This window comes from Arachis hypogaea, chromosome 19, assembly GCF_003086295.3.
Source record: "Arachis hypogaea cultivar Tifrunner chromosome 19, arahy.Tifrunner.gnm2.J5K5, whole genome shotgun sequence".
Classification (NCBI taxonomy): Eukaryota; Viridiplantae; Streptophyta; class Magnoliopsida; order Fabales; family Fabaceae; genus Arachis; species Arachis hypogaea.
In genome coordinates, this window is record NC_092054.1 from 116100558 (window position 1) to 116388915 (window position 288358).

Sequence of the window (288358 nt, forward strand, 5' to 3'; positions counted from 1 at the left end):
ACGAACAATAAATCAGGAACGAAAGTTTTGAAAAAAATAAAATAAAATAAAATAAAATAATAAAAGATAAAAGGAAGTAAAAAAAAACGAAACAGGGGAAAGGGAAGTGTTAACGTAAAAAAAAAAAAGAAAGGAAGGAAAATTGTTAATTTTATTTTAATTAATTTTTTTCGAAAAATAATAGAACAATATTTAAATAAAATTAAAATTAAAATGCCTAATCTAAACAATCAAACAACTAATAGTTGTTAATCACAGTCAATTCCTGGTAACGGCGCCAAAAACTTGGTGCGGTATTTATAATCCACAAACTTACCGGCAAGTGCATCGGGTCGTACCAAGTAATACCTTACGTGAGTAAGGGTCGATCCCACGAGGATTGATGGATTAAGCAACAATAATATTTGACAGGCTTAGTTAGACAAACAGAAAAGTGTTTGGAAGTTCAAAGGCATTAAACAATATTAAAAATATTAAAGATAGGTAGATAAATAAGTTGGGAATAAAATATTGAGAAGACAGTTAAGGTTTCAGAGTTATCTATTTTCTGGATTGACTTTTCTTATTAACTATTTTAATTATGCAAGATTTAATTCATGGCAAACTATTTATGACTAGACCTTAATTCCTTAAACCTTTCTAGTCTCCTCTAAAATTCATCAACTGCCAATTCCTTGGTCAATTGATTCCAATTAGAGGGTGATGATCAAATTCCATTTATATGCCACAAGAATCCTAATTGTCCAAAAATAAAGGGATTATATGTCACGTATCCCGTTAAATACAAATAATTAAAAATTCAGGATAATATGTTTTCAAGCTATTGTTCAAGTAAAGAGCTTTTCCAAGTTTTACAAGAACACAAATAGAAAATGGGTCATACTTCCGTTCCACCCAAATTCATAAAATAAAGAACGAAAACAATTATTGAAATATAAATCAAAACATTAATTAAAATAGAAAAATAGTAATATCAATCCATACAATAGACAGAGCTCATAACCTTAACAATGGAGGATTAGTTGCTCATGGAATATGAAATGTAAATTTGTATGGAATAATGTTGTGGAATGTTGTTCTGGAACTACCCTATTGGGATCCCTTTTATAACTAATCCTAATTAATTTAAAATCTAATTTTTAAAATTAAAATAATATCTTTTCCTAGAATTCAAATTTAAATTTAAATTCGAATTAATTTAAATAATCAAGTCTTCAATGGATGGATGGGGACCACTTGTTTCGTCCATTCTGCAGCTTCTAATCTGTGTTTTCTAGGCTGAAAATTGAATTAAAACAACCCAGAAATTGCCCCAGCGTTTTCTGTTAATTATGCAGATTACTCATATGACGCGTCCGCGTCGTCCACGCGTTCGCGTCATTTATGCAGATTCCAGTCCACGCGTTCGCGTCAGGCACGCGATCGCGTCATTGCGATTTCCTCCATTCCGCGCGGTCGCGTGAGCTATGCGTCCGCGTCGGTATTCGCTGGTCATCTCCTTGGTTTCTTCTCTTTCTCTGCAGAAACTTCATCAAATCCATCCGAATGCTACCTAAAATAATTAAAAGTGCACAAAACTCAAAATAACATCCATAGTGGCTAAAATATAATTAATTCTTAATTAAACTCAACAAATTAGATGCAAATTCAAACCAAAAAGATAGACAAGATGCTCACGCATCAGTATCTAGCCGAGAAATTGAAAGTTTTTTTTACAATCATTTCACCCAAATGTACATTATTTTGGCTGATGTATGCTTAGGTCTTTCTTGGTACAAACTCTTTAGTCTTGTATCCATTGTAAGTAACTTCGCCTTCCACCTATTTCATTCACATCAAGCCAAATAGTGAATTGTATGATCAGCATAATATATAGTAGTATCATGAGTCATGGCATGATATTTGAATAATATATATGATAGGAGTGAAAAATATACCCTCAACTCAGGGTCCAATTTTGCAGCCAATGCAAGTAAAAGAGTAGTTTTCCCTGAAGAAGGTGGACCAAGCAAAAGGGTCCTCGTGCACAAACCCAACCCAACATAATGGTCAAGTATATATATATATATATATATATATATATATATATATATATAGGTTTCTTAAAACTAATATGTTGAGCTTCTCAAATTTTGTTTCTTATATATATATATATATATATATATATATATATATATATATATATATATATATATATATATATATATATATATATATATATATATATATGAATAAAGAGCATATTTTATGAGCTAACTCATTGTGAAAGAGTTTTCTGGTAACATGAAGTTTTCAAGGTATCATTCCACCAGTTTCTATACATGGTTGTTTATGAACCGTATCGATTCAAAATTGACAAAAACCACCACCAAAGATCAAACTCTGGAAAAATAAATATATTATAAATAAAAAAGGAAAAAGCTACAGACAGTAAAGTCAAATAGGTGCACCAAAGTATTAAAGTGGAGCAGTGACAAATTCAAGTTTTACTGTTGAAGAAAAAAAATAATAATAACAACTTACAGTGGGCCTTTCTTGAGCTTGCTAAGGAGGCCATCTTTAGCTGAGGTTATTGAGTTGAATTTGAAAACTGAAATTGATTAATCGAAACTAGCTAGCAATTTGTTCTTTACAGCTATTTGTCAATGTCATCATTCCCACCAAAGAGGCCATCTCTATCTTAACGCCATCAGAACTTACTCCAAAATTCATCCACATTCTAATTTGACATATTTATACACAAATATATAGTGACTTGATAATACTTAACCACTAGCAGTGATTAGAGGTAAATAATAATGCTTAACCACTAGTAATTAATTACTATTTACATTTGTAATTATTTGCATCACTTCCTGCTAGTTAGCAGTATAATTGATGAATACTCTTGATTTATGAGTCAGTAATAATCAATATATATAACAATGATTTAATCAAATATATAGTGACAACACATGTATTTATACACAAATATATAGTGACTAATTTTTTGTATGTATATAGCATTTTTTATGATAAAATTACAAGTATTTTGTAAAAAAAAATTGTGCAAGTAAATGAGAGAAGCAAGACAGTTTATCTTTAATTGATGCTCTATCATGAAAGGAATTATGTTTTAGATGAAAAATTCTTATTTTTATTTTCACCAATATTAAAATCCTTAGTGTTTTTATTTGTCAGCATCATTGGGTTCATTCTTAAAAAACTATTATCTGACACAAGGATAGAGGATTCCAAAATTACAAGTGACTCCACCAAGAAGGAGCTGAAAAGTTCACCAACTTCTAATCTGATCTTATCATTATATATGAAGAAAAATGAAATATGCTCTACAAAACTGAACTAAGAAACAGAAAGATGCAAAAAGTGAGAGAAATGACTAAAGAAGAATAAAAACAACTCAATTCACCTTATCCATGAGAGGAACTCTTCCATATGGTGCTGATCTTTCAAAATATTGAACATAGAGGTGACCCAACCTATCATTCAAATTCGAGAGGCTATTATCATGTTCAAATCCTCCCTCTTCTGATGAGGTTCCATCCCACCTCCAAAGCTTATCGCTCTCACTCTCCTCGCTGTACGAATCGTGGTATGAGTCTCTTGTCTCGCAGCACCGGATTCAGCTTCTTTCCTGAAATTAACACACATTCAATTGTTTTTTTATTCATCAGGTTCCCATTTCAATACTCTACAGTTCAAAGAAAAGATTGATGTTGCCACCAATCATCAAGCATTGAACCATGCACAACATAATTCACCAAATCATACTCCATCAACTCAACTAATTAAGACAAGAAACAAAAACAAAAAACAAAAACAAAATAAAATAAAATCCATCTCACAAGTATCATGAGAGTTTGACTAAAACAGATATTAACACCAAACAGGTCTATTTGGTCAGAGAACAAAACACCAATTTAAGGAGTGGTGGATTATTTGAGGATAGATTCATGATATTCTGGAACAGGAAATTCTATGAGTGGTAACAGATCCAGAAGTGCGAGAAGGAAAACGAAGGAGAAATAAGTATGGATTTTCTGTTCTGTAAAGGCGTGGAAGAGATTAGGGTTACCTGCACAGCTGAGGTGAGATCGAAACAGAGCGATTTCTGCACATTAGGGTTTGATACGAAGCGACGCGAGCACACACAAAGAAGAGCCGGGAGGGGGTGTGACGGAGCTTCGGTGTGACAGAAGTTCAGTGCGACGGCGGTGCAAGGCGGAGAGGTCGCCACCGATGGAGCGTTTGGAAGAGAGGGGTGTGGAGGTGCGGATAAGCATCATGTGAAATGAGGAGACACGCTTAAAGCAAAACCCTTATTTCAACATTTCTGACGGAATATTTTAAATTATAGACAGATTTTTTGTCTGTAATAATTTAATAAAATGCAATGTTTTATTATTTAATTACAGACAAATTTTCTATTGGTAACCATCACTACAAGAAATTATCAGAATAGCGACCGATTTAGCGACTGATTTTGGTAGTGGCTAAAACCTTGGTGGCTAAATTTAAAATAGCAACCGATGTTGGTCGCTAATATTTAGTGACCGATTTTAGCGACCAATTTTCATCCAAGGCCACCTAACCATACAAATTAATTATGGTCGCTAACAAGATCGGTCGCTAAATAGCAACCAATATTTTGGTTACTAAATCGGTCGCTAATTTTTCAGTCGCTAAATCGGTCGCTAATAGCTAACTTCAAAATTCTAAAATCGATTGCTAAATCAATCTCTAATGCTGCTTTCAAACTATAAATTTTAACTAAATTTCACATATATCACTATTACAATTTAATTTATAAATATAATTGTAACTCAACAAAATAACTAAATAATCAAAGATAGATAACTATTTATTAAGATCGAATGCCAATAATTATTGAAAATCATAACAAGATGAAATGAAAAATAGATTCTAATACAAATAAATTTATATTTATGTATACTACATATATGTATTAAAAAATGAAGGCAGAAACAAATCTACACAAATACAACAAAATTATGCATCTTTGATTACTGATAATGACCTCTTTAGTTTCCTCATCCTCTCTTCTTCTTTCTCATCTCCACAAAGTGACAGCTTCAATGTCAGGTCTATTTTGTTGCTGCACTTCATCTGTTCCTCACCATAAACTTTCTGAAATAATAAGAAATCCAAAGTTGCCTTAATTAGTTTTGTTGCATTGCACCATGTGAAATTAAAGATTCAACAACTTTTTTTTTTCAGCATTACCTCCTGCTAGTTTTATGAAATTAAAATTAACTACTCATAATTTATTTTTTAGAACATCTATGATCTCACAACATTTATCAGCTACAAAATGTTTATATCACACAGCAGCTTCTAATCCTTGTATCTTGATGATTTGACTATTTAAAAAAATATACGAATAGATATTAAAAACCTATACAAACAGATATAAGAACAACAAAAACGTATTTGAATAGTGGCACCAATGTGAGAGTCCAGAACACAAAAGAAAGGGTACCAAAAATCTCTTCATTGGTTTCTGAGTGCTCAATATCTTCTGCAAATGTGCTTGTGTAAACATACAAAGGAGAAATACTGCAATGAAAAATTTCAACACAAAATTTAAGAAACTCACATTGATGGCAACAACATAAGGAGAGTTCTCAACGTCAATTGACGCATTGGGGAAGAATTGGACTTTACCATCACTGCTTGCTTCGAATTGAAATAGGACCTCTTCTTGCCCAATTTCGGTGAAGTTGAATTTTCTCTCATTCAGCTGGCGGCCTTCATTCAGCTGGGCAATAAAACCATACTCACCCAGAATCACCTGCACCAGGATTACCCCCAAAAAACCACACATGAAGCTAAGTGCAGAGCTAGTAGTTTATCAAGATAACTAAAGAACATCAAATAAAGAGGGCAGAGAAATCAGACCTTAGTTTCACAGGCAGTAACATCATAGTGAAAAAGCCCTTTTGTCAGCATCCCACGTGTGCGCATGAACGACGCGCACGCGTGACACCATTTTCATCAAAAACTGATTTTTGAGTTTTCAAAGCCAAATTTCAGACTTCTATGCCTCCGTTCTCACCCCTTATGTCCTAAATCCTTATGATATGCCTAGTGAAGGGAAGAAGCTAGGAGATGTGATAACTTGTGGATGAAGTAAGGGAAGAATTAATGATGAATGATGATCAAAGATAATTGTATGAGATACGGAGGATGATGGTGGAAGTGTTTTATATGCCATGAGCTGAAGGGCTGTAATTGTTAATAAATTGGCTGGTTATGGATTGTATTATGAGCCTAATGGCTGAGTTATTACCGAATTATGGCTAAGCTATTATTGAATTATTGCTGAGTATAATTGCATATATGCTTATTGAATGAAATGTGAATGTTGCACTTCCACTATCTGAGATACGAGTTTTCCTGGGTAAAAGCAGTAACTAGCCACCATATGCTCTAGGTGGAGTCTCGATACTCTGCTGACCCTGTAAGTGTGGCCAGACACTGTGAAAGTTCCGGATGAGCTTACCCCCGTGGATAAACACCAGTGTGGGTGTTGTGAATATGTATTGATGATTATGATTGAGAACAACTCAAGTTGGGGATGCACGACAGAGGGACAGTCCAATGGTTAGTTACCAGGACTTGTTGGGTTGGCTTTATAACCGACAGATTAGACTCATCAGCCACTAGGATAGGCATACATCATATGCATTATATGTGAATTATTTGGAATGCCTAATTGACTGCATAATACCTGCTAACTGTTTAATTTCCGTATCTGCTTCCTATTTGTGCATTTCCTTGTTGATATAATTGTGTTTGCAATATAAAATTACTGATGGCGGTTGGGAGGTTCGAAGGATTTAGAAAGGGGAATGTTAGTTAGACTGAAGATCTTTATCTAGTTGTCTGTCCCATTTATGGTTTAGTCTATTTATAAGCTTTGATTTTCTGTTGGAAGTTCTACGATTGTCTTCGACTTTCCTAGGACATTACACGTTAGATATGTGGGCACTGTTACTATACTGAGAACCTCCGATTCTCACCCATGCGGATTTTGTGGTTTTCAGATGCAGGTCGTGAGGCTCCTTGCTGAGGCATGCTGGAGACTTCTGGATTAGCGAAGATCCTTAGCTCTTGGGACTTTATTTTGGTTTTATGTACTTACTTAGATACTTATTATCTCCACTTTATACATATATACTATTTTGACTCCTCTTAGAGGTTGTTTTGGAGAACAGGTTTTGCAACTTGTCTTTTGGGTTTCTTTTGGGTTCCTTACTTTATATATATATATATATATATATATATATATATATATATATATATATATGTATACTTTTATGCTCAGATCGGTTATCTTCGCAAACCGGGTCTTGAGTTTTGATATTCGTATATTTGGCACTCTCTTGTTTATATACTCGCGCTAGTTTATCCTTTATCTATTTCGTTACGTTATCGATCGGAGTGTTTTTTCCATTTGACGATTTTGTTTTACCCCTTTTTCTTTAAAGGCTCCTAGTTATAAACATTTTTCACACTACTATATGTACTAAATTTTATTTAGAGGTCATAATATCTCGCTACCTCTGTTTTATGACTTAAGCATAAGGATCTGTGTGGTAGGGTGTTACATTATGGTATCAGAGCAGTTCGTTCCTGTAGAGCCTGAGGGACGGACTGTCTATGCTTCTGTGCATTTTCTGTATGTGTGTTTATGTGCTATTAGAATATCTAATTGATATACCTGGCATAAACGTTTATGAGCATGCATTTGGGATTTTAAAGCACTAGACTTCCGATATTGAGACTGATCAACTTGATATCGATTGTTTGGTGTGTATCGGAACCAGATGGCACCTCGTGGACGTGGTCGAGGTCATGGGAGAGGTTGTACTAGTGCTCAGGGACCAGGAATCAACACAAATGACCCGGTAAACTTTATGGTGGTATTGGAGAATATGGCTGCTGTTATGCAGGCCACTGCGGAGGCTCTTGGGCAACATATGAATAATAATGGCAATTGCAGGAGTGGAGATCAGGGCCCATGACACTGGCAACTTTCTTAAAGGTTAATCTACCTAAATTCAAGGGAACTACCAACCCGACTGAAGCTGATACCTAGTTTCAGGCTATGGAGCGATCATTGCAAGTGCAGTTGGTACCTGAAGAGCAGTGTGTTGAATTTGCTACCTATCTGCTCACTGGGGAAGCAGCGCATTGGTGGCAGGAAGCCTGACGTCTTCTGCAGCATGGTGATGACCCTATCACTTGGGATGCCTTCCAGGCAGAATTCTATAAGAAGTACTTTCCGAATTCTGCCAGGACGACCAAGGAACTGGAGTTACTGCAGCTGAAGCAGGGTGCTATATCCGTATCTGAGTATACAGACAATTTTGAGGAGCTATTCAGGTTTTTCCGCATGTGTCAGGGAGCTCTAGAAGACTTCGAGGAATGGAAGTGCATTAAGATGAAAGAGGGCTCTAGAGCGATATCTTGAGTTCAGTGGGACCAATGGAGATCAGAACTTTCTTAGAGTTGGTGAATAAGAGCAGAGTTGCTGAAGAGTGTGTGAAAAAGGCAGCTGCAGAGAGAAAAAGCCATAGGGGACCATAGAACCGAGGGAAGAGCTTTGCTCCTAGAGGTCCGCCTTTCAAGCGAGTAGGCTTTGCACCACACCAGACTCAGGGTCAGAATAGTTCCAGAAGGCCCAACAATAACAACTGCCAGGAGAAAAGGTTTGGGAAGCAGCCTCAGAACGAGCAAACTTGTACTAGGTGTGGGAGTTACCATCCGGGAGTCCAATGCAAGTTCGGATGGGGCTTGTGCTACTCTTGTGGTAAGGCGGGGCATAAAGCCTCAAACTGTCCGAAGAAGCAGAAGCAAGGTGCTGGGAGAGCACAGGAACCTGGTCGGGTGTTCACCACCTCAACTGTGGGTGCCGAGGAGTCTGATACACTTATCTGAGGTAAATGTGAAATGGCTGGTCAAATTTTAAATGCTTTATTTGATTCGGGAGCAACACATTCATTCATTGCATTCGAAAAACCTAGTGAGTTAGGATTGAAGATTATGGTTTTGGGCTGCGATCTTAAGGTGTATAATGCCACCCATGAAGCCATGGTGACTAGGTTAGGATATCCGCAAGTTTCATTTAGGGTTAAACAACATGATTTTGTTCATGACTTAATTTGCTTGCCGATGATCGGTCTTGATCTTATCTTGGAGTTGGACTGGTTGTCTAAGAACCATGTCTTATTGAACTATTTTGAAAAATCGTTGTACTTCATGCCTGAGGGGTCAGAAGGACCAGTTGTAGAGAATGGTTGTTATTTAAACTACGTGATAGTAAACTGTTCGGAACAGGAGTGTCAGGGCGTTATGCTGTTAGCTGTGAGTGTGTCAGGTGAGGAACAAAGTTTAGAGAAGATTCCAGTTCTTTGCGAATTTCCTAAGGTGTTTCTGGATGACATTGAGGAATTCCCTCCTAGCCGAGAGGTTGAATTTGCAATTGAGTTGGTACCGGGAACGGGGCCAATTTCGATTGCACCTTACAAAATGTCGCCTTTAGAAATGGCCGAACTCAAGGCTCAGTTGGAAGACTTAATGAGTAAATGCTTTATCCGCCCTAGTGTTTCTCCGTGGGGAGCACCGGTGCTACTGGTGAAGAAAAAAGATGGGAGTATGCGGCTCTGTGTAGACTATAGGCAACTGAATAAGGTCACAATAAAGAATAAGTACCCGCTGCCGAGGCTTGATGATCTCATGGATCAGTTATAAGGAGCCGGAGATTTCTTTAAGATTGATTTGTGATCCGGCTATCACCAGATAAGGGTGAGAGATGAGAACATCCCTAAGACCTCTTTTAGAATTCATTATGGTCATTACGAGTACACTGTAATATCTTTTGGGCTGACGAATGCCCCTGCGGTGTTCATGGATTATATGAACAGAATTTTACGTCCATTTCTGGATAAATTCGTTGTCTTCTTCATTGATGACATACTGATTTACTCCAAGACTGAAAGAGAGAATGCAGAACACTTGAGGACCATGTTGTAGATACTAAAGGAAAGGAAACTTTATGCGAAACTATCCAAATGTGAATTCTGGAAAGACGAGGTGCAGTTTTTGGGCCATGTAGTGAGTAAACATGGGATAACAGTAGACCCATCTAAGGTGGAGGCAGTAATGGATTGAGGGCAACCAACCTCAGTAACTGAGATAAGGAGTTTTCTGGGCTTAGCCGACTACTACCGGAGATTCATCAAAGGTTTTTCGCAAATAGCTTTGCCATTGACAAAGTTAACCCACAAGGATACGCTATTTGTTTGGACTTCTGAGTGTGAGGAGAGCTTTTAAGCGTTGAAACAAAAGTTGACCACCGCGCCTGTGTTGGTGTTACCTGAACTAAATGAATCATTTGAGGTGTAGTGTGATGCCTCACTAAAAGGTCTAGGGTGCGTGCTGATGCAGCATTGTAATGTGGTGGCGTATGCCTCACGACAGTTGAGACCTCATGAAGTTAATTACCCTACGCACGATTTGGAGCTTGCTGCGGTTGTGTTTGCGCTAAAGGTGAGGAGGCATTACCTCTATGGGGTTAAGTTCTGAGTTTTCTCTGATGACGAGAGCTTGAAATACCTCTTTGATCAGAAAGAGCTTAATATGCGGCAGAGGAGGTGGATGGAATTACTAAAGGACTATGAATTTGAGTTGAATTACCATCCGGGGAAAGCGAATGTAGTGGCGGATGCGTTAAGTCGGAAGTCGTTGTATGCTACTTGGATGATGCTTCGAGAAGAGGAGTTGCTCAAGGCATTCGAGAGTTTGAAGATTGGTGTTCAAGAAGTGTCTGGAACTTTGTGTTTGAGTCGATTACAAATCTCAAGTGTTCAAGATGGATTATGGAGATTCAAGGGTAGGATCATTGTGCCGGATGTTGGGACTTTGCAGCAAGATATCTTAAAGGAAGCACACAAAAGCAGATTCTCTATTCACCCAGGAATTACTAAGATGTACCATGATTTGAAAATGATGTTTTGGTGGCGGGAAATGAAAAATGATGTGGTAGAATATGTTTCAAAGTGTTTAACATGTCAGAAAGTAAAGATCAAACACCAGAGACCTTCCGGGACGTTGCAACCTTTAGAGGTTCTAAAATGGAAATGGGAAAGCATTGCGATGGACTTTGTGTCGGGATTGCCAAGGACTAGGGCCGGTTTTGATGCTGTCTGGGTGATTGTGGACCGACTGACGAACTCAGCTCACTTTCTACCCATTTGGATTTACTATACTCTTGAGGAGTTAATACGCTTGTACATAAAGGAGATTGTGAGACTTCACGGTGTGCCTACTACTATAATCTCTAACTGAGATCCCCGTTTCACTTCAAGGTTCTGGGGTGCATTTCAGAAAGCTTTCGAAACCCAATTAAGCTTGAGTACAGCTTAGCATCCTCAAACAGATGGTCAATTTGAGAGGACGATCCAAACACTAGAGGATATGTTGAGGGCTTGTGTTTTGGACCAACCGGCAAGCTCGGATAGGTATATGCGCTAGTAGAGTTTGCATACAATAATAGCTACCATGTGAGCATTGGAATGGCTCCGTATGAGGCTCTGTATGGGAGAAAATATCAATCTCTGCTATGCTGGTATGAAGCTGGGGAGAAAAGCTTGTTGGGGTCAGAGATGATAGCTGAGACCACTGAACAAGTCAAGAAAATCCGAGACAGGATGCTCACTACGCAGAGTTGTCAGAAGAGTTACACCGATCGGATGGCTCTGCCACCTCATCTTTCGAACCTGCACGACATATTTCATGTGTCGCAGCTTCGGAAGTATACTCCTGATGCTAGCCATGTGTTAGAACCTGAATCGGTTCAATAAAAAGAAGATTTGACGCTTCTAGTGACTCCTGTCAGAATTGATGATACGAGTATCAAACGGTTGCGTGGAAAAGAGGTTTCGTTAGTGAAAGTGGCATGCAGTCGAGCCGGTCTTGAGGAGCACACTTGGGAACTTGAGTCGGAGATGCGAACTGAATACCCGCACCTATTCTCAGGTAACTGAATTCGAATTTTGTGGGCAAAATTCCCATTTTGGTGGGTAGAATGTAAAACCCGGTTAATTAATGACTAATTAACCCATAAATTAGAATTTATCCTAGAAAATTAGAAATGTGATTTTTATGGCCTAATATGATAGAGGAAATTAAAAGGAGAATTTTGACACTAATTTAAAAGAATTTGGCCTAAGATTGGACCGAACAGGTCAAACCGGCCCAATCGGACCCATATTGGGCCCTTGGCCCAACCAAGCTCAACCTAAAACCCTTAAACAACACTCTCTCTCCTCTCTTAAACCCTACAACACGCTGAAATTGGGAGAAATGGGGGAAGAACACTTCCAAAGTTCTAACTCTCACTTAATCTTCAAACCACCATAACTTTTGATCCGGAGCTTCGATTGCCGCACCGTTTGTAACCATGCGTTCACCGCGTCGAGCTCTACACAACCCATAACTTTGTTCCTGTGGTAAGCCATGATTCCCTCTCTGAAATTCCAGTCTCAACTTCGAAATTTTTTGTGAAAAATATTGAGATTTGTGAGCTTTTGAAGTTATATGATACAACTAGCTTGAAAGAGAGACTTAATATTGTCTCTTTGATTCTTGGGTGTGGTAAGATTCTCAACTCTAGTAGAATTTATTGGTTTATGATGTTTGGGTATTGAGTGGGTATGTATGAATGTGATATTGTAGTTTAGGAAGTGTATATATGTGTGTTGGTGCTTGATTAAGGTTTTAGAAAGCTTGGAAAAGGGCTTTGGTGTGCTAAAAAAATATGTTCTTGGAGGTATTGAAGCTTTGAGAGCTTGTGAAAAAGTGATTTGGAGGTGTTCCAAGTTGATCGGGAAAGTGGCTAAGGTGTGGTCTCGGTTTCCTGTATCTAAAATGTAATGTGGTGTGAAAATTTAGGCTAGAGGCCCTAAGATAGGATTTAAATTATTGATGCTGTTGAATGGTTGAGATGAATTGTGTGGTCATGTATGTGATTAATGAATATTGATGTTTTGATGGTATGATGCATGAGAGATATGCATGTTTTGATATATGCTTAATGATTTGTTGAGGTTGAATTGTGGGTGAAACCATGTTGATGGTGATGATGATATTGATTATATGTATTGATAGTTGATTGGAAATGGTATTGTTGGAAATTGGAATGAGGAAGGATATATGACATGATATTGTGTTTGAAATTGAGTTATTTGATTGAGATTGGTTAAAATGGTGGGATGGTGGTTTGTGAATTTGATAAAAAAATGTTACCATATGAGTTGATGAGGCTTAATGTTGATTTTTGGTATGTTTTGGTTGGTTTTGAAAAGGGTTGAAATTGGCTTGTTTAAAAATAAAATTGGATTCAAGATGTGTATGCCATTCGAAAAATGGATGGAAAATGATTTGAAACGAAAAAGTTATGCCTGTCGGAAGTTTGGGGTTTGAAATTGGAATTCTGCAACTTTTTAACTTAGTAGAATTTTTGGCAAGTCGTGCTCCCACGCGCACGTGTCAATCTCATATTTTTGCTACATCACGCGTGCTCCTGGCCGACACGTACGCGTCGATGTGTGGATGCAAGTGCCCAGTATAAAATCCAGAGAGTTGCGCTGGTATTGTGCTGGTTTTGTGCGAGGAGCATAAAACGTACCCACGCGTACGCGTGGCTGACGCGCACGCGTCACTGGATCTTTTTGCTTCCCATGCGTGCGCATGGGAGACGCTCACGCGTCGATGTACTTTTGTTAGCCTCCCACGCGTGCACATGGGCGACGCACACGCGTGACACTATTTTCATCAAAAACTGATTTTTGAGTTTTCAAAGCCAAATTTCAGATTTCTATGCCTCTGTTCTCACCCCTTATGTCCTAAATCCTTATGATATGCCTAGCGATGGGAAGAAGCTAGGAGATGTGGTAACTTGTGGATGAAGTAAGGGGAGAATTAATGATGAATGATGATCAAAGATAATTGTATGAGATATGGAGGATGATGGTGGAAGTGCTTTATATGCCATGAGCCGAAGGGCTGTAATTGTTATTGAATTGGCTAGTTATGGATTGTATTATGAGCCGAATGGCTGAGTTATTGCCGAATTATGGCTGAGCTATTATTGAATTATGGCTGAGTATGATTGCATATATGCTTATTGAATGAAATGTGAATGTTGCACTTCCACTATCTGAGATACGAGTTTCCCTAGGTGAAAGAAATGACTAGCCACCACGTGCTCCAGGTGACTCGATACTCTGCTGACCCTATTCCATATCATGCCCATTAATTTTAACACCTATTCCACTCATTCTCTTCCAACTCTTCCCACCACAAATCCAACACAATTCACAACTTCCAAATAAAAATACGAAGATTAACCAATTTTCACAAATCAACCATTCATAAATCTCATCCATCCTATGACATCTCCAATCCTTTTAAGTTATATCATTCAACACCAATATCAATCCTCGATGTCATTTTTTAACAATAACATCATAATATCATCAAAATCATCACATTCATCAAAGTCAACATACATCATAAATCCACAACTTTCAACAACCAATCCAATCCTATCCTAAGGTCTACTAGCCTAAGTATCCAGAAATATTACATATTAAATAGAGAAAATTGAAACCATATCTTGGCTGATTATCCTCCACGTACAAAACCACCAAAAAGCCAAGACAACTCCAAAAGCACCAAAGCTCAAAGTAACACATATATCACCAAAAATCAAAACCTAAAAACCACAATATATCAAACTACAAGGGTATAAGAGAGATTTTACCTTATCCACAGAAATTGGGATGAAACCCAACAATTCCTCACTAAAAGCTAGTACATAAACAACCAAAACACAAAATCCTACTCAAAACTCAAGCCTTCAATTTTAAATTTTTTACGGCAGAGGAAAGGAGTGAGAAATTCAAAATGTTACCTACAAGCTTAGCTAGAACTGACAGGCTCGGTGAAAGCTTTGCATAGCAACTGACAGCACGCGAATTGGAGTATCGTAGCTCAAAATACAAGCGAAAAAAGAGGGAGATGAATTGTAACTCTTCTCTTCTCCTCTCTCTCAACTCAGCTACAACTATATGTGTTGTGTGGTGTTATGAGGCTGAATGGCCTCATTTAGAGTGCTTTTATATGTTAGGTTTGGGCCGAACTTAGGCCAGGTCTAACTGCGTAGCGTTTTTAGTTCATTTGGCCCAATTTTGGGCCAAACCTTTAGGATAATTGCCCAGTTTGCTATTTCAAATACTTTTCTAAGGTTTTCTACTGTTTTATTCTCTCTCACGCAGTATTGGTCAAACTTAAGCCGGTACTGCCGGCTAATCTACCGGTACACGTTTTTACGTGAAATTTTTCAAAAAAGAACATTTTTTTCCACTCCAAAAAATCTACTGAATCCAAATCTCACATTTATACTTTAAGGAAACACTTTATATTTTCGAACCTATTCTGGGCAATTAAATTATTCTATTCTACTTAAGCGGTTTCACGTAAAAATTCTGATTCTTACACACTCGAATTCACTTGATATACATCGAAATACCAGTCATATACACCTCTATTATTTTTTTTTGATTACATGAGATAATATGAGTTCAAATTGATATTCAACTAAGTCAAACATGCATAAAATGATACCAGAAGCACAAGAACAATATTCTATTTTTAGTTACAACAAGGATAGGACAACAGCACCTATTACACGCGAATTCATTTGAAATACACCGAAATACTAGCCATATACAGCTCTATTATTTTTTTAGTTACATGAGATAATATGAGTTCAAAATGATATTCAACTCAATCAAACATCCATAAAATGACGCCAAAAGCACAAAAACAGTATTTTGTTTCTAGTTACAGCAAGGATAGGACAACAGCACTAGTTATACATGAATTCACTTGAAATGCAGCGAAAGCTTCAATTTATACAAACTCAGTTCTTACAGACAAACTCAGTTCGAAATATGCAAATATGCACAAAAATACATTCAAATCCCTCAAACACATGAAAATATACATTAAACTATACGCAAAATAGTACGTAAAATAGTTATCACTGATTGAACAGTATGATGAGAATAGTAATATATATGTATTTTAAAGTAAGAACACATAATGAATCTACTAAATAAACAGAAATATGACTATCTAGTGTTTTGTGATCGAAATGAGAAAGAGAAAAGTGAAAAAACTCGATGATTAGTGAAACAATACCTTGAATAATCTTTCGTCTTTTGTTTCTGTGTTTCTTGATAGAGGTTTTGAAATTCTATCTCTTGTTGATTTCCTTAAATTTTCGTGACAATTTTGATAGTTTTCTCAGAGATTTTGAGTATCGTTTGAATCTTTAGAATTGATGTTTTGATAAAAAAAGAAGAAGCGTTTTTCATAATAGCGCGCTATTCAAAATGGTTGAATGAACGCGTGTTTATATGTACGTTAATGTGAGAGTTGTTTTTATTGGACTTAGATCAATTTGTATAAATTTATAAACAAAAAAAATTTGTATGTGTAACAGGTCTACATACTTTATATGTCTAATATCATATATTTAAATACATATTATAACATTGTTAATTCAAGTCGTGATATTAATAATAATTTGAAACGAAGCTTTAGTTTATGAAAATTTCAGCCTCCTTACCTGCGGTATTATAAGGAACCAAAAGGGGAAGTTGAATTTTTTCTTTGACCAAGCCTATGAAGTTCATTAAATGTTCAACAATATAAAAACACTACAACTTTCATTGCATGTTATGTATAGATACACCTCCATTATTGATCCTATCAATTAGAACAAAGGGCCTTCCCTTGATTTGATGCATAGCTTGCGTATATATATATACAACATGCAGGCTAGCTGTCTTACTGACTGTATTGAATTTTTGGGCCATACATCAAACTGATTCTCGTATAAATTAATCTGACAGCAATTTCAATAGGATATTTTTTCAGTATTATTTAAATAATATTGGTATAAAGAGATATCGTATTATTTTAAAAAAAGATTAATACAATACAATTATTTATATATTCATTAAATTTATTAAATAAATATTATAATATTATTAATAAATTAAAATAAAACTAAGTTTCTGAATGACAAATCTCATATTGAGTATCAAATTAATTTTTATGATATATAATTTTACTAATATTTATGTGGCACTTTGTAGAACCTAAAAAAAATGAAATTAAAATCAGGGGTAATGTTTTTTTTATTGCATGAATTATTGGGACTTCATTGCTGTATCATCTAACTTTGTACGCTGCTATACATTTTAGTCTCTTGTTCTTGTAGCAATTACAAGATTCACTGTATTAACACCTTTAATTTGACTCTGCTAAAAACTATATTTTCAAAAATAATGTTGCTTTTTGATGAACGTACAATCGGATAAGGTTGTACATATTTCTCTTTTGATTCGAAATTTAGAATTTAAATATTGAAAAAAAAAATTTAATAAAAAACTCTACCCTTTTTTTTCCTCATAGAACTTCTGGTAAATTGAGTGGTTAGATTAATCGAGTTTCTTATAACAGGAATTGGACGTCATTAGGACAAAAACAATTGCTTTTTGTGAAAGAAATGTGTCTAAGAATCCTTTCTGGCCAAACATTTTTTGTTTTATTTTTATGTATTGCTAGAAAGAGGAAGAAGGCTTACATAATTATTTTGTTGGTATATATATTTTTGATAACGATTTTTGTTGGTATATATATTCTTTGATTTTTACATGTATTTTCTTTTTTATTTTTTATAGTTTCTTTTAATTTGACAAGTTAAGAATTAATCTATCGTGAATTTAAGTTCTATTTAAGAGTTTTACATTTGCCAATAAATTATTATATACACAAAATAAAATTCAACCTTTTGACATTTATTTAAGTAGATAAGTGATGGAGCAACCTAAATAAAGTTGTTCACCTGTATTTAATTTGTACTAAACAGGCACAGGCACAGGCACTGATTGGCCTTTTGGGTAATCCATCAGAAATAATGGAACATGTGCCAGCTCATTGCCTTGATTGGTCTAAACTCTATCGCGAAGTGTAAATGTGTTCCCACCTGTTCATTACTCAAACTTCAAAGAATAATGGGAAAAAAAGAAAACGGTAATATTAATGAAAGCCTTTGATTTCTTTTGCTACCTAAGCTTTTATATAAATGTAAGGCTGGCTAAGTTGCTAAGGCGTGGTCCATTGCTAATTACTTTTTACTGATATGTATGATTGTATGGCAATGATATTAGTATTGTCCCATTCAACATTATTTTTTCAAGATAATTGAAAATTTCAACCATATGTGAGGAAAGTACAAATATCACATTTGATCATCTACACTTCTAGCAGATTTAATTTGGAAACTAATTACAATTTTCAAGTTGAGGAATTTACTTTTAAATAAAAGTTCCTTGATTTCTAAGTTGTAGTACACATTACACACAATGGACTTGAAAATTTATAAACAGACAAACTGTACACTTATTACTTCGCCATTGCCAAGATTACAAGAAAGAAAATGAGGTAACATGAACTCAGATAAATCCAAACAGAGGGGAAAGGAAAAGTTTGAAGTGTAAACTGAAGTCCTTTATCTGTTCCAACATTTTCCCTCCAAAACACCAAGTGGCAAATGAATTTCACTCCGGAACACCGGAGATTGCAGAGGACGATGATCTCGAATATCGCTCGAGCAAAGATAGTACCTTAGCAGCCTTCCTTCTAAGGTGGCCATCTCCATAGATATTCATGCCAGTGATTCCAATTAGCCTCAACCTGGCTGTTGTTCCATAATACTCCACCATTTCCTTTGACACAAAGACCTTTTCTAATAATCCTAGAGCTTCAGCTTTGAGATAATCAGAACCCCAATTCAGAATCTCCAACAAGGGTGTTATTGCATTGTTCTTATGCAGGACTATGGCTCCTCTCTGAGGAAAATCCTCCAAAACCAATGTGGAAAGTGTTTGAATTGCTTCATAAGCAGTAGCATGAACCTCTCCATGCAGTAATTTGATCAATCCAGGTAAGGCATTTGCTTCAATAAGGCAGAATGTGGTGGCAACACTGCATATGCTTCCATGCGCCAAGCATAAGGGAACTCGTGATGACTTGAAAAACCAGCAGCCGGGCGATTTAGAAACAATTGTGAGCTTTGGAGTGCTCATTGATAGATCAGCAATGAATGCTGCTGCTCTTGCCTTTGCTGTGACGGAACCAGTGTTGAGAAAGTTGACAAGTAGAGGATATATCCCTCGTTTAACAAGATCGCGCTGCGACTCAATATTTGTAGGATCAGTGAATCTAAAGAGTGCACTCAGAGCATTTTCCTTGGCTTCCATTGTACCAGTTCTCAATATGCTTATTATAGCATCAAGTCCACCTAATTCAATCAACTTCATAGTGAGTTCTCTTTCTGATTTAGGAAGGTTTGCGAGTAATCCGGCCGCAGCCATCCTCACATTGTCATTCTCATCATTCTCAAGAAAACCAATCAAGGCTTCTAGCCTTCTAGGCCTGAAGAGATACTCAACTACTCCATCCGGCTCGTGCTGGGAGAATAGAAAGAGCAAGTTTATTGCAGTTTCTCGGATTTCTGAATCAGAGTCATCAAGAAGTGGAAGAATTAGAGACACACTATTGGCTGCAAGAATTGCCTTCTTAATTAAATCAGTCTCAAACTTGCAAATGCCTAAAAGAGCGCGCAGCGCAGGCTTGCGAAAATTGTATCCAGTGTTGAAACTCTGCTGCAATGCTAGCAAATTGGTGATGATGGAATCTAACTCAAGTTGATTCCCTTCTCTGTCAACAAACAAGTCTATTCCATCTTCATCAAAGGAAAGCTTCTCCAGGATTTCGCAGCATTTGATAGTAATGAATGTCCTCATCCGCGTTGAGAATGTTAGATCTAGAATCAAAGGAACACCTCCAGATTCTGCGATTATTCTCTTGTTTGGAGGACATCCTGCTAGTTTAACCAGTGCTGATAGTGACAAGTCCTTTGATTCAATGCTTCCAGATAGCATTTCTAGAAGAGGAGGTATAACACCTTCCTCACCAAGTTCTTTCAACTCTAACAGGTTTAACTCCAAGCTTACTATGCCTTTCGCCATTCCTAGTCTCGAATCTGGTTCTGTTAAGACAAACAATCACAAGTATATTTGACGGTTTATACAAACTACAATCATTGTAAATTACATGCATCATGTATGTGTGTGCATAATTACATTCATGTTACCTTGAATCATGCGATCAACGAGGGGTTTATACCAGCCAAATCTAGCAGCAGTTGTAATACTTTCCTCATTTATTTTGAAAACTTCCATCAAAATCTTTTCTGCTGCCTCGGCTGGATCGTTGTCTGATCCCTTTAGAAAGGTAACAAGGAAAGGAATTGCATTCTGATTCTCAGAGAGTTTTTTGCAAAAGCTTTTGTTCCAGCCGGACCGCCCTTGAAGCAACTCGTACAGCAGATCGATTGCTGCCTTTGAAGTGCTAGAATCACCCCCTAAGCAACAAATAATCTGATCCCATCCTTGAGATTCAGCCACTTTCTCCTATAAAATTTCCTTTAAATTAGTCTTGATGATTTTGCATAAGATAAGGAATACAAGGAATGAAGAATGAACAGAAATGAAACATGAAAGTAGCATTCAACTTATCCATATTGATTTACCTTGTTTCTTGCATGTCCCTCTACAACATCCTTCAGAGTAATCAGAATCCTCAACTTGGCTTCTTTATAATTAGAGTTTCCAAGGATAGAGATAACAACATCCGTTACCCCTCCAATAGAAATCCAATCCTTGTTAATAGAATTTTCTCTCATAAGGGCCTGAATTAGGCTCAAAGACTCGTGCACTTCATAATTTGTGATCAGATTTTCCTTGATAGACCTTATAACAAGACAATAATTAAGTTCTCTCCATTCTTCTATGGATTGTCTTAGTGGAATGTTAGACCTCAGGGTAGTTTCTTCAAGAACCTCGTTTGTTTCTGGATCCGTTCGGTTCCCATTGTGAAACCAATCTTCAATGGCAGATCTCTCACATGTAGTACCAGTACAAAGGCTAACAGGATCAACCATAACCACGCCGGTTATCGAGCAGAGGAAAGGATTGAGTGGTAAGATATAAGTTTCCCTTGAATCATATCTTTCTATGACTTGAACTCTTTCAAAGTATTGTTTCTTCACTCCTTCATAGTCCCTTGCTGCATCAGCTCTAGAGAGTAACTCAATGATCTGCTCCAAGAAAATGTACTCGGCTCGCTCTTTCCGGCTTGCAGCTTCTTCTTTCTCCTTCCTAATGCTGGCTAATTCTTTGCTTATCTCTGAAGGCTCCACTGGCACGCCAACGGCTCTTGCTATTTCCTCAAGCATGTCATTTGCGAAAGCCTGATCGAGTTTCTGTTCTCTAAGTGCATAATCTAACTTCTCAACAATCTGAAGCTGCGACCGCGAAGCCTCAAACTCCACTCTCTGCATCTCATTCTGCAGCCTGTCAACCTGATCAGAGATTCTTGTTAGGACTTCAGTATTCGCAAGCGAAAGTGCAGCCAGAGACTTGCCAATATCTCTTGTGACTTGCTCAACCTCCCCAACTATGTATCTGCACTTAACCAGAAGATAGAATCTGCCACGGTTCCTGTACTTTTCGACCAAATTGTTAGCCCTTTTGACATCTGATTCTAGTGATTCCAAAGCAGCCCTTGCAGCTTGAGATTCATTGAGCTCTTGAAGCTGTAGTTCCTTCAGAACAGGCTCAATATCAAAGAGGTGTTTTGAGAGGATTTTGAAACTTTCTTTGCCTATAAGAACATCGGCCGCTGCATGAGCCGTTTTCAAGACCTGGTTGGTTAGCACTGCCAAAATTGTGCCTATTGGTATGATCTCAAGTCCTACCATACTGAAATTTCTAAACTCGGATCAGGCAAGCCAAACAAAATTGAATCTACTCTTCCCTGCAGTTGAATTCCTCTTAGTCAATCCTCTGATTCAAAATAGAAAGAAATGGAAATTCTGCATCATCTCATTAATTCTACAGCAAGCATCTTTAATCAAACTATGTACATCATTCTCTATGCAATAAAAACCATGCTCCATACTTGTGACTTTTTAGGCAGTTCCTGGTTACAGCTATCAACATAAGCCTGAATACAGTTCATGACAGTTGCAGTGAGCAATCAAAGTAATTTTAAAAACTAAAATATTGTGCCAAAGCTGCAAATAACACATGGGACTTTGAATTGAAAATCAAGAAAAATGATTTTAATTAACCTTTAAAGCGGGAAAAGAGAAATCCAAAGAACTGCTGCAAGAAACGGAGTTAAGTAATTAGCACTGGTTATTAAGCTATACGATATGCCTTTTATATATAAAAGTAAGCAAAACCAAGTCATAATAATAATAGTCTCATAATGGTTTCTCTTAATTCAATTCAAAGTCATGCACAACACGCACATCATTACTATGATAACAGTGTCATTCGGTTGCAAGGAAGAATTGAAGAAGATGAAGAGTGTGGTAGACCTGCCTTACATATATCATAGAAGCTGCAAAGTGTATGCATGTGTGGACTGGGGAGAGAAAACTCGGAGAATAATGAATTGAGTGTTGTTTGGAGAGAAGACTTGAATTAGTCAATGTTTTTTTCCCAGAAAATGCAAGGAAAGTTGTAGAGCATACAAGTCTTTGTCTCAAAAGACTAATTTCTTTTGTTAGTGTCCACTCAAAAGACTAACTATTACACGGTTTGAAAAATTGGGCATATATAAGTTTACTTGAATGCAACCTATGTGTGAGTGTGTGACACAAATTCCCACTACCCACATGTACATTTTCTTTTCCTTGAAATTTGGTTACGAATTATTTGTTGGCGAGTTCTACTGTCATAGGACGAGATATCTTCTGAATGTTTTGAAGCATTGCTGTAGGAAGGACAAGCTACTTTATACTGTTCGTATACGGTATTTTTCAGTCCGACAGGCTAAAAATTAATCCGTCGTAGATCTAAATTTTATTTAAGGGTCTGCTGCTGATTAATGAGTCGCTGCATGCACAAAGAAGGATTCAAATCCCAAATACTTGTTTAAGCAAACGAGTGAACTGACTACTCGACCAACCCAAATTGATTTGTTGGTAATTAATTTTAATACAACAAATTAGTGAATGCCTACCTCTATCCATTGGGCTAACGTAGTTTTTGTCCTTGAGAATAAAAAAGCCTTAGTTTTATAGTTTAAAAAAAAAAGTATAGTTAAAGTAACTATAAGTCTTTGGTGTTATTTTTCTTTTCTCTTTTTTTTTTTTGAGGAATGTGATGAGGGTTAGATATTGATTAGAATTTCGCAAATTAAAAACATAAGATTTGCTATGAGTATAGATCTAAACTGGTGACTAACCTTATCAAAGATTAAAAAAATTGTCACAATTCAAATTAAATACCGAAAGTTTTAAATCTTGGATCGTTCTCCCACGGAATTGTAGTCAGACGTGCGTATCATTGGCTATGAGGGATCGGAATTTTGATATCAATAAACAAAAAAGTATAAATAGCAAGAAATTAAAAACAAAGCAATATCTAAATGACAAAAAAAAAAAAACTAAGAGCAACAAAGCAACTTAGCTAAGAAAGATATTGGCAATGGTTAATGGTTAAGGATCACTATCTTTATCACTAACCACAACATGATAATTATAAAGAATAAACACAATTCGTCAACCTCTAAACGGCGAGAAAAGTCAACCTCTAATCCATAAGTCTTAATCAACTTACTAATTGAATTAGCAAAAGATTAGCGTAAATAGAAACAAGATTAATTAAAATTCCTAAATTATCAATCAATTTGGACATTAGTAACTCAAGATCACCCAAGTTACCAACCCAAGCCAAGAATGCAAAATTCTACTCTAAAACTAAGAAAGACATTTTATCGGACACTTAGGAGGTATAAAAGCAAAGCATCATAAATTGCAATAATAATAAAATCTATAACTAACCAAGATAAGAAAGCAATAATAATAACTCAAATAAACATCAATAAACATGAAAAATATCAAATTGCATTAAAGAAAATTGAAAATTCGACAAATTTTCATAAACTAAAAATAGCAAAAAAAAAAAAAACTAACAATAAAAACGAAGTAAAATAAGATGGTAGAATAAGAAAATATAAAGAAAACTAAACCAAAATAAGATCAAAAACTTAAAACTAGAGAGAAATTATACTAAGAAATCCTAAAAATCCTAAAATTCTAGAAAGAAGTTGGAACTTCTCTCTCTAGAATCACCTAAACCATAATAAAAACCTAAACTAAAACTACTTGGTTGATCCCCTTGATCTATGCTTCAAATACTTTAGAAATGAGTTGGATTGGGATTAAAATCGTGAGCCACTTGTTCTTTTAAGTGAGTCATGTGCTTGGAGTCATGCGTACGCCCTTATGGTGCGTATGCACGAATTGAGGATGATGCGTACGCACGACTTGAAAAATTTTTAATTTTTATTTCTTCATGAATCCTCCACTTTTGCATGCTTTTTTTTCAACTTCCTAAGTCATCTTTACCTTCTAAACCTTAAATCACTTAAACAAATATATCAAGACATCGATGGGGTAAAAGTGAATTAAATTTGGCAATTTAAAGCATAAAAAGTATATTTTTAATAATTAAGCACAATTAGGAGAAAATTCACAAAAACATACAATTTCAAGGAATAAGTGCAAGATAAGTTGATAAAATCTACTCTTTTCAACCAAAAATCATCATAAAATATAGATTTATCTATTCCCCCACACTTAAATAATAGTATGTCCTCATGCTAAGCATTAAGAAAGACAAGATTAAGGGATCTCAAGACTTATTATCTGCAAACTATATATAAACTATTCTACCTAATTTTATCTACTTGTATCTACTTGGTTAAAACAAATCAATTTTCAAGAATACAAATAAACATAGAGGGCTAAAAACAATAACAATCAAGTCAATCCCATAAATTAATTTGAGTTCTAAAAAAATTTTAAACTTGCAAGATATGATCTCATGGTAGGTGGATACATAGAATTGGGCAATTGAACCCTCACCGGATATGTATACTCTTTAATCGCTTAAGTGTTTTTTCAATTCTCTTCTAATCTTGCTTTCTAAGACTTGTTCTTCTTCTAAAAATCAACAAAATATTCAATGCATGCATACAAATATCATGAGGACTTTCAAGGGTTGTAATGGGGTTAGGATAAAGGTGAGTATGTGTTTGGTCAAGTAGACTAAGAATTTAAATCTTTGATTAGTTTAACTCCCACCTAACCTACAACAACCTATTCAATTCTAATGCAACACCTAATCACCCATTATTCACTTTTCACACACTCATGCATTTTCTCAATTCACATTACATATGCATTTATTTCTCAATTTTTTTTTGGGTAACATTCATCCCCTTTTTTATTTTTCTCATTGTTCATTTTTTTCTTTTTTCTTTATATATATATACACGAAAGATTAATGCATATGGTTCAAACATTTAATGCATGAATATGTACCCAATTTCTAAGATTTTTAATAAATCCAAATAAATTTTTATCTTCTACCAAAGTTTTCTTCTTTTTTCTTTTTCCACACTTAGATCACGCAACACCCACTCATCTAAGATAATTAAAGATCCGAATTGGGACATCTATTATTTTTTCGTTTAAAGTTAGTGATGTGCTAAAATTAAGAACAAAAAGGGAATCAATAAGACTCGAAATTGGTTAACAACGGTAGATAAAATGGTATGATCATTTGGGTAAGTGAGTTAGTTATAAAATAATGGCCTCAATCATATAAATACTTACATACATGAAATAATGGACATAAAGAATCAAACAAGTCAAAGATTACAATTATAGAAAGAATAACATACACAAGAATGAAATAGTGGTTAAAATAATGCAATCACACATTAAAGGTCAAATCTCACTTGGTTTTGTGTTCTAGCTCTAATCTATATTCCACAATTATTTTTCAAGCAAGTTCAAAAAAGAAAATTTACTCAAATCAATGGGACGCCCTAAAAAAATTTTTCTTGATAATTTAATATTTTGACCAAGTAGCCTAAAACTTATAATTTTTTTAAAGGAGCGGTTGGATGAAAATTAAAAATTCTAAGTTTTTCCTCCTATGCCCTAATTGTTCCAAATTCCACACATGCATCAAGGGGATGAAACCTAGTTGTTGTCATCCATATTCATCAAATCACAACAAAAGATAAAAAGAATATATACAGACTAAACATAATGTAAATAAACTAAAAGGAGAGTTCAAAGTATCAAGATACTAAAAAGAGACATCATAGTAATCGAAATGAAGGTGCAAGTGTTTGGAATAGAAGTTTTTCACCTAAAAGAAATTGGTCAGTAACCTTCCCACACTTAAAATTTTGCACAGCCCTCCAGACATTCAATGATGAACAAGGGGGAATGCTCTATAGATTGCCACGTCTACTGTTCCTAGGCTGCTATGACTGGGGCGCCTCCTCGTCCTGCATGGTCTCTGCTTTCGCTGTGGTCCGAGGTGGTCTCCAGTGTATCCAGCTCTTCTAGGGGTGGGTTGCTACAACTAGACAACTTCATCAAACATTCATAGCATTGCTTATTGCGAGGCTCTGTATGATCAATCTTCTTGAAGAGCTATAGCATGAGCTAGTAGATAGGCTGGGATGCTGGTGCTACTGATGGTGGTGCTGATGATTCTGAGGGGCTTGCTATATGTGATGGCTGGGTCTTCCTGCGTCTTCTCGTAGCAGCCTGAGGTTTAAACTATAATCCGTGTAGTATATATTCCTTGCTCCTAGGAAGGACTGGTTCCTTATCATCATCCTCAGTTGTAACTCCAGCCCTGACGGCTAAGCGGGTAACCAGAGCGGGGAATGGTAGGTACCGTTGGTGCTCTCCCATAGCTTGTCTGATGATTTTTGAAATGTTCAGAGGTTTTCTCTCTAAGACACACTAGACTAGGACAACAATGTCTGTTGTTACTGTGGTTTTGTGGGTGCTCGAAATGACATAATTGGACAGATCTGTTGCCATATTCGAACCTCTATAGCCAATGCCTTGACTACAATATCCTTGGGACATGTCCTGTTTGCTCCAAAAATCCAGCTGTTCCTAGGCTTGGCAATGACCTCTAGCACCTTATCTCAATCAAAAGTCAACATCTTCCACTCACTATCTACCCTCTCGTAGGCATCCTTCCCTTTGAACATCTTGTACTTTGCTTTTTCCCAGTTTTTATTAATAAAATTCCTCTACTTTTACGTCTTCTTCTCTTTTACGTTCATGTTTCTTCTTTCATCTTCTTTTTAATTTCCTGTTTGTTTCAATTTCTGCAATTTATTTTGCCTCTGGCACCTTGCATTTCTTTGTTTATTTGTTACTTTCAATCCTTTTTAATTCTTATTGACGATATAATTGCGACATTGAGATACCCATATTTTATTTTAAACATTAACAAAATTTGAGTAAAACAAATTGGCACGCCCAGTGGGACACTGTCAATAGATTGTAATTGTCAAAAGAAAAACCAGGAGTTTTAAATTTGCATGTGGTTGCGCAGTGGTAAGTTCGTGCGTCCAAAGGCAAAGAAATCAGCGTCAGTTGACATGTCAAATACTTCTGCAGCATCTTCTTCTACTTCTAGTGATGAGACTAGAGGAAATGAATCCGAAAATTCTCTTGTGATTTCAAACACAGAGCCTACCTTGCTGTCAGTGAGGCATGATGGCGTTGGCCATGCCCATACAGGGTTAAATGCAACTCACATAAATACTGTAGGGTGGCCACCATATGGCTTGCCATCGGGGTATGTCTCCCCCATGGTGACACAAGGATTGCCTGTGCCTCTCTACTCAACTTTTCAAAATCTTTTTTATCAAAATCCATATGGCATATCAAATGCACCTGTTTCTGGGGTGTCAGGTTCACACATATCACAACAAAATTTTTCACATGCTATTAATACAGGAAATAACAGTGCATCTAATTCTACTACATCCATTGTCACTAGGGTAGAAAATTCCAGACTGGTGTTTCCTAACATGTCAAAAGCAATGCCTATTAATCAACCTAGTCAAACCGTGGGATCTTTAGCAAATATTAGGCAACAGATGGATGAAAGCCACCATGATCTAGTAAACATGTTAACTCATCAAATGGTGACATTTTTAAATCCTCTTTTAGAAAACACAAACACTAGAATTGAATAATTAAATAGGCAAGTTAATAGGATTGCTACTATGGTAAATTTAGAAGAAAATGACAACCAGGGTTTAAGATTTTATAATGTCAATCAGAATGGTAGAGCAATTCCTAATTATGATGTTCATATGCCTAGACATGGTCAAAATGCTGATGATATGTTGGAAAAACTTCGGCAAAACAACTTAGGGGGCATTATAATCTAGCTAGAAATGTCGAACAAGTGTTAAACCATTTGGGATTTAATGTTGGTTGTTTAAATAGGCCATATTTTGTGTCCGCTTTTCCTGAATGTGTCCAACAAGTAGAGCTTCCAAGAGGTTGAAAAATTCCAAAATCCCTTACAAAATTTTTTGGAGAAGAAAATGAGTCTACAGTAGAGCATATTGCTCGATATACTGTTGAAATTGGGGAAGCAGCTTCTAATGAATATCTCAAGATGAGATATTTTCCTTCTTCTTTAACAAAAAATGCATTTACATGGTTCTCCAACTTGAGACCAAATTCTATTCATTCTTGGACACAGTTAGAAAGAAAATTTCATGATCAATTTTTTCGAGGTGAATTAAAAGTTAGTCTTACATATTTATTCTTTGTCAAATGTGCAGAGGGAGAATCCATTGACACTTATTTGGCACGGTTTAGAAACATGAGAAATAAATGTTTTACTCCGATTTCAGAATCTGAAGTTGTCAAAATGGCTATTAATGGGCTAGAATTTGGAGTTAGGAAGAAACTTATTAATCAACATACTTTAGATCTTTTCTAATTAGCTGAGAGAGTAAGACAGATAGAGCAAATTAAGAAAGAAAAAGAAAATTTTAAAAAGGGTTAAAAAAGGGTTGCATATGTTGATTATTTTTCCGATAGTAGTGATAAAGATGAGAAAGAGATTTATATTGCCAAATTACGTGGGGGGTTTTCCTTATGTATGCAAATCTTTGAAGCCTGTTAAAGGAATAGAAAAAGTTTCTTCTTATTCTAAAGTTGAAAATAAGACTTATTCTTTTGATATTTCTAAGGCAGATCAAATATTTGAGGTTTTATTAAAAGATAAGCAGCTTATTTTATCAGAAGGGAAAAAGATGCCTTCAGCTGATGAAATAAAGAATAAGAAATTTTGTATGTTTCATAAGGTATTTTCACACACTACTAATAATTGCATCCGTTTTAGGGATTTGATACAAAAAGCCATTGAAGAAGGAATGTTGAAGTTTGAGGATAAAACTACTAAGAAGATAGACACTGAACCATTTGCTGCTGATTCAAATTATGTTGAGCCATTCAATATGTCAGTCAACATGGTAGAAATTGACGCCACAATGATTAGTGCTCAAGATGAAAATAAAGACCTGAGGATTTTTTAGCAAGACAAGAAGCCAGTTTATCCTCGTCCTGGTGAGGATCATTTAGATTTTTTGTTGAGAATTAAAGAATCTTACAGCACCATCGCTATGTGCCCAATGTGCAATGCTGTTTTTGACAAGGAAGCTGCAAAAGAGTTTGAAAAGTACAAAGTTGAAGAGAAAGAAAAGGCTGAGTTGAGAAAGAAGATTGCTGAAAAAGAAAATGAAACTAACGAGCTAAAGCGGAAGATAGCCGAGGAAAAACAAAAGCTGGGCGGTCAGGCTCCATTGAACAAGTGTGTCAACAACACTGGGATACAACCCGTCAACCAAAAGATGAAGACTGTTGTCATGATTGATGAAAAACCTGATAGATTTTCTCAAAAGACAAGAGTTCTTCCCACCAAAATTTCAAACAATAAATGGGTCCAGAATTTGAGAAATGTGCAGAATGAACCTACTGCTTTTGCAAGAGGAAAAAACAAATGGGTGAAGCCTAGACCTTTTAAGCCCAGGTACTACGAGTCTCAGTTATAGAACATGAATCATGCACAAGATGGAGGTAGTATATATATTCCAAAAAATGTGCCTATTCCCTCAAAGCCAATTTATTCTTGTTATAATCCTAACATGCAGCAGGTTCCTAATTATTCTCCTTGGCCAAATTGTCAAAATATTCCAAAGTATTCTCTTTTTACAACTTTTGAGCAAAAAGAGAATATACCTGAGTATGTTCCTTTAGATCCATACAAGGGACACGGTGTAGATTTTTCTCCTTTGCCAACCATGGTCAAGTCTGCAAAAACAGGCAATTCTTCTAATCACCCTAAATGCAAAAAAAATGTAAAGAAGAATCTTGCTAGAAAGAAGGTAATGGTTAAAAACAAGAGAAAAAAGGATGAAGATTTAATTACTGATAATTTTGACACTAGTTTTGATGACAGCTTAGAAGCAATATTTGGTGTTAAGCAACCTATAGTTGTGGTGTCAATACTGCTGATAGTGAGAAAATTGTCGTGTCGGTTTAGAATTTCTCTTATAGAAATAAGAACTTCGTTGTAAGCATAGCTCCAAATTGACAAACAATTCTCACATAAAAAATTAGAGTTGTCACAAGTACAAACCCCAATAAAAATTAACCGAAGTATTTAAATCTCGGGTCGTCTCACAAGGAATTGCAATGAAGTGATCAATTATTGGCTATGAAGATGCAATGGGTTTGATTTGTAGTTAACAAGAAAAGTAAATAGCAAGAAAGTAAATAATAAGAACTAATAAAAGGAAGAAAAACAACTCTTGGCTAGACATAGGTAATTGAGATCACCATCCTTGTCTACAAACCATATATTGACAATTATGAGGAACCGAGCTCATTAAGTCTACTTCTATGCTTGAAGCATATCAAATGGCTTGGCCAACATCAACCCATAGGTTCTAACCTAGCTACTAATTAACTTAGTAGTAGGCTAGAGTCAATGGTTATCAAATTGACCACTAAGGGTTCTCAAATCACCAATTCAATGAGACCCAATGACTCAAGGTCACTCAATTTCCTTAGCCTAGGCCAAGAGTAAAGAAAACTACTCCATAATCAAAGGAAACATTTCATCAAACACCTAGAGTGCAATAAAAATAAACATCACAAAATTCAAGAATTAACAAAATCCATAACTAACATGAACAAGAAATCAATAATAGCAATGAAGATAAACATAGGAGAGACATAGATATATAAAATTGCATTAAAAGAAAATTAAATCCAACAAGAGTGCATGAGCATAAAAATGACATGAAAGGGAAATTAACAACAAGAACTAGAAGAACTAGATGAACAAATATGTAATAATAAGGAATTAAAGAGGAAAACCAAATCAAAACAAGACTTAAAACTTGGATCTAAGAAGAATTAACCTAAACTAGCCTAAATTCTAGAGAGAATAGAGAGCTTCTCTCTCTAGAATTCTAACCTAAACCATGATGAAAACTCTACTATGACTACTTGCCCCTTCCCCCCTTCAATCCTTGGGTTCAATAGCATCAGAAATGAGTTGGATTGGGCCCAAAATGAGCTAGAAATCGCTGGCCACGAGTTGCTAAAATGGACCCACGCTGATCCTGCGATGCGTGCGCGTGATGCACGCGTACGCATCCCTAAACGCCAGGTAACTATGGCAAATTTTATATCATTTTGAAGTCCTGAATGTTAGCTTTCCAACGCAACTAGAACCGCCTCATTTGGATCTTTGTAGCTCAAGGTATAATCGATTGAGTAGAAAGAGGTTAGGCTTGACAGCTTTGCGATTCCTTCATTTCTTATTGAGTTCTCCATTTTTACATGCTTTTTCTTCATTCCTTCAAATCAATATTTGCCTTCTAAACCTGAAATCACTTAACAAACATATCAAGGCATCGAATGGAATTAATGTGAGTTAAATTTAGCTATTTTAAGGCCTAAAAAGCATGTTTTCACACTGAAGCCCAAATTAAGGAAGAATTACAAAACCGTGCTATTTTATTGAATAAATGTGGGAAAAGGTGATAAAATTCCCTAAATTAAGCACAAGATAACCACAAAATTGGGGTTTATCAAACTTCCCCACACTTAAACCAAGCATGTCCTCATGCTAAGAATAAAGAAGGACAAGTAAAGGGGTATGAACATTTATTCAATGCAAAGAAACTATATGCACCTATCTATATGAATGCAACTAAATGTAAGATGATTCTACCTACTTGGTCAAAAGCAAATCAATCTCCAAGATCATGTATGAGCAAGTAGGGCTAAGATCATATAATGATTCATGAATCCTACCAATTCAAATATCAACATGAAGTTCAAATAGACTTGCAAGAAGAAAGCTCATGAAAGTCGGGAACAAGGAATTGAGCATCGAACCCTCACCGAAAGTGTATCCGCTCTAGTCGCTCAAGTGTATAGGGTTGATTCACTCAATTCTCTTCTAATCATGCTTTCCATGATTTGTTTTTCTTCTAACAATCAACAATTATTCAATGCATGCATACATTCATCATGAGGACTTATTAATAGGTTTTAATGGGGCTAGGGTAAAGGTAGGGATGTATATGGTCAAGTGAGCTTGAAATTTGAATCTTTGATTAACCTAATATCTCACCAAACACATATAACAACCTATATAATTCTAATACAATACCTAGCTACCCATGATTCTCACTTTTTCACATACTCATGCATTCTCTTTAATTCACATTCCATATGCGTTGTTATTATTACTTTACTTTGGGGCATTTTTGTCCCCTTTTTATTGCACTTTTTTATTTTTTTATTTTTGTTTCTTTTATTTTTTTCTATATTTTTTTTTCATATTTTTATTTTTTTTGAAAGTATATACAAACGTATCAATGCATATGGTTTTACATATTTAATGCATAAGCATATACCCAATCCCATGATTTTCAACAAAAATACAAAATGCACTTTTACCTCAATCAATGTCCTAAGTTTCCCATACCCAAATGATACACACCCTCACTAGCCTAAGTTAATCAAAGATCCAAATTAAGGAATATTTATTATTTTTTACTTAGGGGTAGTGATGTGCTAAAATTAAGAATAAAAGGGATTAATAGGCTCAAAATTGGCTAACAATGGTTAATGAAAGGTAGGCTATTTGGATAAGTGAGCTAAATGAAATGATGGCCTCAATCATATAAATGCATGTATACATGGAATAATGGACATATAGAATCAAACAAATCAAATATTACAATCATAGAAAGAGAATGACGCACACAAGAATGAAAATAAGTGGTTATATGATGTAACCACACAATTGGGCTCAAAACTCACATGCTTGTGTTCTTAGCTCAAAAACCATGTTCAAAAATAAATTCTTCAAGCAAGTTCAACAAAATTTCTTTTTCTTTCAAATTGGTAGGGTGCCCTAAAATAATTTTTCTTGGAAAAGAAATCATCATCCTAACCAAGTAGTCCTAACACAAAAAGAAGTGGTAAAATATGTACAAATTTTAACTATCATGCAACCTATCATGCAATGCAACTACTAATTTAACAAAGACAAAAATTGAAAAATTGGTGTTGAAAAAGAAAATTGTTACCCATGGAGATCGGTCGAACGACCTCCCCACACTTAGAAATTTGCACCGTGCTCGGTGCATGCAAAGAATAGCAATGTGGATGGGTTGCTACAATTGATGAGCTCCTTCAAAAGGTTGTGCAGATGAACTTGTTTGTTGCCCCATTTGAAGCTTATCCTTTCCCTCTTGGTGGCCAACCTAAATGGAAAGAAAAAGAAAGAGAATTAAGCCTACAACAAGGATAGCAAAGAAAGTAGAACATAGGCGGGGGCTAATGCCAAATAAAAGTATGGTTCTCTACTACATGGTAGCTACAACATGTGAGTGAGAAAACAATATAAGCTAAGGCATATTAACTAACACTTGATGCAAGAGTAAAGTCAAGGCATGAAAAGCACTCAAAAGCATCAAGTTCAAATAGAAATTGACATAAACAAGATTAGTGGTAAGCATGAAAGCATTTGGTCCCATCCTAACTCAATGATAATGAAGTACAAAAACAAAGAATAATGAATTAGGAAGGACTAAAGCACTAATCTTGTGTGTGGAACAATTAGGACCATTAATGCTAAACAAGTCACGAAGTACCAAAACAATGCAAGAAATTCTCAATAATTGAGGAAGAGAATTCAACACCATTATTAAAATGAGAAACTTAGAAAATAAAATGAGAACAAGCTATAAAAACAAAATTAAAATGCAATGAATGAAAATAAGCAAATGCAATAAAAGAAGATGGAAGAGAAGGAAATATTTTTTTTACATTAGTATTTTATTTATTTATTTTTACTATTTTTTTATTTATTTTTATTTTTTTTTCAAAGAGAGGAAGAAGAAGAAAGGTAGAAAGAAAGAAGAAAGAAGGAGAAAGGAGAAAGGAGAAAAACAGGGTGCGAATCCACGCATAAGCGTCATGCGTGCTTACGCATGGATGTGGCAGGGACAATCCATGCGTAAGCGTCATGTGTGCTTACGTGTGGATTGTGCTTTTCGCACAGTGCTCACGCGATGTTCGTACAATTCTCGGGTTCTTGTACTAGGAGTTGCAGAAGTGCAATCCACGCGTAAGCGCCATGCGTGCTTAAGCGTGGATTGAAAATTTTTTTATTTTTTTTTTAAAATCATAAAAACAGAATTTAACACTCTCCTAACCTATAAACATTCTAAAGCAACCAAAATTCAAATTTAACAAAAATCTTTAAGTTTTTTTTTTTAAAAAAATTTTCAAAGACAAAACAAACAAAACTTGCACTTCAAGCAGCCTACTTTAACAACAATCTAAACTAATCAAAACTCACTACAACAACCTATCAATCAAAACAAAATGTATAAGAGTATAGAAACGAAAAAAACTACCTATAATGGCAACTCAAATCACTTATTAAGTATATATACAAGAGAATGGAAAGAGGTTACCATGGTGGGGTGTCTCCCACCTAGCACTTTTAGTTTAAGTCCTTTAGTTTGACATTTGGCGGGGGCTTTTCTATGGTGGCTTATGCTTGAACTCTTCCTTGAATCCCCACCAATGCTTGTATTTCTAATAGCCTCCGGGGTCCCAAATTAGGCGCACAAGGCCTTCAAGTAAGCTTAAATAAATGTGTTGAGTTAAGAAATTAACTAAATTAATTAGTGATGACAAACATTATTTTTGGTAAAATAAATAATTAGTGTTGAGTGTTAATAATGATATGTTGCTAATTATTTATTAAACATTGCAGGCCAAGACTTTGTCTAGTAGCCCAAAATAGAATAAAAATAAAACATCAAGGCTAATGGGCTGGTTAGTCAAGTGGAGTCCAAAAGCAACGAAGCCCATAAGGAAACAAGGCTGGAAAAATCAAAACGGGCCAAGTGAAGTGATCCAACCCAAGCCCGATTTGATATTCAGCAAGCAAATTCCCTCTCACTTGCTTTCACCAAAGTAACGTTCCTCCCTTCTCTGTCTCAATCAAATCACAGAACTCAGAAAAAGTAAGAAAGAGAGCTTAGTTCCTAAGCTAGTCATGAAAGAAGAAGGAAAGAGAAGGTTAAGCAAAGAAGGGTAGGGTCTAAACAACCATTTCAAACCATATCAAGAAAAGATCATAAGGTTAAAGGTAACCCATTTCCTTATACATGCAACACACTTTCTTCTCTTCATCTTCAACTCTCTGCCACTCCGTTTTGAGCTATATGGAAAAGAGGATTTCTGTTCCTCACTGCTGTGCATCAACGGTTGAAAATAAGTCTTGGGAACTAAGTTGTGTTTCAATGCTCAAGATCTGGATTTACTATTGAAGAAATTCTTTTCTGCTGATAATGTAGCTTTCGGTCAAGATAGGAAAGTCAGAAGCAAAGTTTTCATTGTGAAGATTAATGGGAAAAAGTGAGCTTGGGGGTTGGTGAAGCTCAAGGCTCAAGAAGTTGACATAGGAAGAGGAACCCAGCAACATGCAAGGAGATAAAAGAGGTTTGCTATTCATTCAGAAGCCAAGGAGAGATAACCCAGTGATTGAGGTTTTGTTCTATGAAGAGTTCCCTGAAGAAGTTCCTCTACTTGGACAGTGCTTTCTTTCAAAGAAGCATTCCGCCAAAATGAAGAACTGAATCAGAGACATGCAAATCTGGTTTATCACATAGCAAATAGGCTGTTGATGAAGTCAATCTCCTTCATGTTTTACAGATTGTAATGTACTTTTCAATATTTATCTTTCTGTAATTTCTTGTGAGAAAAGGCATATTGAGAGAGCTCAAGTAAAAGCCATGAGTGGAAAAAGACTGAGTGATACACTTGAGAGAAAAACCTAGAATTATTTTCTGATTTCTTTAGGTATGTTTGTGTCTTGTATCTTGTACCTGTATGGTATTCCTTTCTTAGTTGGGTTAGCACTAAGAGTGAATAGTTAGGTATTAACATAGCCAATGTCAAGTTAGGTTAGAACTTGAGTGTGAAAGGATTGTGTCAATCCTGTGGAATTGGTGTATGTAATACATTTAACTATAGTGGAAATTCCTCCATTGTTGTGGAGGAGACTGGATGTAGGATACATAGCACAAGGCAACCGAACCAGAATATATGTTGGTGTTAGCTTTTCTCTTCTCTGCACTGTTCTGTTTTCTGATATTCATGAAACAAAAATAAAATTTCTCGTAAATTTCTGCTGCTGAATTTAAACAGAATCAGAATTCAAAGATTGTTTTAAAGGGTCAGTTTAGGAAATAAAAAGGAAGGCATAGATTCAACCCCACTTCTCTAAGCCTACCACAACCTTCAATTGGTATTAGGAGCTAAGGTCTCAAGAATCAAGCTTAATTGCTTGGAGCAAAGATCCAATGGCAAACAACTTGGGCACAACCACAGTTGCCTACACCCTCACTGAAGGCCAGTCAAACAACCGGCCACCTTTCTTCAACGGGAAGAACTATGCCTACTGGAAAGAAAGGATAAGGATCTTCATCCAATCCATTGACTACAACATATGGAAGATTGTTGTGAGCGGTCCCAAGATCCCAACAAAAATAAGTGCTGATGGAGTGGTGACTCCCAAAGAAGAAGCTGAATAGAATGAAGACGATAAGAAGAAGATGGAGCTGAATGCTAAAGCAATCAAATTTTTCACTGTGCTATCAGCTTTGAAGAGTACCGAAAGGTGTCTAGATGCAAGACAGCCAAAGAAATTTGGGAAAAACTCCAAGTTACGCACGAAGGCACTAAACAAGTCAAAGAAACGAGGATTGATATGCTGCGAAAAAAGTACGAGATGTTTAGCATGAAGGATGGAGAAAGCATTGATGAAGCGTTTGAGAGATTCTCAATCATAATCAACAACCTTGATGCTATGGGTACAAACTATGCAGAACAAACCTTGGTGAGAAAACTCCTTAGAAGCCTCACAAAAAAATGGGAAACCACTGCCACTGTCCTAATCAAGAGCAACAACCTAAGTCCCATAACCTATGATGAGCTGAGAGGAAAACTCCTTGCCTATGAAACCATACACACAAACACAGACTAAAAAAAAGGGGAATAGCCCTCAAGTCACAAATAGAACCAAAAGAGAGTGAGTCTAGTGATGGTATTTCAGATAATGAACTTTTGTTTTTTGCTAGGAGATTTAAAAGGATGATGAAGAACAAGGGCAAATACAAGGGTTTAAGCTCAAAGGATCACAAGATGGACTTGAGCAAGGTGACGTGTCATCATTGCAAAGAGGCTGGACATTTCAAGCTAAACTGTCTAAAGCTCAAAAAGGAGGACAAAGGAAATAAGGAAAGGAAGAGAATGCTCATGGCAGCTTAGGAAGATCTCGAAGACAAAGACTGTTTCATGGCTGGAAATAAAAATTTTGATGAGGTAAATTACTTTGATTTGTCTATGGATGATCTACATGCTATTATTGATGATCTCACCTTAAACACATCAAAACTGCTTGACAAGTACAATGAGTGCAGATCTGAAAGAGATGTGTTAAGAGCTGAAAATAATTTTTTAAAAGAAAAAGTGAAGGAAACTGAATGTGCTTTAGACATCATTGAAGAAAACAGATTTCTAAAATCTGAACTTGAAAAATTAAAAGGAAAGCATATTGTGGATCCTTCTCATGAGTTAATTGCTGAAAATGAAAGATTAAATGATATGATTAAAAGACTGAATGGTGACTTAGCAAAATTTGCTCAAAGTTCAAGTAACCTGGACAGATTACTTGCGAGTCAAAGACCATTATTTGAAAAATATGGTTTAGGCTATATAGCCAAGGAAGATGCAATTTTCAATGATTCCTCTATAAAATTTGGGGCCTCTTCATCAAATACTAAATCCACACCAATCAAATATGGTATTGGATATGTTCCAACATTTGAAGAAAAATTTGATGAATTATACACTAAGCCTTCACCAAGAATCGAACCTAGTTCAAATAGGCCAGGTTTGGGATACATTTCAAAACATGAGGTCACCTTCAAGAAACCACTTTTTTACAACAAAACCTCATTTTCGAAGAACCCAAAAGTTTTCAAAAATTCTGGTGAAAATGTTTTTGCTAAGAGGAACAATTTTAATAAAAATCAATTTGTCAAAAGAAATGCACCTCTTCCAAAAACCAGAAAATTTCAAACTTTTAATCATTTCCAGCAAAGCAACTCACCTCAATTTCAGCAATATACATCAGAAAATCATTGTGTAAATTGCAAGAAATTTGGTCACTCATATACACAATGTTTCATTGAAAAGAGAGTTGTGGGAAACAAAATTTACAATGTTGTTTGTGATTTCAATGCACTTGAGAAACCAAGATAGATTAACTTCAAAGGATCCAAATTAATTTGGATACCTAAGGCTACTTGAAACTCCTCATACAGATTTGCCTAGCATCCAAGAACAAAAAGGACATGTGGTACATGGATAGTGGATGCTTACAGCACATGAATGGAAGGTCAACTTACTTTATCAAACTAAACAAATATGATGGAGGTTTTGTGACCTTTGAAGATGATGGTAAAGGTAAAATTATTGCTATTGGAAAAGTAGGTAATGAACAATATACTTTTATTGATGATGTACTTTTGGTATGTGGTTTGAAGCACAATCTTTTGAGTATAAGTCAGCTGTGTGATTTAGGATATTTAGTGACTTTCAAAAGACTTGAATGCTGTGTTGTTAATGAAAAGACAAATGAAGTGATGTTTGTTGCCAAGCGTTTTAATAATATGTATGGACTTACTCTTGACGAACTAAAGGATCAAAATATAGCTTGTTTTCACTCTAAAGAATCTGAAAAGTGGTTATGGCACAAGAGATTGGGCCATACAAGTATGTTTCAAATAAACAAACTTGTAAAGAAAGAATTAGTAAGAGGCCTTCCTTTGATAAAGTTTGACAAAGACATCACTTGTGATGCTTGCCAAATGGGAAAACAAACAAAAAGTTCTTTTAAACCAAAGGAAGACATCTCTACTAAAAGACCACTTGAGTTGCTACACATTGATTTATTTGGTCCAACAAAAACTCAAAGCCTAGGTGGTAAACATTATGGTTTAGTGATTGTGGATGACTATACTAGGTTTGGTTGGGTTTTATTTCTTGCACACAAAAATGAAGCCTTTTCGGCCTTTGAAACTTTTTGCAAGAAAATTCAAAATGAAAAGGATTTAAAAATCTCTTCTATAAGAAGTGATCATGGAACTGAATTTGAAAACAATTTATTTAAATCCTTTTGTGAGGAATTTGGAATATCTCACAACTTCTCTTGTCCAAGAACACCACAACAAAATGGTGTTGTGGAAAGAAGAAATAGAAGCATACAAGAGATGACAAGAGCTATGCTTTGTGAGAGTAATGTTCCAAAATTCCTTTGGGCTGAAGCGGTTAACACAGCTTACCACATTTTGAATAGAACAATCATAAGAAAATTTTTGAAGGAAACCCCTTATGAACTTTGGAAAGGTTACCCACCAAACTTAGACTACTCGCACATCTTTGGATGCAAATGTTTTATTTTGAATAACAAGGATAATTTGGGGAAATTTGATCCAAAGGTGTATGAGTGTTTGTTTGTAGGATATTCCACAACTAGTAAAGCATATAAAGTTTATCATCAAGATGCTAGGATTATTGAGGAGTCCATACATATTACATTTTGCGATACTAACTTGGTGCAAAGTATTTTGGAAGATTGTGATGCAGGGAACCAAGCTCAAAAGGATGTTGAAACTGTGCAAAATCAAGAAAATGGAAATTCTGTTCAAGCTGAACCAGAAAATGCTGTTGCTGAAAATTCAAGAGACAATTCCATTTTGTCTCATGAATCTGAAGGAAACCCTGAAGCCAGCAGCACCCAGAATCTCTTGGTATCTGAATCTGCCTCCAAGTCACCAGGCCTTGTGAATGAAGATTCTTGAAGAATTATCCTGAGGAATTTGTCATTGGGGACGTCTCTCATGCAGTTAGAACTCGGTCTTCAACAAGAAAAGAGAATGAAGGAACAAACATTGCCCTTCTCTCTCAAATGGAGCCTCAAAATATTAAGGAAGCCCTTAGTGACCCTTCTTGGGTAAAGGCAATGGAAGATGAGCTCCAAGAGTTTGAGAAGAACCAAGTTTGGACTTTGGTTCATAGACCAAGTGGAAAGAAAGTGACCAGCACCAAGTGGATATTTCGGAACAAGTTAGGAGAAGATGGTAGCATTGCAAGAAACAAGGCAAGGCTAGTGGCACAAGGATATGACCAAGAAGAAGGAATAGACTTTGATGAATCCTTTGCCCCTGTTACCCGAATGGAAGCCATAAGACTTCTCTTAGCTTATGCTGCATTTTGTGGTTTTAAATTATATCAAATGGATATGAAATGTGCATTTTTGAATGGTGTAATAGATAGAGAAGTGTATGTGGAGCAGCCTCCTGGTTTTGAAAATAAAGAGCATTCTAATCATATTTTCAAACTATCTAAAGCTCTCTATGGTTTAAGACAAGCTCCTAGAGCTTGGTATGAGAGACTTAGCTCTTTTCTTTTGAAAAATAGTTTTCAAAGAGGCACCACTGACACAACTCTATTTATAAAAAATTCTAATGATTCTTTTATTCTTGTCCAAATATATGTTGATGACATTATTTTTGGATCAGCCAATGAATCCCTTTGTTCTGAATTTGGAAAACTCATGACAAGTGAATTTGACATGAGTATGATGGGTGAACTTAATTTTTTTCTTGGGCTGCAAATTAAACAAACTGAAAATGGTATTTTCATTCATCAAGAGAAGTATGCCAAGGAATTAGTTAAGAAATTTGGTATGGAAAATGCCAAACCCATGGGAACTCCCATGCATCCTAATTCAAAATTAGATAAGGGAGAAACTAAGAAAGATGTTAATGAGACTAGGTATAGAGGAATGATTGGTTCTCTTATGTACTTAACTTCCTCTAGACCCGATATTGTGCAAAGTGTTGGATTATGTTCTAGGTTCCAATCCAAACCAAAAGAGTCACATCTTTCTGCAGTTAAGAGGATCATTAGATATGTTCATGGCACATCCAATTTTGGTCTTTGGTATCCTAAGATTGATGATTTTTCTGTAGTTGGTTAGGTGATGCAGATTTTGCCGGTGATAGAGTTGATAGAAGGAGCACTTCAGGCCTATGTTGCTTCCTTGAAAAGTCATTAAATGTTTGGTCAAGTAAGAAGCAACCAACAGTGGCCTTATCCACTGCAGAGGCTGAGTATATAGCTGCTTCATCTTGTTGTTCTCAGCTTTTATGGTTAAAAACTCAGATTGCCGATTACAAGTTGAATGCAGAAAATATTCCCTTATTGTGTGATAACATGAGTGCCATTAATATTTCAAAAAAACTCAGTTTTGCACTCTAGGACCAAGCATATTGAAGTGAAATTTCACTCAATAAGAGAACATGTTCAAAAAGGGGATATTAGCATTCAATTTGTTAAATCGGAAGAGCAATTGGCAGACATTTTCACTAAACCACTGCCTGAGGACAGATTCTGCATGCTTAGGACTAGTCTGGAAATTCTAAGTTATGATTCCTTGTTTAAAAATTGCTGATATGTTTGCTAGAGCTTTTTGTCTCATAAACAGGTATGAGACAATTCTGGGCAGGTGAAGAACGTTCCTTTCATTCAGCGCAGTCTGGACTTGTTGCAAGTGAAAAATTAATCTGGGCCAACATCAAATCAGATCTGGGTGGTCCTATGTGTTTCCTTAATTCAAACCACCTCTGGGCCCAACATGAATGTTACATTTCTTGTTTTGTTTGTTTGATATTTTGTTGCATTGTGTGTTTAAGTTTTTATTTGGTTTTCATTTAATATTTTCTGGCCCAAAAAGGTTTTCCATTTGTTGATAACTTGATTTTTCTGGACTGAAATCACTTTTTTGATATCAAAAAAGCCTGTTTATCCCTTATTGGTCAAAGAATTTTATGCCAACATGACATATCATGAAGGCACTGCTCACTCATATGTAAAGGGCCGGGACATAGTTTTAAACAATGAAACCATCAGTGATGCTTTAAAGTATACTGATGTTGGGCCTTGTGCTTACACTTCAATTAAGTGGGATGATGGTGTTGGTATTTCCTACAATAATGCATTGGCTCACATCTGTGAATATGTTTTTTTAATTGATGGCATCACACCCACTCACAAAGCCCTGGGATATGAGCGTGCTCAGTTGCAGCGAATGGTCAACCATATTATACTTCCTCAAAGTGGTTCATATCAAAAGGTTTCCTATACTGATACTCTTGTTTTATATGCCCTTCTCACCAAAACTGAAATTTTATTTGCATATTTGATGGTTAGATACATGTTTGACTCTGTTAGGAGTGAAAAAGATAAAGCACTTCCTTATGGCATGTTTCTAACTTACATTTTTGAGTATTTTGGTGTTGACTTGACCAATGAGGATTATCAAAATAGACATTCCTATCTAAAAGAGGGTGGTGCAGTGAAACAGGAAAAAGGACCCACTAGATCTGAAAGGGTGGTCTTAGACGATGAAGATGATGACTTTGTCCTTGAGGAATCTCCTCCTCCTTCCACTGAGGGTACTTCCATCTCTACTGGAAAGAAATCTGCTCTGCAGAATGTTGTAAAAGATGTTGTTCAGGAGTTTGTCTCCCAATCTAATCACATGATTGCTATGAGCAAATAGCAAAGGAAGCTAGCAAGCAAGCATGAGAATTTTCTCCGGAAGTCAAGAGATAGAGTGGCTGTGTTCATAACTTTCATTGATAACCTTCAAAAGGATGAAGACCCTGCCACTGATGCTGATGAAGAAGTTGATTCGGAGGAAAATGGTTCGGATGCCTAGGATTGCTACATGAAGCTGCTGCTGCCTACTGTTTTTGTCTCATGAATTTTGTTCATTTTGCTGCTTTGGAACTTATGTTTCTTATTTCTGGATGACTGTAAAACCTTAACAACTGCTGCAGTTACTTTTAATTTATTTGGTATTTTGAACTGTGATCTAACACCTTCTTGCAGGTTTTAAGATAATGTTTTTGTTGATCTTGCTTATTATCCGCCCTTGATGACAAAAGGGGGAGTAATAGCAGATTGTGTAGATTGTGTTGAGAATACTTAATCTTGTTGCTTATTGATTACTACTACTGTGAACTTGCTTTATGATATGTTGCTACTTTGACCCTGACCTTGATGTTAATGCTCTGTTTTTGGCTAAAGCATGATTTGTCATGAGATATTAAAAACTATTATTGTTTACTGCATCTTTGGTTAGTATATAGTATTTGTTAAATGTAAACAGGAAAGAAGAAAAGAGCATAAATCCAAGAGGAGCTAATCTTGAAAAAGAAAGGGGGAGCAACACTGAAGCAAGAAACATCAATCAAATGGAAGTTTTCTAACTTTACTAAAATTCAATTCCTTTTGGTTATTGTTTAAATATGTTTGTCATCAAGGGGGAGATTGTTGAGTTAAGAAATTAACTAAATTAATTAGTGATGACAAACATTATTTTTGGGTAAAATAAATAATTAGTGTTGAGTGTTAATAATGACATGTTGCTAATTATTTATTAAACATTGCAGGCCAAGACTTTGTCTAGCAGCCTAAAATAGAATAAAAATAAAACATCAAGGCTAATGGGCTGGTTAGTCAAGTGGAGCCCAAAAGCAACGAAGCCCATAAGAAAACAAGGCCGGAAAAATTAAAACGGGCCAAGTGAATTGATCCAACCCAAGCCCGATTTGATATTCAGCAAGCAAATTCCTTCTCACTTGCTTTCACCAAAGCAACGTTCCTCTCTTCTCTGTCTCAGTCAAATCACAGAACTCAGAAAAAGTAAGAAAGAGAGCTTAGTTCCTAAGCTAGTCATGAAAGAAGAAGGAAAGAGAAAGTTAAAGCAAAGAAGGATAAGTCTAATCAACCATTTCAAACCATATCAAGAAAAGATCAGAAGGTTAAAGGTAACCCATTTCCTTATACATGCAACACACTTTCTTCTCTTCATCTTCAACTCTCTGTCACTCTGTTTTGAGCTATATGGAAAAGAGGATTTCTGTTCCTCATTACTGTGCATCAACGGTTGAAAATAAGTCTTGGGAACCAAGTTGTGTTTCAATGGTCAAGATTTGGATTTACTATTGAAGAAATTCTTTTCTGCTGATAATGTGGCTTTCGATCAAGATAGGAAAGTCAGAAGCAAAGTTTCCATTGTGGGATTAATGGGAAAAAGTGAGCTTGGGAGTTGGTGAAGCTCAAGGCTCAAGAAGTTGACCTAGGAAGAGGAACCCAGCAACATGCAAGGAGATAAAAGAGGTTTGCTGTTCATTCAGAAGCCAAGGAGAGATAACCCAGTGATTGAGGTTTTGTTCTGTGAAGAGTTCCCTGAAGAAGTTCCTCTACTTGGACAGTGCTTTCTTTCAAAGTAGCATTCCGCCAAAATGAAGAACTGAATCAGAGACATGCAAATCTGGTTTATCACATAGCAAAGAGGCTGTTGATGAAGTCAATCTCCTTCATGTTTTACAGATTGTAATGTACTTTTCAATGTTTATCTTTCTGTAATTTCTTGTAAGAAAAGGCATATTGAGAGAGCTCAAGTAAAAGCCATGAGTAAAAAAAGGCTGAGTGATACACTTGAGAGAAAAGCCTAGAGTTATTTTCTGATTTCTTTAGGTATGTTTGTGTCTTGTATCTTGTACCTGTAAGGTATCCCTTTCTTAGTTGGGTTAGCACTAATAGTGAATAGTTAGGTGTTAGCATAGCCAATGTCAAGTTAGGTTAGAACTTGAGTGTGAAAGGATTGTGTCAATCCTGTGGAATTGGTGTATGTAATACTGTTAACTATAGTGGAAATTCCTCCATTCTTGTGGAGGAGACTGGATGTAGGTTGCATAGCACAAGGCAACCGAACCAGGATATATGCTGGTGTTAGCTTTTCTCTTTTCTGCACTGTTCTGTTTTCTGATATTCATGAGACAAAAATAAATTGTCTCATAAATTTCTGCTGCTGAGTTCAAACAGAATCAGAATTCAAAGATTGTTTTAAAGGGTCAGTTCAGAAAAAAAAGGAAGGCATAGATTCAACCCTCCCTTCTCTAAGCCTACCACAACCTTCAAAATGACAAGGCCCCAAGAGTTTTGATTATTGAAATAAATTCTGGGGTCCCAAACCTTGTTCTTGCACCCATCTTCTTGTTGACTACCATAGTTAAATCTGGGTGACAAGGCTTGTGAATTCTCAATTAAGCATCCAAACATTCTCCTAGACCCATGCAATTTGGTTCTACACCAACCATTGCTAGTCAACCTTGAGCATGCAACCATCATGAACCTAGAGTGATGTTTCCAACCACTACACAACTCTCTCCTACTCTTAACTCCAGAAAGAGCTCTAAGTTGACCATCATTTTCAATCAAATCATATTCAAGTGAGAAAGAAAAGCTTAGGGATAGGAATTTTACCCACTTGAATGTTGTGTAGGAAGGTGACTTAGGAAGGGGGACCTCCCCATACTTAGCCAATGTGAGATCCACTCCCTTGTGCTCTTCATTTGCATCTTCCACCTCTTTGCAAGCTTCTTCAATTCCAATTTCTTGCTCACCAACTTCTTCTATACACCCTTCATTGCTCAAACCATGTGTTGGAGGTTATGCACGGTCCTCCTTGTCATCAATTTCATAACACAATGAGGGAGTAAAAGACACATTGGTTGGTGTGGACGCATCTTCGATGATAGAGCTTGCTTCTTGCTCAACCTCTTTCTCTTGGTAGCTTCCTTCCAATTTAATCTTTTCTTCATTTCTTACCAAGGGTATGGGGGGTGAGGTATCTTCTTCTTTACTCTCTATGTCAAGCCCAATGGGAGAGGATTCAATTGTACATAAGAATTCATCAATGATTGAATCCATCTCTTGATCAACCTCTTCAAAGTTTTCCACCATGATATGCCTTGGAGCTTGTACAACTTCATCAACATCAATATCAAGCTTCTTAAAAGAGGGCTCTCTAATTCTACATTCCCATGGACTTCCAAGATCTCCTAGGTTTTCAACCACTCCTTCCTTTTCAATCATCTCTACCCCCTCCTTTTGTTGCACTCCTTGCTTCAACTCCTCTTCTTCACCTTGAAGCTCCAAACTCACTCCCTCACTATGCTCCTTGATTTCTTCTCTACATTCAACAATGGGAGTTCTTTGTTCGCATAAGGTTAGGCAGGATGAGTATATGTTGCTAATGGCTTCCGTAATGATAGCCATCTTGGGTTCTAGCTCCTTAAACTCCTTTTCTGTCCCCTCTTGTTGTCTTTGGATATGAGAGTCAAGGTCTCTTAGTTCTAGCATGAGGGCTTCATCGGGGGGCAGTGGTGGAAGAGAGGGTTCATTGTTTGAGGGAAAGGCATTGTAGTTAAAAGGTGGTTCATATTGGTAAGGGCATGGAGATGGTGTATATGGAGGTGGTTCTCAAGAGTAGTTGTTTCGGAATTGTTGTGGTTCTATGTATGGTTCATATGGCTCATAAGGTGGTTGGTATGGTGGATAAGGATTAGGGTCATATGGAGGTGTTTGGTGGTATGGGAATTATGAGTATGATGGTTCAAAACCATGTTGAGGGGGTGGTTCATAGGCATGTGGTGGTGGTCGTTGACAACCACAATAAGGGTCACTGCATCCATTAGATTAATATGCATTAGGAGTGGAATTATACCTATAAGAGACGGAGGAGGTTGTTGCCAAGAAGGGTGATCAATCCTTTGAGGCTCCCTCCACCTTTAATTATTCCATCCTTGATGCATGTTATCATTGTAGCTTCCATTTCCTACAACATAATTTGAGCCAAACTCATAGCCAAAGGGGTGAGAAATCATAATAGCAAATAAAAATAAAAGCTAACAAAAATAAGCAACAAAGTCCTAAAGCTAACAAAAACTAACAAATAAGCAAAAGGCAAACATATTCACAATATTCACAATAGCCAATAATATAACACCATTGCACCTCCCCGGCAACGACACCATTTTGATAGTGAGAAAATTGTCGTGTCGGTTTAGAATTTCTCTTATAGAAATAAGAACTTCGTTGTAAGCATAGCTCCAAACCGACAAACAATTCTCACATCAAAAATTTGAGTTGTCACAAGTACAAACCCCAATAAAAATTAACCGAAGTATTTAAACCTCGGGTCGTCTCACAAGGAATTGCAATGAAGTGATCAATTATTGGTTATGAAGATGCAAGGGGTTTGATTTGTAGTTAACAAGAAAAGTAAATAGCAAGAAAGTAAATAATAAGAACTAATAAAAGGAAGGAAAACAACTCTTGGCTAGACATAAGTAATTGAGATCACCATCCTTGTCTACAAACCATATACTGACAATAATGAGGAACCGAGCTCATTAAGTTTACTTCTATGCTTGAAGCATATCAAATGGCTTGGTCAACATCAATCCATAGGTTCTAACCTAGCTACTAATTAATTTAGTAGTAGGCTAGAGTCAATGATTATCAAATTGACCACTAAGGGTTCTCAAATCACCAATTCAATGAGACCCAATGACTCAAGGTCACTGAATTCCCTTAGCCTAGGCCAAGAGTAAAAAAAACTACTCCATAATCAAAGGAAACATTTCATCAAACACCTAGAGTGCAATAAAAATAAACATCACAAAATGCAAGAATTAACAAAACCCATAACTAACATAAACAAGAAATCAATAATAGCAATGAAGATAAACATAGGAGAGACATAAAAATATAAAATTGCATTAAAAGAAAATTAAATCCAACAAGAGTGCATGAACATAAAAATGACATAAAAGGGAAATTAACAACAAGAACTAGAAGAACAAAGATGTAATAATAAGGAATTAAAGAGGAAAACTAAATCAAAACAAGACTTAAAACTTGGATCTAGGAAGAATTAATCTAAACTACCCTAAGTTCTAGAGAGAAGGGATAGCTTCTCTCTCTAGAATTCTAACCTAAACCATGATGAAGACTCTACTATGACTACTTGCCCCTTTCCCCCTTCAATCCTTGGGTTCAATAGCATCAGAAATGAGTTGGATTGGGCCCAAAATGAGCTAGAAATCGCTGGCCACGAGTTGCTAAAATAGACCCACGCTGATCCTACGATGCGTGCACGTGATGCACGCGTACGCATCCCTAAACACCAGGAAACTATGGCAAATTTTATATCATTTTGAAGCCCCGGATGTTAGCTTTCCAACGCAACTAGAACCACCTCATTTGGACCTCTGTAGCTCAAGTTATGATCGATTGAGTAGGAAGAGGTCAGGCTTGACAACTTTGCGATTTCTTCATGAGTTCTCCATTTTTACATGCTTTTTCTTCATTCCTTCAATCCAATCTTTGCCTTCTAAACCTGAAATCACTTAACAAACATATCAAGGCATCGAATGGAATTAAAGTGAGTTAAATTTAGCTATTTTAAGGCCTAAAAAGTATGTTTTTACACTTAAGCACAAATTAAGGAAGAATTACAAAACCGTGCTATTTTATTGAATAAATATGGGAAAAGGTGATAAAATTCCCTAAATTAAGCACAAAATTGGGGTTGATGAAGTGCCTAAGGAGTATAGTCAAGTTCGGGAAGTGGAGTCATTAGAAGATGACTGTTATGATGTCTTTCCTGGAAGTGAATGCTTATTGCTAGATGACAATATGTGTGGTGGAGGATTGTTTGAGAAGCCTACTGAAAATGACAAGGAACACTTGCGTCCACTGCATATCAAGGCTCATGTTGATGGAAGGATAGTCAATAAGATTTTGGTTGACGGGGGAGCTGCTATCAATCTCATGCCTGAAAGAATGATGGGAAGGCTTGGAAAGACTGAAAAAGATCTGATTAAAAGTAGCATTGGAGTAACAGATTTTAATGGAAGGGCTTCTTCTGTTAGAGGTGTGGTTCTGCTGTCAATTGAAGTTGGTTCTATTAATAGGCCAACTCTATTTGTTGTTGTTCCTTCTAAGGCTAGTTTTAACTTGCTTTTGGGACGTGATTAGATTCATGGAATGGGTGCTATTCCATCCACTCTACATCAAAAGTTAATTTTTTGGAATGAAGATGGAGGAGTGGAAGAAGTTCCTGCTGATAATAGTACATGTTACTATAATGAGATGCATGTGGAGTTCAGGATGTATAATCCTGGAGTCAAGCCACTAACGGTTAACACCAAGGCATTTAATCCTGAAAGTATTGAGATGTGCAAAATAGATATGAATGGTTTTATTTTGGTCCCTAAGGCCGGGGCGGATACGGCCTCAAGAAAAACTTAGATGATGAGTTTGACGAGCCAACAGGCTCAACTGTCAACCTATATGGCAGATAGAGAAGGGTGCATTGACAGTGTACCTTATGATTGTATATATGATGATGGTCCTTTAGGTTTTGAAAAAAATAACACTGACACTGTAAAAAAGGTTGAGGTGCAGGATCCTTTGGAGGAAGTAGATATTGGTAATGGTGATTTTCCTAGACCAACATATGTGAGCAAGATGCTGCCTGATGACTTCAAAAAAGAAATGGTGGATATTTTGAAGGATTATTGTGACTGTTTTGCATGGGATTATAAAAAGATGCCAGGCTTGAATCGTGAATTAGTAGAACATCAATTGCCATTGAAAGCCAATGTCAAACCTGTCAAGCAGCCACCAAGGAGATTTGCTCCTGAAGTCGAGCAGAAGATTAAAGAAGAGATTGAAAGACTTCTTAAGGCTAAGTTTATACGAACATCAAGGTATGTCAACTGGATTTCTAATATTGTTCCTGTCATGAAAAAGAATGGAAAATTAAGGGTTTGGATTGATTTTAGAGGTTTAAATTCTATTGATATGTTGATAGATTCTACTGCTAGTCATAAAATGTTAAGTTTTATGGATGGATATTCAAGTTATAATCAAATATACATAGCTGAGGAAGATATGCCAAAAACTGCATTTAGGTGTCCATGTGCTTTAGGAACTTTTGAATGGGTTGTGATGCCATTTGGACTCAAAAATGCTGGTGCAACTTATCAAAGGGTGATGAATAAAATTTTTCATGACTTTATTAGAAATTTTATGGAAATTTATGTTGACGATGTGGTTGTCAAATCAAATGCTAAAAAAGAGCATCTAGAAAATTTAAAAAAAAGCATTTGAAAGAATGAGAAAGCATAAATTAAAAATGAATCCCTTAAAATGTGCTTTTGGTGTGAGTGCAGGGAATTTTCTTGGTTTCTTGGTGTAGAAAAAAGGGATTAAAATTGACAAAAATAAGGCAAAGGCTATCTTAGAGGCTCCTCCAACTAACAAAAAGCAACTGCAAGCATTTTTAGAGAAAGTCAATTACCTCAGAAGGTTCATTTCCAATCTGTCAAGAAAAACCAAGGTTTTTGTGCCGCTGATCAAGTTGAAAAAAGAGGAAGAGTTCCAATGGAGAAAAGAGCACCAAGAAGCTTTTGACAACATCAAGCAGTATTTGACTAATCCTCCTATTATGACACCTCCAAGGCACAGAGCACTTCTAAAACTTTACTTGTCAGCTTCTGAAGTAACAATTGGTGGAATGTTGGCTCAAGAAGATGAGAATGGCAACGAAAGAGTGATTTATTACCTAAGTCATGTGCTAAATGATGTGGAGAGCCGTTATTCTCCAATTGAGAAACTTTGTTTAGCTTTATATTTTTTTTTGTTTAAAACTTAAGTACTATTTGATTCCTAGGAATGTTTACGTAATTTCTAAGTTTGATGTTCTTAAATATATGTTGTCTTCTCCAATATTGCATGGTAGACTAGGAAAATAGATGTTGACCTTAACAGAATTTTCTTTATACTTTGTTCCTGGAAGAGTCGTTAAGGGTCAGGTTATAGCTGATTTTCTGGTTGACCATTGATGTGACGCAGAAGCTGGTGAATTAAAAATTATTAAAATGGTTACGTTGCAAGTATAGTTCTTAACTCACCGAAAATCTGCCTATCAATTTAGAAATATGTCACAGAGAGTTAAATTAAAAATTACTGGGAGTTTTAAGTCCCAGGTCGTCTCCCAACGAGTTGCAAAAAAGTGTGTTATCTTATTAATCAAATGTTCAAAGAAGTTGAGTTAAGTAAATTGGAATTTAAATTGAGGAAATTTAATTAATATGAATGAAAGCCTTGACTGGGAGTTGATTGGTTGGAATTTCTACTATTGATGGAGTGATTGTAAGATTAATTTATAATTAATGGTTGTTCTGTTTGGTTATCCTTTACTAGGTAAGGGAAAGTCAAACAAGTTGGAATGCCAGATCTGTTCACAAGTTGCAACCCACTTAGTTCAAAGGGATTGGCGTTGGTGACAGGATAGCAATCCAACATTTAACCCAATTACAAATTTTTCCTTCAATCCTTCCAACTCAAGAGTTCCTTTTAATCAACTCCCCATCAAGTAAAGAGACTACTCACGCATTGTAAATGATAAATCCATAGCACATGAAAGGGAATTAAAAGAAAACATGATCATTGGAATTGAAATTGAATTAAAAAGAAATAATCCTTGCATTAAATAATCATAAAAGTATCTGAATGACAAAATTGAACAAAGCAAGGAACATGGAAGAATGAAACCAAGTTAAGAAAACAAACTAGAATGGCGAAGTCTTGATGAGGAAATAACTCTTCTCCTGTTCCAATGCTAAGATCAATTGAAAATTAAAAATTCTAAAAACCTAGAGAGAAAAACCTAAGAGAGTAAAACTAGATCTAAAAACTGTCTCTTAATGAATGTGTTATTTATTTCTGCATATTCTCTGACTCTAGTCTGCTATTCCGGGCCGAGAACTGGGTCGAAATAGGGTCCAAAATCACCCCCAGCGAATTTTGCAGATTATGCAGATCGCACATATCACGCGATCGCGTCATCCATGCGGACGCGTCACTTGCACTTTTTCTCGCCACGCGTTCGCGTCGTCCACGCTACCGTGTCGCTTGGGCTTTCCAATCCGCGCGGCCGCGTGAGCCATGCGGCCGCGTCGCTGCGATTTGCTCTCCTTCGCGCGGTCGCGTGAGCCATGCGACCGCGTCACTTCTCGCTGGTTATCTCCTCAAATTCTTGTGTTTCTTCCATTTTTTCTAGCTTCCTTCCCAATCTCCAACTCATTCATGCCCTATAAAATCTGAAACACTTAACACACAGATCACGGCATCGAATAGAATAAAGGAGAATTAAAATTAAATAATTAAAGTCTCTAGGAAGCAATTTTCAAACAGTTAATAAATTTTGGAAAGAAATCTAATATGCATGCTAATTTAATGAATAAGTGGGTAAGGATCATGATAAAACCACATAATTAAACACAATATAAACCATAAAATAGTGGTTTATCAACCTCCCCACACTTAAACATTAGCATGTCTTCATGCTTAATTGAAGGAGATAAGGAAATAAGTATGAACATGTAGAAACTCATGAAATGCAATGCAAACCTATATATATATAAATAAATGCAACTATATGGTTCTTTCCCACTTGATCAAAAGTAAATAAGCTCTTCAAAACAATTACAAATCAAATTCCACTAATTCTATCATTATACAATAAAATGGATAAAAGTGCAAGAAGATAGCTCATGAAAGCAGGGAACATGAAAATTCAAGTATTGAACCCTCACTGATAATGTATGTACGCTCTAATCTCTAGTGTATAGGTTGATCACTCTATCCTTCTCTAATCATGCTTTCTAACTTTTGTTCTTCTCCTAACCAATCAACAACAGTTAATATACCAATGCAAACATCATGAGGTCTTTTCAAGGTTGTAATGGGGCTAAGGTAAAGGTAAGGATGTATATATATATAAGGCTAAGTGAGCTAACAAAGTGAATCTTTGATTAGTCTAAGATCTCACCTAACATATACATACTTTATACAAGTTTAAAATCATACCTAGCTACCCATAATTCCCACTTTTGTATGATTCCCATACTCATGTACCAAATTTTTCTTTTTAATTTATCACATGTGCATTGATTAACATTAACATTGGGGTAATTTTTGTCCCCTTATTTAATTTATATATATATAATTAATTTTTTTTTAATTCATAAAAGCAAACATAACGTATCAATGCACATAGATTCTTCATTATTTTCTAATTTGGTTTTTCTTTTCATGAGTAGGTTCCCAAATTCTCAATATTCAAATAAATTAAATACATTCCCTTATTACCCAATGTTCCCACACTTTAGTTGATACACAATTTCTATCTTAAGCTAACCAAAGATTCACTTGGGATTTTTAATTTATTTTTCTGCTTAAGGCTAGTAATGTGGTTATAGAACAAGAGGGGATTAAAAGCTCAAGGGGCTAACAAAGGTGATGTAAAAGGTAGGCTTATTTGGGATAAGTGAGTTAATAACAAATAATGGCCTCAATCATGTGCAAGCATGTGAATATAATAAATATTGGACATATAAGATAAAACAAAATATAGATTACAATCATAGAGAAGTAAACACATAAGAATGAAATAATTAAGGTTAAATAATGTAACCATACATAAATGCTCAAATCTTTCACAGGTTGTGTGTTCTTTAACTCAAATATCATGTTCCAAATACAACTCAAGCAAATTTATCATAAAAATTTTTGAAAAATTAGTGAAATTTTGTTCCAAAGATAGATTTTTAAAAGAAACTTATTGTCTTTTCAATCAAGTAGAACATGCATGCAATTATCCTAACCTACGCAATTTATTCTATTCTATAAAGGAAAGAAAATCTAACTAAAATATCCTAATTATTGGTGCTAGCGAAGAGAAATTACCTCCGGAAGTCAGGTACTGACTGACCTCCCCACACTTAAGGCTTTGCACCGTCCTCAGTGCCATCTGTCAGGAACAGGGGTAGGCTGGTAGTAGTATCTCCATCATCGGGACCGTCATGGCTCCCTGTGCTAGTAAAGGAAGTGGAATCCGGGGTATCTGAGTCTCTGAATTGTCCCTTGAGTAGCTCCTTGAGGTGTTTGAATCGGCGCTCGTTACGACGCTCTCTCATCTTTGCTTTCTGTTCTTGCCGATCCAACCGTTCGATTATCTGCTGGAGCAATTTCTCAGTTATAGATGCTTGTGGTGTTGAAGAAGGATTATCTTCAACTGGAGCAGTAGGAAGGCTTGTAGTGGTTGCTGAGAGTCTGAGGTATTTCCCGTTAGGGACATACTGATCATCTCGTGGAAGCACGGCTTTGGTGTCCCCAGCTCTGTAGAAGACTCCGGCTGTTGAGACAAGATTTGAGACCAAGGCGAGGAAAGGTAAGTTGCCCGTAATTTGTACGTGTTCCATAGCATTCCGGATATGTCTTGAGAGATTCAGAGGTTGGTCTGTAAGGATGCACCATAGTAGAACAGCCATGTCCGCAGTGAAGGAGGACTCATGAGTGCTCGGAAAGACGTAACGGGACATGATCTGTGCCCATACGCGAGCCTCCAAGGTAAGTGCTGAAGCCAAGATTTTCTTAGGGTGGGTACAGTGGTATCCGTAGATCCAACGGCTGCCAGGTGCTGCGATGATTCCGAGAACGGAGTCCCAGTCAAATTGGTATCTCTGGCGCTGAAGGGTGGCTTCTTGAAAAGCGTCCATTCCTGCTGGAATAGGGGGAAGACTCAGAGCTTGCTGAATGGCCTCTTCTGTGATGGGGACTTGCTTCTGCCAGACATAAACAGATTGCAGGGTCGGCATGTAAAAGTTGGAGTAGAACTCAACTACCCAAGAAAGATTGACTTGCCTTGGCTGTCTCCGTAGGAAACCCCATTGTCTTCGCTCAATTTGCGGCTCAACAAAGGTGGCAATATTGGATGGGAGGATAAGAAAGTATTCATTGTTATAGTTCCTTTATGCCAGGATAGGGAACATCTGCTCACAGTAGCGATTGGAAAATCGCGCAGCGACCTTTGCTGGAAAGGCTTTTTCCTTTTCATCAACCTTTATTATCCTCTTAACTCGTTTTGTTGAGGGTTTGACTACAGTTGAAGAAGGCTCTGCCACTAATGCTCTTTTAGTTCCTCTTCTTGCTGGTGGTTTGGTAGTTGCTTTCTCCTTTTCTTTCTTGGTGGCCATCCTGAAAGAAGGGAAGAGAAAGAAAATTAAATTTAAAGAGATATACAGCAAGGAAAGAAACAGAAAAGAGGGTGAATGATGCACAGCAAAATGTAGATGACATTAACACATGCTCTCGAGTGCATATGAAAAGCCAACAGTGGAAAATAACTGGTGCATACAAAGACAAGTGGATGCAAGGCGTTTATTGGCATGCCGGAAAAGGGCATAAGTAGCATAGACCAATCAATACTTTGTAACAAGCCAAAATGTTTGTGTTGACAATAAAATTCAATTAATATAATAGTAAGGGAAAGTTGTGAAAAGCAAGCATTGAATAGTATAGCATAGAGAAGTGCATAATGCCATATGAGCTTTTTCACAAACACATAGCATGCATGGTGAATAGGGTATAGAAAATATGAAGATGAATATGCAAGCAATCCCTTAAATAGGAGAAAAAATAAATGTCAAACAATTTGCAATAATCCACAAGCATATAATGAGGGATGATGACTCCAAAAAGTTTCTAGCACCATGTAAAAAGGAAAAGAAGAAGAAGAAAAATAAAATAAAATAATTTGAAAAGAAAAAGAAAAGAAAAGGAAATAATAATAGGGAGCTACTCAAATGAAGATGCAAAAAACATCTTTTTATGAAGATGCTTTGTATAAAAGTGTGATTTATTAATTTGGCCACACTTCAAATAAAAACAACACTTTTATAACATATCAAAATCTAACCCTACAATCCATCATCTAAGGGTCAAAAAGAAAAATTATCACATGAAGACAATTATAATATCTTCATGGGAGTACCCACCATAATAATATATATACATAAAATAATAAGAATGATAGAAAAGAGAAGAAGGAAGAAGAAGGTAAAACCTTGTTAATGGTGGTGAGAGAGATAGAGAGTGAAAGGTGAGATAGAAGGGGAAGGGGGAAGGAAGAAAGAAGGAGGGAAAAGGAAAATTAGGATTTGGAAGAGAGAAAGATAAGATAATTTGGCAATTTAGGTTGAGCTGTGCGGCGCATGCGACGCGGCTGCGTGGGGGCACGCGTTCGCGTGGGCGCGCTTTCAGTGTGGTGACGCGATCGCGTCGGTCATGCGGTCGCGTGACCCATGTTATGCGTCTGGCGCGAGTGCGGCCTCGCACCAGCACAACTCTCTGTTCAAAATAATTTAATTGCCAAATTGGGGTACCGCGATCGCGTGGGTCACGCGATTGCGTGAGGGTGCGTCAGAAGATGGATGACGTGGCCGCGTTGGTGACGCGGTCGCGTGAAAAGGATTGTGCTTCCAGCACCAATCCAGCACTACTCTTGCACAATATTTCAGTGTGCACCCTTTTACGTCGAAAATTCAGGGCACGCGGCCACGTGGAGCACGCGGTCGCGTGGGAGGCCATGATTCCCATGCGACGCGGTCGCGTGGGTCGATTTGTGCAATTGGCACGCCTCCAGCCACGCTCCAGCCGGACTCTCTGTTCATTTATTTTTTTCTCCACCCCCTCTGCGACGCAGACGCGTCGCGTGGCGAAATTTTTTTTTTTGAATTAAAAAGAAATATAAAGACATGTAAATGCAAATGCACAAAAGTACTAATAAAGAGAAGAGTTATTGAATAGGAAAAACAAGGAAAAGAACGATCATACCATGGTGGGTTGTCTCCCACCAAGCACTTTGCTTTAACGTCCGTAAGTTGGACGCTTCACTAGCTCAATCTGCTGCTATGTGGGGATCTTCCAAGCGGAAGATCTCAAGCTCCTTATTTTTCTGCACCTTCTCACCATGGTATAGCTTCAGGCGTTGTCCATTAACCTTAATAAGTTTAGAGCTTGAAGGATGGCTTAGGTGATAAACTCCGTACGGTTTAGCCTTCTCTACTCTGTGTGGACCTTCCCATTTTGAACTCAACTTACCGGGCATGAGCCTTAGTCGAGATTTGTAAAGGAGGACAAAATCTCCAGGTTGGAACTCTTTCTTCTTGATGTTTTGATCATGCACAGCTTTCATCTTTTCCTTGTGAATTCTGGAATTCTCATAAGCTTCTAGGCGAAGGTTCTCCAGTTCCTGCAGTTGCAACTTTCTTTCAGCTCCAGCATTCTCAATTCCCATGTTGCACTCCTTAACTGCCCAGAAGGCTCTGTGTTCTATTTCAACTGGGAGATGACAAGCTTTTCCGTAAACCAAGCGGAAGGGGCTCATCCCAATGGGTGTCTTGTATGCTGTTCTGTATGCCCACAGTGCATCTTGTAGCCTGGTGCTCCAGTCTTTTCTATGAGGCTTTACTATCTTTTGCAAGATACGCTTAATTTCTCTATTTGACACCTCGGCTTGCCCATTAGTTTGGGGATGGTAAGCTGTTGCAACTTTATGGATTATCCCATGCTTCTTCATCAATCCTGTTAGTCTCCTGTTACAAAAATGGGTGCCTTGATCGCTCACGATCGCTCGTGGTGATCCAAAGCGACATATAATATGGTTTCTCACAAAGGAAACAACAGTGTTAGCATCATCAGTGCAGGTAGGAATTGCTTCCACCCATTTGGAAACATAATCCATAGCTAACAATATATAAAAATATCCATTAGAATTTGGAAATGGACCCATGAAGTCAATGCCCCAAACATCAAAAATTTCACAGAAGAGCATATATTGTTGAGGCATCTCATCCCTCCTGGATATATTACCAAATTTCTGGTATGGGAGGTGATGACATGTCATCATGTCATGTTTTTCTATGCTTTTTCATACAAGAAATTTATGATTAGTGCTTAAATATTACATTCTTTGGTGCTTAAATGGTATATTTCTTTGATCTTTTGATTTGATAAACTTTGTAGGAAATAAGAAGAAAAAGAAGCAAAAAGAGCACAAAATAAGCTAAAAAGAAGAAAAGAGGAATTTTGGGCACACTTTGAAGTTGGAGCACACTTTGGAGGCTTAGGCCACGCTTCTAAAAGCGTGACACATGACCAAATCAAGGAAGAGAAGCGTGGCCCAAAGAAAGAAAAGCGTGGTTCAAAACAAAGAGCAAGAGAGGAAAAAAGCTTGAGCAAAAGTTTGCCTCAAACTTTAGCTCAAACTTTTGGAGGAGCTTGACTACACCCTGGAGGGAGCAAAAGCTTGCGCCAACGTTTGCCTCAAACTTTTTGGCAAACGTTGGCGCCACACCAACATACCCAGGGGAGAAAAAGCTTGCGCCAACGTTTGCCTCAAGCTTTTTGGCAAACGTTGGCGCCACACCACAAGGCATACAAGGGGTATACTTCCAACAAGAATAACTTGAGCTACAGAGCTCCAAATGAGGTGATTCAAAAAGCAATGGAAAGTAGGAATCGAGAGCTTTCTAAGAATATATGGCACTGCATGGTGGACACTAAAATTGAGGGAGAAAACTGCCCCGCAATGAGCATAAATGAACATGGTGGCAACCTGCAGTGAGGCCAACTGACCTCTGCACCTTCGACGGAGTATAACTCGAGCTGTAGAGCTCCAAATGATGCGCTTCCAACGGCATTGGAAAGTAGACATTCAGGGCTTTCCAAAAATGTATAATAGTATGGGGTGGACAATATGTTTGAGCCTCCAGAACTGGCGTTTTCGACCACGTTTGAGGCAAACTTTACCTCAAACGCTGCACACCAAGGCCAGCGACGTTGTCCTCTTCAAATGAGCATAACTTGAGTTGTAGATGTCCAATTGAGGTGATTCCAATTGGGTTAGAAAGCTGACATTCAGAGCTTTCTAGCCATATATAATAATCTATAGTGGGCATAAAATCTGCAATGTTGACAAGCAGACAAAGTAGTACCCCAACATGCATGCAAGAAGGCCCAACGTTTGGCTAAAAGTTTGACCTCAAACTTTTGCCCAAACGTTGGTAGCAGCAAATAAGGGCAGCTGGTATAAAAAGTTTGAGTAAAAGTTTGCCTCAAACTTTTACTCAAACTTTTATGATTCATGGCCCGGTTCACAATGGGTTTCTCTCCAACTCCAAGAGCAATCAACAGAGGCTTTTGTCAACCCAATTCCATCAAGAGCAAGGGCCCAATTGACACCACTCAAAGGCACAAGAGATAGTTAGAATAGAAATTTCATTTTAATTGTAATTTGTTTTGAATTTCATTTTCATTTTGTAAAAATGCCTATAAATAGGCATCTGTTTCATTTTATTAGAGAGGAGCTCCACTAGGGAGCATTAGGAATACAGAACTCTCTCTCTTTAGTTTTTCTTTTTGTTTTAAATCTTGGGTTGAGAATTGAAGAAATTCTGTTTCAATTTCACCTTGAGAATTCTCTCTGTTTTCTTCTTCTGCAATTTTAATTTCTCCTCTACTACAAGTTCCTTTGCTGTAAGTTTACAATTTAATTTACATTGAGCTTGATTTTGATCTTTGGTTCTCATTGCTTTCTGTTCTTACTGAATTCAATTTACATTCAAGCAATTTAATTCTTCTGCAAGTGCTCTGCATTTTACATTTATGTTCATGATCTGATTTACTTTTGCTGCATGTTTAATTTTCTCTAAGCTTTGATCTATTGCTCTCTTTAATTTCCAGCACCCACTCCCCTTTACATTTAATGAAATTTTACTTTTCTTGCAATTTAAGATTCTTGCAATTTACATTTCTTGCTCTTAAAGTTACTTGCCAATTTACATTCTGCAACTTTAAATTCATTGTCCTTTACTTTCTGTTGGTTACAATTTCACTCCATTCACATCAATGTTAGCTTGACTAAACTAATCATCCACTAAAGTTGCTTGATCCATCAATCCCTGTGGGATCGACCTCACTCCCGTGAGTTATTATTACTTGATGCGACCCGGTGCACTTGCCGGTGAGTTTTGTGTCAGATCGTTTTCCGCACATCAAGTTTTTGGCGCCGTTGCCGGGGATTGATTTAGATCAATAATGATTAAGTGGGTGAGAAGTCTAGATCAAGCATTTTCTTTATTTTTGTTTTCTGTTTCAAAGTGAAACCAAGGTGTTTGAGTTTTTGCCTCACTAAGAAATTCTCATCTCTGATATGAGTAATTTCAATTTTTCTTGGTTGTGTGTTTTACAAAACTCAAATGGAGTTCAACTCATCTTATGATCAAACAAATTCTATGGGATATCACCCACCATCACCAATCTCTAATGATGGATGGGAATATCACCAAGAAACTTCAAATTCTGGGCTCTCCAATTCATGGAGCCATGCTTCAGAACCACAAGATGAGAAAGAAAATCATATTGGATATTTCCCTCCACCACAAAATGATTCAAGTCATTACTCCAATGGTGGCTGGGAGTATTACCAAGAAACTGCAAATTCTGAGCAGTCAACTCACATGAGAGATTGTCCAACCTCACCTCCCACTTCTACATTTGAAAATTCTTCATCACCTAAATATGCCTCAACACAAACTTCCATGAACCTAGGCCTCTCAAAGCTAGAGATCATGTTTGAAAAATATGAGAGGGAGGCGCAAAGATCTTGGAACGAGCAAGAGAATTCATTCAAAAACATAGAAGTGATGGTAAACCAATTGTTAAGTGCAAGGGAGAAGGTGGAAGAGCAAAATGAAGATCCCCTTCAAAAATCTAGAGAATTGTTGAAAAGACAAGAACAACTCATGGAGGAATAACAACAATCCTGGAGAGAACAAGAAATCCGTCTTCAGAAGATGGATGAGCAATTGGAGAACATGGGGAAATGCTCGGATCCACTAAGCAAGGAAAATGAAGACCAATTTGTGAGTGAGGAAGTGGAAAAACAAGATGAGGAGGCTACTGCATCAAGTGAACTTTCAATGAAGAATGAGGTGGTTAAAAATGAAACTACACTTGAGATGACAAAGGAACATGAAGAATCACAACTCTCACAAATTTCCCTGACCCAAAAACTCTCGACAATTGAATCTGTGATTGAAAAATATGAAGAGGAGATGAAGAAATGTTGGGAAGATCAACAAACCTCCTCAATGAAAAAGCTATTAAGTCAAATGTTGGGTGCAAGGGAGGAAGTGGAAGAGAAAGAAAGTGAGAAAGACAACCAAAGAATTCCAAACTCAAGTGAATCAGAGAAGTACATGAAGGAAGAATCCACAGAACCACCATTGCAAGAGACTCTTGATGAAGACAAAACTCCAATAATCACACAGCAACCAAGTCATAAATTCAAGGAAGTGAAGGCAATTAACAAAAGCACCAAGAAGAGGATTGTGACCAAGCTACAAAAGACAATATTCATGAAGAAAAGAAGGTCAACTCCAAGCAATCCTCCCCCTGATCCAGCAAGCAAGCTCAATCAAGCCATTAACAAAAGAAAGCTTGCTGAGGAGAGACCAAGACAGGGGGTAATAGCTGAATCTTCTCCTCTCTTGAAGTCATTCCTCTTAACAAACTGGAAGAAGAGGAAAAAAGTGAACAACATGTCAACCGTAGGTATAATTTCTCTTCTCTGCTTTGTTTTCGTTCTTTGCTTTGTTTAAATTCAATAAATTGGCATATGGTTACATTCTAAGTTTGGTGTTGCCCTACAACAAACTGTTTTCCATCTTCATGGATGATTGCATCAATTTTACATGAAAGTGACACACCAAGATTCTAAGTTTGGTGTGCCACCTATTTTTTTTATGCAAAGCATTCAGCAACACCACTTGTCTGCATAACCATAATGTCTTTGCAGTGTTAATTTTCTTTTGGTTTGATATTGTGTTACTTTATTTACTTTAGTTAATTCTTTGTTTTTAATGCTTTCATTTTAGTTTACTTATTCACTGTGTTTGTTAATACATTACCGAGAGAGTTTTATTCATGACATATTCTTGGCTTGGTGATTGTACTTAACAAATAACAGTTTCTTTCGTTTAGTTTTATTTCAAATAAATTGACATGTGGTTGCATTCTAAGTTTGGTGTTGCTATGCAACAAAATTTGGTTCTAATCCTTACAAGATACTTGCATTAATTCTAAGTGAAAGTGTCACACTAAGTTTGGTGTGCCACTTATTCTTTATGCAAAGTATTATGCTCACCTTCTTAAGTTTGCAATCACGATGTCTCTGTCTCTTGTGCCTTGATTATTATCTTTAATTTTGCTTGCTTAGAACACATGTACTACTAACTTTTCATTGTGTAAGACACTCATGATCCATCTTAGCCCCATAGCCATGGTTCTAATTGTTGCTTGAGGATGAGCAAGCATTCTGAGTTTGGCAAGGGAAGGAGGAAGAATAGAGGAAAAAGGACAACAATAATGAAGATGAACTACAAGGTTGTAGAGTTCCTTTTCTCCTCATTTGTTTCCAGCACTTAAATTGCATGATTGTCTTCATCCTTTCTGTTTACATGTGTGTATGAATAAAGCATAACTTGAATCTTGATTTGCAACATGGTGCTGTGTCATTATGATTACCAACTTGAGTTTTGTGAATTCAAAAGCAACAAAGTATCATGATCATAAACAAACAAGGCATTAAAGAAGATTTTAGCATGTGCATAAAAGTATTGGGAAGCTAGTATGTTTGATTTTTGCTTAATTGCATTAGATTTTATTTAATTGAAGTTTTCATCTAGCACGTTTTGTGAAATCTTTTAAAATCATGAAAACCTTGAAAGCAAATACAAAATAAAGCAAGAAAAGAAAAAGGGAAAGAATGAGAAAGCTGAAGGCTCTGAGTACCAATGGTAATTTATTTGCTAAGTACTTGTGGTGTTTATGTATCAAGCCAAATGCTTGAAAACAAAACACTTAGAAGTCAAGGTTAGGCTCAAAGTGCAAAAGCACTCCCTCAAAGCTCAAGGCTCTGAGCATCAATGATTAGAGAGTCAAGAAAAGAAAAGAAAAAAATGAGCTTAATGAAGTCCTCTAATCAAATGCTTGTGGTGCTTATGTATCAAGTGGTAATACTTGAAAACAAAGCATTTAGAAGTCGTAGCTTTGTTATCAACTCATGGGGCAAAGTACCCAAAAAGAGAAGCTAATAAAAAAAATCAAAAGCTTGTTTCAAGGAAGAAATATAAGAGAAAGATTTCATAAATTGAGCTAGATGGAAGCATCAATCATTTACATTTCTTTTGTGATTGTAGCATGCTTAGAAAACTAGCTTACCATGAACATTGAGTTGCTATTCTTCTTACCTTGGATTGTCAATCTCTATTGCATGATTCTTTTTCTTGCTTGGGGACAAGCAAGGTTTAAGTTTGGTGTTGTGATGACATGTCATTATGTCATGTTTTTCTATGCTTTTTCATACAAGAAATTTATGATTAGTGCTTAAATATTGCATTCTTTGGTGCTTAAATGGTATATTTCTTTAATCTTTTGATTTGATAAACTTTGTAGGAAATAAGAAGAAAAAGAAGCAAAAAGAGCACAAAATAAGCTAAAAAGAAGAAAAGAGGAATTTTGGGCACACTTTGAAGTTGGAGCACACTTTGGAGGCTTAGGCCACGCTTCTAAAAGCGTGACCCATGACCAAATCAAGGAAGAGAAGCGTGGCCCAAAGGAAGAAAAGCGTGGCTCAAAACAAAGAGCAAGAGAGGAAAAAAGCTTGAGCTAAAGTTTGCCTCAAACTTTAGCTCAAACTTTTGGAGGAGCTTGACTACACCCTGGAGGGAGCAAAAGCTTGCGCCAACGTTTGCCTCAAACTTTTTGGCAAATGTTGGCACCACACCAACATACCCAGGGGAGAAAAAGCTTGCGCCAACGTTTGCCTCAAGCTTTTTGGCAAACGTTGGCGCCACACCACAAGGCATACAAGGGGTATACTTCCAACAAGAATAACTTGAGCTACAGAGCTCCAAATGAGGTGATTCAAAAAGCAATGGAAAGTAGGAATCGAGAGCTTTCTAAGCATATATGCCACTGCATGGTGGACACTAAAATTGAGGGAGAAAACTGCCCCGCAATGAGCATAAATGAACATGGTGGCAACCTGCAGTGAGGCCAATTGACCTCTGCACCTTCGACGGAGTATAACTCGAGCTGTAGAGCTCCAAATGATGCGCTTCCAACGGCATTGGAAAGTAGACATTCAGAGATTTCCAGCAATGTATAATAGTATGGGGTGGACAATATGTTTGAGCCTCTAGAACTGGCGTTTTCGACCACGTTTGAGGCAAACTTTACCTCAAACGCTGCACACCAAGGCCAGCGACCTTGTCCTCTTCAAATGAGCATAACTTGAGTTGTAGATGTCCAATTGAGGTGATTCTAATTGGGTTAGAAAGCTGACATTCAGAGCTTTCTAACCATATATAATAATCTATAGTGGGCATAAAATCGGCAACGTTGACAAGCAGACAAAGTAATACCCCAACATGCATGCAAGAAGGCCCAACGTTTGGCTAAAAGTTTGACCTCAAACTTTAGCCCAAACGTTGGTAGCAGCAAATAAGGGCAGCTGGTATAAAAAGTTTGAGTAAAAGTTTGCCTCAAACTTTTACTCAAACTTTTACTCAAACTTTTATGATTCATGGCCCGGTTCACAATGGGTTTCTCTCCAACTCCAAGAGCAATCAACAGAGGCTTTTGTCAACCCAATTCCATCAAGAGCAAGGGCCCAATTGACACCACTCAAAGGCACAAGAGATAGTTAGAATAGAAATTTCATTTTAATTGTAATTTGTTTTGAATTTCATTTTCATTTTGTAAAATGCCTATAAATAGGCATCTGTTTCATTTTATTAGAGAGGAGCTCCACTAGGGAGCATTAGGAATACAGAACTTTCTCTCTTTAGTTTTTCTTTTTGTTTTAAATCTTGGGTTGAGAATTGAAGAAATTCTGTTTCAATTTCACCTTGAGAATTCTCTCTGTTTTCTTCTTCTGCAATTTTAATTTCTCCTCTACTACAAGTTCCTTTGCTGCAAGTTTACAATTTAATTTACATTGAGCTTGATTTTGATCTTTGGTTCTCATTGCTTTCTGTTCTTACTGAATTCAATTTACATTCAAGCAATTTAATTCTTCTGCAAGTGCTCTGCATTTTACATTTATGTTCATAATCTGATTTACTTTTGCTGCAAGTTTAATTTTCTCTAAGCTTTGATCTATTGCTCTCTTTAATTTCCAGCACCCACTCCCCTTTACATTTAATGAAATTTTACTTTTCTTGCAATTTAAGATTCTTGCAATTTACATTTCTTGCTCTTAAAGTTACTTGCCAATTTACATTCTGCAACTTTAAATTCATTGTCCTTTACTTTCTGTTGGTTACAATTTCACTCCATTCACATTAATGTTAGCTTGACTAAACTAATCATCCACTAAAGTTGCTTGATCCATCAATCCCTGTGGGATCGACCTCATTCCCGTGAGTTATTATTACTTGATGCGACCCGGTGCACTTGCCGGTGAGTTTTGTGTCGGATCATTTTCCGCACATCAGGAGGCAAGATTTACAAAACTCAGCAGCGACTCTAAAAAGAGTAGGCCACCAGAATCCGCAGTCTAAGATCTTCCTAGCTGTTCTTTGAGGGCCAAAATGTCCTCCACTCTCAGATGAGTGACAGGCCTCTAAAATGGACTGGAATTCTGATTGAGGCACACAACGTCTAATGATCTGGTCAGTGCCACACCTCCATAAATATGGGTCATCCCATATATAATATTTAGACTCGCTTTTCAGCTTGTCTCTTTGATGTTTAGAAAAATGTGGAGGAAATGTGCGGCTAACTAAATAATTAGCGACAGGTGCATACCAAGGGACTACCTTAGATACTGCTTGCAGGTTGTAAAAAGGAAAATTATCATCTATAGGAGTAGAATCATCCTTAATATGTTCAAGGCGACTCAAGTGGTCTGCTACTAAATTCTGATTACCACTCCTATCCTTTATTTCTAAATCAAATTCTTGTAACAGCAATATCCAACGTATAAGTCTTGGTTTGGATTCCTTTTTAGCTAATAGATACTTTAGCGCTGCATGGTCCGAATACACTACTACTCTAGTACCAAGTAAATAAGCTCGGAATTTATCCAGAGCAAAAACAATAGCAAGAAGCTCTTTCTCAGTAGTAGTATAATTGGACTGGGCAGTGTCTAAAGTCTTAGACGCATAGGCAATAACAAAAGGATCCTTACCTTCACGCTGAGCCAGCGTTGTTCCTACTGCATGGTTGGAGGCATCGCACATGATTTCAAACAGCTGGCTCCAGTCTGGTCCTCTCACAATTGGGGGCTTGAGTTAGAGCAGTCTTCAGCTTATCAAATGCTTGTTTGCAATCCTCACTGAACTCGAACTCAATATCCTTCTGCAGTAATTTGGATAAGGGAATTGCCACCTTACTAAATTCCTTAATAAATCTCCTGTAGAAACCTGCATGGCCAAGGAACGAACGGACTTCCCTCACAGAAGAGGGGTAAGGTAAACTAGAAATAACATTCACCTTTGCTGGGTCTACAGAAATGCCATTATTAGATACCACATGTCCTAATACAATCCCTTGTTTTACCATAAAGTGGCATTTTTCAAAATTCAATACAAGGTTTGCATTAACACATCTATCTAATACTCTAGATAATCCCTCTAAGCAAAGGCTAAAAGAATCACCGTAAACGCTAAAATCGTCCATAAAAACTTCCATACAGTCCTCAATAAGATCAGAGAAAAGACTCATCATGCACCTTTGGAAGGTAGCTAGTGCATTGCACAAGCCAAAGGGCATTCTCTTATAAGCATAAGTCCCAAAAGGACATGTAAAAGTAGTCTTTTCCTGATCCTCAGGAGCTATATGAATCTGGAAATAACCTGTGTAACCATCTAAAAAGCAATAATGTGATTTACCTGACAGGCGATCCAGCATTTGATCAATGAATGGAAGTGTGTAGTGATCCTTACGGGTAGCTTGGTTGAGACGCCTGTAATCAATGCAGATTCTCCAAGCATTCTGAACTCTAGTTGCTATGAGCTCTCCATGCCCACTCTTCACTGTAGTGACTCCAGACTTCTTGGGCACCACTTGTACTGGGCTCACCCATTCACTGTCTGAAATGGGATATATGATACCTGCTTCTAATAGTCTGGTCACTTCCTTTTTGACAACTTTCAAGATGGTGGGATTCAATCTTCTTTGTGGTTGACGGACAGGTCTTGCTCCCTCTTCTAAAAATATTCTGTGCTCGCATACTTGAGGGTTGATTCCTACTATGTCTGCTAAGCTCCACTCAATCGCCTTCTTATGCTTCCTCAGTACATCAAGTAACTGCTCTTCTTGTTGAGAAGTCAGTTCCCTTGCAATAATAACCGGAAGCTTCTGCTCATCCTCAAGATAAGCATATTTGAGATGTGGAGGGAGAGGTTTCAATTCTAACTTTTGATCATGGGTGGGTTCTGGATTATCTGGGGCTTGTGAAAATGGCGAAGTGCCCCCATTGTCAGTTAAGAGGGTCCCCACACTTGGACTTTGTCCAGTGTGCCTCTCTTCAAACTCTTCCTTTTGAACTTCAGCCACACTTTCGTCTATGACATCACACTGGAAGATGGAACGATCTTCTGGGGGGTTGTCAATGACTCCATTCAGATTGAAGATTACTATGTGGCCATCTATTTCAAAGGAGTATGTTCCTGAAAAAGCATCCAACTTGAATTTTGATGTCTTCAGGAATGGTCTTCCAAGTAGGATTGATGATGGCTTATCTGAATCATTGTGGGGCATCTCCAAGATATAAAAATCAGTGGGAAATGTGAGCCCTTTAATGTTCACCAAAACATCTTTAGCAACTCCAGCCACTGTAATAATGCTTTTATCTGCTAACACAAAATGAGCTACCGACCTTTTTAAGGGAGGGAGCCTCAAAACATCATATATAGACAAAGGCATTATACTGACACATGCTCCTAAATCACACATGCAATCATAAATTACTACACCACCAATAGTACAACTAACTATGCAAGGACCTGGATCACTACATTTTTCAGGTAATCCTCCCATTAAAGTAGATATAGAACTACCTAAAGGAATAGTTTCTAATTCATTAATTTTGTCTTTATGGATACATAAGTCTTTTAGAAACTTTGCATATTTAGGTACCTGCTGAATAACATCAAAAAGGGGAACAGTTACCTCAACCTTTTTGAATATCTCTACCATTTTAGGATCGGGTTCCAGCTGCTTCCTGGGCTTCCTTGCAAGTTGTGGAAATGGAATAGGAGTAGTATTTTCTGTGGTGCCTGTGCCTTTTGGTGCTTCCTTCTGTGGTTGAGCTGTTTCTTCTTCAGCTATGTTTTGTATATCCTCTTCCTCTTCAACATCTTCGATTTCTACCACCTCTTCAGCTGAGGCGTATTCTGGTGAGCTTGGTTCCTCCTGATTCCTCTCCTGCAGTGTGGTTTCGGACCTCAGGGTGATGGCATTAATGCCTCCCTTTGGATTGGATAATGGTTGAGAGGGGATTCCAGTGGTGCTTGAAGGTTGGTTACTGGAATTTTGTGCTGATCCAAACTGTGTCATAAAAGCTTGCAGAGTAGAGGTGAGACCATTCAAACTGGCATTAATACTATTCATGATGTTGTTTTCCATGGTCTGTTGTCTTTTCTCAAAAGATTGTAGTAGATCTTCATTAGAAGATAACGAGGAATGAGTAAATTGAGAGGTCTGCTGCTGATTGTTCTGTGGTCCTTGGTTCTGCCTCAGGTGAGGTGCTCTGTAAGGTTGATTTTGCTACCTGTTGTTGTTATTGTTCCACCTCTGATTTCTCTGATTATCTCTGCCTCCTCTGTTATTGTTGTCCCTCCAATTCTGGTTTAAATTGTCCTGCCATCCATGGTTATTATTTCCACCTTGATTGTACCCTTGGTTGGGGCGGTCATAGAAGTTGTGAGTGGATGCCACCATGTTGTCTTCTTGTTGGAGCTGCGGGCATTCATCAGTGTAATGACTATAATCAGCACAGATTCCGCAAATTCTTTGTGAGACTAGTTGCTGGTTTTGTTGTGGTGGAGGAGGTTGAGCTTGCTAAGCTTGTTGATTCAACTGTATTTGCTTCAGCAAGTTGGTCATTTCACAGATGCTTTGAGTTAGAGCAGCAGTCTCTTTGCTAGAAGGTACTTCTGCAACAGCTTTTGAACGACCTTGCTTCTGTCTGTGGTTCCTAGTGGATTCAGCTAAATCACTGATCAATTGCCAAGCTTCATCAGTGGTCTTGTAATTCTTCATAGACCCATTGCTGGCACTTTCCAGTGTGGTCTTATCTTGGGGCCTCATACCCTGTGTAATATAGCTGAGTAGCACGATCTTGTCAATCATGTGATGGGGGCATGCTTCCAGAAGATTATTGAAGCGCTCTCAGTATTCAAAGAGAGTCTCATTGTCATCCTGAACAATTGTGGAGATATCCTTCCTCAGTTTATCAGTAACTTCAGATGGAAAGAATTTCTCCAGAAACTCCTTTCTGAGTGTATCCCAGTTGGATACATTTGCTAGAGGTTGAGTGTAGTACCACTCTCTTACTTTTAACTCAAGAGAAAATGGAAAAGCTTTCAGCAGAATTGAAGTTTCATCAGTGCCATCACGCCTGACAGTAGAACAGGCTGCCTGGAAATCTCTCAAGTGCTTGATAGGCTCTTGAGCAGGTAGGCCATGAAACTTGGGCATCAAATTTAGCAGTGCGGTCTTTATTTCAAAATCCGTAGCTACCGCTGGATGATGCGCTTGAAACGGTTGCATTGTAAAATCAGGGGCTCCTTCCTCCTGGATGGTAACTCTCCTAGCTGCCATGTTTTCTGCACGTAAAACAACCGAATCAGTAGAACGGGGGCTGGTTTCTTCCTCGGATTCACTTTCAGATCCACCCTCAGAGCGGGCTAACCGACTCTGTTCTCGCCTTATTCGTGAATTGTCCTTTCAATTTCAGGATCGAATATTAGCAAGCGTGGATCAGGAAGTGAACGCGTCATTTGACGGAAGAAACATGCATCTCATAGTAGCAAAATAAAATAAAATGCAAATAAATAAATTCTAATTAATAAAATTAGCACTCTATTGCAACTCCCCGGCAACGGCGCCAAAAATTGATGAGACGCAGAAGCTGGTGAATTAAAAATTATTAAAATGGTTACGTTGCAAGTATTGTTCTTAACTCACCGAAAATCTGCCTATCAATTTAGAAATATGTCACAGAGAGTTAAATTAAAAATTACTGAGAGTTTTAAGTCCCAGGTCGTCTCCCAACGAGTTGCAGAAAAGTGTGCTATCTTATTAATCAGATGTTCAAAGAAGTTGAGTTAAGTAAATTGGAATTTAAATTGAGGAAATTTAATTAATATGAATGAAAGCCTTGACTGGGAGTTGATTGGTTGGAATTTCTACTATTGATGGAGTGATTGTAAGATTAATTTATAATTAATGGTTGTTCTGTTTGGTTATCCTTTACTAGGTAAGGGAAAGTCAAACAAGTTGGAATGCCAGATCTGTTCACAAGTTGCAACCCACTTAGTTCAAAGGGATTGGCGTTGGTGACAAGATAGCAATCCAACATTTAACCCAATTACAAATTTTTCCTTCAATCCTTCCAACTCAAGAGTTCCTTTTAATCAACTCCCCATCAAGTAAAGAGACTACTCATGCATTGTAAATAATAAATCCATAGCACATGAAAGGGAATTAAAAGAAAACATGATAATTGGAATTAAAATTGAATTAAAATGAAATAATCCTTGCATTAAATAATCATAAAAGTATCTGAATGACAAAATTGAACAAAGCAAGGAACATGGAAGAATGAAACCAAGTTAAGAAAACAAACTAGAATGGCGAAGTCTTGATGAGGAAATAACTCTTCTCCTGTTCCAATGCTAAGATCAATTGAAAATTAAAAATTCTAAAAACCTAGAGAGAAAAACCTAAGAGAGTAAAACTAGATCTAAAAACTGTCTCTTAATGAATGTGTTATTTGTTTCTGTATATTCTCTGACTCTAGTCTGCTGTTCCGGGCCGAGAACTGGGTCGAAATAGGGTCCAAAATTGCCCCCAGCGAATTCTGCAGATTATGCAGATCGTACATATCATGCGATCGCGTCATCCATGTGGACGCGTCACTTGCGCTTTTCCTCGCCACGCGTTCGCGTCGTCCACGCTACCGCGTCGCTTGGGCTTTCCAATCCGCGCGGCCGCGTGAGCCATGCGGCCGCGTCGCTGTGATTTGTTCTCCTTCGCGCGGTCACGTGAGTCATATGACCGCGTCACTTCTCGCTGGTTATCTCCTCAAATTCTTGTGTTTCTTCCATTTTTGCTAGCTTCCTTCCCAATCTCCAACTCATTCATGCCCTATAAAATCTGAAACACTTAACATACAGATCACGGCATCGAATGGAATAAAGAAGAATTAAAATTAAATAATTAAAGTCTCTAGGAAGCAATTTTCAAACATGTAATAAATTCCGGAAAGAAATCTAATATGCATGCTAATTTAATGAATAAGTGGGTAAGGATCATGATAAAACCACATAATTAAACACAATATAAACCATAAAATAGTGGTTTATCAACCATCCTTGTATTGACATTGATGAGAGTTTACCAGGTTTCGTTGGTTTGGTGCCCTGGAAATTATATTTTGACGGTTCATGCCATATTGGTGGTGTTGGTAAAGGAATTTTAATTATTTCTCCAAGCGGCGAGCCAAGTAAATTCCTCTTTAAATTGAATTATTCATATTCTATCAATGAGGCATAGTATGAAGCGTTAATAATGGGACTGAAATTATTATTAGAAAGAGGAGTTAAAAATTTGGAAATTTTTGGAGATTCACAGCTTGTAGTCCGTCAAGTATCACTTGAGTATAGGTGTGTTAGTGAAAATTTAAGAAAGTATTTCAATGTGGCCACAAAGTTGTTGAGCGAGTTTGACAATGTCATTGTAAGGCACATTCCAAGGGAGTTAAATCAAGAAGCGAATGAATTAGCTCAAATTGCTTTAAAATATAAGATCAAGTCCTCAACACTAGAAAAATTGGTAAAGATAAAGGACATATTTATGCCTTTGAGAGAAAGATAAGTATTGTCGTTAGAAAAACTAGACCCAAAAGATTGGAGAGTACCAATCGTGGAATATTTAGAAAATCCAAGTCTTAGTGTCAATAGAAAACTTAAATATAGGGCTCAAAGTTATGTTCTAATAAATAATGTCTTGTTTAAGAAATCTATTGATAGAAACCTCTTGACAGGTTTAGGAGAAAAACAAGCGTATTTGGCTCTTGCTGAAGTGCACGAGGGAATCTGTGGTGCCCATCAGTCAGGGAAAAAAATGAAATGGGTGATAAATAGGAGAAGATTGTATTGGCCAACTATTCAAAGAGATTGTATAAATTATGATAGGTCCTGTGAAGAATGCCAAAAACATGGAAGCCTTCAACATATTCCAACGTCAGAATCGAATGTTATAATTAAGCCATGGTCGTTTAAAGGTTGGGCTTTAGATCTGATCGAACAGATTCACCCACCTTCTTCTAAAGGTCATAAGTTCATTTTGGTTGATGTTGATTATTTTTCTAAATGGGTAAAGTCTATCCCTTTAAGGGAGGTGACTCACAATGAAATAATTAATTTTATTGAGGAGCATATTGTGCATAGGTTTGGAATTCCTCAGTCTATTACCACTGATAAAGGAACCATGTTTATTGGGAAAAAAGTCATGGAATATGCCAAGTCTAGGGATATAAAAATGCTTTCTTCTACACCGTATTATGCCCAAGCCAATGGACAAGTGGAGGCAGCAAATAAAATTTTGATTGCATTAATTAAAAAACACATTGGAAGGCAGCCAAAAAATTGGCAACAAACTCTCAATCAAGTTCTTTGGGCTTACCGAAATTCTCCAAGAGGTTCTACTGGAACCACCCCATATAAGTTAGTTTACGGTCATGATGCGGTGTTGTCAATTGATATTAATCTGCAAAGTATAAGGGTGGCTAGACAAGATGAGATACCAGTAGTAGATTATTGGAATTCTTCGCATGATGAGCTCAATGAACTAGATGACGAAAGGTTGAGAGCTTTAGAGCGGGTGATTCGACAAAAAGAGATTATGTCAAAATCATACAACCACCGTGTAAAAGCAAAGACATTTGTAGTTGGAGATTTAGTATGTAAAACAATTTTGCCTATAGAAAAAAAGTCAAAAACTTATGGTAAGTGGTCTCCAACTTGGGAAGGACCTTATGTAGTTGACAAGATTTATTCTGGAAATGCCTATAAGATTATTGAAGTCAGATCAGGAAGAAGAATTCTTTCAATAAATGGTAAATATTTAAAAGTATATAGGCCAGGCATACATGAGATAAACATTCCACATGTTTACGGACATGAAAATATCCAATTGAAGTGTCAAAGGAAAAAATAAAGAGCTAACTAATATTTGCAATTCAGTTTGTAAAAGCTAACATGTCCTTGTGATTTCTTTGAATTGCAAGTTCCATTGACAGTGTAAAGCATTAAGATTACGAGACAAATATGTGTCCAAAGTATCAATTTAAAATAAGAGTCAATACAGAAAATAACTTATCATTTTGTAAGTGCAGTATAGTACATGCCAACATATAGAACTAAAAATTTAGTGAATAAACCTGTATGAAGTTAGAGGCATGTCAATAAATGCACATTTGATTTAATTTGACAGCATTTGGGGTGAATGCACTTAAGATGGCATGCACCAGTGCAACCTGACATGGACAGATATGGAGGTCATCCCAAATAAAATACAAAAGAGGTCACTGTGATATTAATAATTGGTTTAGTGTGAATAATGTAATAACTTCCAAAAAATAGCAAGTGTCTAGTCTCCAAAATAAGGATAGAGTGCATACAAAAGCAAGTAATAAACAAAACTCTAAAAGTTAAAAAAGTAAAGATTGCATGGACATATAAAAATCACAAAGGTCTATATAAGAAATACAAGACTAAGTTTCAAAGATCTCCTTCAAGCAAGTAACTTTAGTTTGGAGAGCAGTTTGGAAGTTCCTGGCTTCTTTGGCAGCTTCCTGTGAGGAGAGCATCTTCTCTTCAAGTGACTGTAAGGCCACATTGCTACTGTCAAGCATGCTACTTGCTTTAGCAAATTGACCCTCATTCTTTATCAAAGCAGCATCCAGCCTATTTTTTACTTCTCTCTTGACAGTCAGCTATTGTTCCAAGTCTTGAATCTCCTAAGATAACTCATGAGCCTGATCTTTAGCTTTTGCAATATGGGCAGCCAAGGTAGTTTTGGCAATCTCAAAAGAGGAGGTGTCTTTTTTTAACTTATAAAGAGCTTCAGTTGATTGTTGATATGATGAGATAGCTGCTTGAGAATCTGGAAATTTGACATAAAGGTCCTCATAAACCTTCTGCAAGTGAGCCAACAAAGGATCAATAGTCTCAGGATGTGGTGTAATTGAAAAAGTTTGAAGAATATAAAAAAGCTGAGCCTTAAAGTACGGATCGGTAGCAAGTGTCAAAACAGGTTTGGATAGAATGACACTGAGTTGTTGGGCCAATAGAAGCAGGATGGAATTGTCGACAATCTTGGTTGTGGGAAGTGTAGTATGGAGCTGCTCTGTTGACCTTTGATTGGTCGAGCAAGATTCAACTATGGCCTTCTGTGTATCCATGCTACATTCATATGCTTCATTCAGACTTTCTAAATCAGCCAATAAATCATTCACCACATTAGGGGTCTAAGCGTGAATGGAAGTGATTGGTATTTCTTTTTCTAACCGCTCCCTTGGGGGGATTCCAGAATTTTGAAGCTAAACAAAAATGCAAAAGAAACTGTTAACATAAAAAAAGGAGTGGTGCACTACTATTTTGTGGTAAATTTTGTACTTATTTGAGTGGATTTTATCCACTAAAGTCACACTTATGCATATAAATTGCATGTTTTACATTTTCCTTCCTAATTCTGTGCTTTGATTGAAAACATACTTCTTTGGCCTTAAAATTGCTAATTATTAATCCTCTCTTATTACCATTCGATGCCGTGATATGTGTGTTAAGTGTTTTCAAGCTTTATAGGACAGGAATGGCTTAGAGGATGGAATGGAAGCTTGCAAAAATGGAAGGAACACAAGAAACTAAGGAGCTAACCAGCGAGGAACGACGTGCGCGCGTACCTGACGCGTGCGCGTGACTTGGCGCATTCCATAGCGACGCATGCACGTACCTAACGCGTACTCGTGACACGCGAAGAAGACAATCGATGCGTACGCGTGATTGACGTGTACACGTAACATGCGCCACGTACAGAAATTGCAGAAGACGCTGGGGGCGATTTCTGGGCTCCTTTTGGCCTAGTTCCAAGCCCGAAAACACATAATAGAAGCTGCAGAGTGGGGGAATCAATGAGGCATTCAATCATACAACATTCATTCACATAATTTTAGGTTTTAGATGTAGTTTTCTAGAGAGAGAAGCTCTCTCATCTCTCTAGGTTTTAGGATTCTTAGGTTTAGCTATTTTCAATTTCAGATTTCTATCTCACTTTAATTAGTTTCTCTTCTACTTTTATTTGTTCTAGCATTTTAGTTTATTTATTTCCCTTGTTGATTACTTTTTGTTGCCAATTTAGTTTATGAATTCTCATGTTAGATTTGATTTTCTATTTAATGCAATTTGAGGTATTTCATGTTTATTGCTTCTTCCATTATTTGTTATCATTGATGCTTGCAAATTGGTTGTTTGGATTTTATTATCTCTTATTGCATTTCTATGCTTTTATGTTGTGCCTTCCAAGTGTTTGATAAAATGCTTGATTGGATTTTAGTGTAGATTTCTCTCCTCTTGGCTTTGTTTGAGTAATTGGAGACTCTTGAGTTATCAAACTTCTTTGTTGATTGATAATTGAAAGTTGCTAGTTGATTTGGATCCCTCTAAAGCTAGTCTTTCCTTAGGAGTTGACTAGGACTTGAGGAATCAAATTGATTCATCCACTTGACTTTCCTTCATAGTTAGACGTTAACTAAGTGGGAGCAATGGACAATTCTCATCACAATTGATAAGGATAATGAGGATAGGACTTCTAGTTTTCATACCTTGCCAAGAGCTTTATTAGTTATTAGTTTAATTCTTGCAATTTATTTTCTTGTTCCTTATTCAAAACCCCAAAAGATACAATCCCATAACCAACAACAAGAACACTTCCCTGCAATTTCTTGAGAGACGACCCTAGGTTTGAATACTTCGGTTATTATTTTTAGGGGTTTGTTACTTGTGACAACCAAATTTTTTTATGAAAGGATTCTTTGTTAGTTTAGAAACTTTACTTGCAACGAGGTTTCATTTGTAAAATTCTAGACCGTCAAAAATCCGTTCATCAAAATGGCGCTGTTGCCGGGGAATTGCAAACGTGTGCCTTATTATTGGTTATTGTGAATATTGAGAATAATTTTGCTTTTTCGTTTCTTTGTTAGTTGTTTCTAGTTTTAGGAGTTTATTCTCATTATTTTCTTATTAGTTTTCATTTTTACTTTCTTTTGTTACTATGAATTCTCACTCCTTTGGCTATGAGTTTAGTTCAAATTATGTTGTAGGGAATGGACGCTATAATGAGAACATGCATCAAGGTTGGAACAATCAAAGATAGGAGGAGCCACAAGGATTTGATCAACCCTTTTGGCAACAACATCTTCCAATGTGCCATGGGCAATGACCATTCTACGATGCATCCCAAGAAATGGTTATGGTGGACCTTTTCGTGGCAACCAACCTCCACCAAATTACCAACAAGCCCCACCATATGCTTATGAACCACCTCCTTAACATAACTTTGAACCACAATACTCACAAGCCCCTTTCCACCACTCACCTCCATATGACCCTAACCCTTATCCACCACACCAACCACCATACGAACCATATGAACTATACCCAGAACCACCATCTCAATATTCACCATCTTCATATCCTTATCGAGAAGAACCATCTTCCCATTATGAGCCCTTTCTCCCAACAAATGAACCCTCCTATCCACCCCAAGCTCTCATAGATGATACCTTTAGTGTTATTTGCCAAGGGCAACAGGAGCTTCAAACCACACTTATCTCTACTTTCACCGGTCTCACCTCTACTCTCTAAGCTCTTATATCTCATATGGATCCATCCTTTATCCCCAATACTCAACCCTCAAGCTCTAGTGCATCAATCCTAGAGCAACATGATCCTGATTACGCTATTGACATAGAACAAGAGAGAAGTCTTAGGGACGTAATGGATCGGGTTCACGCATACATACTTCAAGAGAAGCAAAAGGGGGGCCCAAAAGGTGGAGGTAGGAGAGACCCTTGAAGAAAGTTATCAAGAGGTGGAAGTCATCAAAGAGGAGCTGGATTTTGTATTAGAGCAAGCGGAGAAAGCCGAAATTATTCAAGAAGAGGAAGTGGTTGAAGACTTAGGAGATGCGGAACCTCCATGGGAACCTCCAGTCATAGAACCTCTCTCCAAGAAGCTTGAAATTGATGTTGAGGAGGGTGTACAACCTCCAAGGCATATTATAGTTGGAGAACTTGAAGAGGTTGATCAAGAGATAGATTCAAGAATTAATGAATTTCTATCCACAATTGAATCCTCCCCCATTGAACTTGAAGATGAGGTTAATGTTGAAGAAGCTCGCAAAGAGGTTGAAGTTGTCAAGGAAAAACATAAGGGAGTGGAGCTTGCAAGATCGAAGCCATTACCATCTAATACAACATTCAAGTGGGTAAAATTCTTATCCTTAACCTTCACTTTCCCACTTGAATATGGGTTACTTGAGACGGATGGTCAACTTAGAGCTCTTTGTGACTTTAAGAGTAAGAGGGAGATAAGTAGTGGTTGGAGTTGTCAGGCAAGGTTCAATACGATTGCATGTTCAAAGTTGAAGTGCAAGGATTGGTGTCGAGCTCGATTGAATGAGTCTAGAAAATTGTTTGGATGCCTTAGTGAGAATTCAGATTGCTTGCCACCCAGTTGGAAAAATGATGATCAATACGAAGACGGGTGCAAAATCAAAGTTTGGGACCCCAGAATTCATTCTAACAATCAACACTCCTGGGGCCTTATCACTTGCTTTAACTTGCTCGAAGGCTTTATGTGCCTAGTTTGGGACCCCAGAGGCTATTAGAATTGCAAACATTGGTGGGGATTCCTGGATGAGTTCAAGCACAAGCCACCATGACAAGGGGCTCATGATGACCGGAATTCACACCCCATTCAAAATTGGTGAATTAGTCCTTTTGGCAAGCGCACCAAAATTATCGTCAAGTAATAACCCACAGTGGAGTGGGATCGTATCCACAGAGATTGGCAAATTTGAGCAGTTTTAATCGATTGATTAATTAGTCAAGCGGATCAATAGGATAGAAGAGTGCAGAATTGTAAATGACATAAATGTAAATGACTAGAATATAAAGAAAAGCAATAAAGAGCAGAAATATAAATGACAGAAAGTAAAGTGCAGAATCATAAATGACTTGAATATAAGTGGGAATGGGGAATTGCTGAATGTAAAATTAAGCTATAAAGAAATGGATAGATAAGAATGGGAAAATTCATTGAGATTGGGAGATGTTGTCTCTTTGGATCAAGTCTAGCTTATATCCTTTTCAATCATGCAACTCATTGACCTCTTGGCAATCATGATTGATTGAGCCCCAATCCCTTGGTGACTCAATCTCTCAGATCTTGATCAATAGCCAATTTTTTGGTCTAATTGCTCATGAAGAGAGATATGCTTGGTCCCTGATTATACCACACACCATCATAGGTCCAAGTAGAGGGAGGATTATATGTCACATATCTAAACACCAAAACCCAGATTCTACTTTAGTGTGAGAAGGGATTTCAAGCATGGTTTCATGTTTCCTTTCTCAAGGTTCCCATGAAACCCAATTGCATTCAATCTCTTTCCCAAGATAATTGAACACTAAGCATTAAGAACGAAATTCCTTCTAGCAAATCAAAGAGAAGATGAAGAGAAGAAGGATTTCACTATCATTCATCCATCAAGTACAACAGAGCTCCCTCTCTCAATGAGAGGGAAGTTAGCTACTCATAGCTCAAAAGGTACTCAAAAGTGAAGTGTAAAAGTGGTTCTAAAACTGACTGCTTAACCCTCTTCTTCAGTACTCTTTGGGGGTATTTATACTACTCCTAGTAAAATAAAAGAATTACAAAAGTGAAAAAGGAAAATTACATTTTGGAGGGAAAATAAAACACTCAATAAGCATGACTTCTCAGCTGGCGTGTGGCTGGCGTGCCTCTGGCGAGTCACGTGCTCTTCATTTCCAGCTTGGCGTGCCACGCCTAATCCTTCAAGTGGCATGCTCATCCCTCTTTCAACCTTGGCGTGCCACGCCTTCGAGCTCAAGTGGCACGCCATAGTGGATTTCTTGTGTTGGCGTGCCACACCTTCGAACTCAAGTGGCACGCCCCTTGCCTTTCTCACTTCTCTTTGCCTCTGAAAACTTGTACTGGCATGCCACGCCCAAGGTCTGGCGTGCCACGCCCTTGCTTTATGCTTGGCTAGGCTTCTCTGGAAAGTTAAACTAGCGTGGCACGCCCAGGGTTTGGCGTGCCACGCCCCTCTTGTGAGTGAGTGGTTGCTCTGTTTGGCGTGCCACGCCACAAACTCAAGTGGCACGCCCCAATGCTTCTCTTCTGAATGACACTGGCGTGCCACGCCTGGCTACTCAAGTGGCACGCCTAAGTGAAGAATGGTGAATGGCGTGCCACGCCTTCGATACCAAGTGGCACGCCCCATGTAATTGGCCTCCTTCATCCTCTCTGGAAACTTATACCAGCGTGCCACGCCTAAAGGCTGGCGTGCCACGCCCATGATCTTGTCTTGGTTCCAGTAGTTGGTGTGCCACGCCTCAGCCTTCAAGTGGCACGCCATAGTGAAATGCTAAGGTTGGCATGCCACGCCTTCGATATTAAGTGGCACGCCCAATCCTTGCTTTTGGTCCTTTGTGCATTGGCGTGCCACGCCTGGTTGCTCAAGTGGCATGCCCAGTCTTCAATTGCCTTCAGCCCCTTCTCTGGATTGTTGTACCAGCGTGCCACGCCATGCTGCTCAAGTGGCACGCCCATGGGTTTGTTAACTCCTTAAGCTTAGCGTGCCATGCCTGGGTTCTCAAGTGGCACGCCCAAGTGACTTCTTGGGGCTGGCCTGCCACGCATTCGACACCAAGTGGCACGCCATAGTGAAGGTTCTTCTTGGAATGGTGAGTTGGCGTGCCACGCCCCTTTTGTGTCCTCCATTGTAGCTCTCTGGAATTTTGTATCAGCGTGCCACGCCCACATGCACGCTTTGAATCTCTTCTCTAGACTTTAGCACTGGCGTGCCACGCCCAGCTCCTGGCGTGCCATGCCAGTGCGTTTTTGTGGCGTTTGCTTCAAGTGTCACGCCAGTTTCACACGCTCAGCTTCTTGTTTGTCTTCTACCCCATTTTTGATGCTTTTCTCACCTGAAATTCAGCACAACTCATCTCAAAGTAGTGTACCATAATATTCATCAAATAATGCATGAATTGTACTGATCAAATGAGATTTATGCTCTTTTATGGTCTTCTTTATGCAAGAAAGAAGGGTAGATGATGCAAGTCATCACAACACCAAACTTAAGTTTTGCTTGTCCCAAGCAAATCAATGTGAGTAAACCTTTATAACTTGAGGCCTTGGCTTTGAGTGATTGCAATACAACTAAGAGTAAGGCTAAGTGTTCAACACATGCATGAATGTTTTAATGTCATGAAAGACTCTTGGATCCTTGAGGGTTCTTTCATGTATAGGCTTTAGGGGTCCTTTCTATTGATTGTCACCTTGAGGTAGTAAGGGTTGTTTTGCTTTCTTGACCACGACTCTAAGTGTTGTCTCAAGACAACCCTTTAATTAAGCTTTCAATTAGCACTCCTAAACTAGTTGGTTTTAGGGTACTAGGTGTTGAGACACCCCTAAGAATTTACTTGCCCAGGTCTCTTCTTGACACATCTTCACCACAAGCATCTACTAAGATATTTTTTTTATTCTTTTTTTGAGCTTTTTAATGTTTGTTTTTCTATCTCAGTAGTTGATGCTCAGAGCCTTGGGTCTTTATTGCCTACTACCTCTTGGTTCTATGGATATTCAAGGAACACCCCTTAACCTTCCCCTAGTTATACCTTCTAGGACTAGTTGTTTTTCCATGACTCATTTTCTTTTTTTGTTCATTCAAGGTCTTACAATTGGTTACTTATATCTTAGTTTGTTTCATAATCCATCTTGGCCTTGGTCTTTCTCATTGTTTTTGCACAACTCACAGTGACTCTTATGGAGACAAACTCTACTTTTATTTTTGTTGGAATGAAGACTTGAAATACATGGTATTTTCTTTCTTGAAAAGAAGAACTCATAAAGACTTCAAAAGGGAATTAAAAACTATGCATAAAACATAAACTATCCTAGCATGATTATTTATTCAAAAAGTAAATAAAGCAAAAACTTAAACAAGAATTCAAAAATTGGAAAGTGTCAACCATGAGACTCAACAACCTTGAGCAGCTTCATCTTTAGTTCATTGGCCCCTTCCCTTTGTCCTTCTTCTTGGAGGGGGAAGAACGACCTTCATCTGGTTTGGAGGAGTCTTCTTGTGCTTTGGCATCCTTGGGTTTCCAAAATCCTAGCCTCCTCATGTAGGATTTCACATTCTCTTTGTGTTGGTATGCTATTTCTTCTTGCCTTGAGCTGAGTTTGTCTAATTTCTGCATATAGGTGGGGTAATTGGGGTTCATGTTAGCTACTATATTGCATAGGTAGCTCAACTTTGTTTGCGCATAGCAATCATATTCCCTTCTGGCTACAGTTCTTGCTTCGTAGAGGTGTCTGAATTCAGCAAGGCTCTCCATTTGTTGTAATTGCCGTCTCAGAATCACTCCTAAGCTGCCTTGCATTTCTCCCCAATTAATTTGATCTTGCTGCTCCTTGAGATTCTCAAAACTCCCTTGGAGTTGTTGAATGTTTTGGTTGACTTGGCTCCATTGTTGTTGTTGAGTTTCCTTGAATTGATTGACATCTTCCCTCAAGTGGTGTAGATCTCCCTTCATTTGGTGTACATCTCCTTGCAGTTGCTCCCAGTTTAATCCCTCTGGAAATTGTTGATATTGATATTGTGGTGGTGGTTGAAGTGCCAGAAATTGAGGTTGCTCTTCTGCCTCCTCTTCTTCTTGTTGTTGTTGTTGTTCATGGGCCTGAGCTCTTTGTTCTCTGGCCCTGTGGAGTGGGTGCACAGCTACCACCTTGGCCATCTTTTTGGCAGGTATGAACTTGTCTTGCTTCACAAGCACTTCATCAATAATCTTTTCAACTCCAGCCTCATCACATAGCCTCTGTATAATGCTGGGGAATGCCAACGCTGTGTTGTCACTAGTGCTCTTCAGCACTTTGTTGATGTTGTTGGCAATCATCTCCCCCACGTTGATGTTCTCTCCTTTCATGATGTTGTAGATGAGTATAGCTCTCTCCTTGGTCACCTCTGAAGTGTTGGATGTGGGGATTAGGGACCTCCTCACAAATTCTAGCCACCCTCTAGCTTGGGGCTCAAATCTCTTCTCCTCAATTGATTAGGTACCCCATCCTTGTCATTGATCCAACGCACATGCATCACACAAATCTTATTTAGGATCTCATCAAACCCAGGGTCTTGCTGCTTCATTCTTTCTTCATAGCTCCGAGTGGAGCTTGTCCTCTTCACCATTAGCATCCTTTCTATGCTAGAGGGACTGTAGTCAATGGACTTCCCCCTTACATAGATAATGTAGCCATAGTGTTGTCCTGGTTGAGGCACTGCGTTGGCATAGAATTCCCTCACCAAGCTCTCTACCACTTTCCTTGGTGAGTTGCATAGAAGTGACCAACCTCTATTGTTGATCTCAATGTTGATTTCAATGTGCTCGTTCCTCCCTAATTGGAACCCAACTTCTAGAATGATCTCCCTCTCACTCACCTATAGAATTAGTTTTGGTTGAATGCGGAGAGGAACTTGTAGTCATTGAAGGAGTTTGAGGACCTAGAGGTTGGTTCCTTGACTTTCCTTTTCTTTGAGGCTGAGCTTTTTGGTGGTGCCATGAATTTGAGAGAGTGTGTTTGAAAGTGAAATGGAGTTACAAGAAAGAACAAGCAAAACAAGGTTTTGCTCCAACACCAAACTTAGGACTTGATTGTCCCAATCAAGAAAAAAAAAGAAAGAAAGTAGGGAAAGAGATGATAAAGAATGAAAAGAGAAAGGAAGGGGTTGTATGCTCTTCGTGTGTGATTGGGGTTGTTGAAGTGGGATAGGAGATGGTGAGGTGAGGCTTTTATAATGGGTGAATGTTATGGTGGGAAGGGTGGGAAATAAAAAAAAGTAAATGTTTTCCCATTTGGGGAGTGGCGCCTAGCGTGGGAAGAGGCGCCAACCCTTTTCTCACAGTGTCTTCTGCGTGTGTTGAGTTCCAAAGTGTAAGTACATTTTGACTTCCTTGCTTTATGAGTTGTTTACCATGTGGGCCCCATCTTCTCTCCTAAATGAAACTGAACCCATTAGTAATGACAAAAGAACCCTTTCACATTCCTTCTCATCAAAAGTGAATTGGATCGCAACTGATGGGTGTCCCTTGGGACACCAAACTTAATTCTTTGGCATTTCAATAAATTGGTTTTATCATTGTGTATTTAATGTGTTCATAGGAGTGGAATAACATCAATCTTTTCATTTTATTTTGATTCCAATTCCTCTGAACTCATTAAACCACATTCATGTTTTTACCCAAAGTATTAAGTGCTTTCAAATTGGGTGACTTGGGCTGCTAGATGATTCTTGGTGGTGGCCACACCAAACTTAATCCTTGGACTTACTCTTCAAATCAAGATATAAATTGTCTATAAGCCTAGATTAAGTGGGTGAGAGGCCACACCAAACTTAGCATTTTAGCTAGTCTTCAGCCCATTCACTCATTATGATCAATGCCTTCATCAAGTTGCAATTCCGGAATAGAAAAAAATGTAAAGAAAATCTAGCTACCAAAGCTAAAATCAACGTTCTAATCTGCAATTGTAAACTACCTAATATAGCAATATAAGATAAAGAAGAGACTGAAAAGTAAACTACCTAATGCAACAAATTTTTAAACTACTTCTAAGAAAAGTAACTAAATCAAAAAGGATAAAGTGTTGGGGTGCCTCCCAACTAGCGCTTCTTTATTATCATTAGCTTGACATTCTTTCATTTTCAGCTGAGCTTGTAGCTCTCTCCCTTCTCCTCTAAGGAGCCTCCCAAGTAGTGTTTGAGTCTATGGCCATTGACAGTAAAAGTTTTCTGAGTCTTGTCCTCCATGAACTCCACATGACCATAGGGAAACACTTTGAGTATGGTGAAAGGTCCTAACCATCTAGACTTCAGTTTTCCAGGGAAAAACTTGAGTTTTGAGTTGTAGAGTAACACTTTCTGTCCTTCAGTGAACTCCCTTCTTGCTATCTTTTGGTCATACCACCTTTTTGTGTTCTCTTTATAGATTTTTGCATTCTCATATGCTTCATTCCTAAACTCCTCCAGCTCATTGAGTTGCATTAATCTCTTTTCTCCAGCAGCTTGCTCATCATAGTTTAACATCTTTAGAGCCCAAAAGGCTCTATGTTCAAGTTCAACTGGCAAGTGACAAGCCTTGCCATATACCAGTTGGTATGGAGACATCCCAATGGGAGTCTTATAGGCTGTCCTGTAGGCCCATAGTGCATCATCCAGCTTCTTAGACCAAACCTTTTCTTGAGCTTCCAACAGTCTTTTCAAGGATTCTTTTTAGCTCTTTGTTGGAAATTTCAGATTGCCCGTTGGTCTATGGGTGGTATGGAATTGCCACTTTGTGCTTCACTCCATATCTGAGAAGGAGTGCCTCGAGTTGTTTGTTGCAGAAGTGTGTCCCTCCATCACTAATGAGAGCTCTGGGGACTCCAAATCTACTGAAAATGTTCCTTCTCAAGAAGCTTATCACAACCTTGTTGTCATTTGTTGCAGTGGCTATGGCTTCTACCCATCTTGAGACATAATCAACAGCCACCAATATGTAGCTATTTGAGTAGGAGGTTGGAAAGGGTCCCATGAAATCAATCCCCCATACATCAAACAGCTCCAACTCTAGTATGAATTACTGTGGCATCTCATTTCTCTTGGTTTGATTACTAGCTCTTTGGCATTCATCACATCTTGACACCATTTTCTTGGCATCCTTAAAAATTATTGGCCAGTAAAATCCGGATTGAAGCACTTTTTCTGTTGTCGTTTCTCCACTAAAGTGACCTCCATATGCAGATCCATGGCACTGCCATAATACTTCCTGCCCTTCCTCATGGGGTATACACCTTCTTAGGATTCCATCAGCACACTTTTTGAACAAATAAGGATCATCCCAGATGTAGTATTTGGCATCCTTGATTAGCTTCCTCCTCATGTGCCTATTGATGTTAGTTGGTAGCTCCCCAATAGCCTTGAAGTTGGCTATGTCTGCAAACCAAGGGGCTACTCGAATCATCATCAATTGTTCATCAGGAAAGCTTTCATTGACTGCTACTTGCTGCATCTTTTCTTCTTGTGGGATCCTTGGGAGGTGGTCAGCTACCTTGTTCTCTGCTCCGCTCCTATCTTTAATCTCAATATCAAATTCTTGGAGCAACAAGATCCACCTTATTAGTCTGGGCTTAGATTCTTGTTTGGTAAGCAAGTATTTGAGTGCTGCATGATCAGTGAACACAATTACTTTTGAGCCAATAAGATATGATTTAAACTTGTCAAAAGCAAAAACTATGGCTAAAAGTTTTTTCTCCGTGGTAGTATAGTTCCTTTGATTCTCATTGAGAACCTTGCTAGCATAGTAAACAACATGTACTAGCTTGTCTTTCCTCTGTCCTAGAACAGCACCAACAGCAAAATCAGGTGCAGAGGAGAGTTTCTTCTTAAGTTCATCAGAGGCTATCATAGACTCTCTATCAAAAACAAAGGGAGTATTTGAGACAAGTAGGTTACTAAGGGATTTTGCAATTTTTGAAAAATCTTTGATAAATCTCCTATAGAACCCAGCGTGTCCCAAAAAGCTTCTGATTGCTTTGACATTGCAAGGTGGAGGTAATTTTTCAATTACTTCCACTTTTGCCTTGTCCACTTCTATACCATCTTTTGAAATCTTGTGACCAAGAACCACCCCTTCAGTCACCATAAAATGGCACTTCTCCCAGTTTAAAACTAAGTTGGTTTCTTGACACCTTTTTAGCACAAGAGCAAGATGGTATAGGCAATCAGAATATGAGTTCCCAAATACAGAGAAATCATCCATGAATACTTCTATGAACTTCTCAATCATGTCTGAAAAAATGGAGAGCATGCACCTTTGGAATGTTGCAGGTGCATTGCACAATCCAAAGGGCATTCTCCTATAGGCAAAAACACCATATGGACAAGTAAATGAAGTTTTTTCCTAGTCCTTGGGGTCTACAACAATTTGGTTGTAGCCCGAATACCCATCTAGGAAGCAATAGTACTCATGTCCTGCCAATCTTTCAAGCATCTAGTCCATGAAAGGTAAGGGAAAGTGGTCCTTCTGGGTGGCTTCATTAAGTTTCCGGTAGTCAATGCACATACGCCATCCGGTCACTGTCCTTGTGGGTATCAATTCATTCTTCTCATTTGCCACAACAGTGATCCCTCCCTTTTTAGGAACTACTTGCACCGGGCTTACCCAAGGGCTGTCTAAGATAGGGTATATCACCCCTGCTTGCCATAGTTTCAACACTTATTTCTGAACCACTTCATTCATAGTTGGGTTCAGCCTCCTTTGTTGTTGTCTTGAAGGTTTGGCATCTTCTTCAAGCAAGATCTTATGCATACACATTGAAGGACTGATCCCTTTTAAATCTGCAAGTGTCCAGCCTATGGTATCCTTGTGTTGTCTCAGCACTTGGATGAGCTCCTCTTCTTGTTTCTTACTCAGACTTGAATTTATGATCATTGGTTGGGTGTTGTTAGCATCCAGATATGCATACTTCAAGCTGGGTGGTAGTGCTTTCAGTTCTAGTTTTGGTGGCTCTGCATCTTTGTTGCTTGTAATGGTTGGCATGATTGAGTTTCTCATGGTTGCTTGTGGTGATTCTCCATCTGGTGCTTGTTCCAGCTCAATGGTTTCTCCACATTGTTCTTCTTCTAAGACTTCTTGAACTATTTGTTCCATGGTGTCTACCAGCATGCATTCTCCTATGGATTCCTTGGGGGTAACTCATTGCTTTGAAGACATTGAAGATCATTTTCTCTTCATGCAACCTCAAGACTAGTTCCCCTTTTTTCACATCGATGATGGCTCCAGCAGTAGCTAGGAATGGTCTTCCTAGGATAATCGAGGTATTGACCTCTTCTTCCATGTCCAGCACAACGAAATCAGCAGGAAAGATGAACTCTCCTACTTTCACTAGCAAGTCTTCCACCACTCTATGTGGAAACTTAAATGTTTTGTCAACCAATTGGAGTGCCATTCTTGTTGACTTGGCTTCCTCAATCTTCATCCTTCTCATCATGGTCATGGACATAAGATTTATGCTAGCTCCCAAATCACACAAAGCCTTCTCAATGGTGATGTCTCCTATGATGCGGGGAATTTGAAAACTCCCTGGGTCCTTCAGCTTTTGAGGCAGCTTCTTCTGTATGATGGCGCTGCATTCTTCAGTCAATATTATGGTTTCTTTTGCTTCCCAGTTCCTCTTTTTGGTTATAAGCTCCTTCAAAAATTTAGCATAGAGTGGCATTTGTTCTAATGCCTCAATAAATGGTATGTTGATTTGGAGCCTCTTGAAGATCTCTAGGAACTTAGAAAACTGGCCATCTTTCCCATCTTTTCCTAGCCTTTGTGGGAATGGTACCTTTGGCACATAAGGCTTCAAGACTGGTTTTGGTAGAGGTGGAGCAGGGATTTCTTCTTCATCCTTGTTCCCATGCTTTGCTGCAACTTCTTCATGCTTGTCTTTGCTTGGGGTTCCTTCTTCTACAACCTTCCCACTTCTTAGAGTAATGACTTTGCATTCCCCTCTTGGGTTGGCCATAGTATCACTAGGAAATGTGTGTGTGGAAAGTGGGATTTGCTTGGATAAAATCCCCACTTGTGCTTCCAACTTTGAGATTGTTGCGCCTTGATTTTTCAGATTTGACCTGTATTCCTCTTGATTAGCATCTATCCTTCTGTCAATTTGTGCTTGTCTGTCCATGAGGGTGGAGACTGCTCCTGTAATTTGTGAGGATAGTTGTGCTATTGCAGCTTCCATCTTCTCAAAGTTGCTCTTGATTTCACATGGTTGCATAGTTGAGGATGGTGCATCTTGGTTGAGGTTATTGTGTGTGGTTTGGTTACTATGGTATGATGTGTTTTGTGAGTTATGCTAGGGTCTATGGTTCCCTGTTTGATGGTTGGGGTTGTGGTTGAAATGCCGATTTGATGAATAAGGCTTGTTGTGGTCCTGGTTGTGGTTTTGTTGATTTTCCCACCCAAAGTTTGGGTGATTCTTCCAACCTGGGTTGTATGTCTTAGAGTGTGGGTCATATGGTGGTCTGGATGAATTGTTCACATAATTTGCTTGTTCCCAGTCTCCTTCAGATCCTGGTGCATTCCCTTCTTGTTGGGGAGTTTGGTCCTGAATAACTGAGGCTTGGTTAGCCTCCATCCTTTTTGTTAGAGCTGCTATTTGAGCTGCAATTGCTTTGTTCTGAGCTAACAAAGCGTCTACAGTGTTGAGCTCTAGCACTCCCTTTTTCTGAGTCCTTTCTGAAGCATAGAAATACTCATTTTCAGCTACAGTTTCAATGACATCTATGGCCTCTTCAATGGTTTTCTTCTTGTTGAGTGAGCCTCCTGAAGAATGATCCACAGCCTTCTTTGCTTCATAGGATAGTCCCTCATAAAAGATGTGAAGTTGTACCCATTCATTGAACATTTCTGGTGGGCATCTTCTTGTCAGATCATTGAATCTCTCCCAGGCCTCATAAAGTATTTCTCCATCTTGCTGTCTGAAAGTTTGTACCTCAGCTCTCAGCCTAATGATTCTTTGTGGAGGGTAAAATCTTGCAAGAAATCTGTTCACGACCTCCTCCCATGTAGTTAGGCTATTGATGAGCGGATAATTTATACGCTTTTTGACATTGTTTTTAGTATGTTTTTAGTAGGATCTAGTTACTTTTAGGGATGTTTTTAATAGATTTTGTGTTAAATTCACATTTCTGGACTTTACTATGAGTTTGTGTGTTTTTCTGTGATTTCAGGTATTTTCTGGCTGAAATTGAGGGACTTGAGCAAAAATCAGATTCAGAGGTTGAAAAAGGACTGCTGATGCTGTTGGATTCTGACCTCCCTGCACTCAAAGTGGATTTTCTGGAGCTACAGAACTCAAAATGGCGCGCTTCCAATTGCGTTGGAAAGTAGACATCCAGGGCTTTCCAGCAATATATAATAGTCCATACTTTGGCCAAGAATTGACGACGTAAACTGGCGTAAAAACGCCAGCTTTCTATCCAAATCTGGCGTCCAGCGCCAGAAAAGGATCCAAAACCAGAGTTGAACGCCCAAACTGGCACAAAATCTGGCGTTCAACTCCACAAATGGCCTCTGCACGTGCAACACTTAAGCTCATCCCAAACACACACCAAGTGGGCCCCGGAAATGGATTTATACATCAAATACTTACTCATGTAAACCCTAGTAGCTAGTTTATTATAAATAGGACCTCTTACTATTGTATTTGAAATCTTTGGATTACCTTATGATCCTTTGATCACGTTTTGGGGGGCTGGCCATCTCGGCCATGCCTGGACCTTCACTTATGTATTTTCATACGGTAGAGTTTCTACACTCCATAGATTAAGGTGTGGAGCTCTGCTGTTCCTCAAAGATTAATGCAAAGTACTACTGTTTTCTATTCAATTCTTCTTATTTCGCTTCTAAGATATCCATTCGCACCCAAGAATGTGATGAAGGTGATGATTATGTGTGACACTCATCATCCTTCTCCCTTATGAACGCGTGCCTGACAAACACTTCTGTTCTACATGAATTAAGCTAGAATGAATATCTCTTAGATCTCCTAACCAGAATCTTCGTGGCGTAAGCTAGAATGATGGCGGCATTCAAGAGAATCCAGAAGGTCTAAACCTTGTCTGTGGTATTCCGAGTAGGATTCAATGATTGAATGACTGTGACGAGCTCCTAACTCGCGATTGCAGGGCGTTAGTGACAGACGCAAAAGGATAGTAAATCCTATTCCAGCATGATCGAGAACCGACAGATGAATAGCCGTGCCGTGACAGGGTGCGTGAGCATATTATTCACTGAGAGGATAAGATGAAGCCATTGACAAGGGTGATGCCTCCAGACGATTAGCCGTGCCGTGACAGGGCATTGGATCATTTTCCCGAGAGATGACCGAAAGTAGCCATTGACAGTGGTGATGTATCACATAAAGCCAGCCATGGAAAGGAGTAAGACTGATTGGATGAAGATAGCAGGAAAGCAGAGGTTCAGAGGAACGAAAAGCATCTCCATTCGCTTATCTGAAATTCCTACCAATGAGTTACATAAGTATCTCTATCCCTATTTTATTAATTAATATTCGAAAACCACATAACTGTTTTATATCCGCCTGACTGAGATTTGCAAGGTGACCATAGCTTGCTTCATACCAACAATCTCCGTGGGATTCGACCCTTACTCACGTAAGGTATTACTTGGACGACCCAGTGCACTTGCTGGTTAGTTGTATCGAAGTTGTGACATATTATGAATTAAGATCAGAGCACCAAGCTTTGGAGCCATTACCAAGATTTGTTTGAGCCTGGAGATCACAATTTCGTGCACCAGCTATCCTTGGAGAATGATTCCAACCACTTTGCTACCTTATCTCTGAGTGAGAAAGGGAACAAGAATAGTTTGTAGATGTCGGGGTATACCCCGTTGGACTTTACAGTATCACATATCCTCAAGAATGTGCTAAGATGTTGATTAGGGTCTTCTTGGGTACTTCCTCCATATGAGCAATTGTTCTGAACGAGTGTGATGAGCTGAGGTTTCAGCTCAAAATTGTTGGCATGAATTGTTGGCTTTAAGATGCTGCTGCCACAATTTCCTGGATTTGGGTTGATGTAGGAGCCTAAGACTCTCCTCTCTTGCCCATCATGATTTACTGGACCTTCTCTGGCATGGTTGTGAGCTTCTTCTTCATGATGGTTCTCCATGTTCTCCTCCATGTTTGTTTCAAAATACTCTTCCTCTTCCTCAGCACCAACAACTCTTTTCCCTCTTGCTTCCCTCCTTATCTAAGGAAGGTCCTCTCAGGTTCAGAATCAAAGGAAGTTGAAGCCCCACTTCTTCTACCTGTCATACAACCAGCAAGGCAAAACAAGAGAAGAAAGAAAAAAAATTGAATAAGGAAGTTACTCTTGTTAGAGTGAATGTTAGTGTGAGTGGTGTAATTTATCAAACAATTGGAAGAGTGAAAATACGAATGATAAAAATAATCAAAGAAGAAAGAGATAGAACTCAAAGAAAAATAAAAAAAATGCTAAAAAAAGATAAAATAACAAGGAATTTAAATTGCTTAATCTAGCTCTCCAATTGATTTAATCACTGTCAAATTTAAGCCAATCCCCGGCAACGGCGCCATAAAACTTGATGACCGGAATTCACACCCCATTCAAAATTGGTGAATTAGTCCTTTTGGCAAGCACACCAAAATTATCGTCAAGTAATAACCCACAGTGGAGTGGGATCGTATCCACAGAGATTGGCAAATTTGAACAGTTTTAATCGATTGATGAATTAGTCAAGCGGATCAATAGAATTATAGAGTGCAGAATTGTAAATGACATAAATGTAAATGACAAGAATATAAAGAAAAGCAATAAAGAGCAGAAATATAAATGGCAGAAAGTAAAGTGCAGAATCATAAATGACTTGAATGTAAATGGGAATGGAGAATTGCTGAATGTAAAATTAAGCTATAAAGAAATGGATAGATAGGAATGGGGAAATTCATTGAGATTGGGAGATGTTGTCTCTTTGGATCAAGTCTAGCTTATATCCCCTTCAATCATGCAACTCATTGACCTCTTAGCAATCATGATTGATTGAGCCCCAATCCCTTGGTGACTCAATCTCTCAGATCTTGATCAATAGCTAATTCCTTGGTCTAATTGCTCATGAGGAGAGATATGCTTGGTCCTTGATTATACCATACACCATCATAGGTCCAAGTAGAGGGAGGATTATATGTCACATATCCAAACACCAAAACCCAGATTCTACTCTAGTGTGAGAAGGGATTTCAAGCATGGTTTCATGTTTCCTGTCCCAAGGTTCCCATGAAACCCAATTGCATTCAATCTCTTTCCTAAGATAATTGAACACTAAGCATTAAGAATGAAATTCCTTCTAGCAAATCAATGAGAAGATGAAGAGAAGAAGGATTTCACTATCATTCATCCATCAAGTACAACAGAGCTCCCTCTCTCAATGAGAGAGAAGTTAGCTACTCATAGCTCAAAAGGTACTCAAAAGTGAAGTGTAAAAGTGGATCTAAAACTGACTGCTTAACCCCCTTCTTTAGTACTCCTTGGGGTATTTATACTACTCCTAGTAAAATAAAAGAATTACGAAAATGAAAAAGGAAAATTACATTTTGGAGGGAAAAGAAAACACTCAATAAGCATGACTTCTCAGCTGTCGTGTCACGTGCTCTTCATTTCCAGCTTGGTGTGCCACGCCTAATCCTTCAAGTGACACGCTCGTCCCTCTTTCACCCTTGGCGTGCCACGCCTTCGAGCTCAAGTGACACGCCATAGTGGATTTCTTGTGTTGGCGTGCCACGCCTTCGAATTCAAGTGGCATGCCCCTTGCCTTTCTCACTTCTCTTTGCCTCTGAAAACTTGTACTGGCATGCCACGCCCAAGGTCTGGCGTGCCACGCCCTTGCTTTATGCTTGGCTAGGCTTCTCTGGAAAGTTGAACAAGCGTGGCACGCCCAGGGTCTGGCGTGCCACGCCCCTCTTGTGAGTGAGTGGTTGCTCTGTTTGGCATGCCACGCCACGAACTTAAGTGGCACGCCCCAATGCTTCTCTTCTGAATGACACTGGCGTGCCACGCCTGGCTACTCAAGTGGCACGCCTAAGTGAAGAATGGTGAATGGCATGCCACGCCTTCGATACCAAGTGGCACGCCCCATTTAATTGGCCTCCTTCATCCTCTCTGGAAACTTATACCAGCGTGCCACGCCTAAAGGCTGGCGTGGCACGCCCATGATCTTGTCTTGGTTCCAGTAGTTGGCGTGCCACGCCTCAGCCTTCAAGTGGCACGCCATAGTGAAATGCTAAGGTTGGCGTGCCACGCCTTCGATACCAAGTGGCACGCCCAGTCCTTCCTTTTGGTCCTTTGTGCATTGGCGTGCCACGCCTGGTTGCTCAAGTGGCACGCCCAGTCTTCAATTGCCTTCAGCCCCTTCTCTGGATTATTGTACCAGCGTGCCACGCAATGCTGCTCAAGTGGCACGCCCATGGGTTTGTGAAATCTTTAAGCTTGGCGTGCCACGCCTGGGTTCTCAAGTGGCACGCCCAAGTGACTTCTTGGGGCTGGCGTGCCACGCCTTCGACACCAAGTGGCACGCCATAGTGAAGGTTCTTCTTGGAATGGTGAGTTGGCGTGCCACGCTCCTTTGCTCAAGTGGCACGCCCATAGTGGTTCATGAGTCAGGCGTGCCACGCCCCTTTTGTGTCCTCCATTGTAGCTCTCTGGAATTTTGTATCAGCGTTCCACACCCAGTCTATGGCATGCCACGCCCATATGCTTGCTTTGAATCTCTTCTCTGGACTTTAGCACTGGCGTGCCACGCCCAGCTCCTGGCGTGCCACGCCAGTGCATTTTTGTGGCGTTTGCTTCAAGTGTCACGCCAGTTTTACACGCCCAGCTTCTTGTTTGTCTTCTACCCCATTTTTGATACTTTTCTCACCTGAAATTCAGCACAACTCAACTCAAAGTAGTGTACCATAATATTCATCAAATAATGCATGAATTGTACTGATAAAATGAGATTTATGCTCTTTTATGGTCTTCTTTATGCAAGAAAGAAAGGTAGATGATGCAAGTCATCAGCTCACCAAATGTCCAACTTAAGGACAATAACTAAAAGTGCTAGGTGGGAGACACCATGGTATGATCTTCCCTTTTTATTCTTAGTTTTATTTTATTTTATTGTTATCAGTGTTCATCCATAATTTCTGCATCATCACCTGCATTCTGCATAAAAAAAAGCGAACGACGCATAAGCGTCGATGACGCGGACGCGTCCCATGCAAGTTCGCAGTATTAATAAATGGGGCAGAGAGTTGCAATGGAGACACGCGGGAGGGGTGCGTGGAGCACAAGCCACCCCACGCGTATGTGTGCCTCACGCGTACGCATCCCCTGCTAATTTTTCAACCCATGCGTAGGCATGGAATTCGGCGTAAAGAGCGAATGGACAGAAAGTTGGGCTGCCACTAGGCTGGAGTCGCGCGAGCAGTCACGCGTACGCATGACCGACGCTCACGTGTCAGTGTGCATATTTTGCCACCCACGCGTACGCGTGGGGGACGCTTACGCGTCGCATGGCCATTTAAGTTTTCACGCGTACGTGTAACCTGCGCGCACGCGTCGCGCCCTGTTTTTCATTTCTTACTTCTTACTTCTCTGCTTTCTACTTCTTTCTTCCTCCTTTCTTACTTTCTTCTTCTTCATTTCTTTAACTTCTCATCCTTATTCTCTTTCATTCCATTCTCCCTATTGCATTTGCATACTTTCATTCATTACATTTTAATTTTATTCATGTTTTCACCTTCTTTTCTAATTTCCTATTTCACCATTGGTGTTAAATGTTCTTATTCAATTATTGCATTTTTTCTGGTATTATTTTGGTGCTTAGTGACTTGTTTTACACTGTTGGGTGATATTATTTGTCTATCAATGCCAATCTTTTATGATACCTGTGTTCCTTTTGTATTGACATGAATTTATACTGTCTTTCATTACCTAGTATCTCTTCCCCATTGTTGCACTCTTTGCACTTATGCCATTTGCTTTTACTATTTTCTCACTTGCATCTTGTAGCTACCATGTAATTTAGACCCTCATTATTTGGCATCAAACCACCCATACTTCATTTATTTTCTTATCTTTATTTTTGGATTACTTTTCTTCCTTTTCTTCTTCTTTCAGGATGGCCACCGAAGAAGGGAAAGGAAAAGCTTCTCAAAGGGGCAACCGACGAGTCGATCTGCACGATTTTTGAAGAAAAGCATCGGTTGTAGCCACCCATCCACTTGCACATCTTAGCATGCACCGTGGACGGTGCAATCTTTAAGTGTGGGGAGGTTGATACCAACTTCCGTGGGTTAGTTACTTCCTTTTTTAACACCAATGTCGATTTGTTAGTTGTTGCATATGTTTGTTTGATTTTGTGCATAATTTTCCACTACTTGGTTGAAGTGATGAATTCTTTTTCAAGAAACCTTTTATAGCATTTCACTAATTTGAATTAAAATTTTTATCGAACTTGTTTGAAGGAATATTATACTGGAACATGGTTTAGATCTCAAACACATAAAACTAGTGAGATTTGGAGCCTATTTAAATTGGTTATATTTTATCAACAAATATTCTGTTTTAGTGTGTGTTGTTCTCTCTAAAATTGTGATCTTTGTCTTGCTTAATTCTATATTTCCATTATTTGATGTATGCATGCACTTATATGATTGAGGCCTTTGTTTCACTGAGCTTACATACCCATATGGCCTTACCCTTTCATTATCCTTTGCAAACCAATGTTGAGCCTATTTTACTCCTTTGTTCTTTACTTTAGCTCATCACTAACTCTAAGTGGAAAACAATAATATCCTTAATTTGAATCCTTGGTTAGCTTAGACTAGTGAGAGTGCTCACGAATTAAGTGTGGGGAAAGTGGGTTTGGAAACGTTTGGTTTGGGAATTGAGTATGTTAGACTTTTTTTGTGAAAATGTGAAAAAATGTTGAGCATATATTCTTGAACTCAATACCTTAATCATGTGCATTGAGAAAGACAAAGAAAAAAGCAATTAACAAAAAAAGGAGACAAAATGCCCCAAAGTAAATTGTGATAGCAATGCATATGTACTGTACTCAAACTCAGATGCATGAATATGTGGTAAACATAGTAAATGGGTAGTTAGATTTTGTATTGTTATTACATGGATTGTCTTAAGTTAGGTGGGAGGTTTAGGCTAATTAAGGATTCAGATTTTAGTCCACTTGACCAAATACAATTCAACCTTGACCTTAGCCCCATTACAACCCTTAAAAGACCTCTTGATATGTTATTTGTGCATTAAATTTCTGTTGATTAGTAGAAGAAGAGCAAGTCTTAGAAAGCAAGGTTAGTAGAGAACTGAGAGAGTCGAACCTTAAATACTTGAGTAATTAGAGTGTATACACTTCCAGTGAGGGTTCGATGCTCGATTCTTTGTTCCCGGCTTTCATGAGCTATATTCTTCTTGCAAGTCTAGTTGTACTTCATTTTTATAATTTGAACTAGTGAAATCCAGTTCATATTTGTTCTTAAAAGATCTATTTATTTTTAACCAAGTAGGTAGAAGTATTTTTGCATTTAGTTGCATTCATATAGATAGGTTTCATTTCATAAGTTTTACCATTCCTCTTCACTCCTTTATAGCTTCTCTCGAACTTAGCATGAGGACATGCTAATGTTTAAGTGTGGGGAGATTGATGCACCACTATTTCGTGGTACATTTTGTACTTATTTGAGTGGATTTTATCCACTAAATTCACAATTATGCATATAAATTGTATGTTTTACATTTTTCTTCTTAATTCTATGCTTTGATTGAAAACATACTTCTTTGGCCTTAAAATTGCTAATTATTAATCCTCTCTTATTACCACTCGATGTCGTGATATGTGTGTTAAGTGTTTACAGGCTTTATAGGGCAGGAATGGCTTAGAGGATGGAAAGGAAGTTTGCAAAAATGGAAGGAACACAAGAAACTAATGAGCTGGCCAGCGAGGAATGACGCGCGCGCGTACCTGACGCGTGCGCGTGACTTGGCACATTCCATAGCGATGCATGCGCGTATCTGACGCGTATGCATGACACGCGAAGAAGACCATCGACACGTACGCGTGACATGCGCCACGTGCAGAAATTGTAGAAGACGCTGGGGGCGATTTCTGGACTCCTTTTGGCCTAGTTCCAAGCCCGAAAACACAGAATAGAAGCTGCAGAGTGGGGGAATCAATGAGGCATTCAATCATACAACATTCATTCACATAATTTTAGGTTTTAGATGTAGTTTTCTAGAGAGAGGATCTCTCCTCTCTCTAGGTTTTAGAATTCTTAGGTTTAGCTATTTTCAATTCCAGATTTCTATCTCAGTTTAATTAGTTTCTCTTCTACTTTTATTTGTTCTAACATTTTAGTTTACTATTTCCCTTGTTGATTACTTTATGTTGCCAATTTAGTTTATAAATTCTCATGTTAGATTTGATTTTCTATTTAATCCAATTTGAGGTATTTCATGTTTATTGCTTCTTCCATTATTTGTTATCATTGATGCTTGCAAATTGGTTGTTTGGATTTTATTATCTCTTATTGCTTTTCTATGCTTTTATGTTGTGCCTTCCAAGTGTTTGATAAAATGCTTGATTGGATTTTAGTGTAGATTTCTCTCCTCTTGGCTTTGGTTGAGTAATTGGAGACTCTTAAGTTATCAAACTCCTTTGTTGATTGATAATTGAAAGTTGCTAGTTGATTTGAATCTCTCTAAACTAGTCTTTCCTTAGGAGTTGACTAGGACTTGAGGAATCAAATTGATTCATCCACTTGTCTTTCCTTCATAGTTAGAGGTTAACTAAGTGGGAGCAATGGAAAATTTTCATCACAATTGATAAGGATAATGAGGATAGGACTTCCAGTTTTTATACCTTGCTAAGAGCTTTATTAGTTATTAGTTTAATTCTTGCAATTTATTTTCTTGTTCCTTATTCAAAACCCCAAAAAGATACAATCCCACAACCAATAGTAAAAACACTTCCCTACAATTCCTTGAGAGACGACCCGAGATTTGAATACTTCGGTTATTATTTTTAGGGGTTTATTACTTGTGACAACCAAATTTTTGTATGAAAGGATTCTTTGTTGTTTTAGAAACTATAATTAGAATGAGGTTTCATTTGTGAAATTCTAGACCGTTAAAAATCCGTTCATCAAGGAGATATAAAGAAGAGATACTAATAATCAGGTTAAATGACATGGCATACCTTATTGGCATTGGCTTTAGGTGTAGGCTTGTTAGATGTGGCAGCCATTAGATTTTAAGTGCTAGGCACAATCAAAGAAGTGGTAGGAGCCACAGTGACCTAAAGTAAGAAGTGGAATGAGGACAAAGGTAATTAACGAGATTAAGAAAAATAGCCACATGAGAGATATCATCATCATGTAAGTTCTTCAAGATAATGCTATTTTAATATGGAGGATGTGAAAACCTATAAAAATACCTAAGAAGCAAGTTGACCACTGGGGCTAAGAGCATCGACATCATCTTCCGAAGAGAACTTACTCACTGATTTATCACTAGACGAGGTGTTCTCGTTTTCCCCTTCATTGTGCTGAGAGATTACCGGTCTATCAAGATTGTCATTGGATGTATTTGATGTGTCATCCTTATCATCACTATATGAAGATGTTGACACTTCAATTGGTTCAAGTCTTCTTTTTACCCGGCAGCTTGAGTAATTAAAATTGAATTTTTTTTTCCTACAAGCCTACCGGAAGACTTTCTCAATGGAGGATTGGCAGCAAGTGGGGTAGTTGTTTTCTCTGTAACAAAAAAAATAATAATAATAAAATAATTAAAACAGGTGCCATTGTGATATTCTTATAAGGCATTATGCATGAAGAAAATAACAAATAGAGGACCATAATTTTTGAAATCACAATGAGCAAATGATTTAGTTGTACTTACCCTTTTTGAGATTGGTGCTCTTCTCACTTGTTGCATTACAAGAACAGTGGTCATCCTTTGACAACAGGTACTGAAAGCAACTTTAATGGAAGAGTAATAGATTTTCCACCAAGAAAAGAATGAATATGTGGTCAACAGACAAGGTATAAAAGGGAATAGGTGGAATTTATTTCTCCGCGTAGTATTATCTTTCTGAATGTGCAACAGATCTTCTAGTGAGGTAGCGTTGACATGCAAAGATTGTGGCTCTTGAAGATGGTAAGGAGATGGAATGGCCTGAGCTAACCCAAATTGTCTAGAAATGGCATTTGCCATATAGACTGCTGTTCTTAGGTCATCTTCACCCGGGAATCCAGCAAAAAATAATTGGGGAGTCAAGAACTGTGACCAAATAGTGATGCTTTCCTTTTGTGTAACCCTAGCTGGGGTAAGAGATCGCGTCAACCATTCTGGACCAGTTTGACAATTAGCAGAGGGAGTCAAATTGATATTGTGGTCTTTCTCTGGCAAGTGATAGAAAGCACGGAAGAAGTGTTTCATCTTATCATGTGAGGCCATTAACTTGTCAAGAAAGACTAAGTCGAGCAGATAGTGTCCGAAAATCACAAAATCTTCTGTAGGACCTTTTTGGGTCAAATGTGGTTGTAGCTCAGATTAAAAAATAGCGGATAGCCACAATTGAAAAAACTAAACGGGACCGTCAACATTAGTGATTCTTTTCTTCTCCCTCATAAGGGCTGTGATCCAATCTAGAGTGAGATATAGTCAAGCCAGGACCTAAACACAGCCTCTTACCTTCAGCTAACATAATGACCAATGGGAGATAAGTGACTTCAACTTGAATACTCCGGGCACAGAAAACAACGCCGCTCAACCAATAGAGAAGGAAGGCTATGTGCTCATTATCAGAAACAGGTTCTCCACGTTGACCTTTGTTATTAAGAATGAAGCTCTGATAGGTAGTGAAAGAGATATCAATGGCATACTCAACTCCTGTGGTTGACCGGGTAGTAGTTAAAATTTCCTTTCCCAAGGGAGGTAGGCCAGTTATTGCAGCTACATCCAGAAGAGTAGGAGTAATCATACCGTATGAGGTGTGAAAAGTATGAGAAGTCTCATCCCAGAAATACAATGCACCTCCCATTAGTCCTGAATTAATAGTGTAAGAGTTTTTACTAAGTTGAATTAGGTCATATATACCAATCTCTTTCCATAAGGTCATCTTCTCAGTTTCAACCCTACCTAACCAAGCATGGTAACCTTCAATGTTGGTCTTTGGGGGATTTCTGAATAGCCTGTTGTTGGAGTCAAAGTATCCACTAAGAATGGAGTCTTAAAAAGCAACAAATTTTCTTTGAGGGTGACCAGGAAAAGCATTTTTTATCTTGTTTGCTACTTTGAGAGAGACAATAGGGCCAATGAAAGCTGAATCTACACCGTTAATGGTTAAAGGGAGTAGCACCTGAGATTCTCATATCTTTGATTTTGAGGCCTCTGATTCAAGAGCAAAATCTTTGCTATTTTTGACAACAGGCTTATCACAAATGGCCACTTTAGATGAAGAAGGAGGACTTGTTGACAGATGGTGGCTTGAGGTTGCCATAACAATGCAAATTAAAAAAAATCCAAGTATTGGGTGCTGAGGTTGTCAACGATCAACAAACAAGCTGTAAAGGTAGAAAAAAATGAAATTGAACTTATATGGGTTTAATTTAGTTTAAGCAGTAAGCAAGGATTTAACATGAAACAAGACTTAATACTGCATGCCAACATTCATGAATAAAAAAAAATCCATAAATAAAACATGAAAAAAATTTATTATCTACTAGATTGATCATTGTTAAAAGTAAGGAGAATGTGTATATAATCTAAGCAAATCCCTTTGTTTTCTATTACATTTGTGTAACATTGCTTCAGAGCATTGCCAGGGATCCTAGAATTGCATTCTTCGTTAAAAAATTCAATGGAAAAAATGATGCAAAAGCTAAATTATTCCTAATTAATATGGCCACAAGATAGCAATTGTTCCTACTTACATTAAAGAAAAAGTCTGGTTAAATTAAAATAGATCATATTAGTGAAGGGGCTACTTACTTTTAAAAAGAAGCTGGCAAATATATACAACAAGAAGTCGGGTTAAGCATCTCCTTCAGCAAGACCTCGAGGATTAGAAGACAGTTGAATCAGCGAAAAGCAAATTGAAGAAATTTAAGACCTTGATCTTCAACACATCGTGAACAGGTTCTGGGGCAGCACACAATTTTTAATTAGGGAATATCAGGTTATATATGTAGATATAATAATATCTTACCAAAATAAATAAATAAATAAATAAATAAGGATAAAATTTTGACATGTTTGTGCCAAAGAAATGAACTATCCCTTCTATCTTATTTTTGGGAGAAAAATGGACAGATATATATATATATATATATATATATATATATATATATATTTCTTTTTTGTTCTACCTCTTCTTTCAAAAAAGACAGCAACATAGCAGAATTGAAGAATAGGGTTCAACAGTCAAATCATAATTTGAGTTAAAGAATGTAAAAGAAAAAAGGAGAATACTCTTCAGAGTAAGATTCTAATACTCATAGTCATGAATAACACAAGGAATATTTTGTATGCTATTTTGGGATTAGGGTTCCTCTGAATCAACAATGGAAAAGAGAAAGATAAGGATGGATCTAGTAGTGAAATCTTACCTGGAATATTACAATGTTAGGTATAGTCAAACCCTTGTGAACTGTAACACCCTAATACTCAAATCCTTATGCTCGAGTCATAAGTCAATGATATTACGGTGGTACGACTCTCAGGTGGATTTTTAATATATAAATATACGTAATTTCGAAAAGAGTATTAATCGAGAAGCCTGAAAAGAGTAGAAATAAAATCGCGAAGGCGTATCACTCACGTTTCGACAACGAAAAGTTAAACTGCTAAGCCAAACGCGATATACGGACAAGGCATAAAGGAGATTAAGAGATAGATATATATAACATAAGTAAATAGCCACTAGTCGCGACCCGCGAAGTTTAGGCCGGCTAGGGTACAGTATGAAAGTAGATGACAACAGCATATCCTAATCTCTCCCAAAGGAAACATAAGAGCCTCTATAGGCAAGTTCCGAAAGAGTTCAATACATAATATAATCTTTTCAAAACAAAGGTGGAGAGATTCTAATCAAAACACAAAGTAGAGAAAATAAAGATCTTTGCCGTCTCTTAGACGACCCACAACTCACTTCTGAGCACCTGGACCTGTATCTGAAAAACAAGAGATATATACGGAATGAGAACCCCGGGCCCATGGGTTCCCAGTACGGTAAAAGTGCCAAATAGATACAATGCACTGCAATAAAAACTCACTAAGCATCCTAAACTTCTTCACCAAATATTCATCCTAGGTTCTCGCTAATCCATGAATAGGCAACTGTCATAAGGGAGTGCTAAATCTAATTCATGTTTCACATATTTCCCAACTCGCTGACTCTTCCACGAATCAGACTCAGAATTATAAGCAAAACCATCACCAGTTGTTCTGCCTCAGCAATTCTATATCAATACATCATACCCTCGCCTGGAGCTAGTGAAACTACATCACTGCGTCTACCCAGGGAGCTCCGATTATCTCATTCAATAATCATCATCATCATGCAATCGCATCATCAGTTCATCCCATCAAGAACAGCCCTCACACCCACCGACACCAGCATGAGGGCATCTCAGTTGTACAAACACAAGCAATTCAGGCAAGTAATACACAAATATGGTACAAGTAGAACAAGTAGCATATAGTCAGGTAACATGGCATATATGATGTAGAAATCCAAAACAAATGGCAAACCCAAACAATTCAAACATATGCAAATGATGAATGCCTGCCCTATGGCTGATGATATCATCTGTCGGTTATCAAGCCAACCCGACATGTCCAGTAGCTAACCCGGGCACAGTCTCTCTGTTGCGTATTAACATCATTAGAGGGAATATGTGCCCTGTCACCATTAGAGGGTATCTGCGCCCTGTCGCCATTAGAGGGTATCTGCGCCCTGTCGCCATTAGAGGGTATCTGCGCCCTATCGCCATTAGAGGGTATCTGCGCCCTGTCGCCATTAGAGGGTATCTGCGCCCTGTCGCCATTAGAGGGTATCGGTGCCCTGTCACCCTTACAACCAGAGAGAAAACACAAGCATGCTTACATTTGACATTTTTCATCATTATTCATTCAATCTCAATTCATATTATAATTCCTCATTGTTATCAAATCTCAAACATTAACCTGGAGCAAGTGGGACGAACCACAACCCTTACTACTACCCAGGTATCACAAATACATTCATTCAAAACTCCATAATTAAACTCATTTATCATAAACATCCTTTTCCGTCTCATAACCGGAGCAAGTGGACAACGCCACTGCCTACTACCCGGGGTCACACATCACATTTCAACATTTTCCATTATTATCCATTTAACACATTCATTCATTAATCGTATATGCATTTATACTCAGCCATAAACATTAATGGCTTTGCCGTAACCCGACAATAACTCAGCCATCCGGCCCATGGTTCAATCAAGAACCGGCCATTTATCAATAATTATAGCCTTTCGGCTCATGGCTTACACGGTACTTCCACCGTCATCCTCCATATCTCATATAATCATATCTGATCATCATTGATCATAACCTTTTTCCCTTGCTTCACTCGCAAGTTACCACATCCCCTAGCTCCTTCCTCATTGCTAGGCATACCATAATGATTTAATACATAAGGGGTGAGATCGGAGGCTTAAAAGTATGAGGTTTGGCTTTAAAACTCAAAAATCAACTTTGGCATGAAAACAGAGCCACGCGCACGCGTACTCCACGCGCACGCATGGATGGCCAAAAACTCATCGACGCGCAAGCGTTATACGCGCGAACGCGCGGGTTGAAAAATATCCAAACGGCGGGCAAGCGTCAGCCACGTGTACGCGTGGGTGCTCTTGCGCCCAGGCACAAAACTGGCACAACTCTGGCACAACTCTCTGGAAAATGGCTGGGCATTTGGTACAACGCATCGACGCGCCCGCGCACACCACGCGCACGCGTGGATGGTGCTTTCTGGAAGAACGGCGCGCACGCGCCAGGTGCGCCTACGCGCGTAGGGTCGTTCTGCTAAAAATTTTCCAAGTTAAAAGCTGCAGAATTTACAGATTCAACCCCCAATCTTCCGACGGACATAACTCTCTCATTTTAAATCGTTTTTCACCCGTTCTTCGAACGGCATGGACATCTCGGATCCAATTTCATTTCTAAACAGATTTGGCAGAAAACAGAGATCCGTAATCCAGGTTATGTCCCGTCAAAGTATGCCCAAAAATCATGTTTTCATACAAAACCACAAAGTGCCATTTTCAAAACAAGCCATTTTCAACTCTTTTCAAAATCAATCAAAACATGCCAATTTCAGCCTTTTCTTTGAAATCAATCAAAATATACCAAAATCAACATCAAACCTCCTCAACTCGCACGTTGACACTTTCTCAAACTCAAACACATTTACATATCATATACTCTTTCTCATGCCAAATTTCAACAACACTATTTCCAATCAACCATCATTATACATAATCAATATTGTACTCACTATCACGCGGCTTCACCCACAAATCAACATTAATCATTCCTCAAGCATATATCACGACATACATATCTCTAGTGCATCATCATACCATCAAGGCATCAATAATCATAATCACATATATGACCATATAATATATCTCAACCAAAACCAAATATACCTCATCTATATAATTGCACCCAAATTTACCAAATCCCACACCTCAACTCCTCAAACCTTATTATTCAATAACCAACCCAATCATTCATATATTCATTATCTGAAATTCATCCAATCACTTGTGTCATCATACAATGCACACATCAACTTACCTTTCTTGCCTTTTTCCGGCCTCCGGCCCAAAATTCACGGCCTCCGGCCCAATTTCATAATTTAAATGCATAAACCACAAATCAATACTCATTACCCAGTACATCAAATTCTCAATACACCAAGTATACAAGGCCACACAATTCTCAACCCAAATCATTAATTCACATTACATACCAACTATGCATATTAGCACCAACCATTTACACAATCCAAACTTAATCCTAGGGGCATCTAGCCTAGGAATTCTCATCACAACACACGGTACTTAAATGAAACTTAAACCGTACCTCTTGTAGCCAAACCAATTGAGCCTCTTCTATGGAAGTCTTCACCAACCTTAGCTCCAAGTCTCACCAAAGCTCCTCAAGCAATACCAATCTCCCAATTGTGCACCAACATCACCAAATACACTAACATAACCAATATCACATACATACATCAACCTAGGGCTCATAAAAATGACAAATCACAAGGGTTTGAGCACTTCTTACCTCAGCCCATATGAAGTAGGGATAGAACCCACTTAGAATCCATGTTGGAGTATCCTTAAACACCCAAAATCACAAGATTTCAATACTAATTACCCAAAAACATGTAACAGTGGAAAATTTCGAAAACTGGGCAGAGATGAATGGAATACTCACCACAAAACTTAGATAGAATTGTAGAGGATGAGAAGAGCGACGCGTGGCCGCAAACGGCTCGTCAATCGGAGCTCCGTAGCTCAAGTTATGGTGGTTTGAAGATCAAAGAGAGTTAGGTTTTCTCTCTTCTCTTCTCTCTTCTGAAATCAGCGCCCAACACCCCTTCTTTAGGGAAAAATGAGCTGAAATACTCATAACTAATGTTTATATATGTTGGGTCTTGGGCCCACTTAGGCCCGGTTCACTTATTTTTGTCCGTTGGCCCAATTTTGGACCAAAACCTTTAAGATTAGCGCTCTAAATCGCACTTCAAATATTTCTACCTTCCCTAATTATAATTCCTCATTTCTTAATCTTATTTACTCATAATCAATTTTCTCAGCTGTAGTACCAGACAGATCTCAGCCGGTACTGCCGGTCAAAATTCTACTGCGCGCTTTTGCGCAGAAAACTATATTTTCCGACTCGGAAAAATTCACTGAATCCAAATATCATATTTAAATCATCAAATTCCAATTGCCAAATCTTCCAACCATATTCGCTCCCATTTAACTTATTATTTAATTAATTTCGGTTAGACCGGGTATTACATGAACAGAGAAAGCCCACCGTAGTAGATGAAATTTGGGAGAATGGGAGGCACAGAGTTGAAGAAGAAGCCTTTTTGCGTTCAAACACTAACGTACTCTCTCACTCACAAGTATTACAAGAAGATAAGAGTACTGAGCTATTTTACTTTTTGTTTAGCCAAAATAAAAATAAATAAATAAATAATAAATAAATAAAATAATAAAGAAAAGAGAAAGAGTACGAGTACTCTTGTGTGCTTTCTAAGTGACGTTTCAAAATATCATTCTTGTCAACACATATTGTTATTATTTATACTAGCGACTCAACAGGCCCTATCGTGCCTGTTCAGCCACTTTTCTATTTTTTTAAGAAATTAATTTATTTTTTTGTTAATATATTATTCACTCTTTAAATTTATTAGATAAATATTTTTTATATTATTTTAATATTGATGTGATCTTATTTATATCATATTTTTTTACCATAAAATTACTATAAAAAAATTTTAAAATTATAAGTTACAAAAGCACACAATAAAGAGGTAAGAAAAAACATAGTTCAAAAAATAATGATAATAATATTATCCTGATTTAAAAAGAGTATATATAAACCAAAATACATGTTAGTTATTTATAAAAGATAATTTTGCTTAAATGTCATAGATTTTCATATTTGTCTTCATTTTTTTAAATGGTATGCCAAAATATGGATTTGAAACTGAATAGGCCTTCATTTCTCTATAAATAGTGAAAAAACTAAAGAACTGAGAACGCTTATTTTTTCATTTTTAAATATTGAACTACAAGAATAATTAATAAACAAAATAGGAGAATATAAAAATTGTGTACTTAAAAAAATTCTCGTAATACATCATACATCTCCTTATCAATAATTTCTTGAGTCTTGAAAAACTATTTATTGACCATAAAAATAACTATATAAATGATTCAAGATTATTCAATTAAATTAATTTGTTATTATAGATTCGATTTCAATTAATTCAATTAAAACCGGTAGAATTGAGATATCTTATTTTGCACTGAATTTTCTGAAAAGACAAACAAAAAATGACATTAATCTTTGTTCATGTATGACAAAATGCAAATTTAATGACATTACATTTGATTTATTAGGAATTTATATTTAATAACAATTACATACAATGATATTTGTTTGTCACCAAAATGAGATAGTTGTGCTCTTCTGAATTTAGGCTAAAAAAGTTAAATTTTTAACATAATTAGTATATATGTCCAAATATCCAGTATTATTATTATATAAGTTAAATTTACTTCATTACCTTTCATTCTTTTGATTCAATATTTCTCTTCTCCTTTTATCATCTTTTTGAGTTTTGTTTGCTTTAACTATATCTTCCTAACGAATAGAATAAATTTTGAGTAGACTGATTTAATATCACATTTGATTATTAATATTAAAATAAAAATATGTATCATCAATGCAATTGTCATGGTCGTTAATATAGTAATACTTAATTTATTGTTTATTGGTCTAATTGATACAATTAATTGATCATCCTTTCATACACTTTATAACGGTTAGAATCATTCTTCCTATTTATTGTATACTAGCGGCTCAACAGGCACTATCGTGCCTGTTCAGCCACTTTTTTATTATTTTTTAAAAAAATTAATTATATTTTTTGATAATATATTATTTATTTTTTAAATTTATTAGATAAATATTTTTTTTATTATTTTAATATTGGCATGACCTTATTTATATCATATTTTGTTAAAATTAAAACTACTATAAAAAAATTTTAAAATGTTAAATTATAAAAACACACAATAAAGATGTATATATATATATATATATATATATATATAGTTCAAAAAATAATGATAATAATATTATCCTGAATATATAAATCAAAATACATATTAATTATTTACAAAAGATAATTTTTACTTAAATGTCATAGATATTTATATTTATCTTCATATTTTTTAAGTGATAAGCTAAAATATAGATCTGAAGCTAAAGAGGTCTTCATTTTCCTATAAATAGTGAGAAAAACAGAAGAAATGAGAATGCTTATTTTTTTTATTTTTAAATATCAAACTATAAGAATAATTAATAAATAAAATAGGAGAATATAAAAATTGTGTACCTGAAAAATTTTTTTGTAATTCATCATACATATCCTTATTAATAACTTTTTGAGTCTTGAAAAACTGTCAGAGTTATTGACTATAAAAATAACTATATAAACGCTTCAAGATTATTCAATTAAATTGATTTCTTAATATAGGAGGGACAAATTCAATTAAATTGATTCCTTAAAGATTTTGAAAATTGATGTGGTGTTTTGAAAGGACAAAAATAATTTAGAATTGAAAATCGGACGCTAATCTTAAAGGTTTTGGCCCAAAGTGGGCCAAACGGACCAAAAATGCTTAGCAGATTGGACCGGGCCCAAATGGGCCCAGGTCCAACATATATATGCCCTAACTAATGAGCTTTTGGCTCATTTTCCATCATAAAGAGAGAGAGGCGCTGATGAGAAGAGAGAAGAGAAGGGTTAGGGTTTCACTATTCACCCCAGCCTTATTTTAATCATATCTTGAGCTACGGATCTCCGATTGACGAGTCGTTTGCAGCCACGTGAAGATCTCGTCAAGCTCTTTATTTTTATCTAAGAAAATTTGGTAAGAACTCGAAGCTCACATTCTAGTTTCCTGCCCAAACTTTTTGCATTTTTGGGATTTGGTTTTTGAGTAAGTTTTGTGGTTTTGGTTATTTAGGTGATCTCTAGTAGCGGGTAATTGTTGGATTTTCCTTTAATCTCATTGGGTAAAGTAAGTCTATTCAAACTATTATGGTTTGATATTATGGTTTGCCATAGTGTTGATTCTTGGTATGTTATGTGAATAGCTTGGTAGTTGGTGAGTTTTGGAAGTGGTGTTTGTGCTTGAGGCTTGTTGATCTTGTTGGAATCAAGCCTTGGGTGTTTGCGCATATTGGAAATCGGCCAAGGTATGGTTTCACTTTCCGTTATTTAATATGTAATGTTTCGTGAACCTTAGGCTAGTTGACCTTAAGATAGGATTGGATGCTTGGGTGTATGTTTAATTGTATGTGATTTTGGTGATTCGAAGATAAGTGGTATAGTGGTGATGATGATATAGAGTTTTGGAATGTGGAATATATTAATTTTGTTGTTGAGTGTTGATAATTAATGATTATGAAGATTGATGATGAATGATGTGCTTTATTATTGTTTATGAGGATTGTGGAAAAGTGAATGTTGATAATGGTTACTAATGCTAAGATTAATTGAGAAGGAGTATGAATATTAATGTTGATGACAATTGGTGAATGATGTGAGTTTTATAAGAATAATGTGAGGAGTAAACACTTTGATGAATTTGGTTAATGTTAGATATTGTTTGGTAATGATTACTGGAATTGATGAGATTTTGTTTTGGTTGTTGAGATTGTTATTGGTTGATGATGATTATGAGTGTGGATGTATGATTGAATTTGGAATTGTGGATTAGTAGTGATATATGGTGTAATAGTTGAGTAATTTAGGTGTGAAATTGAGGAGAATGATATGAAATGGTAAGATGTTGGGTGTGGTAGTGTTTCATGATAATTGAGTAGGTTTGAGTTGGTTTTGAGTTGAGAGTTGGTTAAAATTTAGGTTTTGAGGTTTTTGGTAAAAACGGATTTTTAGTAAATTTTGACGGATCATAACTTGCGCCTCAGTTTTCAAAATTTGTTGGAAATTGCTTTAAATTAAAGTTCATGGAAAAATCTTTAAATTGATATAAAGTTTGCAAAATTTGGGTTTTTGTAGAGGAAGTTATGATCATTCAAAGTTTGGTGTCAAAATCTGAATTTTGTATATACTGCAGAATTTGTGATTTCTGGTTTGTGTGTGCATGCACAGCCTTGTGCGTGATGGGTTGGAAACGAAATTTCAACACCAAAGACTCACCGGCAAGTATACCGGGTCGCATAAAGTAGTAAAACTCACTTAGAGTGAGGTCGATCCCACAGGGATTGATGGATCAAGCAACTTTAGTGGGTGATTAGTTTAGTCAAGCTAACATTGAAGTGAATTGAGTGAAATTGAAACAACAGAATGTAAATGACAAGAAATTTAAGTTTGTAGGAAGTAAATTGGCAGAAGCTTAAAGAGCAAGAAAAGTAAATTGGCAAAATCTTAAATGACAAGAAATGTAAATTGCATCAAATGTAAATGGAGCTGGGTGCTGGAAATTAAAGGAAGCAATAATTCAAGCAACTGGAAATCTAAATTGCAGGAAGAATAAAAGGATTTTGGGAGCTGGGATTCAAGAAATCAAACAAGGAAGTGTAAATAGCAATCAACAGAGAAGTAAAAGATGCAGCAGATTCAAACAGATTTGGAAAATCACTTGAAAAATCAAAACAAAAAGCAGCTTAGCTCAATTGCAAAATCTAAATGAGAGGTTGAAGATCTCAGGAGCTCAACGAGACTAGAAAACAAGTCTAGATCTCAATCCCTTCCTTGATCCAACAGCAAACAGATTGAAGAAGAAATAGAGATGAAAGCAGTAAAGAGAGCTTTGATTCAAATCACAATTCACTGAAATTATGCAAACAAGCAAACAGAGAGAATTCTCAAGGTGAGATTGAAACAGAATTTCTTCAATTCTCAACCCAAGATTCAAAACAAAAATGAAAACTAAGAGAGAGTTTTCTAATTCTACTACTCCCTAGTGGAGCCAGCCTCCTAATGAAATGGAATTGATGCCTTTATATAGGCTTTACAAAGTAAAAACTAAAAATGAAAGTGAAATTAAAAAAAATTACAATTAAATGAAATTCCTATTTTAACTATCTCTTGTGCCTTTGAGTGATGGTAATGGGCTTAGTTTGCTTTGGATTTGAGGAAGAATGGATCCGGATGGCCTTGATGGAATTGGGTTGAAGATAGCCTCTGTTGATTGCTCTTCGTCTTGAGAAGAAATCTGTTTGCACTATGGACTTTGGGATCATTCACGTTTGAGTCAACGTTTGAGGCAAACGTTGACTCAAACGTCTTCGTGTAATGGCATCATGCAGAACGGGTGGTTGCTGTCACTCACGTTTGAGTTCACGTTTGAGGTCAAACATGAGCTCAAACGTGATCCTCCCCAAGGCTATCTTCAGCCAACGTTTGACCTCACGTTTGAGGCAAACGTTGGCGCAAACATGGCTCCTCCTCCAGGGTGTTCTTAAGCCAACGTTTGACCTCACGTTTTAGGCAAATGTTGGCGCAAACGTTAGCTCCTCCCAGGGTACTTCTTAAGCCAACATTTGACCCCACGTTTGAGGCAAACGTTGGCGCAAACGTTGAGCTCCTCCACAAGAGCGCTACTTCCTTGGTTTCCTTGTGTCTCCCCCTTTGAATCTTGGTGGTTGCACTTTGGTTTATTTTTGCTTGTTTTTAGTCCTTAAAGATGCCTTTCACTCGTGCCTCAATTTCATGCCAAATATGGATTACCATATATCGTTGGAAAGCTCTGAATGTCAGCTTTCCAACACAACTGAAAGCACATCAATCAAACATCTGTAGCTCAAGTTATAGCCCTTTGAAGGAGGCATGGTCATGTTGTGAGCGCCCAAGCTTAACTTAGTGAAAATTCTTGCTTCCAAGTTGAAATTGCATCACAATAAAGCTAGGCTCTTGGCATGAACCGAGCTTTGTGTGCTGATTGTCAATCTCCTTTAATTTGGTCATGGGCCACGCTTTTAAAAGCGTGGCCTAAGGCTCCAAAGTGTGCTCCAACTTCAAAGTGTGCCCCAAAGCTTTTTTTTTCTTTTTTGCTTATTTTGTGCTTCTTTGCTTCTTTTTCTTCTTATTTCCTACAAGGTTTATAAAATTAAAAGTTCAAAGAAATATACCAATTAAGTACAAAAGCATTCAATATTTAAGCACAAATCATAAATTTCTTGTATGAAAAAGCATAGAAAAACATGACATGGTGACATGTCATCACAACACCAAACTTAAACCTTGCTTGTCCCCAAGCAAGAAAAGAATCATGCAATAAAGATTGACAATCCAAGGTGAGAAGAATGGCAAGTTAATGTTCATGGTAAGTTAGTTTCTTATGCATGCTACAATCACAAAAGAAATATAAATGATTGATGCTTCTATCTAGCTCAATTTATGAAATCTTTTCTTATATTTCTTCCTTGAAGCAAGCTTTTGATTTTCTTATTAGCTTCTCCTTTTGGGTGCTTTGCCCCATGAGTTGATAACAAAGCTACGACTTCTAAATGTTTTATTTTCAAGTATTACCACTTGATACATAAGCACCACAAGCATTTAAATTAGAGGACTTCATTAAGCTCATTTGTTTCTTTTCTTAACTCTCTAATCATTGATGCTAAGAGCCTTGAGCTTTGAGGGAGTGCTTTTGCACTTGAGCCTAGCCTTGACTTCTAAGTGTTTTGTTTTCAAGCTTTTTGCTTGATACATAAACACCACAAGTACTTAACATATTGTCATTGGTACTCAGAGCCTTCAGCTTTCTCATTCTTTCCCTTTTTCTTTTCTTGCCTTTAATTGCATTTGCTTCTTCAAGGTTTTCATGATTTCAAAAGATTTCACAAAATGTCCTAGATGAAAACTTCAATTAAATAAAATCTAATGTAATTGAGCAACAATTAACCATACTAGCCTTCCAATACTTGTATGCACATGCTAAGTTCTTCTTTAATGCCTTGTTTGTTTATGATCATGATACTTTACTTCTTTGAACTTTACAAAACTCAAGTTGGTAGTCATAATGGCATGGCAACATGTTACAGATCATAATTCAGGCTATGCTCATTCATACCACACATGCATACAGAGAATATAAAGACAATCATGCAATTTAAAGTGTTAGAAACAAAGGAGAGGAAAAGGAACTTTACAACCATGTAATTCATCTTCTTATTGTTGTCATTTTCCTCTCATTCTTCCCTTTCCCTTGTCAAACTCAGAATGCTTGTTCATCCTCAAGCAATAATTAGAACAATGGCTATGGGGCTAAGATGGATTATGAATGTCTTATACAATGAAATGTTAGTAGCACATGTGTTTTAAGCAAGAAAAATTTAAAGATTAACCATCAAGGCACAGAGAAACAGAAACATTGTGATTGTAAGCATAAGAAGGTGTGCACAATACTTTGCATAAAGAATAGGTGGCACACCAAACTTAGTGTTACACTTTCACTTGGAATTGATGCAAGTATCTAGTAGATATTGGACCCAAATTTTTATTGCATAGCAACACCAAACTTAGAATGCAATCACATGTTAATTTATTTGAATTCAAACTAAACAAAAAAAAGAAAAACTGTTATATGTTAAATACAATCACCAAGTGAAGAATCTGTCATGAATAAGGATGTCTTGGTGAAGTATTAACAAGAACAGTTAAAGAGCAACATGAATGAAAGCATTAAAAACAAAAAAATGACTAAAACAAAGAGAATAATAAACAAATTCAAACCAAAAGAAAGATGCTACTGTAAAGGCATTATGATTATGCAGACAAGTGGTGTTGCTGGATTCTTGCATAGAGAATTAAGTGGCACACCAAACTTAGAATCTTAGTGTGACACTTCCATGTAGAATTGATGCAATCATCCATGAAGATGGAAAACAGTTTGTTGCTGGGCAACACCAAACTTAGAATGTAACCATATGCCAATTTATTGAATTTAAACAAAGCACAGAAAGAAAACAAAGCAGAGAAGAGAAATTATACCTACGGTTGACATGTTGTTCACTTTCTTCCTCTTCTTCCAGTTTGTTAAGAGGAATGACCTCAAGAGAGGAGAAGATTCAGCTATTGCTCCCTGTCTTGGTCTCTCCTCAGCAAGCTTTCTTTTGTTAATGACTTGATTGAGCTTGCTTGCTAGATCAGGGGGAGGATTGCTTGTAGTTGACCTTCTCTTCTTCATGAATATTGTCCTTTGTAGCTTGGTCACAATCCTCTTCTCGGTGCTTTTGTTAATTGCCTTCACTTCCTTGAGTCCAAGTCTTGGTGGTTGTGTGATTGTTGGAGTGATTTCTTCATCAAGTGCTTTTTGCATTGGTGGTTCCATGAGCTTTTCCTCTTTGCACTTCTCTGCTTCAGTTGAGTGTGACTTCTCTTGATTGGCTTCCTCCTCTTCTTTTACGTGATCTTCCATTAAGTCTTTTGGGAGTAAAGTTTCATATTCCTCTATCACCTCAATTATCTTCTGTGAATATGAAGCCACAGGTTCAAACACCTCCACAACCTCCTTTTCCATTGAAATTTCACTTGACACAGAGGCTTCCTCATCTTGCTTTCCCACTTCCTCACCCACAAATTGGTCTTCATCCTCTCTGTTTAAGGGTTCTAAGGTCCTCCTTGTTTGCTCTAAGGGCATATTCATCTTCTTGAAGAGGATTTCTTTCCAAGATTAGGGTTGCGTGTGTCTTTTCACGAGTTGTCTGTGTATTTCAATGGCTTGGCATTGGCTTGTTGTGGTGAAGTTGTGTTGAGGGGTGTGGAATGAGTTGTGTGATTGGTGGGATGACTTGTATGGATTTTGGAAGAAACTTTGTGTTGACGCATAATCAAGGGATGAAGAACTTTCAAATGAGCAACTGGGAAGTGAGGGTGGAAGCTCTTTCATTCTTTGGTGATACTCCCATCCACCATGAGGATAATAATATGAATTATTTTGTGGTGGTGGTTGGTATCCCATATGATTCTCCTGCTCATCTTGTGTCTCTGAAGCAAATCTCCATGGATTGAAGTGCTTAGAATTTGTATTTTCTTGGTGATATTCCCAGCCACCATTAGAGATTGGTGATGGTGGGTAATATCCCATAAAATTTGTTTGATCATAAGATGAGTTGAACTCCATTTGAATTTTGGAAAACACAACACCATTGAAAATTGAAATTACTCATATCAGAGATGAGAATTTCTTAGTGAGGCAAAAACTCAAACACCTTGGTTTTAATCTAAAACAGAAAACAAAAATAAATAAAATTCTTGATCTAGACTTCTCACCTACTTAATCATTGTTGATCTAAATCAATCTCCGGCAATGGCGCCAAAAACTTGATGGGTTGGAAACGAAATTCCAACACCAAAGACTCACCGGCAAGTATACCGGGTCGCATCAAGTAGTAAAACTCACTTAGAGTGAGGTTGATCCCACAGGGATTGATGGATCAAGCAACTTTAGTGGGTGATTAGTTTAGTCAAGCTAACATTGAAGTGAATTGATTGAAATCAAAGCAACAGAATGTAAATGACAAGGAATTTAAGTTTGCAGGAAGTAAATTGGCAGAAGCTTAAAGAGCAAGAAAAGTAAATTGGCAAAATCTTAAATGACAAGAAATGTAAATTGCATCAAATGTAAAAGGGGCTGGGTGCTGGAAATTAAAAGAAGCAATAATTCAAGCAACTGGAAATCTAAATTGCAGGAAGAATAAAAGGATTTTGGGAGCTGGGATTCAAGAAATCAAACAAGGAAGTGTAAATAGCAATCAATAGAGAAGTAAAAGATGCAGCAGATTCAAACAGATTTGGAAAATCACTTGAAAAATCAAAACAGAAAGCAGCTTGGCTCAATTGCAAAATCTAAATGAGAGGTTAAAGATCTCAGGAGCTCAATGAGACTAGAAAATAAGTCTAGATCTCAATCCCTTCCTTGATCCAACAGCAAACAGATTGAAGAAGAAATAGAGATGAAAGCAGTAAAGAGAGCTTTGATTCAAATCACAATTCACTGAAATTATGCAGACAAGCAAACAGAGAGAATTCTCAAGGTGAGATTGAAACATAATTTCTTCAATTCTCAACCCAAGATTCAAAACAAAAATGAAAACTAAGAGAGAGTTCTCTAATCCTACTGCTCCCTAGTGGAGCCAGCCTCCTAATGAAATGGAATTGATGCCTTTATATAGGCTTTACAAAGTAAAAAATGAAAATGAAAGTGAAATTAAAAACAAATTACAATTAAATGAAATTCCTATTTTAACTATCTATTGTGCCTTTGAGTGATGGTAATGGGCTTAGCTTGCTTTGGATTTGAGGAAGAATGGATCCGGATGACCTTGATGGAATTGGGTTGAAGATAGCCTCTGTTCATTGCTCTTGGTCTTGAGAAGAAATCCGTTTGCACTATGGACTTTGGGATCATTCACGTTTGAGTCAACGTTTGAGGCAAACATTGACTCAAACGTCTTCGTGTAATGGCATCATGCAGAACGGGTGGTTGCTGTCACTCATGTTTGAGTTCACGTTTGAGGTCAAACGTGAGCTCAAACGTGATCCTCCCCAAGGCAATCTTCAGCCAACGTTTGACCTCACGTTTGAGGCAAACGTTGGCGTAAACGTGGCTCCTCCTCCAGGGTGTTCTTGAGCCAACGTTTGACCTCACGTTTGAGGCAAACGTTGGCGCAAACGTTAGCTCCTCCCAAGGTACTTCTTAAGCCAACTTTTGACCTCATATTTGAGGCAAACATTGGTGCAAACGTTAGCTCCTCCTAGGGTACTTCTTAAGCCAACGTTTGACCCCATGTTTGAGGCAAACGTTGGCGCAAACGTTAGCTCCTCCCAGGGTACTTCTTAAGCCAACATTTGACCTCACGTTTGAGGCAAACATTGGCGCAAACGTTGAGCTCCTCCACAAGAGTGCTACTTCCTTGGTTTCCTTGTGTCTCCCACTTCGAATCTTGGTGGTTGCACTTTGGTTTATTTTTGCTTGTTTTTTGTCCTTAAAGATGCCTTTCACTCGTTCCTCGATTTCATGCCAAATATGAATTGCCATATATCGTTGGAAAACTCCGAATGTCAGCTTTCCAATGCAACTAGAAGAACATCAATTGGACATTTGTAGCTCAAGTTATAGCCCTTTGAAGGAGGCATGGTCATGCTGTGAGCGCCCAAGCTTAACTTAGTGAAAATTCTTGCTTCCAAGTTAAAATTGCATCACGATAAAGCTAGGCTCTTGGCATGAACCGAGATTTGTGTGATGATTGTCAATCTCCGTTAATTTGGTCATGGGCCACGCTTTTAAAAGTGTGGCCTAAGGCTCCAAAGTGTGCTCCAACTTCAAAGTGTGCCCCAAAGCTTTTTTTTTGTCTTTTTAGCTTATTTTGTGCTTCTTTGCTTCTTTTTCTTCTTATTTCCTACAAGGTTTATAAAATTAAAAGATCAAAGAAATATACCAATTAAGTACAAAAGCATTCAATATTTAAGCACAAATCATAAATTTCTTGTATGAAAAAGCATAGAAAAATATGACATGGTGACACGTCATCGGTGCGCATGCACACCCCTATGAGTTTTTGAACCTGTGCGTATGCACAGCCTTGTGCATATGCACACACAGGGGAAGGCTCACTGATGGGAGCGCTAGCACGCCCTGTGCGCACACACAGCCAACTAAGTTTGGCAAGCTGTGTGCACGCACACGTTGGAAGGTGCACTCTGTTGAGGGCGTGCGCACGTCTTGTGCGGATGAACGGAGTTTGAAAATTTTACTCCCTATGCGTACGCACACCTCTATTTGTATAAACACATTTGAAAACTTTCTTGGGCACGCGCACGCACATTCTTGTGCGTACGCACATGCCCTGTTTTTCAACTAAAATATTGTTTTTAACTGTTTCACCTTCCCAACAAGCTTGTAAACTTCTGTGGCACCTATTTAAGACTTTTTGGCTTGCTTTTGGATGTTAAACATAGAGAAGGTCTTGGAATTATTTGGGTATTACTTTGAAAAGTTAGAGAACGGAGGTTTAGGTTTCTGGTGTATTGAGAATGAGTTTGGTTGAGAGAGAAGGAATAGTAGTGAACTTGGTGATTACTGACAACGAATTGAGAAACTGATGAACTGATGAGTTCGGAATGGAAAATTATGAATTGAGGATGGTTATGATAAGTTGAGAACTTGGAAAGGAATAATGAGGAAATTATTGGAGTATATGAAAGTGTGCGGAGCCTATATCTCCAGCGTAGCAGATTTCTCTGCTGCATGACTAGTTGTTGTTGAGAGTGTGCAGGGCCTATATCCCCAGCATGGTAGATTATTTTGCTGCATGATTTGTTGTGCTTATTTCCTTCTCTGCTGCATGAAGTGTGCGGGGCCTATATCCCTAGCGTAGTAGACTCCCTACTGTATGAGTGTGCAGGGCACTATACCTCTGACGTAGCAGATTCGCTGCTGCATGCAATGAGTGTGCACGGCACTATATCTCTGGCGTGGCAGAAAAGGCTACATCTGAGAGGATGTGTCGGGTTGGCATTTACGGACCGACAAGTGATATCACGAGTCAATAGGACAGGCATTCATCATATGCATCTCTTATGTGTTTGTTTGCTTTGATTACTTGAGTTTGCCAAATTGTATAATATGCCTACTTGCTTCTTGAATTAATTGTGATATATGAATACTACTTGTGTTTTACTTGATTGCATTATCTGTGTTTGTCTGGTGCTGAGGAGGTTAGGTAGGCGGTGGCGATGGAATCGCCCAAAGGGTAGGTTGGTGAAGGCTGCGGGACAGCGGTGATTAGTATTAGTTAGAATTACCCTAAGTTTAGACAACCCTGTTTATGGTTTAAGTTCTTTATTTATTTATTTTATTCTAAGCTTGAAGATCCGTATGCGATGCGAAGTTCTAGGATTGCCTTCGGCGTCCCGGAGCCTTACATCTTACATTATTGGGCACTGTTACTGGTGCACGAAATTGTGATCATCAATGGCGCCAACAACTTGGTACGCACAATTGTAATCTCAACTCTTTGTCACAACTCCGCACAACTAACCAGCAAGTGCACTGGGTCGTCCAAGTAATAAACCTTACGTTAAGGGTCGATTCCACGGAGACTGTCGGCTTGAAGCAAGCTATGGTCACCTTGTAAATCTCTGTCAGGCAGATTCAAATGGTTATAGAGAATTGATAATTAAAATATGAATAAAACATAAAATAAAGATAGAGATACTTATGCAATTCATTGGTGAGAATTTCAGATAAGCGTATGAAGATGCTTTGTTCCTTCTGAACCTCTGCTTTCCTATTGTCTTCATCCAATCATTCATACTCCTTTCCATAGCAAGCTTTATGTTGGGCATCACCGTTGTCAATGGCTACTTCCCGTTCTCTCAGTGAAAATGGTCCAAATGCACTGTCACCGCATGGCTAATCATCTGTCGGTTCTCGATCATGTTGAAATAGGATCCATTGATCCTTTTGCGTCTGTCACACGCCCAACACTCGCGAGTTTGAAGCTCGTCACAGTCATCCCTTCCCAGATCCTACTCGAAATACCACAGACAAGGTTTAGACTTTCCGGACCTCAGGAATGGCTGCCAATAATTCTAGCCTATACCACGAAGGTTCTAATCTTAGATTAGAAAACCAAGAGATACACATTCAAGCTTGATTGCATGTAGAATGGAAGTGGTTGTCAGGCACGCCTTCATAGGTGAGAATGATGATGAGTGTCACAAATCATCACATTCATCAAGTTGAAGAATGAGTGTATATCTTAGATAAGAAGTAGGCGTGAATTGAATAGAAAAACAGTAGTACTTTGCATTAATTCATGAAGAACAGCAGAGCTCCACACCTTAATCTATGGTGTGTAGAAACTCCACCGTTGAAAATACATAAGAACAAGGTCTAGGCATGGCCGAATGGCCAGCCTCCATAAAGGTCTAAGATAGCATAAGACTAATCAAAGATTCAAAGTCTCTAAATACAATAGCAAAAGGTCCTATTTATAGAGAACTAGTAACCTAGGGTTTACAGAAATGAGTAAATGATGCAGAAATCTACTTCCGGGCCCACTTGGTGTGTGCTTGGGTTGAGTATTGAAGCTTTCACGTGTAGAGGCTTTTCTTGGAGTTAAACGCCAGCTTTTGTGCCAGTTTGGGCGTTTAACTCCAGCTTTTATGCCAGTTCTGGCGTTTTGATGCCAGAATTTCTATGCTGACTTGGAACGCCGGTTTGGGCCATCAAATCCTGAGCAAAGTATGGACTATTATATATTGCTGGAAAGCCCAGGATGTCTACCTTTCAACGCAATTAAGAGTGCGCCAATTGGGTATCTGTAGCTCCAGAAAATCTACTTCGAGTGCAGAGAGGTCAGAATCCAACAGCATCTGCAGTCCTTTTTCAGCCTCTGAATCAGATTTTTGCTCAGGTCCCTCAATTTCAGCCAGAAAATACCTGAAATCACAGAAAAACACACAAACTCATAGTAAAGTCTAGAAATGTGATTTTTATTTAAAAAATAATAAAAATATAATAAAAACTAACTAAAGTATACTAAAAACATACTAAAAACAATGCCAAAAAGCGTATAAATAGAATATGCAATGAATTCCAAAAACATCTATGAAGATCAGTCTTAATTAGATGAGCGGGGCTTATTAGCTTTTTTCTTCTGAACAGTTTCGGCATCTCACTTTATCCTTTGAAGTTCAGAATAATTGGCGTCTATAGGAACTCGGAATTCAGATAGTGTTATTGATTCTCCTAGTTTAGTATCTTGATTCTTGAACACAGCTACTTTATGAGTCTTGGCCGTGACCCTAAGCATTTTGTTTTCCAGTATTACCACCGGATACATAAATGCCACAGACACATAACTGGGTGAACCTTTTCAGATTGTGACTCAGCTTTGCTAGAGTCCCCAATTAGAGGTGTCCAGAGCTCTTAAGCACACTCTTTTTGCTTTGGACCACGACTTTAACCGCCCAGTCTCAAGTTTTCACTTGACACCTTCACGCCACAAGCACATGGTTAGGGACAGCTTGGTTTAGCTGCTTAGGCCAGGATTTTATTCCTGTGGGCCCTCCTATCCACTGATGCTCAAAGCCTTGAATCCTTTTTATTTTACCCTTGCCTTTTGGTTTAAAGGGCTATTGGCTTTTTCTGCTTGCTTTTTCTTTTTCTTCCTTTTTTTTTCTTCTTTTTTTTTCTGCAAGCTTTTCACTGCTTTTTCTTGCTTCAAGAATCATTTTTATGATTTTTCAGATTATCAAATAACATTTCTCCTTTTCCATCATTCTTTCAAGAGCCAACAATTTTAACATTTATGAACAACAAACTCAAAAATATGCACTGTTCAAGCATTCATTCAGAAAGACAAAAGTATTGCCACCACATCAAAATAACTAAACTGTTTTAAAATTCGAAATTCATGCACTTCTTTTTCTTTTTCAATTAAAAACATTTTTCATTTAAGAAAAGTGATGGACTCATTTTCATAGCTTTAAGGCATAGATACTTAGACACTACTGATCATGTAATAAAGACACAAACATAGATAAACCTAAAGCATAATTTTCAAAAAACAGAAAAATAAAGAACAAGGAAATTAAAGAACGGGTCCACCTTAGTGATGGCGGCTTGTTCTTCCTCTTGAAGATCTTATGGAGTGCTTGAGTTCCTCAATGTCTCTTCCTTGCCTTTGTTGCTCCTCCCTCATGACTCTTTGGTCTTCTCTAATTTCATGGAGGAGGATGCAATGTTCTTGGTGCTCCACCCTTAGTTGTCCCATGTTGGAACTTAATTCTCCTAGGGTGTGCTATTTTCTCCCAATAATTTTTTGGAGGAAAATGCATCCCTTGAGGCATCTCAGGGATTTCATGATGAGGAATTTCCTCACGCTCTTGTCCATGAGTGGGATCTCTTGTTTGCTCCATCCTTTTCTTAGTGATGGGCTTGTCCTCATCAATGAGGATGTCTTCCTCTATGTCAATTCCAGCTGAATTGCAAAGTTGACAAATAAGATGAGGGAAGGCTAACCTTGACAAAGTAGAGGACTTGTCTGCCACCTTGTAGAGTTCTAGGGATATAACCTCATGAACTTCTACTTCTTCTCCAATCATGATGCTATGGATCATGATAGCCCGGTTGGTGCAAGAAATTGTGATCTCTGGTAATGGCTCCAAAAACTTGGTGCTCTAATCTCAATTCATAATTTGTCACAACTTCGATACAACTAACCAGCAAGTGCACTGGGTCGTCCAAGTAATAAACCTTACGTGAGTAAGGGTCGATCCCACGGAGATTGTTGGTATGAAGCAAGTTATGGTCACCTTGTAAATCTCAGTCAGGCGGATATAAAATAGTTATGGAGTTTTCAAAAATAAATAATAAAATAAGGATAGAAATACTTATGTAAATCATTGGTGAGAATTTCAGATAAGCGCATAGAGATGCGTTCGTTCCTCTGAACCTCTGCTTTCCTGCTGCCTTCATCCAATCAATCCTACTCCTTTCCATGGCTGGCTTTATGTAAGGGCATCACCGTTGTCAATGGCTACATCCCATCCTCTTGTGAAAATGGTCCAAATGCTCTGTCACAGCATGGCTAATTATCTGAGGTTCTCGATCATGCTGGAATAGGATTCACCCTCATTTTGCGTCTGTCACTACGCCCAGCACTCGCGAGTTTGAAGCTCGTCACAGTCATTCAATCCCTGAATCCTACTCGGAATACCACAGACAAGGTTTAGACTTTTCGGATTCTCATGAATGCCGCCATCAATCTAGCTTATACCACGAAGATTCTGATTAAGAGATCCAAGAGATACTCATTCAATCTAAGGTAGAACGGAAGTGGTTGTCAGGCACGCGTTCATAGGGAATGATGATGATTGTCACGTTCATCACATTCATGTTAAAGTGAGAATAAATATCTTAGAAGCGGAATAAGTTGAGTTGAATAGAAAAACAGTAGTACTTTGCATTAATTCATGAGGAACAGCAGAGCTCCACACCTTAATCTATGGAGTGTAGAAACTCTACTGTTTGAAAATACATAAGTGAAAGATTCAGGCATGGCCGAATGGCCAGCCCCTCTGATCTAAGAACTAGGCATCCAAAGATGATCCAAAGATCAAAAGATAATCCAAAGATGTTTAATACAATAGTAAAAAGTCCTATTTATAATAAACTGGCTACTAGGGTTTACAGAAGTAAGTAGTTGATGCATAAATCCACTTCCGGGTTCCACTTGGTGTGTGCTTGGGCTGAGCTTGAATGTTCCACGTGCAGAGGCTCTTTCTGGAGTTGAACGCCAGGTTGTAACATATTTCTGGCGTTCAACTCTGGTTTGTGACTTATTTCTGGCGTTTAACTCCAGACAGCAGCGTAGAACTGGCGTTCAACGCCCTTTTACGTCATCTAAACTCGTTCAAAGTATGGACTATTATATATTGCTGGAAATCCCTAGATGTCCACTTTCCAATGCAATTGGAAGCGCGCCATTTCGAGTTCTGTAGCTCCAGAAAATCCACTTTGAGTGCAGGGAGGTCAGAATCCAACAGCATCAGCAGTCCTTCTTCAACCTCTGAATCTGATTTTTGCTCAAGTCCCTCAATTTCAGCCAGAAAATACCTGAAATCACAGAAAAACACACAAACTCATAGTAAAGTCCAGAAATGTGAATTTAACATAAAAACTAATGAAAACATCCATAAAAGTAACCAGATTCTACTAAAAACATACTAAAAACAGTGCCAAAAAGCGTATAAATTATCCGCTCATCACAACACCAAACTTAAATTGTTGCTTGTCCCCAAGCAACTGAAAATCAAATAGGATAAAAAGAAGAGAATATATTATAAATTCCAAACTATCAATGAAATATAGCTCCAATTAAATGAGCGGGACTTATAGCTTTTTGCCTCTTGTATAGTTTTGGCATCTCACTTTATCCATTGAGGTTCAGAATGATTGGCATCTACAGGAACTCAGAGTTCAGATAGTGTTATTGATTCTCCTAGTTCAGTATGATGATTCTTGAACACAGCTACTTTATGAGTCTTGGCCGTGGCCCTAAGCACTTTGTTTTCCAGTATTACCACCGGATACATAAATGCCACAGACACATAATTGGGTGAACCTTTTCAGATTGTGACTCAGCTTTGCTAAAGTCCCCAATTAGAGGTGTCCAGGGTTCTTAAGCACACTCTTTTTTTTTGCTTTGGACCTTGACTTTAACCGCTCAGTCTCAAGTTTTCACTTGACACCTACACGCCACAAGCACATGGTTAGGGACAGCTTGGTTTAGCCGCTTAGGCCAGGATTTTATTCCTTTAGGCCCTCCTATCCACTGATGCTCAAAGCCTTGGGATCCTTTTTATTTGCCCTTGCCTTTTGGTTTTAAGGGTTATTGGCTTTTTGCTCTTGCCTCTTGGTTTTAAGAGCTTTTGGCTTTTTCTGCTTGCTTTTTCTTTTTCTTTCTATTTTTTTTGCCCCTTTTTTTTTCTGCAAGCTTTGTTCTTTGCTGCTTTTTCTTGCTTCAAGAATCATTTTCATGATTTTTCAGATTATCAAATAACATGTCTCCTTATCATCATTCTTTCAAGAGCCAACATATTTAACATTCTTAAACAACAACTTCAAAAGACATATGCACTGTTCAAGCATTCATTCAGAAAATAAGAAGCATTGTCACCACATCAATATAATTAAACTAAGTTCAAGGATAAATTCGAAACTCATGTACTTCTTGTTCTTTTGAATTAAAATAGTTTTCGTTTAAGAGAGGTGATGGATTCATAGGACATTCATAACTTTAAGACAAAGTTACTAAATACTAATGATCATGTAATGAAGACACAAACATAGATAAGCACTTAACATAGAGAACGAAAAACAGAGAATGTAAGAACAAGGAATGAGTCCACCTTAGTGACGGTGGCGTTTCCTTCTTGAGGAACCAATGATGTCCTTGAGCTCTTCTATGTCTCTTCCTTGTCTTTGTTGCTCATCCCTCATTGCTTTTTGATCTTCTCTGATTTCATGAAGGATGATGGAGTGCTCTTGATGTTCCACCCTTAGTTGTCCCATGTTGGAACTTAATTCTCCTAGGGAGGTGTTGATTTGCTCCCAATAGTTTTGTGGAGGAAAATGCATTTGAGGCATCTCCAGGATCTCATGGTGATGAGCTTCCTGCACCTCTTGAGCTCCATGAATGGGATCTCTTGCTTGCTCCAGGGTGTGCTATTTTCATTCTATTTTTCAGTTTGTTTTTGCTTTTTCAATTGTTTTTGTGACTTCACATGATCATCAAGCTACAGAAAGCATAAAATAACAATGGAAAATAGAAATATAACATAGATAAGTAAAATTGGGTTGCCTCCCAATAAGCACTTCTTTAATGTCAGTAGCTTGACAGTGGGCTCTCATGGAGCCTCACAGATACTCAGAGCATGATGATGGCCTCTCAACACCAAACTTAGAGTTTGGTTGTAGCCTCCCAACACCAAACTTAGAGTTTGAATGTGGGGATTTTGTTTGACTCTGTATTGAGAGGAGCTTTTCATGCTTCCTCTCCATGGTTACAGAGGGAGATCCTTTAGCTTTAAACACAAAGGAGTCCTCATTCACTTGAAGGACCAATTCTCCTCTGTCAACATCAATCACAGCTTTTGCTGTGGCTAGAAAGGGTCTGCCAAGGATGATGGTTTCATCCATACACTTTCCAGTATCTAGGATTATGAAATCAGCAGGGATGTAATGGTCTTCAACCTTTACCAAGACATCCTCTACAAGTCCATAAGCCCGTTTCCTTGAATTGTCTGCCATCTCTAGTAAGATTCTTGTAGCTTGTACCTCAAGGATTCCTAGCTTCTCCATTACAGAGAGAGGCATGAGGTTTATACTTGACCCTAGGTCACATAGAGCCTTCTCAAAGGTCATGGTGCCTTTGGTACAAGGTATTGAGAACTTTTCAGGATCTTGTCTCTTCAGAGGTAATTTCTGCCTAGTCAAGTCATTCAGTTCTTTGGGGAGCAAGGGGGGTTCATCCTCCCAAGTCTCATTACCAAATAGCATGGCATTTAGCTTCATGATTGCTCTAAAGTACTTAGCATCTTGTTCTTCAGTAACATCTTCATCCTCTTCAGAGGAAGAATACTCTTCAGAGCTCATGAATGGCAAAAGTAAATTCAATGGAATCTCTATGGTCTCAATGTGAGCCTCAGATTCCCATGGTTCCTCATTAGGGAACTCCTTGGAGACCAGTGGATGTCCATTGAGGACTTCCTCAGTGGAGATTACTGCCTCTTCCTCCTCTCCAGGTTCGGCCGTGTGGGTTATGTTGATGGCCTTGCACTCTCCTTTTGGATTCTCTTCTGTATTGCTTGGAAGAGTACTAGGAGGGAGTTCAGTAACTTTCTTGCTCAGCTGACCCACTTGTGCCTCTAAATTTCTAATGGAGGACCTTGTTTCAGTCATGAAACTTTGAGTGGTTTTAATTAGATCAGAGACTACAGTTGCTAAGTTAGAGTGGTTCTGCTTAGAATTCTCTGTCTGTTGCTGAGAAGATGATGGAAAGGGCTTGCTATTACTAAACCTATTTTTTCCACCATTATTGTTGTTGAAGCCTTGTTGAGGCCTCTGTTTATCCTTCCATGAGAGATTTGGGTGATTTCTCCATAAAGGATTATAGGTGTTTCCATAGGATTCTCCCATGTAATTCACCTCTTCCATTGCTGGGTTCTCAGGATCATAAGCTTCTTCTTCAGATGAAGCTTCTTTGGTACTGCCTATTGCTGCTTGCATTCTAGACAGACTTTGAGAAATCATATTGACTTGTTGAGTCAATATTTTGTTCTGAGCCAATATAGCATTCAGAGTATCAATTTCAAGAACTCCTTTCTTCTGATTTGTCCCATTATTCACAGGATTCCTTTCAGAAGTGTACATGAATTGGTTATTTGCAACCATTTCAATGAGTTCTTGAGCTTCTACAGGCGTCTTCTTCAGATGAAGAGATCCTCCAGCAGAGCTGTCTAATGACATCTTGGACAGTTCAGATAGACCATCATAGAAGATACCTATAATGCTCCATTCTGAAAGCATGTCAGAAAGACACCTTTTGATCAATTGTTTGTATCTTTCCCAAGCTTCATAGAGGGATTCACCTTCTTTCTATCTGAAGGTTTGGACTTCCACTCTAAGCTTGCTCAATTTTTGAGGTGGAAAGAACTTTGCCAAGAAGGCACTGACTAGCTTTTCCCAAGATTTCAAGCTTTCTTTAGGTTGTGAATCCAACCATGTTCTAGCTTTGTCTCTTACAGCAAAGAGAAAAAGCATAAGCTTGTAGACCTCGGGACCAACCCCATTGGTCTTAACAGTGTCACAGATTTGCAAGAATTTAGCTAAGAACTGATGAGGATCTTCCAATTAAAGTCCATGAAACTTGCAATTCTGTTACATCAGAGAAACTAATTGAGGCTTAAGCTCAAAGTTGTTTGCTCCAATGGTAGGTATTGAGATGCTTCTCCCATAGAAGTCAGAAGTAGGTGCAGTAAAGTCACCAAGCACCTTCCTTGCATTGTTGGCATTGTTGTTGTTTTTGGCTGCCATGGCTTCTTCTTGTTTGAAAATTTCTGTTAGGTCCTCTATAGAGAGTTGAACTTTAGCTTCTCTTAGCTTTCTCTTCAAGGTCCTTTCAGGTTCAGGATCAGCTTCAACAAAAATGCCCTTGTCCTTGCTCCTGCTCATATAAAAAGAGAGGAGAAGAAAATATGGAATCCTCTATGTCACAGTATAGAGATTCCTTGAGGTGTCAGAGGAAAATAAAAATAGAAGGATGAGGTAGAGAAGAGAGAATTTGAACTTATCAAGAGAGATAGAGTTCGAATTGTTGATAATGGAGAGGTGTTAGTCCTTTAAATAAAAGGATGTGAGAAGAGGAGAAGAATTTTCGAAAATAAATTAAAAAGATTTTGAAATAATAAAAAGAAATTTGAAATTTTGATTGATGATTTTCGAAAATCAAGATTGGGAAAGAAATTAAGTGATTTTTGAAAAAAATTTTGAAATTAGAAATCAAAGAGATATGATTAAAACTTAATTTTGAAAAAGATGTAATTGAAAATATATAATTGAAAAGATATGAATTGAGAATTAAAAAAAGGAAAGTTTTAAAATTAAAGTTGATTACTTGACTAACAAGAAATTAAAAGATATGATTCTAGAATTAAAACTTTTGATCCTTTCTTAATAGGCAAGTAACAACTTGAAAATTTTTAATTAAATCACTAATTGTAGCAAGGATTTTCGAAAATAGTAATAAATAAAAATTGAAATAAAATTGATTTTGAAAAGATATGATTGAAAAGATATGATTTGAAAAAGATTTGATTTTGAAGAATCATGAATACTTGAAAAAGATTTGAATTAAAAACAAAATCTTCCCTCTAGTGTCCTCCTGGCGTTAAACGCCCAGAATGGCATCCATTCTGGCGTTTAACGCCCAAAATGCTACCTTTTTGGGCGTTTAACGCCCAGCTAGGTACCCTGGCTGGTGTTTAAACGCCAGTTTTCCTTCTTCACTGGGCGTTTTGAACACCCAGCTTTTTCTGTGTAATTCCTCTGCTGAATATTCTGAATCTTCGATTCTCTATGTTATTGACTTGAAAAGACACAATTTTAAAAATTTTTGAAATTTTAATGATGAGAAATAATCAAAATGCAACTAAGATCAAATAAACAATGCATGCAAGACACCAAACTTAGAAGTTTGTATACTAAGGACTATAACAAATTGAAAATGCATATGAAAAACAACAAAAGACACAAAATAAGAGAAATTAAAGATCAGAGCTATGGAATCATCAAGAACAGCTTGAAGATCAATGAAGAACATATTACATATATTCGAAAAAATGCAAGAAGAAGAAAGACATGCAATTGACACAAAACTTAAAAATTGACACTAGACTCAAACAAGAAACATAAAATATTTTTGATTTTTTTTATGATTTTATAAAAAATTTTTGTGATTTTTCAAAAATTATATGGAAAGGAAAATAAAGGGATTCAAAATTTTTAATGAGAATTCCAGGAATCATTGCAATGTTAGTCTAAAACTCCGGTCCAGAAATTAGACATGGCTTACTAGCCAGCCAAGCTTTCAGTGAAAGCTTCGGTCCAAAACACTAGACATGGCCAATGGCCAGCCAAGCTTTAGCAGATCATTACTTTCAACAGCAAGATTGTTAGAAATCATCAAGCTCTTGTGATGATAGGTTGAAACCTCGGTCCAAAAGATTAGACATGGCTTCACAGCCAGCCAGACTTCAACAAATCATCATGAAACTCTAGAATTCATTCTTAAAAGCTCTAAAGAATAGAATAGAAATTTTTTTTTTTGTATTTTTGAAAATTTTTTCGAAAATAAGAAGTAAAAAGCTTAAACATAAAATAAAATTACCTAATCTAAGCAACAAGATGAACCGTCAGTTGTCCAAACTCGAACAATCCCCGACAACGGCGCCAAAAACTTGGTGCACGAAATTGTGATCATCAATGGCACCAACAACTTGGTACGCACAATTGTAATCTCAACTCTTTGTCACAACTCCGCACAACTAACCAGCAAGTGCACTAGGTCGTCCAAGTAATAAACCTTACGTGAGTAAGGGTCGATCCCACGGAGAGTGTCGGCTTGAAGCAAGCTATGGTCACCTTGTAAATCTCAGTCAGGCGGATTCAAATGGTTATGGAGAATTGATAATTAAAATATGAATAAAACATAAAATAAAGATAGAGATAATTATGCAATTCATTGGTGAGAATTTCAGATAAGCGTATGAAGATGCTTTGTTCCTTCTGAACCTCTGCTTTCCTATTATCTTCATCCAATCATTCATACTCCTTTCCATGGCAAGCTTTATGTTGGGCATCACCGTTGTCAATGGCTACTTCCCGTTCTCTCAGTGAAAATGGTCCAAATGCGCTGTCACCGCACGGCTAATCATCTGTCGGTTCTCGATCATGTTGGAATAGGATCCATTGATCCTTTTGCGTCTGTCACACGCCCAACACTCGCGAGTTTGAAGCTCGTCACAGTCATCCCTTCCCAGATCCTACTCGGAATACCACTGACAAGGTTTAGACTTTTCGGACCTCAGGAATGGCCGCCAATAATTCTAGCCTATACCACGAAGGTTCTAATCTTAGATTAGAAACCCAAGAGATACACATTCAAGTTTGATTGCATGTAGAACGGAAGTGGTTGTCAGGCACGCGTTCATAGGTGAGAATGATGATGAGTGTCACGGATCATCACATTCATCAAGTTGAAGAACGAGTGTATATCTTAGAGAAGAAGTAGGCATGAATTGAATAGAAAAATAGTAGTACTTTGCATTAATTCATGAAGAACAGCAGAGCTCCACACCTTAATCTATGGTGTGTAGAAACTCCACCGTTGAAAATACATAAGAACAAGGTCTAGGCATGGCCAAATGGCCAGCCTCCATAAAGGTCTAAGATAGCATAAGACTAATCAAAGATTCAAAGTCTCTAAATACAATAGCAAAAGGTCCTATTTATAGAGAACTAGTAACCTAGGGTTTACAGAAATGAGTAAATGATGCAGAAATCCACTTCCGGGCCCACTTGGTATGTGCTTGGGCTGAGTATTGAAGCTTTCACGTGTAGAGACTTTTCTTGGAGTTAAACGCCAGCTTTTGTGCCAGTTTGGGCGTTTAACTCCAGCTTTTATGCCAGTTCTGGCGTTTTGATGCCAGAATTTCTATGCTGACTTAGAACGCCAGTTTGGGCTATCAAATTTTGAGCAAAGTATAAACTACTATATATTGCTGGAAAGCCCAGGATGTCTACTTTCCAACACAATTAAGAGCGTGCCAATTGGGCTTCTGTAGCTCTAGAAAATTTACTTCGAGTGCAGGGAGGTCAAAATCCAACAGCATCTGCAGTCCTTTTTCAGCCTTTGAATCAGATTTTTGCTCAGGTCCCTCAATTTCAGCCAGAAAATACCTGAAATCACAGAAAAACACACAAACTCATAGTAAAGTCCAGTAATGTGATTTTTATTTAAAAACTAATAAAAATATAATAAAAACTAACTAAAGTATACTAAAAACATACTAAAAATAATGCCAAAAAGCGTATAAATTATCCGCTCATCAGTTACCATACAGAGAACCTCCGGTTCTCATACCATATTCTGTTGTTATTTTTCATATGCAGGTCACAACCCACCTTGATGAGTTGCTTTGGTGGTGATAGAGCGGATGACCTTTATCCTGTCTTGAAGTCTCTTTTGATTATTTTGTCTAGTTCTCTCACTTTTGTATTTATTTTGCCTAGAGGCTCACTTTCAGAGAAAGTTTGTATAAGTTGTTTTACTTTCAAAAAACTCTATATGTCTGTATTTAACTAGTCGGCCTAAACTCCGCAGGCCTAGACTAGTATCTTTCAATTTTTATTCTCTTATATAATTACATATATCTTGTTATCTTACATAGTGGATCTTGTGTGTTACGCTTGTAGCTTCGTGTGAACGTTCGCTCTTTGTGATTCCATATTTGAGCTTATTTTCTTCATCAGACTTCTAGAATTATTATTCCTTCTATATATAAACCTTAGGATTGTCGTAACCTTTGATTAACCTTTGCTTTACGGCATGAGGTAAGGTTTAGGGTAGTTAGGGTGTTACAGCCGCCGAGTCTGCCGTCGCTGTTCTGACATCGTGGAGCTGCTACGTTGATGTCTGTGGGTGAAGGCCAAGCTTCGGAGAGAGAGAAAGGGTGCGAAGATGAGAGAGAGAGAGAGGGGTTCGAGGCTGAGCAGATTCCCCGTTGCCGCCGTTCTAGCTGTCGGGAACCGCCGCTGGGGCCCCTATCGTTTTGGTAAGTGTTTTCGTTTCTGAAACCTCTTGAAACCAGTATTCTATTCTGAGTTGTTAAAGATTCTGAGATTTTGATAACATAGGATCACAATTCGGTCAGTGCATGTTTTGATTAAAGCTGCTGTTGTTGCTGCGAAAGTAGGACAGAGTTGTGGTTGTGACTATCGTTGCTGTGGGCCAGGAAAAGAAGAGGTTTTGACGCGTTTGGTTTTGTGAGTTTTGTCGAATTGATGTAGGGGCGATTTCTTAAACTTAATTTACTACTAAGAATTGCTTTATGATTTTGCAAGTTTTATGAATTGAACTGAGTTGCCTGGAATGAATGTAAATGCTAGTTTAAATATTTTATTGATTGATTGAAGATGCTTAGTTGGGTGTTGTACTTGGTTTAAGGTTGTTGTGATGATGATCGAATTGTGATTGTTTCTAATTATTGAGTTGGAAAGTTGGTTTGATTAAATACTATGTAAAATGATTTTCTTGGTTTGCGGTTAATTGGATATTGAAAATGAATCAGTATTTGAACCGATTTGGGATATTAGGAATGGGCTTGTTTGATTTATCGGAAATGATTATGAGAATTAAAAATGATTTTAACATTTGAAATTGGTTTGAATTGTTGGTTATTGATTGAGTTTTGGAAGATGATTTCTAATCTTGGAATTAGTTTGAGTCATTGGAAATGGTTGAAAAAGGGTTGAGAAATGTTTTGGTTGGGACCTTTGAAGGGTGGCAAAAGTCCCAGATTTAGAGGAAACCCTGCCAAAATTTTTATAAAACTTTAAAACTTTGTTTAAAGCGCTATTTAAAAGCAAATCTAATTTTAAGAATATTATTTAATTTCGATTTATTACGAAAAGAATATTATTTTTAATTCAATTTATTAAGAAAAGTATAATGTTTTAAATTCAATCTTTTGAGAAGAAATTTTGTTAGAAGTTATGATTTAATTTCGATTTGTTAAGAAGAAGAAAGAAAGGGAAAAGAGAACACAGCACGTGTGATTTATGAAATGATTAAAATGTCACGAGAGGGTGACAGAAAGTAAGTGGTTAAGGTGCTGATTGTGAAAATGTTAAGCCGTGGACTTTATGTGTGAATGATTGTCCGGGGATACCCGTGTATATGTAATGGCTTCCAGGAGAAAGGGGCACATGCTTCAGCTGGAGAATCAGCGCCTGCAAGTACTTGCAAAGGTCATGTTCAGCATACTTCAGCTGGAGAATCAGCACCTGCAAAGGTTTGGGACCTTGCAGAGGTTACGCTGCTGGAATATCTTATATGACTTTCGAGTTGGATTGCGTCGGGTGCGGGCCGAAACCGACAAATGAGCTCATTACCTGTGATAAACCACTATTTTATGGTTTATCTTGTGCTAATTTTCATGGTTTTTATCAAGTCTTTGCTCACTTATTCATATGATTTGCATGATTTTACAAATCCTTCCTTATCCTGTGATATAGTTGAAAACATGTTTTCTAGACCTCTAAACTGCTAATTTTGAATACTCTTTATTACCATTTGATGCCGTGATTTGTGTGTTAAGTATTTTCAGGCTTTATAGGACAGGAATGGCTTAGAGGATGGAAAGGAAACATGCAAAAGTGGAAGGAACGAGAGAAAATAAAGTTTTGAGAAACTGGCAGCGACACGCACGCACGGACGACGCGGATGCGTGCCTAGCGCAGAACACGAGTGATGCATACGCATGACTGACGCGTACGCGTGACAAGAAAAATCGCCAAATGACAAGCACGCGTGACCTACGCGTACGCGTGACATGCGCCACGTGCAGAAAGTTGCAGAAAGCGCTGGGGGTGATTTCTGGGCTCCTTTTGGCCTAATTCCAAGCCCGAGAACACAGAATAGAGGCTGGAGAATGGGAGAATCATTGATCATTCATTCATTATTCACAATTTAGGTTTTAGATGTAGTTTCTAGAGAGAGAGGCTCTCTCCTCTCTCTAGGTTTTAGGATTTAGGATTTCTCTTAGGTTAGGTTTACGTCTTCTCCATTCCAGGTTCAATGTTCCTTTAATTTAGTTTCTCTTCTACTTCTATTTATTCTAGTGCTTTGGTTCATCTATTTCTCTTGTTAATTACTTATTTTTCCAATTTAGTTTATGAACTCCATGTTAGATTTGATTTCTTTATTTAATGCAATTTGAGGTATTTCAGATTTATGGTTTCTTTCTTCAATTTATGTGATTGATGCTTTCAATATTTAGATTTCTCTCCTTTTGGTTTTGGTTGAGTAATTGGTGACACTTGAGTTATCAAACTCCTTTGTTGATTGATAATTGGAATTTGCTGGTTGATTTGGATCCCTCTAAAGCTAGTCTTTCCTTAGGAGTTGACTAGGACTTGAGGAATCAAATTGATTAGTCCACTTGACTTTCTGTTATTTAGTAAGGGTTTACTAAGTGGGAGTAATGAAAAATTCTCATCACAATTGATAAGGATAACTAGGATAGGATTTCCAGTTCTCATACCTTGCTAAGAGCTTTATTAGTTATTACTTTAATTCTTGCAATTTAATTTTCCTGTTCATTATTCAAAAACCCCCAAAAGATAATCTTCCATAACCAATAATAAATACACCTCCTTGCAATTCCTTGAGATACGACTCAAGGTTTAAATACTTCGGTTATTATTTTTTATTGGGTTTGCTTTAGTGACAAACAAGTTTTTGTACAAAAGGATTCTTTGTTAGTTTAGAAACTATACTTACAACGCGATCACTTTTGTGAATTCTTTACTAGCATAAATCTGTTCGTCAAAAATGGTGCCGTTTTTGGGAAATCACAAACGTGTGCCTTATTATTGGTTATTGTAAATATTTGCTTTTTGCTTATTTGTTAGTTTTAGGATTTAATTGCTTATTTTTGTTCGTTTTTGTTTTTATTTTCTTTAGCTACTATGAACTCTCACCCCTGTCGCTAAGAGTTTGGTTCCAATTATGTTGCAGGGAATGGATACTATAATGGGAACAAGCATCAAGGTTGGAATAATCAAAGATGGGAGGAGCCACGAGGATTTGATCAACCCTTTCGGCAACAACCCCCTCCAATGTGCTATCACCAACAACCATTCTGTGATGCATACAAAGACAATAGTTATGGTGGACCCTTTCGTGACAACCAACCTCCACCAAATTACTATAGTCAAGAGCCATTCCGAGGTACGTACCAAAACGATGGATATGGTGAACCCCCTTGTAGTTACCAACAAGTCCCACCATACGCCTATGGACCCCCTCCTCAACATAGCTTTGAACCACCATAGTCACAAGCACCTTGCCACCAAACACCCCATTCCAACACAATTACTCCTAAGAACCACCTTCCTATCATGAACCATTCTTCTCATGTGATGAACCTTTCCAACCACCCCAATCGCTAATGAATAAAACCCTTGGTATACTTCTTCAAGGGCAAGACAGGATGGCTGAGAAGGTACTAGAATTCACAGCTGCTTTGACCGAGGTAGTAAATCGATTAGCCTCCCAGCGGTTGGACACTCAAGAAACTCCCATAGCTTCGTGTGGAGAATCTAATGAAGAACGTAACATGAAAGAGACACTAGAAACTCCAATGTACGATGAGGAACGTGACTCTGTATTGGGACAATTAGAGAAAGCTGTAATCATCGAAGAAAAAGAAGTAGTTGAAGACCTAGGAGATGCCGAACCTCCATGGGAATCGAGAGTTGTAGAGAATTCTACCAAGAAGTTTGAAATTGACGCTAAGGAGGATAGTGCACAATCTCCGAGGCATATGCCTTATGAGGAATTGGACGGAACATATCAAGAAGGAAGTTCCCTTGGCAATGATGATCACGAATCAAGCTCTCCTATTGATAAACTTGCATCCGCAATTGAACTCCTTTAGATTGAGGAACCTTCCACAAGTGAATATGAAGATGATGTGGAGGTAGACTTTTCTCAACCTCCAACTTACGACTTGAGTGATGGGGAAGAAATCGAAGACTTTGACCAAGACACAGTTGCAGTTGCAGAGGTTTGCAAGGAGGTGGAAGAATTCACAAAAAAGTACAATGGAGTGGAGCTTGAAAGACCACTAGAAACACCTCTCCCAAGGCCATTACCACCCAATACAAACTTCAAGTGGGTAAAATCCTTAGCCTTTATCTTTACTTTCCCACTAGAATACGGTTTGCTTGAAACAGATGGCCAGCTTAGAGCTCTCTGTGGCTTTAAGAGTAAGAGGGAGATGGTTAGTAACAGGAGTTGGCATGTAAGGTTCAAAATGGTTCCACGCTCCAAATTGAAGTACAAGGATTGGTATAGAGCTCGACTGAATGGGTCTCAGAAGATGTTTGGGTATCTTAGTGAGAATTCAGATTGTGTACCACCCGGTTGGAATAATGTAGATTAGAGCGAAGACGGGTACAAAAGCAAAGTTTGGGATCCTGGAATTCATTCTGATAATCAACACTCCTGGAGCCTGATCCCTTGCTTTGACTTGCTCGAAGGCTTTATGTGCCTAGTTTGGGACGCCGGAGGTTATTGGAATTGCAAACGTTGGTGGAGATTTCTGGATGAATTCAAGCATAAGCCACCATGACAGAGAGCTCACTGAATGTCCAATTTAAGGACTTTAACTAAAAGTGCTAGGTGGGAGACAACCCACCATGGTATGATCGTCCTTTTCTAGTCTTAGCTTTATGTTATTTTTTTTATTCCTAGTTTTATTTTATTCTATTTTTCTAGTGTTCATTCATAATGTCTGCATCAACATCTGCATTTTGTATTTTATATACTACATAAAAAAAAGGGGGCCACACCACGCGTGCGCGTAGGCCACGCGTGGGCGTCGATCCTAAATCGGTGTCTCCATCCAACGACCAGAAAGTTGGGCTGGAATCATGCGGCTGGTGTGCTATAGGCACAAATTGGCCCATGTGTACGCGTCCATGACGCGTTCGTGTCAATTCAATTCTAACACATCACGCGTGGGCGTGAGCAACGCGCACGCGTCACATGAAACTTTTTGCCCCCTCAAATGGAACAGAGAGTTGCGCCAAAACGATGCTGGAATCGTGCGTTTAGCACAATTCTGGACGACGTGTACGCGTGCTTCACGCGTACGCGTCATCTCCACTTATTCCTTCTCATGCGTTTGCGTACATGACGCGCACGCGTCAATGAATTTTTGCCTCATCCATGCTCTCGCATGATCCACGCGTACGCGTGGATTTGAATTTTACTAACCCCCTGACGCGAGAGCCCTAGACCCCTCGCGTGTGTTTTTTTTCCCTCCCCCTCTCTTCTCCAACGCTCCCACTCCCTCCCTCCAACCCTCCATCTCTGACCACCACCAGCCTCCCACCGTGGCCACCACCGGTGAAACCAAAACTGCCGCCGACACCGCCACCCCCTCTTCCTCCCTTTCTCCCCTCTTTCCCCCCTCAACGTCCCAATCTCCTTTTTCCCTTCTCCCCCAAATCCCAAACCACCACAAACTACCACCAGCCCCCACCGCCGCCGTTTAGCCCCCTCTTCCTCCTTTCTCCTTCTCTTCTCCTTCCCCTATTTCACCACTTTCCTCCCGCCAAGCCAAGGCTGCCGCGAAGAGTACCAGAGCCGCCGTCCGCCACCCCTAGCTCCGCCGCCCCTTTTCCACTTCCTCCTAATTCTATTGCTAAGCACCCAGGTTTCCTATGCCTACGCCCCTGCATTTCCATTTCATTTTCTGTTCAAGTTAGTCAGTTAGCATCATTTACATTCTGTTCAATTTAGGTTAGTTAGATATGCATGTCTCGTAGTGGATTCTAGGTGGTTAGGTAGCTAGGTTGTGGTTAAAGGATTTAGGTCTGATAAGTGCTCCGTTCCTGCTGATTGAATTATCTGATTTTCATAATTGCCTTGCTCTTTGAATTAGTTAGATATGTTGTGCCATGTGCTGAATTATTACTGATACTATGTCATCTTTCATTGTTTGCTTTTGTGCTAAACTGGTTTCTTGCTATTGCTGAGTATTATTTGAAATTGTTACGCTCCCATCTGAGTCGATTTGATTGCTTGATAATTGGATTCTTCATGTTTGATTTTAGTAGAATTCAAATCTGGGTTAGTATTGCTATTCGATTCTTGTTGCAAGTTGGTCTTCATTATTAATTCAGTGAATTTACTTCCTTGAATACATATCTCTTGCTATTGCTTGCTTTCTAAATTTGATGAAGGCTAGGGTAATTGCATATACCTGCCTATTGCTATTTTAGATTGGCTCAATTGCTACATTCTCCTCAATTTACATATGATTTTAATGCTTGTCATGGCTACTGCTTTCATAAGAAATCCAAACGGCTAAACTGAGTTTTGGCCTAGCCTGCTACTTTCTTCTGTTTTCTAATGTTTAAGTCACATGAGTTAACTTGTTCTTCATGCTGTTGCCTTATATCAATATTCATGTATGATAATGCTGGCTTATTGCATAATTCTTGTTGTTGTTTTTCTACAATCTCCTTTGCTTCATCAAGTGCTCTATTTCAATTTCTATTTCAATCCCGCACTTGAATCTTTAAACTCAATCATGCTTGATTGTTGCTTACCTTAGTCTAATGCTGCTGTTTTGGTTGATGTTCTGCCTTGAGTCTATCTTGATTGATAATTCTGCTCAATGCCATTTTACTTGCTAGTTTGATATAACTTGTTCTAAGATTTATATCAGTTGCTACTCCTGTTTGAACGTGCTACTGCTTGCATTATTCTGCTGTTTGATTTTCCAGGAACATCCCTTTTTACTGCCGAAATGTTGCCCAAATTTTTTCTGAGAAACTATTTCACTTAACTTTCACTAATGATTTGACTTTGGCATTTTTTTTACAATGCAATTTACTTGGTTTACACCAAAGCCATTTCAAGAGATACTAGGCTAGCATTTCCATTCCATTTGGTTCCCTTCTTCATTGCATTGCATTTTTGATGATTTTACTTCTCTTTGTGCTTTCTTTACCTGATTTATAATCAATACTCTGCATTATCTGCTTGAATGTGAGTTGCTTGTTCTTCAATCTTGTGAACTTCTATTTGCTAGGAGCCACAGTACCATGCCACAAATTTTAACTTCCCTTTTTACCTCTTGACTTCATTGACTTCTTAGCTTTTTTCTTAGTTTACACTAACCCCTTTCAACCCCTTTCAAGGCATGTCTATTGTTGTTTCTTAACAAACAAGCATTCTACATTTTATTTAATAGTTTTGGATTGTGATTTCTAATTGAATTCTTTGAATTTTACCTTGCATTCAGTTCAACATTTTATATCTTTCTGACTCACTTCATGCTTTGACTTTTATTCCTCTTTTGCCCATCTACAGCTTGAATTGCTTGCTTACTATTTGCCTTCCTATTTTTCTGCTTTGGTTTGATAAATTATATCCTGAAAACTCTATTTTTCAGGATGTCTGATCCAAAAGGGAAAGGCAAAGCTAAGGCCACCATGGGAAAGAGGAAAAGAGGCCAATCATCTATGGCTCTGTCAGATATTCTGCATGATAATTCCTGGCGTGAGAAGAACTTCACTCCGCAGGAAAAAGCGGATTAACTAGTGCCTGCGACTGATCCAATCAAGTTTGTAAATCACTACTGTGAACTGAAATATGAGGTCTTTGCGACTAAGAGCCACCTATATTTGGAAAAGACCCTCAGAATACCTAATGAATTACAATAGTACACTACAGAGAAAATCAAACAGAGAGGCTGGTTCTTTCTAGAAAGGAATTTGACTGAGGTTAATACATCCTGGGTCCGGGAATTCTACTGCAACTATTACAAGACGACCCTGGATGCAGTACAGCTAAGAGGGAAACATATTCTAATTACTGAGGAGGCCATTGAAGATATCTTCCATTTCCAACCTAAATCAGACGGGCCAGATGGTTATCAGCAGGCTAAGGAATCCATGAGGTTAATGAGCTTTGATTGGGAGGCAGTAAAGCACACTATAGCCGTTGATCTTGCTGTCCCCTGGGTTATGGATAAGTCGACAGTAAATCCAAAGGGGATCAAGATCATCTATCTTAATGATGAGGCTCAGCTATGGCAACAAATCCTAAGCAATTATGTTATGCCGAGCACTCACGAGACTGAGGTGCCAACTGCCGTGATAACTCTCATCTGGTGCGTTATGGAAGGCAAGGGCCTGTACCTTCCACGGTTCATCAGGCACTCCATAGCTAGAGTTCATGTTTGAGGCACTCTGCCATTCCCTTATCTGATTACCCAGATGGGCCGCCGGGCTGACGTACCCTGGGAGCCTAAGGATGAGAAGCCCTCAGCTGTCGACTGCAGGAAGATCATCCCACGCGGCAAGAGGTTCGAAGCTCTGGGCCATAGACCTCCTTCCCTTACTGCCTCCACTGACGCAGCCACATCCTCTGCTACCCCTTCAGCACCTGCTGCCCCACCCACAACCACAGCACCCTCACCCGCTTCCCAGCCCATCTACCACCTAGTGCACCGACTCTTTGAGCGCCTGGATCGGATGGAGTGCCGCAGTAAGCGCCGCTATGAGCATCTGAAGCTGATGATCAGATTGGGACATACTGACATCCCCTCCGAGCCTGACACAACATCGGAGCCCTCTGAGGAGGAGGCGGATGCGCAGGAGGAGGATGCACTGGCAGAGGAGACACAGGTGGCAGACCAGCAGGTAGATTCCCAGCACGAGGAGCCTCAGCTTGAGCGATCTGCAGAGCCACAGGCCCCTATACAGGCAGAGCCACAGACCCCTATACAGGCAGAGCCACAGGCCCCTATACAGGCAGAGTCACAGGCACCTATACTACCAGAGCCCATAGAGCCAACAGCCACACACCCCTCAGGTGGTGACGACCCTTCACACCCGGCTTGACTGAGCATCGAGAACGATGCTATGATATAAGTGTGGGGAGGTCGCCATCTCTAGCAGATCTTATTTTGGTGAACTATTTTAGACCTTTTCATCCTATTTTGCTTTATTTTTTGTATTTTATTTTATTTTATCTTATTTTATTTTATCTTATTTTCCTTTCAGTGCTTGAACATTTTCTTTTACTGTATTTCTGTTTATTTCTACTTTATTACATTTTGCACTTTGGGCTGTATATATTTTAGATATTTAGCTTGATTTGTGCTCTTAGTTATTAGTTGTGATATAGAAAAATATGGATTATTAAGTTTAGTTTACCCTTTTTTAGAATATGAGAATTTGGTATTGATTGAAAATAGAGAGTAAACTAGAAATTTTAAGTTTTTCATAATCACAACAACCCACTTAGTATATATTTATATATATATAGTAATAAATGTTGGTCAATGGATGACATTTTCAAGAAATATATTTATTTTTAGGAAAGCCATTTAAAGATTCACATTGATTTGAGTTGAAACTCTTTAGTCTTACTTGCATGATATACATAACTAATATATAGTTTCTTGAGCTAAGAATACACAACCTGTGAGATTTGAGCTTAATTAAATGGCTACATTATTTAGCCATAATATTTTATTCTTGTATGTTTTCTTCTCTATAATTGCAGACTTTACTTTGTTCCACTCTAGATGTCCATTGTTTAGTGTATTTACATGCTTGCATATGATTGAAGCCATTATTTAATTCTTGCTCACTTATCCCAAATAGCCTACCCTTTCAATCACTTTTGTTTGCCACTTTGAGCCTTTTAATCCCCATTTATTCTATAAGATAGAGATTGTGTATCAATTAAGTGTGGAAAACCGTGGGAACTTAGATTGATAGGAAAGTATTAAATTGACAAATTATTTGGAATTTGGATGCATGCTCATGTGAAACAAAAATAATTAAAATACCATGTGCATTGATATGTTATGTTTACTTTTATATATATAAAAATAATATTTTTCTATAATTAAATAAATAAATGAGGGGACAAAATTACCCCAGTGTTAAGTTTAGTAAAAAAAATCAATGCATATGTAATAAAATTAAAAATAAATTGGTACATGAGTGTGTGATGAAAAAGTGAGAATTATGGGTAGCTAGGCATAACTTTAGAAGTACATAGAATATGTGTATGTTAGGTGAAATTTTAGGCTAGTCAAGGATTGAATTGAATTTATAGCTCACTTAGCCATATATATATATATATATATATATCCTCACCTTTGCCTTAACCCCATTACAACCTTGAAAAGACCTCATGATGTTTGTATTTATGCATTAAATATTTGTTGATTGGTTAGATGAAGAACAAAGTCTTAGAAAGCATGACTAGAGAAGAGTAGAGTGATTAACCCCAAACACTGAGTGATTAGAGTGCATATACAAATCCAGTGAGGGTTCAATAGCTCATCCCCATATATCCATGTTTAATCACTGTTTATCTTGCAAGTCTGTGAACTCTTTTGATTAACTCAACTCAATTGTGAATGTGTTTTAATATGATTTAGCCCTTGGTTATGCATACATGATTCCTTGAAAATCTGACTCAATTTAACCACATGTAAGCTTTATATATATAGGTGGATAGTAATTAGAATTGCATGATTCATATAGGTAGCTTGCATTTAGATAGATTGCATTACATAGATTTCACCATTCTACCTTCACTCTTTTTCAGTTTCTCTTAAGTTAAGCATGAGAACATGCCAATGTTTAAGTGTGGGGAGATTGATAAACCACTATTTTATGGTTTATCTTGTGCTAATTTGCGTGGTTTTTATCAAGTCTTTGCTCACTTATTCATATGATTTGCATGATTTTACAAATCCTTCATTATCCTATGATATAGTTGAAAACATGTTTTCTAGACCTCTAAACTGCTCATTTTGAATACCCTTTATTACCATTCGATGTCGTGATTTGTGTGTTAAGTATTTTCAGGCTTTATAGAACAGGAATAGCTTAGAGGATGGAAAGGAAACATGCAAAAGTGGAAGGAACGAGAGAAAATGAAGTTTTGAGAAACTGGCAGCGACGCGCACGCACGGACGACGCAGACGCGTGCCTAGTGCAGAACACGAGTGACGCGTACGCGTGACTGACGCGTACGCGTGACTGACGCATACGCGTGAGAAGAAAAATCACCAAATGACAAGCACGCGTGACCTACACGTACGCGTGACATGCGCCACGTGCAGAAAGTTACAGAAAGCGCTGGGGGTGATTTCTGGGCTCCTTTTTGGCCTAATTCCAAGCCCGAGAACACAGAATAGAGGCTGGAGAATGGGAGAATCATTGATCATTCATTCATTATTCACAATTTAGGTTTTAGATGTAGTTTCTAGAGAGAGAGGCTCTCTCCTCTCTCTAGGTTTTAGGATTTAGGATTTCTCTTAGGTTAGGTTTACTTCTTCTCCATTCCAGGTTCAATGTTCCTTTAATTTAGTTTCTCTTCTACTTCTATTTATTCTAGTGCTTTGGTTCATCTATTTCTCTTGTTAATTACTTATTTTTCCAATTTGGTTTATGAACTCCATGTTAGATTTAATTTCTTTATTTAATGCAATTTGAGGTATTTCAGATTTATGGTTGCTTTCTTCAATTTATGTGATTGATGCTTTCAATATTTAGATTTCTCTCCTTTTGGTTTTGGTTGAGTAATTGGTGACACTTGAGTTATCAAACTCCTTTGTTGATTGATAATTGGAATTTGCTGGTTGATTTGGATCCCTCTAAAGCTAGTCTTTCCTTAGGAGTTGACTAGGACTTGAGGAATCAAATTGATTAGTCCACTTGACTTTCCTTTATTTAGTAAGGGTTTACTAAGTGGGAGTAATGAACAATTCTCATCACAATTTAACTAGGATAGGATTTTCAGTTCTCATACCTTGCTAAGAGCTTTATTAGTTATTACTTTAATTCTTGCAATTTACTTTACCTTTTCATTATTCAAAAACCCCAAAAAGATGATCTTCCATAACCAATAATAAATACACCTCCCTGCAATTCCTTGAGAGACGACTCGAGGTTTAAATACTTCGATTATTATTTTTTATTAGGTTTGCTTTAGTGAAAAATAAGTTTTTGTACGAAAGGATTCTTTGTTGGTTTAGAAACTATACTTACAATGCGATCACTTTTGTGAATTCTTTACTAGCAGAAATCCGTTCGTCAACATGCGTTAGGGATAGACATGCATCATGTTGCATTTGTGTGCTTTGTTTGGGTGTGCTTAAGTGTTTTAGTTTGCTTATTTGATGAATTTTGTTTAACTGGTAACTGTGATACTTGCTGTAACTGTTCTGTATATGTGTTTGCCTTGAATTTGATTGTGTTTGTGATTAATTCTGTTGAGATTGAGTTTCAATGGTGAATTATTTTGATTTAGGCCAGAGGCCAAGATTTGGTTATGTTTGGGCCGGAGGCCATAATTGACTGGATTAGAGATAAGTTTTGGTTAAAATGTTATTTTACATGGAGTTTTTGTAAGAGAAATACAAATTTTATATTTGAATAACAAATTGATAATCACTATGTTTTGAAAATAGTTTTTAATTATAATATCTTCTTACGACAATTCTTAATAATCCTCTACTGAAAACCCTTCGAAGACGATGTTCTCACTCCCCTACAGACTTTCTTTTAAAGAAACAGACAAAGAAGCTTATGAAGAGTTTTTGAGTTTATTTTATGCGATATGGATGTAGTAGTTTAGTTATTATTATTCTTCCCTCGCCATTAATATTATAATTTTGTAAGAGGGATAGGAGTTGTATGATTTATATGTATATAATATGTATAAGTTACTTGAGTAAGAAGTTTTGTTTATGTATATGCTCGTTTATTTTATTGTAAAAGTATTTTTCCGGTTTTTCAAATAAAATAGCAACAAGATTTCGAGTCAAAGGCTCATATTTTATTATTAAGTACATGAAGTCATCGTAATACCTCTTGTTATCAGAGTGGCACAACCGGAAGCGTGACATTCTGATAGTTAGGGTGTTACACTTAGCTTATGTCCGTGCTCCCCTTTGACCGCCCAACACTCTGTACCATAAAGCATAATCAGTCTGATAGTAGTGCGATAGAATTTACCTTTATGTTTTAAAGGCATTTTTTGTCACATATAAAACTAGACGCACTCCGCCATTTTGACCAACCTACTTGGATCCTATGATTTACATCATGTTCAATCTCTCTATTATCCTGTATGATGCACCCAAGATACTTAAACCTCTTCACTTTTTGTAGGATGTTATCTCTAATCTTCGCCTCTATATTAAGGTTTTCCCTTCGTAGGGCGAACTTACATTCTATATATTCCATCTTACTACGGCTTATGCGCAGACCATACACTTCTAGAGCTTCTCTCCATAACTCCAACTTCTTATTTAGGTCATCCCTTGACTCTCTCATAAGTATGATATCATCAGCAAAAAACATGCACCATGGTATAGGCTCTTAGATATGCTCTGTGAATACCTCCAAGACTAATGTGAAAAGGTATGGACTTAAGGATGATCCCTGGTGTAATTCTATACCAATAGAAAATTCCTCTGTCACACCAGCTTAAGTCTTCAAACTAGTTGTAGCCCTATCATACATGTCTTTAATTGCACGAATATATGCGATCCTTACTCTCTTGTTTTCTAAAACCTTCCATAAGACCTCCCTTGACACTCTATCGTACGCTTTTCAAAATCAATAAACACCATATGTAGATTCTTTTTATTACTATGATACCTCTCCATCATCCTTCTTAACAGGTATATCCAAGGTTGCAAGAACCGGACCGGTCAATAAACCGGTAAGGTCACTGGTTTAATGGTTCACTGGTTCGACCGAGGTTCAACCAGTTTAATTAAATATTAAATAAAATTATTAGAAACCCTATGTATAATTTTAAATATATAAATTTAATAATTTCTAACTTAATAAAATTCAAAATTTCACAATTTCACATAATAAATTATCTATAATTTAATATTAGAAGTTCATAAACAACTTCAAACATCAAAGTTTATAACTCAAAATAATCAAAACGCATATAGTGACAAACACATAATGTTCTACTATAAAAAAATCGTTAATAAATAAGTTTTCAACTTTCACAAAATCCTGTTAAACATATATACATGACTATTGACTGACAAAAAGTAGAATTGCAACCAAAATAAAGAGTGCATCTAGAGCAAGTAGGAAAGTTTTATAGAAAAGCAATCCTACCAGAACTTGTCCAAATTGTCAACATATTATTGATAACAGTGATGTATGTGTATATCTTGTACAATGTACCATTTCATTTGAGGTACTATATATTAACACATATGTTCTGTACTTCTATGTGGATATTGCACATGTGTGTGTAAGGTTGTCTTCACGATCACTTGTTCGCCATCACCCTCGTCACATTTGTGTTTGCATTATTGTGTTTGTGTTCCATTCATTTACTCTAGTTTTCATGCTATTGTGCTAGGGAGGGAAAAGTGGAAAACACACTACACAGAAAAAAAGGAAGGGAACATAGTTTCAAACTTTCAGTAGCAAATCAATTAATCAATAGTATAGTTCTAACTTATGAATCAAACTAATTTGAAAACATATTAGCAGCAAAAACTAAATTGAATTGAATTCCAAAGTTATAATCCAAATTAAATTGAATTCAGAATTACATCACTATTCAACAAATTTAATAAATAATGTCTTCTGGCTGTTGTTCCTATTCCATCTTCAACACCCAGCAAAAATAAATTAACCTTCAACAAAAGTAACTCAAACAAATTAACTAAGCAAAGAAAATATTTAATCGAATCATTCAATTCAATCATTATTTTAGAAAATCAGTAACTCGGATTAAGCAAAATTATCAAACTCAGAATCAGAAATCAAAGAACGCAAAACCCAGAATCGGTATTATTAACAAATGTAGAAACCAAGTAATATTAATTAAAGCAGCAGCCCTTACCGGCGGTGAAAGAGGAAGGAAAGTGACGGCGAGGGAGGAATGGGAAGTGACTGGCTGATGACAACGGAATAAGGGAAGTGAACTCAAACAAAGAGCGACAAAGAGCTCAAAGCTCAGACACAAAGAGAGTGAGTGAGAGAGAGAGCGTGCGCTTGAAGAGATGACGATCGACCGAGCAACCTTTGCGACGATGATGCCACGGGGTCAACGCTTCCTTCGTGCGACGGTGATGAGAAGAGGAAAGATGAGAAGGGATTGGCGATGAGAAGAGTGCGACGGCACCCACGATTCCCACCGGCGGCAAAAGCACCATCTATCGGAGAAGAAGAGTTCGGCCATGGGGGATTGTGATGGCGGGCTGGTGGCTGGGTTTAGGTTAGGGTAAAGTTTCTGATTCTCAGAGATGAGAGAAAGAGGTGGGGGTGGCATGGGAATGACACGTTAGAGCTTATATACTCGAATCGGAAATCTTGGAAAAAAGCCGGTCGGTTTTGACGGTTCACCGATTAACTGTCGGTTTGTCGGTTTTCAAACCGGTTTTTTGCAGAATGGTTTTGTTCATACCCTGGGTTGAGCTGTTCGACCCGGGATGTTTAGCGACATGGCGACCGACCTCTTCAGGTCCGACTATCCAATCTCTTCTCAAAGAGATCGGCCAAATCAACAGGAAAGCCCAATAAAGGGCCCAAATAGAGGAACACGACCCAAATCCAAAGGCAATCCAAGCCTATAGAGATAAAGGCGGTTCTCTTGAAGATAAGCTGACTTCACTCAAAATAAGTAAGATAAAGATAAGATAACTAACTTATTTTATCAGAAAGGTCAGCCCAGCCGGACACGTCATCTCCGACCAGTACAGAAGATCTCATCCGAGATCGACCTACAGTTTCAGGTAACCCTCGGAACATTGGCGCCGTTGCCGGGGAACCTGGAAGTCATCCCATCACCATGGTGAATGAACAGGATAACAACTACAACTCAGATTTAGACGACAAAACGCCGCACAAAAACACAGGTGCCACACCAAAAGACACTCCAGAATCTAACGGAGACAAAAACTCATCACATCCGAGAGTAATAGAAGCACTTCAAGATCGCCTAAAGCAACTCGAAAAAGAAAGCCAGTACCAGCAAGAAGTCGGCAAGGATCTATAAAGAGAGGTAAGACGACGTCGAGAATTGAAAGATAAACTCCTACAACTTGAAGCCGATCTCAAAGCAAAGGCTACCCAGACCACCCCTGAGGACAACTCTCGGAAGGATCAAGATCCATTCACTAGGGAAATCATGAAGACTAAAATCCCTAAAGACTTCAAACTCCCAGATATGACCTTGAACGATGGCACTACAGATCCCAACCATCACCTCAGCAACTTCAGAAGCAGAATGTACCTCACCGACGCCTCAGACGCCGTTCGCTGCAAAGCTTTTCCAACGACTATCACGAAGATAGCAATTAGATTGTTCGAGAACTTGCCTCCTAAGTCCATCTCAAGCTTTGACGACCTAGCCAAAAAGTTCTTGGCCAGATTCTCCATCCAAAAAGACAAAGCCAAGCATGCCCCCAGTCTACTAGGAATCAGACAAGGAGATCGAGAAAGTCTTCGCAACTACATGGAAAGATTCAACAAAATATGCCTGGATATACAAAGCTTGCCAACAGAGGCCGCCGCCATGGGCCTCATCAACGGCTTACGAGAGGGACTTTTCAGCCAATCTATATCAAAGAAATACCCCACATCTCTGGATGAGGTGCAAGAGCGGGCAGAGAAGTACATCAACATGGAAGAAAATTCCTGACTTGGGGAGGCCTCGAAATCCGGTTTCACCTACCGAGAAAAAGATAAAGAATCTAAGAAGAAGGAAGATCGAACGGGAGAAAAAATAAAAAAGTATCATAATTACACCCCTCTTCGGGTGTCCCTGGTGGATATTTACAAAGAAGTCTGTAACACAGAAAAGATACCCCCAGCTCAACCACTCAAAGGCAAAAGAGGAGGAGGAAATCGGAACGAATACTGTGAATATCATCGGGTCTGAGGACATTCCACCAACGAATGTTTTGATTTAAAAAATATCATAGAAAAATTAGTAAGAGAAGGAAAACTAAATTGGTACCTGGCCACCCGAGATGATGAGCAAAGAAAAAAGATGAAGAGATGAAGATATCAGACGAGCTGAGCGATCACCTCGTATGCCAGAAAGACATGTCCACATGATACACGGAGGATTTGCAGGAGGAGGAATCTCCAAGTCATCCCGCAAAAGATATCTCAAAGAAGTTTATCATGTCGAAGGGAAGGAGGAAGCACCCGACATCCCTGATCTCACATTCACCAAAGAAGACGCATCAGGTATCATCACAGGACACGACGATCCCATGGTCATCACCATCATACTGGCGAATGCCAATCTCCACCGCATATTAATAGACCAAGGGAGCTCCGCCGACATCTTATTCAAAACTGCCTTCGATAAGCTCGGCTTAGAAGAAAAGGAGCTTAGAGCATACCCGAACAGCCTGTTCGGACTAGGCGATACCCCAGTACAGCCACTGGGATACGTGTCACTACATACAACCTTCGAAAAAGGGAACCAATCCAGAACACTCAAGATAGACTACATCATGGTCGACGTGAGTTTAGCCTACAATGCCTTAATAGGTCGGACAACACTAAATCAACTCGGCGCAATAGTCTCAACTCCACATCTATGCATGAAATTCCCAACTATAGAAGGGATAGCTATGATAAAAGCAGATCAAAAGATGGCACGCCACTGTTATAACGAAAGTCTAAACCTCAGAGGCAGAAAAGAAGAGTTCCATACAATTGAGCTTGGTGGAGTTCAAAGGCGAGAAGAACTCCGTCCACAGCCCGAAGGTGAAGTAGATAAAGTTCAGATCGGAGATACCTCAGACAAAACAACTAATATTGGCACGATCCTGAAAGGAAACACAAAAGAATTACTAGTACAGTTCTTATGAGATAATGTCGATCTCTTCGCATGGAAAGCCGCAGACATGCCAGGCATAGACCCCAAGCTAATGTGTCATAAGTTGGCGGTTTATCCAGGATCTCGGCCGGTACAACAGAGACAAAGAAAACTTGGGCCAGAACGATCCCAAGCTGTGGAAGAACAGGTACAAGCACTACTGGAGGCAGGATTCATAAGAGAAGTCAAGTACCCACTATGGCTAGCTAACATCGTCTTGGTGAAAAAATCCCCATGTATCCACCAGATCAAGAAAAGACCTCGTTTTTGACGCCAAAAGCAAATTACTGCTACATTGTGATGCCTTTCGGTCTCAAGAATGCGGGAGCTACTTATCAAAGGCTAATGAATAAAGTCTTTTTCAGATCATATCGGAAAAATCATGGAAGTCTACATGGACGACATGTTAATAAAGACACAAAGTAAAGAGACATTATTGTCCGACCTGGCCCAAGTGTTCGACACTATAAGGAAGCATAACATGCGACTCAATCCCACAAAATGCACATTTGCAGTAGAAGCAGGCAAATTCTTAGGTTTCATGCTCACACAAAGAAGAATTGAAGCAAATCCAGATAAATGCCAGGCTATACTCAACATAAAGAGCCCAACTTGTGTCAGAGAGGTAGAACAACTCAACGGGAGATTGGCAGCCTTATCCAGATTCTTAGCAGGATCAGCTATAAGATCTCTCTCCTTCTATGCCACTTTAAGGAAAGGAAAGAAGTTCGAATGGACAATGGAATATGAGCGAGCCTTCCAAGATTTCAAAAATTTCCTGGGACGACCACCTATCCTAACTCGACCACGAGAGGAAAAACCACTCGTATTATACCTTGCAGTAGGAAGTCAGGCAGTAGCCTCAGCACTGGTTCGAGAAGACGACAAAGGGCAACAGCCTGTATATTTCATCAGTAAAGCGCTACAGGGATCCGAGCTGAATTACCAAAAAATAGAAAAGTTCGCCTACACTCTCATACTGACATCTCGACGACTTCGCCCGTACTTCCAGGCCCACACCATTAGGGTTCGGACCGACCAGCCCATCAAGGGGATACTGCAGAAAACAGATCTAACAGGCAAAATTTTTTTAATGGGCAGTTGAGTTATCCGAGTTCGACCTCCAATATGAAGCTCGGACAACCATTAAATCACAATACTTAGCCGATTTCATCACAGAATTCACAAATACCCTAGAAACCCCACAGAATGGAATCTCTACGTGGACGGGTCTTTAAATAAAACTGGAAGCGGCGCAGGTGTGATAATAGAAAGCAACCAAGGAACCCAAGTTGAGCTTTCCCTCAAATTTGGATTCCCAGCCTCAAACAACCAGGCGGAATATGAAGTGTTACTAGCTGGTTTGAAGCTGGCTAAGGAGGTTGGAGCTCAAAAACTCAACATCTTCAGCGATTCACAAGTAGTCACCTCACAAATAACAGGGAACTACCAAGCCAAAGATCCCACCATGAAAAAGTATTTGGATAAAACCAAAAAACAGCTCGGACAATTCAGGGAATATAAGATCTGTCACATACCCCGCGAACAAAATGCCCGAGCTGACGCACTCTCAAAACTAGCCAGCACCAAACCAGGGGGCAACAATAGAAGCCTCATCTAGGAAATACTGCAGAATCCATCAATCTCGGAAGAGGAAAAAGTCCTAGCCATAACAAGTCAGGATCAAGGATGGATGACCCCCATAATTAATTACCTCAAAACAGAAACACTCCCCACAAATGAGAAGGAGGCAAAGAGGTTAAAACGGGAGGCTCAGTACTACACCATCATAAACAACACCCTATATAAAAGAGGGATCTCAATACCACTACTAAAATATGTGCCGACCTCCAACACAAGGGAAGTTTTAGAGGAAGTACACAGTGGTATTTGTGGCAATCATCTCGGGACACAAGCTCTCACCAAAAAGGTACTTCGGGCGGGATTCTGCTGGCCAACTCTACAAAAAGAAGCTACAGAGTTTGTAAGGACATGCCCACCATGCCAGAAACATGCCAACTTTCACATCGCCCCACCAGAAGAGCTCATCAGCATAACCTCACCTTGGCCATTTGCAAAATAGGGACTTGATCTTCTCGGACCCTTTCCCCAGGGATCAGGACAAGTCAAATTCCTCATAGTCGGAGTAGACTATTTTACAAAGTGGATTGAGGCAGAGCCCCTAGCCAACGCCACTGCTCAAAGAAGTCAGAAATTCCTATATAGGAACATTGTCACGAGGTTCGAGGTTCCATACTCCATCACCACAGACAATGGCACTCAATTCACAGATGCATGCTTCAAGAGATTAGTAGCCGACTTGAACATAAAGCACCAGTTCACCTCCGTCGAACATCCTCAAGCCAATGGACAGGCCGAAGCTGCCAACAAAGTCATATTGGCTGGGTTGAAACGGAGACTGCAAGATGCAAAGGGAGCTTGGGCCGAAGAACTTCCACAAGTCCTATGGGCATATCGAACAACGCCACATTCCACCACAAACGAATCACCATTTCGACTAGCATATGGAATGGAGGCAATGATCCCAGTAGAGATTGAGGAAGGGTCGCCTAGAGTAGTCCACTACAATGAAGAAGCCAACTCTCAACTTCAAAGAGAAGAGCTCGACCTACTTCCAGAAATCCAAGAAAGTGCCCAGATCAGGGAAGAAGCGCTAAAGCGACGAATGGCTTTAAGATATAATCAAAGGGTAGTGCCAAGAGGTTTCGCTGAGAATGATCTCATCCTAATCCGAAATGATATTGGGACAACTCGACACGGAGAAGGAAAGCTGGCAGCAAACTGGAAAGGACCCTACTGAGTCATAGAAGTACTTGGAAAAGGCTATTACAGACTCTCCGAACTCAATAGACGAGAGCTTCCCAGATCATGGCACGCCTGCAACCTAAGAAGGTATTATAGCTAGAGAAGGTAACAGATCTCGGATGCACTCTTTTTCCTGAAAAGGTTTTTTAATGAGGCACCAAGTTGAGATCCAGAAATTATCCGAATTAAAGGGATGAAAAACTCCCGCATATATATATTTGCACTTGCTTTTGAATAAAATATATTTTTAGATATTCTACAAATTCTCAAGACGCATTAATCTGAAGCATTCATCATCCGATTATAAAGCAACAGATCGGCAGAAAGTGAAAAACAGATTCACTGCACGATCATGATGGAAGACCAATAAAGATGAAAATGTGATTCATCTAAAGGTCGACCGAAGAAAGACAGAAACTACCTTCTACAAATCGGCAAAGATGAACACCCGAATAATGCAAGAAGTTATCGAAAGTGATCCGAAAAAAGAACCTGATGAGGTCTTATGGATTGCTAAATAATAACTTAAAGACTGGCCGACATAGAGAAGTCGGACCAAGTCAACCCAAGTTATCAGCAAATCCCTGGAAAGAGGTCTGGCCAACCCTATAAAAGAAGAATTTCTATAACTTAGAAGAGATCGACCTAACGAAGTCGGACTCCTACAAAAATAAGTTATAAAAGTAATCCCTAAAAGAGACTTGACAAAGGTCCAATAAAGAGGATTACAAAATAACTTAGAAGAGATCGACCTAACGAAGTCAGTCTCCTACAAAATAAGTTATATAAGTAATCCCTGAAAGAGACCTGACAAAGGTCCAAGAAAGAGGATTACAAAATAACTTAGAAGAGATCAACCTAACGAGTCGGTCTCCTACAAAAATAAGTTATAAAAGTAATCCCTGAAAGAGACCTGACAAAGGTCCAAGAAAGAGGATTACAAAATAACTTAGAAGAGATCGACCTAACGAAGCCGGTATCCTACAAAAATAAGTTATAAAAGTAATCCCTGAAAGAGACCTGACAAGGGTCCAAGAAAGAGAATTACAAAAATAACTTAGAAAGAAGACAACATAAAGAAGCCGACCTCCTACAAAAAGTTATAAAAGTAGTCCTTAAAAGAGACCTAACAAAGGTCCAAGAAAGAGGATTACGAAATAACTTAGAAGAAATCGACATGACAAAGTCAGGTCCACTACAAAAGTAACTTGGAAAAGGACGACGTAAAGAAATCGGTTATAGACAAATACAAGCAAGTAAACCGAAATACGAATTGGATCCACACATCTACGACCTCCAAGTACAAAGCAGTTCAAAGAGGCCGAGCAGTAAGGCTCCAGTATTCTAAAAACCCAGAAAAGTGCCAAGACAAGTGTAAACAAGCATGCTATACAATATTATAAAGCTTTAGGGTCAAGCCCAAAAGCTTGAAAGCTACTTGTTTTTTTTTTTAAAAAAACAAAAGTTGCTAAACAAGCAACCAAAAGGAGTACCAGCAGTCAGCAAAATATTCAACTATACAAAATAAAGAGTTTTAAAGCCCTCAAGCCGGGCCAACTATGCAAACATCCAAAGAAAATTCAGCTAAGATTAGAAGACTTCTCGGCAGCATCAGTCTGAGGAGAAGAAAGGCGAGTCTGAATAGGCACAGCATCCACGGTTCCATCATCCCGGTTCAGAATCTGGCAATCCGGGTCAGACACAACTGGAGGAACTGAAGAGGTTGACACTTTGGCAGAAGACACAGGGGGAGGTTCAACATCATCATCATCCTGGTCATCAGGGACAATCTTACCATCCCTCACAACATTATCCAGGCTGAAAAGAGTAAGGTCGGCCTCGAGAGCAATAATCCAAACCTGCTCCCTCAAGCTCTCATAGGCAGCAGTTACGATGCCAACAAGATGACCTTGGAGCTCGGAGTAATCAGCTCGGGCATTCTCCAACTCCTCCCTCAGGCGCACCACCTCCCGATAAGATGTCACATAACTGTCCTTATGCCTCAATGCCGTGTCCTTGGCCAACTGCACAGAAGCCGCCAGAGCAAGGGAACTCGCCTTTTCGTTCTCCAGATCCTTCTCCAACTTGGCTACCTTTACCTCAAGCTCTTCCTTCAGGTCCTTCATCCGGTCGAACTCCTGTTTAGCCTCCTCCATAAATTCCTTGGTGGCATGGAGAGGAAGATTCTGTGCAGTTCGGTACAAGGCAGCCCCCATATATGCCATTTTAACACTGTTTCGGGTCATAAAATCCAGATGGCGAAGGACTGACACATCATCCCTGGGGAGGGTACCGTAGGGACCGATTTGCTGATCTGCAAATTTGATTGCATTAAAATCAGGGGCGTCAAGGTTAAAGGCCTCAATTGTTTTCTGTTTCTTGTTGAGAGGAGCACCAGAAGCAATGGCAGAAGTCTGTGGAGGATCAGTCAGACGAACTCGAGGAGTGGGGATCACCTTCCTTGGCCCATGAGAACTTGGCACAGGCGGCTTCACAGGAACTTGAGAAGATCCCTCTCCGGCCACCTTGGCCGAGATGTTTTGAGCAGCAGCAGCCTTCTTCGCCTTCTTATAGGCCTTCATGGAATCATTGTTTTTCGACATTTCTGAAAATACAGAATCAACCATAAATGACGAGTTACAACATAGGAGAAGAAAAGCTCAGAAACAAGTATAAAAACAAGTCAGACAGTACCCAAAGGAGTTCAGACCAAAGATGGATCACTCAAGAATCTTTTTGTATCCAGATGGGGTGGTTCCCCCCACAAATCTTCAAGAACAACTACAAAAGCCTGCTCAACCTCATTAAGCATCTCTCATGTATAATGTGGCACTCTCACATTCTTTTGCCACTCTAGAGGAAAAGTAGGCTCGTCATTCTCATCAAGAAAAAAGGGGCGGACCCTCTCAACAGCACGGACTCGGAAGAAATAATTCTTAAAATCTTTAAAAGACTCATCATACATGGCAAAAACTTTATGCCCCTGGGCCGATCTGAAAGAAACCCAGGAAGCTTTCTTTTTGGAGGAACCTCCGGGCTTGGCCGAGATAAAAAGATAGAGGAAAAGAGTTTCAGAAGGTGTTACGCCTAACTCTTGGCAAAGCAGTTGAAATATTTTGATAAAACCCCAGGAATTCGGATGAAGCTGGGATGGAGCAATGTTACATGACCACAACAAGTCGGTCTCAAAAGCAGTAAAAGGAAAAGTAACGTCCAACTGGCTGAAGAAATATTCATAGGCGTAGAAGAAGGGACGCTCCCCCTCGACGAAAGTAGGAAAACAAGCCCTCTCATCAGATTCAGGAGCTACAAGCTCATAATCCCTCTCCCGAGCTTGTTACCACAGATCCTATGACGTTTCCTCAGCTCTACACAAAATTCAGCATCCACGACTGAGACACACATTAGGACAAGGGAGTCTAGCCAATCGGACATCCCCTCGGAAACTTTGGAAGACACCTCTACAATGTTATTGCGAGAAGACATGAGGCCAACTAATCCTACAAAAAGAAAAGAAGATTGAATTACTAAAAAGCATCTCGGAGGAGGGGCAAAGTAACTCGACTAATATGATACAGACGAACAAATAGAAAAGGAAAATCCCAAGACTCAAACCAAAGTCCTGGGGAATCCTTTGGAGGCAGTGGCAAAGCAAGGTTTCTGGAAAAATCTACAGCTTACCTCTCGGCATCCCCCAAACAAAAAGAAGATTTCAAACAGCAAGCATTTTCATAGGAGAAAGACAAAACACAAAAAAGTACAAAAAGCCATCAAAGCCACTATCTTTTTACAAAAAGCTTCGACAACACCAAACATGCCAAGCAGAGAATCGTCAAAGACACAGCCTTTTCTCCAGAATCAAACAAAAACCATCATCGAAAGCAAAAGCAGAAACGGTGATAACATGCAAAAGCCCTAAAAGCATCAAGCAACAGGAAAGGCGAAAAAGTTCATACGAAAGACGAAGAACCTCCCAGAACGTACCATACAACAGCAATTAGGCGCAACAAAAACAGAAAGATCCAAACTTTCTCCAAGCAAAATCAAAACTTCAGCACAAAACCAGAGCCAAAGCAACAAAAGAGGAAAGTAATTGCAAAATGGAACTAACCTGTAGAAATGAGAAGTTTCGGAAGAAGTAGAAAGGAAGGAATCGCTGGACCACTGGAAGGCACCGCAACGCAAGAAAAGACAGAGACAGAGAAAACGAAGGAGTTACAAAGAAAAAGGAAGAAGAGAAATCATTTTTCTGAGGAAGCAAAATTCAAAATAAGGCCAGGAGAAACAGAGCAATTAATACCAATTAATGAAGGTATTAAACCCTCGCACGTTCCCTAGACCAAAGCGCTAATTACAAAAGTGCGCGTTTTTAGAGGAAAAACGTTCTACATTCAAAAAATCTCTACAAAGAAAGGAATCAACAAAAGTGCTCGAGTTCGGCTTCAAAAAGTTTGAAGTCAAAAAACTCGACCTCAAAGCAGAAGACCGAGCTCAAGCAGGGGCACTGTTCATACCCTGGGTCGAGCTGTCCGACCTGGGATGTTTAGCGACATGGCGACTGACCTCTTCAGGTCCGACTATCCGATCTCTTCTCAAAGAGATCGGCCAAATCGATAGGAAAGCCCAATAAAGGGCCCAACTAGAGGAACACGACCCAAATCCAAAGGCAATTGATGAGCGGATAATTTATACGCTTTTTGGCACTGTTTTTAGTATGTTTTTAGTAGAATCTGGTTACTTTTAGGGATGTTTTCATTAGTTTTTATGTTAAATTCACATTTCTGGACTTTACTATGAGTTTGTGTGTTTTTCTGTGATTTCAGGTATTTTTTGGCTGAAATTGAGGGACTTGAGCAAAAATCAGATTCAGAGGTTGAAGAAGGACTGCTGATGCTGTTGGATTCTGACCTCCCTGCACTCAAAGTAGATTTTCTGGAGCTACAGAACTCAAAATGGCGTGTTTCCAATTGCGTTGGAAAGTAGACATCCAGGGCTTTTCAGCAATGTATAATAGTCCATACTTTTAACGAGTTTAGATGACGTAAAATGGCGTTGAACGCCAGTTCTACGTTGCTGTCTGGAGTTAAACGCCAGAAACAAGTCACAAACCAGAGTTGAACGCCAGAAATACGTTACAACCTGGCGTTCAACTCCAGAAAGAGCCTCTGCACGTGGAACATTCAAGCTCAGCCCAAGCACACACCAAGTGGGCCCCGGAAGTGGATTTATGCATCAATTACTTACTTCTGTAAACCCTAGTAGCTAGTTTATTATAAATAGGACTTCTTACTATTGTATTAGACATCTTATGATCTTCGGATCATCTTTGAATTATATTTTGATCCTATTGATCACGTTTGGGGGCTGGCCTCTCAGCCATGCCTGAACCTTTCACTTATGTATTTTCAACGGTAGAGTTTCTACACTCCATAGATTAAGGTGTGGAGCTCTGCTGTTCCTCAAAGATTAATGCAAAGTACTACTGTTTTTCTATTCAATTCAACTTATTCCGCTTCTAAGATATTCATTTGCACTTCAACTTGAATGTGATGAACGTGACAATCATCATCATTCCCTATGAACGCGTACCTGACAACCACTTCCGTTCTACTTTAGATTGAATGAGTATCTCTTGGATCTCTTAATCAGAATCTTCGTGGTGTAAGCTAGATTGATGGCGGCATTCATGAGAATCCAGAAAGTCTAAACCTTGTCTGTGGTATTCCGAGTAGGATTCTGGGATTGAATGACTGTGACGAGCTTCAAACTCGCAATTGCTAGGCGTAGTGACAGACGCAAAAGGAGGGTGAATCCTATTCCAGCATGATCGGGAACCTCAGATGATTAGCCGTGCTGTGACAGAGCATTTGGACCATTTTCACAAGAGGAGGGGATGTAACCATTGACAACGGTGATGCCCTTGCATAAAGCCAGCCATGGAAAGGAGTAAGACTGATTGGATGAAGACAGTGGGAAAGCAGAGATTCAGAGGAACGAAAGCATCTCTACACGCTTATCTGAAACTCTCACCAATGAATTACATAAGTGTTTCTATCCCTATTTTCTGTTTAATTAGTATTATTTTCGAAAACTCCATAATCAATTATTATCCGCCTGACTGAGATTTACAAGGTGACCATAGCTTGCTTCATACCAACAATCTCTGTGGGATCGACCCTTACTCACGTAAGGTTTATTACTTGGACGACCCAGTGCACTTGCTGGTTAGTTGTATCGAAGTTGTGACAAATTATGAATTGAGATTAGAGCACCAAGTTTTTGGAGCCATTACCAGAGATCACAATTTCGTGCACCAAGTTTTTGGCGCCGTTGCCGGGGATTGTTCGAGTTTGGACAACTGACGGTTCATCTTGTTGCTCAGATTAGGTATTTTTCTTTTGTTTTATTTTCAAGAATTTTTTTCAAAAAAAAAAATCTTTCAAAAATTTCTCTTTTGTTTTCGAAAAAAATTTTAAAATAAAAATGTTTTCAAAAATATGTTTTTCTTCAGAATTTTTAAGAATGAATTCTAGAGTTTCATGAAGCATGTTGAAGTATGCTGGCTATAAAACCATGTCTAAATTCTTTTGGACAGAAGTTTTGGCTTAAAATTGAATGAATTACACTCATATTTTTACTAAAGCTTGGCTGGCTATTAAGCCATGTCTAACCCTCAGATTGGAGCTTTAGACTAAGAATTGAAGATTCCTGGAATTCATATTAAAAATTTTTAAATCCATATTTTTCTTTTTCAAATAATTTTTGAAAAATCCAAAAGAATTAGAAAATCATAAAAATAAAAAATATTTCATGTTTCTTGTTTGAGTCTTGAGTCAAGTTGAAAGTTTGGTGTCAATTGCATATTCATCTTGCATTTTTCGAAAATTGCATTCATGCATTGCATTCATAAATGTTCTTCATGATCTTCAAGTTGTTCTTGATAAATCTTCTTGTTTGATCTTAATGTTTTCGTGTTTTGCATCTTTTCTTGTTTTACATGTGCATTTTTGCATCCATAGAGTCTAAACATGAAAGATTTCTAAGTTTGGTGTCTTGCATGTTTTCTTTGCATATACAAATTTTCAAAAATAAGTTCTTGATGTTCATCTTGATCTTCAAAGTGTTCTTGGTGTTCATCTTGACATTCATAGCATTCTTGCATGCATCCATTTGTTTTGATCTAAAAATTTTCATGCATTGAGTCTTTTTCATGTTTTTCCCTCTCATCATTAAAATTTCAAAAATCAAAAAAATATCTTTCCCTTTTTCTCTCTTAAAATTTCGAAAATTAGATTTGACTTTTTCAAAAATTTTTAAAAAAATCTAGTTGTTTCTCATGAGTCAAATCAAATTTTCAATTTAAAAATCTTATCTTTTTCAAAATCTTTTTCAAAAATCAAATCTTTTTCATTTTTCTTAGTTATTTTCGAAAATTTTTAAAATATTTTTCAAAAATCTTTTTCTTATTTTTATATCAAATTTTCGAAAATAACAATAACAATTAATGTTTTGATTCAAAAATTTCAAGTTTGTTACTTGCTTGTTAAGAAAGATTCAAACTTTAAGTTCTAGAATCATATCTTGTGATTTCTTATGAATCAAGTCATTAATTGTGATTTTTAAAATCAAATCTTTTTCAAAACTAATTTCAATCATATATTTTCAAAAATATCTTCTTATCTTATCTTTTTCAAAATCATATCTTTTTCAAAAATTTGATTTTAAAATATATTTTCTAACTTCCTATCTTCTTATCTTTTCAAAAATTGATTTTCAAATTTGTTTCAACTAACTAACTAACTTTTTGTTTGTTTCTTATCTTTTTCAAAACTACCTAACTAACTCTCTCTCTCTAATTTTCGAAAATATCTTCCCTCTTTTTCAAAAATTTTTTTTAATTAACTAATTATTTTAATTTTTGATTTTTTTTATTTTCGAAAATTACTAACCTTTTTCAAAAACTATTTTCGAAAATCACTAACTCTTTTTCAAAAATTATTTTCGAAATTTTCCCTCTCTCATCTTATTCTATTTATTTATTCATCTATTAACATCTCCTCACCTCACATCTCTGCTCTCCTCACCCTTGTGTTTCTTTCTTTACATTACATTCTTTGTCCCCTTCCTTTCTTCCACTCACACAAGGACTTCTATACTGTGGTATAAAGGATCCCTATTATTATTATTATTATTATTATTTTTCTGTGCCCTCTTCTTTGTCATTTGAGCAGGAGCAAGGACAAGAATATTCTTGTTGAAGCAGATCCAGAACCTGAAAGGACTCTGAAGAGGAAACTAAGAGAAGCTAAATTACAACAATCCAGAGATAACCTTTTAGAAATTTTCGAACAAGAAGAAGAGATGGCAGACGAAAATAATAATAATGCAAGGAGGATGCTTGGTGACTTTACTGCACCTAATTCCAATTTACATGGAAGAAGCATCTCCATTCCTGCCATTGGAGCAAACAACTTTGAGCTGAAACCTCAGCTAGTTTCTCTGATGCAGCAGAACTGCAAATTTCATGGACTTCCATCTGAAGATCCTTTTCAGTTTTTAACTGAATTCTTGTAGATATGTGATACTGTTAAGACTAATAGAGTAGATCCTGAAGTCTACAGGCTCATACTTTTCCCTTTTGCTGTAAGAGACAGAGCTAGAGTGTGGTTGGACTCTCAACCCAGAGATAGCCTGACCTCTTGGGATAAGCTGGTCACGGCTTTCTTAGCCAAGTTCTTTCCTCCTCAAAATCTGAGCAAGCTTAGAGTGGATGTTCAAACCTTCAGACAGAAAGAAGGTGAATCCCTCTATGAAGCTTGGGAAAGATACAAGCAGCTGACCAAAAAGTGTCCTTCTGACATGCTTTCAAAATGGACCATCCTGGATATATTCTATGATGGTTTATCTGAGCTATCAAAGATATCATTGGATACTTCTACGGGTGGATCCATTCACCTAAAGAAAACGCCTGCAGAAGCTCAAGAACTCATTGACATGGTTGCTAATAACCAGTTCATGTACACTTCTGAGAGGAATCCTGTGAGTAATGGAACGCCTATGAAGAAAGGAGTTCTTGAAATTGATACTCTGAATGCCATACTGGCTCAGAACAAAATATTGACTCAGCAAGTCAATATGATTTCTCAGAGTCTGAATGGAATGCAAGCTGCATCCAACAGTACTCAAGAGGCATCTTCTGAAGAAGAAGCTTATGATCCTGAAAACCCTGCAATAGCAGAGGTGAATTACTTAGGTGAACCTTATGAAAACACCTATAATCCATCATGGAGAAATCACCCAAATCTCTCATGGAAGGATCAACAAAAGCCTCAACAAGGCTTTAATAATGGTGGAAGATACAGGTTTAACAGTAGTAAACCTTTTCCATCATCCACTCAGCAACAGACAGAGAACTCTGGACAAAATACCTCTAATTTAGCAAACTTAGTCTCTGATCTGTCCAAGGCCACTGTAAGTTTCAAGAATGAAACAAGGTCTTCCATTAGAAATTTGGAAGCACAAGTGGGCCAGCTGAGTAAAAGGATCACTGAAATCCCTCCTAGTACTCTCCCAAGCAATATAGAAGAAAATCCAAAAGGAGAGTGCAAGGCCATTGACATAACCACCATGGCCGAACCTGTAAAGGAAGGAGAGGACGTGAATCCCAAAAAGGAAGACCTCCTGGGACGTCCAGTGATCAATAAGGAGTTTCCCTCTAAGGAACCAAAGGAATCTGAGACTTATCTAGAGACCATAGAGATTCCATTGAACCTCCTTATGCCATTCATGAGCTCTGATGAGTATTCCTCTTCTGAAGAGAATGAGGATGTTACTGAAGAGTAAACTGCCAAGTTTCTTGGTGCAATCATGAAGCTGAATGCCAAATTATTTGGCATTGAAACTTGGGAAGATGAACCTCCCTTGTTCACCAATGAACTAAGTGATCTGGATCAACTGACATTGCCTCAGAAGAAACAGGATCCTGGAAAGTTCTTAATACCTTGTACCATAGGCACCATGATCTTTAAGGCTCTGTGTGACCTTGGTTCAGGAATAAACTTCATGCCCCTCTCTGTAATAGAGAAACTGGGAATCTATGGGGTGCAAGCCACTAAAATTTCATTAGAGATGGCAGACAATTCAAGAAAATAGGCTTATGGACAAGTAGAGGACGTGTTAGTAAAGGTTGAAGGCCTTTACATCCCTACTGATTTCATAGTCCTAGATACTGGGAAGGATGAGGATGAATTCATCATCCTTGGAAGACCCTTCCTAGCCACAGCAAGAGCTGTGATTGATGTGGACAGAGGAGAATTGATCCTTCAACTAAATGAGGACAACCTTATGTTTACAACTCAAGGATCTCTCTCTGCATCCATGGAGAGGAAGCATAAAGAGCTTCTCTCAAAGCAGAGTCAAACAAAGCCCCCACAGTCAAACTCTAAGTTTGGTGTTGGGAGGCCACAACCAAACTCTAAGTTTGGTGTCAAACCCCCATATCCAAACTCTAAGTTTGGTGTTGGGAGGTCTCAACAAAGCTTTGCACATCTGTGAGGCTCCATGAGAGCCCACTGTCAAGCTATTGACATTAAAGAAGCGCTTGTTGGGAGGCAACCCAATGTTTATTTATCTAATTTTCATTGTTTTTCATGTTTTATTAGGTTCATGATCATGTGGAGTCACAAAATAAATATAAAAATTGAAAACGGAATCAAAAACAGCAGAAGAAAAATCACACCCTGGAGGAAGACCTTACTGGCGTTTAAACGCCAGTAAGAAGCATGTTTTGGGTGTTCAACGCCAGAACAGAGCATGGTTCTGGCGCTGAACGCCAGAAATGGGCAGCATCTGGGCGTTTAAACGCCAGAAATGCACCCTGGAGAAGAGCTGGCGCTGAACGCCCAGAACAAGCATGGTTCTGGCGTTCAACGCCAGAAATGGGCAACAAATGGGCGTTCAACGCCCAAAACAAGCACCAATCTGGCGCTGAACGCCCAGAATTGTGTGCAAGGGCATTTTGCATGCCTAATTGGGTGCAAGGATGTAAATCCTTGAATACCTCAGGATCTGTGGACCCCACAGGATCACCTCAGGATCTGTGGACCCCACAAGATCCCCACCTACCTCCACTTACTTATTCTCACCCCTCTTTCACATAATCCCATAAACACTCTCCCCCAAAACCCTTCACCAATCACCTCAATCTCTCTTCCCCATCACCTCTTCACCACTCACATCCATCCACTCTTCCCCATAAACCTACCTCATAAACTCCACCTACCTTCAAAATTCAAAATCAATTTCCCACCCAAACCCACCCTAAATGGCCGAATTTACCCCCCTCCCTTCCCTATATATACCCCTCCATTCTTCCTCATTTTCTCACAACACAACCCTCCTTTCTCTTCTTGGCCGAAACACACCCCCCTCCTCTCCATATTTTCTTCTTCTTCTTCATCTATTCTTTCTTCTCTTACTCGAGGGCGAGCAAAATTCTAAGTTTGGTGTGGTAAAAGCATAAGCTTTTTGTTTTTCCATTACCATTGATGGCACCTAAGACCGGAGAATCCTCTAGAAAAGGGAAAGGGAAGACAAAAGCTTCCACCTCCGAGTCATGGGAGATGGAAAGATTCATCTCCAAAGCCCATCAAGACCACTTCTATGATGTTGTGGCCAAGAAGAAGGTGATCCCCGAGGTCCCTTTCAAACTCAAGAGAAATGAGTATCCGGAGATCCGACATGAAATCCAAAGAAGAGGTTGGGAAGTTCTAACAAACCCAATTCAACAAGTCGGCATCCTAATGGTTCAAGAGTTCTATGCCAATGCATGGATCACTAGGAACCATGATCAAAGTAAGAACTCGAATCCAAAGAATTATGTTACAATGGTTCGGGGGAAATACTTAGATTTTAGTCCGGAGAATGTGAGGTTGGCGCTTAACTTGCCTATGATGCAAGGAGATGAGCGTCCCTACACTAGAAGGGTCAACTTTAATCAAAGGTTGGACCAAGTCCTCATGGACATATGTATGGAAGGAGCTCAATGGAAGATTGACTCCAAAGGCAAGCCGGTTCAACTAAGAAGATTGGACCTCAAGCCTGTGGCTAGAGGATGGTTGGAGTTCATCCAACGCTCCATCATCCCCACTAGCAACCGATCTGAAGTTACTGTGGATCGGGCCATCATGATCCATAGCATCATGATTGGAGAGGAAGTAGAAGTTCATGAAGTCATCTCCCTTGAACTCTACAAAATAGCCGAAAAGCCCTCCCCTGGGCAAGGCTAGCTTTTCCTCATCTTATTTGCCATCTATGTTACTCAGCTGGAGCTTTCATAGAAGGAGACATTCACATTGAGGAAGAGAAGCCCATCACTAAGAAAAAGATGGAGCAAGCAAGAGAGCCCATTCATGGAGCTCAAGAGGCGCAGGAAGCTCATCACCATGAGATCCCAGAGATGCCTCAAATGCATTTTCCTCCACAAAACTATTGGGAGCAAATCAACACCTCCATAGGAGAATTAAGTTCCAACATGGGACAACTAAGGGTGGAACATCAAGAGCACTCCATCATCCTTCATGAAATCAGAGAAGATCAAAAAGCAATGAGGGAGGAGCAACAAAGACATGGAAGAGACATAGAAGAGCTCAAGGACATCATTGGTTCCTCAAGAAGGAAACGCCACCATCACTAAGGTGGACTCATTCCTTGTTCTTACATTCTCTATTTTTCGTTTTCTCTATGTTACGTGCTTATCCATGTTTGTGTCTTCATTACATGATCATTAGTATTTAGTAACTTTGTCTTAAAGTTATGAATGTCCTATGAATCCATCACCTCTCTTAAATGAAAACTGTTTTAATTCAAAAGAACAAGAAGTACATGAGTTTCGAATTTATCCTTGAACTTAGTTTAATTATATTGATGTGGTGACAATGCTTCTTGTTTTCTGAATGAATGCTTGAACAGTGCATATGTCTTTTGAAGTTGTTGTTTAAGAATTTTAAATATGTTGGCTCTTGAAAGAATGATGACAAGGAGATATGTTATTTGATAATCTGAAAAATCATAAAAATGATTCTTGAAGCAAGAAAAAGCAGCAAAGAACAAAGCTTGCAGAAAAAAAATAGGCGAAAAAAAAAGAAAGAAAAAGAAAAAAAGCAAGCAGAAAAAGCCAAAAGCTCTTAAAACCAAGAGGCAAGAGCAAAAAGCCAATAACCCTTAAAACCAAAAGGCAAGGGCAAATAAAAAGGATCCCAAGGCTTTGAGCATCAGTGGATAGGAGGGCCTAAAGGAATAAAATCCTGGCCTAAGCGGCTAAACCAAGCTGTCCCTAACCATGTGCTTGTGGCGTGAAGGTGTCAAGTGAAAGCTTGAGACTGAGCGGTTAAAGTCAAAGTCCAAAGCAAAAGAAGAGTGTGCTTAAGAACCCTGAACACCTCTAATTGGGGACTTTAGCAAAGCTGAGTCACAATCTGAAAAGGTTCACCCAATTATGTGTCTGTGGCATTTATGTATCCGGTGGTAATACTGGAAAACAAAGTGCTTAGGGCCACGGCCAAGACTCATAAAGTAGCTGTGTTCAAGAATCATCATACTGAACTAGGAGAATCAATAACACTATCTGAACTCTGAGTTCCTATAGATGCCAATCATTCTGAACCTCAATGGATAAAGTGAGATGCCAAAACTATCCAAGAGGCAAAAAGCTATAAGTCCCGCTCATTTAATTGGAGCTATATTTCATTGATAGTTTGGAATTTATAATATATTCTCTTCTTTTTATCCTATTTGATTTTCAGTTGCTTGGGGACAAGCAACAATTTAAGTTTGGTGTTGTGATGAGCGGATAATTTATACGCTTTTTGGCACTGTTTTTAGTATGTTTTTAGTAGAATCTGGTTACTTTTAGGGATGTTTTCATTAGTTTTTATGTTAAATTCACATTTCTGGACTTTACTATGAGTTTGTGTGTTTTTCTGTGATTTCAGGTATTTTTTGGCTGAAATTGAGGGACTTGAGCAAAAATCAGATTCAGATGTTGAAGAAGGACTGCTGATGCTGTTGGATTGTGACCTCCCTGCACTCAAAGTGAATTTTCTGGAGCTACAAAACTCAAATTGGCGCGCTTCCAATTGCGTTGGAAAGTAGACATCCAGGGCTTTCCAGCAATGTATAATAGTCCATACTTTGAACGAGTTTAGACGATGTAAAAGGGCGTTGAACGCCAGTTCTACGCTGCTGTCTGGAGTTAAACGCCAGAAACAAGTCACAAACCAGAGTTGAACGCCAGAAATACGTTACAACCTGGCGTTCAACTCCAGAAAGAGCCTCTGCACGTGGAACATTCAAGCTCAGCCCAAGCACACACCAAGTGGGCCCCGGAAGTGGATTTATGCATCAATTACTTACTTCTGTAAACCCTAGTAGCTAGTTTATTATAAATAGGACTTCTTACTATTGTATTAGACATCTTATGATCTTCGAATCATCTTTGGATTATATTTTGATCCTATTGATCACGTTTGGGGGCTGGCCTCTCGGCCATGCCTGAACCTTTCACTTATGTATTTTCAACGGTAGAGTTTCTACACTCCATAGATTAAGGTGTGGAGCTCTGATGTTCCTCAAAGATTAATGCAAAGTACTACTGTTTTTCTATTCAATTCAACTTATTCCGCTTCTAAGATATTCATTTGCACTTCAACCTGAATGTGATGAACGTGACAATCATCATCATTTCCTATGAACGCGTGCCTGACAACCACTTCCGTTCTACTTTAGATTGAATGAGTATCTCTTGGATCTCTTAATCAGAATCTTCGTGGTGTAAGCTAGATTGATGGCGACATTCATGAGAATCCGGAAAGTCTAAACCTTGTCTGTGGTATTCCGAGTAGGATTCTGGGATTGAATGACTGTGACGAGCTTCAAACTCGTGATTGCTAGGCGTAGTGACAGATGCAAAAGGAGGGTGAATCCTATTCCAGCATGATCGGGAACCTCAGATGATTAGCCGTGCTGTGACAGAGCATTTGGACCATTTTCACAAGAGGAGGGGATGTAACCATCGACAACGGTGATGCCCTTGCATAAAGCCAGCCATGGAAAGGAGTAAGACTGATTGGATGAAGACAGTGGGAAAGCAGAGATTCAGAGGAACGAAAGCATCTCTACACGCTTATCTGAAACTCTCACCAATGAATTACATAAGTGTTTCTATCCCTATTTTCTGTTTAATTAGTATTATTTTCGAAAACTCCATAATCAATTATTATCCGCCTGACTGAGATTTACAAGGTAACCATAGCTTGCTTCATACCAACAATCTCCGTGGGATCGACCCTTACTCGCGTAAGGTTTATTACTTGGACGACCCAGTGCACTTGCTGGTTAGTTGTATCGAAGTTGTGACAAATTATGAATTGAGATTAGAGCACCAAGTTTTTGGAGCCATTACCAGAGATCATAATTTCGTGCACCAGTAATTCAAGCCTATAGAGATAAAGGTGGTTCTCTTGAAGATAAGCTGACTTCACTCAAAATAAGATAAGATAACTAACTTATTTTATCAGAAAGGTCAGCCCACACCATTATAAATACACTGGAGCACCCAGGTATAACTCATACTCTGATTCTACTAAAAAATCTGTTTAATACGCATGCTAACTTAAGCATCGGAGTCTCTTGCAGGTACCCCCCCCCTCCGGTGACCAAGGATCAGAGGTGCAGCCAGTCTAACAAGTCAGACACAACAGCTCCGGCCACAACCAGCCAACCGGACACGTCATCTCCGACCAGTACAAAAGATCTCATCCGAGATCGACCTACAATTTTAGGTAACCCTCGGAACAGGTTTCATGCTTGAACCGAACTGGTTATTAAGTGACCGATTTCCGGTTAATCCGGTTGAACCGGTCAGTCCGGTTCGATTTTCAGAACATTGGGTATATCGCTTCAGTGGTAGATCTGCCTAGCATAAAACCAAATTGGTTCTCTGTTACTTGTGTCTTTTGTCTCAGCCTCCGTTCTATCACCCTTTTCCATAACTTCATGGTATGACTCATGAGCTTGATCCCTCTGTAGTTTCTTCAATTTTGTATATCCCCTTTATTCTTGTAGATAAGTACCAAGGTGCTCTTTCTCCACTCATCTGGCATCTTCTTAGACCTTAAAATCTCATTAAAAAGCTTGGTTAACCAACAAATGCCTTTCTCTCCAAGACCCTTCCAAACTTCAATCGGGATATTATCGGGTCCTATTGTCCTGCCATTTTTCATCGCCTTTAGAGCCTCTTTTACTTCAAAGTCTCGAATCCTTCGATAGTAGTCGAAGTTTTGATCTTCTTCCCTCGTGCATAACCGACCAAGACTCGAAATAGTCTTCTGTTCTTCATTAAATAACTCGTAGAAGTAGCTTTTCCACCTTTCATTAATCTTCTCCTCTTGAGCTAACACCTCCATGTCTTTATCCTTTATGCACTTAACCTGATCCAAGTCTTTCATTCTTCTTTCACGGCTCTTTGCGATTCAATATATACCTTTTTCTCCTTCTTTCGTGTCTAAGGGCTGGTAAAGACCCTCATATACTCTTGTTCTTGCTTCGCTTACAGCCACTTTTATTTCTTTCTTAGCTGCCTTATATTTTTTCCAATTATCTGTATTGCGGCACAAATACCACTCTTTAATATGGCAGAAAACTATTTCCAATGTAAGTCTCCCCATTTTCTTACATCAATTCCCACCTTTAAAAATATATGCAGAGAATGCATATTTTCTTCTTGTTGATAGGGGAAAAGTTTTTAAATGAAAAAAGAGGAAAGTACAACAAGGGAGAGGATAAGACATCCTCTAAAACAAGAAAAGAAATACGAACTTTACACAGTAAAAACATAAGAAAAGTTGTTCAGCATCTATTATCTTTACATGTTTATTCATAGTCGATGTGTATTTATGTGTATGTATCATCTTTTCATATGTCAATTTCTTATAAAAATCCTTTGCTAAAGGTCTATTACTTTTCAGATTTTGTATATGTGTCTCAAGTTCACCAGATTGTTCTTCCAGAAGACTTAATTTTTTGGTGACTGAAATAAATTAAATAAAGAAAAATAAAACAAATAAAACAAGGAACTGCCTAAATAGAGGGACAGTCCCGTTTAAGACTACTCTTAAACTCCTCCCAAGGTGAAAGAAGCTCCACATGCGAAAGTTGTAACTTCATCGCCATCTTTGCCATAGTATCTGCCACCATGTTTGCATCTCTCATAATCAAACGAAAGTCAACCCGCCAATTCCAATGCATGATATCTCTTATTTTGAGCACCAGTGGATCAATAAACCCAAAACCATCTTGAGTAACAAGATTAAATACTTCCACACAATCTGTCTCACAAATAACATCTCATATTTATATATGTTTATTAGTGCCTTTTGCCAAATTATTTGAAGTATTCAGGTAAAAAAAAGTTTAAAGTAGATTTAATGTATCCTATACATAGGTAATTAAAGATGACTATTTGTTTTAACTTTTCATATTTTTAAATGAATTTTTGAATGGTACTAACTTATTGGGTTGACATCTTCTCAATCCACGTTTAACCAATTGTTTTTGCATAAGATTTTACTAGATAGATAATGATTTTTATAAACAATATAAATAATGAGTTTTAAAATTGACCTAATGAAATAAAAAATCACTCCACCCTAAATTATCTCCTAAACTTTAACATTAAGATAACTATATGCACATTTAGTAAATTGAACATCGTTAACTGTATACGAGTAAATCAAATTAAAAGAAATAAATTAAATAATTATCTAATTAAAAATAATAAATATAATTATCTGCATACTTATTGAATTAAATATTAAATATATTCATTGTTCACCTTATTTAGTATTCTCATCGTTTACGTATACTTTTGGATATCACGTCTATACTTTTCTTTCCAATTTTGTATTAGGAAAATAAAAATTGGCTCTCTTAGATGAAAGAGGCATGCCATGATGTTTTACTGACTGCAGTAAGCTAAATTGGTGGATATTCTCTTTAACTTATATTCATAATTGGTCATTACTCATTTATATTATTGCAATTCTGAAGTTGAAATCTTGCTTTGGTGTTTATTCTTGGGAGACTTTTCAGATTGAGAATGTTTGATTCCTAAGCTTTTCGTTCTGCATAGCATCAAATTCCAATCATCTTCTTCAATTGAAAAGAATATATTTTTGAATTAATTATCTTCTGGGGTTTGCAAGATTCATTCTTTTATTTCTGATCCCAAACTAAAAACGAAGGCAGAAAAACAATTTTGTTGGTTTTGGGATTATTGAGAAATGGAGAAGGTAATAAACATTCTGAAGCCGAAGCCGAACCCTCAACAGTTGTTGAGAGATTGGCAGCGTCGCCTTCGCCAGGAGTGTCGCAACATTGAGCGCCAAATTCGCGGTATTCTCTCTTTAAACCCTAATTTCTTCTTCTCATCCTCTTCCTATTTTGTCGTGGCTGATTTTTGTGTTTTTTCAATTAGTCAGATATACAGAGAGAAGAGAAGAATGTACAAAAGGCGATTAAAGAAGCTGCCAAGAGGAACGATATGGGCTCTGCAAAGGTCAAAATTTTTGGCAGTTTTTGTTTTTTTTTTAAACTTTTGAATCTAAACGGTTCAAAGAACGAAGTCACTGTTTTGCAATTTGCAGGCCCTTGCTAAGGAACTTGTGAGATCTAAGAAAACAATAAACAGACTTTATGAAAATAAGGCACAATTGAATTCAATATCAATGCACCTTGGAGAAAGTGTGGGTAAGTTTCACCATGTTTTTATTTGGCTTATCAAATAGTGAACCTTTATCCAAGTCAGAAAAGAGTTTATGCTAGCAATTGAAAAGGAAGATTGGAGGTAATTAGGTCAGTTAGGCTGGTCAGGATCAGGATCAGGATCAGGATGGAATCAAATTCCTATTTGATGAAAAGTGCACCATCATTGTAATGGATACCCTTTTTGTGTTGTATATGTTGTTCTGTCCAAATCATAAGCTGAGAACCATTTGTTGTTGATTGAGTCAATGCACTTATAGCAGTGGTGTGACAACCATATATGTTCTTGCAACAATTGTTGTTTGGTAATTAAGTTTAGAAGTTAGTTCTCATGTTAGATTTGTGTTGTTAAAATCTTTTTATTGTGCAATTCATGGTATTGTTTGCTTTTGCAGCAATTGCTCGTACTGTGGGACATCTATCCAAGAGTGCCGAGGTTATGAAGCTTGTCAATAACCTCATGAAGGCTCCTGAAATGGCTGTGACAATGCAGGAGTTCAGCAAAGAAATGACAAAGGTATGCGAGACCACTTTCTGGTTAGAGAACATATTCGCCTTGTACTTAATCAGGAATGATGTATCTTGTAGGCAGGAGTTATCGAGGAGATAGTATACGATGCTGTTGACTCGGCTCTAGATTCTGAGGACATAGAAGACGAGATTGAAGAAGAAGTTGACAAGGTGCTGACAGAAATAGCTGGTGAGACGGCTGCAGAGCTCCCCGAAGCCATCCGGAAACAAAAGTTGAAGCAACCTGAACAAAGGGTTGGAGCCAGTGGAGGGGTATGTGCAAGTTCATTCTCTTTGTGAAAAGGCTCTTTCCTTGACACAGTTTACACTAAATTTTGGAACATTATATAAATGCAGGAAGAGGCTATAGTTGAGGGTGTTGATGATGAGGAAGAAATGGAAGAAATAAGGGCAAGACTTGCCAAAGTTAGGTCATAACTCATAAACAAGGCTTCGGTACCTAATAATATACATTGCAAGAGAAGATGTGGAGAGAAGTTTGCATCCTGTTTGTGATAGTTTGATTGGAAAAGAGAAATATGGGATGGGACAGATTGTATGTAATACACGAAAGTTGTATCAATGGGTAATAGATCTTTTGGGACTACATGATCAAGGGTCAAAAGACCTTTATCCATGATACAGGAGATTATTGTATATTCAATATTCTATGATGGCTTTAGTTAAATCAGGATGCATGAGATCCAATAATAATATAAAGAAATTAGTAATTATTAGAAATTTTTTAAATTATGGAGGATTTGGATCTGTCGAATGATGCCATTTCTTCACCACTAACCTGAGTCACTCAAGTTAGTCAAATAAGTTGTGATTAATATTTGTCTAAGTGCTTGGTACTACACAATACACATCCCTTCAGACTTACTACCTCACATGTATTGTCTTACATCTTGAGATGCCAAAATTGGAAGGGTTAAGTTACACCATGAAAAATTTTTAGATTTTGCTACTCACTTTAAATATATTAAAAATGTTTGTGTATTTATGTAAGATATGTTACTTTACTATTTTTGGCATAGCGTGCGGCTCATCACTTAAGTGATTTATTTTTTTATGATTTAGTCTTAGTTTAGTAAAGTTATTTGAAGAAAAAAACATATTTTATTTCACATATGGTAATTAAAAAGTTTGTATTTGTGTTTGTAGTTTTTAAAAGTTAGCTTTTTAAAGTTGACTTGTGTTTCAAAATTAAGATGTTTAATATAATTTTATATATTAATAAATAGGGTAAACCACTAAAAATGTAACCGAATGATTTTGTCGCTGACAAAAATACACTCGAATTTTGTTAGCGACAAAAATACCCATGATTAAATATGTATTCTCAAAACAAATATTTTCCATATACAAGTCATTTTTTGATACAAGTCCATACAAGTCTCTTTAACTTAATTCACCTCATGCATCACTATCTAACCAACTTTTCAATCAACGCGTGATGCGTGAGCATCTTTTCTATCTTTTCCTATTAAATTTGCATTTGAATTGTTAAGTTTAATCAAGATTTAAATACTTTTTAGCCACTATGAATGCTACTTTGAGTTGTATGAAATTCTATTGATTTCAGGTAGCGTTCGGATGGATTTGACGGAGTTTTATGGAAGAAGAGAAAGAAAGTGGATGATGTTGTCAACCCTGACCTCCTTGCACTCTAACGAATATAACTTGAGCTATAGAGGTCCAATTGACGTGATTTCAGCGGCATTGGAAAGCTAACTTCCAGAGCTTTCCAACGATATATAATAGTATACCCTTTTCCTCCATTTTGTTCGGCCACATTGGTGCCTAACTTGGAATTTCCCAAGTTAGGTGCCAGATGAAGACTTACACGCATAGTCAATTCGGGAATGGTGGCGCCTAACTTGAAATTTCCCAAGTTAGGTGCCAATTGAAGCCAAATCACGCCAAAGCATACTGCCATACTGGGGTGCCAGCCTTGAAGAAAGCAATGGTCCCCACACCAATTGAAGCCAGCAATGAAGATTTTATTTTCTTTTGATTAAAATATTTTATTTTAATTACAAATAGGAAAAGATGTTATTTAATTTTAGAAAATATATTTTATATTTATTAGGATTAGATATAAAAGGGAAAAGATTTAGCCCTTCGGGCTTCTCTTCTCTCTTACCTCATTCCGCACTTTATAGTTTTTCAAAACCCTTGTTTTCTCTCTGAACCATGAGCAACTAAACCTCCATTGTTAAGGTTAGGAGCTCTGTTTATTGTATGGATTGATACTATTACTTTTCTATTTTAATTCATGTATTGATTTTAATTTCAAGAATTTATTTTTGTTCTTCATCTTATGAATCTGGGTGGAACAAAAGTATGACCTTTATTCTAATTGAGTCCTTGTAAACCTTAGAAAAGCAATTTACCTGAACAACAGCTTGAAACATAAATTCTCCTAAATTTCTAATTATCTGGACTTAACGAGATACGTAACATATAATCCTCTTATATTTAGGTAATTAGGATTTTTGTGGCACATAAACTAGTTTTGAACTTAACCCTCTAATCGGAATCAAGTGACCAAGGAATCGGCGGTTGATGAAGGTTAGAGGAGACTAAAAAGGTCTAAGGAATTAGGGTTTAGTCACATATAGTTTGCCATGAATTGACTCTTGCATGATTAAAATAGTTGGTAAGAAAAGTTAATCCGAAAAATAAACATCTCTGAAACCTTAACTGTTTTCTCCATATATTTAACAACTTGTTTACTGCTTACTTTATTAATTTTCTGAATTTACTGTTTAATGAAATTGAGACCCAAACACTCTTTTTGGCTTGTCTAACTAAGTAAATCATTCAATCATTTTTTCTTAGTCCATCAATCCTCATGGGATCGACCCTCATTCACTTGAGGTACTACTTGATACGGCCCGGTGCACTTGCCGGTTAGTTTGTGGGTTATAAATTTCGCACCAACGTGCGAATATATAACTTCTTTTTTTGAAAGGATTTTATTTCCATTTTCGAATTTTCTCAGTATTTTTGATCTACGTTCTGTTCCATCTCTGCGTTTTCTGCGTTTCTCTTCATTCGTTCTCTGCATTCTCTTTTTTTGTTTTTGTGATTTCTTCATTCTCTACGTTTTTGAAATCAACCTCTGAAATCAGTTTTGAACAGTTATCTCGTTGTTGAAGATAATGAATGATTCAAGTTCAGATTGTCAATTGAACCAGAGCGAAGTAGATTATTGTTTTCAATCCAATCAAGTGGCTGAGGTGTGCTTCGATTCTAGTTAATGTTTTTATTAGTAGTTTATGATTCTGTAGGTGAATAATATTTTTGTTTGTTAAAATTGATGTCTATCATTGATGGTTTGAATTGAAAGTAACGTAGGAATTCTGCATTAAAGAAAATATTTTTGTGTATTTGTAACAAATTTTGGTATAAACCTAAGATATTTATGTGTATTGTTTAAAAATTTTCGGTGTATGTGTACTAATAAATTCTGCATAATTCAAAATTCTTCTTCTCCCTCCTCCTCATCTTCTGCTACTTCTTCTTCTTTTTCATCATCATCATCATCATCATTTTTTTTTCTTATTCATCTTTTTCTTCTTATTTTACCTTCTTGAGTTTTTTTTTTTTCTCTCTTAAAAAGAATAAAAATAAAAAATCAAGCGAAGAACATAATGCTGTAAAATTACTTTGAAGAGGATGGAATTACATTCATTCTACTAAAAGAAAGAAAGAAATAAGGAAAAAAAGAACAAAAAAATGCAACATTAAAGGAAACATTGTTGTGTATTTGCAGCAAATTTCGGTATAAATTAAGATATTTATGTGTATTGTTAAGAATTTTTGGTGTATGTGTACTGATAAGTTCTGTATAATTCAAAACTCTTCCTCTTCCTCCTCCTCATCTTCTGCTGCTTCTTCTTCTTTTTTTTCCATCATCATCATCATCACCATCTTCTTCTTTTTTTTTCTTATTCATATTTTCCTTCTTATTTTACCTTCTCAAGTTTCTTCTTGTTTTACTCTCTTAAGAAGAATAAAAACAAAAAAAAAAAATCAAATCAAGAAGAAGAAGAAATACATAATGCTGCAAAATTACTTGGAAGATGATGAACTTACATTTATTCAACTAAAAGAAAGAAATAAATAATAAAAAAAGAAGAAAAAAATGCAGCACCAAAGGAAATATTTGTGTATTTGCAGCCAATTTCGGTATAAAACTAAGATATTTATGTGTTTTGTTTAAGAATTTTTGGTGTTTTTATATTGATAAGTTATGCATAATTTAAAACTCTTCTTCTTCCTCCTCCTCATCTTCTACTGCTGCTTCTTCTTTTATTCATCACTATCACCATCTTCTTCTTTTATTTTTTCTTATTCATCTTTTTCTACTTATTTTACCTTCTCAAGTTTCTTTTTGTTTTACTCTCTTAATAAGAATAAAAACAAAAAAAAAAATCAAATATAGAAGAAGAAGAAGAAACATATATTGCTGAAAAATTATTTGGAAGAGGATGAATTTACATTCATTCAACTAAAAGAAAGAAAGAAATAATAAAAAAAAAAAGAAGAAAAAAAATGCAGCATTAAAGGAAACATTTTTTGTGTATTTGCAACAAATTTTGGTGTAAAACTAAGATATTTATGTGTATTGTTTAAGAATTTTCAGTGTTTTTGTATTGATAAGTTCTGCATAATTTAAAACTCTTCCTCTTCCTCATCTTCTACTGTTTCTTCTTTCTCATTTTCTTATTTCATTTTCTCATAATTCTTTTCGAATTCAGCTTCGAAACTTTCTTTATTTTTTATGACGATTTTGAGAGATTTTTGAGAAATTTTGATCTTTGTTTGAATTGAGTGTTGCGGTTTTGATTGAAGGAGAAGAACTGTTTGTCATAATGGTTTTTGCACTATTCAAGAGTTGGAGAAGAGCTTGTTAACAAACAATCTAAATTGAGGGTTATTTTTGTTGGATTTAGGCCAACTTATATGAACTTCTATGCCAAAATGACTTGTATGTGTAGCAGGCCTCTTCTCAAAAAATGATTTAGAGATTGAATTTTGGTGTGGTTTTTTGCAAGCATAATTAGAAAATGAGATATTTTTATTCTTAAAATTTGGTGATTTTTCTCTGAGTATATATTTTTTTGTGATTTTTTTTGTCAATAACCAATAATACTTTTAAAAAATCACAAAAAATATATACATACTGAAAAATCACCAAATTTTAAGAATAAACATATCTCATTTTTTAATCATCCTTGCAAAAAATTGCTTCAAAATTAAATCTCTAAAGAATTTTTTGATAATACATGTTTAATGCTGGATATTTTTGTCGTATTTTTAAATTATTTGAGAGCATTTTTGTTGACAGCAAAATTCAAGTGCATTTTTATCGGTGAAAAAATTATCCGAGTACATTTTTAGTAGTTACCCTAATAAATATCTAACTTTATACTTATATTATGTCTAAATTTTACTTATACACACGTGTAGGTATTAGTTGATACCAATATCATCTATTTCATTGACCAGTGTAACATCAGATGATGATTGAAACACTTCATCAGTTACCATCATAGAAGAGAAACTACGATCCCAAATCGACGTTCCATTACCCACATTCGAAAAGAAATGCAATTTTTCTTGATTACTCATAAAGATAGTCAATTCCTCCCCTATAAAAATTGTTATCTCCAGCAGCTAACTCTGTCTTCCTCTTTTTGAAAACCATGGGTTTTTTTAGGGCTGTGATGGACTGGAATTCACACCCCATATAAAAATGATGAATCCGTTCTTTTTGGCAAGCGCACCAAAATTATCGTCAAGTAATAACCCACAGTGGAGTAGGATCGTATCAACAGAGATTGGTAGATTTGAGCAATTTTAATCAATTGGTGAATTAGTCAAGCTAAGCAGAATAGATTGTGATTGCAGAATTGTAAATGTGCAGAAATATAAATGACTCAAAAATAAAGGAAAGCAATAAATGGCAGAAACGGAAATGACAATAATGTAAAGTGCAGAAACATAAATGGCTTAATTGTAAATGGGAATGGGGATTTGCAGAATATAAAGAAAAACTATAAAGAAAGTGGAAGATAAGAATAGGGGAATTTATTGAGATAAGGAGATATTGTTCTCTTTGGATTAAATCCAGCTCATATCCTCTTCAATCATGCAACTCATTGACCTCTTGGAAATCATGATTGATTGAGCCCCAATCCCTTGGTGACTCAATCTCTCAGATCTTGATCAATAGCCAATTTCTTGGTCTAATTGCTTATGAAGAGAGATATGCTTGGTCCCTAATTATACCACACATAATCATAGGTCCAAGTAGAGGGAGGATTATATGTCACCATATCCAAACCCCAAAACCCAGATCCTACTCAAGTATGAGAAGGGATTTCTAGCATGGTTTCATGTTTCCTTTTCGAAGGTTCCCATGAAACCCATTTTGCATTCAACCCCTTTTCCAAGGTGATTGAATGCTAAGCATGAAGAACGAAATTCCTTCTAGCAAATCAAAGAGAAGATGAAGAGAAGAAGAAATTCACTATCATTAATCTATCAAGTACAACAGAGCTCCCTCTCTCAATGAGAGGGAATTTAGCTACTCATAGCTCAAAGAATAGTACAAGAGATAGAAGAGATGATAAAGTGAAAAGTAAATCTAACTATGACTAATAGCTCAACTGCTTAACCCCTTTCTCAGTACTTTCAGGGGTTATTTATACTACTCCTAGCACTAGAAAATAAAGAAAATACAAAAAGTGAAAAGAAAAATACAATTTGGAGGGGGAAAAAACTCAATAAACGTGATCTTCCAGCTGGCGTGTGACTGGCGCTTCAGTGGCGTGCCACGCCCGGCTCTGAATCTGGCTTGGCGTGCCACACCCAACTCCTCAAGGGGCACGCCCTCCTTCATTGGCATCCCTGGCGTGCCACGCCTTCGAGCCCAAGTGGCACGCCCAGGGTTCTTTTAAGCACTTATGTAGCCTGGCGTGCCACGCCTTCGACCTCAAGTGGCACGCCCAGGCTTTCTCCCTCTTCTTCTTGCTTCTGAAAAGTTGAACTAGCGTGGCACGCCCATTATGTGTGCTTGGTCCTTCGCTGGCGTGCCACGCCCATAACTCAAGTGGCACGCCCAGGTCTTCTCTTGGTTGGTTGGTGATGCTGGCGTGCCACGCCTGAGACTTTAAGTGGCACGCCCAAGTGAAATTCTAGAGCTGGCGTGCCACGCCTTCGATACCAAGTGGCACGCCCATATGGTTGACCTCCTATCTCCCTCTCTGGAAAATATAACTGGCATGCCACGCCCAGCTTCTGGCGTGCCACGCCCAGCATTTTGCCTTGGTCCAGTGATTGGCGTGCCACGCCTGGTTCTTCAAGTGGCACGCCCATCTTTGCTTTGGCTTCCTTGAGTGTTGGCGTGCCACGTATGGATGCTCAAGTGCCACGCCAAAGTGAGGATGAAGGCTTGGCGTGCCACGCCTTCGACATCAAGTGGCACGCCCAGCTTTGCTTTGGTCTCCTTGTATGTTGGCGTGCCATGCCTGGATGCTCAAGTGGCATGCCCAAGTGACAATTTGAGGCTGGCATGCCACGCCTTCAACATCAAATGGCACGCCCAGCCTTTTGGCCTTCAATCTCTTCTCTAGAAACTTGTACTAGCGTGCCACGCCTTGCTGCTCAAGTGGCACGCCCCTTCTAGTGTGGGTCTTTTAAGCTTGGCGTGCTATGCCTGGCTTTTCAGGTGGCACGCCCAAGTGACTTTTGAAGCTGGCGTGCCACACCTTCGATACCAAGTGGCATGCCTAGGGTCTTGATTTCTTCTGGATTGATGAACTGGCGTGCCACGCCCCATGGTTCAAGTGGCACGCCCATAGTATGTGATGGGTTAGGCGTGCCACGCCCCTTTGGTGGCCTTCAACATTGCTCTCTGGAAAATTACACTGGCGTGCCACGCCCAGCTTCTGGCGTGCCACGGCCATGCAAAATGTTCAATTGTGCTTCTCTGGAATTCATAACTGGCGTGCCATGCCCAGTTCTTGGCGTGCCACGCTCATATAGAGAGCTTGAGGTTCCTTTCTGGAATTTAGTACTGGCATGCCACGCCCAGCTCCTGGCATGCCATGCCCATACAATTTTGTGGCGTTTGCTCCAAGTGGCACGCCAGTTTCACACGCCCATCTTGTTTTGTTGTTTTCTTCCCCTTTTTGATGTCTTTTTCACCTGAAATTTAGCACAAACCCATTTCAAAGCAATGTACCATAATATTCATCAAATAGTGCATGAATTGCAATAATCAAATGAGATTATGCTCTTTTATGGTCCTTTTTATGCAAGAAAAAAGGGTAGATGATGCAAGTCATCACAACACCAAACTTAAGCTTTGCTTGTCCCAAGCAAATCAATGTGAGCAGTTCTTATATAAATTGAGACTTGACCTTGAATGCATGCAACATTGTTAAGGATAAGGCTAAGTGTTTAACACATGAATATTCTATTTCAATGTCACAAAGAACTCCTAGGTTCTTGAAGGATATTTCAAGTATAAACTTCAAAGGCCTTTTTTATTGATTGTCACCTTGAAGTAGTAAAAGTTATTTCATTCTCTTTTGATTATCTTATTCCTTTCACTTTTTCTTTTTTTATCATTGACCACGACTCTAAATATTTTGTCTCAAGACAACCCTTTAGTTAGGCTTTCAATTAGCACTCCTAAACCAGTTGGCTTTAGGGTACTAGGTGTTGAAACACCTCTAAGAATTTACTTACCCAGGCCTCTTCTTGACATCTTCACCACAAGCATCTACTAGGTTTTCCAACTCTTGTGAGCTATTTAGTGTTTCTTTTCATCCTAGTAGTTGATGCTCAGAGCCTTGGGTCTTTATTGCTTACTACTTCTTGGTTCTATAGATATTCAAGGGACACCCTTCTGCCTCTACTTGTCCTACCTTTTAAGCCTAGTTGCTTTTCATGACTCATTTTCTTTTCAGTTCATTCAAGGTTCTACACTTAGTTCCTTATCTCTTAGTTTTTTTTTTAACAATTCCACTTGGTCTTAGTCTCTTTTGCTCTTGTTTTTGTAAAAACTCACACTAACTCTTATGGAAACAAACTAATCTTTTATTGATGTATATGAACTTGAACTAACATTGCATTTTCTTTCTTGTAATTAAAAAAGACTCATAAAAGACTTCAGGGCATAAAAAAAAGAAAAAAACTAAGCATCAAAACATAAACTATCCTAACATTGAAACTTATTATCAAACAGAAATTCAAACATAAAGAAACTTAAACAGAAATTCAAAATTTTGAGATTGTCAACCATGGAACTCAACAACCTTGAGCAGCTTCAGTTCATTGGTCCTTTTCCTTTGTCTTTCTTTTTGGAAGGGGAGGAGTCATCATCATCCTTTTTAGAGGATCCCTCTTGAGCCTTTGTGTCTTTTACTTTCTTGCATGCTAAGTTACTTTATTGCTACTTACATTTCTTGCTCTCTTGTTTGCATTCACAATCCCCATGCTCTCTCTCATAGCCAATAATTATACACTTCATTGCAACTCCTAGGGAAGACGACCCGGGAGCTAAATATTCTCGGTTATTTTGTATTAAATTTATTATTTGATTGATGTTCAATTGTTGGGTTTGGACTATACTTGCAACGGACAAATTCTACTTTTAGTGTGAAAATCCAAACCCATGCTTTTGGGCTTCGTCAAGGAGCATGACCTAGTGACCTGTGCTTTTCTTACCTTAAAAGTTTAATGAAATTTCTATTATATTGGGGTTAAATATTCTGCATTCATGCAGATATCTAAGATAAAGCTCGTTGACATTCCTGATGCAGAATGTATTTGATTTTCAACTAATAAGGAGCCTTATTTCAAGGCCAGATTTTAGGTACAATTTTCTTCATATCTGAATTGCTAATGTCAACATTATGGGATTGCATGTCCCATTTTGTTTTGTAGTGTACTTGTATTTCTGCAGGGGATATTAAGTGTGAGAATGTGCTGATTACATCCTCGAATTGGTTGTACCTTGCGAACTTTACATCTTTCAAACCTACTTACATTCCATATGATGACCCATTGGATTTTTCTTTTTTCTTTGACACTGGTGGAAGAAGACTCTGTTATCTAGCACCCAAGGTTGGCCTCCCTTTGATATCTGTTTTATTTATTTTTATTATCTATCTTACTATATTTTGTTGGCTCAACCATGATGTTTAATGCTAATCTTGTGTTAAATGCTTAGTTCTTGCATGTTCTTTTCAAACTATTCCATATGATAGTGCTGTGTTTTTTATTCTTCCTTTTTGTAATTGATCTGAATTTCATTATACACGGGCAAGTGGTCTTATAAGATAACTTAATATTAGAGGCTTAATTAATAAGAGAATTTGGCAAATGTTAAATGGCTTTGAAACAATTTATGACCCTTATATTCTAATGGAGAAGTTAAATTTTTATTTGAGGATTTTGAACAAAATAATATTGATATTCAGGTAAGCTCACTATTTTATTAATTTCAGTAGTCGTACTTACAACATGAAGTTGCTACAAGGTTATAGGATTAGTTCTTTTATGAAAAATTTTCTAGTTCTTAGTCCTGGTGCGTTGGGTTATTTTTTGCTGTAAAATATGTAATGATTCCTATTTATTGATTGATTTATTATGTTTGCAGACTGATTTGAGGTTCCAGAGCCATGCTGTCCTTGCTTTCCACGAAGCTGCTGAAGCCTACTTGGTTGGTTTGTTTGAGGACACCAACTTGTGTGCCATCCATGCCAAGAGGTCACCATAATGCCCAAAGACATTCAGCTTGCTCGCCGCATCTGTGGTGAACATGCTTAAGCTGATTGATTTCATGCTCCTTGATCGTTTCGGAATACACCTCGTGTTACTATTTTAGTATTGTTCAAGTTTCCTATGCCATTGTATAGTTCTTGACAACCTTTTAGGTTTCAATTGATGTCTCTAGAATGATTATTTTGTAAATTAGGTCTAGGAAGTTCGTGACGTTCGAAAAAATGACTAAAAATAATTTTTAACGAAAAAGTTATGCACATTGAAAGTTCTGTGTGCAAAAGTAATTTCTGCATAACTTAACAGCTTTTTACCACTTTTTATGGGAATGCGTACGCGAATACACGTGCGACGCAAACCCTTGGCTTTGCCCAGATGCCCTGCGTATGCGGGCGTGTGCATGCGTACGTGAATGGGAAAATTTATAGGCTCGCGTGTGTGGGCAGTTCCATGCGACACTGGACAGATTTCTTGTCCAAAGGGGCTTGCGTACGAGGACAAGAGTCTATTTTTGAAACGGAAAATGGGATATTTCTTGAGGATGCTGAGTTTTGAGGAAAAAAATATTAGGAATGTTACTTTTGATGAGGATGCAGTTATAGTACAAGAGCACAATGAGAATCCTACTATAGATACTGCTACAGTACAAGTGACTAATGAGAATCCTCCTCAACTCCAACCCATACAGCAAGCTCAACAACCTCAAGAAGTGTCGTTAAAGAGATCCAACAGAGAAATGAGAAGTGTAATTTTGGATGAATAAGTAGTCTATCTCCAAGAACATGAGGGTGGCATTGGTATGATAGAAAAATGACCCAATCAATTTTCTTCAAGTCATGCAAAGTTCTAACTTTAAAAAATGGATCGATCAATGAAAGAAGAGATAAAGTTTATGAAAGACAATTACATTTGGTATCTCGTAGAATTACCTGAAGGTGTGAAATTATTTAGTTGTAAATGGATATTTAAAATCGAAAGGAATTCTAAGGGTAATGTCAAGAGATATAAAGTTCGTCTAGTCACTAAAGGCTTTACTCAAAAGGAAGGCATAGACTATAAAGAGATTTTTTCTCTAGTATCATCGAAAGACTTCTTTAGAACCATAATTGCACTAGTAGCTCATTTTGACTTGGAGCTACATCAGATGGATGTAAAGACAACGTTTCTCAATGGTGACATTGATAAAATGATGTATATAATACAACTAGAAAATTTATATCAGGCGATTCAAAATCTATGGTTTGTAAGTTAAAGAAATCCATCTATGGTCTCAAACAAGCTTTCTATCAATGGTATCACAAGTTTCATCAAGTATTTACCTCGTATGGTTTTGAGGTAAATATTATAGATGAATGTGTATACCGCAAATTTAGTGGGAGTAAATACATACCTTTGGTCTTATATGTTGATGACATTCTACTTGCCAGTAACGATATAGGATTGTCGCATGAAACTAAGAAATTTTTATCGAACAAATTTGAAATAAAAGATCTTAGTGATGCCTTTTTTGTATTAGGAATCGAGATACTAAGAGATTGCTCTCAAGTTATTCCTGGATTATCACAAAAGAACTATATTGAAAAGATAATGGAAAGTTGTAGACCAATGAACACACTCATAACTAAAGGAGATAAGTTTAGTCTCAACCAATGCCCTAAAAATGATATTGAGAGGATAGCAATGCATGATAAATCTTATACATCAGCACTAGGGAGCTTAATGTATGCTCAAGTCTGCACACGTCTCGATATATTATTCATAGTGGGAATGTTGGGTAGATACTTGAGCAATCCTGGCATAGATCATTGGATAACTGTTAAACACGTAATGCATTATCTGAAGAGAACAAAGAATTACATGCTTACTTATCGAAGATCAGAAAATTTAGAGATCATTGGGTACTCTGATTCCGATTTTGTGGGATGTCAAGATAGTAGACGCTCTACTTCAGGCTGTGTCTTCATGTTGGCTGGAGCTATTACATGGATGTTTAACAAACAGACTCTTGTAGCTTCTTCAAAAATGGAAGTAGAGTACGTTGCTTGCTTTGAGGCATCCAAACATGGCATATGGTTGCGAAACTGTCAATGGACTTCGTATAGTAGATGATATTGAAATTGTAACATTCCAATTGTTGTCTAGATCATTATGAAAACTAAGTGCTACTAACTTGTCTTCCTAATTATTATCTATTATTTAATAAATATGAGCCTGATCATAGTTAATACGTTGTCGGTTTTACGAAAGACTTTTTCTTTTTAACAAAACATTAAGTCAACACACATCAACAGTAGTTATAATAACAGTCACAAGATAATATAGAAATATTCATAAGCATCTCACAAATACATATATAAAACCAAGTATACGGTGATAAGTCGTCAACTTTGTACAGGATCCATTCGGAACATTCCTGGCATAGTTAGATAATATATATATATATATATATATATATATATATATATATATATATATATATATATATATCGAGTCTTGACCTATTCAAAAAGCCCCTAAACTGGAATCCAAGCTAGCCTAATTCTCTTTATAAGCCTAGTCCCCTCTAAAATCACAAAAGTGAGGTGAAGACACTATAGGTCTTCAAACGTGGCTAAACAGGATGTCTCCAAAACAACAACAACTGCGTAATCTTTCTCTTTAACGGGTCATAATATTTGTAGATGGGAACCAAGTCCACCCCAACTCAAATAGCTACCTAAGCGAGGTCCTCATAAGCGGAATCTTCTAGTATGTCATGTGTCTGTTGTCTACCCGCTCCCGACATTACCCGGGCACAAGTCTCAAATATGGCTTTCCAAATGCATACAGTGTGCATATAAGTCTTATGGTCAGGCCGCATACAATGTGACTTTTAAATGTATTGTAATATGCTTACATTTGGAAAACAATTCTCAATGTGTTGGCGTCGACATTTGGCACTAAGACCTAACCAAGGTTGCATCTGCTCTCTTGTGGCAGAGAGTCTCTTAAAACCTTTTTATCTTTGCCCTCTACTCTCCTATGACAGAAGATCCTTTTAGTTAATACATTATTTTCTTTTCTATTTTCTTCTCTCCTGTGGCAAAAGTTCTTTAGATTTTCTTATTAGTCTTTGCTCTACTCTACTGTGGTAGAGATTTCCTTAATCTTTTTTTTTTCTTTTCTTTTCTTTCTTCTTTTCTTTCTTATCATTCCACAATATAAATTATTTTCACATTATTCTCTCACATTTTCCTAAGTGTCTTGTGGAAAGAGAATCAAAGATTTTTAATTTAGATTTGTCTTTCTAAAACTTTTAGGACAATTTTCTACTTATCCTTTTATTATATCTTAAATAAAATAATATCTTTTAAATAAAATATTAATATATTATATTGGTACAAGTAAGCTAGTATTAATAATAAAAGAGTATTAACATTATTATTTTTATATCAAAACCTCTTTACTAACGTCCTATTCTTGAAGCTTTTAGGAATTATATTCTAACTTCAAGCTTTTAAATATTTTAACTTTTAACCCAACATTTTATAAAATTACTAATTTTAACTTTATATTTAAAAAAAAATACTAATTTAATTTCACATTTCTAGAAATAACCTGAACTCTTATAAAATATCCGATTTACTCTGGAACTTTTATTTTTTACGAAAAATACCCCGAAATTTATATATTTACAAAATCAATCTCAACTTTTATCAAAATAAAATTTTATTCTCAAAATAATAATATTATAATGGTAACAATCACAGCCCTTACTCAAAAAAATTCTTTATTGAAATCTGTTCGAAAATATATATAATTTTTAATCCGTTTCGAGCTTTACGGTTACCAATTTTCACTGTTTCTCAGTTGATCTCTCGACCATCGTATCTCATCAATTTCTAACGTGCTTCAACAATATCCCAACTCCCAAGTTTATCAAATAATTTGGTTCCTACTGGCCTCTTCATGGCCGAACCATGAATTCCACAAATTCATCAATATATCACAAAAATTCAACAGAAATTCAATCAAATTCAATCAATAATCAATCACAACATTAATTCACTTAACCAATACAAATTTAATCAGTGAAAAATTATCATAATCCTACCTCTGTACGAAATCATAATAACGAAAACTCCAAAGAAGCTTTCTAACCGAACAACTAAAGAAGAAAATATGTATAGCCCAAGTGGGAGATTGTTGAGAAATTATTTAATTTTCTAATTTGTTTGTGAGAAATACATATATTAATTATAATCACAAACTATGCTATTTCAAATTAAATGACTTATATAACGGTGATCTCATTTTTGTTGTAAATGCTAAATTGAATAAGTCATAATTACTTTTGATTTAAAATTAAATGAGAATAAAACCAGTTACTATCTTTATTTGAGATTTAGATACTGTTTTTATTTGGGCTTTAGGATTTAATGAATGCCATATTTAAATATAAATAGTGACTTCAGGGTTTTGGTTTCTAACATACCAAAGCCGCCTCTGTTGTTCTTTTCCCATCAGAGGAGTTACAATTCAGCCCTATCAGGGATATAGAAGATTTTAGTTGAGGATGACTGAGACAACTCTTCTATCACTTTTATGAGTACAGGTAAGCTTTCGCACTGTGACATATATTTTTTATGGTTTAATATAGATGATCTGGATTATAAAACAATTTATTCTAACACCAATCTCCTAATAAATTCTTTTTCTTTGCTAACTCCAATATATAATTCAACACCTCTGCCACCAAAATGAACAGAACGAGTGATATTAGATTACCTCGGCACTACTCTCTCTTAATATGGAAAGGTTCAGTTGGACATCCATTGGTAATAATTGACATGCTTGTCTCTCTAACAACCCTCTAATCCACCCCTTCCATATTTAATTAATCGCCATCCTTTCTGAAACGTGATCTAAAATGACTACTTTACTGTGTTGTACGTCTTTTTAAAATTGAAGTTCACAATCACCCTGTCATTTTTTATTTTTCGTCATCCATCCTAGCATTTCACAAGCAATGAGGCCCCATCCAAAATTTGTCTAGCTAATTAATTTTCACCCACCATCTCATCCATTACCACCTTCATTCTTTTGACAAGCATCTTTGATATTACTTTGTAGTTGCTACCAATCATGCTAATTGGCCTAAACTATTTTATTTCCATGTGAACATCTATCTTTGATACAGTGTTACCCATGTCATATTTAAGTTCCTTGGTAGAAAATTAGTTTTAAAAAAATTTATCACAAATTAGTTAAACTCCTCATCCATAATATCTTATGTACTCTTTATGAACAATATGTTGAACTTGTCTGGCTTTAGTGCCTTTGAAGGACTACAACTGAAAACTGCATCTCTGATATCTACATTTGTAGACAACTTTTTTAAATCCCAAGCTTGTTTAGGAGATATTCTTTTAAGTATTCCAACTTGAATTGCTTTATTCTTCTCAGATTTTTAACGACTTATTTTTAACTATTAGTTTTGATACATGTTTTCTTATGCTCTTAATTATTTCTGTTGTATAGAAGTATTTTATTTTTTATCTTCTTCCTAAATATATCTATCCCTCGATAGCTGCCTCAATTACTCTCCTTTTTTCTCGTTTCAGTTTACCTTCTAAAGCTTTTCTTCTACTTACCTTCAAATTAGATTCAATTTTATTCTTCTCCAACTTCTCATCCACCTTAGTTATTTCTTCCTCCAATATTTTTACTCTTTCATCCACATTGCCAAAGATCTCCTTATTCCATCTTGTGATTACACACTTCAGCTTCTTCATTTTTTATTAGTAAGTACATTCCCCACGGATTCTATTCCTTTTCGATCATTGGAATAAAGCTTGGGTGCGAAAACCATATATTCAATGACCGAGAAGACCTAGGATCACAGTTTGTTCTTTCACCTGCAAGCTCAACGGTATGTGATCAGATTTGGAAGATTTTATCACCTCAATTTTTAAACTTGAAAATTTTTTAATCCAAACCAAATCCACACAAATTCTATCCAGACGATTGGCTTGGCTACCTTTCATCTATGTATACTTTTTTTTCCTGTAATGGGAGCTCCACAAGGTTTATATTCTGAATCTATTCTCTGAACTCTTCCATCCTCACAAGACTTACTATGCTATTATAACGCTCCTTTGGATACATGACTTCATTAAAATATCCTATCACAATACATGGTATTAAATTATTTTTCTGGTCTGCCATTTTCTTCTACATATTTATGCTATCTATCACTGGATGTTCTCCATAAACTACCATAATTGCTAGCTCCAATTCTACCTGCCTTAGCATACCATAGATATACATCCATCTATTGCCGTTAATCCTATTATTCTCAATAAAAGTTTTACTGTCACAAATTCACAATAATCCTCCACCACTATCATTTGTATCTATTTTTTCTCATCCAAAATCACCTTATCTCCACATTTTTTGCACAACTTACAAAGATAGAAGAAGACTTTATTTAACCAATCCCAAAAATTACGAGCATAGTTTTCTAACCAATTCTTACACACACCCCTTGCCTTTCCTCTACCTTTCTAACCTCTGTAATTTCAAAACATTATCATATTGAAACATTAATGTTACCAACTTGATTGTGTGCCCTCTTTTTTCTGCCTCTAGATCTTGTTTTGACAATGATGTCTTCTCTTATATTATCGACTTTAAGCTCCCTTTGAAGATGATTTATTGTTTCATCTTCATCATCATATTGAAACATTAATTGTGTCCCAATAACCCTCCAAGATTTTGTTTCTTCATCTTCATTATCTTCTTCATTACTTGTTTCCGCCACCTCTGTTTCACCATCTAGATCCTTATTGATGATCTTGCTGTTCTTGATTGAATTTCTCCTTCTCACTCGTATTTTCTTTTTTGTTTCCATTTTTCTTTCTCTTCTAATCAGCACACTTGATCTTTTTTTTTATTTTTTCCTTTCCTGTTCTTCTGTGTATATATGTCCCAACCCTTTTGTTCTTTTTTTCAACCTAATTTTGACCTCTTTTGAATTTTTTTTTGTGAACCATCGGGGCCAAGGCCCAAAGAAAGAAATAAAAGCTAACTGTCTATAACGATTATCCATTTCTCTATCATTTACATAGAGATTCCATTCCTTTGGGTATACTATCAATAAAGCTGAATCCATTGTACCTTTTGAAACTTTCTTTTGCAAGCCAATCAGTGCACATGTTCCTTTCTTTCAGGGTGTGTTGAAAGATGAGCTCCTAGGGTCTTCTTCGAAACTCCTCAATTTCTCTTAAGAGGAGATTAAAACGTTGTGTATTATGCTTGAGATTTATCTCCTCATACACTTCTATTGAATTAACTTCTACAACTACTCTCCTCATACCCAGGTCCCATGCCATCTTCAGCCTATGGACAACACCCCACAGTTTTGCCTGTATAGCTTGACAATTTCCTAATCTTGCTGTGAAACCTTCTATCCACTCCCCTTCCTGTGTTCTTAGTAAGCCAACACTCTCTGCTTCCTTTATTTTTTCCCTTTAGGCACCATCTATGTTCAGTTTCACCCGCCCTTGGGGAGGTGGGTACCAAATCGCTTGCTCCCTATTTGATGGGTTATTGATTCTTCCGTCTTTTTTCTTTAACAGTGCTTCTTTGTAGTTGTTAATATTAGATTTTATTAATTTGACTGCATTCTTGAGTCTTTTGAAAGGGGGAGGGGGAATGCACTTCTTGGTTTCTCCATTTTCACATCCACCAACAAGTCACAAAAAACTTATCCTTCCAAGAGTGCTCATATGTTGTTCCAAAACTAGTTTCCATATTTAGTTTTAACCAATTTGTTAGATTCGTACCAAATAAGATGGCTATTACAGTTGGTTGTATCAGTTGGCTCCAAATTTTTGCTGCTTGTGGAAAATCCCGAAAGGCATGAAGCACAGTCTCGGGCTGATTAGGGCAGCAATTTGGGTTTGTTCCAATAATTTTTGCTTTTTTTCCCGCCGTTAGGATTCTTCCATGGGCTAGCCTCCACATTAGGACTTTAATTCTCTCTATTCCTTTCCACTTCTAAATATGTTTCCACATCGGTAGGTCTTCCTGATAATTATTTCTTGTTAGCAGTTTATACACTAATGAAACCGTAACTTCACCATTCAAGTTATGATTCCACTTGATAGTGTCTTCCATCCATTGTTTTTGTGGGGGTATGGTTTGAATCTTCTTCAAGATTACTTGCGGGAACACCCTTCTCAATTCATGGAAGTTCCATTCTCCACTATCATCCGTCAAATCTGCCACTTTTGCCTTGATATCAATGTCTTTGGTATGCAGAAGATTCTTTGTGATCAAGCATTCTTCATCTTGCACCCATCTATTAAGCCAGAACAGGGTTCTCATCCCATCACCTATGTTGCAGCTGCAGTTCTCTATTAGTAAAGGCCAAAGCTTTACAAGTTCTTTCCACAAGGGTGAATCTGCCTATTTACTACACAAACTCCATGTAGTATTCCTGTTGCGAATGTACCTCGAGAGAAGACTTTGGCAACCAAAGCATCCCTGTCAGTGATCAGTTTCCATAGGAGTTTCATTAAAAATACATCATTGACCATCTTCATATGTCTAATCCCAACCCCTCTCCCCTTCGCCCTTCAGGAGACATAAGGTGTTCCAACTAATGTGATGAATTCACTTTTGCTGTTGCGATTCTCCCTATATGAAACCTCTTTGCATTCTCTCAAGCTAATTGCATATACTCTTTGGTAGGAGAGAGTGTTGTATTTCAAAATTCGCTATTGAGTTAAGGATCAATTGGCCATGGTTATCCTCCCAGCAAGAGATAGGTAGTTGGCTTTCCAACCTTTAAGTTTTCTTTGAACTTTCTCTAGCACATTCTTGAAGCGGTCTTTACCTTTTCTATGGTTATTGATCATGGCTCCCAAATACCTTCCAGATTGGCTTTTTCCTGGTATTGGCATAAGCTAGTAATCTGATTTCTTTTCTCTCTCCTTGTGTTGTTAGAAAAGACTATGGATGTTTTCTCCACACTAATTTTCAAACTTGATTGAGTGCAAAAATGGGATGAGGCATTCTTGGATGTTCTGTGTTTGCTCCATCCCCATTTCTGCAAAAATCAATAGGTCGTCTGCGAATAGAAGATGGGATATCTCCGGGATTTTGTTGGCTTGGGATTTTTTCTGGTTAAGGGGCTTGGTTTGGTTTTTCTCCTTAGTACTTTCTGTTTTCTCAGCATTATCATTCTTTTCCTTGTGGGAGACATTCTCTTCACCCACATGATTAGCATGATCCGAGTTATGTTCATCAGAGCTGGTCCCCTCTATATTCCCTAAAATATGATACCTCGTATCATTTTCGCCATTCACGATCTTGCTACTCGTTCCACCCTTGTCTCCACTACCTACATCAATATTTTGTTTTGCTGTCCTCTTGCCACGTGTTGTTTGTTGGACCGTCATCCAGGGTCCATAAGCACTGCTTCCTTCTCCTATTACATTTTTACCCTTTTGTGCCAAATTCAGTATTGCCCTTGTCCTATCCATCATTTCCACTTCCAGTCTTTTCTACTCTCGTCCCCTCCTCCATGGCCGCTTGTTGTGGACCTTTTTTGGTTACTTCAGCTGTGGTTTTTTCGGGCAATCGTTTTGCTCATGTCCCACCATACCATAGGCAAAGCAGATATTGTATAACCCTTCATATTCCACTCCATACTTCACTCCCTTAATTGAGTATTGCGCCACTAGGGGAGCTGTGAGATTCAATTGCACACATAGCCTCGCAAATTTTTCCCTTGTTTTATCTGTTGTATTCACGTCTACTTTCATAGTCTGACCAATCACATTTCCAATCTTCTTGAGCATCTCTTCATCATAATATTCAATCGCCAGACCGGGTAGTCGCACCCATGCTCCGATAGTATCTATTGTGGCTTCAACTGGGTTGAAGTTTGGTTTCCATGGCCTAATGGTTAGATAGTGATCGAAAATTCTCCAAGGGCCTCCTGTTAGCACAAAGTCTAAATCTTCCTGTGAAAAGAACTTGACAATGAAGAAATCATTACCTATGTCAATAACCTCAATACTTCCTTGCTTTTCCCACATTATTTTCAATCTTCTACTGAGGACCGGTAATGATATTTTCCTCTCTAGTAATTTCTCGATTAAAGTATCCTCCCAGGGGTGTCTTAATGTGTTCAAAGCAGCTTCATTGAGGACAAAGTTAACAATTCCATCCACTTTTTTCACCCTGATATCCGGCTGCTGGCTCTTCTCCGGTGTTCTTCGGTTGTGACCTTTTTCAGGTTCCTGTTCCTGTTCCTCTTCCTTCGAGCTTTTCCCTTCGTCTGTGGTTGAGGAGAACTCATCATCCTCCATTTCCGATTTCTTAACTGGCTTTCAACCTCCCTTAACTGCTTCACTGAAGATTCGGATTGCCAGTGTCGAGACTACTTGTCTCTCTGTCTCCTCTATCATCCAGTCTTCCTCCCCTGATACTAGAGACAGAATTCCAATGAACCCCTCCTCTTCTCCGGCCCTTCTTACTTTCTTCCCATGTCTTCCTGTGCTCTCAAGCTCCATCGTTTGTTTCTGTTTTGGTTCATGAGATCTTGAGTGTCCACCACAGACATACTCACCTCTCATTGCGGTAGAGGGCGTCGTCCCGAACTGATGAAACAGTGTTGTACGGAGAGAAAAAGAGAGTTTCTACTACCGACCGTTGGTGATATTATGGATGATTGTCTACCAACTCAACCTCCTTTGAATTTCAATTACTATTAGTTTTTTTTTAGGAGTGCTAGGGGGTTAGCAACTTTTGTGATTTATAGCCATCAAGTAGCCATCAATGATGTTTTTAATGGTGTGAGATTTCATCCAATGGTTTGGAATTACTCATTTTTTTTTTGTGCTGGATACATTTCGAAATAGAACTGAATAAATATTCTATTTTAGAATAGAAAGAAGAAATATAAATATTCTAGAAACTAGAAATAAAAAAATAATTTAATAAAGTAACGGGCCCTTAGACTTTTACTTTTTTTTTCCGGCTCATGCAATTACTATTAGTTTGAGATCTCCTTTTAAAACGTCTTCTTTTTCTTGTTTGATATAGGCCAGCCTTTTATTAATCTGCTCTTCGAATTTTAGAAGAAAAAATTGGAGCAGAGAAAGATTCGTCATCCTTCTCCATATGGGTCGAGTTACCCTTCCCCTCATCCAATAAAACTTTAGATTTCATATTTGGGCCACCTTCTACATGTTTTCTTCTCTTTCTAATCCAAATCAAAGTATATCTATGAGCTGACATTTTAATTTCTACATGTTTGAGCCTCTTTGAATGATTTTACCTTCAATATAATATAAAATTTACTTAAATATCATTCTTTATTTTATCTAACGACAATATCAATTTAATAATAATAGATTAATTTAGATATTTTTATTCAATTTTAACCAAATAAATTCATAAACTATAATAAAAGACTAGTTAGTGAGTTATCAATGCACTTTTTTCATAAATTTAATAAAAAAATTTCATCTTCACTCAATTCTACTCTTTACAAAAACACTTTCTTTATATAAATCTGAAAAAAAAAAAAAAAAACGGGAGGATATAAGAGATTTCTCTTATATAAGCTTCCAATATATCTCCTTTGTCTTAACAAGAAATTATGCTTTTCGTCTAAATTAAGATGTCAAGTTGTCAACAGTCATTTTATATATTATTACTGTTTCTTCTTATTTTTTATAATTTTTTTTAAAGATTTTACTATAACATATCTTAAAATGCTGAATATTACCCGAAAAAAAAGTTTTTTTAGAAAATACAAGTAAAAATTAAGTTTTTAAGTTTTTTTATAATTCAATGCATGAGAAAAATCAATTTTTTTATTTATTCTTTTATGCCTTCAGAATACTTCTTAGCCAATTCGATTTTTTAACATTTAAAAAAATATTTTCACAAAGGAAACAAATCCTTATCATTTTTTTTTTCATTTATCAAGATGATTTTCTCTTTTTATTGTTTTTATGGGCTTGCCGTGGTGGAAAGGACAGATAGCCAATATATGGGTTTTCATGACCCATTACTATTTTCTTATAATAATCGGGCTTAATCGCCATAATTTGCCTTAGAAAGAAAGGCATCGGATCCAACTAAAACATGCATTGAGTGGCTGCTGGGAACTTGCACAAAAGAAAAATATATATGTTATTTGTTGTAATATATATATATATATATATCTATATATATATATATATATATATATATATATATATATTCTAAAAATTTCAGTTCAGACCTAATAATAATAATAATAATATATAATAATAATAATAATACAAGCTTTTCAAGCTTACAATGACCAAAATTTTTGGTGATAATAAAAATATCTTTGAGGTTGAAAATATTCAAGCTTTGAGATAAATTTGGAGGTTGACCAAAGAAAATATCTTTGATTTTCTTTTAAAAAAGGAGGGAAACGACAAGAGTCGAATTGAGACTATTTTTTTCGAACATAAACGTTCAAGACAAAAGGTGGTGACAATTGCAGATTATATTCAGAGAATATGTTTAAATAAAATAAAGGTTGCATCTAGAAAATAATAAAAATTATTACTGTATTGCAATGGCATACCAATTTCTTATCGTTGTAGTTTTCAACGTTTTATTAAAAGAATTTTGAAACTGGGATTGTGTAATAACATACTTTTTTAAAAATTAAACAAATATAAATAAAAATAAGAATTCCAATGGAAACTGCTAACCCAAACGTACGTGTATATAAACTTCAGAAAGTCCATGGTAAATGAATTATTCAAATTTCTGATAATAGAATTTAGATACTAATAACTTAATCAGATAAAAGATAAATAAATAAGTAAATCTAGGTTTATAGGAGTATCCATTAAATTAAAGTAGTGTATGGGAGCATCAAGTAATACACTATACACAGTGCCTTTGATTGCATCAACTGTTTCGTATTCTACAATGAATTGGTCTCGTCTACATGTTCATAATTATACTATGTTTTATATTCGCATGACAAGGACACAATATCTAATACTAGCATTTTATTGGAACCAGCACATATAATTGGCAACCTCTTTAGTGGTTCAACTTTATTTTAATGTCAAATCAAATCATTCCAAGCAACTAGAGACTGTACATTTCACATCACACAATTTATAAAGAAATCTAGCATTAGCTTGAAAGACCTACTTTAACTTTTAAGTCTTTTATTAATCGAGATATTTTTCCCTTCATCATTTAGTTGCATATAATGTCGCAACTTCCAATCAAAAAAGACATTTCACCTTGTTAATATCTATAATCTATTATATATAATTAAATCAAATTTGTCATGTAATGATAAAATTGACGTGGTGTCTTTGTGGTATTTTACAATTTATCTAAATGTTTTAAACCAAATCAATTATATCACATTAATTTAATTTAATTTATTTGGTAGTAATGACATGATGGTTATAAATTAAGGGAAAATTTTTCACGCATTGATTATATATATTTCTCCCTTCTTATATACCAACTCCAACTCCTTTGAATTGCCCTTCTCTATACATCAATTTCAACTCCCATAAACTTGTCATTTCTAATATCTGATACATTTGTTCTTTTTAATAAATATCAATTTTGACAACTAAATTTTTAAAATGATTATTCAAATTCACATTTTTCTTCTTTTACTGATTCCTAAATTTAATTCTGATACCATATTAGTTTCTGATTTTTTTTAATACTAAATCAATAAATTAAATGTTAAACTGACACTGACTTGTTACGTTAGATACATAACTAAGCAGTGTCGTTTTATTTTGGCACTTAAATAAGGTAAAAATGAGAGGAAGATCAGAAGAATAGTTTATATAATGTGCAAATCATTATATCTCACTTCATTCTCTAAAACGACCTTGTTTTTGTCTTATTTAAAAGCTAAAACAAAAAGACGCTATTTAGCTATGTGTCTAACGTGACAAATCAGAATTAGCTAGCATTTTGTTTATTGACTCACGCTAGAAAAAATTCAAAGACCAATATAGTACACAAATCAGAATTAGCTGACTCACGCTAGAAAAAATCTAAAGACCAATATAGTACCTGAAACTGGATCTTGGAGACAAATTCAGTAAATCTTAAAAATGATAAAAATTATAAATCTCAAAAACCACTATAAAAATTTAGCTCATCAAACACTATTTACTTGTCTTGTCTTATGCCTAATAATTTAGATTCCACGATTGATATATACTTTTATAGTAATTAATAAACTTTGTATGTTTTTCTATGGGTTACGGCGTTTTCTGATCTTAAGTGGTGAATTAATACTTCATAAATAATAAATCAAAATTTAATTGATATGAAAAATATGCTCACAAAAAATTAATTACAAAAAATTAGTTAATATATATTTATATATTATTAAATTTATTTTTAATATTATAAAGACAAGTTTAACATCGAAAATATTTTAAATTTTGGACTTAATTGTGACTTTGTAAAATTTTTATGGTATTAATGATTATTGTATGTTTTCTGTTTAAAAAATAAAAAGAAAAACATAAATATTTTATAAATTTTCATATATATTATCCCCAAACATTAATTTACTTATACTCATCAATTAACTTGTTTTATTCATTTTATTTCTCTTCATTTAACCTTTAGTTAATTGGTCATTATTGGAGAAGATATATGAAATCAGACCATTATAGAGCGGATTTGGTTGAAACAATATCATAAAATTGGACGTGCTTAGTATATGATTTCAATATAAATAGGACATGATTCTTTATCTTTTAAGGGTTGAATTAAAGAATATGACTTTTATAATGTTAATTTATTATGGGATGTCTTTTTATCGTTAATAAAATAATTACTGTCATGCTACATATCCATATAATTTTGTATGCAAGTCCATCTAAACTGGTCCAATACAAAAAAAATCTAATACTATTAAATGAGTGTGTATTATACGTGTTCCAAACCCCCGAAACATTAACATTCATTCGCGCTTCATTATGAAAAAACGTTCCTTCTTCAACTTTAAAATTGCAATTGGAGAACTTTGAATCATTCTCAAAATTTCTGAAACTTCACTCGTATTCTCTGCGAAAACCACTACTGGAGATGAATCGCGAAAAGATTTCGAAAAGAAGAAGAAAAAACAAACAAAAACAAGAACAGAGACTGCGAAAGGTATAAGAAAAACTACTGTTCATTTAAAATCTTGCAATCTCACATTTCTCCTCGTTGCATTTTAGGTTTACTGGATTGAGTTGTTTCATTTAGTAGATCGACTTATTCTGATTCTATTTTTTTTTTAAAAAACAAAATTATTCTGACGGATTCGGAAACAACAAGTGAAACTGAAAGCTGTCCAACAGATTTAGAAAGCAGAAGCAAATCCGAGAACCAGTAATTTTGATGTTCATATTGGTTTTGTTTTGCTTGTATTTGGTTAAAATTATTCTTATGCGCTTGATCTTATGTATTGCAGAGAAGAAGAAGAAATTGAAAAAACAGCGACAAAGAAAAGAAAACAACAACAGAAGGTGGTTAAAAAAGAAAGCATAAAAAGGAAGCCTGTGCCGACGGATTCGGAAAGCACAAGCGAATCTGGAAAAAAGGGTAAATTTGGGAATTGATAATTTTCGGTTCATTTCTTTGAGTGTATAATGTTCATCTAGTTTAGTTTGGCTTTTCTTTGTTGAAAATTGTTTGTGTGTGCTTGTTAAGTAAATTACAGCTGTGATATTATTTTCCGGTATGAATTCGATGTGTTTGTACGTCTTGCAAAGAAAAAAATTGAAAAAACTCCGACAGTGAAAAGAAAACAACCAGAAAAGGGTGCAAAAAAACAAACCAAATCAAGCAAGCTTGTTTTGACAGATTCAGAAAGCAAAACTGAATCTGAAAGCGAGTAAGTTTCTGAAATCATATCTTGGGTTAATTGATACTTTTATTTTAGCTTCATTGATACTTATTTTATGAATCTTCAGAAGTGAACGAGTAAAGGTCAGCGCTGTTGAAAGAAGAAGAGAGGCGTTGCAGCTGTTAAAAGAAAAGAGAGCAAAGAGAAGAAATGATGGAGCACAGACAACAAACATTGCTCTGGATTGCTTTGACTCGACAGAGGCGCGAAAAAATTTACCTGAGATGTAAGATTCAGTTTCTTATATCGAGTTCTTCTTCTTTGTTTGCTAACATTTCCTAAAACGTCTTCTAATTCCTCTGGATTCACTGAGTCATATTTATTTATTTTGCTTAGACTGCCGACTGTAAATTTGCACAGTGGACCTCTCTTTCAGACTTAGACGAGCTCCACACCGTCTGTAAATGCCCTGGCCAATACCAAGTAAATTCGTTCATTGCAGGCTTTAAATTCGGTTCATTGGATTCCAAAAATGAATTTCAAGTATTTCTAGACCTCTGCTTTTAATCTTGGTTGCTGATTTTAATTTGGTATCATTTTTATTAGGAAAAATACCCTAGAAACCCCAGTAAAATATTTTAGAAGAAAGAAAATTCATCAAAAATAGAGTTTACAAACTCCACCTATGTAATTTGAAAATATTTATGTTGGTCTTTTAGATTTAGGTAATATTTTTTGTTTAATTAATCACACGAAATTGATGTTTAAATGTCAGTAGCACTAGACCTGATCCTAACCTACAAATTATTGAGGTTCAAGAAGAAACTCATTCTCAACATTTGGATATGTGAGTTTTTCAATGTGCAGGTTTCAATTTCACAGTACCTATTCTAATCATTCAACATTGACTTCTTCCTTGTTTACATTCCTTATATTTTCTATTGCCGTGTCTCTTCCGAGTTCTCTTAAGAGTTAATAAAAGATGCCTTTACCTATGTCCCTTCCGAAAGTATAACACAAGAAACTTCTGTTAATGAGTAAGTTGCATATAAAATTCTTTTTATTAATTTTAATGGTATAGGATAATAATTTGGGGTCATTATTGAACTGTTTTCTGTTTAATGCAGTAGCCCTCTGGAATCGCAACAGCAGCCCTGTGAAGAAGCACCGGTAGGGCAATCGGAACAAGAAGCACCTGTCGATGTGTAAGTTTCACTACTTGTTTAAAACTGGATAATTTTGGTTCATTACATGCTTTACTTGCGGATCATTTGAATCCACAAATCAATTCAATGTGTTCTTATATTGGACTCTCTTCTGTTTGTTGCAGCTACCCTTCGGAACCCGAAAAGCAGGACAGCGAGGAATCTTCCCCGACAAAGACGGAGCCAGAACCTCCGTTGAATGTGTAAGTTTTAATTAATATCATTTTTATAATTTTTTGTGTTATATGATATTGGTTTTTCATTTTTCCTTTAAGTTGTAACTAGATTCTTTTTCTTAATTTTAATGGTACAGGATGATAATCACGAGTAGTTATTGAACTCTTTTCTCTTTAATGCAGCAGCCCTCCCGAAGAACAACAGCAAGCGTGCCAAGAAGCTCTAATAGCACGACAATTGGAAGAAGAAGAACAACTTGATTTGTATGTTTTTTGCTTGTTCAAATATGGATAATTTCGGTTCATTACATGGTTTAATTGTGGTTCAGTTGAATCCAAAAATTAATTACTTTCTTTTGTTTGTTATAGCTGTCCTCCAGAACTCGAAAAGCAGGCCTCCGAGGGATCTTCCCCGAGGAAGACGGAGCCAGAATCTCCGTTGAATATGTAAGTTTTAATTAATATCATTTTTATTTACTTTCTTCTTATATGATATTGATTTTTCATTATCGCCTAAAATTTTACTATGTCGTCTTGTAGTGCTGCTCATCCTTCTTTGTGGGAACATGATGCACCTCATTCGACCTTGTCTGTGCGCATGCACAACTGATATTTTTTTATAAAGTGTGTGTACGCACGCCCCTGTAAGCATGCACACACCAGGATAGGGCTTCTATTGGTGGCGCTAGCACAGGTGAGGCGCTTGCACACTTAGTGATGTGTGCGCACGCACACATCCGGCCAGCCTTGGCTTCGTAGGCTGAGTCAGGAGCTAGTTCCTCTGTATTATTGGCACTCTTGTGACTCTTTACTTATTCCTACCCTTAGCTTTTAGGTTTCTTAGCACGCAAGTAATCCTTTCTCTCGAGCGTTACGCTTTTTTTTTTTATTTTTTGATTTTGTTTTACCCCTTTTTTAAGGCTCCTAGTATATTATCTCTTTTCACTATTATATGTACAGTTTGTATGGTTAGAGGTCCGTAACACTACACTACCTCTGTTCTACGACTTAAGCGTAAAACTCTGTGTAGTAGGGTGTTACATTATGGTATCAGAGCAGTTCATTCCTATAGAGCCTGAGGACGGACTGATTATGCTTCTGTGCATTCTCTGTGTACGTGTCTATATGCTATTAGGATATCTAACTGATTTATGTGGCATAAACATTCTTGAGCATGCATTTGGGACTTAAAGCACTAGACTTGCGATATTGAGACTGATCAACTTGATATCACTTGTTTGGTGTGTATAGGGACCAGATGTCGACTCACGAGGTAGAGGCAAAATAGGCAACGCTATGCCTGAAGCATTAGGAAATACTCCTAATCCTATAGACTTCATGGCCACCTTAGGTAATATGGTAGCAGCAATGCAAGCGACCACTGAAGCCTTGGGAAACTAAATAAATAATGGAAATAATGGCATTAATGGTGATGATGGTCCTATGTCACTTTTTTCCTTCCTGAAGGTTCACCCTCCGACCTTCAGAGAGACCTCGAACCTTACTGATGCAGATAACTGGATACAGGCTATCGAGCGAGCATTACAGGCTCAGCAGGTTCCTGATGAACAGTGGGTTAAATTTGGAACCTATAAGCTGCATGGTGAAGCTCAGTATTGGTGGCAGGGCATGAGGCATATTCTGCAGCCTGATGGGGTTGTGATTTCTTGGGAGTTGTTCCGAGAAGAGTTCTATAAGAAATACTTTCCCAACTCAGTTAGAAATGCCAAAGAACTAGAATTGCTTCAGCTGAAACAGGGCCAGATGACCATTATTGAGTACACAAGCAAATTTGAGGAACTGTGCTGCTTTCAACGCATCTGTCAGGGAGCTCCTGAGGACTTTGTTGAGCGGAAATGCATAAAATATGAAGGGGGCCTTCAGAGTGACATTTAGAGCTTTATAGCGCCTATGGAGATCTGGGTGTTCTCAGAGCTTGTGAATAAGAGCAGGGTGGCTGAGAAGTGTGTTAGAAAGGCTGCAGCAGAAAAAGGGAGTATAAGGATGCCATTCCAGAGGACTACAGGGAGGAATTTTGGACCTAGGGGCAAACAGTTCAAGCGTGGTGGCTTTGTCCCTCAGAACAATCAGGGGCAGGGCAACTTTAGGAGGCCAAATGCCAATGCCAATCAGGGAAGAAGGCAAGAGAAGCGTCCATAGCAGGACTTGAGTTGTCACAGATGCGGGAAGTACCATTCAGGGCCATGTAGGTTTGGGACTGGAGTCTGTTATTCCTGTGGACGGCTTGGACACTTGGCTAATAGCTGCCCAGAGAAGAAGAGGTATGAAATAGGTAGAGTGCAGCAACCAGGGAGAGTATACACTACTTTTGCAGTAGGCACTGAGGGGTCAGAGACATTGATCAGAGGTAACTGTGAGATGGCTGGTAAAATTTTGAATGCCTTGTTTGATTCTGGAGCTACACATTCTTTTATTGCATTTGAGAAGGCTGATGAGTTAGGGTTGAAAATAGTAGTCATGATATGATTTCAAGGTGTATAATGCCACACACGAGGCTATGGTGACTAGGTTAGGGTGCCCCCAAGTTTCATTTTGAAAACAACAACGTGAGTTTTGTGCATGACTTAATTTGTCTGCCTATGACTGGTCTTGATCTCATTCTGGGGTTGGACTGGTTATCCAAGAACCAGGTTCTGCTCGATTGCTCAACAAAAACAGTGTCTTTTATGCCAGAAGACACAGAAGAGTCGGTTGTGGCGAATAGCTGCTACCTGAATTCCTTGATAGTGAATTATTCTGGGGCCGAATGCCAGAGAATATTGTTGTTAACTGCGGGTGTTTCTGGTGATGATCAAAGCTTGGAGCAAATCCCGATAGTGTGTGAATTCCCAGAGGTGTTTCTCGATGACATTGATGAATTTCCACCTAACCGAGAAGTTGAATTTGCTATTGAGTTAGTGCCTGGGGCTGGATCAATCTCGAGTGCTCCTTATAGAATGTCACCTCTAGAAATGGCCGTATTGAAGACTCAGCTAGAAGATCTGTTGGATAAGAACTTTATCCGACCGAGTGTTTCTTCGTGGGGCGCGCCGGTGTTACTGGTAAAGAAGAAAGATGGGAGTATGCGATTATGTGTTGATTACCGACAGCTAAATAAGATTACTGTGAAGAATAAATACCCGTTACCAAGGATTGATGACCTGATGGACCAGTTACAGGGAGCCGGTGTATTCTCTAAGATTGATCTACGATCCAGATACTATAAGATAAGAGTTAGGGAAGAGGATATTCCTAAAACTGCCTTCAGAACGCGCTATGGCCACTATGAATACACTGTGATGTCCTTCGGACTGACTAATGCCCCAGCGATATTCATGGATTACATGAACAGGATTTTTCATCCGTATCTGGATAAGTTTGTTGTTGTGTTTATCGATGACATTCTTATCTACTCTAAGATAGAGGATGAGCATGCGGAGCACTTGCGAACAGTACTGCAAATCCTAAAGGATAGAATGTTGTATGCCAAGCTATCCAAGTGTGAATTTTGGAAGTCTGAAGTGAAATTTCTTGGTTATGTGGTGAGTAAGCAAGGAATAGCAGTGGATCCTGCTAAGGTTGAGGCAGTGATGAATTGGGAGCGACCAACTTCAGTGACGGAGATAAGGAGTTTTTTAGGCTTGGCGGGTTATTATCGGAGGTTCATTAAAGGGTTTTCACAGCTCGCTTTGCCTTTGACCAAGATGACTAGGAAGGATGTTCCTTTTATGTCGACTCCTGAGTGCGAGGAGAGTTTCTTGTCATTAAAGCAGAGATTGACAATTGCGCCTGTGTTAGCGTTGCCAGAGCCGAGAGAATCATTCGAGGTATACTGTGATGCATCCTTAAAAGGTCTAGGATGAGTGTTAATGCAGCATCATAAAGTTGTAGCTAATGCCTCCCGTCAGTTAAGGCCGCATGAAAGAAACTATCCAACTCATGATTTGGAGCTTGCTGCCGTTGTTTTGCTTTGAAGATTTGGACACATTATCTTTATGGTGTGAAATTTCAAGTTTTCTCGGACCATAAGAGCTTAAAGTACCTATTTGAACAAAAAGAGTTGAATATGCGCTAGAGGAGGTGGATGGAACTCCTAAAGAATTATGACTTCGAGTTAAACTACCATCCGAGAAAGGCGAATGTGGTGGCAGACGCCTTGAGTAGGAAATCCCTATGTGCCACTTGGATGATGCTAAGAGAGGAAGAGTTACTAAGAGCATTCCAAGGGTTGAAACTGGGAATCAGAGAAGAGTTCGGGATTTTATGCCTAAGCCAGTTATAAATTTCAAGCGACTTCAAGGCGGAACTACTAAAGGCTCATCAGAATGACCAAGAATTGTATAAGCTTTTGCCAGCGATTGAGAAAGGCAAGAAATGGAGAGTGTCAGAAGATAAAAATGGGTTGTGGAGGTTCAAGGTTCGGATCATTGTGCCAGATGTCGGAGATTTGTGACAGAGCATGTTGGAGGAAGCTCATAAGAGCGGGTTCTCCATTCATCCGGGGAGCACCAAGATGTTCCAAGACCTAAAGACAATGTTCTGGTGGCCAAGAATGAAAAATAATGTGGGGTTGCATGTTTTCACGTGCCTAACTTGTCAGAAAGTTAAAATTGAACACCAAAGACCAGTGGGAACCTTCAACCTTTGGAGATTCCACAGTGAAAATGGGAAAGCATTGCTATAAATTTTGTGTTGGGTTTATCGAGAACCCGGATGGGTTGTGATGCTATTTGGGTAGTTGTGGATCAGTTGACCAAATCGGCCCACTTCTTTCCTATCCGGATAAGTTGCACTATGGAAGAGTTGGTGCGACTATACATTAAGGAGATTGTGAGGTTACATGGCGTACCTTCCACTATTGTATCCGATAGAGATCCTCACTTTACCTCGCGGTTCTGGGGAGCTTTTCAACGAGCTTTGGCACTCAATTGAGCCTAAGCACTGCCTATCATCCTCAGACGGATGGCAAATCAGAAAGAACAATCCAAACCTTGGAAGACATGCTACGAGCTTGTGTTTTGGACAAGCCAGCGAGCTGGGATCGATATATGCCTCTAGTAGAATTTGCTTATAACAACAACTATCATGCGAGTATTGGAATGGCTCCATATGAGGCTTTGTATGGAAGAAAATGTCAGTCTCTGTTGTGTTGGTATGAGGCAGGAGAAAAGATCCTGATAGGACCTGAAATGATAAGTGAAACCACTGAGCAAATAAAGAAAATCCGGAGTCGAATGCTTGAAGATCAAAGCCGTCAGAAGAGCTATGCTGACCAAAGGTGGAAGCCTTTAGAATTTGAGGAAGGAGAACACGTCTTCCTGAAGGTTACTCCGACCGCTGGTATAGGGAGATCCATCAAAACTAAGAAGCTAAATCCCTGTTACATTGGGCCGTTTGAAATCCTAAAGAGAATTGGACCAATGGCGTATAAGATCGCCTTACCACCACATCTCTCGAACCTGCATGACGTGTTTCACGTATCACAGCTTCGTATATATACTTTTGATCCTAGTCATGTCCTAGAGCCGGAATCAGTTCAAGTGAGAGAAGATCTGACGCTTCCAGTAACTCCGGTTAGGATTAATGATACCAGCATCAATCGCTTACGCGGGAAAGAGGTTTATTTGGTGAAAGTAGCTTAGATTCGAGCTGGTATTGAAGAGCATACCTGGGAGCTTGAGTCAGAGATGCAGAAGGACTACCCCCACCTCTTTTCAGGTAACTCACTTTGAATTTTGAGGACAAAATTTCTAATTAGGTGGGTAGGATGTAAACCTCGCTAAAATCGGTAAATAAAGAGTCAATAAATTAAATTTTAATCAGGAAAATTAAAAATGAAAATCTAACATCAAAATAGGATAGAGCTCATCAAAACGAGAATTTTGATACTAATTTCGAAAAAATTTGGCCTAAAATTAGACCGGATGGGCCGAACTGGTTGAACCGGGGCCTAAACCGGACCCGTGGGTCCAACAGGAACCATAACTTAAAAGAAGCAGCAGTTTCTTCTTCCCCATTTCATACACACAATGCCAAACAGAAAGGGGAGGAAAAGGAGCTTCCCTAACCCGCATCAAATCTTCTCACTTCTATAACTTTTCCGTTTGAGATCCGATTGCCGCATCGTTCGCGGCCACGTGTCCAGCGCGTTGAGCTTTACATTTCTATCGAATCAATTTCATCAGTAAGCTCCATTTTTCGTTCCAGAATCTCTACCCCCTTTCTTATGGTGAAATTGAACCCTTGTGATAAAATCTTGTCCAATTTGGAGTTTTAGGTTCGATTTAGCTTTTGAAGCTTATTGGGCTTGAGTTATTTTGCATGGGTATGGTAAGAACAACCTAAACCCTAGTCAATTTTTATTTTATTACGTAAAAGCTGAATTTGGAATATATATGTGTATTAGGTGAGAATTAAGTTTATATATATACTTTGGAATTCAAAAGTAAACATTTGGGGGCTTGGTGGTTGGTGCGCAGAAATCGTGACGATTCCATTCCTTGGTAACGGCACTAAAAACTCAATATACACGTTCATAATCTTAGTTCTTTGTCACAACTTCGCACAACTAACCAGCAAGTGCACTGGGTCGTCCAAGTAATAAACCTTACGTGAGTAAGGGTCGATCCCACGGAGATTGTCGGCTTGAAGCAAGCTATGGTCACCTTGTAAATCTCAGTCAGGCGGATTCAATTGATTATAGAGATTTAATAATTAAAAGATAAATAAAATGCAAAATAAAGATAGTGATACTTATGTAATTCATTGGTGATAATTTCAGATAAGCGTATAGAGATGCGTTCGTTCCTCCTGAACCTCTGCTTTCCTATTGTCTTCATCCAATCCTTCATACTCCTTTCTATGGCAAGCTGTATGTTAGGCATCACTGTTGTCAATGGCTACATCCTGTCCTCTCAGTGAAAATGGTCCAATGCGCTGTCACTGCATGGCTAATCATCTGTCGGTTCTCGATCATACTGGAATAGGATCCATTGATCCTTTTGCGTCTGTCACTACGCCCAGCACTCGCGAGTTTGAAGCTCGTCGCAGCCATCCCTTCCCATATGCTACTCGAAACACCACAGACAAGGTTTAGACTTTCCGGATCTCAAGAATGGCCGTCCATGGATTCTAACTTATACCACGAAGATTCTGATTAAGGAATCCCAGAGATACTCATTCAATCTAAGGTAGAACGGAAGTGGTTGTCAGGCACGCGTTCATAGGTTGGGAATGACGATGACTGTCACGATCATCTCATTCATGTTGAGGTGCAAATGAATATCTTAGAACCGAAATAAGATTGAATTGAATAGAAAAACGATAGTACTTTGTATTAATTCATGAGGAACAGCAGAGCTCCACAACTTAATCTATGGTGTGTAGAAACTCTACCGTTGAAAATATATAAGTGGTAATGGAGTTCAGTGGTATCGGCCCCAGAGGGGAACCAGAGTCACCAAGACTAAAATGATCCGAAGATATAAATACAATAGTAAAAAGTTCTATTTATGCTAAACTAGTTACTAGGGTTTACAGAAATGAGTAATTGATGCAGAAATCCACTTTCGGGGCCCACTTGGTGTGTGCTTGGGCTGAGCATTGAGCTTTACACGTGTAGAGGCTTCTCTTGGAGTTGAACGCCAGTTTGTAACCTATTTTTGGCGTTTAACTCTACTTTGCAACCTGTTTCTGGCGTTTAACTCCAGAATGCAGCATGGAACTGGCGTTGAACGCCAGTTTGCATCATCTAAACTCGAGAAAAGTATGAACTATTATATATTTCTGGAAAGCCCTGGATGTCTACTTTCCAACGCAATTGAGAGCGCACCATTTGGAGTTCTGTAGCTCCAGAAAATCCACTTTGAGTGGAGGGAGGTCAGAATCCAGCAGCATCTGCAGTCCTTCTTCAACCTTTGATTCTGATTTTTGCTCAAGTCCCTCAATTTCAGCCAGAAAATACCTAAAATCACAGAAAAATACACAAACTCATAGTAAAGTCCAGAATGTGATTTTTATTTAAAAACTAATAAAAATATACTAAAAGCTAACTAAATTTTACTGAAAACTATGTAAAAATAATGCCAAAAAGCGTATAAATTATCCGCTCATCACAACACAAAACTTAAATTGTTGCTTGTCCCCAAGCAACTGAAAATCAAATAGGATAAAAAGAAGAGAATATACTATAAATTCCAAAATATCAATGAAACTTAGCTCCAATCTGATGAGCGGGACTTGTAACTTTTTGCTTCTTGAATATTTTTGGCATCTCACTTTATCCATTGAAGTTCAGAATGATTGGCATCTATAGGAACTCAGAGTTTAGATAGTGTTATTGATTCTCCTAGTTCAGTATGTTGCTTCTTGAACACAGCTACTTTATGAGTCTTGGCCCTGGCCCTAAGCACTTTGTTTTCCAGTATTACCACCGGATACATAAATGCCACAGACACATAATTGGGTGAACCTTTTCAGATTGTGACTCAGCTTTGCTAAAGTCCTTAATTAGAGGTGTCCAGGGTTCTTAAGCACACTCTGTGTTTGCTTTGGACCTTGACTTGAACCGCTCAGTCTCAAGTTTTCACTTGACACCTTCACGCCACAAGCACATGGTTAGGGACAGCTTGGTTTAGCTGCTTAGGCTAGGATTTTATTCCTTTATGCCCTCCTATCCACTGATGCTCAAAGCCTTGGATCCTTTTTATTACCCTTGCCTTTTGGTTTTAAGGGCTATTGGCTTTTTGCTCTTGGCTTTTGGTTTAAAGAGCTTTTGGCTTTTTCTGCTTGCTTTTTATTTTTCTTTTTTTTTCGCCATTTTTCTTTTCTCTCTTTTTTTTCACAAGCTCTTCTCTATTCACTGCTTTTTCTTGCTTCAAGAATCATTTTTATTATTTTTCAGATCATCAAATAACATTTCTCCTTTTTCCTTATTCTTCAAGAGCCAACATATTTAACATTCATAAACAACAACTTCAAAAGACATATGCCCTGTTCAAGCATACATTCAGAAAACAAAAAGTATTGTCACCACATCAAAATAATTAAACTAGTTTCAAGGATGAATTCAAAATCCTGTACTTCTTGTTCTTTTGTTTTCAAAATAGTTTTCATTTAAGAGAGGTGATGGAGTCATAGGACATTCATAGCTTTAAGACATAGACACTTAAACACTAATGATCATATAGTAAAGACACAAACATATTTAAACATGAAGCACAGAAACCGAAAACAAAAAATAAATAGACAAGGAGATTAAGGAATGAGTCTACCTTAGTGAGGGTGGCGTCTTCCTCTTCTTGAAGAACCAATGGTGCCTTTGAGCTCCTTTATGTCTCTTCCTTGCCTTTGTTGCTCCTCCTTCATAGCTCTTTGATCTTCTCTAATCTCATGGAGGATGATGGAGTGCTCTTGGTGCTCCACCCTTAGTTGTCCCATATTGGAACTTAATTCTCCTAGGGAAGTGTTGATTTGCTCCCAATAGTTTTGTGGAGGAAAGTGCATCTCCTGAGGCATCTCAGGGATTTCATGGTGGGGAATTTTCTCATGCTCTTGCTGAGGTCCATGATCTCTTATTTGCTCCATCCTTTTCTTAGTGATGGGCTTGTCCTCTTCAATGAGGATGTCTCCCTCTATGTCAATTCCAGCCGAATTGCAGAGGTGGCATATGAGGTGAGGAAAGGCTAACCTTGCCCAAGTGGAGGACTTGTCAGCCACCTTGTAAAGTTCTTGAGGTATAATCTCATGAACTTCCACCTCCTCTCCAATCATGATACTATGGATCATGATGGCTCAGTCTATAGTAACTTCAGACCAGTTACTAATAGGAATGATTGAGCGTTGAATAAACTCTAACCACCCCCTAGCCACTGGTTTGAGGTCATGCCTTCTTAATTGAACCGGCTTGCCTCTTGAGTCAATTTTCCATTGAGCTCCTTCCTCACATATGTCTATGAGGACTTGGTCCAACCTTTGATCAAAGTTGACCCTTCTTGTGTAGGGGCGTGCGTTCTCTTCCGTCATTGGCAAGTTGAACGCCAGCCTTACATTTTTCGGACTGAAATCTAAGTATTCCCCCGAACCATGGTAAGCCAATGCTTTGGATTTGGGTTCACACTTTGAACATGGTTCCTAGTGATCCATGCGTTTGCATAGAATCTTGAACCATTAGGATCCCGACTTGTTGAATGGGGTTGGTGAGAACTTCCCAACCTCTTCTTTGGATCTCAAGTCGGATCTCCGGATACTCATTCTTTTTAAGCTTGAAAGGAACCTCAGGGATCACTTTCTTCTTGGCCATAACTTCATAGAAGTGGTCTTGATGGACCTTTGAGATGAATCTCTCCATCTCCCATGACTCAGAGGCGGAAGCAATTGCCTTCCCTTTTCTCTTTCTAGAGGATTCTCTGGCCTTAGGTGCCATAAATGGTTATGGAAAAACAAAAAGCTATGCTTTTACCACACCAAACTTAAAATGTTAGCTCGTCCCTGAGCAAAAGAAGAAAGAAAGTAGTAGAAGAAGAAGAAAAATGGAGGAGATAGGGGAAGAAGATGTATTCGGCCAAGGAGAAGAAGAGAGGGTTGTGTTGTGTGAAAATAAAGAAGGAGTGAGGGGTTTATATAGGAGTGAGGGGGGTGTAGGGTTCGGCCATTAGGGTTGGGTTTGGGAGGGAAATTAGTTTGAATTTTGAAGGTAGGTGGGGTTTATGGGGAAGAGAGGATGGATGTGAGTGGTGAAGAGGTGATTGGAAAGAGTGATTGAGGTGATTGGTGAAGGGTATTTGGGGAAGAGAGTTATGAAAAGGTGTGAAGAGGAGAGAAGAAAAAATGGGGATCCTGTGGGGTCCACAGATCAAGTGGGGTCAAGGACTTAACATCCCTGCTCCAATTAGGCGTGTAAAACGCCCTTGCTGTGCAATCCTGGCGTTTAATGCCAGACTGATGCCTGTTTCTGGCATTAAACGCCCAAATGTAGCTTGTTTTTGGCATTTAACGCCAGGCAGATGCTTGTTTCTGGCGTTAAACACCAGACAGATGCTTATTTCTGGCGTTAAACGCCAGACTGCTCTCCTCCAGGGTGTGCTATTTTTAAAGCTATTTTTTCATTCTATTTTTTTGATTTTTCAGTAGTTTTTGTGACTTCACATGATCATCAACCTAATAAAACACGAAATAACAAAAAGAAAATAAAATAGATATGATTAAATAACATTGGGTTGCCTCCCAATAAGCACTTCTTTAACGTCAATAGCTTGACAGTGAGCTCTCATGGAGCCTCACGGATGTTCAGAGCATTGTTGGGACCTCCCAACACTAAACTTAGAGTTTGAATGTGGGGGTTCAACACCAAACTTAAAGTTTGGTTATGGCCTCCCAACACCAAACTTAGAGTTTGACTGTGGGGGCTTTGGTTGACTCTGCAGTGAGAGAAGCTTTTCATGCTTCCTCTTCATGGTTACAGAAGGAGATCCTTGAGTTTCAAACACAAGGTTGTCCTCATTCAGTTGAAGGACCAACTCTCCTCTGTCCACATCAATCACAGCTCTTGCTGTGGCTAGGAAGGGTCTTCCAAGGATGATGGATTCATCCTCTTCCTTCCCAGTGTCTAGGATTATGAAATCAGCAGGGATGTAAAGGCTTTCAACCTTTACTAACACGTCCTCTACTTGTCCATAAGCCTGTTTTCTTGAGTTGTCTGCCATCTCTAATGAGATTCTGGCAGCTTGTACCTCAAAGATCCCAAGTTTCTCCATTACAGAGAGTGGCATTAAGTTTATTCCTGACCCCAGGTCACACAGAGCCTTCTCAAAGGTCATGGTGCCTATGGTACAGGGTATTAAGAATTTGCCTGGATCCTGTTTCTTTTGAGGTAATTTCTGCCTATCCAATGCATTCAGTTCATTAGTGAGTAAGGGAGGTTCATCTTCCCAAGTATCATTACAAAATAATTTGGCATTCAGCTTCATGATTGCACCAAGGTACTTAGCAACTTGCTCTTCAGTAATGTCTTCATCCTCTTCAGAGGAAGAATACTCATCAGAGCTCATGAAGGGCAGAAGGAGGTTCAATGGAATCTCTATGGTCTCTAGACGAGCCTCAGATTTCTTTGGTTCCTCAAAGGGATACTCCTTATTGGTCACTGGACGTCCCAGGAGGTCTTCCTCACTAGGATTCACGTCCTCCTCTTCCCTTGTAGGTTTGCCCATGATGGTCAAATCAATGGCCTTGCACTCTCTCTTTGGATTATCTTCTGTATTGCTTGGGAGAGTACTAGGAGGAGTTTCAGTGACTCTTTTACTCAGCTGGTCCACTTGTGCCTCCAAATTTCTAATGGAGGACCTTGTTTCATTCATGAAACTTACAGTGGCCTTAGATAGATCAGAGACTATATTTGTTAAGCTAGATGGATTCTGCTCAGAATTCTCTGTCTGTTGCTGAGTGGATGATGGAAAAGGCTTGCTATTGCTAAACCTGTTTCTTCCACCATTATTAAAGCCTTGTTGAGGCTTTTGTTGATCCTTCCATGAGAGATTTGGATGATTTCTCCATGAGGGATTATAGGTGTTTCCATAGGGTTCACCCATGTAATTCACCTATGCTATTGCAGGGTTCTCAAGATCATAAGCTTTTTCTTCAGAAGATGCCTCTTTAGTACTGTTGGATGATTCCTTCAATCCATTCAGACTCTGAGAGATCATATTGACTTGCTGAGTCAATATTTTATTCTGAGCCAATATGGCATTCAGAGTATCAATTTCAAGAACTCCTTTCCTTTGAGGCGTCCCATTACTTACAGGATTCCTCTCAGAAGTGTACATGAACTAGTTATTAGCAACCATGTCAATGAGTTCCTGAGCTTCTGCAGGCGTTTTCTTTAGGTGAATGGATCCACCTGCAGAATGGTCCAATGACATCTTTGATAACTCAGACAGACCATCATAGAATATATCCAGGATGGTCCATTCTGAAAGCATGTCAGAAGGACACTTTTTGGTCAGTTCCTTGTATCTCTCCCAAGCTTCATATAGGGATTCACCTTCCTTTTGTCTGAAGGTTTGAACATCCACTCTAAGCTTACTAAGCTTTGAGGAGGAAAGAACTTGGCTAAGAAAGCCGTGATCAGCTTATCCCAAGAGTTCAGGCTATCCTTAGGTTGAGAGTCCAACCATATTCTACCTCTGTCTCTTACAGCAAACGGGAAAAGCATGAGCCTGTAGACCTCGGGATCAACCCCATTGGTCTTAACAGTATCACAGATCTGCAAGAATTCAGTTAAGAACTGAAAAGGATCTTCTGATGGAAGTCCATAAAACTTGCAGTTCTGTTGCATCAGAGAAACTAATTGAGGTTTCAGCTCAAAGTTGTTTGCTCCAATGGTAGGGATTGAGATGCTTCTTCCATGTAAATTGGAATTAGGTGCACTAAAGTCACCAAGCATCTTCCTTGCATTATTATTATTTTTGGCCATGTCTCCTTCTTTTTCGAAATTTTCAGTCAGATTTTCTCCAGAGAGTTGTGCTTTAACTTCCCTTAGCTTCCTCTTCAGAGTTCTTTCAAGTTCAGGATCAGCCTCAACAAGAATGTTCTTATCCTTGTTCCTGCTCATATGAAAAAAAGTGAACACAAAAGAAAATATGGAATCCTCTATGTCACATGGTGCACAAATTGTGAATCACACTTTTCACAACTCGTACCACTAACCAGCAAGTGCACTGGGTCGTCCAAGTAATACCTCACGTGAGTAAGGGTCGAATCCCACGGAGATTGTTGGTTTGAAGCAATCTATGGTTATCTTGTAAATCTTAGTCAGGAAGTCAATTATGTTTATCAGTTGAATTGCGAATAAACAATAGAGCATGGATTAAAGGTTACTTGTTGTGCAGTGATGGAGAATATGTTGGAGTTTTGGAGATGCTTTGTCTTCTGAATCTCTGCTTTCCTCTGTCTTCTGATTCACGCACGCACGTCCTCCTATGGCAAGCTGTGTGTTGGTGGATCACCGTTGTCAATGGCTACCTTCCATCCTTCTAGTGAAAACTACGCTCACGTGCTCTGTCACAGCACGGCTAATCACCGGTTGGTTCTCGATCCGGTTGGAATAGGATTTACTATCCTTTTGCGTCTGTCACTAACGCCCAGCCTTCAGGAGTTTGAAGCTCATCACAGTCATTCAATCCTTGAATCCTACTCGGAATACCACAGACAAGGTTTAGACTTTCCGGATTCTCATGAATGCCGCCATCAGTTCTAGCTTATACCACGGAGATTCTGATTAAGGAATCTAAGAGATACTCATTCAATCGGATATAGAACGGAGGTGGTTGTCAGGCACACGTTCATGGTTTGAGGAAGGTGATGAATGTCACAGCTCATCACCTCCATCACAGTTAAGCGCGAATGAACATCTTAGATAGGAACAAGCATGTTTGAATAGAAAGACAGAAATACTTGCATTAATTCATCGAGACACAGCAGAGCTCCTCACCCCCAACAATGGGGTTTAGAGACTCATGCCGTCAGAGAATACAAAGTTTAGATCTGAAATGTCATGAGATACAAAATAAGTCTCTAAAAGTTGTTTAAATACTAAACCAGTAGCCTAGGGTTACAGAATATGAGTGGACTATGATGGATGATGCAGAGATCCACTTCTGGGGCCCACTTGGTGTGCTGGGGCCCACTTGGTGTGTGCTGGGGCTGAGACTTTAAGCAATTCACGTGCAGAGGCCATTTGTGGAGTTGAACGCCAGTTTTTGTGCCAGTTTGGGCGTTCAACTCCAGTTTTTGATCCTTTTCTGGCGCTGGACGCCAGAATTGGGCAGAGGACTGGCGTTGAACGCCAGTTTACGTCGTCTATTCTTGTGCAAAGTATGGACTATTATACATTTCTGGAAAGCCCTGGATGTCTACTTTCCAACGCAATTGGAAGCACGCCATTTCGAGTTCTGTAGCTCCAGAAAATCCACTTTGAGTGCAGGGAGGTCAGAATCCAACAGCATCAGCAGTCCTTTTTCAGCCTAAATCAGATTTTTGCTCAGCTCCTTCAATTTCAGCCAGAAAAATACCTGAAATTACAGAAAAATACACAACTCATAGTAAAGTCCAGAAATATGAATTTTTCCTAAAAACTACTGGAAATAAACTAAAAACTAACTAAAACATACTCTAAACTATATGAAATTATCCCCAAAAAGCGTATAAAATATCCGCTCATCACAACACCAAACTTAAACTGTTGCTTGTCCTCAAGCAACTAGACAAATAAAATAGAAGACTAATAGGTTGAGAAGCAATAATATCTCAGAGTTTTTGATTGAAGCTCAGATCCTAATTAGATGAGCGGGACTAGTAGCTTTTTGCTTCTGAACAGTTTTGGCATCTCACTTTATCCATTGAAGCTCAGAGTGATTGGCATCTATAGGAACTCAGAATTCAGATAGTGTTATTGATTCTCTTAGTTCAGTGTGATGATTCTTGAACACAGCTTCTTTATGAGTCTTGGCCGTGGCCCTAAGCACTTTGTTTTCCAGTATTACCACCGGATACATAAATGCCACAGACACATAACTGGGTGAACCTTTTTAGATTGTGACTCAGCTTTGCTAAAGTCCCCAATTAGAGGTGTCCAGAGTTCTTAAGCACACTCTTCGTTTCGCTTGAACCTTGACTTTAACCGCTCAGTCTCAAGTTTTCACTTGACACCTTTACGCCACAAGCACATGGTTAGGGACAGCTTGGTTTAGCCGCTTAGACCAGGATTTTATTCCTTTAGGCCCTCCTATCCACTGATGCTCAAAGCCTTGGGATCCTTTTTATTTGCCCTTGCCTTTTGGTTTTAAGGGTTATTGGCTTTTTCTGCTTGCTTTTTCTTTTTTCCCTCTTTTTTTTTTTCTGCAAGCTTTGTTCTTTGCTGCTTTTTCTTGCTTCAAGAATCATTTTTATGATTTTTCAGATTATCAATAACATGTCTCATGTTCATCATTCTTTCAAGAGCCAACATATTTAACAGTCTTAAACAACAAATTCAAAAGACATATGCACTGTTCAAGCATTCATTCAGAAGACAGAAAGCATTGCCACCACATTTAACTAATTAGAATTTCTCTTATTAAACTCGAAATTTTATTGCCTCTTATTCAAAAGATCTACTATTTTATTCATGTTTGCTGATGATGAGAAAAATAGACTATAACTTAATTGGGGATAAAATCAAACTAGACACTAATTACTACTAATGATCATGTAATGAAGACACAGACATAGATAAGCACTTATCATAGAGAAAACGAAAAACAGAGAAAGCAAGAACAAGGAATGAGTCCACCTTAGTGATGATGGCATTTCCTTCTTGAGGCACCAATGATGTTCTTGAGCTCTTTTATGTCTCTTCCTTGCCTTTGTGGCTTGATTCCTAGTGATTTTTGGTATTTCTATCCTCAGTTGCTTCCAATAATTATGTGGAGGGAAGTGCATCCCCTGAGGTATCTCTTGATTTGCAGCCACATGTTCTACCACTGAGCTATAGATCCTTTACATAATTGTTTTACCACACCAAACTTAGAATGTTGCTCGCCCTCGAGCAAAAGAAGAGGGAATTGCACACAACTCTGGGCGTTCAGCGCCAGGTTGGTGCCCATTTTGGGCGTTCAACGCCCATTTACTAGCCATTTCTGGCGTTGAACGCCAGAACCATGCTCTGTTCTGGCGTTGAACGCCAGACAGGTGCTTCCTCCAGGGTGTGATTTTTCTTCTGCTGTTTTTGATTCCGTTTTCAATTTTTAATATTTATTTTGTGACTCCACATGATCATGAACCTAATAAAACATGAAAAATCATGAGAATAAATAAAAATTGGGTTGCCTCCCAACAAGCGCTTCTTTACTGTCCTTAGCTGGACTTTGCTGAGCTTTTAATCTAGCTTCAGCCTTGAGCATTCTTGCTCAGTGTTGCCTTCAAGATAATGCTTGATTCTCTGTCCATTGACAATGAACTTCTTATCAGAATCAATATCTTGAAGCTCCACATAACCATATGGTGATACACTTGTAATCACGTATGGTCCCCTCCACCGGGATTTCAGTTTCCCGGGGAATAGCCTGAGTCTAGAGTTAAACAACAGAACCTTCTGTCCTGGTTCAAAGATTCTAGATGACAGCTTTCTGTCATGCCACTTTTTTTATTTTTCTTTATATAGCTTGGCATTTTCGAAAGCTGTGAATCTGAACTCCTCTAGCTCATTTAGCTGGAGCAATCTTTTTTCTCCTGCTAATTTGGCATCAAAGTTTAGGAATCTGGTTGCCCAGTAGGCCTTATGTTCCAGTTCCACGGGCAAGTGGCATGCCTTACCATACACGAGTTGGTATGGAGAGGTCCCTATAGGGGTCTTGAATGCTGTTCTGTAAGCCCACAGAGCATCATCCAAGCTCCTTGCCCAATCCTTTCTACGGGTATCTACTGTCCGTTCCAGGATTCTCTTTAATTCTCTGTTAGAGACTTCAGATTGCCCATTGGTTTATGGATGATATGGTGTGGCCACTTTGTGGCGAATTCCATACCGAACCATGGCAGAGTAAAGCTGTTTATTGCAGAAGTGAGTGCCCCCATCACTGATTAACACTCTAGGGACACCAAACCTGCTAAAGATATGTTTCTGGAGGAACTTCAGCACTGTTTTAGTATCATTGGTGGGTGTGGCAATAGCCTCGACCCATTTTGATACATAGTCAACTGCCACCAGAATATAAGTGTTTGAATATGATGGTGGAAAAGGTCCCATGAAGTCAATTCCCCATACGTCAAACAACTCAATTTCCAAGATTCCTTGTTGAGGCATGGCGTAACCATGAGGCAGATTACCAGCTCTTTGGCAACTGTCACAATTACGTACAAACTCTCGGGAATCTTTATAGAGTGTGGGCCAATAGAAGCCACATTGGAGGACCTTGGTGGCTGTTCGCTCACCTCCGAAATGGCCTCCATATTGAGATCCGTGGCAATGCCACAGGATCTTCTGTGCTTCTTCTCTAGGCACACACCTACGGATAATTCCGTCTGCACATCTCTTAAAGAGATAAGGTTCATCCCACAAGTAGTACTTTGCGTCAGTAATTAATTTCTTCTTTTGTATCCTGTTGTACTCCTTGGGTATGAACCTTGCAGCTTTATAGTTTGCAATATCGGCAAACCATGGTGCTTCTTGAATGGCGAATAAATGCTCATCAGGAAACGTCTCAGAAATCTCTAGAGAAGGGGGGACGTCCCATCCACTGGCTCTATCCGGGACAGATGATCAGCCACTTGGTTCTCTGTCCCTTTTCTGTCTCTTATTTCTATATCAAACTCTTGCAGAAGCAATACCCATCTGATGAGCCTGGGTTTTGAATCCTGCTTTGTGAGTAAATATTTAAGAGCAGCATGGTCAGTATACACAATCACTTTTGATCCTACTAAGTATGATCTGAACTTGTCAATGGCATAAACCACTGCAAGTAGTTCTTTTTCTGTGGTTGTGTAATTTTTCTGGGCATCATTTAGAACGCGACTGGCATAATAAATGACATGCAGAAGCTTGTCATGCCTCTGTCCCAATACTGCACCAATGGCATGATCACTGGCATCACACATTAACTCAAATGGCAATGTCCAGTCTGGTGCAGAAATGACTGGTGCTGTGACCAGCTTAGCTTTCAGCGTTTCAAACGCCTGCAGGCATGCTGTGTCAAACACAAATGGCGTGTCAGCAGCTAGCAGATTGCTTAGAGGTTTTGCGATTTTTGAGAAATCCTTTATAAACCTCCTATAGAATCCTGCATGCCCCAGAAAGCTTCTGATTGCCTTAACATTGGCAGGTGGTGGTAATTTTTCAATTACCTCTATTTTTGCTTGATCCACCTCTATTCCCTTGTTTGAGATTTTATGCCCAAGAACAATTCCTTCAGTCACCATGAAGTGACACTTTTCCCAGTTTAAAACTAGGTTGGTTTCTTGGCATCTTTTCAGAACAAGTTTTAGGTGATCAAGACAGGAGCTGAATGAGTCTCCATATACTGAGAAGTCATCCATGAAGACTTCCAGAAATTTTTCCACCATATCAGAGAAAATAGAGAGCATGCATCTCTGGAAGGTTGCAGGTGCATTGCATAGCCCAAAGGGCATCCTTCTATAAGCAAACACTCCGGATGGACATGTGAATGCTATTTTCTCTTGATCCTGGGGATCTACTGCAATCTGGTTATAGCCTGAGTAGCCATCCAAAAAGCAGTAATAATCATGACCTGCTAGTCTCTCTAGCATCTGGTCTATGAATGGTAAAGGAAAATGATCCTTTCTGGTGGCTGTATTGAGCCTTCTGTAGTCAATACACATGCGCCACCCTGTAACTGTTCTTGTAGGAACCAGTTCATTTTTTTCATTATGAATCACTGTCATGCCTCCCTTTTTTGGGACGACTTGAACAGGGCTCACCCAGGGGCTATCAGAAATGGGATAAATAATCCCAGCCTCTAGTAATTTGGTGACCTCTTTCTGCACCACTTCCTTCATGGCTGGATTTAGCCGCCTCTGTGGTTGAACCACTGGTTTGGCATTATCCTCCAATAGGATTTTGTGCATGCATCTAGCTGGGCTTATGCCCTTAAGGTCACCTATGGACCACCCAAGAGCTGTCTTGTGTGTCCTTAGCACTTGAATAAGTGCTTCCTCTTCCTTTGAATTTAAAGCAGAGCTTATGATCACTGGAAAGGTGTCACCTTCTCCTAGAAATGCATATTTCAAGGATGGTGGCAGTGGCTTGAGCTCTGGTTTAGGAGGTTTTTCCTCTTTTAGAAGAAAGTTCAGAGGCTCTTTCATGTCCCCTGAATCCTCCAAATCAGGCTGAACATCTTTAAAGATGTCTTCCAACTCTGATTCGAGACTCTCAGCCATGTTGATCTCTTCTACCAAAGAGTCAATAAGGTCAACTTTCATGCAGTCTGTTGATGTGTCCGGATGCTGCATGGCTTTGACAGCGTTCAACTTGAACTCGTCATCGTTGACTCTCAGGGTTATTTCCCCCTGTTGGACGTCAATGAGGGATCGTCCAGTCGCTAGGAAGGGTCTTCCTAGAATGAGAGTGGCACTCTTGTGCTCCTCCATTTCCAGCACAACAAAGTCAGTGGGAAAGGCGAATGGCCCAACTCTGACAATCATGTCCTCAATCACGCCTGATGGGTATTTAGTGGAACCATCAGCAAGTTGGAGACATATCCGGGTTGGTTTAACTTCTTCAGTTAAGCCAAGCTTCCTGATAGTGGATGCAGGTATTAGGTTGATGCTTGCCCCAAGATCGTATAAGGCTGTCTTGGTGCAATCACCTTCCAATATACATGGTATCAGAAAACTCCCAGGGTCTTTAAGCTTTTCAGGAAAGCTTTTCAGAATGACTGCACTGCATTCTTCAGTGAGGAGAACTCTTTCTGTTTCTCTCCACTCCTTTTTATGACTCAAGATCTCTTTCATGAACTTGGCATAAGAAGGTATTTGCTCAAGTGCCTCTGCAAAAGGAATCTTTATTTCAAGAGTCCTTAGATAATCTGCAAAGCGAGCAAATTGCTTATCCTGCTCCTCTTTCCGGAGTTTTTGAGGATAAGGTATCTTGGCTTTATATTCCTCAACCTTAGTGGTTAAAGAAGCCTTTTTAGAGGGGTTGTTATCAGCACTTGTGTGTGTCTGATCCCTCACTGGCAATTGAGTACCAGAGTCAGAAGCTGGAGTGACGTTAGACGCCAACTCACTGTCTGTTCCTGGTGCCTGAACGCCAGAAATGTGCCCATTTTGGGCGTTCAACGCTGGATTATGCCCCATTTGGGCGTTCAACGCCAGATTCTTGCCCATTTCTGGCGTTGAACGCCAATCCTGCCTTGTTTCTGGCGCTGAACGCCAGTTTTGGGCATGGTCTGGGCGTTCAGCGCCAGCCTTCCACCCATTTTTTGGCGTTTTAGTGCCAGAATTATTTTTCCCTGGGCTCTTACTGTCCTCAGGGGAATCTTTGGTGGGTCGCTCATTTCTTGAATTTTTGATGCCTTGAGGTGGGGTATTTAATGTTTTCCCACTTCTTAATTAAACTGCTTGGCATTCTTCTGCTATTTGCTTTGATAGCTGCTGCTTTGTTTGCTTAAACTGTTCGTCCATATGTATATTAGCTATCCTTGTCTCCTGTAACCTGTCTTTGAATTCAGCTAGCTGCTTTGTTAGAAAATCTAATTGCTGATTGAATTCAGCAGCTTGTTTTACAGTACTGAATTCAGCAGTTACTGTTTTAACCTCTTCATTCATGGAAGGGTTGCTGCTTAGATACAGATGCTGATTCCTGGCAACTGTATCAATGAGCTCTTGAGCCTCTTCAATTGTCTTTCTCATATGGATAGATCCACCAGCTGAGTAATCTAGAGACATCTGAGCTCCTTCTGCAAGCCCATAGTAGAAGATGTCTAACTGAACCCACTCTGAAAACATTTCAGAGGAGCATTTTCGTAGCATCTCTCTGTATCTCTCCCAGGCATCATAAAGAGATTCATTATCTCCTTGTTTAAAGCCTTGGATGTCCAGCCTTAGCTGTGTCATCCTTTTTGGAGGGAAATATTGATTCAGGAATTTTTCTGTCAGCTGTTTCCATGTTCTTATGCTGGCCTTAGGTTGGTTATTTAACCACCTCTTAGCTTGATCTTTTACAGCAAATGGAAACAGTAATAGTCTGTAGACATCCTGATCTATTTCCTTATCATGTACTGTGTCAGCAATTTGTAAAAATTGTGCCAGAAACTCTGTAGGTTCTTCCTGTGGAAGACCGGAATACTGGCAACTTTGCTGCACCATGATAATGAGCTGAGGATTCAACTCAAAGCTACTGACTCCAATGGAGGGTATGTAGATGCTACTCCCATATGAAGCAGTAGAGGGGTTAGAATATGACCCCAGAGTCCTCCTGGACTGTTCATTTCCACTTATGTCCATGATGGATCTATGGATATAACTTGGACTGATTTATCTTTTTATTTATTTTATTTTATAAGAAGTAAATACTTAAATAAAATAAAATAACTAAAAAGAATTTGAATTTTGAAATAAATTTTTTTTTCGTAAAAGAAAATAAAAATTAATTAGTTAAAAAAAAGAAATTTTTGAAAAAGAGGGGAGATATTTTCGAAAATTAGAGAGAGAGAGTTAGTTAGGTGGTTTTGAAAAAGTTAAGAAACAAACAAAAAGTTAGTTGGTTAGTTAAAACAAATTTTGAAAAGATAAGAAGTTAGGAAGTTAGAAGAGATATTTTGAAAAGATATTTTTGAATTTAGTGAGGAGAGAGAAAAACAATAAGATAGTGCAAGATTTAAAATTTTTAGATCTAATGCTCCTTGTTTTTGAAAATTTTGGAGGGAAAACACCAAGGAACACCAAACTTAAAAATTTTAAGATCAAGACACAAGGAAAACTCAAGAACACTTTGAAGACTCACAAGAACACAAGAACATGAAGAAAGAACACCAAACTTAAAATTTTTAGAAAACCAAACCAAAATTTTCGAAAACCAAAGGGAAATCAACAAGAAAACACCAAACTTTAGGTTTGGCACAAAATTTAATAGAGAAAATATTATTTATGAAAAAGAAGGTTTTGAAAAGAATATAAAAGACTCTAACCCAATTACCAAGAACACAGATTAACGCTCTAGCCAAATGAGTTATGGGACTTTCAAAAATTTTAAGAAAGATTATTTTTGAAAACACCAAACTTAAAGTTTGGCACAGGATTTAATAGAAAAATTATTTTTGAAAAAGGTTTTAAAAATATGATAGCCAATTATCATGAACATAAACACTACGTTCTAAATAACTGAGCTATAAGTTTAAAGTATTTTAACAAGGGATAAATAATAAAAGACTCTAAACCAAAAAAAGAAAGATTTTTCCTAATCTAAGCAACAAAATAATCCGTCAGTTGTTCAAACACGAACAATCCCGGCAACGGTGCCAAAAACTTGTATAGGATTCACCTTCCTTTTGTCTGAAGGTTTGAACATCCACTCTAAGCTTACTAAGCTTTGAGGAGGAAAGAACTTGGCTAAGAAAGCCGTGATCAGCTTATCCAAGAGTTCAGGCTATCCTTAGGTTGAGAGTCCAACCATATTCTACCTCTGTCTCTTACAGCAAACGGGAAAAGCATGAGCCTGTAGACCTCGGATCAACCCATTGGTCTTAACAGTATCACAGATCTGCAAGAATTCAGTTAAGAACTGAAAAGGATCTTCTGATGGAAGTCCATAAAACTTGCAGTTCTGTTGCATCAGAGAAACTAATTGAGGTTTCAGCTCAAAGTTGTTTGCTCCAATGGTAGGGATTGAGATGCTTCTTCCATGTAAATTGGAATTAGGTGCACTAAAGTCACCAAGCATCTTCCTTGCATTATTATTATTTTTGGCCATGTCTCCTTCTTTTTCGAAATTTTCAGTCAGATTTTCTCCAGAGAGTTGTGCTTTAACTTCCCTTAGCTTCCTCTTCAGAGTTCTTTCAAGTTCAGGATCAGCCTCAACAAGAATGTTCTTATCCTTGTTCCTGCTCATATGAAAAAAAGTGAACACAAAAGAAAATATGGAATCCTCTATGTCACATGGTGCACAAATTGTGAATCACACTTTTCACAACTCGTACCACTAACCAGCAAGTGCACTGGGTTGTCCAAGTAATACCTCACGTGAGTAAGGGTCGAATCCCACGGAGATTGTTGGTTTGAAGCAATCTATGGTTATCTTGTAAATCTTAGTCAGGAAGTCAATTATGTTTATCAGTTGAATTGCGAATAAACAATAGAGCATGGATTAAAGGTTACTTGTTGTGCAGTGATGGAGAATATGTTGGAGTTTTGGAGATGCTTTGTCTTCTGAATCTCTGCTTTCCTCTGTCTTCTGATTCACGCACGCACGTCCTCCTATGGCAAGCTGTGTGTTGGTGGATCACCGTTGTCAATGGCTACCTTCCATCCTTCTAGTGAAAACTACGCTCACGTGCTCTGTCACAGCACGGCTAATCACCGGTTGGTTCTCGATCCGGTTGGAATAGGATTTACTATCCTTTTGCGTCTGTCACTAACGCCCAGCCTTCAGGAGTTTGAAGCTCATCACAGTCATTCAATCCTTGAATCCTACTCGGAATACCACAGACAAGGTTTAGACTTTCCGGATTCTCATGAATGCCGCCATCAGTTCTAGCTTATACCACGGAGATTCTGATTAAGGAATCTAAGAGATACTCATTCAATCGGATATAGAACGGAGGTGGTTGTCAGGCACACGTTCATGGTTTGAGGAAGGTGATGAATGTCACAGCTCATCACCTCCATCACAGTTAAGCGCGAATGAACATCTTAGATAGGAACAAGCATGTTTGAATAGAAAGACAGAAATACTTGCATTAATTCATCGAGACACAGCAGAGCTCCTCACCCCCAACAATGGGGTTTAGAGACTCATGCCGTCAGAGAATACAAAGTTTAGATCTGAAATGTCATGAGATACAAAATAAGTCTCTAAAAGTTGTTTAAATACTAAACCAGTAGCCTAGGGTTACAGAATATGAGTGGACTATGATGGATGATGCAGAGATCCACTTCTGGGGCCCACTTGGTGTGCTGGGGCCCACTTGGTGTGTGCTGGGGCTGAGACTTTAAGCAATTCACGTGCAGAGGCCATTTGTGGAGTTGAACGCCAGTTTTTGTGCCAGTTTGGGCGTTCAACTCCAGTTTTTGATCCTTTTCTGGCGCTGGACGCCAGAATTGGGCAGAGGACTGGCGTTGAACGCCAGTTTACGTCGTCTATTCTTGTGCAAAGTATGGACTATTATACATTTCTGGAAAGCCCTGGATGTCTACTTTCCAACGCAATTGGAAGCACGCCATTTCGAGTTCTGTAGCTCCAGAAAATCCACTTTGAGTGCAGGGAGGTCAGAATCCAACAGCATCAGCAGTCCTTTTTCAGCCTAAATCAGATTTTTGCTCAGCTCCTTCAATTTCAGCCAGAAAAATACCTGAAATTACAGAAAAATACACAACTCATAGTAAAGTCCAGAAATATGAATTTTTCCTAAAAACTACTGGAAATAAACTAAAAACTAACTAAAACATACTCTAAACTATATGAAATTATCCCCAAAAAGCGTATAAAATATCCGCTCATCACAACACCAAACTTAAACTGTTGCTTGTCCTCAAGCAACTAGACAAATAAAATAGAAGACTAATAGGTTGAGAAGCAATAATATCTCAGAGTTTTTGATTGAAGCTCAGATCCTAATTAGATGAGCGGGACTAGTAGCTTTTTGCTTCTGAACAGTTTTGGCATCTCACTTTATCCATTGAAGCTCAGAGTGATTGGCATCTATAGGAACTCAGAATTCAGATAGTGTTATTGATTCTCTTAGTTCAGTGTGATGATTCTTGAACACAGCTTCTTTATGAGTCTTGGCCGTGGCCCTAAGCACTTTGTTTTCCAGTATTACCACCGGATACATAAATGCCACAGACACATAACTGGGTGAACCTTTTTAGATTGTGACTCAGCTTTGCTAAAGTCCCCAATTAGAGGTGTCCAGAGTTCTTAAGCACACTCTTCGTTTCGCTTGAACCTTGACTTTAACCGCTCAGTCTCAAGTTTTCACTTGACACCTTTACGCCACAAGCACATGGTTAGGGACAGCTTGGTTTAGCCGCTTAGACCAGGATTTTATTCCTTTAGGCCCTCCTATCCACTGATGCTCAAAGCCTTGGGATCCTTTTTATTTGCCCTTGCCTTTTGGTTTTAAGGGTTATTGGCTTTTTCTGCTTGCTTTTTCTTTTTTCCCTCTTTTTTTTTTTCTGCAAGCTTTGTTCTTTGCTGCTTTTTCTTGCTTCAAGAATCATTTTTATGATTTTTCAGATTATCAATAACATGTCTCATGTTCATCATTCTTTCAAGAGCCAACATATTTAACAGTCTTAAACAACAAATTCAAAAGACATATGCACTGTTCAAGCATTCATTCAGAAGACAGAAAGCATTGCCACCACATTTAACTAATTAGAATTTCTCTTATTAAACTCGAAATTTTATTGCTTCTTATTCAAAAGATCTACTATTTTATTCATGTTTGCTGATGATGAGAAAAATAGACTATAACTTAATTGGGGATAAAATCAAACTAGACACTAATTACTACTAATGATCATGTAATGAAGACACAGACATAGATAAGCACTTATCATAGAGAAAACGAAAAACAGAGAAAGCAAGAACAAGGAATGAGTCCACCTTAGTGATGATGGCATTTCCTTCTTGAGGCACCAATGATGTTCTTGAGCTCTTTTATGTCTCTTCCTTGCCTTTGTGGCTTGATTCCTAGTGATTTTTGGTATTTCTATCCTCAGTTGCTTCCAATAATTATGTGGAGGGAAGTGCATCCCCTGAGGTATCTCTTGATTTGCAGCCACATGTTCTACCACTGAGCTATAGATCCTTTACATAATTGTTTTACCACACCAAACTTAGAATGTTGCTCGCCCTCGAGCAAAAGAAGAGGGAATTGCACACAACTCTGGGCGTTCAGCGCCAGGTTGGTGCCCATTTTGGGCGTTCAACGCCCATTTACTAGCCATTTCTGGCGTTGAACGCCAGAACCATGCTCTGTTCTGGCGTTGAACGCCAGACAGGTGCTTCCTCCAGGGTGTGATTTTTCTTCTGCTGTTTTTGATTCCGTTTTCAATTTTTAATATTTATTTTGTGACTCCACATGATCATGAACCTAATAAAACATGAAAAATCATGAGAATAAATAAAAATTGGGTTGCCTCCCAACAAGCGCTTCTTTACTGTCCTTAGCTGGACTTTGCTGAGCTTTTAATCTAGCTTCAGCCTTGAGCATTCTTGCTCAGTGTTGCCTTCAAGATAATGCTTGATTCTCTGTCCATTGACAATGAACTTCTTATCAGAATCAATATCTTGAAGCTCCACATAACCATATGGTGATACACTTGTAATCACGTATGGTCCCCTCCACCGGGATTTCAGTTTCCCGGGGAATAGCCTGAGTCTAGAGTTAAACAACAGAACCTTCTGTCCTGGTTCAAAGATTCTAGATGACAGCTTTCTGTCATGCCACTTTTTTTATTTTTCTTTATATAGCTTGGCATTTTCGAAAGCTGTGAATCTGAACTCCTCTAGCTCATTTAGCTGGAGCAATCTTTTTTCTCCTGCTAATTTGGCATCAAAGTTTAGGAATCTGGTTGCCCAGTAGGCCTTATGTTCCAGTTCCACGGGCAAGTGGCATGCCTTACCATACACGAGTTGGTATGGAGAGGTCCCTATAGGGGTCTTGAATGCTGTTCTGTAAGCCCACAGAGCATCATCCAAGCTCCTTGCCCAATCCTTTCTACGGGTATCTACTGTCCGTTCCAGGATTCTCTTTAATTCTCTGTTAGAGACTTCAGATTGCCCATTGGTTTATGGATGATATGGTGTGGCCACTTTGTGGCGAATTCCATACCGAACCATGGCAGAGTAAAGCTGTTTATTGCAGAAGTGAGTGCCCCCATCACTGATTAACACTCTAGGGACACCAAACCTGCTAAAGATATGTTTCTGGAGGAACTTCAGCACTGTTTTAGTATCATTGGTGGGTGTGGCAATAGCCTCGACCCATTTTGATACATAGTCAACTGCCACCAGAATATAAGTGTTTGAATATGATGGTGGAAAAGGTCCCATGAAGTCAATTCCCCATACGTCAAACAACTCAATTTCCAAGATTCCTTGTTGAGGCATGGCGTAACCATGAGGCAGATTACCAGCTCTTTGGCAACTGTCACAATTACGTACAAACTCTCGGGAATCTTTATAGAGTGTGGGCCAATAGAAGCCACATTGGAGGACCTTGGTGGCTGTTCGCTCACCTCCGAAATGGCCTCCATATTGAGATCCGTGGCAATGCCACAGGATCTTCTGTGCTTCTTCTCTAGGCACACACCTACGGATAATTCCGTCTGCACATCTCTTAAAGAGATAAGGTTCATCCCACAAGTAGTACTTTGCGTCAGTAATTAATTTCTTCTTTTGTATCCTGTTGTACTCCTTGGGTATGAACCTTGCAGCTTTATAGTTTGCAATATCGGCAAACCATGGTGCTTCTTGAATGGCGAATAAATGCTCATCAGGAAACGTCTCAGAAATCTCTAGAGAAGGGGGGACGTCCCATCCACTGGCTCTATCCGGGACAGATGATCAGCCACTTGGTTCTCTGTCCCTTTTCTGTCTCTTATTTCTATATCAAACTCTTGCAGAAGCAATACCCATCTGATGAGCCTGGGTTTTGAATCCTGCTTTGTGAGTAAATATTTAAGAGCAGCATGGTCAGTATACACAATCACTTTTGATCCTACTAAGTATGATCTGAACTTGTCAATGGCGTAAACCACTGCAAGTAGTTCTTTTTCTGTGGTTGTGTAATTTTTCTGGGCATCATTTAGAACGCGACTGGCATAATAAATGACATGCAGAAGCTTGTCATGCCTCTGTCCCAATACTGCACCAATGGCATGATCACTGGCATCACACATTAACTCAAATGGCAATGTCCAGTCTGGTGCAGAAATGACTGGTGCTGTGACCAGCTTAGCTTTCAGCATTTCAAACGCCTGCAGGCATGCTGTGTCAAACACAAATGGCGTGTCAGCAGCTAGCAGATTGCTTAGAGGTTTTGCGATTTTTGAGAAATCCTTTATAAACCTCCTATAGAATCCTGCATGCCCCAGAAAGCTTCTGATTGCCTTAACATTGGCAGGTGGTGGTAATTTTTCAATTACCTCTATTTTTGCTTGATCCACCTCTATTCCCTTGTTTGAGATTTTATGCCCAAGAACAATTCCTTCAGTCACCATGAAGTGACACTTTTCCCAGTTTAAAACTAGGTTGGTTTCTTGGCATCTTTTCAGAACAAGTTTTAGGTGATCAAGACAGGAGCTGAATGAGTCTCCATATACTGAGAAGTCATCCATGAAGACTTCCAGAAATTTTTCCACCATATCAGAGAAAATAGAGAGCATGCATCTCTGGAAGGTTGCAGGTGCATTGCATAGCCCAAAGGGCATCCTTCTATAAGCAAACACTCCGGATGGACATGTGAATGCTATTTTCTCTTGATCCTGGGGATCTACTGCAATCTGGTTATAGCCTGAGTAGCCATCCAAAAAGCAGTAATAATCATGACCTGCTAGTCTCTCTAGCATCTGGTCTATGAATGGTAAAGGAAAATGATCCTTTCTGGTGGCTGTATTGAGCCTTCTGTAGTCAATACACATGCGCCACCCTGTAACTGTTCTTGTAGGAACCAGTTCATTTTTTTCATTATGAATCACTGTCATGCCTCCCTTTTTTGGGACGACTTGAACAGGGCTCACCCAGGGGCTATCAGAAATGGGATAAATAATCCCAGCCTCTAGTAATTTGGTGACCTCTTTCTGCACCACTTCCTTCATGGCTGGATTTAGCCGCCTCTGTGGTTGAACCACTGGTTTGGCATTATCCTCCAATAGGATTTTGTGCATGCATCTAGCTGGGCTTATGCCCTTAAGGTCACCTATGGACCACCCAAGAGCTGTCTTGTGTGTCCTTAGCACTTGAATAAGTGCTTCCTCTTCCTTTGAATTTAAAGCAGAGCTTATGATCACTGGAAAGGTGTCACCTTCTCCTAGAAATGCATATTTCAAGGATGGTGGCAGTGGCTTGAGCTCTGGTTTAGGAGGTTTTTCCTCTTTTAGAAGAAAGTTCAGAGGCTCTTTCATGTCCCCTGAATCCTCCAAATCAGGCTGAACATCTTTAAAGATGTCTTCCAACTCTGATTCGAGACTCTCAGCCATGTTGATCTCTTCTACCAAAGAGTCAATAAGGTCAACTTTCATGCAGTCTGTTGATGTGTCCGGATGCTGCATGGCTTTGACAGCGTTCAACTTGAACTCGTCATCGTTGACTCTCAGGGTTATTTCCCCCTGTTGGATGTCAATGAGGGATCGTCCAGTCGCTAGGAAGGGTCTTCCTAGAATGAGAGTGGCACTCTTGTGCTCCTCCATTTCCAGCACAACAAAGTCAGTGGGAAAGGCGAATGGCCCAACTCTGACAATCATGTCCTCAATCACGCCTGATGGGTATTTAGTGGAACCATCAGCAAGTTGGAGACATATCCGGGTTGGTTTAACTTCTTCAGTTAAGCCAAGCTTCCTGATAGTGGATGCAGGTATTAGGTTGATGCTTGCCCCAAGATCGCATAAGGCTGTCTTGGTGCAATCACCTTCCAATATACATGGTATCAGAAAACTCCCAGGGTCTTTAAGCTTTTCAGGAAAGCTTTTCAGAATGACTGCACTGCATTCTTCAGTGAGGAGAACTCTTTCTGTTTCTCTCCACTCCTTTTTATGACTCAAGATCTCTTTCATGAACTTGGCATAAGAAGGTATTTGCTCAAGTGCCTCTGCAAAAGGAATCTTTATTTCAAGAGTCCTTAGATAATCTGCAAAGCGAGCAAATTGCTTATCCTGCTCCTCTTTCCGGAGTTTTTGAGGATAAGGTATCTTGGCTTTATATTCCTCAACCTTAGTGGTTAAAGAAGCCTTTTTAGAGGGGTTGTTATCAGCACTTGTGTGTGTCTGATCCCTCACTGGCAATTGAGTACCAGAGTCAGAAGCTGGAGTGACGTTAGACGCCAACTCACTGTCTGTTCCTGGTGCCTGAACGCCAGAAATGTGCCCATTTTGGGCGTTCAACGCTGGATTATGCCCCATTTGGGCGTTCAACGCCAGATTCTTGCCCATTTCTGGCGTTGAACGCCAATCCTGCCTTGTTTCTGGCGCTGAACGCCAGTTTTGGGCATGGTCTGGGCGTTCAGCGCCAGCCTTCCACCCATTTTTTGGCGTTTTAGTGCCAGAATTATTTTTCCCTGGGCTCTTACTGTCCTCAGGGGAATCTTTGGTGGGTCGCTCATTTCTTGAATTTTTGATGCCTTGAGGTGGGGTATTTAATGTTTTCCCACTTCTTAATTAAACTGCTTGGCATTCTTCTGCTATTTGCTTTGATAGCTGCTGCTTTGTTTGCTTAAACTGTTCGTCCATATGTATATTAGCTATCCTTGTCTCCTGTAACCTGTCTTTGAATTCAGCTAGCTGCTTTGTTAGAAAATCTAATTGCTGATTGAATTCAGCAGCTTGTTTTACAGTACTGAATTCAGCAGTTACTGTTTTAACCTCTTCATTCATGGAAGGGTTGCTGCTTAGATACAGATGCTGATTCCTGGCAACTGTATCAATGAGCTCTTGAGCCTCTTCAATTGTCTTTCTCATATGGATAGATCCACCAGCTGAGTAATCTAGAGACATCTGAGCTCCTTCTGCAAGCCCATAGTAGAAGATGTCTAACTGAACCCACTCTGAAAACATTTCAGAGGAGCATTTTCGTAGCATCTCTCTGTATCTCTCCCAGGCATCATAAAGAGATTCATTATCTCCTTGTTTAAAGCCTTGGATGTCCAGCCTTAGCTGTGTCATCCTTTTTGGAGGGAAATATTGATTCAGGAATTTTTCTGTCAGCTGTTTCCATGTTCTTATGCTGGCCTTAGGTTGGTTATTTAACCACCTCTTAGCTTGATCTTTTACAGCAAATGGAAACAGTAATAGTCTGTAGACATCCTGATCTATTTCCTTATCATGTACTGTGTCAGCAATTTGTAAAAATTGTGCCAGAAACTCTGTAGGTTCTTCCTGTGGAAGACCGGAATACTGGCAACTTTGCTGCACCATGATAATGAGCTGAGGATTCAACTCAAAGCTACTGACTCCAATGGAGGGTATGCAGATGCTACTCCCATATGAAGCAGTAGAGGGGTTAGAATATGACCCCAGAGTCCTCCTGGACTGTTCATTTCCACTTATGTCCACGATGGATCTATGGATATAACTTGGACTGATTTATCTTTTTATTTATTTTATTTTATAAGAAGTAAATACTTAAATAAAATAAAATAACTAAAAAGAATTTGAATTTTGAAATAAATTTTTTTTTCGTAAAAGAAAATAAAAATTAATTAGTTAAAAAAAAGAAATTTTTGAAAAAGAGGGGAGATATTTTCGAAAATTAGAGAGAGAGAGTTAGTTAGGTGGTTTTGAAAAAGTTAAGAAACAAACAAAAAGTTAGTTGGTTAGTTAAAACAAATTTTGAAAAGATAAGAAGTTAGGAAGTTAGAAGAGATATTTTGAAAAGATATTTTTGAATTTAGTGAGGAGAGAGAAAAACAATAAGATAGTGCAAGATTTAAAAATTTTTAGATCTAATGCTCCTTGTTTTTGAAAATTTTGGAGGGAAAACACCAAGGAACACCAAACTTAAAAATTTTAAGATCAAGACACAAGGAAAACTCAAGAACACTTTGAAGACTCACAAGAACACAAGAACATGAAGAAAGAACACCAAACTTAAAATTTTTAGAAAACCAAACCAAAATTTTCGAAAACCAAAGGGAAATCAACAAGAAAACACCAAACTTTAGGTTTGGCACAAAATTTAATAGAGAAAATATTATTTATGAAAAAGAAGGGTTTGAAAAGAATATAAAAGACTCTAACCCAATTACCAAGAACACAGATTAACGCTCTAGCCAAATGAGTTATGGGACTTTCAAAAATTTTAAGAAAGATTATTTTTGAAAACACCAAACTTAAAGTTTGGCACAGGATTTAATAGAAAAATTATTTTTGAAAAAGGTTTTAAAAATATGATAGCCAATTATCATGAACATAAACACCACGTTCTAAATAACTGAGCTATAAGTTTAAAGTATTTTAACAAGGGATAAATAATAAAAGACTCTAAACTAAAAAAAGAAAGATTTTTCCTAATCTAAGCAACAAAATAATCCGTCAGTTGTTCAAACACGAACAATCCCCGGCAACGGTGCCAAAAACTTGGTATAGGGATTCACCTTCCTTTTGTCTGAAGGTTTGAACATCCACTCTAAGCTTACTAAGCTTTGAGGAGGAAAGAACTTGGCTAAGAAAGCCGTGATCAGCTTATCCCAAGAGTTCAGGCTATCCTTAGGTTGAGAGTCCAACCATATTCTACCTCTGTCTCTTACAGCAAACGGGAAAAGCATGAGCCTGTAGACCTCGGGATCAACCCCATTGGTCTTAACAGTATCACAGATCTGCAAGAATTCAGTTAAGAACTGAAAAGGATCTTCTGATGGAAGTCCATAAAACTTGCAGTTCTGTTGCATCAGAGAAACTAATTGAGGTTTCAGCTCAAAGTTGTTTGCTCCAATGGTAGGGATTGAGATGCTTCTTCCATGTAAATTGGAATTAGGTGCACTAAAGTCACCAAGCATCTTCCTTGCATTATTATTATTTTTGGCCATGTCTCCTTCTTTTTCGAAATTTTCAGTCAGATTTTCTCCAGAGAGTTGTGCTTTAACTTCCCTTAGCTTCCTCTTCAGAGTTCTTTCAAGTTCAGGATCAGCCTCAACAAGAATGTTCTTATCCTTGTTCCTGCTCATATGAAAAAAAAGTGAACACAAAAGAAAATATGGAATCCTCTATGTCACATGGTGCACAAATTGTGAATCACACTTTTCACAACTCGTACCACTAACCAGCAAGTGCACTGGGTCGTCCAAGTAATACCTCACGTGAGTAAGGGTCGAATCCCACGGAGATTGTTGGTTTGAAGCAATCTATGGTTATCTTGTAAATCTTAGTCAGGAAGTCAATTATGTTTATCAGTTGAATTGCAAATAAACAATAGAGCATGGATTAAAGGTTACTTGTTGTGCAGTGATGGAGAATATGTTGGAGTTTTGGAGATGCTTTGTCTTCTGAATCTCTGCTTTCCTCTGTCTTCTGATTCACGCACGCACGTCCTCCTATGGCAAGCTGTGTGTTGGTGGATCACCGTTGTCAATGGCTACCTTCCATCCTTCTAGTGAAAACTACGCTCACGTGCTCTGTCACAGCACGGCTAATCACCGGTTGGTTCTCGATCCGGTTGGAATAGGATTTACTATCCTTTTGCGTCTGTCACTAACGCCCAGCCTTCAGGAGTTTGAAGCTCATCACAGTCATTCAATCCTTGAATCCTACTCGGAATACCACAGACAAGGTTTAGACTTTCCGGATTCTCATGAATGCCGCCATCAGTTCTAGCTTATACCACGGAGATTCTGATTAAGGAATCTAAGAGATACTCATTCAATCGGATATAGAACGGAGGTGGTTGTCAGGCACACGTTCATGGTTTGAGGAAGGTGATGAATGTCACAGCTCATCACCTCCATCACAGTTAAGCGCGAATGAACATCTTAGATAGGAACAAGCATGTTTGAATAGAAAGACAGAAATACTTGCATTAATTCATCGAGACACAGCAGAGCTCCTCACCCCCAACAATGGGGTTTAGAGACTCATGCTGTCAGAGAATACAAAGTTTAGATCTGAAATGTCATGAGATACAAAATAAGTCTCTAAAAGTTGTTTAAATACTAAACCAGTAGCCTAGGGTTACAGAATATGAGTGGACTATGATGGATGATGCAGAGATCCACTTCTGGGGCCCACTTGGTGTGCTGGGGCCCACTTGGTGTGTGCTGGGGCTGAGACTTTAAGCAATTCACGTGCAGAGGCCATTTGTGGAGTTGAACGCCAGTTTTTGTGCCAGTTTGGGCGTTCAACTCCAGTTTTTGATCCTTTTCTGGCGCTGGACGCCAGAATTGGGCAGAGGACTGGCGTTGAACGCCAGTTTACGTCGTCTATTCTTGTGCAAAGTATGGACTATTATACATTTCTGGAAAGCCCTGGATGTCTACTTTCCAACGCAATTGGAAGCACGCCATTTCGAGTTCTGTAGCTCCAGAAAATCCACTTTGAGTGCAGGGAGGTCAGAATCCAACAGCATCAGCAGTCCTTTTTCAGCCTAAATCAGATTTTTGCTCAGCTCCTTCACTTTCAGCCAGAAAAATACCTGAAATTACAGAAAAACACACAACTCATAGTAAAGTCCAGAAATATGAATTTTTCCTAAAAACTACTGGAAATAAACTAAAAACTAACTAAAACATACTCTAAACTATATGAAATTATCCCCAAAAAGCGTATAAAATATCCACTCATCATCACAGTATAGAGATTCCTTTATGTGAGTAGAAGAAGAAAAGAATAGGAGAAGAGAAATTCGAACACCAGGAGGAAGAGAGGGTTCGAATTTTTTTAGATGAAGAGAAGTGTTAGTAAATAAATAAAATAATTAGAAAGAGATGAGGGGGATGAAATTTTCGAAATTAATTGAAAAGAAAAGAAAAATATTTTTGTTTTTAATTTAAAATTAAAGTTATAATTCGAAAATTAAAAAGAAAAATGAAATTACATTAAATTAAAGTTTAAAATAATTAGTTAATTAAAAAAAAAGAATTTTGAAAAAGAGGGAAGGGATTTTCGAAAATTAGAGATAGAATTAGTTAGGTAGTTTTGAAAAAGATATGATTGAAACAAAAGGATAGGATTAATTAAAAAAAGATTTGAAAATTAATTTTGAAAAGATAAGAAGTTAAAAAAGATTTTGAAATTGATTTTGAAAAAGATATGATTGAAACTTAATTTAAAAAAGATTTGAAAAGGAAATTTGAAAAGATTTGATTTTTGAAATCAAAGTTGATTACTTGACTAACAAGAAACCAAAAAGATATGATTCTAGAGTTTAAAGATTGAACCTTTCATACTAGGCAAGTAACAAACTTAAAAATTTTGAATCAATCACATTAATTGTTAGCATTAATTTCAAAAATATGAAATAAAAACAAGAAAAAGATTTTGAACATAATTTTTGAAATTTTTCAAAAATCATAAAAGAAAATGAAAAAGATTTGATTTTTGAAAAAGATTTGAAAAAGATAGAATTTTTAAATTGAAAATTTGATTTGACTCATAAGAAACAACTAAATTTTAAAAAGTTTTGAAAAAGTCAACTCAAATTTTTGAAAATTTATGAAAGATATTTTTTTTATTTTTGAATTTTTAATGAAGAAAGAGAAAAACACAAAAAAAAGACTCAAAACATGAAAATTATGAATCAAAACACACAATGCATGCAAGAACACTATGAATGTCAAGATGAACATCAAGAACACTTTGAATGTCAAGATGAACACCAAGAACTTATTTTTGAAAAATATTTAAGAAAAGAAAAACATGCAAGACACCAAACTTAGAAATTTTCAATAATTAGACACTAACAAATTGAAAATACATATGAAAAATAAGAAAAGACACAAAACAAGAAAATATGAAGATCAAACAAGAAGACTTACCAAGAACAACTTGAAGATCATGAAGAATGCAATGCATGAATTTTTGAAAAATACAAGAAAGAGATAAACATGCAATTGACATCAAACTTAAAAATTGACACTAGACTCAAACAAGAAATATCAAATTTTTGGTTTTTATGATTTTATTAATTTTTTTTGGTATTTTTCGAAAATTATTTGAAAAAAAAGTAAAATAAGGATTTCAAAATTTTTAATAGGAATTCCAGGAATCTCACAATGTTAGTCTAAAGCTCCGGTCCAGGAATTAGACATGGCTCACTAGCCAGCCGAGCTTTTAGTGATAGCTCCGGTCCAAAACACTAGACATGGCCAATGGCTAGCCAAGCTTCAGCAGATATTGATACCTCCCATGTATACAACAACTATGTGTGTAACTGCCAAATGGGTGAAGATCAACAAGCTCTTGTGATGATAAGTTGAAACCCCGGTCCAAAAGATAAGACATGGCTTACAGCCAGCCAGGATTCAACAGATCATCATGAAACACTAGAATTCATTCTTAAACATTCTGAATAAAAAAATATATATTTTTGAAAGTATTTATTTTTTATTTTTTTCGAAAATAAGAATAATAAAAACAAAAAGCTTAAAATTAAAATAAAATTACCTAATCTGAGCAACAAGATGAACCGTCAATTGTCCAAACTCGAACAATCCCCGGCAACGGCGCCAAAAACTTGGTGCGCAGAAATCGTGATGGTTCCATTCCTTGGTAACGGCGCTAAAAACTCAATACGCACGTTCATAATCTTAGTTCTTTGTCACAACTTCGCATAACTAACCAGCAAGTGCACTGGGTCGTCCAAGTAATAAACCTTACGTGAGTAAGGGTCGATCCCACGGAGATTGTCGGCTTGAAGCAAGCTATGGTCACCTTGTAAATTTCAGTCAGGCGGATTCAATTGATTATAGAGATTTAATAATTAAAAGATAAATAAAATGCAAAATAAAGATAGTGATACTTATGTAATTCATTGGTGAGAATTTCAGATAAGCGTATAGAGATGCGTTCGTTCCTCCTGAACCTCTGCTTTCCTATTGTCTTCATCCAATCATTCATACTCCTTTCTATGGCAAGCTGTATGTTAGGCATCACCGTTGTCAATGGCTACATCCTGTCCTCTCAGTGAAAATGGTCCAATGCGCTGTCACTGCATGGCTAATCATCTGTCGGTTCTCGATCATACTGGAATAGGATCCATTGATCCTTTTGCGTCTGTCACTACGCCCAGCACTCGCGAGTTTGAAGCTCGTCGCAGCCATCCCTTCCCAGATCCTACTCGGAATACCACAGACAAGGTTTAGACTTTTCGGATCTCAAGAATGGCCGTCCATGGATTCTAACTTATACCACAAAGATTCTGATTAAGGAATCCCAGAGATACTCATTCAATCTAAGGTAGAATGGAAGTGGTTGTCAGGCACGCGTTCATAGGTTGGGAATGATGATGACTGTCACGATCATCACATTCATGTTGAGGTGCGAATGAATATCTTAGAATCAGAATAAGATTGAATTGAATAGAAAAATGATGGTACTTTGTATTAATTCATGAGGAATAGCAGAGCTCCACACCTTAATCTATGGTGTGTAGAAACTCAACCGTTGAAAATACATAAGTGGTAATGGAGTTCATTGGTCTCGGCCCCAGAGGGAAACCAGAGTCACCAAGACTAAAATGATCTGAAGATATAAATACAATAGTAAAAAGTCCTATTTATGCTAAACTAGTTACTAGGGTTTACAGAAATGAGTAATTGATGCAGAAATTCACTTCCGGAGCCCACTTAGTGTGTGCTTGGACTGAGCATTGAGCTTTACACGTGTAGAGGCTTCTCTTGGAGTTGAACGCCAGTTTGTAACCTGTTTCTGGCATTTAACTCCACTTTGCAACCTGTTTCTGGCGTTTAACTCCAGAATGCAGCATGTAACTGGCGTTGAATGCCAGTTTGCGTCGTCTAAACTCGGGCAAAGTATGGACTATTATATATTGCTGGAAAGCCCTGGATGTCTATGTTCCAACGCAATTGAGAGCGTGCCATTTGGAGTTCTGTAGCTCCAGAAAATCTACTTTGAGTGCAGGGAGGTCAGAATCCAGCAGCATCTGCAGTCCTTCTTCAACCTCTGAATCTGATTTTTGCTCAAGTCCCTCAATTTCAGCCAGAAAATACCTGAAATCACAGAAAAACACACAAACTCATAGTAAAGTCCAGAAATGTGATTTTTATTTAAAAACTAATAAAAATATACTAAAAACTAACTAAATTATACTGAAAACTATGTAAAAATAATGCCAAAAGCGTATAAAATATCCGCTCATCAGTGGTGATTGAAGCTAAGCTTGTGGCTGGTTACTCTTAGCTTGAGGGGCTGTTTTGTAGCTTATGAGGCTGCCTTGGATTGAATAAAGTGATCGGCTAAGGTATGGTTTAGGTTTCGCGCGTTTAACGTATATGGTTTTGTGAAAACTTAGGCTAGGGAACCCTAGGTTAAGTTGAAATGGTACAATGTATTAAATAGTTAACTTTGTGATAATGTTGGATAAATTAATGTATTAAATGGTTAGCTTTGTGATGATATTGGTTATATTAATATTTGAGCTTGTGTTGAAAATTATGAGCATGAGATGTTGACAATGTTGGATATGTGTTATTGGAATTGTTAATGAAAGATTGATGATGATATTGATATATGTTAATGGAATTTGGTGATTATGGCTTGTTGAGTTAGTTAAAGGTGATTTATGAGTGGTTTTTAATGGATAAAGGAAATGGATTAATGAATTGTTAAAATGGAAGCTTATGGTTGGAAAGGGTGGATTTATGACTATTGTATGAGTTTTATATATTGGTGTGAATATAAATGTATTAGTGGATAGTATTAATGGAACAAGGCTTAATATGTTGCAAATATGCAGGTTTTGTGAGTGATGATAAGTAAGTTTGGTAAAAATGGGGTTACTATGTTTGGGTAAAATGTGAATTTTGATAAAATTTGGTAGTCCATATCTTGCTCTACAAATTTTGAATAAAGATGAGGTTTGTTTTAAATTAAAGAGAGTTTAATAAGATTGAGATTGATATAAAATTTGCGGAAAATCAAATTCTGTAGAGGAAGTTATGGATGCCAGAAATTTGGTGCGAAAAACTGAATTTTTGAATATTGCACCAGAACCAGATTTTCTGGTGTGTGCCCACGCACAGGTCTATGCGCACGCACCCAACAGAAGCAAAATTTTACTTGTGCGTACGCACGCTCTGTACGCACGCACACTTGGTTTTTTTTATAAAGTGTGTGTATGCACGCTACTGTGCGCACACACACACCAGGATAGGGCTTCTGTTGGTGGCGCTAGCACAGGTGAGGCGCTTGCACACTTAGTGATGTGTGCTCACGCACACATCCTGCTTTCTTTCTTGGTTGTGTGCACGCACACATGTGTGCGTACGCACACGCCTTGTTTTCCAGCACCTATATTTTTCTGTTCTAAACAAGATTTTGAACCCTAAATCCCCTATTTTTTCCCTGTTAATCCTAGATCCTACTAGTAAGTTTAGTAAATAGCAGAAGTTAAGAGTTTGAGGTAACTTAGGAGTGAAGAAAGAGGTAAATATGATGAGAAATGTGAAAGGGAAGTTGTTAATGAATGAAGTTAATATGCCATGGCTTTGATGAATGATTGAATAAAGATTATGACCATGAAATAGCTTATGAATGATATCTGAGATACGAGTTTTCCTGGGTAAGAACCGTGGCTTGCCACCACAAGTTCCAGGTTGAATCTCGATACTCTGTTGACCCTATGTCGTAAGGGTGACCGGGCACGTATAAATTTCCGGGTATGGATAGCCCCCATTGAGTGAGTAAATGATAAATGAATGTGAAATCTATGCATAGACTCATGGGGACACGTGACAGGGGACAGTCTAAGGTTTTCGGACTTGTCGGGTTGGCTGGATAACCGACAGATGAGCCTCATCAGCCATAGGACAGGCATGCGTCATGCGCATTTGTTTGTTTTGATTGCTATGAATTATCTGAGATTGCCTAATTGAATATATATATCCTGCTACCTGTTATTCTTGCTATTTGCACTATCTACTTCTTACTTGTGTGTGAACTTGTTTGGTTGATTGTCTCTGCATGATTTACGAATGGCAGAGGAACGGAGGAAGGGTGAAAAGGGTTGGTGGTTATGTTAGGTTTGAATTTGAGTAAGTTTAGGGATGCTTAGATTACCTACCCCTAGTTATGGTTTTTTCTTAGAAACTAAGTTTTGTAATTTTATGACGGAATTCTAAGATTGCATCTGGCATTCCCAGGACCTTATTTATTATGCGCATATGATGAGCGGATAATTTATATGCTTTTTGGCATTGTTTTTATGTAGTTTTTAATATGTTTTAGTCACTTTTTATTATATTTTTATTAGTTTTTAAATAAAAATCACATTTCTGTACTTTACTATGAGTTTGTGTATTTTTCTGTAATTTCAGGTATTTTCTGGCTGAAATTGAGGGAGTTGAGCAAAAATCTGATTCAGGCTGAAAAAGGACTGCTGATGTTGTTGGATTCTGACCTCTCTGCACTCAGAATGAATTTTCTAGAGCTACAAAAGTCCAATTAGCGCGCTTCTAATTGGGTTGGAAAGTAGACATCCAGGGCTTTCCAGAAATATATAATAGTCTATACTTTGCTCAAGGATAGACGACGTAAACTGGCGTTCAACGCCAGTTCCATGTTGCAGTCTGGCGTTCAGCGCCAGAAACAGGTTATAAGTTGGAGTTCAATGCCAAAAATAGGTTACAACCTAGCGTTCAACTCCAGAAACAGCCCAGGCACGTGAGAAGCTTAAGTCTCAGCCCCAGCACATACCAAGTGGGCCCCAGAAGTGGATTTTTGCACTATCCATCTTAGTTTACTCATTTTCTGTAAACTTAGGTTACTAGTTTAGTATTTAAACAACTTTTAGAAACTTATTTGGTACCTCATGACATTTTAGATCTGAACTTTGTACTCTATGACGGCATGAGTCTCTAAACTCCATTGTTGGGGGTGAGGAGCTCTGCTGTGTTTCGATGAATTAATGCAACTATTTCTGTTTTCTATTCAAACACGCTTGTTTCTATCTAAGATGTTTATTCGCACTTCAATATGATGGATGTGATGATCCGTGACACTTATCACCATCCTCAACCTATGAACGCGTGCCTGACAACCATCTCCGTTCTACCTTCGATTGAATGAACATCTCTTGGATTCCTTAATCAGAATCTTCGTGGTATAAGCTAGAATCCATTGGCAGCATTCCTGAGAATCCGGAAAGTCTAAACCTTGTCTGTGGTATTCCGAGTAGGATTCAGGGATTGAATGACTGTGACGAGCTTCAAACTCACAAGGGTTGGGCGTAGTGACAGACGCAAAAGGATCAATGGATCCTATTCCAGCATGAGTGGGAACCGACAGATGATTAGTCGTGCGGTGACAGCGCACCTGGACCTTTTTCACTGAGAGAACGGATGGTAGCCATTGACAACGGTGATCCACCAACACACAGCTTGCCATAGAAGGAACCTTGCGTGCATGAAGAAGAAGACAGGGAGAAAAGCAGAGATTCAGAAGACAAAGCATCTCCAAAACTCCAACATATTCTCCATTACTGCAGAACAAGTATTTAATTTATGCTCTTTTATTTTTCGCAATTCATACTGATAATTATAATTGATTTCCTGACTAAGATTTACAAGATAACCATAGATTATTTCAAACCAACAATCTCCGTGGGATTCGACCCTTACTCATGTAAGGTATTACTTGGACGACCCAGTGCACTTGCTGGTTAGTTGTGCGAAATTGTAAGAAATAGTAATATTGACATTGACATACACAATTTCGTGCACCAAGTTTTTGGCGCCGTTGCCGGGGATTGTTCGAGTTTGAACAACTAAAGGTTTATTTTGTTGCTTAGATTAGGAATAATTTATTTTGTTGCTATAGAGTCATTAAATCTGAGTCCTTTAATTTATTTTCAAAAAAAAAAATTCTTCAAAAATATTATTTTTCTTTATTAATTTTTAATTTTTTTTCGTGAGTTTAGTGTCATGTTTTAAGTTTGGTGTCAACTGCATTCTTATCTTTTTCTTTTAAATTTTCGAATTTGTGTTCTTTATTCTTCCTTGATCTTCAAGTTGTTCTTGTTTATTTTTCTTGTTTGATATTTGGTTTTTCTTGTTCTGTGTCTTTTCTTGTTTTACTTGTGCTTTCTCAAAACATTAGTTTTCAAAAAAAATTTGTTTTTAGTTATTAAAAATATCTCTTTAAAACAAGTGTTATATTTACTGCTCAATTGGCTAGAGCGTTGGTTTATGTTCTTGGTAATTGGGTATCTTCTTTTTAAAATCTTTTTCAAAAATAATTTTTCTTTGATTGAATCTTGTGCCAAACTTTAAGTTTGGTGTTTTCTTGTTAATCTTTTTATAATTTTCGAAAATTTTATTGAAGTTTTCTAAAAATTTTAAGTTTGGTGTTCTTTTTGTTGTTCTTGTTGTTCTTGTGAATCTTCAAAGTGTTCTTGAGTCTTCTTTGTGTTTAGATCTTAAAATTTTTAAGTTTGGTGTTCCTTGGTGTTTTCCCTCCAAAAATTTTCGAAAACAAGGAGCATTAGATCTAAAAATTTTAAGTCTTGTGTCTTTTGTGTGTTTTTTTCTTTCATCATTAAATTCAAAAATATCTTTTCTCTTTATTTTAAGTAATTTTCGAAATTTTCCTTTAAAAATTCAGATTTTTATTTTAAAACTTTTTGTTTCATCTTATCTTAGTTTTAAAATTTCAAAAATCATATCTTTTTCAAAAATCTTATCTTATCTTATTTCAAATTCAAAATTCAATTTTCAAATTCCAAAATTCAAAATTCAATATTCAAATTTCAAATTTCAAAATTTCAAATTTCAAAATTTAATTTTCAAAATTTAATTTTCAAACTTAAAAATGAAATCTTTTCAAAATTTAAATCTCTTTCAAATCCTTATCTTATATTGTTGACTTTTTCAAAATTCAAAATTCAAATTTTCAAATTTCAAAATTCGAATTTCAAATTTTAAAAATTTAAAATTCAAAATTTAATTTTCAAATTTAAAATTTAAATTTCAAAACTTCCTAACTACTTTCTCTCTCTTCATTTTTCGAATATCCTTACCCCTTATTTTTCAAATCGTTTTAATTAATTAATTATTTTAGTTTTCAAATTCCTTTTAATTTTTGAACTTATATTCGAATTTTCACTTATTTTATTTTATTTTATTTTATTTTCGGTTACCAAAAAAAAATTTTTAAAAAAAAATTTGCAATCCACATCATCTCCCTTTCTCCATCATGGATCTAAGTGGAAATGAGCAGTCCAGAAGGACTCTGGGGTCATATGCTAACCCCACTACTGCTTCATATGGGAGTAGTATTTGTATACCCTCCATCGGAGTCAGTAGTTTTGAGTTGAATCCTCAGCTCATTATCATGGTGCAGCAAAGTTGCCAGTATTCCGGTCTTCCACAGGAAGAACCTACAGAGTTTCTGGCACGGTTTTTACAAATTGCTGACACAGTACATGATAAGGAAGTAGATCAGGATGTCTACAGATTATTACTGTTTCCATTTGCTGTAAAAGACCAAGCTAAGAGGTGGTTAAATAACCAACCTAAGGCTAGCATAAGAACATGGAAACAGCTGTCAGAAAAATTTCTGAATCAATATTTTCCCTCCAAAACGGATGACACAGCTAAGGCTGAACATCCAAGGCTTTAAACAAGGAGATAATGAATATTTTTATGATGCCTGGGAGAGATACAGAGAGATGCTAAGAAAATGCCCCTCTGAAATGTTTTCAGAGTGGGTGCAGTTAGACATCTTCTATTATGGGCTTACAGAGAAAGCTCAGATGTCTTTGGACCATTCAGCTGGTGGATCTATACACATGAGAAAGACAATTGAAGAAGCTCAAGAGCTCATTGATACAGTTGCCAGAAATGAGCATCTGTACCTAAGTAGTGAGTCTTCCATGAAAGAAGAGGCTAAAACAGTAACTGCTGAACTCAGTCCTACAGAACAAGTTACTGAATTCAATTAGCAATTAGATTTTCTAACAAAACAGCTAGCCGAATTCAAGGAGATACTACAAGACAAAAGAATGGCTAATATGAATATGGAAGTACAGTTGAAGCAAACAAAACAGCAGTTATCAAAACAAATAACAGAAGAGTGCCAAGCAGTTCAATTAAGAAGTGGGAAAACATTAAATACCTCACTTCAGAGCAGCAGAAAGCCAAGAAAAGAACAACTGACAGAGGATGAGCAAAATACTATCCAAAATCCCTCTGAGGACAGTAAGAGCCCAGAGAGGAATAACTCTGGCGTTCAAATGCTAGGAACAGGAAAGGAGCTGGCGTCAAACGCCCAATGGAAGCTCAGTTCTGGCGTTTAAACGCCAGAAACAGGTAGGAAGTTAGCGTCCAACGCCAATCAAGCTTCCAACCCTGGCATTCAAATGCCAGTGAGGGATCAAACAAACACAAGTGCTGATAACAACCCCTCTAAAAAGGTTTTTCCAACCACTTCTGTAGGAAATAAACCTGCAGCAACCAAGGTTGAGGAGTACAAAGCCAAGATACCTTATCCTCAAAAACTCCACCAAGAAGAGCAGGATAAGCAATTTGCTCGCTTTGCAGACTATCTCAGGACTCTTGAAATAAAGATTCCGTTTGCAGAAGCACTTGAGCAAATACCCTCTTATGCCATGTTCATGAAAGATATCTTGAGTCATAAGAAGGATTGGAGAGAAACTGAAAGAGTTCTCCTCACTGAAGAATGCAGTGCAGTCATTCTGAAAAGCTTCCCAGAAAAGCTTAAAGATCCCGGGAGCTTTATGATACCATGCATATTAGAGGGTAATTGCACCAAGACAGCTTTATGTGATCTTGGGGCAAGCATCAACCTAATCCCTGCATCCACTATCAGAAAGCTTGGCTTAACTGAAGAGGTCAAACCAACCCGGATCTGTCTTCAACTTGCTGATGGCTCCATTAAATACCCATCAGGCATAATTGAGGACATGATTGTCAAGGTTGGGCCATTTGCCTTCCCTACTGACTTTGTAGTACTGGAAATGGAGGAGCACAAGAGTGCAACTCTCATTCTAGGAAGACCATTCCTAGCAACTGGTCGAACCCTCATTGACATCCAAAAAGGGGAAATAACCCTGAGATTCAATGAGGATGAGTTTAAGTTGAATGTTGTCAAAGCTATGCAACATCCAGACACATCAGACGACTGCCTGAGTGTTGATATTATTGACTCCCTAGTGGAAGAGGTCAATATGACTGAGAGTCTCGAATCAGAGCTAGAGGACATTTTTAAAGATGTTCAGCCTGATCTGGAGGATTCAGAGGAATTGAAAGAGCCTCTGAAACTTCCTCAGGAAGAGGAAAAACCTCCTAACCTGAGCTCAAACCATTACCACCATCCCTGAAATATGCATTTCTGGGAGAAGGTGACACTTTTCCGGTGATCATAAGCTCTACTTTAAATCCCCTGGAAGAGGAAGCGCTACTTCAAGTGCTAAGGACACACAAGACAGCTCATGGGTGGTCCATAAGTGACCTTAAGGGCATCAGCCCAGCAAGATGCATGCACAAGATCCTATTGGAGGATGATGCTAAGCCAGTGGTTCAACCACAGAGGCGGCTAAATCCAGCCATGAAGGAAGTGGTGCAGAAAGAGGTCACTAAGTTACTAGAGGCTGGGATTATTTATCCTATTTCTGATAGCCCCTGGGTGAGTCCTGTCCATGTTGTCCCTAAAAAGGGAGGTATGACAGTGGTTTATAATGAAAAAACTGAACTGATTCCTACAAGAACAGTTACAGGGTGGCGTATGTGTATTGACTACAGAAGGCTCAATACAGCCACCAGGAAGGATCACTTCCCTTTACCATTCATAGACCAGATGCTAGAAAGACTAGCAGGTCATGAATACTACTGCTTTTTGGATGGCTATTCAGGTTACAACCAAATTGTAGTAGATCCTCAAGACCAAGAGAAAATAGTATTCACATGTCCATCTGGAGTATTTACATACAGAAGAATGCCTTTTGGTCTGTGCAATGCACCTGCAACCTTTCAGAGGTGCATACTCTCTATCTTCTCTGATATGGTAGATAAATTTCTGGAAGTCTTCATGGATGACTTCTCAGTATTTGGAGACTCATTTAGCTCCTGTCTTAACCATCTAGCACTTGTTCTGAAAAGATGCCAAGAGACTAACCTGGTTCTAAATTGGGAAAAATGTCACTTTATGGTGACTGAAGGAATTGTCCTTGGGCATAAAATTTCGAACAAGGGAATAGAGGTGGATCAAGCTAAGGTAGAGGTAATTGAAAAATTACCACCACCCACCAATGTTAAGGCAATCAGAAGCTTTCTGGGGCATGCAGGATTCTATAGGAGGTTTATAAAGGATTTTTCAAAAATTGCAAAACCTCTGAGCAATCTGCTAGCTGCTGACACGCCATTTGTGTTTGACACAGAGTGTCTGCAGGCGTTTGAGACCCTGAAAGCTAAGCTGGTCACAGCACCAGTTATTTCTTTACCAGACTGGACATTACCATTCGAACTAATGTGTGATGCTAGTGACCATACCATTAGTGCAGTATTGGGACAGAGGCATAACAAGCTTCTGCATGTCATTTATTATGCTAGCAGTGTCTTAAATAATGCCCAGAAAAATTACACAACCATAGAAAAAGAATTACTTGCAGTGGTTTATGCCATTGACAAGTTTAGATCATACTTAGTAGGATCAAAAGTGATTGTGTACACTGACCATGCTGCTCTTAAATATCTACTCACAAAGTAGGATTCAAAGCCCAGGCTCATAAGATGGGTGTTGCTTCTGCAAGAGTTTGATATAGAAATAAGAGACAGAAAAGGGACAGAGAATCAAGTAGCTGATCACCTGTCCCTGATAGAACCAGTAGCAGGAGCATCCCTCCCTCCTACTGAGATCTCTGAAACCTTTCCGGATTAGCAATTGTTTGCTATTCAGGAAGCTCCATGGTTTGCAGATATTGTAAACTACAAGACTCAAGGTTCTCCTTCTGTAACCATGGAGAGGAAGAATGAAAAGTTTCTCTCACTGCAGAGTTAACAAAAGCCCCACAGTCGAACTCTAAGTTTGGTGTTGGGAGGCCACAACCAAACTCTAAGTTTGGTGTTGAACCCCCACATTCAAATTCTAAATTTGGTGTTGGGAGGTCCCAACCTTGCTCTGATTATCTGTGAGGCTCTATGAGAGCTCACTGTCAAGCTATTGACATTAAAGAAGCGCTTGTTGGGAGGCAACCCAATGTTATTTAATTATATCTATTTATTTTCCATTGCTATTTTATGTTTTCTTTAGGTTGATGATCATGTGAAGTCACAAAAACTACTGAAAAGGCAAAAACAGCATTAAAAATAGCACACCCTGGAGGAGGAGCATTCTGGCATTTAAACGCCAGAAACAAGCACCAAGCTGGCATTTAACGCCAGAAACAAGCATCAACCTGACGTTAAACGCCAGAAATAGGCTACATTTGGGTGTTTAACGCCAGAAACAGGCAGTAGTCTGGCGTTAAACGCCAGGATTGCACTGCAGGGGCGTTTACACGCCTAATAGGAGCAGGGATGATACATCCTTGACCCCTCTGGATCTGTGGACCCCACAGGATCTCCACCTACCTCACCATTGAAATTCAAATCATTCCCCTCCCAAACCCACCCATTCACACACCTCAATCTCCTCCATCTTCTCCACTTTTTTCTTCTTTTGCTCGAGGACGAGCAAACCTTTTAAGTTTGGTGTGGTAAAAGCATTGCTTTTTGTTTTTCCATAATTCAGTGGTAGAGCAATTGACTGCAGATCAAAGAGCTCTGAGGGAGGAGCAACAAAGGCAAGAAAGAGACATAGAGAAGCTCAAGAGCACCATTGGTTCTTCAAGAAGAGGAAGACGCCACCCTCATTAAGGTGGACCCATTCCTTAATCTCCTTATTCTTATTTTCCTGTTTTTCGTTTACTATGCTTCATGTTTAATTATGTTTGTGTCTTTACTATATGATCACTAGTATCTAAGTGTCTATGTCTTAAAGATATGAATGTCCTATGAATCCATCACCTTTCTTAAATAAAAATTGTTTTCTGAAAAAGAAAAAGAAATACATGAATTTTGAATTTTAAAATAGTTTAATTATTTTGATGTGGTGGCAATACTTTTTGTTTTCTGAATGAATGCTTGAACAGTGCATATGTCTTGTATATTTGTTGTTTATGAATGTTAAAATTATTGGCTCTTGAAAGAATGATGAAAAAGGAGAAATGTTATTTGATAATCTGAAAAATCATAAAAATGATTCTTGAAGCAAGAAAAAGCATTGAAGAACAAAGCTTGCAAAAAAAAAAATGCGAAAAAAAAGAGAGAGCAAGAAAAAGAAAAAGCAAGTAGAAAAAGCCAAAAGCTCTTTAAACCAAAAGGCAAGAGCAAAAAGCCAATAGCCCTTAAAACCAAAAGGCAAGGGTAATAAAAAAGATCCAAGGCTTTGAGCATCAGTGGATAGGAGGGCCTAAAGGAATAAAATCCTGGCCTAAACGGCTAAACCAAGCTGTCCCTAACCATGTGCTTGTGGCGTGAAGGTGTCAAATGAAAACTTGAGACTGAGCGGTTAAAGTCGAGGTCCAAAGAAAAAATAGAGTGTGCTTAAGAACCCTGGACACCTCTAATTGGGGACTTTAGCAAAGCTGAGTCACAATCTGAAAAGGTTCACCCAGTTATGTGTCTGTGGCATGTATGTATCCGGTGGTAATACTGGAAAACAGAGTGCTTAGGGCCACGGCCAAGACTCATAAAGTAGCTGTGTTCAAGAATCAACATATTGAACTAGGAGAATCAATAACACTATCTGAATTATGAGTTCCTATAGATACCAATCATTCTGAACTTCAAAGGATAAAGTGAGATGCCAAAATTGTTCAGAAGCAAAAAGCTAACAGCCCTGCTCATCTAACTAAGACTGATCTTCATAGATGTTTTTGGAATTCATTGTATATTCTCTTCTTTTTATCCTACTTTGTTTTTAGTTGCTTGGGAACAAGCAACAATTTAAGTTTGGTGTTGTGATGAGCAGATAATTTATACACTTTTTGGCATTGTTTTTAGGTAGTTTTTAATATGTTTTAGTCACTTTTTATTATATTTTTATTAGTTTTTAAATAAAAATCACATTTCTGGACTTTACTATGAGTTTGTGTGTTTTTCTGTAATTTCAAGTATTTTCTGGCTGAAATTGAGGGAGCTGAGCAAAAATTTGATTCAGGCTGAAAAAGGACTGCTGATGCTGTTGGATTCTGACCTCTCTGCACTCGGAATGGATTTTCTGGAGCTACAGGAGTCCAATTGGCGCGCTTCCAATTGGGTTGGAAAGTAGACATCCAGGGCTTTCTAGAAATATATAATAGTCCATACTTTTCTCAAGGATAGATGACGTAAACTGGAGTTCAACGCCAGTTCCATGTTGCAGCCTGGCGTTCAGCGCCAGAAACAAGTTACAAGTTGGAGTTCAATGCCAGAAACAGGTTACAACCTGGCGTTCAACTCCAGAAACAGCTCAGGCACGTGAGAAGCTTAAGTCTCAACCCCAGCACACACCAAGTGGGCCCCAGAAGTGGATTTTTGCACTATCCATCTTAGTTTACTCATTTTCTGTAAACCTAGGTTACTAGTTTAGTATTTAAACAACTTTTAGAAACTTATTTGGTACCTCATGACATTTTAGATCTAAACTTTGTACTCTTTGACGGCATGAGTCTCTAAACTCCATTGTTGGGGGGTGAGGAGCTCTGCTGTATTTCGATGAATTAATGCAACTATTTCTGTTTTCTATTCAAACACGCTTGTTTCTATCTAAGATGTTTATTCACACTTCAATATGATGGATGTGATGATCCGTGACACTCATCACCATCCTCAACCTATGAACGTGTTCCTGACAACCATCTCTGTTCTACCTTCGATTGAATGAACATCTCTTGGATTCCTTAATCAGAATCTTCGTGGTATAAGCTAGAATCTATTGGCAGCATTCCTGAGAATCCGGAAAGTCTAAACCTTGTCTGTGGTATTCCGAGTAGGATTTAGGGATTGAATGACTGTGACGAGCTTCAAACTCACAAGGGTTGGGCGTAGTGACAGACGCAAAAGGATCAATGGATCCTAATCCAGTATGAGTGGGAACCGACAGATGATTAGCCGTGCGGTGACAGCGCACCTGGACCTTTTTCACTGAGAGAACGGATGGTAGCCATTGACAACGGTGATCCACCAAAACACAGCTTGCCATAGGAGGAATCTTGCGTGCGTGAAGAAGAAGACAGGGAGAAAACAGAGATTCAGAAGATAAAGCATCTCCAAAACTCCAACATATTCTCCATTACTGCAGAACAAGTATTTAATTTATGCTCTTTCATTCTTCGCAATTCATACTGATAATTATAATTGATTTCCTGACTAAGATTTACAAGATAACCATAGATTGCTTCAAACCAACAATCTCCGTGGGATTCGACCCATACTCACGTAAGGTATTACTTGGACGACCCAGTGCACTTGCTGGTTAGTTGTGCGAAATTGTAAGAAATAGTAATATTGACATTGACATACACAATTTCGTGCACCAGCATAACACCTTTACCATGCTGAGAACCTCCAGTTCTCTCCCCATACTGTGTTGTTGTTTTCAGATGCAGGTCGAGAGGCTCCTCGCTAGGCGTCTGGATTCTGGAAGCGGAGTAGTCCTGGGTGTATTTTGGGCTTTATGTTTGTATATATATGACTCATGTACTTGGCTTGCTCTCCAAGAATCTTGTTTATTTTGTTCCTCATAGAGGCTACAGAAGAGTTAGGGGCTTGATTCTATATTTTGGGTGTTGGGTGTTGGTATATATATATATATATATATATATATATATATGTATGGTGTTACATTATGGTATCAGAGCAGTTTGTTCCTATAGAGCCTGAGGACGGACTGATTATGCTTCTATGGGTGGTCAATGCACATTGCATGATTCTCAATGACATAAAATATCCCCAGTTTTAGGAAGAAATATATTGTGTGACGACGGATATTGTGGTAAGCCAAATTTTTTATTCCTTGCTGATTGAATGTTTATCACACTTTATTCAAATCATGAATGGAGTTCTGTTCAGTGGAGTTGGTCAAGTTGATTCATTTGATTGTCAAGTATTCAATTGAGTTATTTTGCATGTAGAAATATTTTTCTTGATGATTGAATGTTTATCACGTTTTATTTAGCACATAAATGGTGTTCAGTTCATTGGAATTGGTCATTTTGATTCACTTGATTGTTAGTGTGTTCAGTTGAGTTCTTTTGCATGCAGAAATATTTTTTTAGCTGATTAAATATTTATCACATTTTATTCAAAACATGATTGGTGTTGGGTTCAGTGGTGTTGGTCATTTTAATTCATTTGATTGTTAGTGTGTTCAGTTGAGTTCTTTTACATGCAGAAAAGTTTTTCTTGATGATTAAATGTTTATCATGTATTATTCAGAACATGAATGGTGTTTTACTGGTTTTGGTAAATAATTTGGTTTATTTGTGATTTCACTGAGATTCATTTTGTAGATGTTTATGTTGGGAAACCATAGCGAGAATTACATTGATCCAAAGACCAAGAAGGCCTACCCGATGGATGTCGATCAATATGCCCACTATTGCCATTTTCTTGACAAAAGAAAATTCGTATCGCATCCATTTGTAAGTTGTGATTTCTAAAAATCTTTGATAATTCTCTTGTTTGCTAGCGTTTTGATTAAAATATTCTATCATGTTCTCAAACTTCAGCTGTTTGTGTCAATTTGTAATGGAGGGCACTAGTATTTGTAGATTGCCGATGTCCAAAAAAGGCATTCTATGTGCTTGACCTTGTGAACAAGAAGAAAGATGAAATACCTGATTTGAGAATTAAACTGAACAAATTTGTTATAAGTTATTTAATTATACATATTTTGTTGGTGATTTACATTCAGTTCATCCTTAAATGTTCAGTTGAGTTTTTTTGCATGCAGAAATGATTGTAGTTGCTAATTTTCATTCACTTTTTGTATCCCTTTCAGGGATCAATAATCTCCAAGATGAGGGTTTACGCTGGGCGGAACCCTTAATAGAGGACGGAGAGGGAGAAGAAACAAAGTATATCACACTGAATGGTCAACGTAAAAGGTAAAAATCTTTCTCTTATGTAGTGCTATTTTTAATAAGTTTTATTTTGTATACTACTAATCATATTTTACTTAATTCTTGTTTAGCTATGATTGTGTAATATACATCATGAAATGGCTTGAAACAATTGATCCTTGAAAGATCAAAAAAGGGAAGAGGTATCAATATAAATCTTGGACACAAGTAAGTAGTTTCTAAATTAATGAAATTCTTTGATTTCTTATTTCAGTTGGATTCATTTCTTATGTAACTAATTCCTTTCAATTGAAATGTAGGAAGAGATTGATGACCTTCAGTCTCGAATATGGTCCAAATATTCTGTTGCACAAACTGAACAAAATTATAGACCAAGTGATTCGGGTATCTATAGCAATAAGACTCCCAAAGCCATCTGCTGCCCTCTCCAGCCCTTATTGTAAATTCACATATGGGGATATATATAGTAAATAGGATATACTTTATTTGATTGGTTGTAATTAACACTATTTTCTTTAAAAAATCAAACACTGCTTCTTTCAATGTATATATGTGAATATTAATGTAAATGTTAATGTATATATCTAATGTTAATATATGTATCTAATGTTAATGTATATATCTAATTCAAGATAGATTAGTCCTTGTCCTGTCGGTCTGAGATGTTAATGTATATATCTGTTGGAACTGTCTGGCTGCTATTTTATTATGGGTTCACAGTGAATGGAATCAGGGTATTTATCAAACATTAAGAGCCCCAAAAACACAAATGAACCGAAATTAATAAACTGGATGAACCGAAAAAGTGCATATATTAATATAGCAGAGAGCTAATTTTAAAAAAATCTTTATATCAGTATTCAGTTTCAGAAACACCTGAACTCTTTGATATAATAGAATAAAGTGACTATTCAATAAACAAAAAGTGATTATTTAATAAAGAATTTCAGAAAGCTAATATCAAACACAGAAAAGTGACTATTTAATAAAGTCTAACACCAATCAGAAATTAATCCTCCTATAACTTCAGTGAACCAGAATTTTCTCATACATGAATGGAAATTTATGTTAATAAAAACTGAAACTCCTGTAATCCTCTCTAGGATAATTCATATCTGGTGCATTGTAAAGGCTGGAGCTTGACTGAATCGTTGATCCGCCGTCTAAAAGGTTCAACTGCAAAAGAGAAAATAAATCGTATATTAGCAAAATGCACAAATGAAATTTTCCCTAATCAAAAGCAAATCAATTTTACCTCGCTTGGAGCTAGCTTTTTCTTTTTCTTCGTGGCATTTGAGATTTTTTTTTCAGGTTTGATCCCAGTCTATTCTTGGGCTGGCCTCTTGTTCTGACACGTAGCAGGCTTTGAAGGTCGTTCACGTCGCTCAACTTCGCTTCTTCATGGGATAACGGACCTTTTTATTTGCTTCTTGCTTGATATTATTGTATCTCGGCCATGACATTGTCAACGGTCCGGTGTAGAATTCTGGTCAGCTCCTCAGACTATGATGCAAATTCGCAGATATTGTGCGACCGAAATACCAAATTGTCGAATCTCTTGCTTCTCGGCTCCAGTAAAGGCTCGTCTTGGCTGCTCTTGATGTATGTATACCTCCTCTTTATGTACTTGCTCCAGCTTTCCAGTATGTATTTCGGTGCAATGTTATCTACTCACTCAAAACATAAGACACTCAGGGAATGGCAGCACAGTATGCCCCTTGACTTGAACAGCAGGCACTGGCACTTTACCTCTCGTGATACTGCGTCGTAGGTGACGAAAAACTTGTCGAATGTGGAGTTAGAAACCTGCTCTACAATTTCGTATGTTGTGAAACCTAGGGTGGAATTCACTGATCTTGTGATGCAGTTCATCTTTCCTCTAAATTGTCCTTGAACTTCCCTGAACTTCTCGGGGGTATACACGTGTTGAAACTGAGCCTCTATTGTTGATTTTAGTGCACATGGTATCATGGTGTGAAAATCTACAACGTCGAATTCTCTCTCACTTTGCTCTCTGCTTGCTAGGCAATTGTCGTATTGCTTCACAAATTGACTCAGGGAGATGTTGCGTGTGATGAACTTGTTGAAAAATGTGTGCATGCTCTCGCTCCTTTGTGTGCTTCTCATCCTGTACCAGAAGTGGTGATCCAGGTAAACTGGAATCTATATATGCCGATCTTAGTATAACTCCATATAATGAACCAAAAACATGAGCTGGGATATACCAAAATCTGTGAACGTTTTAACTAAAAAGTAACGGCATGAAAATAATTTGAATTAAAAACTCGGTTACCTGAGAGCCACTTGTTGCATCTGAGGCCGTACTTTTGTGATGAAAATGTTGCAATTTTTTGTCGAATACATCTTTTGTGAACGAGTTCCAAACGATGTGGCTCATCTCTTGTTCAATTTCTTCGTATCGCTTGAAGCCGTTTAGTTTTCTTAGGATCTTCTTCATGATGTGCCAGATGCACCACCGGTGAATTTTTATTGGCATGCACATCTCGATGGCGCTTTGCATCGATGCGCATTGATCGGTGAGAATGCCTTTTGGTGCCTTCCCTCCCATGCAATGGAGCTAACACTCGAATAACCATTTGAATGATAGGATGTCCTCGTTTTTCATCAGGGTGCATCCGAGAAGTGTTGACTGACCGTGGTGATTAACGCCCACAAAAGAACCAAAAACCAGATTGTACCTGCATAAATAGACACTCTAACAAAGTGATGAACCGAAATATGTAGATTTGGTGAATGTAAAGACTTAATTTGGGTGAAACAAATACCTGTTTGTGTTGTACGTGGTGTTGAATGAAACTACGTCTCTGAAATACTCGCATGCAGCCCTACTTCTTGCGTCAGCCCAGAATGCATTTTTGATGGAGTAATCACCTTCGAGGTTGAGCTCGAAAAAGAAATTTTGGTTATTCTCTTTCATTCTTAATAGGTACTTCCCGAATTCTTTGGCATCCTCTTGTTTGGAAACATTCCGTAATTCCCTTGTGATGTAATTTCTCACGTCTTTTTCTATAAAACTTAGTTTCCGGTGACTGCCGGCTACTGCTCCGAATGATTGGTAAGTTTTGCTCGGTTTGATTCTAGCTTCCTTGTTGGTTTCGATGTTGTGACACACAAACATGCTTAGCTCCCTGTGTTGTTTGAGCATCTCTGTCCGGTCTGTACAGTAGGGGTGTGAATGATTCAGAACAACTTTGGAAATTGTCTAGAGACCAACATCCTTCAATATGTGTACGTAGATCTTGGCTGGACAGTTTATGCCAGCTGAGGGATTTGTCTTCAGAGTTGGAGATATCTTGGGTTTCCACTTCTCCTCTCTGCTGCATATGATTAGTTGATTCTTAATCTTGTCTCCCTTCTGAGTCGTGTTCTTTATTTTGGTAGAAAAACTGGCAAGTTTGGAATAATTTTTGTAGAACTTTCTGGCTTCTTCTAGTGTGCCGAAAGTCCTCCTGACCTTTGGGACAAATTATTCATCCACAACACACCGGGTCTGCAGAATGAACCGAAAATCTTATTAAGGTGAAACAATTATACAGTACTAAATGAATGGAACATTATCCACTATATAAACTCAAATTCGAACGGCTGTCTGCATAATGAACCGAACACATTATTATGGTAAAACAATTGTATGTACTAAATGAATGGAACATTATCCATTATACAAATTCAAATTCGAGCAGCTTTCAGCATAATGAACCAAACACGTTGTTATGGTGAAATAATTGTATAGTACTAAATGAACAGAACATTATCCATTATATAAAATTAAATTCGAACAGCTTTTCGCATAATGAACCGAACACATTATTATGGTGAAACAATTGTATAGTACTAAATAAACGAAACATTATCCGTTATATAAAATCAAATTCAAAACACCTATGTCTACAATTTAGAGATTATTAATTCAATTCAATTCAATTCAAAATACCTGCGTTCATTCAATTCAATTCAATTTAAATTAGCAGTTGCATTCCATTCAATTTGATAATCCAAACCTCGTCCGCTTGATTCGTTTCAGAAGAATAATCCAAATCGCTCTCAATCAACTAATTTGAAGTTGAATCATTCATTGTTTTGATTCAGAGGATAAATTCTATGTGCAGATCGAAGAAGAAAACGAAGAAGAATAGGAAGAAGATAAATGCAACGTAAGCAAATCGAAAGAAGAAAACGAAGAAGATGAATGCGACCAGAGAAGAACGACGAAGCTTATTATATTGAATGCAATGCAGATCAATAAAGAAAAACGTGAGCAGAGAAGAACTAAGAGAGCAGAAGGTTTAGGTTGCAGCAGAGAACGTTTACATTAATATGTAGCGCGTGTATCACAAATGAGTGGGGGGGGTGAGGGAGGCGCATCTAGCAATATATGCTTGGATAACTTGAATGTAATTTTTTGCATGGATGTGGAGCATTATTGAAATAATTATTACTTCTTAACTTACGCTTCCATGTAACCATGTATATAAAATCATAACTATTTTTTTATTTCATCTAGAATTTTAAATAATCTGGTACACGCTTGCCCTTCATAGGTTTAAACCTAATTATTTCATTGAAGAAATCCCTTAATTAGAATAGTTTTATTTAAATAGATCATTGCACACACTTTAAAACAATTTGGATTTTATAGTTGATATGAATTTTGTAGGGATAAACTAAAAATTGTCATATGTCAGTTCGTTCAATTACAAAAGTAGGATAAAAAAGAATAAAAAAAGGAGTTTAGAAAATATAGCTAAATCATCGTTTAAGATATGTATCAAGAATTGATCAAGATAATAATTAATAATTGAAAAAAATTAAAAATCTTATCATTTTCAAGTTCATTGAGAAAAGGACAAATAGGTCTCTAACCTTTTGCCCCGAGGACATTTTTGTCCCTGACCATTAAAAAATACTTTTCAGTCCCTGACCTTCATAAAACTTAGACGGATCAGTCCATCTGTCTAAATGCCTTCGTCAGACCCAACGGAAAAGTCTGACGTGGCTCCCATAATGCTTGTCACGCGTATGCGTGGGTAATGCGTATGCGTCGCCTGGCAGACTTCTCTCTCACGCATACATGTCTGTCATGTGTACGCGTCGCCATAAATTCAGCAAATCCTCATTTCTTCATGAATTCTCCACTTTGCATGCTTTTTTTTTCCATTTCTTTCAAGCCATTCTTGCCTTCAAAACTTTAAATCACTCAAACAAACATATCAAGGCATCGAATGGGAGAAAAATAAATTAAATTTAGCCCTAACCCCATTACAGCCCTTGAAAAGACCTCTTGATATGTGTATCTGATGAGCAGATAATTTATATGCTTTTTGGCATTGTTTTTACATAATTTTTAGTATGATTTAGTTAGTTTTCAGTATATTTTTATTAGTTTTTAAATAAAAATCACATTTCTGGACTTTACTATGAGTTTGTGTGTTTTTCTGTGATTTTAGGTATTTTCTGGCTGAAATTGAGGGACTTGAGCAAAAATCAGATTCAGAGGTTGAAGAAGGACTGCAGATGCTGCTGGATTCTGACCTCCCTGAACTCAAAGTGGATTTTCTGGAGATACAGAACTCCAAATGGCGCGCTCTCAATTGCGTTGGAAAGCTGACATCCATGGCTTTCCAGCAATATATAATAGTCCATACTTTGCCCGAGTTTAGACGATGCAAACTGGCGTTCAACGTCAGTTTCATGCTGCATTCTGGAGTTAAACGCCAGAAACAGGTTGCAAAGTGGAGTTAAACGCCAGAAACAGGTTACAAACTGGTGTTCAACTCCAAGAGAAGGCTCTACACGTGTAAAGCTCAATGCTCAGCCCAAGCACACACCAAGTGGGCCCCAGAAGTGGATTTCTGCATCAATTACTCATTTCTGTAAACCCTAGTAACTAGTTTAGTATAAGTAGGACTTTTTACTATTGTATTTACATCTTTTGATTATCTTTTGATCATCTTTTGATCATTTTGAGATCTCTAGACCTCCATGGGAGCCTGGCCACTCAGCCATGTCTACCCTATTATCACTTATGTATTTTCAACGGTAGAGTTTCTACACACCATAGATTAAGGTGTGGAGCTCTGCTGTTCCTCATGAATTAATACAAAGTACTATTGTTTTTCTATTCAATTCAAGCTTATTCCAATTCTAAGATATTCATTCACACCTCAATATGAATGTGATGATCGTGAAAGTCATCATCATTCCTAACCTATGAACGCGTGCCTGACAACCACTTTCGTTCTACCTTAGATTGAATGAGTATCTCTGGGATTCCTTAATCAGAATCTTCGTGGTATAAGTTAGAATCCATGGACGGCCATTCTTGAGATCTGGAAATTCTAAACCTTGTCTGTGGTATTTTGAGTAGGATCTGGGAAGGGATGGCTGCGACGAGCTTCAAACTAGCGAGTGCTGGGCGTAGTGATAGACGCAAAAGGATCAATGGATCCTATTCCAGTATGATCGAGAACCGACAGATGATTAGCCATGCAGTGACAGCGCATTGGACCATTTTCACTGAGAGGACAGGATGTAGCCATTGACAACGGTGATGCCTAACATACAGCTTGCCATAGAAAGGAGTATGAATGATTGGATGAAGACAACAGGAAAGCAGAGATTCAGGAGGAACGAACGCATCTCTATACGCTTATCTGAAATTCTCACCAATGAATTACATAAGTATCACTATCTTTATTTTATATTTTATTTATCTTTTAATTATTAAATCTCCATAATCAATTGAATCCGCCTGACTGAGATTTTCAAGATGACCACAGCTTGCTTCAAGCCGACAATCTCCGTGGGATCGACCCTTACTCACGTAAGGTTTATTACTTGGACGACCCAGTGCACTTGCTGGTTAGTTGTGCGAAGTTGTGACAAAGAACTAAGATTATGAACGTGCGTATTAAGTTTTTAGCGTCGTTACCAAGGAATGGAACAGTCACGATTTCTGCGTACCAAGTTTTTGGCGCCGTTGCCGGGGATTGTTCGAGTTTGGACAACTGACGGTTTATCTTGTTGCTCAGATTAGGTAATTTTATTTTATTTTTAAGCTTTTTATTTCTTATTTTTGAAAATAATATAAAAAAAATTTCTTTTTCGTTTTTCCCAAAATAATTTTCGAAAAATCGAAAAATTTTTTATAAAATCACAAAACCAAAAATAATTTTGTGTTTCTTGTTTGAGTCTTGTGTCAATTTTTAAGTTTGGTGTCAATTGCATGTGTTTTAATTTTCCTTTAATTTTTCGAAAATTCATCATGTGTTCTTCATGATCTTCAAGTTGTTCTTGATGAATTTCCTTGTTTGATCTTTAAATTTTCTTGTTTGGTGTCTTTTCTTGTTTTTCATATGCATTCTCAACTTGTTAGTGTCCATACATGAAAAATTTTTAAGTTTGGTGTCTTGCATGTTTTTCTTTTCTAAATCTTGATCTTCAAAGTGTTCTTGGTGTTCATCTTGACATTCAAGGTGTTCTTGCATGCATTAGTTGTTTTGATTCATAATTCTTATGTTTTGTTTCAATTTAGTGTTTTTCTCTCTCATCATTAAAATTCAAAATTCAAAAAAATATCTTTTCCTTATTTCACTCATAATTTTCGAAAATTTGATTTGATTTAGTTAGAAGTTTTAAAAATTTAATTGTTTCTTATGAGTCAAATCAAATTTTCAATTTAAAAATTCTATCTTTTTCAAATCTTTTTCAAAAATAAAATCTTTTTCATTTTTCCTTCATAATTTTCGAAAATTTCAAATTGATTTTCAAAAATCTTTTTCTTATTTTGTTTCATAATTTCAAAATCTTTACTAACAATTAATGTGATTGATTAAAAAATTTTAAGATTGTTACTTGCCTAGTAAGAAAGGTTCAATCTTTAAACTCTAGAATCATATCTTTTTAGTTTCTTGTTAGTCAAGTAATCAACTTTGATTCTCAAAATCAAATCTTTTTAAATTTATTTTTCAAATCTTTTTCAAAATAAGTTTCAATCACATCTTTTCAAAATCAATTTCAAAATCTTTTCTAACTTCTTTTCTAACCTCTTATCTTTTCAAAAATTGATTTTCAAATCTTTTTCAAACTAATCCTATCTTTTTGTTTGATTCTTATCTTTTTTTCAAAACTACCTAACTAATTCTATCTCTAATTTTCGAAAATCACCTTCATCTTTTTCAAAATTCCTTTTTAAATTAACTAATTGATTTAAATTTAATTTAATTTGATTTAATTTCTCCTTTCTTAATTTTCGAATTTTTAATTTTAATTCTAATTTAAAAACAAAAATACTTTTATTTTATTTTATCTAATTTTCGAAAATTCTTCTCTCTCACCTCCTTCTATTTATTTATTTATTTACTAACACTCCTCTTCATCTAAGAATTCGAACCTACTCCTCACCCTTGTGTTTGGATTCTCCTTCTTCTATTCATATCTTCTTCTACTCACATAAAGGAATCTCTATACTGTGACATAGAGGATTCCATATTTTCTGTTCTCTTCTTTTTCATATGAGCAGGAACAAGGACAAGAACATTCTTGTTGAAGCTGATCCTGAACCTGAAAGAACTCTGAAGAGGAAGCTAAGGGAAGCTAAAGCACAACTCTCTGGAGAAAATCTGACAGAAATTTTCGAAAAAGAAGGAGACATGGCCGAAAATAACAACAATGCAAGGAAGATGCTTGGTGACTTTACTGCACCTAATTCCAATCTATGGAAGAAGCATCTCAATCCCTGCCATTGGAGCAAACAATTTTGAGCTGAAACCTCAATTAGTTTCTCTGATGCAACAGAATTGCAAGTTTCATGGACTTCCATCAGAAGATCCTTTTCAGTTCTTAACTGAATTCTTGCAGATCTGTGATACTGTTAAGACCAATAGGGTTGATCCCAAGGTCTACAGGCTTATGCTTTTCCCATTTGCTGTAATAGACAGAGCTAGAATATGGTTGGACTCTCAACCTAAAGACAGCCTGAACTCTTGGGATAAGCTGGTCACTACTTTCTTAGCCAAGTTCTTCCATCCTCAAAAGCTTAGCAAGCTTAGAGTGGATGTTCAAACCTTCAGACAAAAGGAAGGTGAATCCCTATGAAGCTTGGGAGAGATACAAGGAACTGACAAAAAAAGTGTCCTTCTGACATGCTTTCAGAATGGACCATCCTGGATATATTCTATGATGTGTCTGAATTATCAAAGATGTCATTGGACCATTCTGCAGGTGGATCCATTCACCTAAAGAAAACGCCTACAGAAGCTCAAGAACTCATTCACATGGTTGCAAATAACCAGTTCATGTACACTTTTGAAAGGAATCCTGTGAGTAATGGGACACCTCAGAGGAAGGGAGTTCTTGAAATTGATACTCTGAATGCCATATTGGCTCAGAATAAAATATTGACTCAGCAAGTCAATATGATCTCTCAGAGTCTGAATGGATTGAAGGAATTATCCAACAGTACTAAAGAGGCCTCTTCTGAAGAAGAAGCTTATGATCCTGAGAACCCTGCAATAGTAGAGGTGAATTACATGGGTGAACCCTATGGAAACACCTATAATCCCTCATGGAGAAATCATCCAGATTTCTCATGGAAGGATCAACAAAAGTCTCAACAAGGCTTTAATAATGGTGGAAGAAATAGGTTTAGCAATAGCAAACCTTTTCCATCATCCACTCAGCAATAGACAGAGAATTTTGAGCAGAATCCATCTAGCTTAGCAAATATAGTCTCTGATCTATCTAAGGCCACTGTGAGTTTCATGAATTAAACAAGGTCCTCCATTAGGAATTTGGAGGCACAAGTGGGCCAGCTGAGTAAAAGAGTCACTGAAATCCCTCCAGGTACTCTCCCAAGCAATACAGAAGAAAATCCAAAAAGAGAGTGCAAGGCCATAGCCTTACATGGTGTGGCCGAACCTACAAGGGAGGAGGAGGACGTGAATCCTTGTGAGGAAGACCTCATGGGACGTCCAGTGACCAATAAGGAGTATCCCTTTGAGGAACCAAAGGAATCTGAGGCTCATCTAAAGACCATAGAGATTCCATTGAACCTCCTTCTGCCCTTCATGAGCTCTGATGAGAATTCTTCCTCTGAAGAGGATGAAGACATTACTGAAGAGCAAGTTGATAAATACCTTGGTGAAATCATGAAGTTGAATGCCAAATTATTTGGTAATGAGACTTGGGAAGATGAACCCCCCTTGCTCACCATGAACTGAATGCATTGGATAGGCAGAAATTACCCCAAAAGAAATAGGATCCTGGTAAATTTCTAATTCCCTGCAAAATAGGCACCATGACCTTTGAGAAGGCTCTGTATGACCTGGGGTCAGGAATAAACTTAATGCCACTCTCTGTAATGGAGAAACTAGGGATCTTTGAGGTGCAAGCTGCCAGAATCTCATTAGAGATGGCAGATTGATGAGCGGATAATTTATACGCTTTTTGACATTGTTTTTAGTATGCTTTTAGTAGGATCTAGTTACTTTTAGGGATGTTTTCATTAGTTTTTATGTTAAATTCACATTTCTGGACTTTACTATGAGTTTGTGTGTTTTTCTGTGATTTTAGGTATTTTCTGGCTGAAATTGAGGGACTTGAGCAGAAATCAGATTCAGAGGTTGAAGAAGGACTGCTGATGCTGTTGGATTTTGACCTCCCTGCACTCAAAGTGGATTTTATGGAGCTACAGAACTCGAAATGGCACGCTTCTAATTGCATTGGAAAGTAGACATCCAGGGATTTCCAGCAATATATAATAGTCCATACTTTGGCCAAGAATAGATGACGCAAACTGGCGTTCAACACCAGGTCTCTGCCCAATTCTGGCGTCCAGCGCCAGAAAAGGATCCAAAACCAGAGTTGAACGCCAGAAATGGATCAAAACCTGGCGTTCAACTCCACAAATGGCCTCTGCACGTGGAAAGTTAAAGCTCAGCCCAAGCACACACCAAGTGGGCCCCGGAAGTGAATTTATGCATCAATTACTTACTCATGTAAACCCTAGTGACTAGTTTATTATAAATAGGACCTTTTACTATTGTATTAGACATCTTTGGATTACCTTATGATCCTTTGATCACGTTTTGGGGGCTGGCCATCTCGGCCATGCCTGGACCTTCACTTATGTATTTTCAACGGTAGAGTTTCTACACTCCATAGATTAAGGTGTGGAGCTCTGCTGTCCCTCAAAGATTAATGCAAAGTACTACTATTTTCTATTCAATTCATCTTATTTCGCTTCTAAGATATCCATTCGTACCCAAGAACATGATGAAGGTGATGATTATGTGACGCTCATCATCCTTCTCCCTTATGAACGCGTGCCTGACAAACACTTCCGTTCTACATGCAATAAGCTAGAATGAATATCTCTTGGATCCCTTAATCAGGATCTTCGTGGTGTAAGCTAGAATGATGGCGGCATTCAAGAGAATCCGGAAAGTCTAAACCTTGTCTGTGGTATTCCGAGTAGGATTCAATGAATGAATGACTGTGACGAGCTTTAAACTCGCGAGTGCTGGGCGTTAGTGACAGACGCAAAAGGAGGGTGAATCCTATTCCAGCATGATCGGGAACCTCAGATGAATAGCCGTGCCGTGACAGGGTGCGTTGATCATTTTCACAAGAGGAGGGGATGTAGCCACTGACAACGGTGATGCCCTTGCATAAAGCCAGCCATGGAAAGGAGTAAGTCTGATTGGATGAAGATAGCAGGAAAGCAGAGGTTCAGAGGAACGAAAGCATCTCTATTCGCTTATCTGAAATTCCTACCAATGAATTACATAAGTATTTCTATCCCTATTTTATTATATTAAATTCGAAAACACCATTATCAATTTATATCTGCCTAACTGAGATTTGCAAGGTGACCATAGCTTGCTTCATACCAACAATCTCCGTGGGATTCGACCCTTACTCACGTAAGGTATTACTTGGACGACCCAGTGCACTTGCTGGTTAGTTACACGGAGTTGTGAACCATGGTCTTGGCATCATGTTTTTGGCGCCATTTCCAGGAAAGAAAGAGCAATGAATTTTATATAATTAAAGTGTAATCACGATTCCGCGTACCAAGTTTTTGGCGCCGTTGCCGGGGATTGTTCGAGTTTGGACAACTAACGGTTGATCTTGTTGCTCAGATTAGGTAATTTTCTTTTTGTTTTGTTTTCAAAAAATTTTTCAAAAATTTTTCAAAAATTTATCCTGCGTTTTCGAAAAAAAAAATTTAAAAATAAAAATGTTTTCAAAAATAAATTATTCTATGGCTTCAGGATTTTTAAGAATGAATTCTAGTGTTTCATGAAACATGTTGAATCCTATCTGGCTGTAAAGCCATACCCAAACTGCTTTGGGATTGGTCTTCAACTAATCACCTCAATGGAGCCATGTCCAATTCTTTTGGATAGGGCATGTTAGGCTTGTCATGTCTGAATTACACTCATATTTTTATTAAAGCTTGGCTGGCTATTAAGCCATGCCTGACCCTTTGATTGGAGCTTTAAAACTAACATGGCAAGATTCCTGGAATTCATATTAAAAAATTTTGAAAAATCCTTATTTTTGTTTTTCAAATAATTTTCGAAAAAAAAATAATACAAAAAAATTAGAAAATCATAAAAATCAAAAATATTTTTTGTGTTCTTGTTTGAGTCTTGAGTCATGTTATAAGTTTGGTGTCAATTTCATGTGCATCTTGCATTATTTCGAAAATTTCATGCATTCATAGTGTTCTTCATGATCTTCAAGTTATTCTTGGTAAGTCTTCTTGTTTGATCTTGATGATTTTTTTTGTTTTGTGTTGTATGGTGTTTTTCATATGCATTCTTGAATTCTTAGTGCCTAAGCATTAAAGATTTCTAAGTTTGGTGTCATGCATGTTTTCTTTGCATTAAAAATTTTTCAAAAATATGTTCTTGGTGTTCATCTTGACATTCATAGTGTTCTTGGTGTTCATCTTGACATTCATAGCATTCTTGCATGCATTCATTGTTTTGATCTAAAAATCTTCATGCATTGCATAACTTTCATGTTTTTCTCTCTCATCATTAAAAATTCAAAAATCAAAAAAATATTTTTCCCTTTCCCTCTCATCAAATTCGAAAATTTGGATTGACTTTTTCAAAAATTTTTAAAATCAAGTTGTTTCTTATGAGTCAAATCAAATTTTCAATTTGAAAATCTTATCTTTTTCAAAATCTTTTTCAAAAATCAAATCTTTTTCAAAATTCTTAGTTATTTTCGAAAATAACATAATCAATTAATGTTTTGATTCAAAAATTTGAAGTTTGTTACTTGCTTGTTAAGAAAGATTCAAACTTTAAGTTCTAGAATCATATCTTGTGATTTCTTATGAATCAAGTCATTAATTGAGATTTTAAAAATCAAATCTTTTTCAAAACTAATTTCTAAAATATCTTCTTATCTTACCTTTTTCAAAAAGTTGGTTTCAAAATATCTTTTCTAACCCCCTAACTTCTTATCTTTTCAAAATTTGTTTCAACTAACTAACTAACTTTTTGTTTGTTTCTTAACTTTTTCAAAACTACCTAACTAACTCTCTCTCTCTAATTTTCGAAAATATCTGCCCTCTTTTTCAAAAATTTCTTTTTAATTAACTAATTATTTTTATTTTTATTTTTGATTTTAAAAATTTTCGAAAAATACTAACATTTTTCAAAAACCATTTTCGAAAATCACTAACTCTTTTTCAAAAATATTTTTCGAAAATTCTCCCTCTCCCATCTTATTCTATTTATTTATTCATTTACTAACATCTCATCTCACATCTCAACCCTCCTCACAGTTGTGTTTCTTCCATTCCATTACATTCTTTATCTCCCTCTTTTCTTTCACTCACAAAGGAATCCCTATACTGTGGTATAAAGGATTTCTATTATTATTATTTTTCTGTGCCCTCTTCTTTGTCATATGAGCAGGAGCAAGGACAAGAACATTCTTGTGGAAGCAGATCCAGAACCTGAAAGGACTCTGAAAAGGAAACTAAGAGAAGATAAAATACAACAATCCAGAGATAACCTTTCAGAAATTTTCGAACAGGAAGAGGAGATGGCAGCCGAAAATAATAATAATGTAAGGAAGAATGCTTGGTGACTTTACTGCACCTAATTCCAATTTACATGGAAGAAGCATCTCCATCCCTGCCATTGGAGTAAACAACTTTGAGCTGAAACCTCAATTAGTTTCTCTGATGCAGCAAAACTGCAAGTTTCATGGACTTCCATCTGAAGATCCTTTTCAGTTCTTAACTGAATTCTTGCAGATATGTGATACTGTTAAGACTAATGGAGTAGATCCTGAAGTCTACAGGCTCATGCTTTTCCCTTTTGCTGTAAGAGACAGAGCTAGAATATGGTTGGATTCTCAACCCAAAGACAGCCTGAACTCTTGGGATAAGCTGGTTACGGCTTTCTTAGCCAAGTACTTTCCTCCTCAAAAGCTGAGCAAGCTTAGAGCTGATGTTCAAACCTTCAGACAGAAAGAAGGTGAATCCCTCTATGAAGCTTGGGAAAGATACAAACAGTTGACCAAAAAGTGTCCTTCTGACATGCTTTCAGAATGGACCATCCTGGATATATTCTATGATGGTTTATCTGAGCTATCAAAGATGTCATTGGATACTTCTGCAGGTAGATCCATTCACCTAAAGAAAACGCCTGCAGAAGCTCAAGAACTCATTGACATGGTTGCTAATAACCAGTTCATGTACACTTCTGAAAGGAATCCTGTGAACAATGGGACGCCTATGAAGAAGGGAGTTCTTGAAATTGATACTCTGAATGCCATATTGGCTCAAAATAAAATATTGACTCAGCAAGTCAATATGATTTCTCAGAGTCTGAATGGAATGCAAGCTGCATCCAACAGTACTCAAGAGGCTTCTCCTGAAGAAGAAGCTTATGATCCTGAGAACCCTGCAATAGCAGAGGTAAACTACTTAGGTGAACCTTATGGAAACACCTATAACTCCACATGGAGAAATCATCCAAATTTCTCATGGAAGGATCAAAAGCCTCAACAAGGCTTTAATAATGGTGGAAGAAACAGGTTTAGTAATAGCAAGCCTTTTCCATCATCCACTCAGCAACAGACAGAGAATTCTGAGCAGAACCCATCTAGCTTAGCAAACTTAGTCTCTGATCTATCTAAGGCCACTGTGAGTTTCATGAATGAAACAAGGTCTTCCATTAGAAATTTGGAAGCACAAGTGGGCCAGCTGAGTAAAAGGATCACTGAAATCCCTCCTAGCACTCTCCCAAGCAATACAGAAGAAAATCCAAAAGGAGAGTGCAAGGCCATTGACATAACCAAAATGGCCGAACCCAAAGAGGGAGTGGAGGACGTGAATCCCAAGGAGGAAGACCTTCTGGGACGTCCAGTGATCAATAAAGAGCTTTCCTCTGAGGAACCAAAGGACTCTGAGGCTCATCTAGAGACCATAGAGATTCCATTGAACCTCCTTATGCCCTTCATGAGCTCTGATGAGTATTCCTCTTCTGAAGAGAATGAGGATGTTACTGAAGAGCAAACTGCCAAGTTTCTTGATGCAATCATGAAGCTGAATGCCAAATTATTTGGTATTGATACTTGGGAAGTTGAACCTCCCTTGTTCATCAATGAACTAAGTGATCTGGATCAACTAACATTGCCTCAGAAGAGACAGGATCCTGGAAAGTTCATAATACGCTGTACCATAGGCACCATAATCTTTAAGGCTCTGTGTGACCTTGGTTCAGGAATAAACCTCATGCCCCTCTCTGTAATAGAGAAACTGGGAATCTATGGGGTGCAAGCTGCTAAAATCTCATTAGAGATGGCAGACAATTCAAGAAAACAGGCATATGAACAAGTAGAGGACGTATTAGTAAAGGTTGAAGGCCTTTACATCCCTGCTGATTTCGTAGTCCTGGATACTGGAAAGGAAGAGGATGAATCCATCATCCTAGGAAGACCTTTCCTGGCCACAGCAAGAGCTGTGATTGATGTTGACAGAGGTGAACTAGTCCTTCAATGGAATGAGGACTCCCTTGTGTTTAAAACTCAAGGATCTCCCTCTGCAACCATGGAGAGGAAGCATGAAAAGCTTCTCTCAAAGCAGAGTCAACCCAAGCCCCTACAGTCAAACTCTAAGTTTGGTGTTGGGAGGCCACAACCAAACTCTAAGTTTGGTGTTGAACTCCCATATCCAAACTCTAAGTTTGGTGTTGGAGAGTCTCAACAAAGCTCTGCACATCTGTGAGGCTCTATGAGAGCCCACTGTCAAGCTACTGACATTAAAGAAGCGCTTGTTGGGAGGCAACCCAATTTTTATTTATCTAACAATATTTTTCTTAGTTATATGTCTTTATAGGTTCATGATCATGAGGAGTCACAAAATAAATATAAAAATTGAAAACGGAATCAAAAACAGCAGAAGAAAAATCACACCCTGGAGGAGCATCTGCCTGGCGTTCAACGCCAGAACAGAGCATGGTTCTGGCGCTGAACGCCCAAAATGGGCAGCATTCTGGCGCTGAACGCCCAGAACAAGCATGGTTCTAGCGTTCAACGCCAGAAATGGCAACAAATGGGTGTTGAACGCCCAAAATGGGCACCAACCTGGCACTGAACGCCCAGAGTTGTGTGCAAGGGCATTTTACATGCCTAAATTGGTGCAGGGATGTAAATGCCTTGACACCTCAGGATCTGTGAACCCCACAGGATCATCTCAGGATCTATGGACTCCACAGGATCATCTCAGGATCTGTGGACCCCACAGGATCCCCACCTTCCTTCCTCATAATCCTAGTTTTTTTTCCACATCTTCTTCTTCATCTATTCCTTCTTATTTTGCTCGAGGGCGAGCAACATTCTAAGTTTGGTGTGGTAAAACAATTATGTAAAGGATCTATAGCTCAGTGGTAGAACATGTGGCTGCAAATCAAGAGATCCCTGAGATACCTCAGGGGATGCACTTCCCTCCACATAATTATTGGAAGCAACTGAGGATAGAAATACCAAAAATCACTAGGAATCAAGCCACAAAAGCAAGGAAGAGACATAGAAGAGCTCAAGAACATCATTGAAATGCCATCATCACTAAGGTGGATTCATTCCTTGCTCTTATTTCTTCTGTTTTTCGTTTTCTATGTTATGTGCTTATCTATGCTTGTGTCTTCATTACATGATCATTAGTAGTTAGTAACAATGTCTTAAAGATATGAATGTCCTATGAATCCATCACCTCTCTTAAAAGAAAAATGTTTTAATTCAAAAGAACAAGAAGTACATGAGTTTCGAATTTATCCTTGAACTTAGTTTAATTATATTGATGTGGTGACAATGCTTCTTGTTTTCTGAATGTATGCTTGAACAGTGCATATGTCTTTTGAAGTTGTTGTTTAAGAATGTTAAATATGTTGGCTCTTGAAAGAATGATGACAAGGAGACATGTTATTTGATAATCTGAAAAATCATAAACTAAGAGGATAAGATGAAGCCATTAGTTGAAAAAGATAAGATAGAAGATATAGTTTAATTTTGAAGAGATATGATAGATTTTTGAAAAAGATAAATCTGAATTTTGAAAAAGATAATATGGAGATTTGAAAAAGATATGGATTAGTTGAAAAGATTTTAGAGTGAAAAAGATAGATTTGTTTTCAGAAAAGATTTGAAAAGAGTTGGATTGAATTTGGAAAGAGGGATTTTTAGAAATTAAGGATTTTAGAAATCAGGGTTCTTAACATGTTCATGTAAAAATCATGCATTGAAATATAAAATTTGAAATTAGAATGGAAATACGTGTGGAAAAATGAATTTGGCTCCTCCTTGCTATCCTGGCGTTTGAACGCCCAAACACTGCCTGTTTTGGGCGTTTAGCGCCCAAATGCTGCTCTCCTGGGCGTTCAACGCCCAGTTGCTGCCATTACTGAACGCCCAGTGGGTGCCCATTTCTGGTGTTGAACGCCCAGATTGCTACCATCACTGGCGTTCAGCGCCCAGTGGATGCCCATTTTGGGTGTTGAACGCCCAAAATGCACTTTTACTGGCGTTTTCTTGCTAGTGAGCTCTTTTTCTCTGTTTTGTGTGCTGAGGTCTTCTGTAAATGATTCCTCACCTTAGTGTCAGTGAACTTTATATAAACAAATAAAAATAAAAATAAAAAATAGGGCAAAATGCTTAGAGGATTGTTGCCCCATGGCTGGGTTGCCTCCCAGCAAGCGCTTCTTTATTGTCTTTAGCTGGACCTTGCTGAGCTTTTAATCTAGCTTCAGCCTTGAGCATTCTTGCTCAATGTTGCCTTCAAGATAATGCTTGATTCTCTGTCCATTGACAATGAACTTCTTATCAGAATCAATATCTTGAAGCTCCACATAACCATATGGTGATACACTTGTAATCACGTATGGTTCCCTCCACCGGGATTTCAGTTTCCTGGGGAATAGCCTGAGTCTAGAGTTAAACAACAGGACCTTCTGTCCTGGTTCAAAGATTCTAGATGACAGCTTTCTGTCATGCCACTTTTTTTATTTTTCTTTATAAAGCTTGGCATTTTCGAAAGCTGTTAATCTGAATTCCTCTAGCTCATTTAGCTGGAGCAATCATTTTTCTCCTGCTAATTTGGCATCAAAGTTTAGGAATCTGGTTGCCCAGTAGGCCTTATGTTCCAGTTCCACGGGCAGGTGACATGCCTTACCATACAAGAGTTGGTATGGAGATGTTCCTATAGGGGTCTTGAATGCTGTCCTGTAAGCCCACAGAGCATCATCCAAGCTCCGTGCCCAATCCTTTCTATGGGTACTTACTGTCCGTTCCAGGATTCTCTTTAATTCTCTGTTAGAGACTTCAGCTTGCCCATTGGTTTGTTGATGATATGGAGTGGCCACCTTGTGGCGAATTCCATACCGAACCATGGCAGAGTAAAGCTGTTTATTGCAGAAGTGAGTGCCCCCATCACTGATTAGTACTCTAGGGACACCAAACCTGCTAAAGATATGTTTCTGGAGGAACTTCAGCACTGTTTTAGTATCATTGTTGGGTGTGGCAATAGCCTCAACCCATTTTGATACATAATCAACTGCCACCAGAATATAAGTGTTTGAGTATGATGGTGGGAAAGGTCCCATGAAGTCAATTCCCCATACGTCAAACAACTCAATCTCCAATATTCCTTGTTGAGGCATGGCGTAACCATGAGGCAGATTGCCAGCTCTTTGGCAACTGTCACAGTTACGTACAAACTCTCGGGAATCTTTATAGAGTGTGGGCCAATAGAAGCCACATTGGAGGACCTTGGTGGCTGTTCGCTCACCTCTGAAATGGCCTCCATATTGAGATCCATGGCAATGCCACAGGATCCTCTGTACTTCTTCTCTAGGCACGCACCTACGGATTATTCCGTCTGCACATCTCTTAAAGAGATAAGGTTCATCCCACAAGTAATACTTTGCATCAGTAATTAATTTCTTCTTTTGTATCCTGTTGTACTCCTTGGGTATGAACCTTGCAGCTTTATAGTTTGCAATATCGGCAAACCATGGTGCTTCCTGAATGGCAAATAAATGCTCATAGGGAAACGTCTCAGAGATCTCAAGAAAGGGGAGGGGCGTCCCTTCCACTGGCTCTATCCGGGACAGATGATCAGCCACTTGGTTCTCTGTCCCTTTTCTGTCTCTTATTTCTATATCAAACTCTTGCAGAAGCAATACCCATCTGATGAGCCTGGGTTTTGAATCCTGCTTTGTGAGTAGATATTTAAGAGCAGCATGGTCAGTATACACAATCACTTTTGATCCTACTAAGTATGATCTGAACTTGTCAATGGCGTAAACCACTGCAAGTAATTCTTTTTCTATGGTTGTGTAATTTTTCTGGGCATCATTTAGAACGCGATTGGCATAATAAATGACATGCAGAAGCTTGTCATGCCTTTGTCCCAATACTGCACCAATGGCATGATCACTGGCATCACACATTAGCTCAAATGGTAATGTCCAGTCTGGTGCAGAAATGACTGGTGCTGTGACCAGCTTAGCTTTCAGCGTTTCAAACGCCTGCAGGCACTCTGTGTCAAACACAAATGGCGTGTCAGCAGCTAGCAGATTGCTTAGGGGTTTTGCGATTTTTGAAAAATCCTTTATAAATCTCCTATAGAATCCTGCATGCCCTAGAAAGCTTCTGATTGCCTTAACATTGGCAGGTGGTGGTAATTTTTCAATTACCTCTATTTTTGCTTGATCCACCTCTATTCCCTTGTTTGAGATTTTATGCCCAAGAACAATTCCTTCAGTCACCATGAAGTGACACTTTTCCCAGTTTAAAACTAGGTTGGTCTCTTGGCATCTTTTCAAAACAAGTTTCAGGTGATCAAGACAGGAGCTGAATGAGTCTCCATATACTGAGAAGTCATCCATGAAGACTTCCAGAAATATTTCCACCATATCAGAGAAAATAGAGAGCATGCATCTCTGGAAGGTTGCAGGCGCATTACATAGCCCAAATGGCATCCTTCTATAAGCAAACACTCCGGATGGACATGTGAATGCTGTTTTCTCTTGATCCTGGGGATCTACTGCAATCTGGTTATAGCCTGAGTAGCCATCCAAAAAGCAGTAATAATCATGACCTGCTAGTCTTTCTAGCATCTGGTCTATGAATGGTAAAGGAAAATGATCCTTTCTGGTGGCTGTATTGAGCCTTCTGTAGTCAATACACATGCGCCACCTTGTAACTGTTCTTGTAGGAACCAGTTCATTTTTTTCATTATGAATCACTGTCATGCCTCCCTTTTTTGGGACGACTTGAACAGGGCTCACCCAGGGGCTATCAGAAATAGGATAAATAATCCCAGCCTCTAGTAATTTGGTGACCTCTTTCTGCACCACTTCTTTCATGGCTGGATTTAGCCGCCTTTGTGGTTGAACCACTGGTTTAGCATTATCCTCCAATAAGATTTTGTGCATGCATCTAGCTGGGCTTATGCCCTTGAGGTCACCTATGGACCATCCAAGAGCTGTCTTGTGTGTCCTTAGCACTTGAATAAGTGCTTCCTCTTCCTGTGAATTTAAAGCAGAGCTTATGATCACTGGAAAAGTGTCACCTTCTCCCAGAAATGCATATTTCAAGGATGGTGGTAATGGCTTGAGCTCAGGTTTAGGAGGTTTTTCCTCTTTCAGAAGAAATTTCAGAGGCTCCTTCATGTCCTCTGAATCCTCCGAATCAGGCTGAACATCTTTAAAGATATTTTCCAACTTTGATTCGAGACTCTCAGCCATGTTGATCTCTTCTACCAATGAGTCAATAGGATCAACTTTCATGCAATCTGTTGATGTGTCTGGATGCTGCATGGCTTTGACAGCGTTCAACTTAAACTCATCATCATTGACTCTCAGGGTTATTTCCCCATGTTGGACGTCAATGAGGGATCGTCCAGTTGCTAGGAAGGGTCTTCCTAGAATGAGAGTAGCACTCTTGTGCTCCTCCATTTCCAGCACAACAAAGTCAGTGGGAAAGGTGAATGGCCCAACTCTGACAATCATGTCTTCAATCACGCCTGATGGGTATTTAGTAGAACCATCAGCAAGTTGGAGACATATCCGGGTTGGTTTAACTTCTTCAGTTAAGCCAAGCTTCCTGATAGTGGATGCAGGTATTAGGTTGATGCTTGCCCTAAGATCGCATAAAGCTGTCTTGGTGCAATTACCTTCTAACATGCATGGTATCAGAAAACTCCCCGGGTCTTTAAGCTTTTCAGGAAAGCTCTTCAGAATGACTGCACTGCATTTTTCAGTGAGGAGAACTCTTTCTGTTTCTCTCCAATCCTTTTTATGACTCAAGATCTCTTTCATGAACTTGGCATAAGAAGGTATTTGCTCAAGTGCTTCTGCAAATGGAATCTTTATTTCAAGAGTCCTAAGATAATCTGCAAAGCGAGCAAATTGTTTATCCTGCTCCTCTTTCTGGAGTTTTTGAGGATAAGGTATCTTGGCTTTATATTCTTCAACCTTAGTTGCTGCAGGTTTATTGCCTACAGAAGTGGTTGAAGAAGCCTTTTTAGAGGGGTTGTTATCAGCATTTGTGTGTGTCTGATCCCTCACTGGCAATTGAGTGCCAGAGTTAGAAGGTGGAGTGAAACTGGACGCCAGCTCCTTGTCTGCTCCTGGCGTCTGAACGCCAGAACTGTGCCCATTGTGGGCGTTCAGCGCCAGAGCTTGCCTATTTTGGGCGTTCAACGCCAGATCCTTGCCCATTTCTGGCGTTGAACGCCATTCCTGCTTTGTTTCTGGCGTTGAACGCCAGTTTTGGCCATGGTCTGGGCGTTCAGCGCCAGCCTTCCACCAATTTTCTGGCGTTTTAGTGCCAGAATTATTTTTCCCTGGGCTCTTACTGTCCTCAGGTGAATTTTGGGTGGTTTGCTTATTTCTTAGCTTTTTGCTGCCTTGAGGTGGGGTATTTAATATTTTCCCACTTCTTAGTTGAACTGCTTGGCATTCTTCTGCTATTTGCTTTGACAGCTGCTGCTTTGTTTGCTTAAACTGTTCGTCCATATGTATATTAGCCATTCTTGTCTCTTGTAACCTGTCTTTAAATTCGGCTAGCTGCTTTGTTAGAAAGTCCAATTGCTGATTGAATTCAGCAGCTTGTTTTACAGGACTGAGCTCAGCAGTTACTGTTTTAACCTCTTCATTCATGGAAGGGTTGCTGCTTAGGTACAGATGCTGATTCCTGGCAACTGTATCAATGAGCTCTTGAGCCTCTTCAATTGTCTTTCTCATGTGGATAGATCCACCAGCTGAGTAATCTAGAGACATCTGAGCTCCTTCTGCAAGCCCATAGTAGAAGATGTCTAACTGAACCCACTCTGAAAATATTTCAGAGGGGCATTTTCGTAGCATCTCTCTGTATCTCTCCCAGGCATCATAAAGAGATTCATTATCTCCTTGTTTAAAGCCTTGGATGTCTAGCCTTAGCTGCGTCATCCTTTTTGGAGGAAAATATTGATTCAGGAATTTTTCTGTCAGCTGTTTCCATGTCCTTATGCTGGCCTTAGGTTGGTTATTCAACCACCTCTTAGCTTGATCTTTTACAGCAAATGGAAATAGTAATAGTCTGTAGACATCCTGATCTATTTCCTTATCATGTACTGTGTCAGCAATTTGTAAAAATTGTGCCAGAAACTCTGACGGTTCTTCCTGTGGAAGACCGGAATACTGGCAGCTTTGCTGCACCATGATAATGAGCTGAGGATTCAACTCAAAGTTACTGACTCCAATGGAGGGTATGCAGATACTACTCCCATATGAAGCAGTAGATGGGTTAGAATATGACCCCAGAGTCCTCCTGGACTGTTCATTTCCGCTTAGGTCTATGATGGAGAAAGGGAGATGATGTAAAATAGAAAAAATATTTTTATTTATTTATTTATTAATTTATTTCGAAAATAAAATAAATCAAAATAAAATAAATAAAAATGAGTAAAAGATTTTCGAAAAAAATGAGGAGAGAGAAAGTGGTTAGGAGATTTTGAAAAAGATATGATGATTTTTGAAAAAGGTTTTAAATTTTGAAATAAAAATCTGAATTTTTAAAGGAAAGAGAAACACAATAAGATAACACAGGATTTAAAATTTTTAGATCTGAGGTTCCTTATTTTCGAAAATTTTGGGGGGGGGGGAACACCAAGGAACACCAAACTTAAAAATTTTAGGATCAAGACACAAGGAAAACTTAAGAACACTTTGAAGATTCACAAGAACACGAGAACACAAAGGAAGAACACCAAACTTAAAATTTTTAGAAAACCAAAATAAATTTTCGAAAAACACAAAAAAAATCAACAAGAAAACACCAAACTTAAAGTTTGGCACAGGATTTAATAGAAAAATTATTATTATTTTTTTTTGAAAAAGATTTTAAAAAGAAAATAAGGATTCTAGGATTCTAACACAACAATAAAAAGAGACTCTAAACAAAAAAGAGAAATTTTTCCTAATCTAAGCAACAAAATAAACCGTTAGTTGTCCAAACTCAAACAATCCCCGGCAACGGCGCCAAAAACTTGGTGCACAAATTGTGAATCACACTTTTCACAACTCGTACCACTAACCAGCAAGTGCACTGGGTCGTCCAAGTAATACCTCACGTGAGTAAGGGTCGAATCCCACGGAGATTGTTGGTTTGAAGCAATCTATGGATATCTTGTAAATCTTAGTCAGGAAGTCAAATATGTTTATCAGTTGAATTGTGAATAACCAAGAGAGCATAAATTAAAGGTTACTTGTTATGCAGTAATGGAGAATATGTTGGAGTTTTGGAGATGCTTTGTCTTCTGAATCTCTGCTTTCCTCTGTCTTCTAATTCACGCACGCACGTCCTCCTATGGCAAGCTGTATGTAGGGGATCACCGTCGTCAATGGCTACATCCCATCCTCTCAGTGAAGAGTATGCTCACATGCTCTGTCACAGCACGGCTAATCATCTGTCGGTTCTCGATCATACTGGAATAGGATTCTTCATCCTTTTGCGTCTGTCACTAACGCCCAGCACTCGCGAGTTTGAAGCTCGTCACAGTCATTCGATCATTGAATCCTACTTGGAATACCACAGACAAGGTTTAGACCTTCCGGATTCTCATGAATGCCGCCATCAGTTCTAGCTTATACCACGGAGATTCTGATTAAGGAATCTAAGAGACACTCATTCAATCGGATGTAGAACGGAGGTGGTTGCCAGGCACACGTTCTTGGTTTGAGGAAGGTGATGAATGTCACGGATCATCACCTTCATCACAGTTAAGCGCGAATGAACATCTTAGATAGGAACAAGCGTGTTTGAATGGAAAACAGAAATACTTGCATTAATTCATCGAGACACAGCAGAGCTCCTCACCCCCAACAATGGAGTTTAGAGACTCATGCCGTCAAAGAGTACAAAGTTTAGATCTAAAATGTCATGAGATACAAAATAAGTCTCTAAAAGTTGTTTAAATACTAAACTAGTAGCCTAGGTTTACAAAAAATGACTAGACTATGATGGATGATGCAGAGATCCACTTCTGGGGCCCACTTGGTGTGTGCTGGGGCTGAGATTTAAGCAAGTCACGTGCAGAGGCCATTTGTGGAGTTGAACGCCAGTTTTTGTGCCAGTTTGGGCGTTCAACTCCAGCTTTTGATCCTTTTCTGGCGCTGGACGCCAGAATTAGGCAAAGAACTGGCGTTGAACGCCAGTTTACATCTTCTATCCTTGTGCAAAGTATGGACTATTATATATTGCTGGAAAGCCCTGGATGTCTACTTTCCAACGCAATTGGAAGCATGCCATTTCGAGTTCTGTAGCTCCAGAAAATCCACTTTGAGTGTTTATGGTTTAGGGTTTAGGGTTTCCTCAAAGATTAATGCAAAGTACTACTGTTTTCTATTCAATTCATCTTATTTCAATTCTAAGATATTCATTCGCACTTCAACCTGAATGTGATGAACGTGACAATCATCATCATTCCCTATGAACGCGTGCCTGACAACCACTTCCGTTCTACCTTCGACTGAATGATTATCTCTTAGATTTCCTAATCAGAATCTTCGTGGCGTAAGCTAGAATGATGGCGGCATTCACGAGAATCCGGAAGGTCTAAACCTTGTCTGTGGTATTCCGAGTAGGATTCAATGAATGAATGACTGTGACGAGCTCCAAACTCGCGATTGCAGGGCGTTAGTGACAGACGCAAAAGGATAGTAAATCCTATTCCAGCATGATCGAGAACCGACAGATGAATAGTTGTGCCGTGACAGGGTGCGTTGACCATTTTCACTGAGAGGATAAGATGAAGCCATTGACAAGGGTGATGCCTCCAGACGATTAGCCGTGCCGTGACAGGGCATTGGATCATTTTCCCGAGAGATGACCGAAAGTAGCCATTGACAGTGGTGATGTATCACATAAAGCCAGCCATGGAAAGGAGTAAGACTGATTGGATGAAGATAGCAGGAAAGCAGAGGTTCAGAGGAACGAAAGCATCTCCATTCGCTTATTTGAAATTCTCACCAATGAATTACATAAGTATTTCTATCCCTATTCTATTAATTATCATTCGAAAACACCATTATCAATTTATATCTGCCTAACTGAGATTTGCAAGGTGACCATAGCTTGCTTCATACCAACAATCTCTGTGGGATTCGACCCTTACTCACGTAAGGTATTACTTGGACGACCCAGTGCACTTGCTGGTTAGTTACACGGAGTTGTGAACCATGGTCTTGGCTTCATGTTTTTGGTGCCATCTCCAGGGAAAGAAAGAGCAATAGATTTTACATAATTAAAGTGTAATCACGATTCCGCGTACCAAGTTTTTGGTAAAGGGATGGGGGGGTGGGTTTTCGAAAAATTGGAAAAGATAAGATAAAAAGATTGAGTTGAAAAAGATAAGATAGAAGATATAGTTTAATTTTGAAGAGATATGATAGATTTTTGAAAAAGATAAATCTGAATTTTGAAAAAGATAATATGGAGATTTGAAAAAGATATGGATTAGTTGAAAAGATTTTAGAGTGAAAAAGATAGATTTGTTTTCAGACAAGATTTGAAAAGAGTTGGATTGAATTTGGAAAGAGGGATTTTTAGAAATTAAGGATTTTAGAAATCAGGGTTCTTAACATGTTCATGTAAAAATCATGCATTGAAACATAAAATTTGAAATTAGAATGGAAATACGTGTGGAAAAATGAATTTGGCTCCTCCTTGCTATCCTGGCATTTGAACGCCCAAACACTGCCTGTTTTGGGCGTTTAGCGCCCAAATGCTGCTCTCCTGGGCGTTCAACGCCCAGCTGCTGCCATTACTGGCGTTCAACGCCCAGTGGGTGCCCATTTCTGGCGTTGAACGCCCAGATTGCTACCATCACTGGCGTTCAGCGCCCAGTGGATGCCCATTTTGGGTGTTGAACGCCCAAAATGCACTTTGACTGGCGTTTTCTTGCTAGTGAGCTCTTTTTCTCTGTTTTGTGTGCTGAGGTCTTCTGTAAATGATTCCTCACCTTAGTGTCAGTGAACTTTATATAAACAAATAAAATTAAAAAAAAAAAATAGGGCAAAATGCTTAGAGGATTGTTGCCCCATGGCTGGGTTGCCTCCCAGCAAGCGCTTCTTTATTGTCTTTAGCTGGACCTTGCTAAGCTTTTAATCTAGCTTCAGCCTTGAGCATTCTTGCTCAATGTTGCCTTCAAGATAATGCTTGATTCTCTGTCCATTGACAATGAACTTCTTATCATAATCAATATCTTGAAGCTCCACAAAACCATATGGTGATACATTTGTAATCACGTATGGTCCCCTCCACCGGGATTTCAGTTTCCCGGGGAATAGCCTGAGTCTAGAGTTAAACAACAGGACCTTCTGTCCTGATTCAAAGATTCTAGATGACAGCTTTCTGTCATGCCACTTTTTTTATTTTTCTTTATAAAGCTTGGCATTTTCGAAAGCTGTTAATCTGAATTCCTCTAGCTCATTTAGCTGGATCAATCGTTTTTCTCCTGCTAATTTGGCATCAAAGTTTAGGAATCTGGTTGCCCAGTAGGCCTTATGTTCCAGTTCCACGAGCAGGTGACATGCCTTACCATACAAGAGTTGGTATGGAGATGTTCCTATATGGGTCTTGAATGCTGTCCTGTAAGCCCACAGAGCATCATCCAAGCTCCGTGCCCAATCCTTTCTACGGGTACTTACTGTCCGTTCCAGGATTCTCTTTAATTCTCTGTTAGAGACTTCAGCTTGCCCATTGGTTTATGGATGATATGGAGTGGCCACCTTGTGGCGAATTCCATACCGAACCATGGCAGAGTAAAGCTGTTTATTGCAGAAGTGAGTGCCCCCATCACTGATTAGTACTCTAGGGACACCAAACCTGCTAAAGATATGTTTCTGGAGGAACTTCAACACTGTTTTAGTATCATTGTTGGGTGTGGCAATAGCCTCAACCCATTTTGATACATAATCAACTGCCACCAGAATATAAGTGTTTGAGTATGATGGTGGGAAAGGTCCCATGAAGTCAATTCCCCATATGTCAAACAACTCAATCTCCAAGATTCCTTGTTGAGGCATGGCGTAACCATGAGGCAGATTGCCAGCTCTTTGGCAACTGTCACAGTTACGTACAAACTCTCGGGAATCTTTATAGAGTGTGGGCCAATAGAAGCCACATTGGAGGACCTTGGTGGCTGTTCGCTCACCTCCGAAATGGCCTCCATATTGAGATCCATGGCAACGCCACAGGATCCTCTGTGCTTCTTCTCTAGGCATGCACCTACGGATTATTCTGTCTGCACATCTCTGAAAGAGATAAGGTTGATCCCACAAGTAATACTTTGCATCAGTAATTAATTTCTTCTTTTGTATCCTGTTGTACTCTTTGGGTATGAACCTTGCAGCTTTATAGTTTGCAATATCGGCAAACCATGGTGCTTCCTGAATGGCAAATAAATGCTCATCAGGAAACGTCTCAGAGATCTCAAGAAAGGGGAGGACGTCCCTTCCACTGGCTCTATCCGGAACATATGATCAGCCACTTGGTTCTCTGTCCCTTTTCTGTCTCTTATTTCTATATCAAACTCTTGCAGAAGCAATACCCATCTGATGAGCCTGGGTTTTGAATCCTGCTTTCTGAGTAGATATTTAAGAGCAGCATGGTCAGTATACACAATCACTTTTGATCCTACTAAGTATGATCTGAACTTATCAATGGCGTAAACCACTGCAGGTAATTCTTTTTCTGTGGTTGTGTAATTTTTCTGGGCATCATTTAGAACGCGACTGGCATAATAAATGACATGCAGAAGCTTGTCATGCCTTTGTCCCAATACTGCACCAATGGCATGATCACTGGCATCACATATTAGCTCAAATGGTAACGTCCAGTCTGGTGCAGAAATGACTGGTGCTGTGACCAGCTTAGCTTTCAACGTTTCAAACGCCTGCAGGCACTCTGTGTCAAACACAAATGACGTGTCAGCAGCTAGCAGATTGCTTAGGGGTTTTGTGATTTTTGAAAAATCCTTTATAAACCTCCTATAGAATCCTGCATGCCCTAGAAAGCTTCTGATTGCCTTAACATTGGCAGGTGGTGGTAATTTTTCAATTACCTCTATTTTTGCTTAATCCACCTCTATTCCCTTGTTTGAGATTTTATGCCCAAGAACAATTCCTTCAGTCACCATGAAGTGACACTTTTCCCAGTTTAAAACTAGGTTGGTCTCTTGGCATCTTTTCAGAACAAGTTTCAGGTGATCAAGACAGGAGCTGAATGAGTCTCCATATACTGAGAAGTCATCCATGAAGACTTCCAGAAATATTTCCACCATATCAGAGAAAATAGAGAGCATGCATCTCTGGAAGGTTGCAGGCGCATTACATAGCCCAAATGGCATCCTTCTATAAGCAAACACTCCGGATGGACATGTGAATGCTGTTTTCTCTTGATCCTGGGGATCTACTGCAATCTGGTTATAGCCTGAGTAGCCATCCAAAAAGCAGTAATAATCATGACCTGCTAGTCTTTCTAGCATCTGGTCTATGAATGGTAAAGGAAAATGATCCTTTCTGGTGGCTGTATTGAGCCTTCTGTAGTCAATACACATGCGCCACCCTGTAACTGTTCTTGTAGGAACCAGTTCATTTTTTTCATTATGAATCACTGTCATGCCTCCCTTTTTTGGGACGACTTGAACAGGGCTCACCCACGGGCTATCAGAAATAGGATAAATAATCCCAGCCTCTAGTAATATGGTGACCTCTTTCTGCACCACTTCTTTCATGGCTGGATTTAGCCGCCTTTGTGGTTGAACCACTGGTTTAGCATTATCCTCCAATAAGATTTTGTGCATGCATCTAGCTGGGCTTATGCCCTTGAGGTCACCTATGGACCACCCAAGAGCTATCTTGTGTGTCCTTAGCACTTGAATAAGTGCTTCCTCTTCCTGTGAATTTAAAGCAGAGCTTATGATCACTGGAAAAGTGTCACCTTCTCCCATAAATGCATATTTCAAGGATGGTGGTAATGGCTTGAGCTCGGGTTTAGGAGGTTTTTCCTCTTTCAGAAGAAATTTCAGAGGCTCCTTCATGTCCTCTGAATCCTCCGAATCAGGCTGAACATCTTTAAAGATGTTTTCCAACTCTGATTCAAGACTCTCAGCCATGTTGATCTCTTCTACCAATGAGTCAATAGGATCAACTTTCATGCAATCTGTTGATGTGTCTGGATGCTGCATGGCTTTGACAGCGTTCAACTTAAACTCATCATCATTGACTCTCAGGGTTATTTCCCCATGTTGGACGTCAATGAGGGATCGTCCAGTTGCTAGGAAGGGTCTTCCTAGAATGAGAGTAGCACTCTTGTGCTCCTCCATTTCCAGCACAACAAAGTCAGTGGAAAAGGCGAGTGGCCCAACTCTGACAATCATGTCTTCAATCACGCCTGATGGGTATTTAGTAGAACCATCAGCAAGTTGGAGACATATCCGGGTTGGTTTAACTTCTTCAGTTAAGCCAAGCTTCCTGATAGTGGATGCAGGTATTAAGTTGATGCTTGCCCCAGGATCGCATAAAGCTGTCTTGGTGCAATTACCTTCTAATATGCATGGTATCAGAAAACTCCCCGGGTCTTTAAGCTTTTCAGGAAAGCTCTTCAGAATGACTGCACTGCATTCTTCAGTGAGGAGAACTCTTTCTGTTTCTCTACAATCCTTTTTATGACTCAAGATCTCTTTCATGAACTTGGCATAAGAAGGTATTTGCTCAAGTGCTTCTGCAAATGGAATCTTTATTTCAAGAGTCCTGAGATAATCTGCAAAGCGAGCAAATTGTTTATCCTGCTCCTCTTTCCGGAGTTTTTGAGGATAAGGTATCTTGGCTTTATATTCTTCAACCTTAGTTGCTGCAGGTTTATTGCCTACAGAAGTGGTTGAAGAAGCCATTTTTGAGGGGTTGTTATCAGCATTTGTGTGTGTCTGATCCCTCACTGGCAATTGAGTGCCAGAGTTAGAAGCTGGAGTGAAACTGGACGCCAGCTCCTTGTCTGCTCCTGGCGTCTGAACGCCAGAACTGTGCCCATTGTGGGCGTTCAGCGCCAGATCTTGCCTATTTTGGGCGTTCAACGCCAGATCCTTGCCCATTTCTGGCGTTGAACCCCAGTCCTGCTTTGTTTCTGGCGTTGAACGCCAGTTTTGGCCATGGTCTGGGCGTTCAGCGCCAGCCTTCCACCAATTTTCTGGCGTTTTAGCGCCAGAATTATTTTTCCCTAGGCTCTTACTATCCTCAGGTGAATTTTGGGTGGTTTGCTCATTTCTTAGCCTTTTGCTACCTTGAGGTGGGGTATTTAATGTTTTCCCACTTCTTAGTTGAACTGCTTGGCATTCTTCTGCTATTTGCTTTGACAGCTGCTGCTTTGTTTGCTTAAACTATTCGTCCATATGTATATTAGCCATCCTTGTCTCTTGTAACCTGTCTTTAAATTCGGCTAGCTGCTTTGTTAGAAAGTCCAATTGCTGATTGAATTCAGCAGCTTGTTTTACAGGACTGAGCTCAGCAGTTACTGTTTTAACCTCTTCATTCATGGAAGGGTTGCTGCTTAGGTACAGATGCTGATTCCTGGCAACTGTATCAATGAGCTCTTGAGCCTCTTCAATTTTCTTTCTCATGTGGATAGATCCACCAGCTGAGTAATCTAGAGACATCTGAGCTCCTTTGCTACACCATGATAATGAGCTGAGGATTTAACTCAAAGCTACTGACTTCAATGGAGGGTATGCAGATACTACTCCCATATGAAGCAGTAGAGGGGTTAGAATATGACCCCAGAGTCCTCCTGGACTGTTCATTTCCGCTTAGGTCCATGATGGAGAAAGGGAGATGATGTAAAATAGAAAAAATATTTTTATTTATTTATTTATTAATTTATTTCAAAAATAAAATAAATCAAAATAAAATAAATAAAAATGAGTAAAAGATTTTCGAAATAAATGAGGAGAGAGAAAGTGGTTAGGAGATTTTGAAAAAGATATGATGATTTTTGAAAAAGGTTTTAAATTTTGAAATAAAAATCTGAATTTTTAAAGGAGAGAGAAACACAATAAGATAACACAGGATTTAAAATTTTTAGATCTGAGGTTCCTTATTTTCGAAAATTTTGGGGGGGGGGGGGGGAAACACCAAGGAACACCAAACTTAAAAATTTTAGGATCAAGACACAAGGAAAACTTAAGAACACTTTGAAGATTCACAAGAACACGAGAACACAATGGAAGAACACCAAACTTAAAATTTTTAGAAAACCAAAATAAATTTTCGAAAAACACAGAAAAATCAACAAGAAAACACCAAACTTAAAGTTTGGCACAAGATTTAATAGAAAATTTATTATTATTATTTTTTTTTGAAAAAGATTTTAAAAAGAAAATAAGGATTCTAGGATTCTAACACAACAATAAAAAGAGACTCTAAACAAAAAAGAGAAATTTTTCCTAATCTAAGCAACAAAATAAACCGTTAGTTGTCCAAACTCGAACAATCCCCGGCAACGGCGCCAAAAACTTGGTGCACAAATTGTGAATCACACTTTTCACAACTCGTACCACTAACCAGCAAGTGCACTGGGTCGTCCAAGTAATACCTCACGTGAGTAAGGGTCGAATCCCACGGAGATTGTTGGTTTGAAGTAATCTATGGATATCTTGTAAATCTTAGTCAGGAAGTCAAATATGTTTATCAGTTGAATTGTGAATAACCAAGAGAGCATAAATTAAAGGTTACTTGTTATGCAGTAATGGAGAATATGTTGGAGTTTTGGAGATGCTTTGTCTTCTGAATCTCTGCTTTCCTCTGTCTTCTAATTCACGCACGCACGTCCTCCTATGGCAAGCTGTATGTAGGGGATCACCGTCGTCAATGGCTACATCCCATCCTCTCAGTGAAGAATATGCTCACATGCTCTGTCACAGCACGGCTAATCATCTGTCGGTTCTCGATCATACTGGAATAGGATTCTTCATCCTTTTGCGTCTGTCACTAACGCCCAGCACTCGCGAGTTTGAAGCTCGTCACAGTCATTCGATCATTGAATCCTACTTGGAATACCACAGACAAGGTTTAGACCTTCCGGATTCTCATGAATGCCGCCATCAGTTCTAGCTTATACCACGGAGATTCTGATTAAGGAATCTAAGAGACACTCATTCAATCGGATGTAGAACGGAGGTGGTTGTCAGGCACACATTCTTGGTTTGAGGAAGGTGATGAATGTCACGGATCATCACCTTCATCACAGTTAAGCGCGAATGAACATCTTAGATAGGAACAAGCGTGTTTGAATGGAAAACAGAAATACTTGCATTAATTCATCGAGACACAGCAGAGCTCCTCACCCCCAACAATGGAGTTTAGAGACTCATGCCGTCAAAGAGTACAAAGTTTAGATCTAAAATGTCATGAGATACAAAATAAGTCTCTAAAAGTTGTTTAAATACTAAACTAGTAGCCTATGTTTACAAAAAATGAGTAGACTATGATGGATGATGCAGAGATCCACTTTTGGGGCCCACTTGGTGTGTGCTGGGGCTGAGATTTAAGCAAGTCACGTGCAGAGGCCATTTGTGGAGTTGAACGCCAGTTTTTGTGCCAGTTTGGGCGTTCAACTCCAGCTTTTGATCCTTTTCTGGCGCTGGACGCCAGAATTGGGCAAAGAACTGGCGTTGAACGCCAGTTTACGTCATCTATCCTTGTGCAAAGTATGGACTATTATATATTGTTGGAAAGCCCTGGATGTCTAATTTCCAACGGAATTGAAAGCATGCCATTTCGAGTTCTGTAGCTCCAGAAAATCCACTTTGAGTGCAGGGAGGTCAGAATCCAACAGCATCAGCAGTCCTTTTTCAGCCTGAATCAGATTTTTGCTCAGCTCCTTCAATTTCAGCCAGAAAAAATATCTGAAATTACAGAAAAACACACAACTCATAGTAAAGTCCAGAAGTATGAATTTTTCCTAAAAACTAATGAAAATAGACTAAAAACTAACTAGAACATACTCAAAACTATATGAAATTAACCCCAAAAAGCGTATAAAATATCCGCTCATCACACACCTCTCTTAAAAGAAAAATGTTTTAATTCAAAAGAACAAGAAGTACATGAGTTTCGAATTTATCCTTGAACTTAGTTTAATTATATTGATGTGGTGACAATGCTTCTTGTTTTCTGAATGTATGCTTGAACAGTGCATATGTCTTTTGAAGTTGTTGTTTAAGAATGTTAATTATGTTGGCTCTTGAAAGAATGATGACAAGGAGACACGTTATTTAATAATCTAAAAAATCATAAAAATGATTCTTGAAGCAAGAAAAAGCAGCAAAGAACAAAGCTTGCAGAAAGAAAAAAAAGAAAAAAAAAATATAGGCGAAAAAAAAATAGAAAGAAAGAAAAAAGAAAAAGCAAGCAGAAAAAGCCAAAGCTCTTAAAACCAAGAGGCAAGAGCAAAAAGCCAATAACCCTTAAAACCAAAAGGCAAGGGCAAATAAAAAGGATCCCAAGGCTTTGAGCATCAGTGGATAGGAGGGCCTAAAGGAATAAAATCCTGGTCTAAGCGGCTAAACCAAGCTGTCCCTAACCATGTGCTTGTGGCGTGTAGGTGTCAAGTGAAAACTTGAGACTGAGCGGTTAAAGTCAAGGTCCAAAGAAAAAGAAGAGTGTGCTTAAGAACCCTGGACACCTCTGATTGGGGACTTTAGCAAAGCTGAGTCACAATCTGAAAAGGTTCACCCAATTATGTGTCTGTGGCATTTATGTATCCGGTGGTAATACTGGAAAACAAAGTGCTTAGGGCCACGGCCAAGACTCATAAAGAAGC

General features: G+C 38.0%; 3 protein-coding genes, 1 long non-coding RNA gene, 3 other non-coding genes and 1 pseudogene across 41 annotated transcripts; 3 read left to right on the forward strand and 5 right to left on the reverse strand.

The window, feature by feature from the left end:
* Positions 1-1050: 1050 nt before the first annotated feature.
* Positions 1051-3888, reverse strand: LOC140181807 (uncharacterized). The gene is made up of 4 exons (XR_011877274.1): positions 3410-3888; positions 2524-2719; positions 1678-1821; positions 1051-1552 (listed from the first exon to the last, which is right to left on the reverse strand). It is a non-coding gene; the product is annotated as an uncharacterized lncRNA (long non-coding RNA).
* Positions 3889-18472: 14584 nt separating this feature from the next.
* LOC112776105 (U-box domain-containing protein 43) lies at positions 18473-23001 on the reverse strand. 34 transcript variants are annotated; one of them, XM_072228893.1, is made up of 6 exons: positions 22622-23001; positions 22361-22394; positions 22189-22233; positions 20759-22073; positions 20321-20639; positions 18473-20215 (listed from the first exon to the last, which is right to left on the reverse strand). In XM_072228893.1, the coding sequence occupies exons 4-6, from the start codon at positions 21986-21988 to the stop codon at positions 18723-18725; spliced, it is 3042 nt and encodes a 1013-aa protein (XP_072084994.1). In that variant the 5' UTR covers positions 21989-22073; positions 22189-22233; positions 22361-22394; positions 22622-23001; the 3' UTR covers positions 18473-18722. The 34 variants fall into 34 exon arrangements, with proteins under 34 accessions (XP_072084994.1, XP_072084991.1, XP_025675879.1 ...); XM_072228890.1 differs by having other exon boundaries at positions 22361-22391; positions 22617-23001; XM_025820094.3 differs by having other exon boundaries at positions 22544-22832.
* A 26380-nt stretch (positions 23002-49381) lies between these two features.
* On the forward strand, positions 49382-49723 carry LOC140182323 (uncharacterized). Its single transcript, XM_072228484.1, has one exon. The coding sequence runs from the start codon at positions 49382-49384 to the stop codon at positions 49721-49723; it is 342 nt and encodes a 113-aa protein (XP_072084585.1).
* Positions 49724-51428: 1705 nt separating this feature from the next.
* On the reverse strand, positions 51429-228499 carry LOC140182324 (uncharacterized; annotated as a pseudogene).
* On the reverse strand, positions 162098-162205 carry LOC112781465 (small nucleolar RNA R71). Its single transcript, XR_003192241.1, has one exon. It is a non-coding gene; the product is annotated as a small nucleolar RNA R71 (small nucleolar RNA).
* LOC112777265 (vacuolar protein sorting-associated protein 24 homolog 1) lies at positions 171229-173357 on the forward strand. Of its 2 annotated transcripts, none has more exons than XM_025821598.2 (6): positions 171229-171790; positions 171877-171953; positions 172042-172144; positions 172555-172676; positions 172748-172942; positions 173027-173357. In XM_025821598.2, exons 1-6 carry the CDS (start codon positions 171679-171681, stop codon positions 173105-173107), a joined length of 690 nt encoding a protein of 229 aa, XP_025677383.1. In that variant the 5' UTR covers positions 171229-171678; the 3' UTR covers positions 173108-173357. The 2 variants fall into 2 exon arrangements, with proteins under 2 accessions (XP_025677383.1, XP_025677384.1); XM_025821599.3 differs by having other exon boundaries at positions 171266-171790; positions 171873-171953.
* LOC112780395 (small nucleolar RNA R71) lies at positions 213705-213812 on the forward strand. Its single transcript, XR_003191236.1, has one exon. It is a non-coding gene; the product is annotated as a small nucleolar RNA R71 (small nucleolar RNA).
* Positions 228500-267935: 39436 nt separating the features above from the next.
* LOC112780745 (small nucleolar RNA R71) lies at positions 267936-268043 on the reverse strand. The gene has a single exon (XR_003191561.1). It is a non-coding gene; the product is annotated as a small nucleolar RNA R71 (small nucleolar RNA).
* Positions 268044-288358: the final 20315 nt, after the last annotated feature.

Coding starts and splice junctions, on each gene's coding strand:
- LOC140182323 (XM_072228484.1), top strand. CDS start 49,382: ATGTGTGGTGGAGGATTGTTTGAGAAGCCTACTGAAAATGACAAGGAA.
- LOC112776105 (XM_072228893.1), bottom strand. CDS start 21,988: ATGGTAGGACTTGAGATCATACCAATAGGCACAATTTTGGCAGTGCTA. Junction 20,640..20,758: donor AGGGACATGCAAGAAACAAG/GTAAATCAATAT, acceptor GAAATTTTATAG/GAGAAAGTGGCTGAATCTCA. Junction 20,216..20,320: donor CGTTGATCGCATGATTCAAG/GTAACATGAATG, acceptor TTGTCTTAACAG/AACCAGATTCGAGACTAGGA.
- LOC112777265 (XM_025821598.2), top strand. CDS start 171,679: ATGGAGAAGGTAATAAACATTCTGAAGCCGAAGCCGAACCCTCAACAG. Junction 172,145..172,554: donor GCACCTTGGAGAAAGTGTGG/GTAAGTTTCACC, acceptor TTGCTTTTGCAG/CAATTGCTCGTACTGTGGGA. Junction 172,943..173,026: donor GGGTTGGAGCCAGTGGAGGG/GTATGTGCAAGT, acceptor ATATAAATGCAG/GAAGAGGCTATAGTTGAGGG.